This window comes from Athene noctua, chromosome 13 (assembly GCF_965140245.1).
Source record: "Athene noctua chromosome 13, bAthNoc1.hap1.1, whole genome shotgun sequence".
Lineage (NCBI taxonomy): Eukaryota > Metazoa > Chordata > Aves > Strigiformes > Strigidae > Athene > Athene noctua.
The window spans coordinates 16,966,273-17,184,855 of NC_134049.1; the positions used below are offsets into that span (position 1 = coordinate 16,966,273).

The window sequence follows — 218,583 nt, forward strand, 5'->3', positions numbered from 1 at the left end:
CCCCCCCGGCACATACCAACCCACGATGGATTGGGAAAGGCAGTGGACCAGAGTGCTAATGCACCCTCATGGCACACCTGGCTCCTGCCTCCCCTCCTGCTTGGGAATGGGAATGAAAACCAATCACCTCCTGACAGCCTAGCGTATCTGTACTTGGGCCGTGGCCCAGAGCAGGTGATACCAGAACTTCAAGATCTAGCAAGCTCTGGGCCTGTGCAACTGGTCGAAAGCATCGGAGTATTTCGTCATCTGAGTTGGGCTGAAATGAAATAAGTACCTGATGAAAGTCAATTATCGCGGAGCCTATAAATAGCAACCCTAAGTGAGACCCTTTTGAGCTTTTGGGAATCGCAGCGGGCTGTGACCAACATCTCCCCTGAGCTGGGATGCCTCTCAGGCACTTCTCGAAGTTTGAAGATTGTGTGTCCACAAAGCTGACAGAAGGCCAAGGTGAAGTCAGACTTCTTTTCGAATCTCAATTATTGCCCCTTGAGAAATACTGATGCATTGTAAGTATTTGCTCCAAACTAGTGACAAGGGAAATTTTAAGTATAGACTAGTCTCTTACATCCACCTCTCTACCCATCTATGTGTTTGAATACACACATTTTCCTTCACTAGTGTAGGGATCTATGTATTTCACTGGATCATAATATTTCTGTCTCTGTGTGTGTATATTTTGTGGTTATACATATGTACATATATATACTTTGATTTAGGGTACCTTTTAGTAAATTAGTGTAAATCTTGTCATTCTCGAATCTGGAATTAAGTTGCTGTTTTAATTATATTCTACCAAATCACCTTGTTAATCTTTAAATTCATCAATCATTAAGTGCTGCTAAGATTCAAGCTTTTGATCCACCTCACACCATTAATAAATCTTGAATTGCTGCTAAATCATAACCGTGGCAAATACTTCATCTGCGACACAGGTCACTGCAGTTAAATCCCTCTGTTCCTTGACCCCGGGAAAATAGTTCTCTATCCAAATCCTTTATTTCCACCATGTATTTCCATGTATCCTTTTGCCTCAAATACTTCGTCATTTTCAATTTCTCTAGTTTCCTCCCTTGATTGTACTTTACACCCACATCTCTGTATTCAGTTTCTCAACACACACTTTCAAATTTTTGCCTTCACCCAAACCTCAGATTTTGCAAGGTATAGATTTTTATTAGAATTCTGGCAATTACCAAATCAGAATTTTAGCACTTTATTCTCCAGTTTACACAACTGGAAATAACTACATGGTATGTGAGAAGGTAGAGAGTCAAATTTCGTATTTGTCCACAATTTGATAATTTCCTATGATATCACCCATTTTTCTTTGTGGTTTTAAGATCTTATAAAAATGTATTTGAGATTAAAAGGATATATTCTTTCACCAACAAAAATAATGAGGACATTTCTGGCTCAAAACATTGTACTTCTTTGGAAAAAAAAAGGGTAAATTTTTCAGTGCATGGAGTCCAAAGACACTCCTATCCTGCATACTCACAAATTTCAAGCTGTCATTTATGTCTCCTATTACCTTGGATAACTACTATGTGTAGTACAATTCACTGTCTATATTAACCAGTTCATATTATACCAACCTTCCTTTGCATTTTCATGGCAGAGTACTTACTGTTTTCTCTCCCACTAATGCCCAGAAATTTTTAACAGCTTTGTAGTTAATTCTTCTAGTTATTCTGCCCCAGCTAAACTTTTAATGTTTTTTCTTTTTTTAAAACTAGTTTTGTTATTTGAGGTATATTGAGAATATCCCTCAGCAAACTGATACCTATACCAAACATTTTTCATTTGCACCAATTCTTGCTTCCTTTTCTGATGAGATGCAACTTGCCAACACCTATCACTTCTTCAGGGATGGACTGTCATGGGCAGAACTGCCATGGAAACGTGTAAAAATAGGACATTTCCTTTAAAAATTAATTTCATTATTAATCTGACATTACTTGGGTTTTTTAACTTCAAAATTCACTACCGTGCAGAATTTATTACTCCATTTAGGATACTGATGACAATCAGTATTATCAGCACAATAAAATAAATACAGATGTCGTTTTGAGGTTAAACTCAGAGAAATACCCTCTGTATCTCATCTCTGGGCACTGTTTTATGAACCCAAAACCTGTAACTTTGGGCTTGCTCTAGCATTTACTGAAGTAATGGAAAAACCTACCATTAGAAGTTAGAGTGGCTGAGAAGGCTGATTTGTAAGATGCTGTCTAACATAGGTGGAGCACCAGGCTTTATCAGGATCTTTTACCTGCTGAGATATTGCAGTATTAATATTAGTAGAGCTTCTGAGAGGGAAACAACTTGGAGAGAAAAATACACCTGAGGTTTCATTGAGAATATGGAAAGAATAGGGGAGCTAGTATTTGAACTAGCCCTATGGAGGTTCAAAGTTCAAAGGGAATCTTAAGAATCAGGCTTACAAAGGAGCCTTTACTTTTAAAGGTTGCCTATAAGATGTGCCAGGCCTCTCAGGTAGGTTAGCTACTTTCTCTGCTTACTGCATGTTTAGCTGTACTACCTGACTAATAAGAGGATTGCAGGTGCCTTTCACCAAGCGGGTCATCCTTCATGTGGTGTGTGATGCCATGCAATGCATAGGTAGCTCTACCTGAGTAGATTCAAGATGATTACAGAAGCACAAGAATCTCACTGCTATGGTCAATAAGCCTTAACATTCTAATATGAGACCATTAATATGGCTTAAAATAATGCGTAATTCCACTTGTCCTTTCTCCAGATAATGTCACATACAAGGCTTGTTATATCTACAACCAACCACAAGGTGACAGGCAATGCTTCCAAACAATTCTGTGAAGCCTGGCTAGTTAATTGGGCGGTGATGTACACAACAGAGAATTCCTGAATTCAGTGGTCAACTTTAATGCTAACTGATGAATACCTGGAATTTCAGAAACAGAAGCCTGACAGGAAGCTACAGTAGTTGCATCTTAAGATCGTAAGGACTGAAAATATAAAATTTGTTTTCCTAAAAGTTTAGCAAAATATTTTTGTTTTTTGCACAATGGGTAAAGTACCCTTAAGAAAACTGCAGATAAGGCAACATGAGTGAGGCCATGGATGCACTATCAGTCACAGACTAAGAAACAGGAGGAGGAGGAGGCAGGAAGTACTCACAGCTTTTCTATACAGGGAATTTATGTTGACAGAAAGTATGAAAACAAGACCAGAAAGTCCATGTATTAAGCAGCATTTGCATAAGGGAGGTTATGTAATGTGTGATCCTCAATGAATGATTATCAGTGACAGAACACCTCCACTAGGATTGCAGTAATCTCCACTGTAAAACCTAGTTCAGGAAATGGATGCTGCATGGTGTTTTATTTTGCTTGGACACAACTTAAAGTTCTAAACATGCAGAAATGTTGTTATTCTTAACAGTGACATATTTACCTTCACAAAAAAGGTCTTATTCTGTAACCTTTTTTACTTTTTGCATAGAGGGTTACAAAATATTTACGGAAGCATGCTTTCTCAATCTATAATTCAATTGCATTTTAAAGCTAATATTTTATGACAGAGTAAGAAGTGCAGAGCATTTATACTGTGGTTTGGCTATGGCCTCTGAGGAATACAAAATTAAAGTGTAGGGAAGACACTTTATTTTATGTCCTGTACCAGCTTGTACAGATTATTTCAGTTTGATCAGCTGTCTTCTTGAATGAATTATTTTTTGCAAAGGGGTATCTCTGAAGATCAGTTACAGAATTAAAAAGTAACAGTAACTAAGCAATTCTCTGTCTCATTATTACGGTTCAGAAGCTGTTAACAGTTGTAAAGGGCTAATTAGTGTAACGTAATCCTCTTAGGAGGCTGCAGGCATTGAGCTAGATTTCTTTATAATTTGTACGTAGGCCTTCTTTATTCCATTAGAATTACAATAATTAAAGACAGCAGTATGTATTTGCATTCTATCCATCCACATTATGTTTACTTTGCATAGTGAATACTGCATAATAAATGCAGAAGTAGGTTTTTTTATTTTCTATTTAAATATCAAAATGTTTAGAAGGACAGCCAAATCTTGGTTTTATAACCGTGCAAAATCTACCAAAAGAGAAAATGAAAACAGCAATAAGTGGCTTTCTGAAATCCCAAGCAATCAGAGAGAGAAAATACTGGAAGAGCTGGATGTGAACAAAGTGCTGTCATATTTGGTTTACAAGAGAGTCTTTTCCTTGGAGGAATACAAAGATATTTGGTCCCAGGAGAGCTACAAGAAGAGAACTGAGTATTTTTTAGAGAAACTCTCTTTAAAAGGCCCAAGTGCTTTCTCTGCTTTTTGTTCCATTTTAGAAGAGGTCTGCCCTAACTTGCTGACATGCTTTCTCCTTGGCTATGAAGGTAAGGTCACTGTCTGCTCTGAAATGCTTAAGTGTATATTGGTAATGTCTTGGAATCCTTTGACACTAATAGTTATTTGCTATAGTTAGTGTTTACTTTCCCTCTTGCACTAAACGAGAGAGTATTTTTTGTCTTTATGGTTCTTTGTTATAAAAGATAAAATAATGGGAAGGAAAATTTATTAAACAAAGGTATGTTATTGTTATACTTTGAACATTTAAACTGTACATTAACATTGCTGCTATTAATGAATAAGAGTCAGGACAGGAAAAGGATTCCCAGGTGCTACTGGTAACACTTAGCTCAGAAATGTAACACCGATCTTCTACTTTCCTTCCCATTTCTGAAATATTTAAAAATAGATTGAGAAGTTCTACAGGCATAGTGCCTGAATACTTGATCCCTTTCATATTCTTCTTTTAAGTCACATTATTTACTATACCTATATGTAAACAACTGCATGAAAAAGATTGCATTACTAAATATCAACAGTACATTTGAAGTTAATCAAAATGTTACTTGGACATCAGGGAATATTCACACATATATTAGAAACAGTGTTTTACTAGATATTAGCAAAGATAATGTGAAAAAATATGTGCAGAGTGTTTACAATTACCTCCTAGTGACCTATTTTTATTTTTTGTGTCTGTTATATTCCAAATTCTGTGTCTTTCAAGTCAGCTAGAGTTTTCTCAGCAATGACTGCAGGTTTGTGCTCAAAGGTTATATAAAGAATGTCCTTTCAGAATTTAATTAAACTAGTCATGTCTTTTACCAATCCATTCAGTAACAGGTTTAAATACATTAGCATTACAACTATTTATAAATAAAAACTACTGAGTACTGTAAGAATGTTAATAAATTAAATGAGAAAAATTAAAATCTAAACCCATTCTGACCTTTAAAATAGCTGTAGCCTGTGTCCCCTCTTGAAAACCTGATTACTTTAAAAATTGACCCTTACAGATTCAATTACTTGAGAAGACAACAGATATTTAACCACAATTTACTTATGAACAGATGCCCATTAGTGTACCTTTTCAAAATCTATTTACAGCACAGTTTTATGGCAGTTACAAGAAAATCAAAGGAGGTTCACAAATGTTGTTGTGGATGTTAATACATGTAGAATGTACTTCATGGACAGCCACATTATGAAAAGGCTACTTAGGGCCTCTTTACATTATAATATTTTTTTTAAAAAAGCATACAAATGTAAATACAATGGATTATATAAAGCCAGGTCTTTTGGAATATGCATTTTAGAATGAAGTTTTGGCTTCCTCTGAATTAACTGCAGAGGCAGCACAGGGAGATTTTTATTCTATACCGCCTAAACATTTCATCCAGGGGCCTGTCACAAAACAGATTTGAATTTTCTGGTGGGTACAAGGTTTTGGGGGGTAGTACTGTTATAAAGGGTGATGGCCTCAGCAGTTGGTGCAAGTCAAGGACTCTGTCTCCCTGACAACATCATATTAGATACAGAAAAAAAAGGAGAAAGCCAGTGCTGCACATTTCCAAAAGAGTAAAGGATACTGTTGGAACAGTGTCCCCAATCCATTCTGTCTGTCTGTGCCTTGTGTAGGCAGAAAAATGCCTCAGGCTGCCTTAGCTCAGCCACTATTCCACTCTTTCTCCTTCCCCTCCCCCAGTAGCACACATCAAGTGCGCAAAGCTAGTTTTAGAATCTGTTATTGCTAATAATAATCTACTGGGTAGAAGGCAAAGAAAAACACATGCTATATATTCACATTAATTCATGCACATAATCTGTTTAAATTCACGCACGCATATGTTGCATATTCAATTAAATGGATTATGCATTATAGATTTTCATATGTTGTGGATTTTTATAGGTTGATTTTGATAAACCCTGTTACAAGGTACATGGAAAGGTATGATGAAAAAGAACACTGTTTATTATTTCCATTAAAATAATTTTCTTCACCACTGTATAAAAGCTGACTGATAGGCCAAAGAAATCAAAATGGAAGGAATGGATGACGAGAAGTTGCTATGCCTGTACTATGTGGCTTAAACACCTCAGTTACCGCAGCAGTTGTGTGCCATCCCGTCCCCTGTACTTGTTAAAGAGACTATAACAGGCTGACTGAGCACACAGAACAGAATCAATCCCTGTTATTGATCAACTGCATGTACAGCAGGGGCCAATTTCTGTTTTCTGGACCCGCCTGTGTTGGCAGATATGGGTATTTTAATGTGTTTCCATTGTCTTCATGCCCTACAGACAGAACCATTTGACAGGTGCTGAAATGTGACATGGTTCCAAGAGGTCACTCAGCCTCTGGACTAATGTAGTTCACTGCAAAACTGTAAACTGTGCTAGTGAAATGTGGCCAGTGAATGATGTACTGTCACTTGCACACAGTTGATTTAATGCCACTTTTAACTCTTTTGTCTCATTATTCCAAAGAATTACACTCACAGTAAGTTAAGGGGTGTTATAGCTATAATATATTTATTTTTCAAGACCCTAGTGACTTGATTCTTTTACTCTTCTAAAATTCTCATTATAGTACAAAGCAAAGCTCTGTGGGGAGCTTGCTCAGGCAGGAGGTTATATGGAGTAAGAATTTCAGGTTTATTTCCAACATTCCTATAAATTGTCTGATCTGTATCTCTCAAATCTATTGGAAAGAATAATATGAAAACAACTTTATCTACAAAAGGTCAAAATAAATTATGTTTACCTAAACCAACTGCTTACCCAAATGTAACATCAAGACAGAACTGCATCAAACTGTAGGTGTTATTTTGAACAATGTATCAGCTATTAGAGAAATTTCTTTATTGTTATCCAGACCATATGCATAGACGTTTCCCAGCATTATCAGAGCAAACAAAACTGATGGCTGTATCTGAGATGGAGCTGCATGAAACCTGTCAGATGAGTGACCAAGAAGGAAGCCCTTCTGCTGAGGAACAACTGAATCAATCATTCAACAAATACAGGTTAAAATTATCGGTGTCATGATATCTTTAATGATCACAAAATTTCCCGTCACTTAGTTTCCATGCAAGTGAAGTGTACCACCAATGCTTTCAAGAAGTTTTTCATTTGCATCTGATTTTACTTTGCATTTGTAAATATGATTCTATTTTGCATAATGAACGTCTTCTGATGCTCATGAATGCTGGGGGTCACCTGTGGTCTTTACTACAGGTATACAGTAATGATGTAATGCATTGATGACACTGCTAGTTTTCAGCATTCAAGGACTAAGTACATGTGTAGAAGTACATTTTATGAGTAAACTTTCTTGGAATGTGAGAGACAACCTAAGTTAGTAGCACAGTTTCTATTATTTTGTTTAAGAGGAACAGAAACTGAGGAAGACCTATGTAAGAACAGCATGTAATTTGATATATGCTTAAATCCCTGCTTCAGAGATTTGAACCTAAAAAGGGGACACAGACAAAGTTTTCAGAAGTCCTAAAATGCTGCATTTTATTCAGTTCAGGCATTTGCAGATGTGTGTTTGGAATCATGTTTTGCTTAATTCAATAAGGAATCTAGATGAGAATGGACTAGAGCTCTCAGTAGCTCATTAGCTGTTAAGAAATACTGGTAGGTACATGTCCAGCTAAGACAGAAACTTACATTCTGAGAAAAATACTTGAAAAGTAGTTAAAAGCTATAGTGCAGTTTTGGTGTGTCAGTAGCATTTAAACAGTAATTATGAAGCCTTAATATATTTGCATGTCTAGGTTAGTTTTGTTAAGTTTCAGCTAGGGACTGGATTATACTAGTTTGTAGAGGTGTAGTAAAACTTAATGACTGTGAAGTGATTGAAAAAATTGTGGGCTTAAAAGGTTAAGTTCAACTTGAGTAACAGTGAAACATGAAATGGTAACAGAATATGAAGACACTTGATACAATACATTATGGGCCCAAACTGTACAGTGTGGGCTGATCTTTACCCACAGCTACTGAAATCCCAGTCAGAACTCCTTTTTCAATACACGGTCATAAGAGTTTCAGGAGACTTGCAATCATTCATAATCTGAATATGTGCCATTTGTCTTTAAATACATTAATGCTGTAGCACTGGTCCTGTAACATCACAAGACAATTCACTTACAAAACCAAACCAATTAAGAAGTGCCTGCAGCTAGAGAACCACATTAGGGAAGTAGCAGAGAAATAGGAAAGCTTTCCTGAAGCCAGTCTATGCTGAAAATACTTGATAGCTCTAAAAAAATCTACCAGATATCATAAAACATGACAGTATCAGTATTTGCAGAGTCAGTCTCACTATAAGATTGTTATATACAATCCACCTGATAAGAAAGCTTATGGTGTATTAGTCCTGCATATACCCTAGAAGAAGAAAAAAGCTGGGGCTATACTCTCCCCACAGGGTATCAGTGTTAAGTGTGGAAGTTGATGTAGCCCCAGAAGTCACAGCAAGAAGGGAATAGTCACCTCATTGGAAACAGAGAGCTCAATGGGAAGACAAACTGGTGTGCAATAGCACACAATTTACTTCAACACCAGTGTCCTGGCTAAAAAAAAAAAGCTTGACATTCGGTTTAAAAAATGCCAATCTTTCCACATCTTCTTTGTACGCTGACACTCATCTCCTCCATCCAAGAGAAAAAAATAATAGGTAACTGGCTTATGCAATTTTTTTTCTTAAGTGCCACACTTGTGTCAAACACCAGAAAGAAAATCTTACACAATCATCATGCTATTTGTGGAGAAGAGAGTCTCAAATGCTTGTAACAATTTGTGAAAATGACAACTGAATCTTCTTGTTGAAGAAAACAACATAGCTGGTAGCAAATCAAATGTGCCACCTGCATGTAAATCCGCATATTACAAACCACAGTTGCAGGGATCCTCTCAACAAGGCAACCAACCAGAGACAGAAAGTACCATCCATAAATACAACTGTGTACAACTACAGGGTGCATAAAGACCACTAGGTATATATAGTGGTAGTTAGAAAAGAAGATATGAGCATAAATAGAAAATAGAAAATGGCTTCACTGCCCTTTTCCCAATATTTGTAAATATTCTCAATCACCTGTAGAGTATTTTTCCCAATGACAGAAAGATGCCAGACACATAGACACTCTAAGGACAAGAACTTCCTGTCTCTGAAAATTCCACTCAATGTTAGTGGGAGCATTATGGTGAGCTAGAGTACTTTGATAATACAGATAATAATAGTTGTTACGCAATTACATAGCAATTGTAAAGCCATGTTTTTATATTTACGTTTATACAAGTTATCAGAGTCATATCTCTGCGGAACAGATGGTACATATGGTTACTTTACATGTCTAGGAAGAGCAAAATCATCTCAGTTCTAAACACTAAGATAATCCTGTTAGTTAAGAGTCAACTAACTACAGCCATGACATAGTTCAGCCAATAAAGCACCTTGGGCAAAAAGAAAACAAAATTAAAAATGCAAAAGGTGTGTGGATTCACACTCAGTTTTTCATTTAAAGGCAAGAGCCCTAGTAAGGATACCCTGCTCTACTTTCACAGTTTCCCCTCTTGAGACAGCTCTAGCATTTCTGAAGAATACAATAAAAATGTGATCTTTAACACAAGTGAAACTGAGTAAGTTTGGGGGTTGCTTATAGTGATTTGGTCTAGGACTTCAGCGTATCCACAAACACTCTCACTGAGATGCCAGACAGAAGTACCATATCCCATGTCTTCTGCAAATCAGCGTTAAGGATATGTTCTTGGTCTGGTTTTGGATCAGAAAACATTGTTCCTGGTTCTGTCTACTGTTTTCTCTATACCTTCTTTCTCAGAATATCTTCACTAAAAAGGACCATCTCTATTAGTCAAGTGGATAGAATTATAGGCTGGATCAGTAATTGGTGGAATATGACCTCAAATTAGTTAGTACTGCTTTCAACACTTTTTTTTTTTTTTTTCTTTGCTACTTTCCTATACCTCTCAAGCATCACTGGACATTTGATGCTGGCCCTGTGAAAATCATGCAGATGACATAAAATAGTTAATTATTTTCCTCAGGCTTTCTGTCTTCTCTTTAAACAACAGTTTTTATTCCCTCATTGATTGAGAACCAAAATGCTGAAGCAGACTAGCATTAATAGTACATATATGTGTTACATTGCCATGTATTAAGAAAAGATTGTGACACAATGTCTGTCAAATAAATTATCAGAATAAGTAATATCCAAACTGTGAAAATCAGATACTATTTTTGCAGTTGTTATAACACGAGCCATTTATTTTCACATTTCAAGTAACAAGAGATTTTTGCACACAGCTTTTCCATTTTCATGTAAATGGACTATGTTTGTGTGTATATCTGTATTTGAAGTCTGCTTTATGGTTTTCCCACTTACATTTAAAATTTTGGAATGGCTCAGTTCTACTGTAAAATATACCTTTCTGAATCTATTGGAATTGTAATTTGCAGCTCTTAAATTGGTTTTCAACGTTTGAAGTTCAACATGTTGCACTGGCAAAAAAAGATTAAGCGTGACAAAGCTTCACTGCTAATTGTAAGTCCTGTGGGAAAGGAGACAGTCACTGCTTTGCTTTAGATAATAAAAAATAATGTGTACAAATCATGTAAACAGCATTTATTCAGGAAGAAGTGCAGAGCTAAGCCACAGCACCAGATTTTTACAATTTATTTGGACAGCCATATACTGGCATCTGACAACCCTAAACATCATTATTAATTTAGGAATTAGAATGTTTATGGCATTTTGGCATGTGTTTTGTGTTACTTCAGAAATTTGGTAAGAGCACTGGGAGCACAATCCAAAAAATTAAATTCATGCCTTAATCTCAGCACTGTTGAGGAGAAAGACCCAATTACCTCACAGGGCACTACAGTCTAGCAGTCTCAAAAGAATTACTTGTATTTTTCTGTAAGACGGCAATCTGATGCTTATATATGTAAGTTTCTATTTAACTTCTAACTATTTCATCATATAAATATCAGATTATCTCTACTGTATGTTAGGCTGAGAAGCTTGTGGTTTGGCTAATTGCAACATTTTTTTTTCCATCAGTTCAAAAAACTGAGTTACAAAAAGCAAATTCACACTAACACAGGATGATTGAAAAGGTATTACAGTATCAGGCTTGTTGAATTAATGCAGTAAATTGTCCTTTTCTCCTTTTCCATACCATTTGTAAAGTAATTGTTCAGAACTCCCTTAAACTTTTTACTTTAGAGATAGAATTTACTTTTCTTTGCAATGAATACTCAGTGAAATATTAATTGAAAAAAAAATTAAAAAGCAATGTTGGATTTAAAACTGCAAAGGTATTTTTTCAGGTATCATCTGTCCTCCTCAATCAAAATCATAGGATTCAAAAAGCTGAGTCTGAGAAGCAGCTGGGTGCAGAAGCCAGGGCAATAAGTAGCTTTGTTATATTTAGATTTGAAAGGTTATCCAGTAAGTTACATATCTATTAAAAGTAGAAGGATGCTTTCTCCACCATAATAACAATAAAATCAAGCAGCAACTATGGAACATTTCGTTGCTAACACTGAAAACTTAAGGTACCAGTCTCTGATAAAGTCCTCTTCAATTTGGCCACTAGATGGTACTATATCACAGTTGTTAAAAAAAAAATTCCTTGGCGACCTATTTGAAATTATTGCTGTGAACGATTATTTAGAACTGTAACAATATCGTAACATTTAGTAGTGATGTTTAGCAAGTTTTCCTGGCACAATACACACACACACACACTACAGAGGATACATATAAGAGCTTCAGAAGCATTTCTTGGTTTGATTCTCTAATATCATTTAATGAGTCTACTATGTTCCTTACCAACCAACACAAATGTAACTATGATGTTTCAAATGCAAAGTGACAAATACTGCACATAGTAAATACAATGCTCCTTTGGAGTCTGTGCTCCCTAGACAGGAACAAATGGCACACAAAGACAACCCAGTGAAGAGTACAAGTCCAAATTCAGAGATACCATCATGTTCACAGTTCAGAAATTTGGAGATGATTCTTCGCTGGCTTGGAAACATTCATACCCACTTTCCATTTGCAAACAAAAAAACCTAAGTGCACTGTAGTGGTAAATCAAGCCCGTGAAGCCCAAACCAAATAAAATACAATGGCCATTTAAACATTTAGGTTTTATCTGTTTTACTAACTGCTGTTGGTGTACTCCCTCACTTCCAACAGATTATATATGATCCCCTTTTTTTTGCATGCATATATCAAACTAAATCATATGTCCACAGACTTTCTACTCCTCTTTTACATAGTTTCCTCACTAAACTGCTGTTCTCGGTCCTATCTTACTGGGTCATGAGTCTGTGTACCGTTAAACTTTTTTCGCTCTAAAATACCTTTTCTATGCTCTGATGCATTCTTTTGGCAAAGACTACTTGCATCTTACCTCCTACTAGAAGTTAGACTTCTGAAGTTTATTCTTTCTTACATGTGAGGCTTCATGTATCTGATCACATGAAGTGGGATATGTAACATGAGGGGCAAATCACATGACAGGCAAAGGCCATAGGGCTGGACAGCATACAGAAAAAATCCCTTTCAAGAGGACTTCAGCAAATGCAAAATCTTGGCAGAAAACGCACAGCTCTCCACTGCTGAGAAATGCCAAATAATCCCCTCACTTCCTGACCAGAGTGTCAGGCACAGAGGAACCAGAGGTCACATATCAGGTTGATTAGCTCTAGCTGATATGGAGGTTCCCATTGCCAGAGCACAGGACTGCAAAAGATTCTTATGCATGAAGTCTAAGGGCCCACAGAGCTCTGTAACACCCTGTAGACCCGTGCTCAATACCACATTCCCCAGCACCATAACTGTGTCCCCTCCCAAACCTTCAACCATGTCAGCATGGTAACAATACAGAGAGAAGTCATCAGTGGAATTCTGCGGGGGATGGATTCTTCTAACAGGCTCAAAAATTGATTGGAAAAAGGTCTTAGCAGTGAGATGGAAAAATTTGCGGAAGATTAAACATTTAGACAATGTAGGATGTGTGAGGGCTGAATGCACAGAACTGTAGATGGGTCTTAAGTGACGGGGTAACGAAACGGTGGAGGAAATTTAGTGTAGATAAAAGTGAAATGATGTATGTGGGCAAAAGTGTTCTTGGCTTTATGAATAAAGTGATGAGCTCTGAGCCGCCTGTTACCACTCAAAAGTGAAAGTTTGGGATTGTGACAGATAGACAGTTTCATAAAAACTCAGTGCATGGCAGCAGTCCAAAAATGCAAATGTTTGGAACTGATAGGAAAGGAAAAAAGAACAAAACAGGAAGTATAATTATGCCACTCTGTAACACCAGTTTGTTCACACCTGGAATGCTGTGTGCTATTCTGGTGCTTGCATCTTGAAAATGTTACACTAGATCTCAAAAAAGAGAAAGGCAACAATGATCAAATGCATGGGACAGAATGGTTTCCGTGGGGAAAATAATTTAGTGACTAGAACTCCTTATTCTGGAAAAGAAACAGCTTATGGAAGGAGATGAAAAATGAAAAAAAGAGAGCGTGAGAATTAAAGGATCAGATAGCAAGCATGGGAAATTAGGCTGAAGTAGAGTACACTGAACATGACAGTATTCACTGCTTCTAAAGGTGTCCAAGGAGATGTTGTGTCCTGCTTAGTTGTGCTTTGTTCAGTGACATAACAAGATAAGGAAACAGAAAATGGCTTCACAAGAGAGTTGGATCCTGCTTGACAAGCTTTCCTCTCTTCTTGGTGTGGTGAAAAGCCAGGCCAGGCTGGCAATGGCAGTAGAACATTGGCAAGGAGCTCCTCCAAATTATAAGGTCCTTAGATGCACCACAGTTCATTCATTTTTTGTTAGCAAGTAATTTGTAAGATGAATGAAATCAACCAACCACTGAGCGGGAAGTTCAGTGGCTCCATCCAAAGATGGAAATGAGGGTCACAGTACTTTCAGAAGACATATCAGTGTTCTGAACACATGCCATGCGGTGTTTTTAAAAAGCAGGATTGATTGTACCCCACATTCTGTGTAGAAAAATTCTGTATGTGCAAATTCATTCCCTTTATTCTGAAAGTAGACTCACAGGATTAAATGATACTACTCTTCTTCCTTCCTCCTCCAAAATCCTATGTTTTGTCTGGGGAAAAAAGTTGGGAGGATACGTGTTTCTGTAAAATAGTAACTAGAAAGGAAAAAGTGAAGCCTGGTGCTCTCGTTTATTCTACCTCACATTTTCCTACTTCCAAGGAAGTAGTTAGTCCTCAAAAGAGCTTCTAAGGATGTGCTTGGTATGGAAATATGGATGGTCATGTTCTTCTTCAGATCTGAATAATTTGGAGTGGCACTGGAAGTAGAAAACAAATTCTTCTCTCCTGATGAAATTTATGTAGGAAGAATCTGTAAGAGAAAATTCTCATGGATTATGCACCTCCTAATAGAGAGTATTCTGCAAGAGAGGATGTATTGAGCCAAGGCAATCAGGGATCAAGAAGAGCAGGAACAGCCATTTCTTGCCAGCAATTACTGAGACAAAATCTTGACTGGCTTCCTCCAAACATCTGCTACTTGGTATGCTCAGGTCATTGCCAGTATTACTGCTGTGAGGGTGCCATCCCTAATTTTGCATGTATTTTTAGTGTAAACACATTTTGTAAATTGGAAGCTAATACAGCAGGTAATATGCGTATGAAAAAGGTTTTATTCGCATTATGTCTTATCTCAAATGACTACTGAGGTTCAAATGAACCAAAGGACTGCACTGTTGTGCTTCTTTATCACCTGGTATTTTCATGACATGCATCAACAGTAAAAATTAAGGTTGACATACCTAACAATTGTTACCATTTAGCTTGTGGCTTTTGGCATCACAGCAGTCATGTCAAGGTCAATTCATCCAGTAGCACTGGCTTATTTGACAGGAAGCTGTTCATCTCAGTTTGGAACCTGGAACAGATAAGCCATGGCTATAGTCAGCAGTAGAAAGAAGTGTAAAAGAGAAATGGAGGATGAGAAAAGCAAATAAAGATGTCAGAACAAGTGTCTTTTCCAAGTAATTTTGGAGATTTCAATTTTAGAAATACCATAAAAAGTACTTTCCAGTCTGTTATTGGAATTTCTTGCAACTATTGGCACATTAGCAGTTATCAGATACTGCAGTTAATTGTACTGTAAGTATAGTATGTCATAATGAAGATAAGACTCTTTCTTTAGTAGCCAGCTCAGCTCAGGGTAATAACCTGCATTTTCATCTATATAAACTATCACTTCTGTAAACTGCTGCCTTTGCTACACAAAATGTAAAATATGACAAGTTCTAAGATATTATAGATGACTAAAAGGCACATCTGACTAAAGTCAGTTGCTTATGTAAGCTAACTACATTTATACAGAATTTATTATTTTTTCCATAGAAGATACCAACTGTGGTAACCATTACCATAGCAATGCATTATGCATGCTTCCTGACACAACAGCCCATGTCTCAAAATATCCAGAACCCAGTTATCTATTCTCCCTTGATTCTGGTTACAACAAAACCAGAAATTGGACGAAGGTAGATTTAGCCTTGAAAACATTTTTTCTGATCTTTGAATTTCCCTGATTTCTGGCTTCTACAGTTAATTAGTGCAGCCTCAGACTACTCTAACTTATTTTTGGCTATCTTGGCTAGGAATGCCCAAAAGGTTGTTCTTTGCATCAGAAAGTCAGAGTATAGCAGCAATCCAGCTAAATACCATACTCTGGGAGCTGTGATGGGTCTACTCTATTCATATTAAGCCATCTCTTCACTATCAAGAGAGCCTTTTTGCATTACGTATGCTTCCCAGGTACATTTTGCACTGTTACGGTAGCGCAGATACAGACAAAGGGATCAGGCCTCATAGCTGCCTGGCCAGCCAGCCAACCACCCACCCAATATTCTCTTCTTAAGATGATTCTTCCCTTCTAGAATGGTTTCCTCTTATGAAAGTGAGGGGGCTTTGGTAAAGATTAACAAAATTAAAGTGTCAGTTTTGAGAAGGGGTATGTGTGAGAGGAGGTAGAGTTAGTATAATAGTATGCATACCCACTGTTACTGTGATGATCAGTCACTTGAAATATGCATATATTCTTGCCATAACTTAATTTATATTTAAACCAGTCCTTAAGTAATAGATCATAACAAAATGACTGCATCTTAGTAAAAACTTCTTACAGAAGCATTCTGTCTTAAGACCTGGCAGGAGGAAGATTACCTCTCTGTAATTTTACATACTCTTTGCTACAGCTCCACCACAACAGCACTGAATCATAAAATTGACATAAAAATATTTCTTTTAAGAGTGCTGTTGGCATATGCTCTGCTTTCACTCTCAGGAAAAAAATGTATTAAATTATATGTAATAACATAATTTAGACCTTTCTGTCATCGCAGTACTTCCATAAAGACATACTCAGATTGCATACACTTCTAGGTTGGAATACATGTTTATCAGTCTCACCTGAGAATTCCAGGTGCTGAAGTCATACAAATAACATTAGTAACAATATTACCAAGAAACAGATACTCAGTTTATGAAAAAAAAAAAAAAAAAAAAAAAGTTATAATTGCTCTTGCTTTTGGTATTATTCAAGATATATGTGAAATGTGCAGTGTTTTGGAAACTTTTGTATTGGATATTGCATGAATAGTCATGTGAATCTCAGCATAAGCTCTTTAGAATTCTTGCAGTGAAAATATATGTAAGTGTTTACTGTGCAAGCTAATGATTTCTTAAGAGGCACAGTGCTATATACACAATCACATAACGCAGCATTTCAATCAGTCGAATTACTTTTTTTTCCCCACAACTTTTAAAACCAAGCTATAAGTAAAAAATTGTGCTACCCACAAATCTGGGAATAAAGAAAAGCATTACACTCAGAATAACTTTTATACAAATATGTGGACCTTGATGACCATTCTTCACTTTTAAATCTAAGTGCAATGTTGAACACACAACACAAATTTACAGTACAGGCACAGCAATCTTCAGGATGTTTTACAAAGCCAGAAGAAAACTGACAAATGCAGACACAGGATTATGAATTCATTTTAGAAGGGATCAAATAATTTGTAACCACTGTCCAATCTCAAGATTCATTTAATGACTTTTGGGAAAGTTATACATTAGTGTACATTGGCAATGCAATGCTTGTAGAGAAGTGGCCCAAATAAATTTTCATGATTCAAGATCAAAGAGATTATTATCTTCTACTTATACATTTTTCTTTGTGGTGCATATGTCACAGCCAATTAAATGATCTTGAATGCTCAGATTCAAGAGAGTTTCTCTTCACAATAAAGTCTACCCCAGAGCTTAAGTTTTATTGGTAAATATGGATGAAGATATTCACCTCCTGTTTAATCTCATTTATTGACATAAGTAAGGATTTGGGAAAAAGTCCCAAACATTCAAGTTTTGGTGTTTTATTAAAGAGTTTCGCATCATAAGTACTGCTTATATTTTAAAAGTCTTACTTTACTGGAGTAGTAACCATGATGGTTTTATTCATTGGTTTGTCTGTTGATTTACGGACACAGTTATAACTGAGATGAATGGAATTGCCTGCAAGTTAATTTGGCCTTTTATCTTTATTTCTAAATTTATAGTTACCATGGGAAGAAAAAAAGAGCACTTGCCAGTAACATAGAAAGCTGAGTAAGAACTGATGATTGGTGGTCTGTAGCAGCCAAAAGAGAAAACAAAATATTATGGTGCAGAAAGAATCTATTGGAAAACTCTCCTCTGTAATACTGTTTACTGTTCTTTTTACTATATCACAGAAAAAAAAAGTAACAAAAAATCAGTAAGAATAAAATGTAAAATATGAGGCAATATATATTATTGCTCTAATAAGCAAACATATCTTTCTATCTGAGTTTGAAAAAAGGGACCATTTGATTCAGACTAGAGAGTAGGAAAAAGCAAAGATATATAGAGGATATTAATTGAATTTTTAGAGAAGTTATATCAAGAATCCCTTTTTACTTTTTGTTCTGAGACAAGAAAAATGGAGTCTGAAAAGACAGAGAAGAACGGAGAAATTAAGTATTATTTTAAATTATTTTATTGATTTTAATTTTAATTAATTATCAAAATGATAAGTAATCTGTAGAATTCATAGCTACCAGATGTGATCAAAATCATTAATTTAATGGGACTCAGAAGTGGATTTTATTTTTGCACTGATAACATACACTTCTATAATCTTACTAACAGTAACTTTAATTTCCCTGCCATATTGTAAACCCCAACAGAAGAGTGTTTAGAAGAAACATCTAGAAGGAGTCTATTCTTACTAAAATCCAAAGATAAAGCAGCTGTGGTAACACAGGTGTTGCATCCTATAGAGTCTATAGGGCTGGTGCAGGAAAATAAAATCTATGCTACTATGTGCCATCTGCATTGCTTTATGAGAAGACTTAAACAAACAAACAAAAAGTAGATTAAAAAATTATGGCATATGAATGACGACCACCTACGCCAGATTTGCCAAAATAACCCTGCAGCATTACCTGAAGAATTTCAGAATGCAGTGAATCCTCAACTACTGGTTCTGCCTTCTGTCAAGATTTATGTTCCGCTGTACCAACTGGTCTCTTGACTTTAGTAAGACATAATCAATCAGCTATTCCAGGAGCAGTTTGGTCTTTTATGTGCACTGGTTCCTATCTCTTCTTCTCAAGGCTACTTTCTCAACTCTAAATTAAAGGAGTAAAATAAAAATACTGATTGGAAGTTTCAGTATGTTTCTTAAATTTATAATGTATCTAGAAACCACTGATGTGATTTTGCATAGAAAATAAAAATACTTTGACTTTTACCCACATTATATTTAAAAATAATAAAGTAAGGTTTAAATTAGCTATTTAATATTAAAAATTAAACACTTTTTGTCCTAGCATTACTGAATAATATTTTTTTTATTATTTAAATACCACAGAATATCTTAAATACGTTTTCTGATAGATCTGGGGCAGCAAATCCCTTCTGGACATTTATCTCTGAAATTACATTGAGAGGAATAAACAGCTGTCGGGAATATAAATGCTAACTCATCAGAATGCTGACTCAGTGCTGTAGAAATCAAATATGTTCATATACTGCAGAGGTAACATGTCATACACCAACTAGTCATATTTTATATTCGACAACCATAAAACCAGTTAAACTAAAACTAGGAGTAGAAATCAGATTATAAATAGGGAAAATTTTAAGGTCCTTGTAAAAACCTGCCACATGACTGAAAAAATAGTAATCATCAAAGTCAGGATTTGTTAATCTGTCACCTTCAGCGGTAACAAACCTACTCTTTAACAAGGATTATCTCTTGAATCATTATGTACTTAAAGGCCTACTTCTGCTTTCCTTGCATTTAATAGCATTTAATTAATTCTCTAGAAGCAGGATTTAGCAATGAATGAACTGGACGATCATTCTGCAATGCCATATTTATGCTAAGTGTCCCACTAGAGACACTGAATGCTAGTGACTTTTCATAGTAAGATTTCTTAAGGGTGAAAATCTGTTGCAGGAGAAAATGACTTCATTTTACTAAAATATCTGATGTTCTGCCAAGAGATGTTGAGATTTTTTTTTCAAGTAAGTTTTGTTCTGGTAACAAATTCTCTTAGGAAAATAACCGCTATCTAGGCATTATTTCAGGACTTTTTATCGAGACTGAATTTCTCTTTCACACCTTGGGTCAACTACTTTGACTTCAGTTGAAGCTCTCTGCACTCTGTGGTGATGATTTTGTCTCAGTCTAGAGTTTTGTCCAAGCAGGTAATGACCTGGACTAATAGCTTGCTATATGTTTTCTGGTGGAACAGATTACCTTACATTTAATGCATTTCTTGCTTTATATTCCAAAGTTGTACACACATGTGAATGTATGAATATATATTCCTAAAACCATTTCTACAGCTGCTGATTTTCCCTTTCATATTTCTTTACTCATCTGCATCTAACTCTTGTGCCAGACACATCCCTTACAGAATTCTAGCTACATCTTACACAAGGATAACTGCCTAGTCCTCTGGATATATGCTCTGCCATAGGTCCTGCAGCAATGCTGCAAAGGAAGAATTTGCTTTTCAAAAGTATGACCCCGGGCATTACTCAGCAATGATGGCTGTCAAAGGGAAAGAGCAAAAGACAGCAAGAAAATTTCTTTTGAAATATGAAATTAAAGCTAAAGATTCTTTCCACTGAGAAAAAACTCACCTCTCTGCCAAAAGAGAATCTAAATGCAGAAAATCTTAGGCACTTCATACAATGAAATCTTTCTAAAGATAAATGATGAAAGAACACAGGTTTCTTTCTTAAAGCAATCAAAATATTCATAAAGACATATGAAAGCACAGAAACATAGACTTCCATTTTTAATTTTGTAACCTCAAGCTTAATTCCTTTATTCATTTCAACTCTTCAAGCAATCAGGATTTCTCAAGCCGGGATCTTTCTAGGCAGCAGAATTTCTCTGCTGGGCTCCCTGATCCTGTGGCATCTTTGCCATGCCTAAGTTATCATATAGTTTCACGAGGAAGCCCCAGGTTCTGCAAAATCCAATCTAGAGGCATTGTTTTATTGCCCTAGGTAAAGTAGTCTTGTTTCATAAACTGAATGAAATTTGCCCTGTACTGGCATGTTAGGCCTTCTGGTTCTAAATCATCCAGCTGTTACTAATTTGTTATGTAGCTAGTATCTCTTTGTGCTGTTTGATCTATGAACAGCCAACTTAACATATTTTTATACATCAACATGCTTAATAACCTATAACATTATAAAATACTCCTGGAGATATTATAGAACAAGACTGCATCTTGGACCTAGCTAAGGCTTACCATAGCTTATTGCTTTTGGTTTGAGAAATTACTTAGTCGAGCATATTTCTGTATTTAGTCCTTGGACATAATTTGTTAAAAATCTGTGAAGCAACTTTGGGCAACTTGAAAATAACTACCATAATTTAAATTTTGACTTGTGTTCAATATCTTTTGTATCTTCATTTTAAAAAAAAGAAAAAAAAAAGCTGTAGCTCCCTCCATATTATTTTGTTTCTTCTTTCTTGCAATAATCTTACATGAGAAGAATAAAAGGAACTTTTTCTTATTATACTCCTAGTTACATTATCCATGATCTTGCCTCCTTAACTTCCTGGCTTATATAAGATTTGGTGGTTTGGAAAGATGGTTATCTCACATCTGGCACTAAGATCAGCACAGACAGAAAGAATCTGAAGCAATTTAACCTCTTGCTCTAATTCCAACTTCTGTTGAACAGCTTTTCTTCAGCTGTTCTGCCTGTAAATTAGCTTAGGATTTCTTATGTCATGGTAGTTCTAATCCTTCTAGTTAGGGACATGTTATCCAGTGGCAGCCCCAGGACAAGATTTTTAGCTTAGCTGCATACACTCTTTCTGCAGAATAAAATTATGGGTTTATATGTTTATTTTGTATTAGAAACTTCATTTTCATTGCTGTTTTAACTATAGATGGGATAGTGGATTATTTATGAAATGGGATTTTTACTTTGAGTGGTCCTGCCACTTCATTTATCCAGACTTGGCCCATGGCTTCGGATTCTGTGGTTTAGCTTTCTTGTTTGTATTAACAGTAAGCTTTGAGTTTGCTACCAATCTCAGTGGGACTTTGAAAAGCTCCTCTTCTCAGAGCTCTGACTGGATTATACAATTCTCTTCCCTCTTTCCCCTGACTTTCTCCTGCTCCTTTAATTTACCTCTTGCAGTCATGAAACTACAGGAGTTTTAGAAATTTTCCAGGTTTCCTAAACCTTCTGTGGTGAACCCCCTGTCCTGATTTTCACATTCTCTATTACCAGGTTTATTCCCTATCCCTTTGGCAATCTACTTTCTTCTGGGAACATAGACGTTGAGGAATTTTACCCTGCACAAGAGCAGTTAATGACAGTGTCTAGTCTCAGCTTCTGACACTTCTGTTTGGGACTCTGGAGTGTGCAGTAATGAAGCCTGATTAAGTATGGTTGGAGCTATGTGATATTTCTGTGATAAAGACTGAGCATTATTAGTTGGAATCAGCTCCTCAAGTAAAGCTGGTGCCTTAGATCTTTTCTTCTTTAGAAGTGACTTGTCTTTAACTCCAGGGAGTCTTTTAAATAGAAAATAGGGTTGATTCTCACCTAAGGTCTGACACTAAATTTTTTGTGATAGCTCTCCTTATATCTAGCAAACTAAACTCTGTTTTAAATCAACGTAAACTCTCCACGTAATGGGAATTTTAAGAGTGCCAGTGCCGCAGGATAATAAAAACCTGGCATAGAGACATTGCTGTCATGGAGAAATGTTGGGTTGTTGCATTAACTAATAACAATAGATGAATTAATCAGTTTGCTTGCTTTCCTTTGCTGCCAGCCTGGTAGACTGTGATTAAGTTCTCTCTCTTTTGCTGGCCAGGTTGAGGGGTTTATTTTTGTCTTATTTGTTTATATGTCTTTTTTTTTTTTTTTGGCCAATACAATCCCCATTCTATTCTTAGGCCTCCACAGACATCTCCCTCTAAGTGTTACACTTGTGATAAAGAACCGTGTCAGAACAGACACAGCCTCCCTTGGGAGGCATTTGCTCATTCTTCTTATCTGGATCACTTAAAATCTTCAAAGACCAGCTGTACCTGGGTATTAATGCTCTTTCAGAACCATATGTTTCCCTTCTGCATAAAACCCATGTAAGGGGGACACTTACATAAAAATCCTGCTGCAAATCATTGCTGTGTGCTCCTTCTGTAAGGGATAAGGGATAAGGAACAAACAGGAACACATGATTTTAATCAATCCATGGAAGATATAAGAAATTCTATAGGATATTTAAACATGGCTAGCTAGACCTTTCCCTTGCCTTCCTCCAGCCTACCACCGAAGTAATGGTAAATACTGCCTGCAAATAACCCCTGTCTATTCAGCTAAGTAGAAATATAGGCAGATCTTTTAGGACTAGGTGCAGTTAGTTTTCATTTGATGTGTTCCTCAGTTACACAACTGAAAATGTTACGTATTATGCTATCCATTGCTACACACAGCATACAGACACAACAGTTACCTGATAAAGGCAAATTAAATTACATACACATCTATCCCACTCTGTGGCATTTTGAAACATATTCTATATATGACTTTTGCCCATTGGCTTCCTCCACTTTACACCAGCAAATATGAGATCATTATTAGTACAGACAAAGAAAAATAAAGGCAATATGCAGCAGGCAGGCACAAGAGGATAATTTTAATTCAAAGTTGTTTGATTTCCTGGGTTTGTTCATCCTTTTAATATTGTTCTCCTATTGTTTATGTGAATTTCCTTACCAATAGTTATTACTGAAAGCTGGGTAAGAAGATGTGTATTTCTTCTGCAAACAAATGTGAAAAAAGGAACAATACCTTTATAAACCACCTTTAATCCTGGTTCATACAAACAGAGCTCAATTATGTGTTCCATTAATTATTCACAAGATTATTGAAAATGAGCATGTACATGCCAGGCGATGGAACTCCTCTTTTCTCTGGGTTGACAAAGGTACATAAAAATAATTATATATACCACAGTAACTAGCAGTGTCTGGTAAATACAATGAAGTTATAGAATGAAGGAGTAATATCTGGGGAGGGGTGAGTTTGCTTCTTCTGGTGGCTGGCTATATGTCAAATGCACAGCACAATTTATGAGAACTTCAGTGCTGCAGCTAAATAAATGCAAGACAGCACTGTCACTCTGTGTAGGTGATAGGAGATTAATTCAGTTGTTTCTAGAACACTTCCAACAGACTGCAAAGAAAAATTTAGCTTGTGAAACTGGAGGGGGAAGCATCAAAAAAAGTGGTACATCAAAACGTAGCAACAAACTTTCTGAAAATGTCTCAGGATGTTTCAATGTTGGGCCTGCAAAAGAAGCCAAGATGAAATCTACAGGGCTTTTATATGGGTCGTTTCCTTACTAGCCTCTTTCTGTTTAATGTTAGCCAGAAATATGTAAAGAACAAGGATGTGTTTTCAAGGTGTCTTGATAAAAAATAGCAGAAAACACTCTCTTCTTGTTCCATCTAGTGAAGGCCAATTGAGTTCGAAGAGCAAATAGCTGGTTGCTAGCATAAAGCATGCTGATGAGATTCAGAGAAACACAGGCTGAGACAAAAGGTGATAGGAGTATGTACTGTAGGTTAGAAGAGGAAGTGGAATAATTTTTAAATAATGCTATGTATCAGAGCAGAAATGTTTGTCATTGGTGCATCTTAGGTGTGTTAACAGATAAATGTTATTTGTACACTACTATGATAATGCATTTGTAATGAGAAAAGCAGTGTCTCAAACTGACCTTCTTTGTACTGTAAAGCACCTATGGCAAAGAAAATGCAAATTAAATCTTAAGATTTTATGAAGGTTCAGGTAACTTTTGTAGCCACCTCCCCCAGAAATTCACCAGTCTCAAGGTTGGTGTTATTCCTTCAGAGAGGCTTGTATAAATTTGAAAATGACAGAAATGGGAAAGAGATTCTATACATTAATTTAATCATATTCACCCAGATTCTTAGCTATGACCTTGAATTAGGTTGTATTTGTAACATAATTCAGCAGAGACAAGCTGAGCTTCTGGAGCATCAGATTTGTCAGAAGTCAGATGTCTGCATCAAGTAGGATGAAAAGTAACTGAGAAATTCCATTGGTACTATCCTGCTTTTAAATCCATCAAAGGAATAATATCTCTTGCAGCCAATATTGGGATGTATCATCTAGAACTTCTCTTCCTTGCTACTGGACAACTCCATCCCACTGCTATGCTGGACAATTTTTCTTAATGTGCTTTCCACCTATTGGGAGTTGCTGGGATCAAAGCTGTGTGAGTCAGTTGAAAATTTTATTCTGGTGGAACAGCACTATGTTGTCAAAATGTACAGAAGTCAGTGGGAACTGAAGGTATTTAGTACCTCACACAATCAGATAAAAGGTGCAGCACAATGCTAAGCCAGAGATGCTTTCAGAAGTTGCAGCAGAAGATAACATTTAAAAATATCACAGATTGTTTAGAGGTGTGTTCATATGAAAATACAGGAAGGCAAGAGCAGAGACTATTTCTGTTCCATTCACAGTGCAGATACCACAGAAATAACATTTTATAAATGCCTAAGACAGATGGTATGTATGTTCTCTGCATAATAAGATAGCCAGAAATTTTCCTATTGAAAGGACTGAATCCAATACAATGTGACCCACCTTAATCTTCAGCTTCAGGTTCACAGGAAATCTTCCCTCTGAACAGTGGCAGAGCTTATGGTTTATCGCCGCTGTCAGAGATGTGCACAGATCACCAGACCGAATGTTTTGCAGTGACTACTTGCAAGTGTTGGTATTTTTGCTTTGTTCCTACAAACACTATGTCTTCTGTCTTCTACAGAGATCTGTGCATTTTCTTATAGTGTCTGTGTACTCCAGTACACATTCAAACTGTCAGTGATGCAAAAGGCTATCTCCATCCACTGTGAGGTCACTCACAATAAGTGGAACATCATCACTTTTGGCTACATGAGCAGATATGAACCTTGCGTTCATTATTTCCACTGTAATATTTACTGTTATTTATTTGTTCTGGTGTTTGGCCACTGGTTTATTCATTCTCTTTGTTTGTCACCAAGGTCCAGGCAAAGTTTTGGAGGAGGAATATCACTCTTGATTTATGTGAAAAATCAGCTGATTTTCTTCAGAGAAATGCAATGAGCTTCTGCAGCATTTGTATCTTTCACTTGGGAGTGAAACCAGTGAATATGTGCTCTAGCTGCATGAACAGTTGGCTTGAAGACAAGTGCAGTGGGTTTGAGAGCGCCCTTCCTCATTTCCATTAAGAAATGGTCTTTTTTGTGCTCTGGTTTTCAAATCTCAGTAGTGGTGCAGATGGTTCTAAGGAAGAGTTTGCACTACTGCAATAAAATGCACAGATTTCCAGAGATGTTTAGGGTGCCAGGAGAGATCTCTATTTATGGCTCATTTAGTTAATCTTCAAAATTTGTCATTTGTACATTATTGAGGAATTGTCACAGAATCAAAAAGTAGGGCTCTTTAACTAAAACTAAAATAATAAAAAACAGCTTTATTTTCATTTTTGTTGCATCCTCTCTTGCTGCTCCAAAGATTGGAGAGCCAATGAATAGCTCCCAAAAATACACAGTGCTGAGTAAGAACCAGACAGTTTCGTAACTGCTTGGGTGCTCTTCACATGCAGATGGTAGGTAAATTGCTTGGTTGGCAAGAGAGCAAGTGAGCTCTCAAACCTGCTAGTGTGTAATGAGAAAAAAAGGTTGTAGGTTACACTGAGAAGAGTAATTACACTGTAACTGCTAACGTGGTGTATGCTGGCATTGTAGCAGTGCAGATCACAGCATGACAGATCTCAGGACAGATATTATCCAGGTCAGCTCCAGGAAAATACTAATTAGAAATACTGCTTCCAACACTCACCAAAATGTATGGACTGAACTATGCTACCAGAACCTCACATGGTAAATAAAATGATGACCTTGTTATTTTATGCCAGCTGAGTACAGGTGACCCTAACAGGGTCTTGCTTTTACTTTGGATGCTCCAAGAAAAACCATTAAATATTGAGGGAAACAAAGGACAAGGACACAGAGTGAATTAAAATATAACTTCATTTCATATCTTCTGCTGATTCATTTTTGAAACATGTTAGGAAGCAGAAATATGTCAGTATTAGAGAGTACTAATGCAATGACCAATTTTAAGTTGGACATATAAAATCTTGTACAACTGTATTGTACATACTTTGTTATTTCAGTATCTAAAAACAATCAAGAGAAGCTGAAGTGATTGGAAAAATGTTATATAAACTGCCATAACAGCAAAAGGTGATTTAAGTCTATTTGTCTTACCAGACAACATTTTAGTAGTGCATTATTTACTTTACCTTATTCTTTTATTTAAAACCAACTAACCAACCAAAACACACCACACCTCACAGCCCAAACCCAAAACTTTGTGCTCTGCGTTAAGGAAAGAATAGTAAGTTGTTTAATTCTCCTCTTTTTCCCTTTTGCTATTCATGTGCTTTTTCCAGGCTGTAAGGCCTTATGCAATGTGATAGTGTAACATCAGGAATGCCATAAAGGCACTTTTATTTTTATACTGGGGCAATTAAAAAAAAAATAAAATTGGTCTACTCACAGCAAATTTGGAGCCAGATCATCTATGCCAAAAGTAGCAATAACTGCAGTGTATAAGAGAAGCTAGAATTGATTGTGTCTTCTCTGAAGCAGAGGACATAAAATTGCTTATTTGTTACAAAAATCTGGTTTGTTGCAAGATTGTTGATCTGCACATGAATTTTTATAGTTTATAAATAACTTACTGGAGTCTAGAAAGTCTTGACATCAGTTAGTAAAAGAAGAGAGAGGACTGTAAATCCCTTATGTAGTCAACATAGTAAAGAAAAATAGATGTTTGATATTCAAAAATACCTATATCTAGAATGAACGGATTTGTTCTGTATTAGATGGTCTTGAAGGAAACTAAAGAGAAAAAATGTTTCATATGCTTAACTTCCATATTCCTGAAAGAATGTGGTCCAGTTGTTCATTATTTTAATGACATATTCAAAATTTTGTCACATTGTTTTATTAAAAAAAAATAAATATCTGATACTGATCTGGACCAATACTTTCAATCTTGAACAAGAATCTGGGATAGCCAGTCAGACATATATATTGTCTGAAGTTAGGCTCCCAGAAATTGAAACATCTTTTAAACTTTGCCTCAAGAGTTCCTTTAAGCTGATTTTTATATCTTTTTTTTTTTTAATATATAGCCCCCTGCCCATGCACACCTAATGGGAGGGATATCTGGAATCTTACAAATGCTAGCTCTGCTATTTTGGTTTTTTTAAACTAAAAATTCAGTGACTAAATGACTGGATCTTGCAGACTCTTATCAGCATGAATAGCTTTTGCTCTTGAAAAATAGTCGTATCAGATTTTTGAAAATTTTGTAGATGCAAACTGAACCTACTACCATATTTTGAATCTAACCAAATGTCTCCAATAAGATGCCATGCCACTAGAGCATGGCATGAACGTATTACTGATGAAAGCAAAAGCGACATCAGAGGAACCAATCCTTCAACCTGTTCTGTTCAAGCTGATTGTTTCACCAGGTGTAGCCTCAGATACTCAAAAAAAACAGTTTCCTGCAGCATCAAAGCTTTTGTTATTAGGTTTAGCTATCATTTTTGTTTAGCTTTTCATTTTTGAATTCCTACCTGCTAGGCTTAATGTGTAGATCCTAGGTTTTATGACCAGGATGTTACAAGAGACAAGTATATAACAACAGTAAAATCCCTTGGGAAATAGATCTGCAATATGCGCCAAAATTTCATGTAGGTTTCCCTACACTGAAATTACAGGAACATTTGGTATATATATTAATATTGATAAATATTGAGCACCTATAGGCTTAAAAGCATAAAATCAAATTAGATTCCTTCATCCACATTGTAAAAGTCTTATTTATCACTATTTTATCATCTATACTCTTTGTTTACATTTTATCTTTTATTCAGACAGGACAATGAAACGTGTAGCTTGTAGTCCCTTCGTTTTTTTCCGTTTGTATTTAGTTCCACTTCTCTCTTCCCCAGACAAGAGTAATACTTAATATTACTAACCATTCTAGGTTGAATTGTTTGATTAGAGTTTGTTTGTTTGGTGTGGGGTTTTTTTTTAAATCTGATTAAAATCAGGCTTAGTGTGATTTAAAAAAATTTGAATAATTAGCATAAACAATATCCCTGTAATGAGCTCCACTAACATTTTTATGTTCTTTTCATAGTAGATTACTGTATACTTGCCTCTAACTATAGTAAATCCTATTACAATAATTTTCATTTACTGATAATCTGATTAAAATAGTATAATGTTAACAGTCATATACACTGTAATAAGAACAGCTTTCTTCCTGAAGTGAGAAATGGTTTTCATATTTGTGGTAACTGTGCAAATATATAACTAGACATATAAAACAGACTTCAGCTAGGATTCTGAACAATTTCAATACATTCATGAAACATCCAGCCAGCCTTCAGGCTTTATAGCTCATAGATGTGGAAACATTCTTATCAGCATTAAATCAAATATATTAATGAAGCTAAATAAGGGTCTGAAGTACCACTAATTTATAAAATAAGGCAGACATATAAGTTTTGGCAGGAGAAGCTCCTTAAATTTTAGTAATACTCTCTCTCATTTTGATCTATTTATCCTTATGTGTACAGCTACCATGCACAGAACTCACTATTCAACTAAAAAAAATGTAAAGGAAATGTAAGGAAGTAGTCTTCCTAGACATGAGTACAGTCTTACGAACTGGTCCTATAACATGTCTACCACAACAGTTCAGATATACGTATTTTTTTCTCAGCCTCCAATATTCTAAATTTCTGTTTTTACAGAATTCTACACCCTTGCTTTGGAGAACCATCACTATCCCCTGCTTTTCACAATCTCCCCTTCCCTTTTAAATATTGTGTGCTTGGAGGCTTACCCATCAGGCATAACATCTGAAAATGGAAGCTATTAGCAACTCTACATCCCAGAATGATAGCAAGGTCTGGTCACACCTCACCTCAGAGTTACATACTCTCACAGTTCTAACAATATGCAGTTAGCAAGGCTAATTAATTAGATCTTTGTGTACTGTGATTGTGATGTGTTGCAAATGGCAATCTATTTCTTAGAATCTTTTCTGGGAAGTTATGTTACTCACGCTTCTTTTTCTTTTGCATCTCACATTGAAACTGTATGCTTGGTGATTTCTTCCCTCCAGTAGTTTTCTACATGAATAAGCCATATCAGCACTAATGGAAATCACGCATATGCTTATTTTTTCTACATTAAGCTTATTTTATCCTGAGAGAGGGTCATGCTTGTCAGGCATAATGTGATATTTGGGTAATTTTGATTTAAGGTGTTTTTTCTTTTTTAAGAGTAAAATCTTAGTATTACAAGTTTGCAAGAAATGGGCAAATGTAAAAGTACTAGATAGTGGCAGTACAAGTCCACCTTGTTCTACCTTGAATTCTTCACTTTAATAGTCTCTTATTTTTGCAGTAACCTAAAATTTGACAGTAATAGACAAAAGCAGCTCCACATCAGACCTGGTAGAACAGCAGTAGAATTACTTCTATAGGAAGCCATTACTAAACAGCCCTGATTATAGTGAAGCAGGGATACTTGCTTGCAAGTATTCTGTAAATATGTCAATTCCTTAATCTAGCAAACCCTTTCTTCTTGATAATCCATAGTCAAATAAAAGTTATTTATTCTGTAAAGATATTCTTCTTCTGAGAAAACACAATGAACATTCTTTCCTTCCAAAACCAAATTATTTACCTCTTTTTATTTTGGCAGCTCAAATGAATGACCAGGACAAACTATTTCAGAGATGTAAGTTAGTTCTAAATGACTATCGGTTTATTACCATACCCAATTAGACCCACAGTTTTCTGGCATCAGTTGAGCTAGCCTGTCATGAAGACACTTCAGAGAAATGTGAAAACTTCCCCTTTTGTAGATGGTCAATTGTGCACTAAAGTGTGATAGGAAAATTCCTTTGAGAGTTTTTGTTTGGTTTATTATGATGGTAAGGTATGCATCTTTATAAATCATCAGATAACATAGACTTTATGGCAGGAACAGTAACAGACCAGAAAAAGACTTTGCATTATATATGATAAATACATTAATATGGGTATAGAAAATACCTAGTAGATCAGAAAAAGTCACAGAATTACGTATTGTAAATGCATAGATAGGAAACACATGAAGACGCACATGTTTGTCTTACTTTTGAGGAAGGAGAAAATAACCCCTGGAGTCACTGTATCTGACACACTTGTAGATTCTAAGGAACTCTTTACCTTTGACAGGTATGATCCCTTTGTTTTTCTTTCTGGAAAGAAAATGGAGATGTATGAAGCTTACACACGACAGACTGAAATGGCAAGAAAGCCTGTTTCAGTAGCTTTTTGCCTGAAGGATCTGCATAAATGTTCTTAGTTAACATAAATCTTTATTAATATTATGATTATAACTGACTAACTGTACAAATTAACAGAATAAAATATTACAAGTACTGCAGAAAAAGAACCCTCTTTAGTGAACAGGAAGATTTAGATTAAATTAGAGATGGAGATCAGTCCTCTAATGTCATGTTTTAATGTCAGTGTTCTATCAGTCTCTGGAATGTTGCCACTTTACCAACTGAACTGTGTAATAAAAAGTTCTCAAATCATATTAAATACAACAGAAGCATAGGATATGACATGTGTATCAGGATTTTTTGATCAATCGTTGGAGTAAAAGTCAGCAACGTGAACAGGTACATCCTAGGAATAAAAATGTTAATTCTTCATCATACACAGTAGCACAGTATTGAGAACTACATGGAACGGACAATGTAATGTTATGAAAAGTCTCTGTTATATGCAGAGCAAAGCTGAAATTAAGACTATTCCAAAATGTGAACAAAAGATATTTAATACGCCATAAAAAGAGCAGCAAGTTTACTTAATATTTGCTTTAGTTCTAATACAATTTTGACAGCCTATGAATGAATGCAATCAAGGGCTTAAAATGTGTCATTAAGACCTAATCCACCATCAGAAGTTGCTGATGCAGCCATTACAGTACTAGTAAAGATGGCATTTATTCTGGTAAGATTATTTTGTTCTTTTTGCCAGACAGCATAGCTTATACAGGTTTGCTGAACAATATAAGCTACACAGCAGAAAAGAATATTTTTGCTTGTTCATCAGCACAGTTATACCAGTTAGAGGTGTGGATTCTTTTTCCTCACATTATTGCAGAAAAACTACATTGTCTGAACTAACTTAAGCATAGCCAAGACTTAATTAAAAGTGCATATCTGTAAGGTCTCTAAGAGTCTTTTGAGTCAGACCTAATTTTCTGCTCCTCCTGTGAGCTCTCTCAGGACTGAGCGACACAGGTGAGAGTTTGAAAAGGACAGCACCTAGTGACAACTGGCACTACAGGGATGTGTGATGGGCTAATAATAAAGGAAAGCAGCATAAGGCTTACTGAAATCAAACCTAAATTCAGCAGAAGTAGATAATGATGTCAAATCTTGCTTTGCAGTACCTGGAATCTCAGATATATTCTAACAATATTAAGACTGAAAAAATGAGGGGCGCAACTTACAATGAGAATAGCTTTAAGTCACAATTATGCTCCCTCATTCTTAGCTGCTGACAGGAGCTCCCAATGCACAACTGTCTCAGTGGCATCCTCTGAATTGCAGCCAGTCTCCCACTGCTGACAACAGCCTACTCTCCACCTAAAAACATCAAGGCACGGGCCAAGATTAGATCACACAGACTGGCATTAAACTCCACCTTCTCAGGGTCCATCCATCTATCTTCCAGATACATCACTATCCTAGAATAAACATAATATCATGAGTGGAGTTTGTGCCAGCCACACATCCATTCAAGTGCAGCAATCATACATAATATTGTAACTTGTAACTGAAAGAGCAGTCTCTTCTTCTGAGCCAAGAAGTGCATTGGAAGGTCATTCTGGGGACAGGTTTCAGAAGAGGCAGAGGCATCGCAGATCATAAGCAGACAGATAGATTATGGAGCTTGTTCTGAGATAAAGTCTGTAGTTCAGTTACCTAAGCAAGTAAAATTAAGAAATTGGTACAGTTCTGCTTGGTTTTGTACTAAAAAAACTATGGAACAACTATACTAACCTGAAGTAATCTAACAAGAGTTAAATTGCATTCTAGGTTAAAAAAAATGTAAGCAGCTTTCAGCTTTCTGTAGTGTAGGAGAGTGTGTCTTGTTAGACAGAATGAGTTTGCATTGAGAACAGCAAATATGGTCAGAAGAAGCTTCTCTTGAAGGGCTATCTACCATATAAATTTTGTACTTAGCTCAGCTAATGGGTCTACACAGGCCTCCGAGCTAACAGTGGGATGTCCAGATGCAAACCCTAACCTGGAAGCTGCTGATTGACTCCTGTTAAAAACAGGCAGTTCATCTGAAAGGCAAGAAAGATCGGATCTTTTTACTCTTTCAGCAATATAAAACATAGGTGCTTAAAGTAAGATGTTCTGAAAGGCATAACGGAGCAACACGGAGAAGTAACAGGTACGAAAGAACAGAAATAATGACAATTAGAGGATACACTTTTAATTATGATCAATTTTTAGTCTCTGCAATGCACATCAAGAAGTATGGAAGATGATATATAAAATGTACAAAACAAGTTAATTTGTTAGTATCAGACTGATAATCATTGAAAATTAGAGAGCTAAATCTAGAGTAACTAATTTTTTTGCAAATTTAAATAGATTTAGGACTTCCTATTGAATTAAGAATAGGAATCACATAACAGACTTTTAAAGAAGTTGGAATAAAGATTTGAATATATAGCCAGGCTCCATCGTAAGTCTTTATGCAAGGTATTGTTAGCACATTTCTTAACTCTTTTGTATATAGATGCATAAAATAAATTTATGTCCTAAACCTGCTACTGTAAAAGTGAAAAGCAATGTTTTGGGACTCTAATACAGAGTCCTTTTACAAGGCAGAGAACTTTGAAAGCTTACCTGCTTCATCCAGGTTTACCAGCTTTCAAATAAACTCTGCTTCCTTTATATCCTTGGATTGTCTTATCTATGAAATGTCTATCACTACAACCAGATTAAGACTAGATTTTTCTTTCAAGAATTTTTATATGGGATAAGAATAACATGTATTTTCCTAACTGAAACTGTGAAATTGTGACATTCAAACTAACACAGTTTCATCATTCTTTTAGTCAGCATTTTCTACCATTTCAAGGTATAAATGACTTTCTTAATAGGATTGCTCAAGTGTAAATGAATATTTTAATTACAGTGTAGCTAGCATTCTACTAATGATGGTGAGAATAAAATTCAGCCCACACTTACTCTCTTATAACTTGTGTGGGCAACAAGCATTTTTTCAGTCAGCTAACGATGACTGGATAGACAGAAGGAGAAAACAATGTGTTGGTTTTACAGTTTTTGTTTTTAAGGCAAAGTAAAATCTCTACAGGTTTTCAAAACGACTTGATGTTCTGCCTATAGAAGATACAGACTTTCCAGTTAGTATACTACTAGCATTGTTTGAGTACAAAAATTAATTCCTCCTCCTTAACCTTCCTAATGATTTCAAGTTAGCCATCCCTCATTGCTTTTAATGCTTGATTTCTCCAAAGACAAAGAACCCATTATCAGTATCGTGAGAGCTGTAGACATACAGGCTCATAGTGGGCATTGAGTTCACATTTGAATTTTTTAAATGGTCTGTGACACAGAATTTCAGGACATTTGTATACACCTCAGATTTCTTGGCTGAAAATGCAAAGCCATCCATCTCATTAACTACAGTAATACAACTATTATGTTTCTAATTAAAATCTGCTGTGCTTCCAAGGAATGTATTTATCTTCTTTGCTTCCTGTGTAATGAACAGGCCTAGGTAGAATGCACCCTACTACAGTCTCGAGGTATGTGTTACATACAGAAAGAGAAGAAAAATAATCACTGAAATGCTCATCTCTAAGCCATAAAGCAAAAACAGTGTTCACAGTATTTTTCCTAGCTGACAGTGCCACCTTAGCACCTCAACTCCTGGGTATTACAAGTCATGCTATTTACATTACAGCATCTTAATGAAAAGTTGTCACTTCAGCATGAATTTGTTCATACCTGCATTCTACAAAATATTTACATGCTTAAACAAGATATCTCTAGACAAAGTATTGCCCATCACTATTGATCAACCTGTCTGCTAAGCACTACCCTTCACTTCAGGGATGTTGGTGCTGTAGAGTGTCTCTGATCATGTTGTACTGTGGTTTAGAGTTCATTCCAAAAGCAATTGTCAAATGCACGGTCTTCCGCTGCTCGTAAGTGTGGAGCTTGAAGAGGAAGGCACAAAACAGATTGAACTCGTAACGATAACTGTGTCACAGCTAAAGCCACTAACATGGCTATGTGTTCCACTGGTTTTGTTGAAGTATCTAGAAGGCGGGCACTGCTCTAAAAACATTTAATACTTTGGTTTGACTTAATCACCATCTGATTTTCAAACACACATGGAATAATTGAAAAAAGGGGGTATAGCCTGCTCTTCCCCGTGGCCTCGGTGCCGGTGCACACATGCCCGCCTCGCTCAGCGCCTGCCCCGGGGGAGGTTCGCTGGGGAGCGCCGCTCCTGCCGCAGCGCTGTCCCGCCTGCCCCCGCACCTCACCTCACCCGCAGCTCACCTTCATCCTCACCTTCGTCCTCGCCTCACCTCCCCTCCCTGCTCACCTCCGCCCTCAGCGCCTCCACGGGCCGCCCCAGCAGGTGGCGAGGCGCTTGCCTCCGCAGCGCGGTTACCGCTAACCCTCAACCGACATTGTTAGCCGGGGAGGAAGGCGGGGCGGGGGGATGATTAAAATAACATGGGGCTATTCTAGGCGCTAATGGGATTAGCGGCGAGGCCAGCGAGGCGGCGGGGAGAAGGCAGCGCCGCGCGGGAGCCGGGCTGCGGCATGGCGCCCCTCTGACGGCGGGAGGGCAGAGCAGCAGCTGCGCCGCACGGGCGGGATGCCCCAGGTAACTGGGGAGGGGAGCGGGGCGGGAGCGCCCCGGCAGCGGGCAGAGATGGCGGGGAAGGCTCGGTTGCCCAGGGGGGACGGGGAGGAGCGACCCCGCCGGCGGCCCGGCCTGCGGGGTGAGGGGGCAGAGGGGCAGGCCGAGGCCCCAGCGAGGGCCTAGCGAGGGGAGGAGGCGGCCGGCGGGAGCCAGCGCAGGTGAGGAGGAGGCAAAACGGGGGGCGAGCGGCCCGGGGCGGGAGGAGGGGGAGCCCCGCAGCAAGGTGGCGGCGGGGGAGAGGGGAGGCGCGGCAGCAAGCCGGGGGGCAGAGCGAGGGGTGCGGGGGGCTGAAAGGGAGTGCGACAGCGGGAGGAGGAGGAGGAGGAGAGGAGCCTGGGCCCGGGGGAGGGCAGAGCGCGGCGGGAGGCGGAGGAGAGCGTCAGCTGGAGCGGGGATAGCGGGAGCGCGGCGGGAGGCGGAGGAGGAGAGCGTCAGCTGGGGGCAGAGATAGAGGGAGTGCGGCAGGAGGAGGAGGAGAGCGTGAGCCGGGGGGGCAGAGAGAGAGGGAGCGCGGCAGGAGGAGGAGGGGAAGAAGCGCGACGCAAGGACGGCAGATGCCTGGAAATAAAAATTTGATGATTGCATGCAGCGGCTGGAGAGACTCTGTCGGTGGCGGCGGCGGGCACGAGGCAGGGACAGGGGGGGCGACGGCAAAATGAAGTATCAGAAATACCTGACTGTCTTGCAGATGGCCATAGGGGTGACCGCCTCCAACAGGGGCAGTCTGATGCCCTTAAAGAGGAAGCTGTGGTGAGTAGGCACAAACGCGGCCGGCGGCACTGCGGGCCGGGCCGAGCCGAGCGCGGGCCGCGGCGGGACGGGCGGGCGGGCGGGCGGCGGGGGGTTCCCTCAGGCGTGAGGGGCGCCGAGCCGGGACCCGCGCCAGGACCGAGCGAGAGCGGGCCTGCGGCTCCCGGCGGGCATCTCCGGGCCGGAAAGTTCCCGGCGGATTCTCCGCCGGTCGTGTGGAAAGCGCCGGGAGGCGGCGGTGCGGTGGTGCCGGCGGAGCTGTCCGCGCCGCGCATCGCCCTGCCCCGGGGCCCGGCGGAGCGCGGCCGGGCGCTGCCCGCGGCCGGGCGCACGGCAATGGCAGCTTCGGCCGGGGGGCGCGGGGCTGCCCGGGCCCGGGCCGCCGTTGCGTGACAGCCCAAGTGTTGCCTCCGACTGGAGCGCATTCACCTCCCCGCCCGGGCTGTGCGGAAAGCCGGCGTCTCGATTTCCCGGCCCCGGCTTCGCTGAGAGGTCTGAGACAGGGGAGGAGGGAGATCCAAGTCTAACGGGTTAGCGAGCCACAGAGGTAGTACTATCCATATACGATCATTTTTGTTTAAAGCCTCCTTTTCCCCTGGCTTATTTCCACTGTTTTTGTGCTTGCTGATTGTGTGCTGAACTGATTTTTCTGGATGAATCAACAATATGTTATGAAAAATGTATTAAAGTGTAATGTGGGTGAGTAGGGCACCGACAAGCATATGGCACTGCAACACCCAGTCGCTCCCAGACCTGTGAGAGCCCACTGTTAGCTTGACGGAAGCAGTGGGCTGTGTGTCATCATCAGGACAAATTACAAGGAGAAAATCTGTGAACTTGTGAAGTCGGGTTTTCTGGGAGGAAAATATCAAGAACAAATCCGTACCCTGAGAATTTCCTATCTATAGAAGATACTTAGGTGGTCACAGTCATATAGTTTTCTTTCACTTAGGTGTTCCTAGTGAAGGAAAGTAAATGGTCACAGAAAGCTTGATAGGTAATTTTATTTAGAAATAATTCACAAATAAAAATATTTTTATGTCAGCAGTTGTAACAAAAATGGGCCTTGCATGAATTGTAGAACATACTGTTTTCACTTCCCCCCCATCAGCTAGCATACACAGTGTCAAGGAAATACATCACTTGAAGAAACGTAATGTGGAACTAGTAAGCTTTCTGTCAATTCCAAATCTTGCTATTCCTTGCAGATAAGAACACAGTTTGGCAAATCTATTAATCCTAACTGCAATGCACAAAATCAAAGGCAGTCTTGACAAAAATGTTGTCATACAAATAAATTTTATTACATTTTATCAAAGGTTTTTATAGTGTATTCAATGGTTTGATTTTGACTTATGTAAGTTACATAAAGTGTACCATACCTATTTTATTACCCCCAAGTGCCACTCCTTTCTGTGTGCAGCAGTGTACATATTGGTGTGTTACTTCTTATTAGTTATGGGTACTATAATGATAGTTATTTTATTTCATATTTCCTGTGTCTCCTTGGAAATGGTTTCTTTGCTGGCATGTTAAAGAAAGTGAAGCTATCCGTATCTGCATAGTAAGTCTGAAAGGACCCAATTCAATTACTCTTTGTCTTCAGTTGGAGTTGGATCAGCTCCATATTGTTTAGTTTCACGGTGAGATTCTGTGCTTTTTGAGGTACAGCAAAACAGTGTAGTGGATCCCCCCTAATACACACCATAAGCATTTCATTTCATAACATTTTTATCTTGGCATCATGTTGCTGTGATGCAATGCTGTGTAAAAATTTAGTTGTCTAAGATTAAGGAAATTTTTTTCTTTTTTAATTTGAGGGATGTATGAATTACTAAAGCATGTCTCTGGGATATTCTTATTAATAGGCGACATGGGATTGTGTAGTCACATTTCCTTTGAGAACTTGAATAGCAGTAGACGTGTATGGATAGAGTTTATGCTTATGGATGAAATACTGTTTTCTGATGCATTTAGAAAAATGCTTAAGGATACTTTGTCATGTTAATTTTTTCTTATTTGTGCATAGTCTGTATCAAATAATGCACTAAGAAAATCTGAATGTTAGAGAGACGAGTATGTTGCTGTTGCTAACATCAGTGTAATATTAGTGTATATTTCCAACACGTAAAACAAAAGTGTATTCCAGTACTGTATCACTGGAAATCTCAAAAATACCTAAAGAAAACAAATAAGTCAGTCTATAATGAGAGTATGCTTTTTAATCTCTTTTTGTTATTTCTAAAAACTTAGAACTTTAATTGATCAGATTCATAAATTCTTTGATGTGTTAATATATATTGCAAGTGGAAGCACAGACATAATTTATTTTAAAAGGGTTAAAATACCTTTTGGTTGGTGGAGATAATCCACTTGAATCCTACTGAAAGAAAATGGAAAAGGTAACAGCAATGTTTGATTTCTTTATAGAGCGTGTCACTCAAATTTTCTCCCATTCCCTCCCCAAAATGTAAGTACTGTTCTGTGATGCATGAAAGCAGAGCTACATATAAAAGCAGAGAAGATGGACACCAGTGTCTCATGATGGGTTAAGAATAAATTGTTATAAACTAGCTGAGAATAAAACTGAGGGTTGAACAAACAGAAGGAAGCTATGGCAGAAGGAGGCTTGCAGTGGGAGGTGGTGGAGCCAGAAACTTGTTTATGTTAAATAGGGAGCTTGGTCATTATATGATGAGGTTTCCTTGGACATTAGAGTTTTGGACTTGGTGATAGAGGAAGCTGCTGGAGTCTTGAACTGCTGATTCAGACCTTTCCTGTGTTTGTGTGGCATTGAAATCTTAATATGTAGGAATCTAAATGAGTAGGATGTTTTTAATCGTTTTGCTGTGGGGACAGTATTTGGATACAAAACCCACCGTTGTAATGCTGCTAGTACAGGTAGAGTGCAGCAGGGACTAACATTTGCTAAGGTGTTCAAGAAGAGGTAACTACTGACCTGGAAGCACTTTAAAACAGTAAATTGACATAAATATTTACTGAAATACCAATATGTGCAATCTGAATGCTTTTACAATAGAGAAATGATAAATCACGTTAAGGGAAACTACACAAGTAAAGCATAATTTCTTGTCACACTGAATACGATGTTTCTCTGCTACAAGGAGAAGGAGCAGGCAAACAATAAAAAACCAGGATATCCTAGGCAACTCTAGTAATTCTTCTCCCTAATAATCCCTTCTGTTTCTTACAGCAGTTGTTTCTGGTTTGAAAGGCTTCCTCTGCTTTGGCTTACACCCCCTATGGTCCCTTTGGTGCAAGGGAGTGCAGGATCATGAAGTAAGACAAAAAACTTAAGTTAGTGATAAGTTTTCGTTGTGAAGAATATTATGGAAATGGCTGAGGCTATTCCATATTTATATTTCCTGCATCTTAAGACTGACTTGTAGTTGTCTGAGGCAATCTAGGTTGCAGAAAAGAATGCAGATGCAATGCACTACAGAATTTGAATTTTGACAGGATCCAATTTCCCTGTTTGGTGCTCATTTGTTAAGAGAATGTGTGATATAGAAGCCTGGATGTTAAATGATAGGTCCTTCTTGTAAGTTATTGCACAAGCACACTTATTTTCAAGCATAGGAGTAAACTAACTAAGCATGCGAGTAAACTTACTTGAAGTCAGTGAGGAGTAACCAGCATGTCTGAAATTAGGCACCGATCTCCAAGATTTGTTGACTCAAGTGTCTTTGTATTCAGACTGGGGCTTGGATGTAGAAGTCCAGGTTTATAATGAAGGATGCCTGTTTTATCTTTAGGACCATCACCAGGGGGAAAAAAATGCCATTGTTTGTTTGTCTTCTAAGTAGAGTCATATTTAGAATAATCAAGTAATGGAAAATGTCACTGCAGTATAGGAGAGAGAATGCATCAAAGATTGAACCTCTTGGGTGTCTACAGAACTATGTGGAAAAATACAGATCACCAGAATAGATGTTTTCTCTTTTTGATTACTGGTTTATGGTAATATTTATGTGAAATGAGGATAACAATTCCAGTTTAGCCCATTGTAAGGGTTTATTTATGTTGCAAGTTTATTTTTTTTTTTTTCCTGATGAAGGCAAGATAGTGTGCTCAAACAAGAATTTAGTATAGCAGCTGACTACTCAGTGTTACTAATCATTGTTTCAAATTTGCCTTTTTTTCCCCAAACAAATATTGAGCAACTGTGGTTGTTAGGTCTTCCAGTCTGATCAGCCGGCGTAAGTTTCAGCTTTTCCACCCTTAGATTTGAGCCAGAAGGCATACTGATCACATTCAGCTGGGTCCAGCTGACATCCTCACTTTCTGTAGTATTGAGGAAGCCTGTCTTCTAACGGGAGGACTTATAATTATGGAAATCTTATACATCTCTCAGCTGAGAGCTTTGTAACTACTAGAGGTAGAAGTTTCTAAGAAGTTTGACTTGTATGTTGTGAAACTAATTTGCTAGAAGTACCTTAACTGACTTTTTTTTATCAGATAGGCAGACAACTTGCAGTATATGAAAAGTATAATAATCATGTCACCATTTTAAGTCTTGTTGGAGCTATGTCAAGAACTTTTCCTCTCTGTATTAACTATAGCATTAATACTACACTTGGAACACAAATACAGAAAATGTGTCATTTCAGGACTTGTTTTTGAAATACTCTGATGTTGTCCTTTATAAAATTGTTCAGAACTCTAATCACTAAACACGAAGATAATTTTTTTAAATTCTTAAAATATGTTCAATCTAAGTGGGCTGTCTAGAAAACAACAAGACATCAGTAGTTTCAGACAACTACAAAAACCATGTTAGGTAATATTGAAGGTTGTTATAAGTATGTGCCAGTAGAATATAAATACAGTTTTTATTAATAAAAAAATCTGTTACATTATATCGATTCCATCTAATTATGTTATGATGTGTAGTAAGTCGTTAGCTCTTGCTGTAATGCTACACCTTGAAGTTAACGTTGCATAGTATTTTGTTAGTCTAGCTTGTTTCTCAGTGGAATACAGATACTGAAAGTTTTAGCTTTTGTTTTCTTTTACAAACTAGAGAAATAATTTAGAGTCATGGTTATGTAATGTGATACGTGATCAGGAACCAGTCAGGTCAATGAAACTTGTAAGAATTGTGGGTTATAAACAAAGGCTTAGGACTTCAGGTGGGATTTACAAAATGATGCAGTATTACTTGACAAAATTTCCAAAAGCTAATGAGTAGGGGTGCCTTAATTTAGGGTTCCTGTGATAACCTCCATTAGAAAGGTGTTATGCTTCCAGAATATTAAACATATTCTTTGAATAGAAACAGCATGTTTCAGGCAAGGCATCTGGAATTTTTCACTCCCTTTGAAGATTTTGATACTATATTCTACTTTTTAAAGCTCTAGACTGCCTTGACCATACAATTCTTAGGCTTTGATTCCAGAGTACTTGCCTTGAAGTAGTTGATGAACTGCAGACATTTTAAAAGGGGTCTTACAAATCTTTCTGATTTATTCTGTGATAATTCCTCTGTAATCCTGATGCATGTACTACAGCCAGTGATTTAGCAATTCACTTATTAATTTTCTATTAATGAAGCAATACAAATAAAAGATGGAAGGAGATAATCAGATGTAGTAAATTTCATTAATAATTTTTTTTAAACTTAAGGTTTAGATGCCAGAACCACAGAATATTGCATTATAGTTCAGTATTTGTTTAAAAAGAATAAACTCTGTTTCTCTGATTGCAATGAAAACTTTGAAAACAAAAAGCAAATTTCAAAAGTGAGAGGATTTTAAAAAGCTGTTTTTCAGTTTTTTGAATAATTTAGTTTCAAGACTAACTCAAATGCTTTGGGTCTTGTCTCATGAATTTAGAGTCACTGAAGCTGACACGTGTTTATCTTGCAATTTTATAGTCTTAACTTTTGAGTTGTATTCCTTGTGGAAATTTCTAGTACTCAGAGGAGTTCATGTTGCAGTACTGCAAGAGTGTTACTGGAAATGAGTTCTTGAGAGTCTCATTGCTGCATCTAGCATCCTGAGAAGACAGGGTGAAACAGATACAAGTCTGTCTCAGATCTGTTACTGCTTCTCTTTGCTAAACTGTCGGAGTAGCAGAGGCACCAGAGAAGCTGATACTTAATTTATTTGCACTTGTCCCAAAGTTTGCTCATCAACCACAGAGTCAGAGCCCCATGATTCTGTTAGTATGGTTGTCTTGCTTCATATCCTTCCTTTGGTGCACAATACAGTGCAAAGCTTCCAGATTCCAGTAATGATATTGATTGGATTTTTCTTCGGTTGGTTTAATAATACTTTATTTTCTTGTAAAGATACCTAGAAGATAATGATTTTTAAAGGATTGAAAATCTTTCAATTGTGATATTTCTTCCCTTAAAATTATATTTTGAAAGTTAAATGTGATTTTTTTAAAAGCATTTTTCTGAATCTTGGAAGCCAACATGTAATAGCCATAATTTGTTCTCCAGCAGAATGAAATAATGGATGGATTCCAGGGGTAGCAAGTTTATTTTTTTTAAATGGCTTTAAAGAGTGGAGCTTCCAAGTGGAAGGGTCTTCAAAACATACCATTAGTTTAATTCTTTGCTAAAACCACATCACTTTGATTATCCCATTATTTTTACTTGTTTTTCTTTCACATAAAGTTTTTCTTTTATTTTTTTATAAAGGCTTCTCAATATCAGAAAACATTAAAAGACTTGCAACTTAAAGAAATGCACATTTATAGGTAAGGCACTAGAATTAATGATTTGAAATACAGTTCAAAATCAAGAAAAGCCTAATGCAGCTTACAGCTTTAAAAAATTTTCTATTAAATATGAGGAAGTAGTCTAACGTACCAAATAGGTAATTCACTGGAGGTGCATGTGAAGTTTTATTGGCCCAAGTAATAAGTAATGAAATAGTCAGCCCTCAGAGTTTTCTGGAGATAACATAAATACAGACCTCTAACTGTACTGAAACAGTTGATCTCTCAGGGGGCTCCAACATCTGTATTTGACATGGACTTGGAATATGTGTGGTTGTGTACATTTGGATTAACTTTATCAGAGATGTTTGGAGAGCTCAGTAACAGAAGATACATTCGTACAATAGAAATGTACTATCACTGTAAATGTCCCTCTCTGCCTGTGGAACGAATGGAGATTGAGCAATTGTCTTTGGAAATTTGTCATAGTAATTCGTTAAGACATTTTAGCAGAGAATCTGTGGCATTTTTGCAGTTCTGTTTTGTGAATAAATATGTTACTGTAGTAGTCAGGCATGTTTCTCAGACTTTAATCCATATATAATTATATTTTCAAATCCGGTGCATTTTCAGCAGGAAGTTCATAATGCAATTAAAATGTCTGAATATTATAGTTATGTTTTCAGTTAGAAGTTTTTATTTGCCTTTGCAGATAAAAGTTGGCAGTAAATTAACCCAAAGGGAAAAAAAGTCTAAATCAAATTACTGTATTATCAACAGAACTTACAGCAAGCTGTTTGTGTGTGTATGTGTGCATGTGTAAAAGCAAAACAACTCAGGCATCTGAAAACAAAATATTGGTTCGGTAATCACAGTAATTCAACAAAAAATGGGCTTTATAAATTGAGTAAGAGATTTGAAAAGATCTGTTTTCATTTTCAAGTTTGGTTATTGCAACTTTTTCTTTTCCTTAGCATTTGGGCCTTTTTTCTTGCTCATGAAGCTGTGTAGACCTAGGAGTCTCACTAACCAAACCAGTGTATTCAGCCTGTGGCTATTGTATTTAGTACTTTGAATTTTGTATTTCAGGTGTGAATGTGGCCCACCCTATGAAATGTCCTTTCTTGTTCGTGTGCATGTATAAGACATCTTCACCATTCTTTTTTGTAAAAACATTTACGTGCATACCAAAGCTGTTAATTCTAAGTAAAAGAACCTAAACCACATACCTAAATATTTTTTGAGAGGAGTCTTAATAGTTAAAGAGAACATTGAACTGCTGTTTGAAGTCTTGGGAAATGCAAAGAGACATATTTCTCATTTAAACTAGTTTTTGAAATTTCTTATGGCTGCAGCTGAGAAATTAAACAACTGTGAATCTGCATATTAAGAATTTTATGGTTTTAGGTGATTCTTGGTGACCATATTTGCTGGACTGCAATTTTCCTTTCTCTACTGTGGTGTCAGACTGACTAGAGATTATTTTGCATTTAAAATACTGACCTCACAAACCTTAATACATTTGGTTAATTGTTAACCCCCACTTCTACCCATTAGCAACTTCCAACAAGCTCCTTGAAATGTGGATTTTTTACTCAAAATATTTTAGTTATGAACTCTCTTGTGTAGACTACAGTCTGATGAAAGACCTTGTAAAGTGTAGTTCCTTAATACATTACCCCTATAACTTTTAACAGCTCTTAATTCATTTTTGTTCAGTGTTATTCATAGCTAGAATAGCTGAACTGCCATTAGCACTCAAACTGGAAAAGGGCAAAAGCCAAATACTGAAAAGTTATACTAATTTAACTGGTGGCCATCGACACGTATCAGAGGGCTCAGTTTTTCACTGAGTTAATGGAGAAAAATATTCCTTTTACTTTTTCAGAAGTTAAATATATTTTTCTGTAATCTTTTTTCTGATACCTCTCACTTTTGTACAAAAATGATAACTACGATATGTTCTTTATTGAATCTGCAAGCAGTGGTGGACTTGATGGGAGATAGATTTCTACATGCTTCTGTGGTGTTATTCTGGTACTTACTGATTGAAAACTAAAGCTTGGAATGGCATTCCTTCTTTGTATAGTGTGACAATGTTTGTCCTTTGTAAATTTTTTACTTTAAGCGAATGTGTTGAATAAAAACATATATTCTGTCTGATATGTGGCTCTTTTTGTTTGGCAGGGTAACTCCATCTTCTGAAAATCCAAATGGTGCTACCTGTAGTGTAAGTCAGGGAAAGCCCTCTTTAAGAAGAATAAAAGGGAGAATACACAGAAGCAAAAGTCTTGATAGCATCGATTTCTGTGAATTCACTGTAAGTACCATATCTTTTACATTTATCCTGTATGAAGTTATGAGAATCTTGTTTAATAAAGCAGTTGTCCCTCTTATATTGGCTTTATCTCCAGGTTAGAATTAAAAAAGCTATTGTACTTAATGATGTAATTGCAGTTCTACACTGCCACATGTTAAGAACACTGATGTGGCTTGTATAATTAGTGATGCATAACTATGGTTTTGTTCTTCAGTAACCATTAGATATAAATTTTGATGTCAGATTTTAATATTGCTGTCTGCATAAGATGAAGTATGCTTTCAAACTCTGTTTTTATACTTAGATTTTGGAAGTTGCATTTAAAGTAAATTAGATCTGTTTTTCACAAAAAGCCATAAAAGTGTACTAGAAAAATAATGTTCCTAAAAGATGTGTGTGCTTATAGCACTTAAAAGCTAGTATCACAGATGATATCCTAATACAGTTAAGCAGTACTGGTATATACTTATTTTCTTTGTTCTGGTTATGGTGTAGGTATGTTTGTCTTCTAGTTTCAGAAAATTCAGTGCTATCATGGTTTCAGAGAGTTTATATAGGTGATGCTTTAGAGATTTTGCTGAGTTGAGAGAGAAAACTGGAAGAGTTTTTTTCACAACTTTTAATTCAAGAGGAGTTATTTACATTCAAATGATGGAAGAAAATAAATTGTTAATGTGAAAGAGTATGGGACGTGGGGGTAAATTTCCTGCTGTTTATACTATTTTCAAAATACTAGAATTAGTCCTAAACACAGTATGTTTTCAACAGTTCTTTACTGAAAAAACATGAAAAGCTACACCTCTCAAGTAACAGGGCAATTTGAGCAAAACAAATTCTGATAAATATGTAGTTTTGAAATAGTAAAATAATATCAAATAATATATTAAACTATAAATCAGTTACTAAATATGAGGATGAAAGAGGTAGATAGGAAATACATGCTGTCTTTAAAATGTACAAATCAGTAGTGATGTGGAGATATTGTCTGGCATGACATGGTAATATAAACAACTTAACTAAAATGTTCAGATGCAGTTTGGGAAAATACTGTTATCTAAAGCAAAACAATGGTTTGAATATGTTGCATCATTCGGTGAGATTTTTTTAGGGATGATGCCAATAGCATAATTAGGTTGTTTTTTACCTCAGGACTGTTGTCTCTAATTATGAAGTCTTCTAGTGCTCTCTTTGGGACAAAGAACTTGTTTTCTGTTTAAGGAAGTAATGAAATTAGTAGCAAGGATTTGTGATTTAGTGTCTTGTATGGTGTCCAGATACTTCTAACAGTGTGGGTACTGCAAAGCTGGGTTTATAGCTGAGGAAACGTGTGCAGGGAGCCTGTGTTCACTTCTGTGCTGCTGGTAACTCACGTTGCCTAATTTTGAAGCTTGTTTTGGTGTGTCTATGCAAACTGTTGTCACAGTAGTGATATCAGTGTAATCATTACCTTACTGAAGGTTTAAAAATTCCCTTAGGGAATGAGATTACTGAAACAATAATTTTAGCTTGTGCTATATGGATCTTCATCTGTGTGGTCCTATTAAGGAGTTTTATCTAAATCTATCCCTACTCTTGGGGCCTTCAAAGAAAAAGGGATTATAGCCAACGGTAAAAAGAATATCTTGCATGCCAAAGAACCTTTGCAAAGAGATTTGAGACAGATAATAATGGAGCATGTCTGTAGCACACAAATGTGTAGAGTGTGTATATGTATAAATTCATATATTAATAGCTAAGTACTGATAATTAGGATCAGGAAAGGAAGCTCACTTTTTATTCTGAAGTCTCATGTGAAAGGATGATACAAGTTTAAGCACAAAACAGTCATAAATACGGATTTTCTTGCTGCTGCATAATTTGGAATCACGCTGATTTTCTTCTTGATATTATATAGTGGTACTTTTATTGTTTTAAAATTATGATTAAAAATAGATCTAAAGAAATAATTGAGGAAGCTATTATGCCTAAATTTTTCCAGAGCTCTCCCAGAACTCTTCTTAAATTCATGTTAAGCATCTTTCTCTAGTAAGAAAGATTGGGCACTGGCATATAGAATAAAATTGAAAAGATTTAAAGTGAGAAATTCCATTATACAGTGAGGTGAAAGAGCTTTTTAAAACTTTGCAACTGTTTTATGTTGCAGTATATCCATTTTATGTAGATTTAAAGTTTCATATTTAAATATGTGGTTAATTTTTATGCTGATGTGGTTAATTTTTATGCTGATAAACTCAATGTAATTTGAACATCCATGAGCTGTTGTAATTTGAACATCCATGAGCTGTTGGTTTTCTTTATCGTGTAAGGAGATTGAGATCCATAATAATTCTGAATGTTAATGTATTTCACTTTAAGTAATGCCTATGTGCATCCCAAACTGATCCTTTTTTTTGTAAAACTTTTGTTCCCTGTCACTAGGCAAATTCTTACTGAAGACAAATCCTAACAGCAAAAAGATGTAAAAAATAAGTTATACTTTCTTTTCTCGAAGTATGAAGACTCTCCCCAGTGGGAAGGTTTTGGATTTCCACACAGTATGCACATACAAAAATTCAATACATGGAAATACTGTATTTACTATTTTACTGTGACTTCAGCTATAGCAGGGTATTAAGTTGCATGGACTGCTTTAAGCTGTAAGGCTGATTAAAAACTAGGGTTATTCTTTGGAAGAGAGGAGATAACCAGCAAAGTTCCTATTGCATGTGTAAAATTTCAACAGGGGCCAAAGAGTGACTTGGAGGGAATACCATAGGCACATTTAGTCTTAAGATGTGATGGTGCCAAGTTTCTTTTTTATGACAGTTAATAAAATCCAAAGTTGTGGTATTAATGGCTTTTACTTATACTGTGGCTCTTAATATGGGTGATCCACCAAAGAACACTGGAGAACCTCATTATTGGATGGCCTGCTGATGCAATGACTTATTGCAGGCCTCAGGTATATGTGAGAGACTGTCAAAGCACGTGACTCCTGGTTGCTGCATTGCATACTTGTGTCACCATCCCATAGCTGGCTCGCACTGGAGTTTCCTTAATATCCTTTTAGGAGGTATCTCCCTGATTACAAGTGGTAGGAGTCTGCAGAATTGCTGACAAAATCTCAAAATCTGAGTTGTATTTCTTCATGATACCTCTGCTGTCTTAAGTGGATGATAGTTTGTGGTAGTGATGCCTCTCATTACTATTTTCATAAGACAGCAGGTGAGAAGATAAAGTGGTGAAATAATGTTAAGCCACAGAGTGATAGTACAGCAGATCCCTTAAAACGTGTATGTGTCTTCAACTTCTTTCATCCTTTTTCTTTTCTTTATACTCTCCATGTATTAGTGCTACCACTTAGTCAGATTATGACTTGCTCCCACAAACTGAGTAAAACCTGGTCTATTGCCCTTCAGTTCTTCTCTACAGAGTGTCATAATGCTAGGCTTCCCCAAATATTAGCCCTTGAAATACTCAGCTTTAATGGTGTGTATATATTAAGAAAAATCTGTATATCTTTTTGAATATTGGCAAATGGTTATCTGCAACCCATAAACGTTGCAGAACTGCTATTCCACATTGCAGAAAACTTGAGAGAAAAGAGAAAAAATAAGATTATTAGTTCTCAGAGGAAGATGTGGAATACATACTACCTTGTAGAATAAGCTTTTTGTGCTAATGTTTGTTGCATCCATATTTTAATGTTTACTACACTGAAGCAAACTGGCTTTGCACAAGCTACCCTGTACAGCAGTAGCACTTCTGAGGCCAATTCATCAACAGGGATTTTGTTGTATTGGGTATTGAGCAAACAATGCGTTTCCTCTCAAGGATCTTACAATCTATTTATAACAATAGGTAAGATGTGCCTAACCTTTTGATTCTTTAGCTGCATATGGCTCTCAAGCTGTTCAAGTGCTGCACTGGTGCTAGGGCTTCTGAAGGGCATGTTGAGATGCAGGTGCATCTTGGAACTGCCCTATGTGATAGAGCACTGGGGCTGTGTTTTGCCAATTATTAGGCCTAGCATAAAGGACACAGCCAGCATAAAGATGAACCAATAACTAAATTGTATTTGATACAAAAGGGTCAGTGCATGGGTGAGCGCTGGGGGTACAAACAAGGCAATCAGATTATACATAATTGACATCAATCCCACTGACCCCAACAATGGGGGGAATAAATGGTGAAATGCAGTCTCCCATAGAAGGGACAGGAGACAACCGAGTCAACAAGCCAAACACGTAAGACCAAGGAAGCCACATACTGAATCTCTACACAGCCCACGTTTACAACAACCAGACCTGACTGGAGCCCAGTCCCAGGGAGGCGGGAGGTCCTTCCCCAACAGGGAACTCTGCACAGGGCATCCACCTCACAGACAGACACTGCCCCTCCTGCCAGGGGTCCCAGCTTTTATCCCTCAGTGGGACACCTGACCTTGGGTTACTGAATGCAGACACCTGGGGCTCCTTTACCCAATGGCTCTGTCTGCAAGGCCACCGCACCCTGGGGGGAAGCCTAAAGGCAAACTCACCCCCCCTCTGTGAAGGGCTGTGGGAATCACCCATATGTCAACCTTCATTTGGGGCTTGGGGTTGAAACCCCAGCATTTCAGGCTGCTGAGGAGTCATCCTCATGTGAGTGTAAACTACCTTGGGAGTTTGTAGGACAGCTCTGAGGTATATGAATGGATCTTGTGGTTGCTGACTGTATGACAGATTTTGTACATGGCTTATAGCATTACAAACGACCACCCCTACAATGCAGAGAAATCGTTCCTTTCTTTCCCTGCAAGACAGTGATGATGTTTTGTGGGAATGACCACATGGTGTCTTATGAACTTAAATGATAATGGAATGTCTAAGATAACATTTTCATTTTTAGTATTGTAATTGTTATATTGGACTTGAGACATTACTAAAATCAGCATCTTGAAACTGTATGTTTAAAGCAATATGGATGTAACACCTTCCTGCTAAAACCAGCCCTTGTAGAAGAAGCAGTTCTCCTTGGAAATCAGAGCACTGCAGTTATTTACTATATGAACAAGTCCAGTTCTGCATAATTTCTGGAGGCAGCTGATGCTAGCCTGCTCTCAATAAACATGCACACAGTAAGTTTTCAGTTAACCTACAGTCATAGTGAGGTGGATAATCTCCAGTATACTTCCACTTGCATGGGGTGGAATTTCAAGGAATAATTTTGCAAAATGTTATAGAAATGCTGAGTCTTGCCCGCACCACTTTTCTAGTCTTACCTTTTTCAGATGCACTGTTTTGTCTCTTCTTGCCAAGTACTGACAACGAAGTGAATTTGGCTAGAATCACTGTGTACTACTGCTTTAGAGGTCAGTGGATGTCAGCATGCAAAATACAAAAGTAACAAAGTAGGGTCGGAGATTACCCAAAAGAGGAGAAGAGAGGGGTAATTAAGTACAAAGTGGCAGTCTGAATAAAGCACTGTGGAATGCACGACAAAATGGAAGATGCAACAGAGGAAGAGATAATCAGAAAGCGAGAATTGGCTAATTCATTATTCCTTTTTTTTAGATAGGGGATGCACGTGTTCACCCGTAACATTGATTTTTAGTTCACTGTAGTGAGTATTATGCTATTGATTTGGGTATGATAATCTTGTGTGCTGCCTTGCAGAGGAGATAGCAACTCTGCACTTCTCTCTGTGCTTGCCTGCTCTGGTTAGCAGGATGGAGTGCTTGACCTCCCATGCTCTCTGGGGGGGTACGGTCTGCCCAGCATGCTCTGTGTGTGAGGAGGTGCATGTGCACCCAAGTGCTCTGAGAGCAGCCGTGAGTAAGTGTCTGTACCTTGCTGTGCCTTGTGTTACTTAGGAGTTTCACCTGTTTCAATAATGTTTCAAGGCTGTTTAGAAGCTCTAGTGATTAACTTTCATGGATGTTTGTAATGACATCCTTATTTCACTTTCCTGACCTCATTGGTAGATTTTTAAAGTATACAGCAGGCTGAATAATCAATTTGTTTGACCCAGTGAAAAAAATCTAGTGATCAAAAGAGGATACTGTACTATACTGCTTAACTAGTTTGTAGGGCATATTGCTGAGCAAGGCAATCTAGTCTGTACTGAAGTGCACAGATTTATTGCAGCTTCTATTTTATTTAATCTAACCCAAACTCATCTTCCCTTTGAATCGTCTTATAAATTACTTCTGAGGTGGTAGATAGTCTGTAGTTTGATTTTGTTTTTCTTTTTAAAAAATAAAATTGTTCTGGTTTTATGCTTTCATTTGTCTTGATTTTTCCTTCTGTGTATTTTAATTTAAATATGTGTAAAATTAGTAAAATGATAAATGAATAATACCACAAATTATGTTTATTAGAGTTATTTCTTAAGATGGAGATGTAAGAACACTGACATTCTTTAAGAAGTCCTGCAGGTATTTTGGTTATCTCTGTAGATGTGGAAGGAAGAATTCATTAGCTCAGCTGGAGTCTTGTGGATGCCCTTAATTTGTTACTGTTCAGAGAAGTGTGGTTGTTATGCAGCTGTTTCCAAGAATGAAATCCACCATAGGAGCTTAGACTTGCTTCACAGTATTCTTCTCGTACTGTGACTTGTTTATTATAATAATAATTTCATTTATTGGTAAAATATATTGATAAACATAGCACTGACCTTATACAGTAGAGCCAGTTTTGGCCAGTTTGTTTTACTTAAGATAGTTTAAATTATTTTAAAAAAATCTTTTATTTAACCTATTAACACAGTTTTCAGTTAATGAAATGAAGGTCCTTTACATCTTTCTTTGTATTTTATTGGTCAAGTATATAGAAAACTGGGCAGAAAAAAAATGTATTATTCTTTTTAACATGGATAGTTAGTATCTTTAAATACAGAGAAAAGGGGGTTTTTGTAGAAAAATATTTTAATTGACATAACTTTTGAAATATAATACTGATGGAAAGAGAAGAAACTTCTGGCTTTTGATGCAATCCTCAAGGAAAGAGGAGTTTATTTTCAACATTATTTATTCTGTCATCTTGGTTTTTATTTAGAAACAAGTCCAAAGCTTTATGTAAGAACTACTTGAAATTTTGAGGCAAATTGTTAAATCTCAAGCATAATACTAGGTGAAGCTTAGGCAACCTAAGGATGTTACCCATAAGGAACAAGTAATTTCATATACTAAATTTTAAATTGTGATTGACCTTGACTTGTGTTTATGAATTGATTCAAATGTTTGATTTATGTTTCTGAATAAATTCAGCACTCCAGTTTAAATTTACCAAGGATATTAACTCCATAATAGTCATTATACCAGTGACTGGATTTATATTTAATTTTAAGTAGAAATATATTTGAGTGATTAAATTTTTTCAGGTAATTTTTATTTCTTTTCATAGAGTATTGGGTCAAATGGAGCTGTACTGAAATACTCTTTGGTATTTGTTAGAGTAATACCTGGTTGATTACTTCAACACCATACATTGCATGTGATTGTGACTTGTCAGGTCTCATTTCTTAAGAAATTGTCATCATGTAGTTTGTCTTTAAATTATATAATATCAGATCCCTTTTGTGTGGTTTTATAGGATGTTAGTGTAACGTATTCAGTCTCAATATTACAGTGCACGTGCAGTTACCTTCCAGTGAACTGAAGCCCGAAGCAGGATGAAGGTCTAATTGTTTGTCCTTCAACTAGCCCAGGGATCCAGGGAAGCAGAGAGGTGATTCAGTGACTACTGTCTCTTTTTGAGAAACCTCTGGGAACACCCTTGAATGTCTTAATTTCTAAACTAGATTCTGTATGCATCCACACGATGATCAATGTCATATTAAATTAATTTGATGGGATGACTCAGGGAAAAGAATAACATTTGTATAAGATGCTTCAGGTAGATGCTAATCTAATATTTTCTTTTCTGAAAATCAAGGTTTCTTGATATAGATTAGCTACCTTAACATTTTGTTAAGTGTTACATATTTATGTAGTAAATATTTTTTTCTGTACAAATGAATTTTATGTGGGTGATTCTAAACTCTTTTTGAGTCTAAGTACATTTATCTTTCAGGCCAGAAATTCTTCACTGATTTATTTCTAGAATAGAAGTTAAGATTATATTGCTCAATCTATTTCCCTGTTATTGATAGATTTTATTTGTTTGACCTTTCTCTGCTTTTGTGCTCAGAGGGGCAGACTGGTTATGTATTTGGAAAGAAAGACTGCAACAATTTCTGTTGCAGGCTCTCAGCCTTGTGCTTAAAAATAGCAAATAACAGGAGTTTCAGTATGAACGGCTTTTGAAATATATGACTAGAATGTATATGCTGAGAATTCTAGTAGCATGTCTATTTTAATATTTTTGTTAGGTTGTTGGTTTTTTGGGCTGGCTTTTGCTAATTTTTTTGGTCTTACCAGAACTGTTTCTGCTTGAAACTAGAATTTGTGAGTGATTAGTTCTAACATTCTTTAAAACTTGCTTTTTATTACTAAGAAAAAGTATGTGGTGCTTTTGTTCACAAAAGTGGCTTGGAGTTTTCTGTCATGATATGCATGTCTAAATATGGGTGTCATTGGCCAGTCTGCAAAGATATAATAATTTCATGGAAATAATAACGATCTTATAACACAAGTACAGTCAGCTTCAGAATGCATAGTTCACTGGGGGCAGAAATTTTTCTTGCTACTTTTTCGTAAAAAAAAAAAAAAAAAAAAAAAAAAAAAAAAAAAAAAAGGAAATGTTTCCGATGACCTTCAGGCACTTCATTTCTGTTGCTGGCTCAGAAACAGGATCCCTTGGTCAGTGCCTGACAATACTGCAGGAACCCTTCTGATTGAAGATGGGAATATTAGTATTTCCCACACACTTAAAACTTGTTTGTGCACTGAAATGAACAGAAGAATATTCCTGAAATATGGGAATTGATCTATGTGAACAATCAGAGTATCTGCATAATTTACACACAAAGACAATAGCCACCACTGTAATTAAGGTCTTCAGGTTTTCAAGAGGTTTTTAAGCAATGAGCTTTTCACTAAGTGGGATTCTCTAAAATGCCCATCTATTGGTGTTCTCACCAAGAACATTTCAGTCAGACAGGGCAGCTTGGTATGGAGGTACTTTTGGAGTTTTGCAGAGGAGCAGGTACAGATTTATTTGTAAATAATGCAGACAGCGTGTCTGGAAATGTTGCAGTTCCACTCAGTTTTGTGTTGATAAGCCTGAAGATGCACTTAGTCAAGTACTAAACAAGAAGCTGAGAGGCAGGCTGGGCAGGATCTGGAAATACATTTGGCCTCATTTTAAATTATTTTTTTCTTGTTACGATAGAAGAAATGTTAATCAAAGTCCTCCATAACCATGACTTAAATATTCCAGTCAGAATTGCTTCCAGAATACTCTGAGTGGGTATTTCACAGTGCTGAGTTATATTCCTTTCTTTACTTTTTGAAGAAGGTGTTTTTAGTTAACACAGAGAGATAAGAAGATAGTGTGAGTTCCTAAACAGCTGCAGAATACCCCTTTTAAACTCAGCTATGCTCGAGGTTATCTGCCGCTAGCCAGATGCTGTTGTACGTATCTGTCTATATAAATGATATAAAATACACATATACATTTATTATATATACACACATGCATGCACATTGCATTTAATATACAAAATTTTACTGGTTAAGGTCACTTTTGGTCAGCATGTTCCCTACATAAATTTTAGAGTCTTGTTGACTAAACTCTGTCTGTCAAATTATACCATTTCTGGCAGTAGTAAACATCTCCAAGAGCAGGGCCTGACCCTAAACAGGCAGTCCTTCAACAACAGTTGTAAAATGTCATCGTCACCCTCTCAAGGTCTGCTTTTACCAACTTTTTTTCTTTGCTCTCTAGAAGTCCTGGTGGGTGCTCAGGAAAGTGTCTTTTAGCCCTCAAGTAAAATACTGCCTTTTCAAATATTCTTTACCATTTCCAATAATTCTCCATTTAGCCCTTTCCCCATATTTGTCATCTGAATGGCTGAAGACTGTGCCCAGGCAGGGAGTGAAGGAATTTGCCTTTAGCAGATGGTTTATTTTAAGAGCATGCGCCAGTACTAATAGAAGAATTGACAGGATACTCTCAGCAGTCAAAAAAGATTTTGAAATATGGGCTGTAGCATAAGGTTTTGCTGCAGTCACCGGAAAAATATTTAAAAGAAAATATTATGAAAATAATGTAAATATAATACTATGCATTTAAAGTTGAAAATTATGTACATTTTACCTAAAGCCTAAGTCTTCAACCTAAATGCAGAACAGAATAAAAAAGATAAATTGTAAGCACCTTGGAATTCAGACTGCATGAATTTGCAAAAATGTCGTAGCAAACTTCTAGGAGAATGTTGGGTTTTTTTAGTCTAAAGAAATTTTTTTTATTTTTAAAGCCTGGGGCTGTGAATGGAAAACAAATTGTTTATAAACTGTGCTTAGACTGAAAAAAGAGTTAGAATGCATTAATGGAACAGGGCAGTTAGCGTGGGCTGGCTCATCGTTCTTGCAGCAACAAAGACAGTTTTAGTTTGCAGAGGTTCTGGTTTCTTTTGGCACAGATGTCCTTTTTGTCCTCTGGCACAGTTTTCCTTGATTTTTCAAAGAAATATTGGATGTTTGTTGCCTGTCTATATCTAAGAAGAGCAGCTTGCTTCTCCCACTGGTATAATATGCCTTTGCTTATTGCTCTGCAGTATTCCGTGAGGGAGCATACAGGACTGGATAACCTCTAAAGAGCAGCTGCCTTTGGATATTTGGCACTGTTATTAGCAATATACTATTGGGATCACAGTCTCCTGTAATAAATTTAGCAATCTTGGCTGCACTATTGTTATAGTTATCTAGCACCCCTCAGAGCAAGAGAATTTGAAAAGTACATATCCTATTCTCACTGTGGTGAAGGCTGCTGCATGAATGGGAAGCAAATAATAAGTGTATTTTTATGAAGATTTGACATTTAACTTTTGATATCTACTGACCTCCTCCAGCTGTATACTGTTATTGCCTTTCTTTGCCCTTGAGGGCAGCCTAGGGGAAGGAGACTGAAAGGTTGTTGATGACAAAGAAGGGGAAAAATCAGCAAGAAGATATGCTCTTGGAGCTTCCCAAATGTTCAGAAACCAGAGAGTGCTTTCTGAACCTGCTCTGAAGGTGACTTAGGAATAGATGACACTCAAGTCTGAGCAATATGCTTTTCAGTAAGGTTTCCTACGGTTTTTTAGGTAAAGGGAAAGTAATAAAACCACATACTCCAGTGTAACATGGAGATTCTACAACATAACCTAACTACAGCTAACTCTTAGGAAGCCTGTGTGTCTTCTTCTTTGACCTGACTTTGAACATAGAGTGTGAATTTACGTACATCAAAGTTGGATGCTGCCTGAAGTGCCCAAGCAACACTTCAGCTGCACCTTTTTAGGCATATTTTTTTACATGTGGACAGTAAAACACTGCTTTGTAAAATCATGATTCATTTAATCTAAAGAGATAGGGATGTCAGCTCCCAAATAAACAATCCTTTAACAGCTGTGTGAAAGCTTTTAACAATTTATAATTCGATATGCAGTCTGTATTCTTTGATTCTTAAACATGTGATCCCTGTGAAACTTGGTTGACCAAATTAACCAAGTTCGACTTGCTTGGTTATCTACAAGTGTTGTGTAACCAGAGGAATACATGGCTTTTCCTTTCTGTCTCTAGAAGGTAATGTAGGGGTGGTCTAAATCAGGCTTTTTCATATTGCACTGCCTTACTAAAAGATCTTTCCAGTAAATGCATGCAGTATTTCCTCTAGGTTCACTGGCAACAGTTTTGGGCAGTATAACAAAATAGTTTTGGGTACCTGAATGATTACCACCAAATCAAGTACTAGCAAAGCAATAGCAATCCAGAGATGCAAGCACCCAGACCTGACCTGTTTTCATTTTTCCACTTCATAGCAATTCTTCTGTATGTTCACAGACAAACTAGAATGAGTTCAGACACAAGCCCAGAAATGTGATGCGTTAATCCAAAAAACTTGTAGCCATTACTTTGTAATCTCATATTTGCGCTGTTAATATCCTCTGAAATATCTGTTTCATGGATTTATATCTGCTGCTGTGCATTCTGTGAGGGGAACCTTGGGGCTTTAAGATGGGTGCATGAAGAAATACAGAGAATTTTTTAGAATGAGTGCAAAACCGGCAAGATAATGGATGAGTCAGGAGGATTTATTGGACTTGATCCCAAACACCTAAAATTCCCTGACAGGAGCGTCATTTTTCTTCTACCACTGCAAACTTTTCCATTTGAGATAGTATTTAGAATGGTGGCTGCACTCTGGAGCGCTCACAAAAGTAGTAACGCACAATTTGCAGTGTTATACATCATCTGCTGATACATACTGTCTTGTGAAGATATACTGGTATGGGCAGCAATTGCAAGTGTAAGTTATCAGAAAAGCATTATAAGTAGCTCCCTGTTGACAGAAATCTTGGTTATAAACTCTCTGATTCTGAGGATAATTTTGGATTTTCAGTATGGAGATTGTGTTCTCTGCAGACCATACCTTTAAAAAGAATCTTTGTTAAGTTGATGGGACCAACACACTGTGTAAGTTTGGGATGAGGCATTAGGTGTCCTTGAATAGATCATACTTCATTACTTCCAAGAAGACCAGCTGAAGATCTGCAGTTATATTTTGTCCCTTAATGATTTTCCTTACTTGGATTGCAGTGGCTTTTACATTAACATTTACACAGCTTGTCTTCTGTTTCTTGTTTTCATCTTTATCTTTTGTAGTTCTTATTATATATATTACATTAGTACTAGAGCACTCTGTTAGCATCAGAGTCCTACTGTACCAGATGCTCTACAAACAGAGGAAATTTAAGTTCTCTAAGCATCAAATATGTTAAAATGTGTTTAAAAAAAGACTAGTGCAGATGAATATCAATAAAAATTAATAAAGTACAGATGGCTTTTCATAGTGATAGTTTGGGTTCCCCTAATTTTACTGAAGCGCAAGGCAGTGCATATAACTCTAAATGCTTGGTTTTCTACCTCTTCACTTCAATACAGTCATTCTAAAAATATTAAATATTTAGCAAATTGAGCTAGATTTGTCCTGGAATAACTTTTTATCAGGGCCTGTAGTTACTCTGGTGTTAAAACATGGACACCCATAGTGTCTCTCCTATGGTTGCTCTAATTAAAAGTGGAAGTGGATGCTCACGATCCCATCAATGGGAAAAACTGGGTATAAGGGTATTAGAATGGAGCTTGTTGCAGAGAGGGATTGTTGGCAGACCAGAATGATCAGAATAAAAGTGGGATTGAACAAAACAAATGTGCTATAGGGGAACACATGGGAGGAAACTCAGTCAGTGCATTTTCACCCAGAGGACATAGTCTGGAATGTTTGTTTAAAGGGCATATGTTCTTAGTAGAAATATCATTGAGAAAACACCATGAGTGAAATAAAGTAACACTGGAGAGGAAGAGGACTGAGAATAATAGCTCTTTATATAAATATTTGCTTTTCAAAAGAGAAAAATCCTGGCAATATTAATTGTCATAATTTTGTTTATGGTTTGTAATGTGATATTGGAGGAGAGAGCATTCTATTTTGAGATTATTGCAGGAATCCTAAATCTTAGACGAACACTGTGTTCACTTGTAATGGTGCAGAGAAAGCAAATTTCAGCAGAACATCTGAGAATAGAAGTGGCCATCTCTTTAATGCAACTGTTTCTGTTTTCTGGAGTGCAAAGAAATATTTTCAGACAGTTTCTTGCTGATGAAGAACAAGATGTCCAAGAGAAGAATGACCCATTAATTGATAGTTTTTATGCTCCCTGACTAATGAATGAACCTTGATCTTGGTATTGCTTTAGGATTCCACCTAACTAAAGATGATAATTGCATCTACCTGTGAAGATGCTTAGTGTAACAATAGTTCCCAAGATAACAACTCTTATTAGATATACTTATGGGTGGGTAGGGGGGAATGTCTTATGCCAGAAAAGTTTCTGGGGCCTTTCTGGAGGCGCTAGTGAACATAGAGAAAAATACCAACATATATGTTGGAATTCTAACAGAGTTTACCAGGCATTGAAAGAAATATGCTACATAAACTGTCTTGTAGGTCAGAGTCAGAAGCGGGCAGTAATTACCTTGCTGCTTACAAGTAGAAGCCTGAAGTACAAAAATTCTGGAGTCTCCGGTCTCGTCAAGGTTTCTCTGTGTGTGCCACCTTTCCTGCAGATCAATTAGATTATTTCTAATTAGTATTGAAATGAATCTTTGCCTTATAGCATATATAAAAATAATAAAATGGGTGCAGGGACGTATAGCTAATTGAAGGGGCTTTTAACCAAATGGAATCTAAAAACTAATAAAATCTTCCTCTCTGTTAACACAATGGATTTTCATAGTCATTTTGGAAAAACACCAGTAGGGTGCAGAGTTGGGCTGCACAGTGGTATGGTGTTGCCATTTACTTTAGTTTTAGTCCAACCTTTTTGGTGTATGTGGTGTGAGTTTTTTAAGTTGTTCTTCCTGGGGAAGATTTGCATTTATCCCCTCCCTTGTAACTGTGGGAACAGCTTTTGAACTTGGTTGTAGTATATAGCAAAAACTCAAGTAAGAAAGGATAAAAAATTGTCAGACCTGAAAAAATGTGGAAAACCCAAACACCCAAGTTTTACGCATTTTAAGTCACTTATGACTCAGTTTTGACTGACTGAACTTGGCAACGTTTATGGTATTTTGGGTATATTTGTGGAAGTCCACAATAGTGGGTTTTGTCATCCTTTGTATTCAATAATTCAACACAGATTTTAGTCTTTTAAATTGTTAGAGTCCTTTTGAGATCTTTTCAGGAGTGAGAGTTAGTGCTGAATTACTTGAAAAGTATTATTAAATAGATTATGTAAAGGAAGTGTGATCTCCTTTGGAGGTTTTCTATCCTTTAATCAGGGGCAAAAAGCTTGGGAACAGGGCCAGAAGTAAGGAGTTGGCTCTGTGGGCTCTATAGGAGCCTGTGTCTCCTATAGAAGAGGGAGGATTGGAGTCTAAACCTGAGCAAACAAGGGGATGGAGGAGAATAAGCCAAAACCAAGGTGTGCAGCTTTGAGGAGAGGGGCAGAAGCAGTTTGAAGTAAGGCATGCTGACAGCAGCCGCTTGACCAAACCAGACTGTACCAGCTCTTTCACAGCTGGAGTCAACCTGCATGTGGTCTCAAAGTTGCAGCCACCTGCCCTTGTCCTGTCTTCAGGGACAGCACTCTGCAGAGCTGTGTCCCCACATCATCATCTTGCTTCTGCCCCTCAATAGCCGGTCCCTTGGGGCAGGGTGGCAGGTGCACAGCCGCTGCCTGGCGCTGGGAAGAGCCTGTCAAAGGCCTCTGACAGACCCACCCTCAGCACTGCTCTGGGTGCTTTACGTAACATAAGGCAGCTGGAAGAACTTGAGGATTTCAGCCTTGTTTTGAGTGAAGAATAATCATCTAACCTAGCTGCTAGGACAAGTCAGCAAAAATAACTAAACACGTGCAAGATTTTAAGTGTGTTTAGCATGAGGGTGAATCAGCTGCAAAGTTGGGCAGAGTCCAAGTACCTGAACCCCAGTCAGCTGCTGAGGTAAATTACAGAGTAAGCTACAGAAATTAATGGTTTGACAAAGATTCTGGAGAAATTTCTGACACTCAAAGAATGGACAACCATCTAAGCCTTCTTTCTACTGTTTGATTAAACTAATTAAAATGCATTTGAATATCAGGTAAATTAATCTTTAAAGGAGACACTAAAGTATTATACAGTAGTATTGTCTTATGTCAAAGATGCTTTATGAAATCAGACTATGTCAAATAAAAAACTCCAAACAGTCTTTTCCTTTTTTTTGGTAAGAATATCAGAGCTTAGATGGTTCAGATACTTCAAGATCTAAAGAGGAGTGTTGAAAGGATATCAATGGCAAGGTAGTATTAAATACCTGTAGACTGCTTCTCAGAGTTGTGTAGCTTTTCTCCAAAAATTAGCCACTGAAATTTACTTAGAGGTGACACTGTTGGCATATTGGCAGAGCAGTACCAGAAGTGTAACGTATCTGCAGTCCTTTCAAGTGCAGGCAATCTGTCCTGGGCCAATCTCTTGATATGAAGGTAAAGACTTTAAAAACAATGCACAATGTTTTCCTTTTTGAAACGCTTTTTATTATTCTGTAAATATGTTATATTGATTTTCAGTAAACAATTCCTTCATGACCCGCAGCAACAGTTTCTGTGACTTGCTCACTCACTCTTTGCTTAGCTATGATTTTCAGTTTGTACAGTTAATCAGACTAATGAACTTAAAAAGCAAGTAAATAATACTATTTTGTAATTAAGCCCTCATGATGTTTTTCGAACTTTTTTGATGTTTTAGTATTTTTTTCTCCAAAAGGCATGTAAGAAAATCCTGTAACTGCTTTTGGAGAGCTATCCCAGGGTTACTGTCCTGTGAAGACCCACCCATATGACAGTCTGTGAGGGATCATGTCAAGTAGGTTACAGGGCATATCAAGTCTGTTGTTGCTTTCACAACCTCCCATTGAAGGCAGTTGAGCTATACCCTATGATAGTACAGTAGTGGTGCATAGTGGTTTATATGTTAAACCATACTTTCTTGTTTCTTTTTTCCTTCTTTTTTTTTGAACCATTCTGTATTTCCAGACTAATCTTGTTATGCTCTTACTGACAAGAGAAACTTCAGAACTTTTGACAATTCCTTCACCGTGCAGCTTTGGCAACTGGAATTAAGTGTCTAAATTAGGCTAGCCATCTTTTCACAACTGTGTATATGCTAAACTTAAATGTGTATAAATGGTACTGCTATGTCAGTTTGAATGCAAGGAAGAAATGAAGCTTTAAGCGGGAAAAGCAGCTAGAAGAATTGTTGAGACAATCTGTTTTATCTGATACCACCTGTAACTTTGCAGATTTAGCTGCCTGTGTAAGACAGGTTAACAGACCTCACAAATATAACAATGCTGAACCCTATTAAAAAGTCTATAGAGAATGCTTTTACCACAAATGAATGCCTGTGTGCATGATAGGAAGTTTATTGTATCACAAATAATCTATTGGCAGAAAAGAAGTAGCACCTGAGAAATGAATAGAATTTGTTAGTATGTGGTTAACCATTTTTATAAAAAAAAAAGTAGGAATATTTCCATGGGGAAGCCTACTGGAGTTTTCTTAGTAAGGGCCGCTTGCTTTTCTTCTCTCATATTGCTGCATTTCCTTCCATTCTCCAAATCTTGTGCTAATTAGCCTCCTACCTGCTTTTTCACAATGCCAATTCTCACTGTCTCACACCACGTTCGGTGCTTGAATCCCCTTCCTTCTGTCTTGTGCTGGCTGCAGTCCACCTCTCTGCGTGTTAAATATGCTAGTTAATTTTCTCATACACTGGAGTGATACAAAAACTTGTTTTATCTAATCACATGTATTGGTCATGTGGCTTCTTACAGAATACATGTAGTGCCATATATGTTCTGTAATAACATGGGAAAATTAGCAGGCCTACCTCCAGATACATACTTCTCCATTCTCCCTAGAATCTGAAAGTAATAGTCAACCAGAAATGCATCATGAAGCAGTCCATCTCCGGTTGCATCTCTGCTTTCCCTCTCCATTTTCAATGCAGTCACGATTTTATCTTTGAAAATGGAGGAGTGTGCGGGGGAGGGAAAGCTGTAATGGTAGTGAGCAATGTGATAATGTGAGTTGGAACTGCTCTACTACAAAGTACATTGCAGTACAGAACGGTAAAAAAAAATTGTACAGAATACTACACTGTATTTGGGTTTACAATGTCTATGTAAGGCTCATTAGCAAATGACCACTTTGTCCCTAAAGAAAGGTGTAATCTCTGCTAACTGTTACATACTCTATTTACATAGTCTTAATATCAATGAGGGTAGCAAATAATAACAAACATACAGACAGGAAGTTCTACTAGTATCATCAGTGAGAACAGAGAGAACCAGATGCTGGAGATGTTTCAAGTAAGCGTAGGTATAAAAATCTTTCTCCTAAATAACTCCTTGTTGCTTTTATTAAAAAAAAAATTTTAGGCCTTAAGCCAAAATTTGAATACCCTTTTCAAAGCTGTTGACAATGTTTGTGTATTCTTGAGATGCAAATATCTCAGTTGTATAAACAGGGAAGAGACAAAGTTTCTGCCCTGAAAATTTCCTCTGGCAATGAATTCTGTAGTTTAACTCAAGTTTTAAAATGTTATTTTTATGAATTATTTTTTTTTTTTAACTGGTTTTAGGAAGTTCATATATTAACTTACTAAATCTTCTTTCTGGTAATTAGACAAAAATCTAATCTTTGTACCCATCATGAGAACCTATCAGTTGGTCCAGTTGCAGGCTTTTCTCTTTCTTTGTGAAAGAGATTTTTCTATGCAATCTTGTATCTTTCCTCTGGTTCTGCAGTTCCCTTTTTAGAAGGAATGACCATAAATGTAGAATTCAGGTGAAGACCCATTATTGGTTCCTTGAGGAAATTAGAGTGGTTTTAGTGCTATTCTCTATCCAGTTCCCTGTGTTACATTTTTTTTGGCGCAATGATGAGGTGTTTCTGCTGAGCTTTCCAGAGTTAAATCAATGGTCACAAAATGTATTTGGTTTGATGCAATTAATTTAGAGCTCTTGTAATTATTTTAATTGGGGTTTTTTTGAGTTTGTGTTACTTAGTATTTTTGAGCATTAAGCCTTATTTGTTGGCTGTTGATTGTTTAGGATTTCTGAAACTTCGTATCATTTTTGGTTCTGACTTGCCAGTTGTTTTGTCATCTGCATATATTTTTAAATTTACTTCTCATTATTTCTTAATTTACTTCTCATTATTGTTCTTAGGATATTTAGTCAGAAGTGTGGAACAATTCATTGCCGTAGTGAAAAACAACAATTTACTTTTATTCTTTACTTTATAGCTAGGTTTTGTTCCAATATGATCATTTTATACTGGGCCAAAATGTGCATAGATGTTAAGGGTGAGTGTTTAGCAAGAGATCTAAACCAATTCCTATACCACCTCAGCACAAGAAGATACTTCTGTGAAAAGCACAGATTTTACAACAAGTTTTAATTATCTCGGCTAGCTTTGAGTTTTTTCATGTTTAAAGGATTCCACTGTATATTCAATATGTTAAAGAACAATATATTGCAGTATTTTTAATTTTGTTAGCACCCAGCAAACCTGTAACCCTGTTAATGCACTTTAGAAACATACGTGCATCCAGACTCCAAGTGAGGCATCTTGCTCAATAAGGACCTTTCCATCACCTCATTGATTTTGTTTCAGCTGCTGTACCACTTACCTCTTTGCTTCAGCAGAAAGGCAACTGCAAATAATAGTGTAAGTTGAGAGTGAAATGAAAAAAAGAAAAACATGAATTGAATGGAAATTCCTTAGTTCAATTTTGTCTATAAATACTTCTAATCTTACTTTGCTATTTTTGTCTTTTTATTACCATATAGCATCCAGACCTCATTAGTGCTATCTTGCTTCACTCTTAATAGCTTTTCTTTTAATCCATTAATACTCTAAATACTCTTTCTGATGTCCAAGAATCAGAGGGGAATCCTCAGAAGCAGATAGTTATAATTTAAAAATCAGAGTATTTCTCCCACTAATACAAAATTTGAATTCTTTGTAATAGTACCTCTCACAGATGTGAACAGAAGTGTCTGTTGGAAAGATCTGACACAGAGGTTGGAGACCAGAGAACTAAGCTTTTATGCATTCTCTCTTTTTTGTCCTTGTCCTGTGGAAAGTGCTTTTGTGGAGGTGTGTTCTAAGATATTTGCAAAAGACAATGCAGTTGGATAACTATGGTTAACTAGATTTTCGCAGATTCCTTAGGGTATACTACATCTGCAGGCACAGCTCAGTACTTAGGGTGCAGAGCACTACCATTTGGTTTGGTGGGAGGAATGTGGTATAGCTACAGTAAAGGTTATCATACCCTGAGCAAGTTTACAGGTTTTCTGGTGCTTTCAAGTAAATCCAGCTTGAGACCTCTGTTTATTCTGAATATATCGTTGATACAGTCATAAAAGTAATAAGATGATGGTCAGTTTTTATTTTCAGTATTTGAGTTACAGGAAATCCTTGAAACACTCTACCCTTTTAAAGATTCATGTTTTAATTGGACCAGTTGGCTTTGCTTTCACCAACTTTTTGTGATGTGACAAGCAGCAGATAGTAGGACTGAGACAGACCAGTGAATTTAGAAGCACAAGGCTGCTGACTTGCAGTTACTGTTTACCAGCAAGAAAGGGTTTATCTCATTACTTTTCCCTCGAGGTCTAAGCCCAGCCCACACACATGCCAGAATATTTAAATATGTATAGAAACTATTTTCAAACCCTTTTGAATCAATTTTTTTCTCACCCCAGCTGACTTCATTTCTGTGTCTTTGGCCTCTGCTGGGTTCCTGTGTTGAACTTGTAATTCTGTCATTAGTGCTCCTTCAAGGAAAGTACAAAACCTGCTGACAGAAAGAATTTTGTCAGTTGTATGAGTAAATCTTCTTCAGATGTTAAATTATGTTCCAGGTACATCATTCTTAGTATCACTTCAAGGCTTAAGTTCATATTGTATGCTGGAATGCATGAGAATGTTGTATAGTGCGAGTCATGAAGAAACCCACAGATTACCTTTGAAAAAAATTATACTGTCTCTCTTATTCTGACCTGTAGATCCAAGAATGTTTTAAACAAGGTTCAGTTGTCTAAATTACTGGAAGAAAACCAGGGACCTAGAGCTAGAAGATGAGAGTAATTTGTGACAAATAATTCAGAGGAACTTCGGAATATTCTCTGGTAATTTTTTAACCTTTGTCTTTTATCTCCATAGAATCTCTAAGATTCCTGAAACCACTAGTGATTTCACCAAATAGATGTATTTGTCTTGGCTTTTTGAGCCAAACCCACTGCCTCTAGTTTGAGACTTATGCAATTGACTGGTGAAATTAATTTGACTAACTATTTTGTGTAAAGAGTAGAAGGTGCAATAATAATTCAGTTTGGAACAGAAGCATGCTCAAGGTTAAGCATGTAGGTAGGTCACAGTATGAAGTACCATCACAAATAAATACCATCTTCTTTTGAATCTTCTGTTTCAGAAAACAAAGTGTTTTCTTTCCTCACATTGAATTCTGTTTGATGTTTAGGAGTGTAAGATCTCTGTGATATTGTGATAATTTTGTAGAGAAGACAATGTATAAGATCGTATGGTGACAGCAAGATGATAGGTACATAGTGAATCTGCACTGATACATATCACCAAAAATGTTAACACTAAAGTTTAAATATTTGGGTTTGTTACTCATGTTTGTACAGCTCCATGGACACTGCAGGGGTACCTTTCTGGTACACTTAAGAGAAATGAAAGGAAGGGCAGCTTTAAAAATAGTAGGGTGGGAGCACAGCTGGGTTGGATGGTGACCAAGCATGTCAGAAGCCCTTCAGTGACTCACTGTCACAGCTGTCTCGCCACTCCGCTTCCCGAGCAGCCGCTCTCCAGGACACCGCACTGCTGACCCTGGGAGTGTCAGAGCTGACTTGAGCTGCTTCAGAACTACATGTAGCTCAAGAGCCACATGTTGGTCCCTCTGGCATAGATTGTTCAAATTTGTTACATCCTGTGATTGTTGGGTGTGCTGTTTGTGATCCCACTACATTATGTAGGTATTAGAAGGCAAGAAGCATATCCCTGTGAAAGAATTCATACGAGTATGAAATACAGATACTTCATGTTTTCCTGAAAATCTTTTCATGTGTCACTTTGATTCTACAACAAAGCTTGTTTCTGAAGTTCAGCTTCAATTCTTAATAGGCATTGAGCTTTTATTGATGAATACTGATGAACATGACTGACTGTAATTTGTTTCCAAACCATTTTTTAAAATTGGAATTTAATTTTTTTCTCTGCTATGTGTAAGTTATTAGACATTTACTATTTTTATTTTATATCATACTACACCTTTCTTCTTTCACTATAACAAAAGTCAGTGTGAAAGCATGAATCGCATATTCCTTGTTCCTCCATTTAGTGCTTTGATCATATCATAGATTTTAGAATGTACAGAAGACACAAGCACTGAGTACTTTTCTGACTCTGAATATCTTCTTGCCTACTGCCATCACAATTGCCTCATGTGCACTTTTTTAGTTGATGCTGATTCTTACTGACCTCAATCCCTCTTCTGAAGAGAAATGCCTGTCGAACCTTGTAATACTGTCAAAAAGCATGAAGTTCAGAGAATCATAGTCGAGTGATGGAAAAGTCCTGTTAGGTCATCCAGTCCATCTCTTGCAAGCGCAAGATTCTCCACAGGGATACTTTAATGCTCTGCCTACTTGAGAATGGTCTGTAGCTCTTCAGCTGGAAACCCAGAAATTGATCCACTGTACATACACATGTCCCACTGCAACATTTCTCTTCTGTATTTGTTTAAACTTTGACCTGGAGACCATTCAGGTAATAACTGATTGTCAATCCAGGGCATCTGCGTGTGCATGTGGCTGTGGTGTATCCTGTCCAAAAGGCATGAATGAATACTGGCAAAGTAACAAAATATTACCATTGTCTAAAGGGACACATGACTGAGGAGACTAGCATCCTATTTCTGCACTGGCAGGCAATTCTTGCCAAGAATCTGAATATCAGTGACTATGTTTTTTAGTTTAATAGTGTATCAGCTGTCTTCTCAAGTATCTCAGTATTATATTGGGTAAAATTTTGAGCTTAGCAAAGCTGTGTATTTCTTTCAGGTTACCTGACCTATACAGTAGTGTGTAAAGCTGTACATCTTAAAAAAGTAATTTGTGATACTGGAGGACCTTAAGTAAGCAACTATGGATTGATATTACTGAACAGTAGGCTGACAGTAGGCTCAAGTGAACTCTCTGATACATCTCACAGTTTATTTAATACAAATGTAATATATACCTATTTAATGATAGATTCTTAGGAGAAATCCTGGTTCAATCCACACAGTCCTGGGGTGTAAGGCTTTTTATCTGCTACAGACTGTGTTAGGCAGAGGCTGGGCTTTGGAGCTTTTAATTTTGAAGGCTTTTAGACAGATTTGGAGTGGTTTTATTTGAACTAAAAAGGTGTTTCTCAAGGAACAGCCCGTAACTCTGATACAGGGTTTGGAGTTCAGTATATTCTTTGGGGCTGTAAAGAAGAGTATCAGACCTCTCTGGCAGATCTCTAAACTGTACAGCTAGTCATTATAAGTTTAGTTTGTAAACTGTATGTTGTAACTCTATACTAGCCAGTCGCGTTGCAAGTTGTGAGGATGGTGGCTGCCTTGAATTACTGTGCATATTAACTGTCTTTTCCAGCGTAGGGAAAAGCCTTAAAGGTATATTTACAGTCTATTATTTTTCTGTAGTGGTTTAACTACTTAGTATAATATAGGAAAACTAGTGCTTTAAAAGCTTAGAATTTATGATAGAACATACAGTGGGCCTTTTTTATTGTGCTTAGTCTCAAGGGGTGCATTTTCCTGTTACAAAAAATGCAAAATTTTAATGTTTTGTACTAGATATTCTAAAAGTAAAAAGTTAATGAGCTTAATTAATTATGTCAAAGGGAAAAATAGTCATCTTTGAAACTTCTTTTTTTTCCTCCAAACATCATCTGATAAGACCATGTCTACCTCACTTTGTATCATCAAACTAATCTTTTGGTGAGAACTGTCTCTTATGTCCTTCAGGACTGAATTCAAGTTGCTGAACACTGATGAGCATAGCTCATAAAGAGATTGTAAAAAGGTGATTCAGACTGAAGATAAATTTTAAACTCTTTGTAAGGAAATGCTGAAGTAGAGACAGCTATTGAAAATACCTCTTTTTGTAGATACATGGTGAAATCTACGTATGCAGTTCTCTTGTGAAGGTGGATTGCGCTATGTGAAGTATCAGTTCTATGATTATATCAATATGATGGGTTCTACTCACACAATCCTTAATAAAATTGATATTTGAAATGGAAATTGAAATACAAAATTCTCTACAGGGAAAAATTTCATGACATGCAGAGCTAAGAGCATAATTGGGCTAAGATATGGTCTTGCAAATATAAACTGCTGTATCATAAGAAGTATGGAAATCTATGTAGATGCAAAAATCTGAGTTTTCTTAAAATAGTAACTTTATCATTCTTAGCAGCAGAAGAAAAAGAAAGATTAGATGAAAAAATATGCTTCAGTTTTAGCAGTCATCATTGTGACAAAAAAATTTTCTTTTTTCTCCCACTATGATTTGAATTTGCTGTGTCAGAAATGGTAAATATGGATAGGGCTTTGAAAGCTCAAGTCCTTGGTTTATTATGTACTCTTAAAACTTTGAGAGAAAAGTAGTTATTTGAAATAAAAATGTCATGAAATTCATGAAGTTAATGGAAGGTAAAACTTTTTTACATTCCTTAAATTTTTAATCCCTCTGTAGTGCATGTGATTTCATGTGATCTCTCACCCTCTGAGAAACTGCTTCATTATCTTGCATAACAGTTTGGCAGATCTCCATTTTTGCTCTGCTGAATAAAGGAATTGTGTTTCTACAGAAACAAGTTTGAGAATTTACAAGATGGAGAAGGAACTCCAGGTTTAAAATCCAGTTCTTAAATAACCACTTGTTAGAAGCCAAGGATTTTTACCGTAGTCATGTTGCTATTTATAGAGCTATTTTTGTAGGAGCCAAATTTTTAAAAAAAAATTTTGCAAAATATTTAGCAGCTGCTTTCATTCCTAAAATAATAAGCTGTTACTATTTTCCTCTGTCTTTAGAATTAACATTGTTAATGTTACTTTAATTAATATTGGAGTCTTCAGTTGGTAACTTGATTCTGGTCTCTCTTTCAACTTTTGTCAGTATAAACAGGATCAGAAGCCGATACCTTCTGTCATGACAATTTGATTCTGTTGTAGAGTCACAGGTTTATTTTCTACCCAAAGAAAAATACTGTTCGTATTTTATTACCTAACTGCTGTTTCTACAAGGTTTTTTCCTGCACACAGTTACATTCTGGATATGGCATTTTTTTGGGAAAAAAAAATTTCTGTATTTAAGACCACAAAAGATTTGGACCTATAAATTTCAGTTTAAAATTTGTCTTTCGGGTACAAAGAATTCTCAGAGTGGCTGAACTTTTGTGGTTTCTCTTCGTAGGGGAGGAAGTCTGTGCAAACTGAGTGACTCTGTGGGTCTCTTTGCTATGTGAGTGATCTGAGCTCTGGGATGAAAAAAAGCTGCCCAGGTTTGCTGCCTGCAGACTACGTGTAGAAGGTTGCACTGGGCTGTTGTCAGACTAAGAGGTCTGACAATGTGTGTTGGAAAAATTTTGTGCAAGGGCCTGAAGCTTCCCACGGCACTAGAAATCTAGAAAGACCCTGTGAAAAATCACAAGGAAATAAAATTTCTATTCAGTTGCTACTGGCATATGCAGATAGCACTCTGTACTTGATTACTGTTCATTTTTTCTTCTACAGGGACAGATTTAGCCAAATACAGTTCAGAAATTCAGTAAATGTCCCATTATTGATAATCATAATTATTAAATGCCAGATTTTAAAGGAAGCATGTCCAGTTTATGTAGCCACTCTGAACTTGTGCTGTGGTTCCTGTTACTGTTGGGACCCAGTCGTAACACTGGTAAAAATAAGCTGCACATTCTTTAGGTCCAAAAAACCACAAGACACTTGGCTGAAGCTTATTGTGTATGGGTGCATGCATCTGTTCCTCTGTATGTGTGCATGTGTGAAAACTAGAGGTCACATGGATTGGTTCAAAATGCCAGCTTGAAAATATTTATTTTTTTAGTAAACAAATCAACAGCAATCACTAAGGTTTTCATTAGATTAATATTTTACTCATGTAATGTGATTGTTTTAGTTACAGTGGATACACTTGAAAATTTCAGCTGCACTTATGTAGTTTTAATTTAATGAATTAATAAATTAATTCCTCAAAGTGTTATTGAAATTGATTTAAGTGTGTCTACACTAAACTGAATATGAAAGTAGTTTAATTTAGAACACTACAGCAAAATAATTCACATATACAGCTGTAGCTGATACTTCTGTGTACATTCTCTTTGAAGTGGTGTACTATCAATTCCAGCTACGGTACTTTTTCAAACATAGTGCATGACCAAAGGAGTGAACAGATTTTTTCATTCCACAGACACGTACCCAAATCATTATCAAATAGATTTAAAAAATAATCACAGACATTCCTACTCTGATTCGTTGTGTTTTGGTGTAGAAATTCTGGCCCAGATGTGTGTGCTGCACCAATGACAGCAGTCATTCACCAAGGATTCAATCCATTCCACTGAAATAACTGTATTTATTATTGATCCAGTAAATTTAGTCTCCTGCATAGACTTTTTGCTATCTATGAAGTAATCAACACACAGAACATTGTTCAGTTATTGCTGCGTTAGCTGCTGAGTTGGAATTTCATCTGCCTCTCGGGAATGGAAATTTAAATCTTGAGAGAAATTAAGTGATTTGTACTCCTAATTTAACACTTGATTCCTTTGTTCTGCTAGACTACCACAGTAAGTGAGTAGTCCCTACTATGAAATAGAGTGAAAAAAAAAGCCAGTGAACTTTAGCCCAAGAAGGTAGGGAGGAGGTTTGTCTCTGTCATGGGAAATTGAGAAACAAGCCCCTTTAATATGTACGCGAGTAGTGTATTTCTTTGCTACAGCGAAGAGATGAGCTTGCTTACAGTACTGTTGATGAACTGGTGGTGTCCTAGGGATACCAAGGAAATTTCTGTTAAGTAACAGTATCTAAACTGGCCAGCATACAAGTGAAGTACTGATAGTAAGACTGGTCTTTTAAACCAAGATAACTTGTCGTTGGCTAAAAATAAAGTTTGTAGATATGACAGAATAAGCCCTGGTGGAAAAACATGCCATTGGGACCCACAAAGGCTGTAAACATTTTATGATATATGCCAACTCAATTTAGAGGGGACAAGTGAATGCAGCAGACTGATGTAATATATGATATACATTTTATGTAAAATAAGGTAGTTTGTGATGGACATGTTTAAAGGCATATACTTCCCACTTTATAGAAGTAGTTCTGACTACAGTCACATTTAAAAGATAAGCAAAATTTGTCCTCTGAGAAAACATACATGGCTCTAAACAGTGAAGCTAAAGTTTAGCTTATGCATGTGTTACATATTAGTACAACTATAGAACCACCAAATGGAAATTTGATGTATCAATAATTTTGTGTTTGGTTTATTTTATTTTGTGTTTGTTGAGTCCAAGTGTTTTTCTACTACATATTTTTCCTGAGTAAAATCACAAGAGAACAAGGTGCAGATAGTTTTGAAATGCACCTCATTTGGATGAGTTTGGGGTGAGGTATAAAGTGTGTTAAGCTAGTTAAGGAAGTAAACATACTCTATTACTGTTTATTTTCAGCAGTGAAATATACCCAAAAGATTCTTTTACATGTGCAGTAAGACTAGTGCTTAGTGAGTTTTTCTACTTTCGTTTCTACTTTTAGTTGTCCCACTTCTTATATTTATCACTAATGTACATGGACTGAAAAATTAAAATTCTTGCCAAAAGGCAAGATGCCACCCTTAAAAGTAGCTTTTGTTGGATCTGTCAGTTGATAACTAAGTAATGCATGATTTTTTTCGAGGTCATTTGAGCATATGAGGCAAAGATCTTGCTGATGGTGCAGCTGGATCTATTGTCCTGTGACATTTTATCAACTAAAAGATTTCCTTCTTAATTTGTCTGAGGTTGAGTGAAATATTCAGAAAGGACAAGGCATGAGATGTGTATATGACATATTGAGGAAAAAGATTTTTTTAAACAGCAAGGTGATAATCAATGGCTAAGAAAATCTTTTTTGAAATGAGACGGCATGGAGAAACAGCCTCTAGATAGTCGATAAAACAATGCTAACAGCAATAACACTGAAATGTTTAGAAGTGATTAAATGGAACGAAAAACACAAGGACCCACTTTTCAAAAAAGCCCTGATCATATCTGGAGAAAAGACAACCAGTGGGAGAAATAAGTGATCTGTCTGTTGTATATTTGACTTTAGTTGAGCAGTGCAAAGTATCTCTTGAAAACATGCTAGAAAGTACTTCCTTGCAGCAAACCTTTATCCGTCTTAAATATACAAAAATGATAGAAATCCCATTTAAAAGCAATTATATAGTATAAGGCAGTACTTTAAGTATAACCATTATGCAAACCAAGAAATACCACAAATTCCTGGCATTCTCATTCTGTTAGTACTGCAGTTGGTCACTCCAAGTTTTGTTAAGGAGTGGGAGGACCTGGGCAGGGCTCTGTTTCAATCTTGATGTACTAGCAAGACTTTCCATATCAAGAAAGCTGCATGTCAAAAAATTTCTTTACCAGAAATGGCTCAGAACAGTGAAATTGTTGTTACCAGCCTCCCAGAATAAATTCTGGTAAGGAAGAGTAAACAAATCCAGTGAAAGTAGAAGGGTGACTTTTTTGCTTTCCTTTTATTATTCCCACAGGGAAGGGTGGAGTCACAGGGAATAATAACACATGTTTCCTTTAACATTTAGACACAAATTGATTCCCCTAGCAGAGTAAATATCCTGTGTTCCATTAATGTCTTGCAGTTTCTGCTTCAGAGTGATTTCACAAGTGGAAACTCTTCATTGAATTTTAAGTTGTAGCATGTCTATGGTCTTTGTATAAGAGAATAAATAACAGGAAGTTCAGTTACAAAATTTATTTTATAATCTTTAGATTCTCACTGAGATTTTAAATTTGGTTTCAGGTTTTAAGGCAAATTATAAAAGTGTTGTTGTAGCCTAATTTAATCACAGTTATGATCTCTTGAGACCTTTGTAGAAATAATGAAGGTTTACCTGACGTTTGAAATGTAAAGAACCTGTGCATGTATTTATGCACCAAAGACCAGCTTCCAGGATTAGCAGTTTCACATAACACTGCCAATTTTGTATTTTGGTTTTCATTATAATTGGCTGTAGGTAGTGTAATACCACCATGCGTGCTGGCCTATGCCAAATTCTCTCTGGCTGTTAGTGAGATTCTGTGGATATTGTGGATCCAGCTATTTGAATCTTTAGTGTAAAAATCAATTTCAAAGTTATGAAAATGCAAAGGACCAAATTATACTTCCATAAATTTCAGTAGAACTTTAGAAGAACTTTTAGAAGAGAGTTTGTTCATTATCTGTAGGAATGACCTGGCAATGTAGTCACAATTCCACAGGCAAGTGGGAAAAACATATTGTGCTAATGATGGTAGTTTTGTCGGCTCAGAATATGTCTGTAAGTTAGAAAAGGTCAAGCGAAATATTTTATTGATGTCTCTGCTTTTTTTTCCTCCTCATTATTATAATCTCTTGAGTTGAAGCCCTATTTGTTTGCAGACGCCTCCCCACTGTTCTGTATTCACATGAAAGAACAGGGTTTTAGAGATGTTTTTGCTACTTCCACAGTGATGCTCTAGCATGAAGTGTTATGCTTTCCAATCTTAAAAACAAAGCATAATGTACATTGCTGTCATATACACCATGGCAGGTTATATATGTTAGCTAAACATTTTTAATATTTTCTAAGATTTATGCCTTTCTTTCAGCATACTTACTTTTAAATCTGAAAGGTATGAGACCTGTGCTCCTTATATGATATTTGGGAACCACTTTTTACATTCTTTCTGAAAATGACTTGATTACCTACAAGTCAGTTATCTTTATCTAGAATAAAGATATCTGCAGATGGTGAGTATATAACCTCCTTCAGCCCAAGTATCAGTAACTTAAGAAAAACTACATCAAAATCTATGCTGGATACAGAAATTGAGAAAGCAAGCTCTCTTGCTGTTTGTATTAAACCAATTTATTGTGTTGATGGTAAAGTCTTTCTTTGGAGACTTATAATTAGCTATATGTTAAGGAAAAACACTGCTGAAACTGAGTGGTGCAGTGCCATCTAGCAATTTCCAATTTAGCGGTGTTTACTGTTATTTGCAGTGGTAGCATTGAGAGACCTCAGCTGGTAATAGCATCTAATTGTGCTAAGAGCTCTAATTGTATGTATATATAGAAAGAGGCAGTTCCTGCCCTCAAGAGTTTACACAGTTAAATATAAAAGATGGACAAAGCAAAGGAAGGAAACGTGCAAATAGTTGTCCACCAGGGCAACGAGACAACTAAGAATGACATCCATCCAGGATGCCACTGGTCTTCCAGGCCAGTGGTCTATATGCTAAATGACAGTGCCTTAGAGAAAAGAAAAGAAGAAAGCAAAAAAAAAAAAAAAAAAAAAAGGCAAGTTGAAGGAGTAAATGTGCTCTTTTATTTTGGGAAGGTCAATACACAAAAACTGATTTTTCCCTACCTATTTCTTTTAGACAACTTGAAGTAGAATGTCTCTGGCTTTCCAAATACACTCCCTAGATTTAATTCCATGATTTTATGTGTGCCCTATGGAATATATATTAATATATATTAAAAAATCACTGTCCAGAGTCAACAGTGTTTGCACTGAGCTTTTCTGGAACATTATAAAAATCCTCCAGATGGCAGAATAGCTGCTGCAGTGTATATACAGTAGATGGAGATACAGTTTTATACCTCACTACAAAATGTTCCTCTTTTCAAATTGGTATCTGATAGAGTAACTGTTTTGGTTTTTTAAAGCAATTCTGATCAGAACCTTCGGGAAATTACACAGTTTAAGTAATATTTGGTTGCTATGTTTGGTGTGCTGACCTTACCTTTATTCTGTTTTTAAATAACTAGAAGTCAGAAGCAAATATGCGAAATGGCTTGAAAGATTTCATTAACAGTACGAAGAAGGTAGATATACTAAGAGCATATGGGATGTTTCCAGGTCATGTTTCACATTCCATTTATTACTGTCCAGCACAGCAATAGTGGTAAGAAAGCTTCAAAAATAAGCAGAACATGAAGCAAATTCTGGTTTGATACTTACCTTTTACTTAGTGCACTGTAATTGCCAAAGAAAACTATATCTCCACTCCCATCAGAAATCTCCCTTGCTTCAGTATCTCTTCAGTAAAGTTGTGTGGAATCATAAATTCAATATAGAATTTGTCACATATATCATCTCAGTATGTTTTGACTCTTCTTGTGCCTAGCATCTATCTTGGCTTCTTCAAGACACATATCTGGAGAATGCATAATCTCTTTATATTTTCAGGATTTCTCATTCATTATCTGGTAATATAGACAAATTTCAGTAGAGAAGGTCGTAGCATGAATTTATTAAATATATTTCAGATTTCTTCTAGTGCAATTTTACTGCTGGAAGCAGAGGAAAAAAAAAGATAATTTTGTAATTCTCCCAGGTCCTTACAGATCATCAGCATATATGCTGCAGGTAAGTGATAGTCCATCTGCCACAGAATGAGAGTGTCGATGCAATTTTGGCATCTTCATTTTGGCTTCTGCATTTGTGGAGGGGCAGCAGATAGATGGATGCATCCCTCCATGATTGCTTTTGAGTCCTGCATGATGGTAAATGATTTCTAAAACAGTTTTTTGATAAATAAAGCATGAAATACTCTTGAAAGATGCTTGTCCAGATTTCTCAGCTGTTTAAGTACATGATTTGCTTTGAGAGACATTTTGACACATCTGGATGCACAGCATGGTAGCTGAAGGCAAACAGACATTGCGGTGATAAGGGACAGCTGGGTCCTGCTGGCTCAGCACACTGGAGGCTTGCACTAAAATGCTGACGCTGCATTGTGACCACAGTTCCCAGGTGATCACTCCATTGCCTGTGACATGAGAAATCAGCAGAAAGTTGGCTGAGAAATCATTCATGCAAACTCAGGAGAGAGAAAGCAAAAGAGAAACCACAGCTGACTCTCTGGAGAAGAGACACTTCGGTAAGTTTCTCATTACAGGAGTTTTGGCCAGTTCATTCCATTCTTCAGATAAAGTTAGAGGTAAGTTCAGATTCAGGTGTGTACATTCTGTCAATCGCTATGCCCTGACATCAAGAAATATGACAAAATACACAATAAATTTTATTTAAATTCACATAACCTGTATAAATGCATAGGACTTTTTTCATATTAGTTCTCATTTTCTCTATCCATTTTTATCTTTTTCTGATTCCAAGGGGATCAGCAAAAGGAGGGGAAGGAACACAAACTTCCATGTGGCTTATAGCCACTCTTTATCATCTTAGTATGCAAACACCTTCAGTGGGGTTTTTTATTGGTAGAAAAAAAAATCTGGAACACTTAAGCAGCTCAAGTCTTTATATATTTATTTTTTTTTTCTACTGTGGGTTTTATAGTTTGGCAAGTAAAAGTTGAAATAAGTGCAGAAAAGAAGCAATGTTCATAAATATTTCATAGGTTAATGGCATATTACATTTAGTTAGAGTACTAAAGCAGTTCCAGAGGGTTTTTATTTGTTCAGAATTTTAAGCATAGAATTAGGCCCTGGGACATCATGCTTGTAAATAGTTTGCAAACCAACAGTAAATATGATTGAAAAGCATTAATTCCTGCATTAATTTCAAAAGGGCATGTGTGGTTGCTCAAAATACCAACAAAACCCTTGTAAAAATGAGAAATCATAGTCTGAGATGAACACTCTTCTCTGTTATATATCTGTATGTATTCTGTTATATATCTGGACCAAAATAAGCAAAGTGTGCAAACCGAAGTTTTCCCTTAGTATCTTTTGTGTTGAATCTAAATTAGATGCCTTATTTGACAAAGTACTGCTTTTACAATTCAAAATGAAAAGCTGTACAGTTCTCTTTTGAAAAAAGAAGAGTTTGCCAAAGGAAGTGTTCATATGTGCCACTTGCTACAGAGAGGTGCTACAATGAGGGGGGGCGGGGAAATTACTATATCCACTGATTTAGAAAATAGTTATAAAAGTATTGTCTCCGGTATATATCTCAGAAATAAAATTAGAACTCATTAAGTAATACATAGTTAAAGAAGTTAAAAACCAGTGACAGTATACTGTTTCTGTTGTGATTTGTTCATAGAAATGGTGTTAAATGGTGGACATGCTATATTAATAAGTACATGATATATTGCTATGTAAATGAGATTATTTAACCATGGCAATCTCCATATCTGTCAATATTTGGAAGTTATAAACAGAGATACTTGGGAAGAAAACGGGAGAAATCATTTAAACTATTTTGAAATATATTTGCTTAAAAAATGTTGCTGTAGATGAAGAACAGGACAGTTAATTATTCTTCTTAGAATTCTTGACTATTTAAGACTTAAATTTTAAATGTAAAAGGCAGACATTTCAGTAGTTGTTATAGTGGTTTTAACTTGGCTTTAGTTATCACCATGAGCACAGATGACAGATGCAGAGAGGGCTGCAGGGTTTTAGCAAAGGATAAAAGGCAGTTCAGAACAGGAGCGGAATGAGTTAAACTTTATTTAGATAAGTTGTATATATTCAAGTTGGCAGATCCTGATGGAATTCATCCTAGACTACTGACAGAAGTAGCTGAAACAATCTCTGAAGAATTAGCAATTATCTTTGAAAACTTTGAAAAAAAATCTTTGAAAAAAATGGAGGATGAGGGGGAGAGGCCCCGGTGTTCTGGAGATGCACATAATACACTATATCTCTTTAAACAGGAGGGAAAGAAGAGCTATCAAATTGTAGACAAAGGATCTTAATTAGTATCAGCAAGATATTAGACCAAATTGTTTAACAACCCATTTATAGCGTTTTGAGGATAGTAAGGTGTTAAAAACATTGAATGTACCTTTGTGATACACAAGTTACATCAAGCCAAGTTCATTACTTTTTTCAATAGTTAAGTAGCCTGGTAGATGAGAGAAAGTCAGAGTGGTTTTAGATATCTGGCTTTAGCAAGGCTGTGAATACAAGTCCATATAACATTCTGATTAGCAATCCAATGATGTAAAAATAGAAATCCACTGTAAAACTGTTCAAAACAACATGCTCAGTATACAACTGTCAGTGGTTTTCTGTGTTCATCCGTCCCTATTAGGACAGTTTTCAGGCATAGTTTGTATGAGGGAGCAGGGAGTGTGCTTATGAAACATCTGGGTGGTAACAACCTGAAACTGCTTCTAAGTTCTTTGAGGGACAGGTTGGAATTTGGAATGATCTTGATTAATTGAAGAAATGGGCTGAGATCAGTAAGACAAAATTCAGTAAGTTCAAAAGCAGATGAAGAAATCAGATGCAAAACATGAAATGAGGAATAACTGGTTGGCAGCAATAATGCAAAGGATGAATGGAGAATTGTGGAGGGCTGCAGTCTGATTATGTCAGCACTGTGATGCTGTTTCAAAAGAAAAGCAAACATTGTTCTGAAATATATTCATAGGATTGTCAATATCAGATGTATTAGTGAGACCTTCTCTGAGGCCAGGAGTAATTTATTCGCTTTTTGTCTCTACCCTTAGGAAGAAAACAGGTAACTTAGTGTACAGAAGAGAGCAGTAAATACAGTATTTAGAAAAATTTGCTAAATGGGGTTTACTAAACCTAGGAAAGGGAAGAAAAGAATGAACATAAGTTTTCAAATAGGTAAAAAGTTGTTGAAATATGAACAGTAACCATTGTTCCCCACAACTAGTTGTAGGATCAGAGATATAAAGTGCTTTGTTTGCAGCAAAAGTGACAGACACAGGTCAGTGCAAAATCCATCAATCCATCATTTTGTCTTCAGTCACCTTCCTATCACATTTAAGTGAAGTCATGAACTGTGGTTTGTGCTGAGGTACATGTAAGATGTGAATGACTGCGTTAGAGTACATGTAAATACTGCATCTCTCTGGGATAGTGTGCTTTCCTCAGTCATGTACTATTTAAAGTAAAAGGGCTTATAGTTTAGCGTAGGCAGAGCAATTAGGATTCCCATAGGGGGAAGTATATAATTGTTTTGGAAAATAAGAAGCATCAAGATATTTTGTAACATGCTCAGCTGATTTTCTCAGTGTTGAGAGAATTTTCCAGTTTTCAGTGTGTGTTGTTTAATACCAAGTATTTTCTGGTTCCTATCTCAAGTCTTTTAAGGGGTCAAATATCTTACAGAAATGGAGATGTCTTACAAGATAGTATTAAAAGTATTAATAATAGTAGCAAAGTAGCTATGTAGCTAGTAGAATATGATAATAGAAATATCTTAATTTATGCATGTTGAGGTGTGGGGAAGCTCTTTCCCTTTCACTGACATCTTAAGGTTTGGCTCAAAGTTGAGTTCCAGCAGTGGGAGAAATTTGTTGTTAGTGAATTGTTAAGGTGTTTATTTTGTTGAGAAAAAGGTCATGATAAGCAAAAAGACTTCCTGAAAAAAGATGGAATGTAAAGAAAGAGAAGGTCAGTGGACTTGCTCTCTCAAATGATGTTCTTGAAGTGCTGGTGTAGGAGATAGTTGCCTGATATGTAGCTGTTTCTGGAGTATTACATATTTCTCAATTTAAATAGTAAGGGTGAAATGGTGTCCAAGGATACAGGGTCCTGGAAACTGCAACACACAAGATCCCCAAGCTGAAATTAATCTTCATACATGGGCCAGCGTGAGGTTTGATGTAGGCCCTTGTGACGGACATCCAACCCATTGGCAAGGGGAGCCCCTAGAAGCGCCCCCTCTTGACTGCCTGGCTGTCTCTGCAGGGTGTTCCACTGCATGCTCTGCTGTGGGTTATTAAGAACCAGAGTGGATCCACAGCGCAGCAGGTCAGTGGTCTATCACGGGTGGCCCTGTTTCACATCCTTTTGTCCTGCCGTGATTCTGCTAGCTCCATGAATGAGCCCAACTGTGACTTTAACAGTACTTTGAAATACAGGCTCCCTAGTGTGTTTCTGTGCTAGAGAACTGAGCAATTCTGTGCAAATTCTTGAGCAAATCCTAGCAGTTGACTCTAGTAAACCCTAACAGCATTCTGGATTGCTCTAGAAACCAGATTAGTAGTCTGTAATACTGTCTGTGGTTACAAACAGAGCTGCCACATCAGCTGAGGAAGCAACTGTTTCCTGGGCTGGAATGGGTTGCTCCTCATATGTGTGTAATATTGTGCCACTGCCAGTGAATCCAGTACTTCTGAACTGTAAACAAACACAAACATGAATGTCCTAGAGGAAGAAAAGATATATTCACGATTTTCTACTGCACTTGCAGCCAGAAAGTGGTTTGCAGTAATAAGACACAAGCTTGAAAGAGACTAAAAAGATACATGTGTGTCATTAATAAAATCTGCATAGCTGCTTCTGTTAATTGGACTGAGAAATCTTGTAGAGAACTAATCTAAGTAGCAGGATATCCCTGTGATAGAGACTCAAATAAATCTGCCTAATTCTATTTTGTTTCATGTGGGCAGATATATCTGATTACTCTGTCCCATGCTATGCTTTCCTTCATGTCTTTGTACTTGTCTCACTTTGTGTTGTGAGACTGTAGCTCAGCCCATCTTTGCCTATGTTAGCAGCAGATTCGGAATCCATCCTTATACAAGAATCAATTAAGCCAGGTCCTGTTCTCTGCAGTGGTTGGGTGTCTTGAGTTATTGCTTTATCTACTAGACAGGAATAGCTGGGAGGGGTCTTGATGTGCTTAGGTGGGTCCCAGTAACTCAAAGGAAGGAGCTAGTGGCCAAGCTGGGAAAGAGTATGACTGGCTAGAAATGAGCTAGACGGGTCTGTTCTGTAGAAGAAATCTGGAAGATGACAGAGTCAAATGTCTGGAATGCTTACAGAGAGAAAATCAAGTAGGCACCTTCCTAGTGACCACAAGCCCACAGCTGTCAGAAGCACACTGCATACTCCCCCATTGCTTCCCCATGGTGACAGATGTCCTACTTTTGCAATTCAAAACCCTGGTCCTGCTAACTTATGAATTATACAAGGAAAAAATTCAAAAATCACTTCACCCATCACTGAAAAGAAGCTACCTCTAGGCTGCAACATTGTCACTGTTTAATGGTGCAGGACTACTGTATAGAGCACTTAAGACTTTAGGAAAATACTAAGCATAAGATAGCTATTCATTTTTTTTAAATGGCCAGGCTGCTAACGCTCTAATGTTGCATGCATGGAAACACAGACAAGTATGCATTGCTTCTTTATGGCCACGCGTTTTCAAGACATTTTATCCTTCATCTGATTGAAAATGGTGCCTTAGTGCCCTATCCTATATTGAACTGAAGGAAAAACTGACTTACTAGATCATTACTATGAGCATTTATAGTGACACCTGCACCTTCTCCCTGCTGACTTTTTATACAAATAGATAGCCAAGCTAATCCTGGATAGTTTAAAGGAAACAGTGAGCTACTTTTTCAATACCTCTGATTGCAAAAATGTATTTGCTTTGATTTATGAAAATTTAAAATCTTTTGGGCATAGGGGATCAAACTTTGTGCATACTTAGTAGCATTTTTTTTGCATTATTTATGTCTTCCACTGCAAACAATAGCAGCAGCATTTATACTCAGGAAATAAATTGTGCAGTTAAACATGGCCTGAATTGTCTGCAGAATAAATTCCCCACTCTGAAGGAGGTAAAAATATTGTAACAAAAGAAGTTCTGAGAAAATATTTGAACAGTGAAAAGTACATAGGAGTGGCAGACCAATCCTGGAAAATAGTGCAGTACTATTTTCTAGTGATATGCCAAAAAAATTGGCAAACGTTTGGGTATTGTGGCTTGAACTTGGGTGGGAATGATATTTTAATATAACTGCTTTTTCCGCTTACATAAAAAGTAGCAAATACTCAGTGTTATGAAAGCAAGAGATGGTTCTAACCCTACTAGTTCATTGAGCAAAGTGAAAAGCGTTAAACTTCCTTTACTCATTTTCATTCTAGATAACAAATATCAGTTCACACGTTTGGAAATAATTAATCTATCCATCATTTTTGTCTGTCATGCACAAACATTTTTACTGTTAATTTAAGTATCCCAGCACAGAGGTAGCAGAAAATTTAGGTGGGCTGCTCTCCTCCTCTCCTTTTCCTCTCATTTTCTTTCTTCATGGCATAATTCCACATTTATATCTCCACATCCTGCAAAGTTCCACAGACATATGTGGTTTTCTGGACCATAAAAATCTGAAAGCTTTTTCGCTTTTCAAAGTGGTGGCTTTGCCATAGGCCAACATTTTTGGAAATGCTCAGTTGGTACACTCGCTTTCTGTTTTCTGTGTAAGTACTATAAAATTACTGCTTTGCCCCTTCCTCCAGATCCTCTTGAGATTAAATGCCATACAAGGTTTCCTGCAATCCTAGTAGTAATTTCTTTGCACAGGGCCTTGTGGGAGAAGAAGCAGTTTGTAGATGACATTTACAGGATGAGATGATGGCACACGTTTGGGACTAAATTGTCCCCAACTAAGTTGTCAGACACTAATTGATTCACATGTCAACCTCTTGCTACACATGTAAGGTGGATATGGAGAATTATAGCTTGCAATTTGTTTAGCACAAAGTTTGTTTCCAGTGTCTGGATATTCTTTCTAATTGTCTCTCTGCATTGCACATGCTGTAATAGACTAAGAGACCAGCAAAATAATTGTTTTAGAGGTTTAAGTTTTGATAGGCATTTGAAGGTGAATAGGTGAATCTTGGTTATTGCCTCTGTCAAAGTAAACGTGTGTATATATATTGCAATGGCATATATAACTGTAAGTGCTGTCAGTGCAAACTGTCCTTTGGAATTTCTGGTAAAGGTTTGATTAGGACAGCCAGTGTTGAGATTCCTTTCTGGGTAGATGTTGTACTTGAATGACCTAAAAGGAAAAAAAATCCTGTCTTGAAATGTTCTAAATGTATGAACAGGAAATGCGTACTTTTCACTCTAATTCCTTCAATGAACTTAATATAAAAATAACCTGCCATTGCTGTAAGGTTAATGGTGCAGAGAATTTTTGCTGGAGTTAGGCTGACTTTGACAATTCTCTTTCATCCTTTTTCTCCCAGGCCACGTGGTGTTTCTCATAGCAGAGTGGGCTCAGACTGTGTTTAGAAAATGCAAAGCTGTGTGGATGCACATATGCATGTGAAAGCAAGAATGTTTATTTTCCAAGTAACTGAAATGCATGAGAGAATAAATGTGCATTTTTTAGTATATAGTTGCATCTGCTATAGCATGTTGATCCTTAGTACCTAAATAACAAACATGTTTTTTGGGAAAATGAGAAGTGTAACTATCCTACACATCTTGAGCCCCTGTCTTTGTTCAAAACCTTACTGACTGTCCCTCAAAGCTTTCTCCAGAGTGCTCGCAGCTTCTTTGGTTGTTGCTGCAGTGCCACGCAGTAACTGAGAAGTCACCCAGCAGCTGTTCAGACCACCTTCAGAAAGGCTCCAAATCCAGTCTCTTGTATATATTACAGTCAGCAAATTAAACTAAAACAAAACAAAAACCACAAATATAAAACCACCACTGCATTCCACTAGATTGTCATTTACATATCTGCAAAATGCTTTCTCAGTGCATTGGCATGTATGGCACGAAGAAAGATGAGCTCTTGCACTTTTTCTTGCCTGAACGTTTCATTATACAGACTTTTCTAACTATAGGGTTACAAACTGGCAGAATAATGCCTGACAGGAGGAATTGATAAAGAATTGCAACGTGAATCCCTGCAGGGCACATTGGGGCAAGTTTGTTATAGGAACAGTCTTCCTCTGTTTACATGAACAAAAGCTGGGTTTGACAGTTTCACTGATCAGCAGCTTTGGGAGTGTGTGAACTCACTTTTACTCTGTGTGGCTTTTTCTACAGTTTTCTCTATGGTAGCAACAATCTCTCTTTTTAAACTGTTCTCTGTCAAAATGTTCTCACCCTGATTCTCACTGCTATGCAGTACTTTCCAATGCAGAGCTTATAGAGAGAAGATCACTGATCAAACTAAACTTGATTTGCCTTGTACATTGATTTATAAATGAGAGCAAGTGAAGAACAGGAATATTGGTTGTGGGAAAGGCATGTGGTGATTGTAGCTTGGTTTTCATATACTTTCACTGAGATTTATTTCCACAGTTTGTAGGTAACAATACATTTAAAAATGAAATTGTACTCTGGCTGAAAGCAGGTTACACCCAAGTTAGCGGTGATCCAGATACAATTCCATCGGTAACTTCTGTTAGGGCTAAATTTGAACCACGCTGTCTTCTTCATCCTTGTGCAGGGAAAATGATCCGTTTCAGTCATACAGTTTCTCAGCATTTGGTCAGGCTGATGAATCTGTATATGCTGTTTCATGTTGAAAGAATGCATTTTATTTTCCAGAGATTTTAGTCCAGGATTTTGCGGAGACATAGTGCAGCACCTTTATTTAAAAATGACGTTGCACTTACTGTGCTCATGGTATTCATGGGAGTCACAAGCAAACAAGGGAAAAGTCATTCATTTTTTGACAGTGCTTTCCTTCTGCTAAGCCTGTCAGAAAAGTCCTGTTCCGCAAGAGTGCTCCAGGAAGCTCCTGCATCTCAGAGGACGGGCGTGCAGCATCTCCTCAGCTCAGGTCTGCTGTGCACTCTCCAGCCAGGGGTAGGATTCACACGACCATTTCCAACCCAGAGTAGATGGAAGTGTTTTCTCTCCGAGAGTTAAATAGTGAGCATACAAATTAATTTGTGATTATTGCTGTGCTGTCTCTACAGTATGTTGACTCATGACACAAGAACATAACAATGGAAGGTCTCACGGTGATTTTACACTGGTTTAATTCCACTGGCATCAATGGAGTAATTTTTGATTTTATATCAACATGAACATACTTTGACTGAGGCCTGGTGAAAAGCTGGACCAAGTTGTGAATTTTACATTGCCAGTGACATAATCAGAAAGATTCTGGTTCTTTTTCCATTTTGCAGAGTTACTCAAACCATCCTGACTTCCCTAAACTCAGGGTAGAAATGCTCTTTGATACATGGTATCTCAAGTGACTGTGTAGATAAGAATGTAGAGAGGAGCAGGGTTTTTTCTTTGATACTTTGATTTAAAAAAATCTGAAAGATTCTTTAAACATACAGGTACTGCTTCATTGCATATTTCCTGTTAGTCATTTTGCAGTTGTGCTGTAGCAGTGAACCTAAGGAAATATAATAGCAAATGTAAGTGATTTTTCTTCCCTTTCCTTCTTTTCTCTTTTTCTTTCTTTTCCTTTCTGTTCCTTTCCGTTCCTTTCTCCTCAGTTTAGGGTCTGACTGTACAGAAAATTATCCTCTCCGACAGATAAAAAATAGAATTTTGTCAACAAAAAATTGCAAAGCTGCTGTAGCTATCACTGATTTGTATTCTAAAGATGATAATTTTCCTCACCATATGCTAGGAAAATTTGCATCAAAATTAATGGCAAGTGCAACAGCAATTTCCATGGTAGTATGGTCAAGCTTTAAGTCCAAATTAAAAAAGACTTTAGCTTCTTGTTATTTGCTTTTCCTGCTACACCCACTTCCGCCACTTGGAATTATGATTAAACAAAGAAGTAGCAGAATCAGTTGGGGCCAGAGATTCTTGTGTGCCCCTTCTTTTGCCTTGACTTCCTCTAATTTGTTGCTGACACCCTCTGTGAGAACAATTGTAATAGAAGTGGCTTCAGGTTACCATTACTTTGAAAAATTTCTGCCGCTTCTAAAAACCCCTTTGTTGCAAGAGCAAAATATGTGAAGTAAGTCCAGCTGCTATTCTGCAAGTGCTGTGATTTTAAGCAGCTTGAGTGTGCTGGGAGGGAGAAAGACGTGAAGCCAGGGAATTGCCAGTTCAGTTCACAAGCTTCAATTCACAAGCTTCATCTCCTGAAGATGGGTGACCAGTGGGTTCAAGTGAATGTTCAGAATCCATTTCTGCACAACATTTCATATACATTGTACAGTCATCTGCAACACACACATCATCTTTCATCATAAAGCTATAAATTCACTTTTCCAACAGGTCTTTATGGAAAGAAGAGTTTTATTCTTTTCCTAGTACCTGTTGTAAAGCTGGTTTGAACAGGTAGTACAGTCATAAATGATATTGTAATTTCCAAGTAACTTCCGCAGGGCTGTGAAGGTACGTGTTAGATAGCCCTTCCATCCATCTACTCCAGTCTTGGTTCACTCCCCAGACTGCAGAGCTGGAGAAGGAGACAAAGGAGACAGCAGAGGACTCTTCCATTCAGCCAGTATTGTCCTCTCTCTGGATCTACAGGCACAATCCAACCCAAAGTATTTTTCAGACTCGGAAGCAATTTCTTGGAAAGGACAGGAAATTGCACACATCAGGAGAGCTGTGTGCTTAAAAGAAAGAAATACACTTTGTGAAATGGTACAAACAGCATACGCTATTTTAGAACTAGTCCCTAGACAAATTTTTCATTAACAAACATGAGTTAATGTATTCAAAAGGTTCACTTCACTGCGTGAAAAATAGTTTGAGTCTTTGTTGAAAAGCCATTTAAATATAGCATCATAGCTTTGCCACTGATTTAACCTCCAAGGACTAAATGGCAAGAAGGCTAAAAACTAGAGCCTAATTGGTGGTGGTTGAGAGACCGATTTGCATTTGTTACATCATCAGGTGAGCAAGCATTTCAGTGTGGAATTAGCCATTTTGCATACAGAAACAGATGTATTTGCGAATGCTAGTTTAAAAAGCTATTTTGAAAATGAGTTTAAAAGGCGAAGAGGAAATCATACCCCTTTATGAACCGTCTGCTTTGACAGTTTCATATCTCTAAAGCCTTTCTTCTTTTCTGCTGAGCTAACTAGGATTTCATATAACCTAGTGTCATCATTTAACTTATAGGATATTCATTCTCTTTAGAGAATTATGCTATTGAAGCATGTTCTAATCAGCTGGTATTAGTCCTATTGTGTGGAGTATTAGCAGTAGAATGTGTGTGGGGTTTGGGGCGTGTGAAAAGGAGTCAGACTTTAAATGACAAACCAGACCAAGAGCTATTCTTCTGGTACACACAACCAGGGATTTATCAACACTGCTGGTTTTTCAGATTGTGCATATGACTCTCTTATACTTAACTATAAATAGAAGAGACACGCAAGCACTGGTATAAACTTAGTATGTTTTCAATACATATTTAAATTATCTGGCATTTGCTTAGGGACTTCAAATTCCTCATGATATATACAAAAAAAATGAATGAGTGTTTTTGTGAGTCACACAAATTATACAATTCCGTTCAAAATCAGATTTTAAGGTATTAATTACTTATATAATTTCTGACAAATCTATGAAAACTACTGCAGGGACGTAGTTTTTTAAAAAGTTCAGACAATATATTTTATTACTTTTAAAAATTGATAATATATACTTCATTTTATCATCTCTTAGGTGCAGATGAAAGTGTTAATGTGTACAGCTTACCGTGGACCTAGTTAAAGCTGCGTTAATTAGAACTCAAATTTATATTACTTTTGAAAACTATCCTTTTGGGCTGAAATATTCCATCCATTTTGTTACCTGAAATTCATGTTTTGGAAAGGCTAAGCAAGACTTTAGGGATTTGCTTACTTATTTGGTTTGAGAGGATTATGCATTTTCTTATTTCATCCATTCTTAAACTAAATCATAAACTGAAATATTACCTGTAAATAATCCTTTCCAAAGGAGACTGCATAAGAAATTGACTTTGACCTGTCTGATCTGTGAACATGTGGAATCTGACTTCAGAGTGTTTGCAGCAGAGCTGTTTATTTTGCTGAGCTCATTATTGTGCACCCAGGGAAAGGATGTCCTTTATATGCATGTATCCTAATTAACTTTGCAGTGAGCTGGCTGGCCAGCCAAGGTCAAGGTTAAGGTTGGGAGCTCTTACCACTGTCTAAGATGATTCATCCAGACTTCTGAGCACATAGAAGAGAGAATCCTTTTCTGCAGCCTGGCTGTAGTCATAACACGTGCAGTTAAATTAATTTTCAGTTAAGAATAATGTATTTATATACTAAGATACTGCAATGAAATCCCTAATAACATAGCAGAATTGAAAGAGAGACTGTAGTTTAATTCTAAGTATCTGCAGGAGGCAGTAGGGTTTTGATCATGCTGTTATATAGACAGGTGTTATTAGTGCACAGGACTCCACAGATACAGAATAACATGATTTCTGCTCAGAGATCCTACAATTTAAGTAAAAGATGAGAGGCAAGTGATGATATGGAAGGGGCAGCATGGGGAAGCATGGAAACAGCATTGGTCGGTATGAAAGGAATGCTGTCAACACACCTTCTGTCTAATGCTTGCCAGGTTTTTTTAGGCAAAGGATAAGTTGAGTTTTATTGCAGGGAACTCTCTTCAAGAATGAAGAAGGCACAAAAATGCTGATGTGAAAACTTAACGAGCCTTAACAGAGGCTGACATTTTTGCCAAATCGGAGATGAGGGCTGCTATTTCAGTGTTTAAAGAGATGTGATTGATAAGTCAATTGAGGAGGTGTTCAGGTAAGGGAAGGATATGAAGAACATGGAAATAAGGGCAAACTTTTTACTATTCCTTTACTTAAAGCGTACCACATATTTTTCATACAATACTGTGACAGTCTCTAGTTGTCAATTATCAGTAAAGTTTTTCTTGCTACACATATATGTTTAAACACATAGGAAAAATAAAAATTCTATTTTGTATTTTTTGAAAATGCTTTATAGTACTTTTAATTGAACAGGACAAAACCTCAATAACTGGAAACACAAATGGTATCAGTTCAGCATTCAGTTAACCCTGGCATTTATAAAGCACTCTCACTTACAAAGACTACTTTGAGTAGCTTGTAATAGCAGAGCTACTCAGATCATAGCACAGATGAAAGAGGTTATTCCACTGGGAGTATTAAATTTAAACTAGTCACCTCTGGTTTGGCTTTTGAAATATGACAAGAGAATCAATGATTGCGGCTGTTAAAAGTCTGAGGAAGCTTTCGGCTTACTAACAGTCTAGATATTAACAATTTTGAAGTCTCTTCATACCAAGGGACTATTAAGATGAAACAGTAGCTTTAAATTAAGTACCATAATTCCCTCAATTTATCCTGAAGGAGAGAAGTAATTAGGCTTGTTTATCCGAGAGAAATGAAAGATTAAATTACAGGGAATGACCCTAAACTGACCCTGTGACTAAGTTGAATTTACCAGAGACTTCATCTTTTTCAGCATTTAACTCCCATTCTTTTCAATCATGTTCCCTCTGTTTGAACTGAATGCCAAATCATGAGCTAAATTTGTGTATTTGCCTGTTAGCAATGTCAATGATCCTATGCTTCAGAAATCATACATCCTCTTTTTCTCTGTAAAGGTTGGTATAATACTGTAGCAAAGATTTTGAACTGTTAAGTGTTATATAGAATAAAGGCAGCAACCTTTTTCTTTGTTAGTAGGGTGATATTCCTCTGACTGTTCAGTTTCCGCTACATCCTTATTCTTTTCTTGCTCACTCCAGGTAAAAGTAACACTTTGTTCTGAAGGCCATATACATGAAACTGCAAAAATGAGCATTTCGGGACTGTAATGAATTAACTCGCAAATAGTAGAGTGTCAATATAGTTGCTTTTTAGCATGTTGCTACCTTGTAGCTTGCCACAGGTAATGCACAGAGTTGAATTTTGAATGCACTATGTGTAGACCTTGCTAGTGCCTTTGGACAAACTTTAGGATCTTCATCAGCTCCTAGCAATATGATTCAGGGGCAGCTCTGCTGCAGTTAGTGCTAATGATCACCAATGAAAAGGAAAGCAGAAGAAATTCTAGGGGCTTGGAAGTCATTAATACTGAATAACCTTGTAAAATGATTTTTTAATTTTTTTTAAAAAAAAAGGGTTTCTGGTTTCTCTAGTGGCTATTTTTATACCCGTTGTTAAGTTTACTAAGTAACTAATTTCATTGATCTTTAAGAATAAAATTCACAAAGCCATTTAAAGAAACTGCTATGATAGCTTTTCCACGTTTCCCTGATGAATATTTCATGCTTTCATTAGATTTCTTCTGCTTCTATTTCTAGTTAGGGCATGCAACTCGTTCCATATTTAAAGACCGTTCACTAGCATAGCTTCAAGCCAAGCAGTGGCCCTGTTTGAGACAAAATAGCTTTGTTGAAAGCTAACTCTGTCTTTACTGTATGATATCAGGCTCTAAATATGTTGATTGTTTATTATATAAATATATAACCTAGGTGAAGATGTTAAGAGTAAGAAACCCCCAATTTTTTATTTCTGATTTTGTCACCTTCTGTCATTTTCAACTTGTCCAAATGGTTTGATTTCTATTTTGGTTTTGTTTTCCTTCCTATTTAGATAGCAGGCTGTTTGGGGCAAGCTTGATTCTTATTATGTTATTAGACATTTTGATGGTATAAATGCAAATAGCATTATTGGCCCATGTGTCACATGAGGGATAGGCGTGTTTGAATAGCCGCAGTGATGGCCCTCCCCTATGGTGGCAGAATAAGATGGTAGTTGTAAAATGTGTCTTGTTTTTATACTCTATGCAGTAATTTACACGTGTGCATGGGGATAAAATGGACTTGCTTTTTCATCTGTATGAGGAAAAGCTCAAGGGAGGAGGATCTGGATATCAATCTGTAGCATGGAAAACACTATTTCACTTACACGTTAGTCTGGTATGTCCAGCTTCTTCAGATTCTTCTGCAGAGCTTCTCTCTTAGCTGTTCCCCAGGCAGCACTGAAAATTGTCACTCCCCTTTTCTTTCCGACTGATGGGGTTTTTTTATGCTTCGCTTTTTGTTTATGCTTCCCAGCTGGCAAAATAAGACAGATAATAGTCTTTTGGATATGTACAAAATATTCTTTTCTGGGGGTCCTGACGTGGCTTCCTACTTGTTCTTCCAGCAATTCACATTAAATGGTCTTGGTATAGAATTAATGCCTAGCTATTCCAGTCAAGTTAAGCAGACTTCAGCTACATTATATTTCCACAGTCTGGCATCATTATAGTGTCACATCTCACTCATTACAGTTGTCTTACATTGCTGTTGAGTTAAACAGTCACATACACTAAGCAGGTTTCTTTATAGGATCACAAAAAATTTAAGGAATTGTAACTTTATGCAACTTCTTTGTAAATTCTTGTGTTCTTTCATATTGAACTGTGGGGCTGCTCAAAGTCAAGAATAATATTGAACACTGTACATGGGCCTGTGTAACATTCCTCTGCAGTCTGCTCAGGTGACATCTTCAGTGATTCTTCAGGCATCTGTGCAAGTATATAGATACGTATGTAGCTATTTTGATATATTCATGGAAAATGCTAATAATCAGTGAGAATTCAGTCCAACCCCATGGAATTAAAAAAGTGCTTGATTACTAAAGAGATGGTTCCAACTTATGTAAACTTATTTATGCAGTGTGACTGTAAGTCTCACACATTTCTCTTTTGTTAAATCATGGCATTTGGAATTAAACAGTCCAAGAGGGAGAGAATATTTTCAGCATATAAGGAACTGTTGTCTTAATGTGTTTCAGACTCTTCATTTAGTGGGCTTTTCAATTTCTTAAAAGGATTTTGCCATTTACTTTAATTGATATATTTTCTCAAATGCTGTAATTTAATACCATAATTAATGTTGTTGAATTGCTTGGAAAATATAAGCAGTTCTATCGGTGTTATTACTAAGGGCAATGAAATCAACATTATATGATGAATAATATTGTAGAAATGTTCGCTTGCTAGTGATTGAACATAAGAGGGAAAATAATGTGGAACTGAGGAGAGCTAAAGAGCTCTGGTCCTATCAGAAAATAGGTTTTGCAGGCAGTGCTGTAGTTAGTTTTCTAAGCTTATATAATCATACACAAAACTGTCACTCACCTGCAGTCCCTGGAGAACTGTTCTGAGGCCAACCTTTGTAACCGAATTAGCAGCCTGTGCCTCTCATGGAAGTTTCTAAGTTTCATAGCAAAAAGTAATGTGGACTTCCTTCAATACTGACATTAAAAATTTATTTAGCCTAGAGATATCAAGTGGAAATTGAATATGCTAAACAACAGGTATGGCTTGACATCAGTCAGACTTAGTTTAAGGTAAAACTATGTCTTAACATCTGTACAGGAAGATACTGTAACAGGCTATTTTGAACTTGTTCCTGCAGTCTTGGATTGAGATCCTCCGAACATTTATCATACTTAGTACTCAGTAACAAAAGTCACAGACTTGGTTTTAGCATCATTACATGCAAAATTTGGCTGTCTGTCCTTAGAATGAGATCTTTACTATACATAGAAAACCTTGGAAGGAGCAGGCTTTTGGGGAAGGGGAGATTAATTCTGCTGTTGAGAAGTGCTGAGGAAGTGTTTGATGTATGTTTGGTATCAGCAGGCCAGGGTTCCCCTCAGCAGGTTACCTCTTTTCTGTTCTTGAAGTGGAGTAAATAAACATAAATAACAAAAACAGGCTCTTGGACAGGTTAAAGATGTATTTTAAGAACTATTTGAAAACAAATCTTTTTCATAGGAAATCTTCCTAATTTGCTGCAGAAAGTGACTGTGCAGAAGAATTAACTGTTTCTTAAACAGTCATTTATTTTGGTGACATTTCCTGTCTTTTTAGTAGGAAAAGCAGTTAAAACAGAGTCCTAGAAAGCTGAGAGCTTTATTTATATATTTGTAAGTCTTTTTGTGTTCTGTCTTGAGACTATGTAATTTGTAAGACACAGTTATATTATGACCACGGAAAAATTTTTATTCACAAATGAAATAAAGTGTGAAAAACATGGAATTCAAGAGAAGAGGAGAATCAAAATTACAAACTAAATGCTTATTTGTGCATCAGTAGTGAAAGAGTCGTACATGGTGCTAGAACATGTATTGTATCTTGTGGCTGCTGCTTTCCATATTTGCTAAGCCATGGTGTGGTGGCATGGAGCCAAATATGTCAGTTTTTCACCACCTCAGTTGTTTCTCAATCAGTAGGGAATCCCCAGTTTACTTACTAAGAAAGATCTTGCCTTCCTTTTCAGTTCATGCCAAAGGGGTGGAGTTGGATCTGAACAGAATATGATGTTCTTTAACACTGTATATCCTCAAGGCTTTCAGAGTATACATACATGTTAACTGATTTAATGTTTCTGTGACTTTCACCCAGAATGAATGTTTCATTTTGTGGCAGTAATTACAGAATGTTAGAAAAATCCATCATTTAAAATCTAAGCTGTCAACTCCACGATTTTCATACAAAGTCAGAATTCTGTTTGTTATGTAGCATACAAAGACAGTTTTGTTTTAGACACAGTATGTCCTCTTATCTGGAGAGGGTAGTCTGCCAAGAAATGAAAAAAAGAGAAGGATACATGTGGTGCTGAGGAGGTGAGTAGGAGTCCTATAAAATGTGTAACTTTGTTACACTTAACATTTTTTAACACAATCAAAAATAACTCTTCACTTTCTGTGTAAGGCAAGAACAGAGTATGTGTTTCATTATTGCAAACCCAGATTCTGCAGTAAGCTAAGATTTATGCACATCAAAACATACAAAGATGTCTGTCCTAGCATTCCTTAAAGCCAGCCAAGAGAGTGTTTTGTATGGGAGTCAGGGTGTGGCAGAAGTTCAAGAGTCAGATCCATCCCACAGTCATACGCAGAAACACCTTCATCTAGTAAAGGGAACAGTCTGTCCAGACCCATGGAGCACTGCGCTGCGCTCTCAGCAGCCACGGTCTCTGTTGGAGACAAGATGCACAAGGCCAGTTGCTCAGTAGAATGCAAATCCTTTTTAACAGTGACTTACGTGGTCCCTGTGAGTTTGAGTTCACAATTTAAGGACAGTTTATCTAAATGTCATTTGCATACAGTTCAGAAGTTAGTTTATTATGCAGCATAAAAACATAGCTTTGTTTTGGAAACTGTATGTCCTTTTAGTTAGATGTCAGACTGCCAGGAACTGACATGGGAAACCAGGAAAAACTGGTGAAGTTTACCGGGGGAAACTGGAAAATGGTGATAGAATATTACCTCCTGTCAAAACCCATTTAATATGCTGTGTCACTATTGAGTCACTGTAATGATTTTGAGCTAATTTAGAAATGGCTTTCTTCTAAATCTATGTGGCAGGCTAGAACCAGGAGGAAGTGAACATTTTCAAGAGGAATTTCCATGAATGTGTGTATCTGTATCTATGATTTTTAAAAGATCACTTTATTGAGTAAATTTCTAGAACTGTGTTAGAACAAAAGTTGCATTAATGGAAACTTTTTGATGGAAATAAAAGTTAAAATCTGATTAGTGAATTGATTCCCTGATTTGCCTGAATGTAATTTACTTCACTGCTGTAGACACCTTGGATTACAGCCAAGCTGCAAATGGAATTGGTGTTGATAGGTCTCATTACCATCAATAGCATCTTCTCCAGTTGGAGAGTGATAGTTATAGCAGTAATAAAAACAGTAAAACTGATCACACCACAACTTTGGTTCCTGTCCTGCTCTTACTGAATTCTAGGGCAACACTCCTATTGGCTTCAGTAGCAGCAGGAACAGGTCCGACTGATTTACCTGACAAGGAGGTTTTTCCTCAACTCTGTACTGGCTGAGCTATGTAGGCAAATTGTTAAAAACTCTGATACATAATCCAGAAGTTTTCACAGTTGAACAACGCTAATTTATGTACTGTCTGCTCGTGGTAACAATTTATTAGCAAGAGGATATTCACTCCTTCAGCTATATCACAAAAAATGTGTGTTTCATGCAAGGTTTTGTCCTCAATTTTCTCTGTTCCTAATACTCTTTGAAATTTGTAACATTAACGTCACATCTAATGTTGAATCACTGTTTCTCAGAGTTTCACCTAATGTTGAATTACTCTGTTATTCAAATAATAGAGATGTTAGATTCACTTTTTTTACAGTCTATTTATAGTTTTTCAAAAGAGTACTTAGAAGGGATATTTTTAAGCTACAGCAACTATTGTTGCAGAGTTAGCAGAGTTTCAGGCAAAAATACCATGTCAAGACTATGAATGCAGGATGGCTTATGTATCTTACAGTCTGTAACAATATAAAAATGTCTGTAAATGATACTTCCTAGATTTCTACTGTACATATTGAATATATTTCATATCACTGTTTCTTAATTGCAGTAAAATTTGCTTGTTTGGATGTCATGGACCACCCTGTGGAGAATGTTATACATTCATGCATGCCAAGAAATTCATAGGAGGCAAGTGAGCTGTGCTGCTCGTTTGATTTCATATCTGTGAAATACTGTGTTTATAGTGGCTGCATGCTGTACCTTCCTGGCTGGTGCTGTGGAGAGGTATTTAAGGGTGTGGGTCACAAGTTGTATGGCTTTTGCTCTCTGGCTCAGCAAAAGACCTGCGCAGATAGTTAGGCAGAAATTATTTCTGGCTTTAGAACAGATTGCATACAGGGACCTATTTTGGCTAGCATACAAATAAACTTCATGTTGATTTTCCAAAGTGTGTGTGCTTCCATTTGAAGCTGGATTTTACTTTAAAGGTAATAATGTCAGACTTTTGATGAGGAACTTTGTCATTTGACACTGTATGGTACAAAATTGATTCCACATTATCTGCATACAAATAAAGTTGGTTTTTTTCTGATACCAGTTAAAATATCTGTTCTCATTCTGCATCTTTCATTAATTCTTAGGACTGGATTATATCCTTTGCAGTAGAAACAGGTAAAACCTGTGGTAGGGTTCCTGAATAGGAGAATTCCTCTGTACTTCAGTTTTGTTTGCATTTGTGTATGTGTGTGTAGCTTTTTACTTTGTTTTGGAAGAGAGCTGAAAAAGGTTGGGTGTCCTTTTGTTTATTTGGGGGTTTTTTTGTTGCTGACACTAGAATAGCATAAACCCAAAATATTCTCCAGAATTTGACAGCTGGAAAAAAGCTCCTTGAGCAGCAGAAATACTGATCTGTGATTTCTCTGTTAGTGCCTGAATGCCCTACACCTCTCATAAAGAGCCTCTAAATTGTTCACTATTCACAGCCGCTTTGTCCTCAGTACTCTTCAGCATTTCTATATACTGTCAGTTGAGTAGAAATAGCAGGTAGACAAGATGATAAAACAAGTTTGTTTTCCTAGGAAACTTAGAAAAATGATGAACAGGCACTTTATTTTGAACGAGATGACTGATTAATATAATCAGCATTGCCAATCCCATTTGGCACTAGCTATTGTTTAAATATCATCGACAAAGCGTATTGTAAACGAGCTTGTAAGAGGAAGCAATGTAGTCATGTTGTCATCATTTCACTGGAGGCTGTCAGTAGTTGGGAGATACATTTGTCAGATCTTGCTTTTACTTCATCTGGAAAGATCAGTTTGACATGATAATCAATTAACATTGCATATTTCCAGTGTCCTTCCAGGTTGCAATTCTGTTCGCTTAGTCATTAAAACATATGAATGACTTTTTAAATTAAATTATAAAGATTTGTGTGCCGATTTTCCTTGGTAAACTGAGAGTTGGCAGTGGCAGTCAGAAGTGTATTTTAACATGAAATGAAAAACGCTAACTATACTTTGATGACAGAAGAAATAGCTCTTTGGTACTGTTTACCTTTTTTTGTTTCCATTAATTTTCTTCCTACAACCTGCTGCTACTAAGCACACGATCATTTTAATATTAAAAATACAATTTTTAGATGAATGTAAAGGATGTGATGTAAACTATCAATAGGTTTAAGGAATTATAAAACCAGAATTCTACTTTAAGCTGTTACCAGAATAAAGATATGTTTGTGGTGCTGTTCATATCTAGTATTTATTCTGCTCAAGCTAAAAAGACAGTGTAAGCTTTTTGCTAGAGGGTATTTATTAGATATTACTGTTACCATGGATAATGCAAGTTGACAGGATCTATAGTTGAGGGGCAAGTCATATGAAGTCTGAGTTCAAGGGACAGGCAGAGGACAGGTTGGAAACACTTCAGCAGAATGATAAAGTTCTACTGTTTTGAGATACAGGTTCATGCCAGGCGTGTACACAGCCCATCCAAATATCCTGACTAGGTGGGTGTCTTTGAAGTATAGTGTAAAAAAAAAAGGTCATCATAAAGACAAACTGTGTTCAAAATGACATCAGATATTAGAGCAAAACTCCTCCAGAAGTATCCTTTGAGGAGTGTGTGCGTGTCTCTGTGTGAACAGAGGCAAATTCTGCATGGTGAAGGTGACTGATGCCAGTGTTTAATTTCAGGACCGTACACAAATGATTTCTTGGCTCTGTGAACTGTTCTTAAAGTCTGATAGAGCAGAATAATGTTCACACATGGTTTAAATACATTTCCAGTCTGGCAACTCTGTTAGAAATTTTTTTTGTTGGTCTGTGTCTGAACATTGTTCTGCAACTGTTTTTGAACTTTTGTATGGGTGGGACGCTGAGTTGTAGCCAAGGACACCTGGTTTTCCCTTTTTAATCATGGAATTAGCTCTAGTATAAGGAATTAAAAACTGTAGCCTACAGTGAAGTTGGGAGCCTATCAGGGAAAGTGTGATGGAGAGGTTTGTGTATTGTATTGCCAACTGTTAAAGCTAGAAGCTCTTTGCTGCTTTGCTCTGTTGAAAGCAGGGATTTGGTCTGCAGGGACCGCACAGTCAGTGCATGAGCAAGATGCCACCGTTATCAAATGCCGTAGTTCAGGTCGTTTGAATACATATGAACGGAGCTTTCTCTTCCTGATTTCCAAACTGCCTTTCCTAAAACAGCACAGGCCTTCTCCACCCTGCTTCTCAGCCTTAGAGTTCAGTATATTTCTTAAATTTGCCCTTTGTTCTGCCTAAGTGAACTTAGAGACAACTGAAAACAACAAGGCAAGCTGAGGCCTAAAATTAGTTGAAGGTAACTGGGTAGGGAAGTTCTGCATAGGGGAACATATCACAAGAGGGTGACTATCAAGTGTAATAAGGAATGGAAAACAAAGGGGAACACAGTTGGCAATATGTCGATTTAAGGGAGAAGGTGCAAAGAGGAAAGCCAAAGCTGATGGTGGAGCATCGTGACAAATTTTTCCTGCTCGTGAAGCCAGCCCCCAGACAATATGGAGCCAGTAAGCATTCAGGTGCTAAATGGTCAGTAAAGTTCATTTTTAGAAGGTTGGAGGAGAGAGCTCTACCTTCAAAATAATTTGGAAGTAATGTTATAAGTAGTGTACCTGTGACTAAAACAAGTATTGTAGAGTATAATATCAACATACTTAGAAAACAGGGATCTCAGTTAGGATGGGTTGGCAACCCAAGTGGATTTCTTAGCTAGTTTACACAAGTGAAAAATACCTCAATGTGTAATACTGGCACAGGATCACAGTTTGCAAGGAGTATTATATTCTTCTACTCTTAATATATATGACATAGACCCACTGAGAGAGGTTGTAAATTCAAGCACAGCTTTGTAGACTGGAATATCTTGGGTTATGTTGTAGCGGTGGTACTGATGTTACAGGTTTTTAAACTGCCTTCCTTTGTTTTCTTGAGTGAGGAGACCCTATACTTGTGGAGTTTCTCATGTCTGATTTTAAGAACTGCAGTATACAGTGTATTATGCCTGTGCTTAAATAAAACATCAGCTAAATCTTTGTGCAATCTAATTGGGGAGAGGTGGGGGAAAGATTGCTGATATTTCTTTAATATCCTAATAAAACCTTTTGGCATAACTGTGGCTTCTAGTTTCACTCAATTAAATGAACAAGTCCTGAACATGCACAAAGACCTGTATTAAACTTGCGGATAGACCTGAGGAGAAATTAAAGGCAATAAAGTGAGACTGGCTCCTGCCAACAAGGAATTAAAACTGAAATATAATAAAACCCACAACCTGTCAGACTTTTTTTTTTTTTTTAAAGGCATCTTAAATGAAGTAGTATCTGTGTCTTTTATTTTTCTTCTCCTTCTTCCTCTTCTTGCTGTATTTTGGTGCAGTATTTTGTATGGATCACCTGTCGGGCGCTTATATGCCTTCTGCACTTGCTCAAATTCTCTATCTCCTGGGGAGCACGGAACAGTGTTGGTTCTGAGTGGCTGGAGGTGGTGGGTGGTGGTGGTGAGGAGCTGGGAGGAACAGGTAGGGGCTGGTGGCCTTCCTTGGGGAGGAGTGGGCCATTGTCTCTGCACATGCCCTCATGCTGGTAAAAGGCACCACACCAGGGCCTGGCTTGGCGGGTGCCCACGTAGGGGACATCGCACCGCCAGTTGCCCCTGTGAAATGACCAGTGTCTGTGCAGATGCTGAGCTGTCACGAGCGCCCACGGGGACTTGTTGATGCTCACTCTTGCATGTGACCTGTAGAAATTCTGTATTCAGTTCTCCGTCATTTCAAGAACATCAAGTCACAGCTCCTGTCTTCCCACACCTGTAGTAGATCTTTGAATTTGGTGCCCCACTTCTGCATTTCTTCAATTAGTGTTACTGATTGCCCACTTCTGTTTTCTTCTGCAGCAAAGTAGTTATGCTCACACTCCCGGGCACAATGAGTGGACCTTCAGATCAGTTGAAGTGCCTGCAAAGAAAAAAAATAATTATCCATTAATGAGGCTTGAAGCAAATGGAGACAATTAATTTCTGCTGTGCTGGTTCTGTATGTCAGTGCTTGCAAGGGTTACAGTTTCTGATCTTCAGTCTCTCTCATCTGTGAGTTTATATGTCTGGGAGTAGCAGGTGACAAATAGAGACTTTATGGCTGAGAACACCCGTGCAAGTTTTCTTTATTATTAAAGTTTAATAACTTTAAATGTATGTGGAGTTTTATATAGGCCAGGCCTAGTGAGGCTGAAGAAAGGCAGGGTGATTCCTAACAGACCACATGTTACCATCTTGGGTTTCATTATTGTTTCTGGGGTGAAGAGCACATATGAGACAATTTTACTGTTCCTGAGTAAATGAGATGCTGTTGTGGGTCCAGAAGGCAGTTTCTTTAGCCTTTCCAAGGGAGATTTTAAGTGCTGCAGTACGATAAAGTAAATGGCAGAAACAACAGTGTGCAAGAACAATGTTTCCCTTACCATCCTATCATCTTTCCCTTACCATCCTATCATCTTTCCCTTACCTATCTAACCTACTCAGCTAAAATTCCAGTTGTATAACTAAATTTCAAGTGTTAAGCTTATGGGGAAACTTGGGAAAGTAGGGGAAGACCCAGAGAAATACTGATAAGAGGTTGTTATGAGTGCTTGTTTGACTACTAACTACAAAACAGTCTCTTTACTATCAGGGCATTCAGTCCCTCCAGAAGAACAAAAATGATCTGGTAGGAGTTTTGTCATTGCAGATATCTGGATGAATTTTGTGTGCTGAAGGGGAGTTTAACACAGCAGCCTAGTGATCCTTAGGACATTTCCCAGGGGAAAAGGATTAACAAGGACAACACTGACATCTGATAGCTTTTGACTGTTGGATGCTGATAAATGTTAATCATTGAAAAAGCTTCCTTGAAAAATCAAAGTTTTACTTTTATATAAAACTTACAAGCTGTAAATCTATGAATTGAATATAGTAGTTTTATAAATTGTATAATGCTTTATTATTCATACAGCATATAATTCATATGGTGAGTCCTAAAGGGTTTGTTACACCATGAAATTTTTAATGTTTGTCTCATGCAGAAGTTTTCCCTCTTAGGGAAACCATGAAAAGCATACACGTGGAAACAGAGGAGGTGCAGAGAGGTACTCTGTGAAGGAGAAAAGGCTACTGAGCAAATCCTGTTCTTACAGATAATACTGCATTGCCACAATTCATTAAATGCCAAAGTGCAGGGAGACCAGGATTCCTCCTAGCTGTGAATTTAGCATCATGGGTTTTTTTCTTTTTTAAAGCTTGCATCAACAGTAACAAATATGTTAGGAAGTACGAATTAGTTTCTAGCATCATGGGGGTTTTTTTTCTTTCATTTTTGTTCTGGGTTTGTTTGGGACAGAAACATCGCTGTCACTCTTGCATCACAGGAACTTTCCCAAGATTCTCTTTTTACAGTTCCTGCAATAACAAAAGGCTTCTGGTGAAGAGCATCACTGGGGTAACTGGCTTCAGTGCTCAGAGCGAAGAAGTCATCAGGCGAGGGCATGGACCTTGTGGTAGTGTTGCTTCATCTCTTTGATGCACACCTCTGCTACAACTCAGTGCCATATACATACAGCGAACAGGCTGGCCTTACCTGGTGCTATAATAATTCCCTTGCTGCCCTGGTCAGAATTACAGTGTCTGAAGTATTCCTTCTGGCTATTCATCAAATGTGAGTGTGTTCAAATCTGAGTCACACCCTCAGTGTGGCTGAGAAAGAGTTAGTCAACAGTCTGAGGCACACAAGTACATGCAGAAGCGGTTTGAGAAAGAGGTTGAACAGTAGGCAGGGGGATTTGAAGTGCCATTCAGCATCTCAGTGGGAGGGAGTAGGACGTGGCCCATAAACAGAGGCATAGGAAGCAGTGAGGTTGCCCCTGGATTGTCTGAGTCTGATGTTCTTCCTTCACAACTATGTGAGAGCCACAGTGGCACGTCACTGTGGAGAGTGGAGGGGTGGCTGCAGTGAATGCAGACCATGACCTGGTGAACTGCGGCTGTATTTGCCTTGTGAGATAGATAGAAAAGTAAAAAGGGGAGGAGAAGTGAGGTGGAGACTCTGGAAACGTGGTAGTGGCAGCATGTCTTCATATTGAAAGCACTGCAGGGCAGGAACACGTTTACCTGTAAATTCACTAAGACTAATTCACATGTAAGTGCTATGGACCCCTGATACTGCGATTTGGTAGAAGAAGCAACCTTTCCAGGATTTCTTTCTGTTCTCTAGGCAAACTGCTTTGCTAATCTTTCCTCAGCCCACCTACTACACTGCCATCCTTTATACAATCCTGTCACTTTGCCGCTTCTCTCTGACCTATTTTTGCTGTTATGAGAATGCAGTTGTTTAATAATGGCACATTTGGGGAGAAAATGTGAATAAAATCTTGAACTCCTGCTTGCATATCCGTATTAGTAAGTCATGGATAAATAGATGTTGAGTACTTCAATTAGGCATTCTTCCCTTTCCTATCATCTTCTGTTTCTGCAGGTTTTAATCTCTGTGGGTTAGAAAATGCCAGCAGACTATGGGGATTGCCAGAAACTAATAATAATTAAAATTCCTTGCTATAAAAAGCAGTGTACACTGTTTGAGTTGAAAGCATTAGAACACTTTCCAAGAATTCCAGCATATTAAATTCTGCTGTGACATTTGACTTATAGCATGGTAATTTTTTTTTCTGCTTCAGCTCAGTGTAATGACAGTAAGTCCCAGTTTTGTAAATAAGTTCCCACACAAATTCTTCATGACATCGCATGTGGGAGTTCACATAATAAAAAAGGAATGTTCCTCTCTTTTTCATGTTTCTTTGCAAACCCGTATCTGTCATCTAAACCAATGTCACACTTTCTTTAAAGACACGATGTCTACTGGTGCCTGAGCTACTATATCTGTGTTTGATAACCTATATTAACAATCAGAAGTGCTGTATTCTTGATTGACCTCATTGATAAGAAGATTAAAAAGAAAAAAACCCCAAACAAACCAATTGTAATATTCAGCAGCATAATCCAATTGCTGTAGTCGATTGGACTGGCTAATTCAGGGTGCTGTGGTGGCAACTGCAACCTCAGAACTGGCTTAACTAGTTAAATAAGGATTCCCCAACTGACATGTTGACATAAAAGCCTCACAGCTACCTTCATCACTGGTCTCTGGCTGAGGTTCAGATCATAGATGTGGAAAGGAGAAAGCAAGACTTCTTCATCTCAGGTCTGTTCTCTTGAGTCTGTACTCTGTTGGATCCTGTGAAATTCCATTAAGGTCGTTACCAATGTAGTTAATTTAAGTTGTGCTGATCTGTTTCTGAATGATGTTGGAGATTAAACTTCAGGGGCAAAATGGGTAATTTAAATCCACTTTCACCATGATCACTGATGTATCGACACTAAATCTATACTGTAGTTATTAATTTATTTTTATATGCCCAGGGATCTATAAAAAGAATCTGCATCACTGGACTAACATAAAAGCAACTTATTTTATCATTCATGTACAGGACAAGAAATCTAGCCCTTTTAGTGGTCCATGTTTGGTTAATGAGCACTTTTATATTTGTGAAAAATCATTGATACTTTGATGTTAGCTACACAAAAGGAGAGCTGTGTTGAAACGAAGACATTCCAGTTATTAAGTGATTCCCTTGCAGTGTTGCAGCCTCATCGGGGATTTCATTCCACTCTAGACCTGCTCACCTCATTCACAGAGCCCAGGCTCTGGCCAAACTGAAATCATTTGGCATTCACAGATGAGCACATTTCCAGAACAAGTTCAAGTATTCTGATGTCTGACTGTTGCTCTCGCACCAAGGCACAGTGGAGATGTGTCAGGCTTGTTAAAGGGAACATATCACCAATTTGGATTTGAATTTTAATTTGATTATCATTTACTGTTTTACTGGTGTCAGACACTCACATTCAGTTACTGTGTTGTTGTAGTTTGTCTGTTCCACCTGGACTCTGAAGCAGTTTTGTTATGCTCACTCAGAAAATTGTTTTAATAAGGTTCTTCTGAGATGGTAGTACAGTAGTGCTGCTACTGAGATGGATCAGGGCTCCACAAGCAGCTGTAGCTCAAAGGAGTGGGGGGCACTGCAGTTGTCCCTTTGTATGCCCAGGATACCGACACCTGAAGCATTAGCACTTGAATTTCCTTGTTAGGAGTCTAAAGAAAAAATTTAATTGAAGCTTTGCATTGAAATTAAATATGTTTAGAAACAAACAGAAAATGTTGCAAGAAAATAGATATTCGTGTGTCCTGAATGCTTAGTTGTGGTACAAGTGGGAACTTTTTTTTCCTTGTTTGTTATTTTTTCCTGTGGAGAATGCTGCATAACACATTGAATACTTCAAAGTTAAGAGCTGGTGGGATCTTGTTCTTCACCCCATACCCTAGCATCAACAGCCATACAATTTTCTTTGTATTCCTTGATATTTTTCAACCCGTGTCTCCTGGTATTCAGTTTTTAAAAGTTATTTTATTACATCATGAGAAAAGACAAAAATAAAGCGTATCTCTATTTAGCCCAGTGGAGGGAGAAAGAGAATGGAAAACCAAGACAGAAGGGTCATTCTCAGCAATTAGACACCTCTTTCTCCAGTAACAAAGTAATTGCCAATTATACAAGTGAATTCAGATCAATGGTAACAGTATTTTCAGAGCCTTGACCACACCACAAAATAACCTTTTATTTTCTGTGGAGGTGTCCTTTGTAATTCTGTTACATTTTAGGTTATCATATTTAATGGAAGTTCTGACATTTTTCCGTGCTTGTTAACAAGTCAGTATTTGTTCTCCTTTTCTAATTTTTCTGGATGCATTTATGCTCTCTATAAAATTAAAACAAGGAGACATGCTAATGCGTCTTTTGTATTGTCTGTTCAGCTCTGAATACTGCACAACACTCTATAAGGTGCTGTGACATATCAGTTACTTATAAATGACTTATGTGGTTCTGGTATTACAGTAGAAGTCATGTGGAAAATGCCATGACCATCTGCAGAGTGGAAATCTGGAAACACTGTAATACCATATACAGCATCCATTCATTCCACATGACACTGAAATCAGTCTGAAGAATAGCACTGCTTGGCTATAAATGGTTGAGGCTGATGATACAAATGGATTTTAAGAGTGTTGCCTGTGTATGTCTGAAAGTATCTGTACAGTATCAGATCAGAATTTCATATGAGCTGTTCCAGAGGTAGAAACATTACAAATAGTATTAGTAGTATTCTAAGGAAAATAACAGGGTAGTCACAAACAAAGCAGAAGTTACAATGGACTGGGCAGCAGCTGAATTTCTTCTAAGACCACAGCATTGTCCCAAGCAGCAGACATGCAGAAGAATGTGGAAGCCTGGCATTCACAATACAGTGCCCTGCCCCGTTTGCAGCCTGGTCCTCCAGCACTTTTCCAGTGCCTTGGCCTCTGTGAAGGTTTAGCTTAGATTTTTATTTTTCAGGTTCAGAGTGTAATTTTTATAGCCCTTTTTGCTTCTGACAGCCAGTCAGTCATAGAAATACATTGTCTTATTGAGGAGTTAGAGTTGATTCTGGTTTTCACTTAGCTCAACTGGAAGTCTAGTTTTCTCCGGGCTTCCTCTGTGCTGCAGTGACATGGAGAATTTCAGAGGACTTGCAAGAGTCCAGGAGAGAATTATATGCTTGATGTTAGGAGGCCATTGTTTTTCTCACCACAGCACCCATCAGAGGAGGTCCACCGAGGACATGACGAAGTGTGCTTGTAACATTGTGCTAATTTACACAGGAACTGCTCTAACCCTAGGCATGAACAGCGTTCAGGCAACACAGATACGACTTCAAGTCATTTCTGCTTTCCCTAGGCAGCACCTTCCTGAAGAAATGAATTGCAGTATCTGCCCGAGGAAATACGGACAGATAAAAACTTAATTTTAGTTATTCAGGGTCACCTGGTGAGCAGGGGACTGGGGTGGAAGGACAGTTTTGAAATTCTTTGATTCTCCTTCTGTACTGAGTGAACAAACTCCACTGATTCTTCCACAGAGGTATTGTAATGCTCTCCTCATTACTCCCTTGCATAAATAACCAGCTGTTGCCTCTTACCTTTGTTTCCACCTGTTAACTCCTTTATAGGACAACTGAAAATGAGTTAAATATCATCCTGATAATTTCTTTCTTTCAGATAATTGCAGTGGTTACTGTGCTGCTGCAAAGGGAAGGACACTGGGAAGGGGGGACACTGGCAACAGATGGGAGGCCTCAAGCAGAACAATATGAGGAAAGATATGTAGATACGGGACAGTGTTGTAATTTCATGACTCTTGTTTTGACAACGATATTACTGTAAGGTGCTAGTGGCTGTGTGTAAGGAATGACAGAACCCATTCCTCTGAAAAAGCACAGGGATCCCTGGTTTAGAATAGCATTTATTTTTAATTAGAGGCCTTACCAAAATATCTTTGTTTTGCTCTGGGATTATTGCCAAAAGTATGTTTTTGTGACATTTTGTAAATGTACCTGCATCCTTAGATAACATTACTTTTGTTGTTGCTCAAAGCTATTTCCAAAAAGAAAGAAAGAAAGAGGTATAAACTCTATGAAAGTAAGTGCAGGCAGTTACCTAGCAAGACAAAAATAAAATAATGGAGATGGTGATAGAAAAGCTGTATTTGAAATGCAGCAAATATTACAGAATTAATTCCAGCATGTGAGTGTGCTACAGTGGAGAAATGCGATTGAAATGCTCATCTTCAAGTTCAGGTGAAGGGAAGTTTACAGGCATCACATAAAGTTACAAATTGACTCAATAGGTTAAAGGCAGTCAAGAGTTTGAGACTGCTGAAGCAGCACAAAGGAGAGCAGCTCCTGTTGGGATCAGGAGAAACATCAGAGAGAGCAAGGCTGAAAGTAGATTGAGCAGAGAAGGACAGCCATGCTTAAAATCAAAGTTGCAAAGTGAAGGATGTCAGTGAAGTATTATCAAGACATTTCAAACTCTGTTTGGAGATAGATAAGAAAACTGTGAATGTAGCAACATGTTTACCATAATAAATAGCATTTATATAACATAAAAACATCACAAAATCTTTAAGTGGTTTAGAAAGGCATTTAGATATTTTATTTTTACTTTATAGGTGATCGAAGTGATGAAATTAACTGGCTTAAGGAGTTATACAGAAAGTCAGTAGCACAGCTGAACTACTGATCAAGAGCCACTACGTACAGTAGTCTAATTGTAAAGATGCTAGAATATGCTTTTTAATGCAAGGTAGCTGTTCTACTCAGAGCTGACATTTCTGTGTGACTAAACCGCAAAAATGCTAGACTGCTATATTACCATCCCTGTGTTACCTGAGTTCAAAGCATCACAAAAGTATTTCTATGCATTGGAAACTGATGGCAAGTCCTTATCAAGACAGCTTGCAGTTTCTCTTTGCATTTTGTCTGCATTTCACAGCGTATTATAAGTGGCATGTCAGTAAAAAATAGATTCAGTCTTGCCAGCAACAGAAAGCAAAGAAGGAAGCGGCGGTAGTTGGCTCCCAGCAATGTTCTCTTGGGAACAAGTCTGAACTGATGCAGCTTTAGGGCTCTTTAGTTAAATTAGAGTTTTCCTTCAGTCCTATACATAATGGGGTTGTTCTTTTAAGGAGACCAGCATTTTGCAAATGTGAAAAAAAATGAAATACAGTCTTAGGAAACAAGCATCTTGTTGCACTGCCTAGGTTATAGTAGATACCAGTTCACAGAGAAGATACCTTGGCACCATAAGAAAATGGGCACAAACATTTCATAAAACACTAGAGGAAAACTGTCTCTGGCTGATAAGTTTTTACTTTAAGGCACAAAAATCTTGTGGGATGTAACAAAGACCCACAGATACTTTACAAGGAACAGAAGACAGTTGTGGCCATCCTTGTTACTGGGGTTCTGAGGCAGAGCTGGAGTGCTGCTCTGCGTGTCAGTCCTCTCTGCTGCCCACTATTTCATAGCACTACAGGGGGGTGAGTGTTGAGAGACTGTTTACATAATGACTTCAGTTGTTTGAGACTTTTTCCAGAAAACTCAACTTGTGCCTGTATTTTGTTGTAATTTATCTGCCACTTTTATTACTGTACTGGATTCAGTTTGATCTATGGATTAAGTTTACACAGATGAAAGTAGACCTGGGTATGTTCCAGTCCCCAAAACAACTGCTTCTCACCTTCCAGCCCCTCATTTTAGCATCGCCTTCTTGCCAGTTCTCCTGTATTCCCTAGACATTATATCTCTGAGATGTGCAGCAGCATCTTTGTAGTCATTATCATGACACCAAAGTGGCTTAACAGTGCTTCCTCCACATGACTTGTCACAACTGGAAAATTGTGCTGATTGTCCTGGATGAACTGGATAAGACGATAAACAGATAATGATAGGAATTATTAAGTTTGGCATCATGATTTATTGCCTTCCAGTAGTGCTCAGTCCCACAACTCGTGGTGCTACAATCTCAGATGCGATGTGCTTAAGAGTTCAATAGACCTCTGAGCAGGAGGATGTGGACTTATTTGGAAAAGCTCCAGTGTTGAGTGGTCACAGCAAAAGGAAGCAAAAGTGGTTTAATCATAGGATAATCATGCCATGGTGACTCACTGATCATGGGTGGATTGCTGTGCTTGCATATCCAGAATCTACCAAGAGCTTTAAGTTCAGACAGGCTTTGGCAAGAAACTGGGAAGTGTACAAGTGTTTGCTGCAAACAGAGAGTCCTTTTTTTTTTTTTTTTTTGTAACTTGTCTGCTTGGATGCTTGATCATGAGGATGGCAGTACTCTCCCTGTTTTGCTCAAAGCTGTAAGCAACCTTCAGTAATGTGGATAGTCAGAAAATATGTCAGACTTATGTAGTGGCCCTTAAGGAAAATTACTCACTGGAGCCATTTATACCAGCTCATCTTTGCAAGGAAAAGAGGTATTTTAGTCTAGCATTACAGATCTTAAATCCATAAAAGCAAAAATACTGAAAGTATTTAGGTTTGCATATTGAACAATGCTTAAAGGAGATAAAATATCAACAGCAATTTGCTGAAAAATCTTAAGTATAATTAAGGTGGACGTAAAAATAAATACACCTTAGGTGATCGCTTGCTCGTTTCTCTCAGTTCCTGACTCCAGCGGACATTTACTAAGTTTTGTATGTAAATTATTTTGTTTTCACATTCGTTTTTAAAGACAGGAGAAATTATCATGTGTAGGTGTGTGCAGAGCTGAACTGATTTTTATAACTCTTACAGTATCTCTTCGAGGAAGGAATAAGGAAAAAAAAAGTAAAAGCACACTGTTTGCCAAATGGCAGTAATGTCTCCTGTCAGACAGTAGAAAGTGGAGAGAAGGTATAATAAAGCTTTTTCTTAAGAACCTTGAAAAAGTGACCTCCACTGGAGGTGGAAAATATTTTAGGAATAGTTAGGGAGGTTGAAAATGTGCAGAACATAAAATTAATATCCTGTTGTAAAAATAAGCTAATGCAGAGGTGAAAATCCTGAGAAATTCTGATTTTCACTAGGAAGAAGCAGTAAGCAGATTGTGGATTAATTCAGGTTAGAAGGGGCCTAACGAGGGCTCCAACCTTCTCTCAAAGCAGGATCAGCTGTGAGACCAGACCAGGTTGCTCAGAGCTGTAGCTAGTCTGATATTGAAAACCTCCAAGGGTAGAGATTACACAGCTGTAACGCCAAAGGAGAATTTGAGATGATAATATGAAGAAACTAAAAGTCAGTTTTTACTTTGCAGTATAATGTAGCTTTCAAAAATCCCAGACTGTCTGCACTATATCTGCAAAAACTTTATACTGTGGAAGAAAGTGACAACAGGTGGCCTTTTCTGTTAAGAGCAATCTGTCAAATTCCCATATTTTGCCATATAATAAGTTTAATAAGCTGTAATAAACTACCTTGCTGAAGTAACAAGCACTTTAAGACAATCAGGAGAGAAATAGTGAAATGAAAATATTAATGATTGAATGTGCAATCATTAATCAAAGTTGCATGAATTTTTAAGAATGGCTACCAATATTTGGCTTAATTTTGCCTTTTTCAGTTACAGTTTTACAGCAGTACCATGTATTTATGTACCACCAGCTAATTTCTAAAGCACATAAAAAACTTAAAGTTACTGATTTGGCCATATAGCCCCCATTGATGTGCTACTGATGTAGAGAGAAGTGCAGTGATTAATCCAAGTTCACCGAGCATGCCTGTGGCAGCTGGGTGGTAGAACGCAGGTGTTTGTGATGTTTGTGTCTCAGTGGTCCTTCTCCATGAGGAAGAGGTGACAATACTAAGGTCAAACAAGAGAAGTCCCTGTGAACAATTAATACTTTCTTCTCAAATGATCCCAGAAAATGCTTGAAAAAGGAATGTTGAAAAGCAGTATGCGTCATGCTATGTATTTTACACTTTTTCTTCTTCGGCTATATAACATATCAAAAATAAAGAGCCTAGTAAATGTTCTGCCTATAAAGAAACCGAAAAACTAGGAGAGAAAAATGAAAAAGACTGGCTTTGAGGCCCTTTACAGAGCTGGAGGGATGTGAGGCTAGCTCAGTCCAGAATTTAACATCTGTATCCTGCTGCTGCTAAAATACGGGTGTAGTCTTAGTTGTTTGCCCTTTTGTTGCAAAGTGAAGGTTAATAAACATCCCTGACAATAGAAGCAGGTATGATTTAATCACAGCTGTTACCACAGACAGGACTGTGCCAGTTATGTTTACATATCTGTCTGTGAATCTGTGCTTACATCAAAGTACGTCTATTAAATACTTCTTCCATATAGCAGAGAATGGAAAGATAACATCACAAATCGAGTATGTTTTGAAGCATTGAAATAAACGTTAAAAATAGGGAAAAAAAATATCAATTTCTGGAGCATCTTATTATTCAATATATTTTCATAATCAGTACTGAGAGTTCCCCAGAGAGGAGAAAGGGCAGAGGATGGTTTCCATGCTAACTATCAGATTGCTTATGAAGGTTACTACAATATTTGTATTGCCCATTCCATGCTTTGCTATGCAGTCAGAAACAGTTTTCTGTATTTTCAAGAGCTGTTCAAGCATAATTAGAGGCTCAAAATGAGTTGAGATCTCAGCTGGTGGCCTAGCAGTTTGTTTTCATGCTGCAAGACATTCAAGATTTATATATGCATAACTTTTTGATGGAGTAAGGGGATATCCTCAGTCCAAGTTCTCTGTTACACCTCTGTTTTTATGCAAGATATAATGCACTCAGTGTCCAGTTGTGTGCTGTCTTCTGCCCCTTAACATGGCAGAATCTTAGTAGCTGCTTGTGCTTCTGTCTCTCTGAGGCAAAGACTGCAATATAATTGTAATAATGTTATATAATGGTGCATTTGTCTCATTTGTAATACATTGCATCAACAGGGTCATTTCTAAAAATATGAGCAGTGCAGGGAGTGAGGCTCCTCTGGAGCCTGAAGAAGGTTTCCACGGCAGAAGCTCTGCCCGGGGGGAGAGGGCTGTGGCTGCAGATGGAGCATGGCTAAGTGAGCGGAGCAGGTCAGAGCGGGTGTGCGGGGAAGGTGCCTCCAGAGGAAGGGCACTGACTCACTGCCTCCTAGAACCAGCTCTCTCGGGAGGGTTTTGGTGGAGTCCTTTGGCAGAGGTGGAAGCTGCCCTTTCCTCAGTCAGCACAGACGGTGAGTGAACACCAGAACCGTCACTATCTGCCTTTCAGAGGACTCCCCTCGGCAGCACAGCGGGACTGTTTGTTTAATGGGGGTGCAGCCCACGGCTGACTGCATGCGCTGAATAAGCAGAGAAATTACTCCCAACCAACTTCAGATGCATTACTTCTTAAAGCATCTCAGTTTCCTTATATTCAAAGAGCTTTTTATGTTGGCTGAATTAATTTCAGTTTCACATACAAGACCCATCTCTTTAAAAACAGAGAACATGCTGGTGCTGTAGAATACTATTTTTCGTAGTGTCTAAAGAATAATATGAATAGCGCTAAAGCAGATTGTACACAGGTGTACTCCTCCCTGAGATGGTTCCTTTGTCTGTTCCTGACTGCCACACAGTAGTGTCTTAGTGGAGCACTGACCATCTTCACTATTGACACATGACACAGTTTTTGGAAGGAGAGTTGGAAGAGGGTCATGTAAGCTCTGTATTTGCCTTTTCAGTGCATGCAGGAATATCTCCATATATAACACATACATTTGGGAGACCTGATCAGTCAACTTATCCTTGAGACCACTGGAATTATTTCTGCAGTGGCATGAAAAAGGCTATGACATAGATATCCTTCAGCTACACAATCTAATCTGTCCACTTAGAAACAAAATACTGATTTTTAAATGAAATACAATACATAATGAAATTTTAATTTAAAAAGTTATAATTCAAATAACAATGTGCATGTGCTCAGCATCCAGCCCGAGTCATGACATTGTCACATTTTGATAAGATCTCATTACTTACACTGTAGCATTATCAAGTACTAACACAATGACACGTTCTGAAGACACATTCACATTATTGCTTTTCTGGCTCTCAGTAACAGGTTGTACAAGATGGGGCTTGCGCTGCTGGAGGGAGTCATCACCGTTCACACCCTTGTCTCTGGGCCTTTCATGACCATGCATGGGTAAAGCTGACCCTGCATATATATGAGCAAAGATTTTTCAAAGCTTAGAATGTATTTGTTGCTTTTAAGATAATGAGGGCAACAACTGCTATATTATCCTGTGCCTTTGCAGATATAATAAACATTGTACATGATTTGTAATCCTTGTTGAATATGCTTATGGAGGTAGAGATTATTTTGCTGATTTTCCAAAATGATCTAAGCATTCAGTGATTACCCCTCTAGTTTATTTCTGTGCCAAGAATAAGGAGTGGGTTAACTGCTCGTGGTGCAGCTCTGGCTGGGGAACAGAGAGAACATGTTTCATGTGAGCTTGGGAACTACTCTGTTGTTCATGGGGGAAAAAGACTTCCGCCTCCTCTTCTCCCTTCTTCCCTGTAAATCTCTGTCAACCCCTGTTGGAGCCTGAGCTTTTAAAGAGAAACAATTAATTATTTTAATAATCAATTTGTCAGGACCATTATGGCCTATTAGTGCAGCCAGGGGTCTGACACAGTTATAGAAAGGGAAAGAATTAGGCTGGAAAGACAAGTTAGTCCATACTGGAAGACAAGTTTATAAAAAAGGTGTTTCTTCTGATAAGATGGTTTTGGATGATTTCTGTGGTGATTTAGTGGCTAGGTTTGCTCTGTTTTTTGCATGGTCTTTGTATATATTGTTCAGAAAACAAGGAGATGCCCAGTTGTGAAAATACAATACAGCTACCCTGATAGAAACATCTAGAAGTAGTATGAAGTCTATGTGTCCAGCAGCGCATGTCTAAAAAGCGGCAGTGCATATGTTTGATGTTGAGAAATGTCAGTATGACATATAGCCAGGAAATGGTCACAGGGCTTATTTCAACCTTTGTATTTATAATTGGGTCTTCGAGAGACAAAACAAAAAGTCTGTTTTGAGGGCTGCCCCTTCTAATGAGAAGCTTTTGCAAAGTATAGGAAAATAAATCTATATAAAGTATCTGTGGAAGACCTTCTTCAAAACACTTGTTACATTTATCGTAAGAGGTGTACAAACCACTTCAGTATCAAGCATCTTGTTGTCAATTATAATATTTACTCATCTTAAAACAATGCAAGAAGTATGACGTTGGTTTCTCCAGTTTTGAAAAAGTTTTCAGAAAGACTTGCTAGTTAGGGAGCAAGATTTATGGGGAGAAGCTGTGTCTTTTATTAGACCAAAGCACAGCATTTGAAATAATGGACAAGCTTTCAGACAAAGGGATCGAGGGACTGAAAACAGCCACACTGCCTGGGCTGCGCAGAGAAGCTTGTTTTAATGCTTGTCCTTGCTTTACCTGCTCTGAAAACAAGAAGCATTTCAGTCTCTAGGCTCTTGCTTTAGCACTTTTCACAAGTAATAAAATCTCACACATTTAAAAAAAGATATGGCAGTTACAGTTTTTGAGCTTGTGTACTGGATTGAACTGACAGGTGTGTAAAGAAAAGATTTAGCTAATGAAATTGATATAATGTTCACTTTTCTGTGAAGCCTACGCTACCTAATAACGTAGAAAAGTGAGATGTGAGGAACACTTATCCAAGTGTGGTAAATAAGAATCTGCCCTGTTATCTTTACACTGTAAATATTTTTGCTTTGGATCTTTCTGTGCTGTCTGTATATGTTTAGCTAGATTAAAGCATCGTTCTGATTTAGATCCTCTTGGCATCTCTGTAATATAGGTTGTGGCATGTGGTCCTATGTAACAAGGAAGGTTTCTCTGGTAATGCAGCACTCAGGAAAATTTCTGACTGCATATTTCTCAGATTTAAAGTTGGGGTTTAAGTAAAGATACACCCTTAGTCACATATGTTTATCTTCTCAAATGCTAATGTTTTCTGAGTAAGCACATGCACAACCAGTTTTAACCAGCAGAGCTCAGCTAAGATCAGAATCAAATCCCCCTTCCTGGAGACAGATGCCACCTGTGAGTTTTGCTGAAGAACTTCTGTTTTGGCAAATGTAAATCCGTTTGCAGTATAAATGCGTAGAGAGCTGGACTGAATCTAATCAACTGAGAGAAATAAGTGAAAGTTTGGACTCTGTATCAGTATAAGCAGTGTGACAACTCATAAAAAAATTCTCAGTACTTCACATCTCTTTGAACCTCTTGTTTACTGTGTTAAACATACCCAGTATTACTCTGTGATCAACACTTGATTTTGTATATCTTAAACTAAAATAGTATTTAGTTATTTTTAAAAAATACCTTACTGAAAATGTATTACAGGTTGCAGTTAATGGGACCAAGTGTAAAAAGTGTGCATGTTTTCTGAGGGCTTTTGAGTGATTCAATGACAACTGGCTTCCCTGAGTCTACATACAGCCAATACAATATACAACTTCAGACTAAAAAAAATGCACATCCTAAGGATTTCTTGCTCATGTATGGTGGCATATCTTACAGGACTACTTGGAAAATGTAATGCAGTTATCCAAGGAGTGAAGCAAGCGATGTTAGCCCAGATGAGGTATGGGTGCCTTACCTCTGTAAGGCAGAGGATGGATGCCTTTTGTCCACAAGTTCGGAAATCTGCAACTGAGCAGATCTACATGCTTGAAGTGTAGGCAAATGCTATGTAAGTGTAGATACATAATCATAGTATCTTTGCTAGTAAACCTAGCTTAAAAAGTCCCCATCTTTGGCCACTTATTTCTGCCTCTCTGCTACAAGGATAATTTTTAGCCAGTATCACTTTAGTTATTCCCATACAGAGTTAGCTTGATGCAGCTGTGGGGGTGATGACACAGCGGAAGAGCAGAAACGAGTGGTCAAATAACATTAAAAGAATGTGGGGCTTCTATCATGTGTATTGCCCTTTGATTTCATGTGCTGTGACATACCAAAGCCCAAAAGCCAACCCATGACATGTTTTTTCTTTCCTGACAACAACGGGTCAGGAAATAACGCAATATCCTCCCACACTAAGCACTTTCTATTCTATTATCTTTTTAAAAATGCCATCTTGAAACTGTTACATAAAATGAAAACTTCTAAACTTACTATAAAAACTTGTCATGAGTTTTATTTGTATAATTAAAAAGATTAATATTAACCACACTATAACAGTTACAGATGAAATATTCCACCAGGGCATACTGCAAAACCACATGTTGTCCCTGGGAGCTAAATTTTGCTACTGATTGCAGACACAGCTAAATTAGAGTATGTAATATCATGGATAACCAGATGTCTCCTTAGTTGCTACAGACTAAAAGTGACTGAAAACCACTCTAAACTTTAAGATGAGAAGTATGAGATGCTCAAAAAATTTGTGTTAAGTAAGATCTGTTGAGGGTGGAGGCTGGATTATTGAAACATGGAGTTAAAACTTATAAAGCTTTGTTCTACTGTAGTATTTTATAGCAAAATAATATTTGACACATTCATGTCTCAGTCTTAATATATTTTTGAATTATAACAGTTTTGAAAGAGACCCCCAACAAAACCATTGCAGATGAGTAGTGACACCACTGTGCAATCTAATCATCCAGTAGTATATAGTTAAGAAAGTTGCAGGGGGTACAAATAAGATAAATTGAGTTTCTTCCACTGACACAAACAGCGATCTTTTAAAAGTGCTTTTCTGTTAACTGTGTTTAATATCTGGAGGTAGCAACAAAGACAAATACTAAGGTGGAAAGGGTCCATAACCCTACGGGTGTGACCATCAGGAGCTTAATCCATTTATTACCTCCTCTAAACCTTACTGAAGTCAGTCTTGTAAAACGAGTGCTACTAGGACAGAGCTACTAGGACAACTAAGGTAAAGATTACACTGGAATTATTGGGTATAATCTGGTGTTCCTGCCTTTAAGTACACCATTAGTCCCCTGACTTGATGGACCTGTGCATGTAAATTTTAAAAAAATAGATGGAGTCTTGAACCAGTTGTAATAAGAAAGGCCAGAGTATAAAAATAAATCTTGAGATTCTAAAAGTCAAAAGCTGAGTGGCAATAAAAATGGACTATAGTTTATAAATTTCAATAATTTGTTTCTACATTTTTGAATTATGCATAAAGTCTTTTTTATATGAAGAAATAAGAAGCAAATGAACTCACACTTGTGGTATTATCTGTAAATTGTTAGCAGTATACTGGTTTTCAGTGTATGTTTTTGGTTCAATGTAACAATTTTCAGTACGTATTTTCATGTTCTATGGCCTTCTCTTTAACGAAAATGAGTCACCATAATTTGCTGTGGTACGCATCACAACCGTGGTATTCGTGCTCAAGGAACTGCAGAAGTGATTTCACATTTCAAAACTATCTGGGTTGGAAAACCATACCTCTGCAACCCCCTTTCCTCCCCAGCTCCATTCCTCTTTATACATGGGGATATCCGTTTGGGTTTCAGAGAAAAGTTTTGTCACTTTGTATCTTTTGCAGGGGTTCCTGGAAAATTTCTGCTTTTGAATACAGAATTGTTTGCCAGCAAGGTCGTTAATTCATTTTATTAAGATGTCCCTGGGCTGCCTTTCCAAAATACTTAGTTTGTAAGATCTTTATCCTGATGCGCATTAGTGCTTTACTTATCAAAGTTACCTGTGTAGTTAATTTTCAGTATATGTTGCTTGCTGTCTGGGCAAGCATTTTTAAGAATGAACTGCTAGTCATGTTTTCTGAAAGCAAAATATGAATAAATAAGAATTCTAGATCAATGGACCGTGTGTGGTTCTTGTCTGTGGTGTAACTGTTTATCATACTAGAACCACATCAGCAGTGAATGTATGCCTGATTAAGTTTCACAGCTGTCTTTGATTATTTTTACTGTCGCTTTTCTACCAAATAAACCTGGAGAAAGTAGAACAGTTCAGAGTATCTGACATTTTGACATCCAGTGGATACTTATAGTGAGGCATTTTGTAAAATCAGCCTTGATCAGCTGCAGTGCATTTACATATACCGTCCCATTCACATGTGTGAGATGGGAAGTAGAATAGTTTTACATAACATTTCTGTAATAAATTAGTTCTGCTGTCATGAACCAAGATTACAACTCATGGATAACATTTTCTTTAACAGTGATCTCAGATTTTGTCACTACACACAATTATACAAATGACAAAGATTCTTTTAAGACCTGGTCCAAACCAAGGAGACAAGAGTTTCTTTTTATACAGATATCCCAAAATAATAACCAAAGAGACTACTCATCAGCTCTGCAGTGATAAATTCTTTAAGTATTTTAAGGCTGAAAATAATCTTGCTTTGCCACTGCAACCTACTTCTAGTTCTATTTGTACACTTGCCATTTGCTTAAAAATTGAAGTGATATTCTGACTGAACAGAAAACCCTTGCACTGTTAAACCTAATACTGGGTTTTTTAAGGTGTTAAACAAGAAATAACAATGAGTTTAGAACAGCAAGAGTTTAAGGCAAGCTGACTGACAAAACAGGTTGAGTTTATTCCCATTCAGGGCATATCCAGCCTCTGGTGTGTACTTGAGGTGTATGCTTTAACCTACTAATGAGAGGTAAAGTACAGATGTTTGGGATTTTGTCTTTGTCTAACAGTTCCCATATGTGAGAGGCAGTGAGTTATTGGAAGACTGTTCACTGTATATTGAGCAATTACCTGCAGTATTTTTAGAAGAGGCACCTGCAGTGGTACACAGCCTTTTAAAGAGGAAGTAGATACAGGAAGCAAGCTTTGACTGCATGGAAGTGGGAGGAAGATAAGAATCATTACTAAGTATCATCATGATGTTAAATTTTTCCTAGGGACTTGATTCAGCAAGAGTCTGAAATTCTGTGTAATTTTGAGGACATGAATTTTCCACAGCTTTCTTTAAACCACTTTCTTATTTTTTGTGATGGAAACAGATACTTTCTTTTCTGTGGTTTATATGGTGCATTCTGATTTTCTCTTCCCCTTTTTCGTTTGTTCCTGAAATGCTGAAATCAGGTGGCAATTACAAATACCTACAAAATTAACTGAACTGCTTGACATCATTGATAATATATAGGCATATTTATAGCTAAGTATCCCACGACTACCTCATAGGGCAGAAAACCATCCAATATCTCAGAAAGATCTTACATGATTTGTTCACTTTCTGAGCCACACACACCACAAAACCCACAGGAAGTTGTGGCTGTGGTTCTGCAGTTTCCTTCTTCCCCCTCTTTAAGTGGTCAAAACAATTCTTAAAAAGTTCAGGTCAACACAAAGTAGAGAATAGACTTCCTGTTCTTGCAGTGTAACAGATACACTTGCCTTCAGTTAGAAAGAAGGATTCACACATCTGATTGTCCTTCTGTGTCCTTTGAATCAATTTAGGGTTATGGTTTGAACTATACTGATTAAATAATCATTTTATTTTTAGGTTTCCTACCAAGAAAATATAATAGTACTTTTTTTAGACATCTCTCAATAGCAGTTATTTAAAGGATGAGTAAAGCACTTGCTTTTCTTCAGCTGATGACTTTTAAGACAATTTTCTTTCTGAAGATGAGGAAACCATCCTGTTTTCAGGACCTAAAACATCAGTATCAGGATTATGAATTAAAATTCTGATACTTCAGCTAACAGATGGGACTTGGTACATATCTGTATCTGACCAAATGTTCTCTCTATATAGGGCATATATATGCATAAACACTGACATGTATATATTTCTCACTATATATTGATATGTGTATCTATATATATACACACATAGAAATTTGCTGTTTCCTTAAATCCTTTTTAAAGGGAGTACATGAATACACTGGAAGCCCAACAGTCTTAAAAAAATAACTTGCACATTTCAGAGATGAATTTTGTAATACTTTATCAAGAATTTTTGAAAAAGTTAAATAGGAATATTATTCAAACTTTCTTTCATTTAAAGTAATTATTTTAGGTTGATTTGACCAACACTTGATTTGGCATTTTCAGTACTGTTGATGGTAGCCTTACTTGTGAGCAATTTATTCCTGAAGAGATGAAGAATTTCTCTGAACAAAGAATTTGGAAGGACAGAAACATGGTCCTGTTAATGCATCGTTAAAAAAAATCCCCCAAAACATTCATCAAAATAATTTGTATCTACCAACAAATATATGCATTTTACCAATGATAACAGAATAAGATGAAATTTCTAGCTCCTCTAATTCATATCAAGAATAGAAATGGCATTTTAAACAGTTTGTTAGAAGGACATGGGGAGGGACGGAAGGAACAAAGGAAATACAGGAAAAAAGGAGAAAGATTGAGAGAAAAGAAGGGAGGAAAGAAATGCATCCCATTAGTCTCTGTGGGCCGAAAGAGTAATGTATGTCCCCTCCCAGGCTGGCGAGAGATCATCTGTGATCCTTTTATATCCACTGCCAGATGTTTCAAACCCCTAGACAGAAGTCCTTCCTTGTTAAATAGTCTCCTTCCTCGTCAAATTAAGTGTATGGATTGATGGCATCCAGTGTAAGATGATACAAAAATGGCGCCTTCATCTTTGCTGGAACTTCCTTTGCTTAATATTTTTCTTGCACCTTTTTATTGGTTCCCAATCTTTTTCCCAATACCCGAGTTCATACTTTTCTTTCCCATGGTCCTTTTCCCTTATTCTGGGGATCCATCTCCACCTCTCTGTGTTTGCATGACTGTGGTCCTCCTTCATTCCCCTGCCATATGCCTCATCTTGTTTTATGGTCTGTAATCTTTGTTCCCAGCCTATCCTCCTCCCCACCCTCCCCAGAACTGTTCTTATTTGGGGGGGGTGGGGGGCAGGTGAAAGGGAGGGATTATTTTACGTTACTCTTTACCAGGTCACCCTCCCCTGAGTTTTTCGTGTGTCTCCACACCTTGAAATCCTTCCCCTTTTTCCTGTTGTGATCTCAGCTATTTCCTTCCTGCTTCCTCTGGTGAATACTCGTAGAATCTGGCAATGGAAGCATGTGGGCATAAAAAATTGTCACATTCTGCCTTCTGCATGTGTAGATAGATTTAAAAAAAGTAAATCTGAGGCTTAGTTACTTCTAGCAATTAACAAATAAAAAATCTGCAGTAGTGTTTTCATGGCAGGGGCCAGCAGAGGAGCTTTGGCAGAAGGCCGTGCTGCAATGTAGGAGAACTCCCGTGGGGACGAGCCCCTCCTGAGCTCAGCACAGCCGCGGTGCCTCTGCGGGAACAGGGCAGTGAAGCCACGATATTCGGGTACTCTGGGAGCAGTCAGCTGCCAGAAAGTCACGGATGGTGCTGATGAAAGGCAGAGGTTGCTGGAGCTCTGAAGCTGCCCTAGGATGTAGCAGGGAGAGGGCTGGAACTATTTGCTCCGAGAAAGTCCCAGTGGGCTTACTCTGCCCTGCAATGCCGTGTTCTCTGCACCATGGCGGAGGAGTTGGCCCTTCCCCCCTGATCTCGGATTGCTGCCTTGGGAATTTGCTTAAGCTATTTCCTGGAATATGAATTTGTTTATTTTCAAAGGAGAACAAACGTAAAACTCACACAGTAGCTTTGGGTAGGGCGTTTCTTTGTAGAGGATCGTTGAAATATTGCCTCTTCTTAAGAAGTTAAGTACTTCTGAAGATTGCATGGAGCACAAAAGCAGCTGGTAGCATATAAAAAGGACAACTGCAAGAAAGTTGTGGCCCTGATACCATGCCTTTTATTGTCATCTGTGCACCACAAAATGTTTGCAAAGTGAGTGCAAAATACTCCAGTTATGATCTGGGATTTTTTCTCACCTACTCTCCTTTCACTGGAAGTCGATGTATCTGATTAGTCATGGAATTTTTGCTCTAGTCTAATATTTTAAGAGTAAGTTAATCAGCATCATAAATTATGGACCATAGTGGCGTGGCTAATACATGGAGCGTGCCATCTTATCACTGAGGTTTGAAGCACTTTAGTGGGTGATTCTTTTGGAAGTGGTTTGATTAATTTATGACTTAGTCCTGGAGAATTTGGGAGTATGTGCTCAGCTTTGTGAGGCATGAGCCATCCCACTGCTCGAGTCACAGCTCAGATAGAGCCTCGTCCTGAATGGGTTAGGCACTCGCCTCCCCAAAGTAAGAGAACATCTTAAAAAAAATTTTTTATACGTGGAAAAAAAATGTTTGTGGTGTTTCTCTTAGTGCTTAAATAAATACTCTGTAAAGGACACTAAAACCCTAGAATACTTGAAAACGTTTATTGTTTTAAAGCCACGGGCAGCAGCAGTTCATAGCGCTGTAGGAAATGCTGGGGCTATGTAGTCACCACCTTAAACCAAACGAAATCGCCCAAGTTGTTTTCTTTCTGTGTCTTTATTGCTTTTATCTCAAGAACAAAATGTACAATTAGGAACTCGAAAACTCATGTCCTGCCCCTTCAAACAATAGCCGAATACCAGAGCAGGTCGGAGCCCTCGCTGATTGCCATCCCAGGCCGGCAGTCGGGCAGCGCAGCGCGGGCCGGGCCGGGCGCGGAGGAGCGCGCCAGCCCCAGCGCTGCTCCGCCGCTCGGGGCCGGGCCGGGCCGGGCCGGGCCGCCCCGCCGCTGGCAACGGAACAACGGCGCGGCCGTCCACGCGTTGCCCGCACCGGCCGCCTCCCACCAGGATGCGCCTCTCCGCGGGCCCCGGGGCTGCCGAGGGCCGGGCCGGGCCCCGCTCCGCTCCCGCGTTTCAAACCGCCCCCCGCGCTCCCATAGGCTGCGGTGCGCCGGCAGCCGCCCGGCCCCCGCCACCGGTGCCCGCCGCCCCGACCATCGCGCGGGGGAGCCCCGGCGGCGGGCGAGGCCTGCGGGCGACCCCGCGGGGGCGGCGGGGCCGGGGGCGGCCGCCCCGCCGCCGTTGGAAGAGGGGGTGGGGGGAGGATGCGCCGGGACGGGCGGCGGGGCGGGAGGGGGCCGGCGGCGGGGCGGGGCTCTTTGCCCCGGCCGCCCCCCCGCCGCCGCGGGCGGGATGGGCCGCGCCGGCAGTCAGACATGTCGGTGGCTGCGCGGGGGGAAAGGCACGCGGCGGCGGCAGGGCCGGGGGGAGGCGCGCGGCGCGGCCGCTGAGGGGACGGGCGGGCCTGAGCGCAGCGGGGCCGCTCCCGCCCTCCGCGCCCCGGCGGCGGCACCCCGGGCGGGCTTGGCGAGCCCCGGCCCCGGCGGCGAGGGGCCAGGCGCCGCTGGCTGCCGGCGGGAGACCGGACTTTTATCAAACTTGAGCCTCCGCTCCGCTCCCTTTCCTTTCTTCCTCCCTCCTCCCCCGTCCCCGCCCCTTCCCCGCCACCCTCCTCTTCCTCCTCCCCCCCGCGCCCTGGGATGTTTATTCGGGCAGCTGCGTGAGGCGCGGGCGGCAGCGGGGAGTTTCTCTCCCCCGGCCTGAGTAGTTGCAGGCGCGCACACACTCGCCCTACTCCGGGGGAGAGAAGGAAACAAAATGTCTGCCAGGGCCGCGGCGGCTTCCACTAAGGTAAGGCTCAGCCCCGGGGCGGCGGCGCTCCCTCGCTCCCCGCTCTAATCCTCGCCGTCCCCCCGGCACGGTTTTGGCGGCGCGGCCGTGAAGCCGCTTTGCCGCGCTGGGGAGCTTGTGCCCCGCCGAGCCCGTGCCCCGGCGCCCGCGGCTTTCTCGCCCGCCCCGGGGGCGCCGGGCAGCCGGGGGGGAGGGTCGCTCGGCCTGGGCGGGGTGGGCGAGGCGGGCCGTGGCCTCCCAGCCGCCTTCCCCGGGCGCCCGGCGAGCCTCCCGCCTGCCGGCCGCGCCGGCCGAGCGCGCAGGTAGCCCGCTGCCCCGCCGGCCGCCTCCCGCGGCGCTCCCCGCCCTCCCTCTACCTGTTGGACGTGCGGCGGCGCCCGGCTGGCGGGCGGGGAGCCCCGGGCCCCGGCGGCGGGACGGGTCCGCGCCGACCCCGGGCGCGCTCCCACGAGCCGGGCCCTGCCCGCGCGGGGGCGGCCCGGGCCCCCGGGAGAAGCCGCCGGTGGCGGCCGGAGCGCGGCATCGCCGGGTGCGGGGCAGGGGCGTGTGGGCGCGCAGGCTGCGCGCTGGGGCAGGCCGTGCCCTTTTGTTCCAGGCTGAAGAGCCGGCTGGCAGCTAGGAAGGGTTTAACCGGGAGAGGCCAGTACTGCAGGATTCTTCTGTAGCCGCTGAATCAGTCGGGGGTGATTGTTGCTGACATAGGGTAAACAGATTTGGGGCGGCAGTAATCTTTCAGAAACTTGCGCCGGTCCTCCACCTGATCCGTAGGTGTTGATGGTGCAGGTGCACGTTGCGGGTGTGTACTCTGACCTCCCCTAGCACTGCCGCGGCGGTGAGTAATGCTGAACGTCCCCGAGGGAAAGAGGTGGAGTTAGGAACGCTCAACAGGTTATTTTTCCTTCGTGTAAAATTAAAGGTTTGCTTTGGAACTAGTTTGAATTTAAATTTCGAACTAATTTTGAGCTGTGACTCCTGAGCAGCTGCCCCTGGCTTCGGCGTGACAAGTTCCCATCGTGTGTTAGACGGTGTTGCTGGAGCTCGGCTTAGTGGCATTTGCTGTCGAGTGAAACTATGTGGTTTCGGTCTGATGTCACTGACTGGTATGCACTTACTCAGAAGGGATATTCTGTAGGCTGAAGCAAAATACACACCTTATTATTGCATTACTACTGAAAAACTTCAGACTACTTGAAATACTGAGTTACTGATCAACTTACTAGTTGTAACATACTGTTAGCTGTGGCGATTTTATCAACTTCGAAGGCTTTATTTTGCTTTGAAAGTGTATTCAAGGCAACTTCAGCTTCCACAAGGCAATTTAAAAAAATTAAATGCCGATGTTAACCTACTGAGTTGCGTGCCCTTTTCTCAGTATGCTTTCAGAGATCTTTTATTACACTTGAAATGTGTGCACATATACATGTTAAACAATGAATGCATATGATTGGAGAAGTAATTTATTTTGGGTAATTCACTGTGTCGCTTAGCTACAGAGACAGATAAAGTGTATTCCCGTATTGCCTGCCCCCCCCCCGCCCCGTTCAAATGCATTTATGTTAACAACAAACAGTACTTGAAGGTAAATGTTGTCTTTGCTCCTAAGAAGAGTAGTGGTGTGTTAGAATTCTGCCACGCAACGAGTTGTGAGAAATTGCATCAGCTTAAATTTTGCACACTTTCTCATGTATAAAATCAGGGTGCAAGGTTCCCACTTCCAGTCCAAAATATTCTCATAAAACACAGCTATTTTATGAGGTTGTGGAAAAATACTGACTTCCATGTGTGCGTGAACTGTCTTTTTTTTAAAAAACAAGAAGTATTATCTATGTTGACTACAGACTGGTGTAAAATTGGAAGTTCTATCTTACCATAGCAGTTACTTGAAACTTCTTCCAGATAGATCATGGTCATATCAAGTTGGCCTATTGAGCAGCTATGCATGTATACAATATCAGCCAAACTAATTATACTGAAAGGTAGATTAAGAATGTTACAAAATATAGTTTCCCTTGGGTTTAACTCTTAATTGGTATGCTTTCAGATTTTATAAAAGTCATGTATTTGAAATATCTCTCAGGAAAAAAAATAATTTTACAAGTCCCGTAACTTTTTCCATGTAAAATCTTAGTCCGTAATACCTTTTTATCAAAGTTTTGATCTTGATCACAGAAACATATTTAGAGACTAGAATGTTATGTGTGCGTTTCAGATGAATGTGCTCGTCAAAACAGAAATGCTTTCAGTAGACGTGTAGTGTTATTTCTACTTCAGCCACTAGTTCCTGGGCTACTGTTCATATAGTTTTAATAGTTGAGGATGGGGGGATTGCTAGACTATTGGAAGACTTCTGTGTTCAGGTTTCAGATCTTGTTTCCTTCAGTCACCCCTTTGGACATGGTATCTGGTTTCTCATTTTTGGGGTTGTAATGCATTAAAAAAACCCTCTGTGAATGGTTTTCTCTTAACAGTTACTTAACATACTTTTTAGCCTTGTGGGCCATGTGTCCTTGTCCACATTTATCTTGGCATGCTTGACCAGAAGAGAACTAAAAAAATTTTCTTTCATTAGTTGAATAATTCTTGTTTGTACATGTGGGGATCTTGGCTGGTACAATTGACTGTGTTATGCCCTATTACCAATGGTCTTGTATGTTACCTTCCACTGCCCTTCAGTTTTGGTTACTTAACTCTTTCCATGCTATGCTTTAAAATGTGTTTTTATTAAGGTTTTAAGTGCTTGTTGTAGCTGTTGGTAGTACACAACAGAAATCGGTGAGAGAAACGAAATCTTGCTTTCAGTCTAAGCTAATGGTGGCTGTGATTGCAAAATGTAAGGGGCCTAATCTCTTCTGATGTCTTTTTGAACAATGCTAATGGATGCTGTGGGAATGATTGTGTCAGGGTATTAGTAATGAGATGTAAAGCTTTAAGCTGAGGGTTCAGATATAGTCCACATTGGTTAAAAAAAATAGAAATGCTTTTAAGTGGTAAATGTGGGGACAGGACTTACTGAATCCTCTAGCCTTTTTGAATGTTTAACCCGAGTTCTTGAGGCTTCCTTGTATTTCCCAGTCTTTCACCCCAGTCCTGTAATTAATTGGATTTTGATTGTTCTGTCTTTCTAGCTCCAGGCACGTATCTATTATCTACGACTTCAATCAGAAGTTGAGAACTTGATCACGTTAACAGTTCAAGATTTGCTGATTGTAAGGACTCTTCGGTTTCCTCTGCTAGAGGAAATGACCTATAGTTTTCAGAAATATGCATTAGTCTTCTACCCCAAATTCTACTTGGAGACACCAATGTGTTTGTTTCATGTAGAGGATGTATGCACAAACTTTTAAAGCATTTTGTAGTGTGCTGTAATCTATGAGATAGCTAAGTTTGGAACTGAATTCTGTTTTTATCCCCCAGAACAGAATTCTGCTTTACCCCTAAGTCTATATGAACACTATAATGTTAGATCAATTCTCAAGCAACTGTAACAAAGAAGAAATACATCCCCATATACAAATTCTATGTATTTACGAGTATGGAAAGAAACAGAGGGCTTCATTTAATGTCAGAATCTACCTTCTACTTAGAAAAAAAGATCCTGTAAAATGTTTGAATTTCATTTTGACTATGTTCCTGAAAGTTGTATTTGGACCTTAGGAAATATTTTTTCATGTTTTGTTTTCAAATAAAAAATTATGTATGAATGTAACTTACATTTTGGCTTTGGATTTTCTTAAATTCTTTGACTGTTACAGTTATGACTACAGGCAATTTCAGCTACCAAATGATAGTTTAGGTGCATTTTTCAGTATGAATTTTGTTGTAATGTGAGAAGAGTCATTAGCTCCACACTCCGTAGGTCATTATGAAGTATATTCTGGAGTTGGCTTCTGATTCAACATGCAGCACAAAGATTACTGTAATGTAAACACAGCTTGAAATCTGACTGTGCATGTGAGCTGGTTCTACCTTTATAGAGTGGAAAATCAGTAAGACCTTATCACTGACCAGCTAGCTAATCTTTGTTTCAAGGAAAACATCTACAAATGGGTTATTGTATGTCATAGGTATTTTTAATGTGCACATTGTACTGCTACTTACATACTATGTGAATAGATAATGGGCTTCTGTCTCAGCAAAAAAAGGCTCAAAACATGGTGTTTTGAATTGGTGCTTGAAATGAAGAGCGATCATTAAGCTTGAGTGTATGTCCACATTGACACTGCAATGTACCATCATAATTAGAACTTTCTGGTATGAGAACTCATGAAAGTACTTGATAACAAGTCCTCAGCATTAAGATAACTGAATTGAAAACAGAACTGTAACTAGTGAACTGTTCAAGCTCTGAATTCTGCTAAATACTGTTACTTGGAATGCTATGCAGAAGTATTGTCGATCTCAGGTCAAAGCACCCATCCAAACACTTTAATACGAAGTTGGTGAAGTTCTGGTCAAGGGCCCAACTGTTCACCCATTTTGTTACAGGCCATGCCAATAAGTTTGCAGTATGAAATAGGATCCCCTCTTCTGTTTTGTCCTCTTATCCTCTATAACTAGAGGAAAGGTGATGTCTTGTGTGTTTTGGGGGGGAAATCAGATTATAGTCACAGTGTGGGGAGAGTAAAGTCATGTGTGTGTCTGTGACAAAATTAATAGTCCCAGTGTTTGGTTTATTAACACTGTGTCAAATTTTAAGTGTCTGAGTTAAGGGATAGTATTTGAATCAAATGCTTGTTGTTAAGTTCATAGGATGTCTGAAGTTATGTAATCTGTACAGCAAACTACCCTCTGGTTAAGAAAGACATTGGTCATTTATATCCCCCGAATTTCTCCCAGTTATAGTACAAATGCAACAAAAATTAATATCAAACTATGCTCAGTGTTTTCTCAGGCAAATACATTGCTAATGACTTCTTCACTGAATGTACTGATTAAGCAAACAGCCGTAGGGAAGTCTTAAAATGAATTCCATGATTCTGTGCAGGGTATTTATGCTGAGTCCAAAAAGTCCTGAAATGAAAACATTGTCTTGTCTTATAATTATGCTATTTTAGGGACAGATTATTCAAATATGCACCCTACACTCATAAATAATAGGGGTGCCCTTGTTTCAAGGGGCTGTGACATCTTTCAGGGAAGGATCTGAGAAAATGCAGGAACACGTTTGAGTGCTGAAAGGCAGTGTGGGTCCCTTGGATCCCGCAGAGTAACAGGCACTGCAGAGGCCGCGGGTGTGGTGACTTGTCCAGGGACAGTGGTGTCTGCTTGGTTATCCATGGGATTTTCCTGCTGTGGTATATCCTTAGATAACTCCTGAAGCCACAAGCCCGGTGGGCTGTTTGAGCTATGTAGATGGGCTGCTGCAGGGTTGGGGAACTGCTCTAGTGTGTGCAGGACTAGGCACTTTGCTCATGCTTGCTATTCCTAACTCTGTAGGATTTTCAGTAGCTCTTCAGAGTTGTTTCCTTCCTTTGCGCATCAGGATTTATTTACACGTTTGAAAAAATATATTGTAGCTGCTAAAAATGTAAATACTGGATTTATGTTAAAATAGTATTTATTTTCTCAAGGGTATTTGGTAATCTAATGGGATTCTTGTTTCCTAATCCATTATAAGGAGATGTTCTACTCTTTTATGGTGGGGGAGGGCAGTCTAAATTCAGTAAGATGATAGCAGTAGGGACTGTTGTGTTGGAGAACTTGTGCTGGGTTTGTGTGGCGGGGGAGGGGGCTACAGCTGAATCCCCTGTGAGAAACTTCTTGAAGCTCCCCCAGCTCCAAGTCGAATCTGCCTCAGTGCCAAAGCTGAGCCAAATAGCGACAGTGGCCATGCCTCTGTGAGAAGTTACTTGGGAAGGGGAACCTGGGAGGGGGAGTTGTGAAGGAGACATCTATGTGAAAGGAGAAGGAAGGAGGGGATGCTCTGGAGCAGAGACACACACACCCCACCCCACCCCCCCGCCTGTGTCCTGTGGTGAGAGGGCCGGCTGTGCCCTGCAGCCCGTGGGGGTCACCGGGGGAGCAGATGCCGACCTGCAGCCCGGGGAGGACCCCACGCCGGAGCAGGGGCTGTGCCCAAAGAGGGCCAGGACGCTGAGGCCAGCTCCTGCTACTGTAGTTTGGTGCTGGGAGGTCTGCAACACACGGGAGGGGCACCCACACTCGAACATCTTGAAGAGTTGGATCGTGTGGGAAGACTCACACCAGAGAAAGTTCGCGAAGGACTGTGTCCCGTGAGAGGGACGCCATGCTGGAGGAGGAGGGGAGAATGCGAGGAGTCCTCCCCCTGAGAAGGAAGGCACAGCAGGGCTGACTGTAACCCTCATTCCCTGCTCCCCGCACTGCTGGCGAGGAGGAGGTAGAGAAATCTGGAGCAAAGCTGAGCCTGGGAAGAAGGGAGTGGTGGGGTGAGGTGTTTTCAAGATGTGGTAATGCTTTCTCACTGTCTCATTCTGTTAAGTGGTGGCAGTGTTAGTGTTTGAATTAAATTGATGTTCTTTTTCCTCCCCTAATGAGTCTGTCCTTTGCCTGAAACCCTGATGATTGAGTCACCACTCACTTATCTCGATTCCAGAGCCTTTTGTTTTATTTCTGCTTCTCATTCCTGAGGGGAAAGGGGTGAGTGAATGGCTGTGTGGTACTCAGTTGCCCTCTGGGCTCAAACCAGGGCAGATCTTCATATTCTTTTCAGAAAGGGGCAAGTGTACTATGACCCTTTTTGGTCTGCATAACTCACTGTAAGGTGGTGTTTTAGTTTTCCAGAAATAACCTGGTACTGCTCTGATAGTCTTTTCACCTCCCCACCCCCACATATGCAAAGTACTGGAAAAACTAAAAACAGAAATTGAGCAAATGTAGGCAGTTTCTTGGATTTGTAGTTCCAAGCCTTTTCCTGGTAAGTACTGCACTGAAGAGAAGTCTTCTGTCTTCTTCACCCCCGCCTCTTCCATTTGAGTTCTTTCTTAGGAACTTAATTATAAAACATTCCCTCCACCCCTCCTAAACCAGGCAGTAATTAGTTTTTGACTCATGATCCTTTGGGATTGTATAGGCTGTTCCTTGCCCAGTTTGAAAGGGGTCCAGTAGCAGTGTCTTCCCCTCTGCCCCACTGGCTCAGCAATAATTTTAACAGATGACTCCCATTTATGTATCCAGCTTTAAATTCTACTTGTATATATTAAATGCCCCTGTTTCAGTGATTTACACTCTAGGCTGTTTCTTATGATGCATCTAGGTGGGACATAGTATAAGCAAGATGCGTAGAGACAGAGTGAGTGTATTTCAGACTTGTTAATACACTTTAGAGCATATGGTCAAGCTTTTGGACATGGCTCTTTAAGATGAGTTGGTGTGGATGAAAGAACACCCGTTGCCCTTTCCTCCAAACCTTGTTGATTATCTTTCTTTAGACCACAGCCCCTACAACCATGTCATTGTTGCTACAGCATTAATGACTTAGTTGGATAATACAAAAATTTTGTAGTAGTAACTTGTGGCTGAAGAGACACTGCTCAATTTTTTTGAGCCGTTTTGAGCTGAGTTAATTAAAATTAAGTAATAACCTTAAATTAGAACTAGAAGCAGTGACATAATAAACCAGGACAGATTCTGGAATTTAAACAATTATGTCAGTTTTTGTATTACTTAAATTATGAGCAGTGGTGATGAGTTTGCAGGAGGACTGACCTGGCACACATTGCTATAAAATGATCTGAAAAAACAAATTTTAAAGCCTTGAAAAATAAATATTCCCCCCTTTGCTTTTTTTTTTTACACAGTTGCTTTCAGCTTTGTTGAAAATACAATAGGCTTAAATTCTGTACCCTCTAAAGATTTGTTTCTAACAAAGTAATTGGAATTACTCTAACTGCAAAACTCCAGAAGTAACTTTCAAAGGTGCTACTTGACAGTGTGGTATGAAATAATTAGTCAGTTGTAACTAACATGGGATCAGGATAGTACCTGAGGCTAAGTATGCCAAGTATTGTTTATCTGAACAAATTCCAAGACTCATAATAAATCTGTAATTCGTGTTCATTTTAGATGGCTGACTTCCCCAGAATTAAATTTGGGAGAAGGCCAGATCACGTTAACTCTCTCCGCACAGGATGCTTGTTTAAAAACTTTTATCTTGCTTTAACCCAGCATTGTTCTTGCATGTTATTTGGAAAAATACTCTGTTGCCTGTGAAAGCCTCCACATGAAGTAGTATTCCAGCATACTGTTAGGTTGAAAAGGTACAGGCTTTTCCTGTAAATGTGGGCTCCCTGAAGTAGTATTTGAAGTGGGTATTAAGATCATGAAGCCAAGCTTGAAGGCATGGCAGTCTGACAAAAGAACTTGTGTTTCCTTCAGTTTTGAAATTAAGTTGTGGAAAGTGATTGGCCATCACATACAGGATAAACCCCTCTTAATAACCCAGCTATGTAGGAATGGAAATTCCTGGAGGTTAATCCCATATGAGAGAACTAAATGGACTTAAATTTTGTTTGGGTTTTGCCCCCTATGGATAATGTAGACTGGATTAATGCTCCTAAAACAGGGAGCCTTTAGCTAGGGAATACAGGAAGGGTCTACAGGCTTATAAAAAGCATATCAATGTCTTGAACCAAGAACATGTTTCATCTGAATTGGCTACAGTGCTGTAGAAGCACTCTGTAGTATGCCAGCTTATTTTTTTCAATCTTGTTCATGTAGTTTATTACAGTTCATTTATTGTTGGTAGTTAGATGGTAAATGCTCCCTAGAGCTGCTCAGGAAACTGCCGAGTTTCAGATGGGAGGATCTGTCAGTAAAATTGTTTGAATACCCTGTTGGTATGAAATTCTGAATAATTAGTCTATTATATTAATCTTGCAGCTGCTGACACCTGTGTTTTACATTGCTTAGGTGCAGTAGTACCAGTTACACTGAAAAATAAGTATCCCCTGTCAGGTGGTGAACCATGAAATGTTATCATCTTGGGGGCAGTTAGGAAGCTTCTTGACCGTATACCACCAGCTTTATCAAAACTTTAAGGTTTTGTTTATGTTACGATCAGCAACAGATCTGCAAATCTTATGTAAAGATGGTATAAATCGGTGTACTGTTGCCCTCTGAAGTGAATGACAGAGGCACTGTATCACTACAGAGTTGTCAGTCTGTTCTCCCACCAGCTGTTATTCTGATGACATGTCTTGGTGGAATATTGTCCTTGTTGTTCAGTATTTCTTAGGTATCTCTGAAACTGAAAACTGTCTGCATCAGTGAGTTCACGGAAGTGCCAAGAGTGGATTGGATGAAGTTGGCCTTTACAAGCAAGGAGGATTCAGAAATTGATTAATAGCACATGTGTTCCAGGCCACTATTGTCTTTTAAGAGGGGGAAGCTGGAATAGTGAGGTCTGTGCAATACTTTGAGGAGTTTGAATTCCGTCATCTTCTGAATGAAAGTTGGCATCAGGTTCTCAAATGAGCTTTCAGCAGGGAGAGGCCTGTCTTTGGTTATGTTTTAATTGTATTTGTCTACCTTTCCTGGATTTCTGTACAAGCTTCTGTTGGCTAAGCCACAAGTGAGAATGAGGATGGAAGGAAGGGAACTACAGGAAGAAAACAGTTAGGGAGGAAAATACTGGGTGATATGTGAGGACCAGAGAATGAAAGGTAAGAGGGAGCCAAAGGCAAGCAGACAGTTTTTAATTCCAAATCAACTACCTATTCTTCCTCTTCCTTGCCTCTGCACTTCCCAGCAAAGAAACTAAAACCTTAGCACAAAAGCTGAGGTATCTGGACTCTCCAAATAATTATTGTGAAGCCTTGTGTTGTGTTGTTCCTTACTCAGGAAATTGTCTCATCAAGGCTAACTGCATAGCTGTATGTAAAGATTACTGTTTAAAAAAGTGAAGATTATCATATCAGACCTAACCTCTGAAAGAGCCATAGTAAAAGCATAGATATTTTGCTCAAGTTGCAGTAGTGTTTCTTGTAGCTGTCCTGGGAGCTCATCTGCTTATTTCTGCTTTCTGTAAGAGAGGGCTGAAGTCAGTGGGGAGAAGAAGATAAAATCATAAAAGATCTTTTAAATGCTAATAAAATAAAGGACAGTTTGAAGGACGCTAGGATTCTATACAGAAATTCTGGATAATACGACCTTCCATAGCAAGCTGAAAGTATTTCAAAACCTGTATGAATTCAAACTTCAGATGAGAATTAATCAGAAGCCATAAATGAAACATACTGAAATAGATTGACTGGTTATTCTGTCTTGTATTACATTTGGAAATAATGAAAATCATCACACACACTAATTTGGGTGTTTCTCTTCAGTTATAGCATTTATCTGAATTTATTTCCAGGTAACTGGGAAACGGCAGAATCTTGAGTATGAGGATAATTTGGCAAGCTAGATCCTCTTAAATGCATATCTGTACTTTAAGTCTTGTGGAGCTAGCCAGCATAGCAAGCATCATCTGAAAGTCTTTGATCTTACTGGCTTAGCTGTTCATGTAGGTAGGACCTGAATTACAGGTGGAGTAAAACGAAGAGTTTACCTTTCTGACGATACTGTGCTCTTCCAAGGGAGAGGAGATGCTGACCTAAACGCTCCCAGTTGTGCAAGGACTGATAGCTTGAATTAGTTAAAAAGATAAGTAATCAATACATGCCTTATTCCAGAAGAAAATTCTTAATTTTTGTCTGATTTCATAGCTCCCTGTCCTGATTGTTAAGAGGAATTTTGGGATTGGAAGTTGAAATATCCATTGTGTATTTGGATTTTTAGTTTTGAAGAACTTTTTGAGGGTAAATAAAGTCAGAGATAATTCATTTGAAATAAACCGATGCTAATGTAAAAGGTTTTTTTGTTGCATATATCTGTAACTGATAAATGCCTCTTCATCTTGGGAAGATGTGTAAACCATACTAAGAAGCCATGGTTGAGAGTTGCTGAGATCATTGCTCCTTTGGAAGGACTAGTGGTGTTGCTTTTTTTTTTTCCTTTCAGCATTATGAGGATAGTGTTTAAGGATTACTGATAATGGTAGGGCTTTCTTTTTGGCCGTAAACTTAGTTTGGTTGACAACAATGTGAGGTTTGTGTCCTATACTTCAAATTATGCTAGCATTTTAGTTTAAAAGGCAAAAAGGAAGGAGATGTCTTTTAAACTTGAATGTGATATTTCTGCAGCATGCATTTTGCTAGCCTGAGCTTCTGATTACACTATTTCCCTTTAAAAAGAAAAAAAAAATGGAGCAACCAAACATGCCTTAAGTAGTTACTAGTGATTTGTATGGGCTTTTTCCCTTCCTCTCTACAATTGAATTAAAATTGAGACTTTTTTACGATTTTCTTTGTGTTTGTCCTTGTTTTTACTCCCTTCTGTGTGAATGAAGAATGCTTGAAGTCACCTAGAGTGAAATAGTAAAAATAGATTTGTTAGTGGTAAAATAAGCAGACAGTGGTTTTCTGTGGAGCAAAATTTCTACACAGGACAGGGAGAAGTAAACTGTGTTGAGCTATGCATACAGCTATCTGTTCCATGAGCCTTGGTGTGCTACATGCTGTGCTGTATGACAGGAGAGAAGCACATAAATAGTGAGCTGAAATAGTTTGAATCTTACTACAATCCTGATTAGTCTTTGGGCACCTAATACTTAATTTTTAATCTTGTGAAGTAGACAGACTGAGGGATCCACTTTTTAATTTCTAGAAAGACCTTTGAATAAAGTCAATGACAGGCCTTGCTTTGCTATGAGTGAATTGCTTGGGATATTTATAGTTGGCATTAGTAATTTCCCTTTTCAAATGGAACTGGACACATAGTATGAAACTTGATTTTTGTTTGTGCTATCTTTTAGCTTCCAGAACAGGACCTTTTAATTTACTTGGTTTCAGTCTTTCTGTATTTAAAAATACATTTTACAGAAAATAACTGGAAACATTTTGGAACACTTGTTAGAGAAATTTAAAAAAAAACCCACCCAAACAAAACTCAAAGCTATTTGTACTTGATAAAATACTATAGACAGTGTTATAAAACTTAGTAAATAGTTTTCCCCTGTCAGAAAAGCAGATTTCCCCGTGTTTTAATGTTGCATAATTTTTTATTTGTAAATTATTCCATATACTTCCAGTGTAGAAGTTAGCATGTAGCTGACCAAAACATAATACCTAAAATCTGTCTTTACTGTCCTAGGCTTTCAAGCAATGTAATTATGTTGCTTCCAAGCGATAAGCCAAGGCAATTTACAGATTACTGGAATGCTTGAAAACACTGACCTTTCAGGTCACTCTGAGCACTCCTATTATGCAGAGATTGCTGTGGCACTGTTGTAATGTGCTGGCCTGTCACATGCTGACTAACTTGCAGAAAGCTTTGATGCAGCTGTTTTAAAAATGCTTTTGCTGACTGATAGGCACTTAGGCTACTGACTGTGAACAAAGCTGGCTCCCATTCCATGCTTTTAGCCCCCATTTTCTATAACAACACTTCTCCCCTGCTGACTACACACACAGTTCTTATCTGGGCCCTATTGTTGACTTGTCTCCATTTAAATTGTATTCATGTTAATTTTCACTTCAAAAATAGTTGTGTGTGAGAGAGGTTTGGTTTGTGTGGTTTATTCAGAGCTGCTGCAAACAAGCAGCCTTGAAAAGTTGATGTGGTGGCTTTAAAGAGTAGGTAGATTAGAGAGAGGGGAGAAAGAGTGTGTGACTGGGCAAAGCAGGGGAGGGAAGGGATTAAAAAACAATGGTCCTTTATTGGTGATGACCAATATAGTGAAAAGTAGTTTCCTGAAATGTAGCATATATTGTATAGAAGGTTGAGAACTAATGTATTTTCTTGAATTGGCACAAAGAATAGGAAGAAGTTAAGTAAATGTTTCTTTCGACTATGTGATGCTCAGGGGCCATTGTACATGGTAACTATAATGCCTGTACCTTCTTAGTATTAGAATCAGGACTAGAACATGAATAAAAATTAAACTGACTTGATTTTTTTTTCTTAATCTCTTCAATTTTATTAATAGGTGTTAGATCAGGTAGTGCCTGACTTCCAAGGATCACAGTAAAAGGAAAAATAAGTTCAAAAGTGAAAATCTTTAATTCCAGTAGTCTGACTAGAATGTTAAAAGTATAAACTGGTTTTTGTTTTCCAAAGACATGTACAGAGAATCCATGTTCTCACTGAAAATAAGGTGCTGGATGTTTGTGAGAAGCAAACATCTAATCTAAGCCTGTACAATAAGAAGCATGGCAAAGTTTACCAAGCCACAATTTAACCTTTGTCTCCAGGGAATGTATTTATAGTTAATATAATCTATCGGTTACTTGTACCTCAGATTCTAAGCCTGTTAAGAGTCCAGTGTGTTTGGATCATAAACTAGGCATCTCTGTTCTAGTCTGCTGAGAGTCGGAAAACAACGCAGTAACATTTGATGGATATTGTATATGTGTATCATGTATGAAATTTTATATAATTCTAAGATTGAGCTTCTGTTGTGCAGCATGGCATCACTGTCATCTTCTTTGGGCACTGTGAGTCCTGGTATTCACCTGTGTTTACCGTGTTTCCAGTAACTGCAAAATATGTACAACCTGTGCCTAAAATCTCTTGAAACAGTAGTGCATATTCAGGGCTAAGTAGTTGGTGTATTTAAAATTGCTTCTGCTATTTGGCGAAATAGTATACAGAAACAGTGCACTAAAGTATAAACTTGAAGTTGTAAAGAACGTAATATATTTTTCCTGCTATAGCGATGCAATGAAGAGAACAGAATGAGTAATGAATTCACAGCAGGAAACCAACTGAACACTGTAATTCTATAGTGAGTGTTTTCCTGCTTTCTAGGTAAAAAAAAGTCCACACTCTTTGTAGTGATTGGTAGGGCAAGAAAGTTTGTTCTTCATATATATTCAACTTACCTTTTCATAGTTGCACCTTAACTTCCATAGAGGAAGATTATTTTCCATGGTTTGGTTAATCTGGATCCACTTAAATGGCCCAGTGAGGCAAAAAAGGTGCATTACTGCACCTGTTGATAACATTACAGTATCATTTAGAGGATTAAATTTCAAAAGGAATGACTTCTGAATATGAACCTACAGAAATTGGTGGAAAAGATGCAACTGAATCAATACATTGATACAAGAAGTACAAATTTAGATATTGTCACTGCACTTAATTTTCTCTTATAAATTTTCAGGACTTGCATGGCTGTGAAGGTATGAATTATTTAATCGGTCAAGCTTTGAAAGTACTGGTTTTTACATTAAGTTTTCTTCTGCTGTTCAGTTCTGGTTTTACTGAAAGACGACTGCACTACAGCTGTCTTTGCTGGAAGTACTGCTTCATTTCTCATCTTTTTTTTCTGACCAACTTTTTCATACTGTTTTTTATTCTCATCTATTTAGTCTTCAGGATTTTCTTCCCAAGAATACTCTGGATTAAATGGTTTCTCTGTAAACCATGGCCTTCTCATAGTATTTTGCATTGAACTGACTCATCAAACAGATTGGTTTGGTATACTGAAGCTAAATTTTTGAGGTTTCTTACTCATTTAGGACAGATGTTCCTTTAAAAAAAGTCTAGCTGATACTGCAGGTCTGTAGGTGATTCAGTTGCTTCCTTCTCCCCCCACTATCCCCAGCATCTGGTTCTTGTTGTCATGTAACTTGATAGTTTTCTGGGGTAGCAGTTGAATGAACTGTAGCTGTAACCTAGGATAAACAGGTCATTGGCCAAAATTATACAGACATTTCAGCTGTTAACTGAGAGCTTATCTAGTTTCTTCTCCAGCTGGTTGGATAAACAGCTAGAATGTCATTCATGCTTTTTCATTTCAAAAAATGTGCTGAGTAAACGAAAAAGACATCTGCCCATTAAGCACAGATGGGAAATACTTGCAAAGAGGTGGGTTTGACGGGTAGCATGTCTGAGTAGTTATGTATAGATTTTTATTTTTAGTCTTTTAGAGTTTCTTTTCTGAAATACTCTACGTGCTTGTCATAGTCTTCACCATAGCTTGGCTAGTAATCAAGGATTATTCTTTATGAAATTATGATTACCTAGGGAGAAAGAACAGCTTCTCATAAGTTTGTCTCCTAAGCGTGTAGTGTGTCTCCATTACTTATTGCATAGTTGATTCTTATTTTAAAGTTGAGTTGAAGCCGTAACATCCGCTATTACTTTATGGACATGTCTGTCTTTAGTGATTAGGTTGAGAGTTTTCACTTCCTGTGTCTTATCTGGGCAAAATCAGAACAACATACTTGAACGTAATTCATTGGTTTTGTTTGCATGTTTATAAAAGACATCCAATTGACTGCTATAGAAAATAATTTCAGTCATGTGTCTCTGTATTAGGTACTTAAGTTGAGAGCTACAAAGGCTGAAAATTAAGGCAGCGCTTCAGGCCTGTACAGATAGGGAGACTGCCACTAGTTCAACTAATGACAATTCTCCTGAAAATGCCATGATGTTCTCTTGCTATTCAGCCTGCTGAGAGAAAGCTTTCAGTGTTACTTACAGTGCTGATTTATGTAGATTTTTCCTTGTTGGGCATTCTTGATGAGTGTCATACTGCTGCCTCTATTTACTGGGGTTTATTTGTAGCTTGCTTTAACACCTCAGTAATTTTCAGTTTGTTGGTTGGTTTTTGGTGTGTGGGGTTTGTTTCTTTTTTCTGGTGAATGCTTGTAGGATGTGCAAACTTCCTTTTTCCTCATGTTTGAAAACTAGTCTACAAAGGTAACTGAAGCTCATTTAATTATGAGCATTACTTTTGGCCTTGTAGGATGCTTTTTCTTGGACTGATAGAAATGGCTTATGTTAAATGTTCTTTTAACTTGTGCTGGAGTATACTTTTTTTTTGGTGGTGCGGGAAGAACCCCTTAAATGTGTTATGGAACAAATGCAAAGTGAGATCATTAAAAAGCAAAAATGCCTTGTAATTCAGTCAGCTGTACCGTTCTATCAGACTTGTTTAGGCTGAGTTCCAAGCGCAAACTTCAGATACTACAATTGTGTGTGTTTTGATGCTTATCACTTGCTTACATGAGAAGCTCAGATTTCATCTTGGAAAAAGTGTGTACCTAGCTTTAGTAGCAGTAGGGAAAAAAAGAAAAATCTTGAAAGTGTGGTTGCATTGTGTCCTGCAAATAAAGATGTAAGTGAATCTAAAATACTGCTTCTTCAAATTATTTCATGGTAATACTAATGTTTGTGTTTAATTGTATTGATGCCGTAATGTGTACTATGTAGGTATGTGGGACTGCAGATTATTTGAACTAATGTTATTAAACTATCCTGTAACTAATGCTTTGCAACAGTCTTAACCTCCAGTCTGGAAGAAGTTAAACCCTGTAGAAACTGCACTTGTGTGAAGTGTTGCATTAGTCTCAATATTTAAGTATATGCATCAATAATCTGCACTTTTGATATGATAATGCGTGTGTTGTCTTTGATCTTTTGAGAGTAAATATGACTTGGGAGCACCAACTCCTACATTGACAGTGCACTGCCAAGGAAAAATGGCACCAGTATGATGATAGTTATGTGCAGGCTAATGGAACCTTAATCTGTTCAATTTATGATGTACTTGTGAGGATTGGACAGCTAGGATATGTCCTTGGTTTGCTGTGTAGTTGCAAGATATGAAGCAGAGATGGAAGGGAAAAAGCTTTTAAGTACTTTTTTCTGTATTGCTTTGTAACAACTTCAAGTAGCTTTTTTAAAAGAAAAGGTCACACAGCAGCCCTAAAGCTATATTGATGACTTAGCTAAGGCCCAGAAAAGACCACATGTTGTCTTAAAAATGACCTGCGTCCTTGACTTGCAGATACAGTAACACACCTGATGCTTGGGCTGTTCGTGGTGAGTACCATCCAAGGGCAGGAGTGTGGTACAAAAGTAAAAAATGGAGTAAAGTTCTGCTCCTGAAAGAACTCAAGTTCAACCAGGAAATTAAATGATACATGTTTTGATGTGTACCTTCCCCCTCCAGAGTCAAGGGGCTGGTCGTTATTTTGTTTGGGTTTTTTGTGGGACAGATTGCAGCCAATATGCAGCAGTGTGAACAGATGTATCCAGAGGGGGAAAATGTCGCTAAGTAGAATTTCTGTTACCTTTCTTGCTTCCTTCTTTTTGAACTTTGTCACTCTTGAACTGAATTTGCTATGTTTTGTCATTTAGAGCCTTGACCTGCTTTAGAATGTGAAGCTTAAAGAGACTAGATAACTAGATGGGGAAAGACTTAAATTTCTAGTTATTTCCACTGATCTGTATCCTTTTGTTATTTTCTTAGATTACATTCAGGGTATAAAAGTTCAATGGAGCTGCTTTCTGTATCATAAGGATAAAGGAGTGAGATAAAGGTGGTGGAAACTTCAGCGAATTTTCAGTTTGCAAACTAAAGTGTCAGGTTGCTGTTTTGACTTGCAGTTTTTAAGTTAAAGTACAATTGGTACAATTTTCAAAAGTGCAGAAGTTTGCCCTTGTTTTAAGGGCTGTGAGTTTGCAAAGTCTCCATTTTTAAATATGGTTCCAGGTAGTTAGAAGATGCAGTTCTGGTAGAAGAACAAGGCATATTTTAAAATAGCCCTGATCATTTCTGCCCACATATTTTTCTCGCCTATTTGGGAATGTGCATTCCAGAGTGGTGATGAATTGACATGATGCAGTTTTGGTCAAGAATATAATCCTGTATCCTTGATATACTTGAAATTGTGGTAAGAGAAATTAGTGTCATGTGGTTAAAACTGCTGGTGAGGCAGTTTGTTCCACTTAAATGAGTTTATTTTTAATTGCTGATGTAAATACAAAAGTAGCTTTGTGACCATTTTTAAGGTTAACATTTGGTTTTCTGGGTGTGGCTTTTTTTCCTTTGGAACTGTGCTTTTAGTTATACTTGAGCTTTTTTTATCATCAATGCCTTGAACTATTTGATCTGAAAGACTGTAATTTTTGATAATTCCTTACTTAGAAGGCTTTTTACATTTGCATACTAAGTTTTACATAAAAACCAGTGTTAGTTTACCTACAATGGTCAGAATAACTGAAAGTCTACCAAATGGCTCTTCGGAAGAAGAGGACATTTTATTGGTTTCGAAGTATGCTATTTTGCTTTGTATGCAGAAGGCAACATGCTGCTAGGAAGTTCTGATTTGGTCAACAATTAATGCTGTTGGGCATGTAAGTTAATTCCCTTGTCCCTTCCCCTGCTTTGATGTGCAAACAGGAAAAAAAAATCCTAGCTGTGTGTCTGTAGGGTTGCATGGGAAAAGCCATGATGGTTATGTAAATCTTGAATACCTATGGAGTTTAATTTGAAGCCTGTGTAAAGCCTCTTGTCCAGTAATTACTGTCATTTTGTTCTGGTGACTATAGCCAATGTCGCTTTTACCCTGGCTTCGGAAAGGAATGGAAGGAGACTGGGTGTTGTCTCCTGACTCGGTGAGTGACAAATGGCTAGGGTAATTCTTCAGCCTGGGATTCATGCGAATTCAAAGTTATTTGAAGCGAGGATAGGGATGCAGTCTACAAAAGAGAGAATCCAAAACTGAAAAACCCAGAACACACTTAAAAAGGGCTTGCATTTCTTATCTTCAGTTTAATATATGGTGATTTGCATCCAGCTTTTCTTAAGAGGTCTGCAAGCTGGAAAAGTTTGTGAACCACTGGTATAGGGAAAGGCAATAGTGGGATTGCTGCCAGTAGGAAATCAAAGAGGATTGTAATCAGGGCAGCTGTTGGTGCTGGGCAGTATCTCAGGCCTACTTCATTACCTCTTGTCCAGCCTTGGCTCCCCATTGGAGTTCGTTTCCTTGCTGTTTTTTAGGAAGATGAGGAGTTACGATGGGAGTAAAAAGATGTTTCTGGCTTGGTTTTGGGTGGCAGGGGCACCAGGTGGCAGGGAAAGAAAAGTGGAAATATCCTACTGCTTCTTTCTTGCTTGGTATTTCTTCTGGAGCTGCTGTTACTTTCTCTTGTGCTTGTTAGTGGCCATGGCTCCTGAAGAGAAGGCAGCTCATCACTTAGAAAAAGGGAAAGGATAATAAATGGGAAGGTAGAAAAATACGTGTTTATTTTTCCATAAAACATGTTTTGTACGTCTTTGGTAACAATGCATCTTTTGCCTTCTGAAAAGAAACATTGATATCTTTCATATATCCAATAGTATAGCCAGAATTAAGTTTTAAAAAAAAAAATTTAAAAATCCCACTCTAGCTGGCTGTGAATAAACAAATGTTTGTTACCTGCTAAAGCAGCTAGGGTTGTGAAAATCATTGCATGTATGTTGTTATATGGGTGGTGTTTCTACATTTATAGTCAATGAATAACCTACAAGGAAAGATTTTTATGTTGTTAGCTTTTTTTCTTGCTTCTTTTCTACCTTAGGAAAGGCATCATCAGTGCCAGACTGGTTACTTGATGGAGTTCAGAGTAGCTTTGCAAATAAAGGTGAGAGTAGCCTTAAGTTTAGGTATTTGCTGCTCCTTAACCCTTTGTATTGTCAAGCAGCAGCCTGAAGGTGTTGTTTTGATCATTATACTCGTTCTGACAGGAGAGTTTGCTTAAAGTCCTCTGGCTGCTACACCTTGCGTCTGCAACACTGTTGGACACCTGCTCAGTTGGTTCACACAGTTATTGAAATAATAACCTTTTTCTTAGACCCCACTTACCCCTTCATACCACTCTTTTGAAACGGAACTTTTGCAATCACTTCAGGTTTTCTTATTAGTAGTAGATAATTTTAATCAACTTAGAGACACTAAACAAAAGTGCGCAAAGGTCTGACGGAAATGAAGCGGTTAAACGACCTGTAGGAATATGCTCCTTGGGAAGTGGGGCTTCATCTGTATGTCTGTGGGCTACTGAATGCAATGTAACAGCTTGGTATAAAAAAAGGAAAGGACTCTTGTCTCCTCTGTTCTTCTGCACTATATGGTTCAGAATTTAAATAATTGTAATATTGACAAATATTTCTTTATGATTTTTCATTCGACATCTTATAACATTACCTGGTTTTGAGTTCCCAGTGCTGTTATTACTCAGTGTTGTAACTGGATGTAATGGCAATTGTAGCATGATGATTTTTTTTTTTCATCACTTGATAATTAACGTGTTAATGTTAGAAATGAAGTTTTTCAGGAAGAAAACCCTGGAGCAGACTCATGTTGTGCATGTAAATAGGGACACTGAGAGACAATTGTTGTGAAGTAAAGTGCCAAAGCATACTGATTGTGCCTGCTTAAACAGATGCCTCTTCCCTTCTTCAAGGTATGTGTTTTGGAAAACTAGGTACTCCATTTCATGGTGAAGTAATACAAAACCAGGCATTGTTAATAGGATGGGGATAGTCCTTTTTGCTGATGAAAAATGATGCGTTTTCCACTTCCTATACTTGCCTGATAAGGAAGTTCAGGAATGTTTTCCTTGCTGATAGCTGAATAAACCTTTCAGACACATTGCCATTAATCACTGTTGTAGTGTTTTTTACCTATCCAAATCTCATGTCTGTCTCCGACCAGCAGGGTATTGCAGTGCTGCCCTAATTCTCATTCCTTCTCTCCCATTGACTACTTGTATTTTTTTCTTCTTCCTCTCTCAAATTACAAGTGCTGCACTTTTTTTTTAAAAGGTGAACACTAACCCAAAACGAAAACCTGCTGTGTTCTCTGCTACACACTTCTCTAACCAAAGAGAAGTGTTGTTTTATTGTTTTTGTTGTTATTCACTCCTTACTACAAAGTCACTAAAAACATTCTAACAAAAGAAGTTACTCTTTTTCAAAGAGCTGTAATATGTAACAGTATTCACAGTCTCCTCCTCTTTAAACTCCTGCATTTCTGTATCGTTTGTTTCTGACTTACTTCCTTTGAATGTGTAAAGTTAATGCAAGCTTAGAGTTGTAATGTGTTCTGCATATGCTTTAGCAGCCATATGACTGCTAAAACTGATTCTTCCTAACTGACAGTTACTCAAATTGGTGGTGGGGAGAAAGGACATCTCTGTGTGTGATGGTTCAGGGTAGGGAAGGACACAGCTCAGAATTTCTTAATAAGAGTGGCTGGTTGAGATTCAGAGGAAGAAATTTTGTACCTATAAAAAACCCAAACAACAAACCCTTACTATACAAAGTGACATATTTCTTCATACTGAAATTCGGGGGGGGGGGGGGGAATATCAGGGAGAAAAACTCTGTAGGAGTCTGCAAAAGTAGTTAGTTGTCAACTTCTGCCAGGCAAAAGGCAGTGTGTGTGTGTTTGGAGTATGTGTTTCAAGTCTTAATTTCAGAAGAATTAACCATCAAATGTATTGTTTTGTTGTAGCTGTGTGGGCTTTAAAAAACAAAAAGCCCCAGAGATTTTAAGGATAAATTGACCTATGTGTGCAACTGTTCTTTTGTCAAAATGGAAGATGGTAAGGCCATAATTTTGCATCTGTAACTTGAACTGTCATGTAGGGCTCTTAAATGTGTATTCAGTCAGATTGATATTTTATAGTATTGAGTAGTATCTTGAGAAAAAGAACTTTGCTGTCTTAGTGGGATATTGCCTATCCTGAGGCTTTTGTTTGATGGATCTTCAGAGTGTGGTGATCTAAAATTGACATGGTGCAGTGCTTGGTAACTGGGTTATGATTTTCTGGATTAGAAACAAGGTAAGAGGCATTCTGCTTTAAAGGGAAGTGCTTGAATGCTTTGATTGCTGCTTTCATGTTGGTAATTTTTCAGTGGCCATATCTTGTGTGTTTTGGCTTTGTATTTTTTAAATAAAAAGCAATGGTCAGGTAAACAAGCTTGATTTAGGGTTCTTATATAAAACATATACAGAATTATTTTGTTTTCTGTATACTGATACCGTGGTCTCCTCCTCGCCCAAGGGAAAAAACAAACTGGAAGCACTCCAACTAATGTTCTTAACAAAGTGATAAAACACTAACTAACAGCAAGCTGTGTATAAGAGCAGGGATGGAGGCTGTGTGTGTGGTTAGATGATTGGATTTGACTTCAGGAATATAGTGGAAATGTGACTTGGAATCACAGAGTAGTTAAAGTTGTAAGGGACTTAAGATCCGCTAGTCTAACCCTCTGCTCAAGGCAGTTCTCACTATATCTGGTTTATAGAACAATTGCAGAACAGTGAGGTCAAAAGAGAGCTCTGGAGATCATCAAGTCTAGCCCCATGTTCAAAGCAGGGTCAGCTACAGCAGGTTGCCCAGGACCTTGTCCAGCTGAGTCTCGAAAATTTCCAATGGTGGAGATTCCACAGCCTCCACGTGCAGCCTGCACTACTGTTTGACCACCCTTGTGGTTTTAACACAAAGTGACAAAGCAGGTAATATCTGATTGGAATTTCGCATTCCAAGTTGTGTCCGTTGCTATGAAACTGTGGTCACAGCTGTGTGCACTTAATGAGCTTCACTTGTGTACTTCAATATAGCTTATTTTACTTTGATGTGATGAGGCTGTAGTTTGAGCTCTTAATGTTAACAGGGCTGGCTTACAAACTGTGCTACTGGCAGCTGCTCTCCGTGGAGTTGAGGTGAACTGATGGGTAACTGGTACGGGTAGAAATTACCAGATACATAAACATAATGCTTGCACAAGTGTGATATGAGGGAGAGGGGCATTTCTGAGGATGGAAACAAGTAGGAGGGCAGTGTGTGCTGCTTAAGCCACTATTCGTGCTGAAAGAAGTGCTTTTCAAGTTGCACCCTGAGATTTAAAGAATTAAAAGATCACACTGAGTTTCTTGAAGATCTTGGTTTTGAAATGATTTGGAAACAAATCAGGTTTGAGCTAAAGTTGACCTTTAAGTAAAGAAAATATAAATACTTTCAATTACATATTAAAAGCTATACTCTTAATTTTTGGAATCTTTATGTCCTAATAATACTGACTGATGTCAGTATGGTAAAGAAATTACTTATGCTTTTCTTTTGGCTTTATTTTCTTTAAGCTAACTGTGCTTTCCTTTGGCAACATCACTTGGAGTGGAACGCGGCTTACCACTTTGCTTTTTAGCCTTTCTGTTCTGTTGTGATTTTTTTTTTTTTTTTTTTTGGTTTTGTTTTGTGAGCATACTGGCCTGTAGTAGTGATCTCTGGAACGCTGCTTGCCAGTGCTTTGGAGTTTGTCATCTTACATAATTTCACTGCCAGCTGGAAAGCAAAATGGAAAGAAGCAAAACAGACAGGGATCCCAGATTCTAAAGCAGAGTTTTCCCACGCCTTGGAGATCATGAAGCTAGTAAGCTTTGCTTAGCTGCTGGCTGATACTGTTACTAGGGTGTTTGAGTGGTACTCTTCATCTGCAGTAACTTGACCTAAGATCATTTAAGATGTATCTGCATGTGGGTCTTACATTCCGGTTTGGTTTGCCTTCCTATTCCGGAGTGTTAGTCTTCTGCCATTCAGGGTAATAGTATTCACTAGGCCTGTATCATAAACACTTCTATAAATACTCAGATTTAACTGGACTGCATACTGTTCTTGTTTAGGGCTTTTTTGGAAGGAGGGTCTACCATTTTTTTGTATTGGGCAGCACCACCACCACCAAAATGGTTTTATGACACTGGGACATGAGAGCTGTCTGTGTGTGAGACTTGGACTTAAGAGGTCATCCTGGAAAAAGTGAGTCATGCTGAATAAGTTGGGTATTACATGGTATGAGTTAAATACTGAGCAATTTTCCTTAGTTTGGAGACAGTAGTGCCCAGAAATCAGAGCAAAAAATGTCTTGTGCAAAAATTCATCAGGTAAGCTAGGAGAAGGGATTTTTTTTTTTATATATATGCAGTATCTATGTGTTCAAAATATAGGAAGTAATCTGAGGAATTGTAGAGCAGGAAACAGTGGAAATTGTATTTAGTAAGGTAGTATCCCATGGAGTGGCATGTGGGTGAACTGAGCCTAGATATTATTAAAAATAAATGTATAAGTTAAGTTTAGTCCTAGTTTTTCTTCTCAAGGTTGTTTTTCATAATGTAAATATGACTTCTGTTATCCAGGCAGTAGAGTTGTGGTAGAGACTTCTAGATTGACCCAAGGAAAACTAACTTAATTTTATTATCATGCAGTATTAAGAACTCTGTATATCTATTTTTTTTTTTACTTCGCACATTGTTGTCTGAAGACCAGCTTTAGTAATGGTTTCTTTCTTAATACAGACTTTTCATGAGGTGGCCTGTTGAATATAGAGAAGTGTTTGGGAGAAGTGGAGCTCCTGACTAAAGCTTGGGACCCATGCAGTGTATGAAATAGGGGAAAAAAAAAAATCACTATGCACACTACTTTACTTTTAGCTGTTTAGTACATCTGCTTGAGAGAATAAGGTTAGTATTTCTGTTTCCAAAATAGATCATAGAATCACAGAATGCTTTGGGTTGGAAGGGACCTTAGAGATCATCCAGTCCCACCCCCCTGCCATGGACAGGGACACCTTCCACTAGCCCAGGCTGCCCAAAGCCCCGTCCAACCTGGCCTTGAACCCTGCCAGGGAGGGGGCAGCCACAGCTTCTCTGGGCAACCTGTGCCAGGGCCTCACCCCCCTCACAGGGAAGAATTTATTCTGTATATCTAATCTCTTTCAGTTTAAAACTGTTATCCCATGTCCTATCCCTATACCCCTGGTCAAGAGTCCCTCCCCACCTTTCCTGTAGCCCCCAGTAAGTACTGGGAGACTGCTAGAAGGTCTCCACAGAGTCTTCTCTTCTCCAGGCTGAACAACCCCAACTCTCTCTCAGCTTGTCCCCATAAGGGAGGTTCTTCGTGGCCTCCTCTGGACCCACTCAAGCAGGTCCGTGTTCTTCTGATGCTGGGGGCCCCAGAGCTGATCACAGCACTGGAGGTGGGGGTCTCCTGAGAGCAGTGTAGAAGGGGAGAATCCCCTCCCTGTACCTGCTGGCCACACTTCTCTTGATGCAGCCCAGGATACCGTTGGCTTTCTGGGCTGTGAGCACACATTGCTGGGTCATAGTCCATTTTCTACACACTACTACTCCCAAGTCCTTCTCTGCAGGGCTGCTCCCAATCCACTCCTTGTCCAGCCTGGATTTGTGCTTGGGATCATGGTCAGTGTTACTTCCATGGATGTACATTCAGACAGAAGGTGAAACTGAAGACTGGCTTCTCAGCCTCAGTGATGAATGAGAATTATTTTTTTATATATAGATCTCACAGGAGAATGCTTTAGTGGGTGTTTTCTCCTCCACTTAGCATTGCTGTGTAAAAGAGATAATCGAGTAACATCAGGTGCATGTTTGTCTCTGCAGCAGTCCCTGAGGTGCTCTCTCTGATCTCTCGAGTCTTTTCTCAAAAACACTTTTAACGTAACAGTCTTTCCTGTTTGCAAAGAATGAGTCAAGTGAAAAACAGGGATATAGGCAGCTTGCAAAGTCTAGTACAGAGATGCCACAGTTCTGAGTGCAAACAGCCAGCTTTAGCAGTGTGCCATTTGCTGTGCTTGTTCTGCCTTGGAGTACCGTCCTCTTTGGTTACACTTGCTCCAGTAGTTGGTTTCTGGTATTTGAAATAACTTAAATGTCTCTGAGGTACTCTACAGAGTACATGTGGTGCATTGTGTATGTTGTATAAAGGCTATGTAAGACAAAGCTCTCATTTTAATTGATAAAATCAGTCTGATAATAGGATTCTGTCCTCATTGCACTGATTGAAGGGGAACAACTGTTAAAAAAACCAATTATTTGTTTTTTCCACCAGTCAGCTGAAGGCTTTTGTGATAAGACAATTAGAGGGAATCTGTTGGAATTCAGGTAACTGTAGTTTAACTAGGTAAGGGCAAAGGTGAGTGTCTGTAGGAAGTCTTCCTGGTCAACATTGGAAACAGCTCTCTGCTCCAGCTGAGTGCTGAAAGGTGCTGCATGTGGGGAAATGACCTCTTCATTCCTGGCTCTGGGCTGGTGGAGGAAGATTCAGTTTTCTTTCTGACCTTCCTCAGGAAGCTGTTTGGTTTGGGTATTGACTTTGATATTTTTTTTTTAAGTGAATGGTAAATATTGCCCCTTAGATACCCAACAAACATGTCTAAATTTTTCTAACAGTTGCAAATGCTAACTGTTATGATAAGCACTTTTAATTCTTACTCCCACAAGTGCAATAAAAATGTATTGATTCTGCATTTAACCTTTAAAACTCAATCACCTTTAAAAAGTTCAATAGCATCCTACTGCTGAAGTGGACTTACCGAAGAATAATTGAGAATTAATTTTAGAAGCCAAATAGAAATACAGCAAGATAGATAAGGCATATGACTGTCTAGCATGTCCTTCTGAAGAGAATGCCTCTAAATATAAACTTATTTCCTTCTTTTGATATAGCCCCTTACCAGTCCTTTCTCTTACCTCTTTTTTTTAATATCTTGAATAAGAAAACTATTTCTCAAAGTTCTTTATTTTAATCAGGGTAATTAAGACTATTTCTAGACATCAGCATTTTGTTGGAAGTGCAGCATACACAAAAGTACATAATGAGGCTGCAAGCTTGGAGCAAAGATAGTGTTCTCTGTATGGTTGAGTTGGTGATCCAGTCATTCAGTTTCTTGGTAGTCTGCTTGCTGTGGTTGGAAGGCTTAGAGCAGGGACTTAGATCTGTCACAGATAACTTTTCTCCCTATTGTGTTTTGAGGAGAATAGGAACAATATGCCCCCTGAGGTAGCAAAAGTAGTTGCTTCATTTTATTGTCTGTGGGACAGCTGTCAATGTTGATCTGCAAAACCAGATTTGTAAAGATCGTAGAAGTACTTTATTACTTCCCACAGTAGGTTACTGTTGTGTTGGCCAGAGGAAAAATCTGAAAATCTGCCTGTTCTAAGTTAGATACCTAAATATGATTTTTCTCTGAAAATGTAATCTCATTGACTTAGCAAGAAATGTGTGGAAATGTATAACAACAGTAGATACTTAACACTTTTTTTTCCCTAGGAAGTTACCGTTGAACTTTACTAAGAAATAAGGTGATTGAAAACTCTTTTGATGTCGTGTCAAAACTTTATTATAATTGACCAAACAATTGCTTAAAATCTAACTTGTTCTTGACACACTTAACTTGTTATGAAAAGCAGTTCAACTGAAGCAATAAATTTAAGTCTTCCCTAGTCTTGCAAAGCAACATTGGGAAACTGTTCTGGCTTTGATTTCAAGAACATGTAGGAGCTTTGGCCTTAGTCTGAGCTCTTCCTCTAGGTGTAGAAGTCTAAAGAAATGTTATCCTGCAAGAAACTTTACCCCAGGAATCTTGCATTATTTTAGGTATAAAATACTACTTTCTATGGCTGCTGTTTGAATCTTTGGAAATGTGAACTTGGGCTGTCTTCTCAAGCCTGTGAGTGGCTCCAGTGCTGTTGCTGGTAACAGCTTTTCCAACTGCAGTAGAGGTAAACTGAGCAATGCTATTTGCAAACATGACAGCCTTGCTCACATTGGTAGCTAGCAGGCCTGCTTTCTTCCTTCATGATGCATCAATATTTTTCTTTCAAGCACAAGTAGGAAATTTTAAACCTTTGGGGAAGTGCAATCTTATGTATGTGTGCATGTGCCCAGATGCATGTGTGAAGGTGAGTTGTATGAAAAAGATGTGGTTTTAAATAAAAAAAATGAAAACCCCAGCTTTTGAGAAGCAGGAAAGAAATGTGTGAAGGGGAACAAAAATTATTTGTTGTTTGAAGGACCCTTGTAGCCCACACAAATGACCTTTCTGGAAAGATGTTTGATACATTTATATCTCAGGGCAGTTTCAAACATGAAAAAAATGAGTAAGATTTGATACTTCCAAAATTATGAGCAAATAGTAAATTGTTTTGCTTCCATATTGATAAAGTACAATATCATGTATGAATTTATCCTTTAAATAATAATTTAAAATCTCCAACCCATAAACACACCCACTTGCCATATACCAAGCTGAGAATGCTACTAATTATCTGTACAAGGGTGTTTAAGATGAGCTTAATAAAACTCTGCCTTTTAATAAAGCAATAAACATAAAATAAATCTTTTCTCTAACACTTAAGTCATGATACCATAATTCTCTTTCTAGTCTTTTTATTCTTAATACATGTAGAGAACCATAGGCAGTATAGACATAGTATATGTAGTTGGCAAAGTTCAGATGCTGTCAGTTGTTAGCTTGCATTTCAAAGATACTGAACAGTTTCTGTTAATTTAACCCTAGACTGTAGCCTCTTTGTATTCTAATATATTTCTGGGGGTGTTAGGTTGTATGTATTTCTCAGTTCCTGCTGAGTCACCTTGATTTCCCCCAAATCAATGGTGGGTAACATTATTTGGGGTACCAAGCTTGGTATCAGCAGTCAGCAGGGCTACCACCATCACTACAGACCTACGCTTTCTGCCCCCACCCCTTAATTATAAGCACTGTTTGACAGTTCTAGAGACTTGAGAATTAAGTCATTACAAGATTCCCAAAATTCAAATGTTGCATGAAAAATAGAGCACTGAGTATGGTTTAAGAGCAGCGTCACAACAGGCATCTCAGCTGATGGTAGCACAAGCTAGTTCTTCTACCTCCGTTGTCAGTGTTTAGTAGGGTGAGTACCTTCACAGGTCTTCATCAAACTTTGCAGTCTTTTGTAAGTGAATGCAGTTCTTTACAGATGAGAAACTAACTCACATAAGCAGTTTGTGTCAAAGCCAGCAAGTTGCCTCAGGCTGCCTTTGAACTGTTTTCACTGTTCTTGATTGGACTGTTTGGGCATGCAGAAAGAATGAAAATAACATATTACTTGGTTTGCTATCTAACTAATGGATATTTGATGTTTCCAAGTTTTGTGAATTTGAAATTACTGTATTAGTAAAATCTAGGGGAGGTGACAGCAATAGGTCAGTAGAGGAGATAGTGTGAGCAATAAAACAGAGAAGAACAAGCAAGGAAGGTAGAAAGACTGAGCTTCTACAGAAAGGAAAAAGCCATTAATGGCAGCCCCAGAGCAGTGAGTGCTCTGTCCAGTTTTAGAAAGGCTGGTGAGTTTATGTGGGTGAGTTTTTTGGGGTTTGTCTTGAGGTTTTTTTGGGAGGTAGTAAGTTATCTCACAGTTCTCAGGAGCATGTTATGTAGGTCATTTCCATTTTTCTTAGTCATTGCTTAGCTGTTTTTGTTATCTTACCCTGCTCCAACTCTAGGATTACCAGTTCTCCCAGATCCAGTGGGAGCAGTGCATAACTGGTTAAACTGAGTTTATCAGTCTTTGTCATATCCAGAACCAGCTGGTGTGTTTGCACTGTGCCCTGTGCACTGAGCTCCAACAGTGAGGCACAAGAACTTGGAGCTGTTGAAATCTGGTACCTCATTAGCCAAGTAGCTCAAACTGTGCTGTGCAGAAGTGCCTGCGACTGCCTATGGAGTGTTGTACCTGCATGGCGCCCGTCAGGTTAACTTCTTTGATAATTGCAGATAGAAATGAGGCAGCCTTACTTGAATTAAAATGCGAATTGTGACTTTGCAGTCCTTGGTTGGATTCCTGTTACACCCTTTTCTGAGCAGGAGCAGTTTAAAGCTTTTTTTCTTTTACAAGTTCACTTGCAGAGGTGATTCTTCGCTTGTTGATGAGATATTTAGCCTGAGAAGCTCCTGCCAAGACTAAGACAGAATGAGAGCATCAGAAATAGGGAAGAAAATCAGTATTCATTAACCGTTTAACAAGCAAAACATTCTGTTTTGTTTCAAAGATGGCTTTCTGTGTGTAAATTGTTACTGCTTTTAATATATATTTGGTCTACTTTTAAAAAGCTGGAGAGAAATAATCTAATTCTGGGGTAGAGATGAATCAATTTGTAATGCAAAGGAATAACATTTGGTACTGAGGTGGAGGAGGGGAAAAAAAGCTGTTTGAATGAAATATATCCCAATTAAGTTGCACCAATACTTTCAGGAGCAGTGAACCCTGAAAGAGAAATGGGCAGTAATGTAGCACATCCTGAACGTTGAAATTAGGGCACAAAATGTGGAGGAAAAAACCCCACAGCTTTTGGGGGTCATGAGAAGAACTCACTTTTTAAACCTAGTTGCAAATTCTGATGTTATGAAATTGGATAAAGTTTTCAGAGGTATTGACTGTGAGAGTAAACACTCCTGCTGCTGTTCTACTGTAATACAGGACTGGATTAAAAGTTAAGAGTTCTTTTTGTTGTAGTGGCAGTTTGTAACTGAAACTAAGTAAAGTAGAATTTCAAAAAAAACCATTCCTGTATTGCAGAGGTGCTTGTGTTGTGATTCTGTTCTTTAGGTGTTAGATGGCTTGCTTGTAAGAGGGGAGGCTATGGAGCAAAACCTTGGGCACTCGGGAAAGGTAGAAAATGTAGCAGCAGGATAGCAAGGAGACTTCATGCTGTTGGCTGTGTTTTTCCTGCTGCCTTTCTGCCTGGTTTTGAGCCTTTGGCTCTGCTAGTTTTTCCTCCATCATGCCATCTTCCCCTTTCCAAATGTTTGCTTGTCATGGCACATTAAGTAGTGCAAGTATCTGCTCTTTTAAGCAGAAATGCAGGTATGTAAATATTGTCATAATGTTACTGTTTAATCTAGTCCCCTTAGAGGACCTTGTTTATTTCTGCAGTGCTACTGTTCACTAAAGAAATTAGCCTACACTAAACTGTGGAGTCTGTTAAATGTGACCTGTATGCATAATAAAGTAGCACACGTACTGTAATCTATAGCTGGGTGTTCATGAATTAGGAGTAATGTGCATACAGGCAGAACAAGCAAAAGGAGAATGGTTACAGAAGTACGAAGTAGAAATCTGTTTTGCCTGTTCTTCCCCCTGTCCCTTTCTATAGGAGCATGGGAAGTTCAGATGTGACATATAAAGACAGGAAATGCGTAACAAATGAGGCAGCTCTACTTCTCTGTAGCTATTTGATAGGAATATTAATATTACTTTTGAGTGTAAGTTTCTCTTTGTGGTATTATACAGTCATTTAGTACAGCTGTTGACAGTGAAGTCTAATCTTTGGGTTTTTTCTCCTTAGAGCACAACAATGGAAGAAACAGCTATATGGGAACAACACACAGTGACTCTTCACAGGGTAAGTTCATACAATTGGTTCTGTGTGCCTAATGCAGGATACTGGTAGCATTTGAAAACAATAGGAAAAAGCCAGATGTCAGGAAGTAAAAGAAAAGGAAACTGTCATATTCCGTTGTTTAAATTTAGAAGTTTTGTAAAAGCTCCATTTGATAGTAGGTCTGTTTGTTTGTTGGGTTTCAAAGATAAGCTTGCCTACAAATAACTGTCAGAAACAAAGTTTTAGATTACTTCTGTGTGTAACTGAAAGTAGTTAAAAAATGTTCATTAATTATTGTACTGTAACTATACTAAATGTTTTAAAACTTTATTTGCAGGGGCATAAACCAGTGTAGTTAAGTATAAATAAATGTGTTCAAAACGGCCTTATTTGGTTGCCAGTTTCTTCAGTTAGTGGCTGAAAATAGTGATTTTTGGGTGATCAGAATGTGCACATTAGACGAAGGAATGTGTACTAGGAATCAGTGAACAGAAAGCTTTTACATTGCGTCTGACTTGTCTTATTGTAGTTACTCTTAAATTAAATTGATTTCTGATGTAGCTATTGTGAGGCTGTACAAGAAAGGCAATAAGGAATGAGTTGCTTAGGGGAAATCAGAATGAGGTGAGATGCCATTTTTGGCAGCCACTTAGTATTAAAGTGACCACAGAGTCATGGTCAAAATAGCTATATTCATTCCAACAAAAGGGAGATACACAAGATTGTTCTCCAGGGAGCAAATTATATCATTTGCCTTTAAATCTTCAGCATAGAATCAAGGCATTTTAGAATTGTAGCATTGATGAGATGAATGGACCTTTGTGACTAGAAATGTGTATGAATAGATCAGCTGGTCAGATAAAAATGTTAATTCCCTGTACAAACCTATTATCTCTTGATTCTAATGAGTTTAATGTTGTTGAATCAAAATAACCCTTTTCGTACCTGTCCTCTTACAAACAGAGCAGTTACACTGATTTGGCCAGAAGACTGTAGCAAAGTAACCTGTCTCTAACTGCAACCACTTGTTGAAAGAAAGTATAAGTAAAACTAAAAATGTGTAGTGATACTTATCTAGGCTACTCTTCAAGCTTCCAACAATTGTTAGGTCAACAAATTTTTGAGCAAGAGGTATTATTTATATATGTAATTGCCCTTTATGTTTTTTTCTTGAAGCTTTCTATTCATCCCTGGAACCTGTGTAAACTTAAAATTTTTTACTCAGTACTGATTAAATCAGTACTGTCTTGCTTTCAAAACCAAATAAAATAATGTGATAGCAATACAAGGTTGGCTAGTAGACTTGGTGATTGTTTAGTTTCTCTTGAAGGGGATATTTTTCTGGTTAATTGGAACAGTAACTTCAGTGAAAACTGAAAATGATGAGTTCAGTCAGTGTGCAAAGGAATCATGGAATGCTGCAGTATGGTGTTACCTTGAACAATATTTAGGAACTAGAAGTCATGTCTTTGCACTTGCAGCATAGTCAGAAGTCTTTGTGTAGAACTGAAAGTGTGATTTGATTACAGATTTGATTATGATATTTTACATGCCAAACTTCTGCCAACCGTACTGGTTTAACAGTTAGCTGAGTAAGTAGCTCTTACATAGATGTTGGAGACTGGTATGTACCATTAATAACTTTGATAGCATTCAGTTAGGCAATTAAAAACAATGTTTTCCATCTGCCAGATAATATTAACATAAGAATTTGGGTTTTGTTAAGCTTAGAATTTATCCTTAGCACTGGAAAGAGGATTTAGTAGAGCAACGGCATATTCGCTTATGGGGTTTTTGACTTTGCTTTTCATTGGTGACGTTCTTAGTGTTAGATTATCAAGTAGTTGAGGTTACTTCAGTTTAGTTGGAAGGAGTGAAATGCATCCAGATCTCAGTTATCCTCAAAGATATCTAGAAGTTAATAGAATTGGAATAGACTCAAAATGCTGTTCTGGTTGTGGAATATTTCCTGTGTGAGTTTATTTGCTTCACTTTGAGCCACAGAGCAGCAGAGAGCATCTACTGTCAGCCACACAAAAACCATTTTGAACTGAACTTGCTTTATCTAGTGAGGCACACTAAAACGTCCCTCTGATTTTGGCTTAGCTGAGGGCAGTAAGCTGGCTGTGAATGATGGAATTAATGACATTTGACATGTGCTGAATTTCTACAGGGTAGATGCAAGTCAGGCTTCATGTTACTGGCTTCCTGTTTTATTGGTACGCTTGAGAAGTTCTTGGGATTCACCAAACTTTTTTTGTACATTTTGTCAGTACAAAATGCCTTGCCTTCAGAAATGAGGCAAGACAAGTCATTGAAAGAATCTGATCCAGAATAAATATCTAAAACCTTAGTAAGTCCCCCTGCGAGAGGGAGAGAAGTCTGGAGTTGGTGTCAGTCCAGATCAACTCTCGTTTCTTCACAAGTACCTGCTTAATGGCAAGCTGATCTGTTGTCCCTCCAGGTGCCCCGAAGAAACTTTGTAACTCTGGGGTTTTTTTCTCCATTTTAATTGTTTTTTATTGATGGTATTTGATTGAAACTAGTTAGTGAGTGAGGACCACTAACCTCTATTAAAATGAACAGCCTTAAAACTAGGGAGGAAGTAGTTTGGTAGGTGGGGGGTGGGAGTGTTAGCAAAGATGCATAGAATATCCTTGACTATGTTTATTCCTGTTTTGAGACTCATTTTTGTCCTGTTGGTAACTCCTGCACTGACAATTTTACTTTGTTTTAGTCTGGTGCTGTTCTCTATTCCATTGCTCCTGTGTATGGCAGAGTACAATTTCTTTAACTCTTCTTGGGCTCCATAAAGGTAGCCAAAAATGTAAAAACAAAAAGCAGTTTTGGTAGTAATCATCAAACTTTAAGAAAGTAGATATCATTTGTATGCAGTCTTTTTCTGAAGCAAAACCAAACCCCATTAGCAGGTAACTGTATAAGGTATTCTATCTGCATAGTCTACTGATTAGCTTTTTGAACATGGTGTCTGAGGCATTAAACATTTTTTTTTTAAAGTTTCTACATTTTTATAGGGTGCAGTTACTGATTTTTAAAACCAATTAATGGCAGTTCAGAAGTGTTGTTACATACCTCGAAAAGATACATGTTTTATTTTTTGAGTATGTCTTGGTCCTGTAATGGCCCTTTTGAAAAGGGATAGTATGGTATTATTAACTTTGGAAGGTGAGCCTTACAAAAGAGAAAGGGAGTGCTTTACATAGGGAGTTCTTGTTGAAGAATGCAGCTTTGCTCACTTCTTTTGAAGAGCTTCTTCCTATGACCTTTACTTTCTAGAGATGTGATTACAAGTTAGAGACAGAGTATACTTAATCCCAGTAGTTGCAGTATACATTTGTCAGTTCAGGCACTTTCACGTTCAAACATCAGATTTTTAAATTTTTATCCATCTGCTTCAGGTATCTTGGAATCTGTAACTGAGCATATAAGCAGTCTGACTGTCACAGTAATTGGTGATTTCCAGCACTATTGCCAAATGACTTAATAGAAACTTTTTTGGGGAGAAGAAGCTTGAGCTTCTAACCAAGGGTTTTGTCCCCTTCTAACTTCCTGGACCGCTACTTACCTCTTGAAGATTGAGCCAGTCTCAAGTTCAGTTAAAGCTTATCAGATAGCTACAGTTTACCTTTTATTGGAGATTTTCTGGGTTTGTGTTCTTAATTGTAAAGGACTTTAAGGAGAAATGATGCACTTGATATCTTATGTGGATTTCTTCATAGTTGGAACTCCAGTTCTGTGTGTCTTAGATGTGTCTCCTGCCCCCAAAGAACAGAAACCAGGCATGTACGAACCTTTCTGCTTTTCCCATGCTGCCTTATTGTGGGAGAGCAAAACAGTCCAGTCCTTTTTTTTTTTTTTCTTGTGTTGTCACTACATCATCTGACAAGTGACTTTGTGATATGGCAGTTTTAGTGCAATTTTAGTTAGGATACATGTTTATATCTTGTATAATCTGTAGTGACCAACATCTTGCTATTTCCAGACATGTCTAGGAGCTAAGTTCAGTTTTCTGAGGGTAGTTAGTTTATCGCTTATCTCCTAAGATGATGGTAGACAGCAGGATGAAATGAACAGTAGTAGGTTGAGGTTTACTGGAAAGTCTCTTATTTGAGCTCGTAAATTTTCATGAAGATTTAGGGTTTGATTTGAACTTTGTAATTTGGAGTATCTCTTAAGACTTTGATCTATGTTATTAAAGCCTTTGTCTGACATGGTCTTTTGCCTGCTGTATATGAGACTGCATTGTTTCAGGGCTTCTTGAAAAGAACATCATTAAAGTATGAAACTAATCATCCTAATAGTGGTGATATGGTTTGCAAATCTACTCTGGAAAAATAGAAAATAACAAGATAAGGTTGACAGTGAGTTTCTGCATCTCTGCTGGCCTTAGCCTAATGGATGTGTTTCTTTTCATAAGTGGAAGTTATGAGAAATCTTTTTATGATGTAAGGAAAGATGGAGAACACTTAAATGAAGTTCAGCATAAATGTCTGTTGTTATCTCTCTTCTCCCTTTCCTTCCCCACCCAAATACAGTGAAAACTGAGTTTTGTTTGTTAGTCATGGAAAACTGAAAGATGAAGCAGTGGCATGGGAAAGGGGAAATATTTTTTAATAGTTTTGAAAGGGGGTTTTGATACACATTTTCATAAGCTATTATATATTCCTTTTGTTGACTGTATAAAAAATAAAACTGAAAGAAAACCTCAGCTCTGGTCATAAGTAGTCATTAGGGTCCTTTAGACTGTCCTCCTGCATGGCACAGGGTTTCATTTAGTAATTCTTGAATCCCAGCCATGATTTCTGGTTGATCTAACTGGAATGTATTTTGAAAAGATGTCCAGTCTTCCTTTAATGAATTAAAATGAATGTAAAAGAAGCAGTAAGGTATACACCTTCCCACTCCTGCATACCTGTTAAACCAACTTATTTTCTTCATGCCTGGCAACAGTATTTACTAACTGTTAAAATCGATTTCTGTACAGTCAAAATCCAGATCTTTGTTTTAATACTCTATGGTCCTACTCACTGCTTATACGCTAAATCTGGACCATGTTTGACCTCTCTTTTGGGGGGAAATAGGAACCAGGGGTTTTGAGCAGTAATTACTGTCCAAAAAGCTGAATGAATGTCATGTGCCATACCACCAGATGCAGACTACCATGTTGCTTCTACAGTCACTGTAAGGTTATGAAACTCATTGCTAAAGCTGGATCCTGTTTGTCAAAAAGTCTGAAAAAGAAGGGATCATGGAGTGCATGCTGTGTGAAATGGAGAGGAGGAATTGACTGAAACATGATCTTTTCCATCCAGTGGCTGTCTGTATTTTGCATAGTTGAAAACTTCAAAATATATTATTGAGCAAAATACTGCATTTAAAAGGTAATATCCTTCTGGCAATGTTTTCTGGGCAATGATAGAATAGCTAGATAGTTTGCAAATAAGTTACATTTAGAAAGTTTATTTCCCACCCTCACTGCTTCCAGGCAGAAATGTAAGCATCATTGTTGTTTCTTGAAATATCTAACAGGAATAACTTTTCAGAGGCATTGACCTTGCTGTAGTGGCAGGTCACCCTAGAGGGAAAAGATTGAAGCAAATTACTTTTGTTAAGATGCACATGATTTGCAAGTGCTGACAAGGTTTTGATGTATTTAATGGTACAAGTGATCTTGGTATTATTTGTAAGAATTGAGCCTGCAGTCATACTACTATGTGCTGTGATCCTGTCAGTTCCTGAGCTAAGCAAGGTCAAGCTGGGTAAATACCGTAATGTGAAACCTCAGAGAAAGTGTTGCAAGAAGTGATACAGGTTTGAATTGGTATCTCAACACTGGTATATGTTGTGATTATTGAAGATTGAGGTTTAACTGACGACCACCTGAGGCCCAGGCCATAAAAATGCAAATAAGAATATTAATATTTTTCTCTTGGGAGAGATTGAATAGTTAGTCTGAAACTCTTTACCTTCTATAAGGTTTTTTTTTTTAATTTTTAATCTCTCTCCTGTTCTTGGATTGCATAGCATCGCATGGTACGTTGATCCTTGTTTCTTCCAAAAAGTTGTATTCATCCCATAGGACTTTCTGTGTTTGACACAGGGATGCAAATCGTGACCATGTAAATATTAGACAGTAAAAATTATTTCTCTTGTTACATTATAGGCTCCTGGATTTGGATTTGGTATTGCAATATCTGGAGGAAGAGATAATCCTCACTTTCAGAGTGGTGAGACATCAATAGTGATTTCTGATGTGCTGAAAGGAGGCCCAGCAGAAGGACTACTGCAGTAAGTGCCAAAATATACCTGGATTCTGATTTGAGGGGCATTCATCTTTGTTAGAGGTAGCTTAACCTCCTAATTGTCTATAAGGTATCTATCTGTAACTGTTTGTGTAGTAGGTTTATAATACAGGCAGTTTGTCAGGGACACTCATTCCCCAATATTTTCCCTTTGGCATAAAGTATTTATATTGTGTATTGTAATGTTTTTCATTTAGAGAAAATGACCGTGTTGCAATGGTTAATGGAGTTTCAATGGATAATGTCGAGCATGCATTTGCTGTTCAGCAACTGAGGAAAAGTGGGAAGAATGCCAAAATTGTAAGTGAATGTCTTGAAGATTTAAGTTTATTTAAATTCCATAGTTATAGGGCAAGACCAAAATGATGTAATGTCTGTTTTGAAATACATTCATGATGCAAGATATGTGAATAATAGCTGTCTGATGCTTCAGGTTTAAGTGATGATCATGACATGTTTATCATGTTGGTTGCTGAAAATTTTTTTGAAAATAAGAATGATGATGATTGAGTAGTGTGGCACAGGATACTTCAGACTCCTTTTCTTTGTGGTGAAGTTCTCAGTTTGCCAAAAGCTTATTTCTCAGCTTTTGTTTAATATTTGCTTTCTTGAGTGCACTCTTATCAAGTTTTTCAAGGACTGATGTATGCTAAAGGACTTTACCCACTGTTCAGGCACTAGCATAGTTCTTTTTATGCTCAGTAAAGAGTTTGCCAAAATAAAGTATAATTACCTTAATTCCTATAATTTTGTAGGCTTATTCAAAGTGGCTGGCTTTTGAACTTTGCAAATCAGAACAGGCCATCACTAAAGGGTAGTAATCCGGCTTTCTGTAAAAGTTTGAGATTTATGTTACAAAAAATAGAACACAAATGCACAATGTTTAATGATTTCTTAATTCAGGAAAGCAGACTTCTAGGGCTTGTAGAAAAGCTTTTGTGCTGACAGATTTCTATTGCTCTTGTGTGCTTTATAGTTGCAAAAATTGTGTCATGTTTTGCATTTGTAGATTCAGCAGTTCTTTAAAGCTTACACAAAACAATGTGGTGAGCTATGCAGTATCTGAAGTATTTGGTGTGTAGATTTATATAGAGAAAAAGAATTAATGAAAACTTCGTGGTATAACTTTGTTCAGTTTTATAACACATAGCAAATAAACCTTTAAACAGGGTTGGGTTTTATTCTAGAAACAGCTGTTGATGTTCATGACAATCAACTCTGAACTTTCAGCGGGGATGTTCCCCTTCCTCTGTGGCTTGCATAAACATTGCTTTGGAAGACTGGGAGGCTTCAAAGTTGAGGAGAATTACTGTCAATAACACACTGAGTATACAGTAGATTATATGTTAGCAAAAGAAGTTTTTAGCAGTGTTAGTAGCTGATTTGTGGGCTTAAGCGAAGAGAGAGGGCATTCAAATATGAAGCTCTGTGAAGACAGAATGTTGCCTTGTTCTACAATGGCTGTTACCCTTTTGCTGCTTTTGCAAAAGCAAAAGAGGAGTAAAAATATATCCCTCTCCTCAAAAACGGGTTTCTCATAATCTGTATTGATGAGTCTCCTGTATTAATTGAATAGAATTTTATAATGAGGATTCAAGAATTCAGAGTGTCCCCAAATGCATCTGTAAATTTTCACTTGAGTTCTGACATTAGCTTGGTTTATGACATTTAGTAACATTAGCATTATACAGCCAGAGGCTGATGTCTAGTTTTTGGCTGTAGACTATCAGAAGGATGAAGAAAATTCAGATTCCAGTGGCTCGACCAGAACCTGAACCAGTGTCTGAAAATGAGGATGACAGCTATGATGAAGAGATACGTGATCCAAGAAGCAGCCGTGGTGGTCCAAGTGCCAACAGAAGGCATGAGAAGAGCTGGGTAAGAGATCGAAGTGCTAGCAGAGAGAGAAGCTTATCACCAAGATCAGACAGAAGGTCGGTTACTTCCAGTCAGCCTGCAAAACCTACCAAAGTAACACTGGTGAAATCAAGGAAAAATGAAGGTAACTTGTATGTAATTCTCTTGCTAAGACTTTTGCTGGTTTTTAAAGGCCAACTGCTTCAGTCAGCGTTGCATTAAGGGCTTCATGGACTATATGAACATTGCTGTTAACAAGTTTACCCATTTTACCAGTAGCTAGTTGAAAATTTAAAAACTGCTAATGTATTTCTGGTGGTATCTTTCATATGCCAAAATACATGTGCTTAATTAAGAGTAAAGTGTTATATAGTGTGACCAAATACCAACTGTGCACCTGACATCTGGTGGTCAGTGGCTACATACCTTCCATATACTTCAGTCTGGTCTTCAGTGTTTGTCTTGTTTGAAAGAGGGAAAATTGTAGAGCATCTAAATTAAGTTGTTGAACAACACCTATGATTACAGGCAGAGTTAGAAAAGAAATTGATATAATGGTAAATCCATAGTGTAATTCCACTGCAGCCCTTAATGTGTCAAGTTTACTGTCCTCTTTGCGTATCCAGTGTAAATGTTGTATAAAGCAGTGTTGTAAATCTTCAGATACCTCCCTCCTTTTTTTTTTTTTTTTAATGTAGCTTCATCAGTTTTCTTTTTCTTTTATTGCTATTATATAGAGTATGGTCTACGGTTGGCAAGCCACATATTTGTGAAAGAAATATCACAGGATAGCCTGGCAGCAAGAGATGGCAATATTCAGGAAGGAGATGTTGTACTGAAGGTATAGTAAATGGCGGTGGTGGGATTTTTCAAGAGGAAAACTTACTGATAAACCTGTTCTTATAATTAGCTATTTCTTAACGTAATTATTACTAGTTGAAGATGTATCTCGAATTAAATTATTTCAAAGGTCAATAAATTTAAGCATAAATCAGCCTCTCTAAGGAAAGGGAAATAATAAAGTCTTTTGGGTTTTGTTGGTATTATTCCCCAGGCCTTATTCAGACAAATAGTGCCCACTGTAAATGCTAACAGAAAACATTTGGGATGGTATGAAACTTCGGCACTGTATGCTTAGTTATACAATATAACATTGTGGAATTGTGCTGTTGAGCAACACCAGAACTTGCCTTCAGGATAAACTTTGATTTTTGTGGAAATCAATGTACCCAGGGATTTTCAATTCCATACTAGCAACTTTAATTTCAAGATACTGCTATAAATATGTTAGTGCAGAAAAACACTGCAGCATATAGAAGTGCTGGTTCAAAAAAATGTAACTAATATTTTAAATTGTTTTGTATTAGTGGTAGAGGCTTTGTCTTTGAAAGATGAAAATAAATTTCTAATATTATGTTACAGTTTGGATGAGCCCAGTAGTCTTTCAGTGTATTGTGGTAATTTGATAAATATCTCCATCTATTTCTAAAATCTAAATATCATCAGACAGAAAACCACTATCTACTGGAGGTTCACTGTTTTTTTTCAGTAAGTTTATATCTGCTCTTCTCTTACTCTGTTCCAGATAAATGGCACAGTGACGGAAAATATGTCCTTAGCAGATGCAAAAACACTAATAGAAAGGTCAAAAGGCAAGTTGAAGATGGTTGTTCAGCGAGATGAACGAGCTACACTGTTGAATGTTCCTGATCTTTCTGACAGTATTCATTCTGCTAATGCTTCAGAAAGAGATGGTGAGTATAAATAAACCTGATTTCCAAAGAGAGAGAAGAATTCCCTATGTTGTGAAGATGTTAAATACCTAAGTGGGATGAGAGGGTGGGGAGCAGAAGAGTGAGGAGTAAGATTATCATGTGGGTAAATTCTTGTTTGAATGTGATTGAAATCCGTATGTTCAAAAACAGTGGAGAAAAATATACAACTCCAATTCTTGCAGTTGTTTTTTCAGGAATATTAAATTTAGTTGTTTTGAAATAATAAACATAGATTTAACATCTTCATAAAATTTCTCTGCAAAAGCTTATTTCCATTTGAGCAGATCACACCACCATTTTAATTACAGTCATTTCATGAAAAAACAACTTTTATTTAACAGACATTTCAGAAATTCAGTCGCTGGCATCAGATCATTCCAACCGATCACATGACAGGCCCCGCCGCAGTCGTTCACGATCTCCTGACCAGAGGTCAGAGCCTTCAGACCATTCCAGACATTCTCCACAGCAGCCCAGCAACGGCAGGTGATGGCAGCATTGTATTATTTTTAAATCAACTATTTAATGTGACGTAAGTTGGAGGAGTGCTTGTATTTATAGAGTGTGACAAATGTGACGCAAAACTATGGTAGTAGTAATATGGCATCCTTTCTGTCAAGAGATGCAGCTGATAACGATCCAAATCTTTTTAGACTTCAGGAGAAATGGAATTTTTAACTTCATTGTTAGCCCTTTTTTAAACATAATCTTAGAGCATGATTGTATGAAAGACAATAAGTTTGATAGTTATATATATATTATTGAAGCATATGCAATTATATTTTGGTTTTAGAAAGCAGTTAGCTGCAAGGATATTTGAGATGATTAGTAGCAGAGTTCCCTATTGAATGTCCAACCTGGGTAAACTTGTTGAAATCTTTGTTTTATTTAGGCATAGGCTATTTAATTTCCTCACTAACCTTCTTTAAAAGTTATGTTTCTGAATATACTTAATTCCTGCAAAAAAAGTGTATTGCACAGCAAATTTAGCTTTTGGAATGTAGCTTTTGATATTTGAACTTGGCAGTGGGACATTCACAGTAATTCTGAAGTAGGCAAGTGTCATTTTACATGAATTCAGAGAGAACTATGTTTTATGGTTTGTAATTTTTTCTTCTGCTATGTGAAACTTTAATCCTGAATAACATAAATCTGTCCTGTTTCGCATTTCCACGGTTTGCTGGAAATGGACGTTAATTTGTTGAAACAGAATTTCAGTGTTGGATTTCAGATTCTACTAAACATTTGTAAGAGAAGAGTTTACCTTCTGAGTGCTCATAGACGGTGGAGCAAAAGTTAAAATTGATATGTTGCAACTTCCAAATTCGGAGCCTGTATTTGAAGATTTTTAGATGCTGTCAAAAATTCTGAAAATCAAATTGCAGCTAGCTGTTCCATAAAACTTGATTGGTTATTAACAACATTTTGTTCGCTGGATAGGAAAATAACGCTTATACCTTCAAGGTTTCTAGGGTCTTTTAAGGGTTAATAAAACTGCAAGACAGATCTTACCTGCATGTACACCTGGTTGGGGTTATGGATTACAGACATTTTTGCTTCTTTTCCATGTATGTTGCTTAGAGAGACCACAAGGCATGAAAGTTTGTTTCCAAGTAGGAACCCCATTATTGGAAAAAGTTAAAAGCAGGTCCTCAGATGCAGGGATTTGATTGTGATGGTTATGAGGTCTCTGTCAGATTTAAAACCTTTATTTCTTGACATGCATTTCTAATGCAGTGTGAAAAGGGCTTGTGGAGGGAGGGAGAGAAAAAAATCTGTCAAAACTGAAACGATGACTGACTTAGCCCAGTGTTAGTGCTTTCCTGTCCTATTACAGTGGCTTAGGTAGATGGTCACTTCCTCCCTATGGACTACCCTGTCAGAATAATTAAATCCTTCCTCAGAAGGAACTTTGAAGTTATCTCAACTCCGAATGCATCCGTTATGTCTACTTTATGAACAAGAGTTACCTTGGCATGGATTGACTTCCTGTTGGACATGTCCCTTTCAAGATCAGTAAAATTGGGCCCTGAGCCACATAAAGAAAAACAAGATAAAGCAGCTTCTCTTTGTAGTGGTTATTTGTGCAAGTTCAGATCTGCTGTAAGATCAAATCAGTTGCAACTGCTTCATTTCTTTTATAATTTGGTGAAAAATCTGGACGCAAAAAAAACTTGAGAACAACAAGCTGAGGAGGAAAAGGTGCCAAAAGTCCACAAACTGAGCTTAAGGAGGACATTAAAAATGTATTGAAGGTGTTGAGTCTCTATTTAGACCCTGTTCTGCCAAGTGTCTAATGTTAATCAGGAGAGAAGTTCCAAGGGAATCCTTAGTCCTTTCATCCAAGCTTAATTATAGACTGACACTTGTAGGTGTGCACTATAGTACAGAAACCTGCCAACAGACTTGCTGAAGCATTGCTTTGGATGTTAGCAGGGTTTTCAATGTGTTGTCCATCTTTCAATATTCCATACTGGTATGTACACCAGTGTGCCTGCAGTTTTCCTGGATGTGGAATTTCCACAGTTGCTATTTGAACATTCTGTCAAAGCACTTGTACTTTTCTCTAGTCCAAAGGAAGTTCATAGATGTCTCTCAAACAGTCTTTTAAAACTCAGATTCTAGAACATGTTCTTCTTATTTTACTAATAAATAAGACTAATTACACTTGTATGTTTTTTTTCACTTGTGGAGGATTGTAAATTATCCATAGTCTTGAAAAGAATCCAGAGAATGAATCTTATAAATCTCCGGGGACAGATAAATACTCATAGCCCTAGAGACTTGGAAAATTTATAGCCAGCTGATGCTGACTTAGGTATGAAGTGAAATGTAAGATACAAATATGTCCTGGCTTTGAGGAGAGGCTCTCTGCACAGATCATGTTTTAAAGGTTAAGTATAGTTTTAAAAGACGTGTATAATTTTAAAGATATGCAGAACAACAACTGTCCAGGCAGAGAAAAAGTGCATATTAAATATGGAATGTCAGATAACATAAGGCAACTTCGTATAATCTGTTAGCAGCTGTACTTAAAAAGCTAGAATGAGCAGAATAGGTCTCTGCACCCCAGGTTGGAGAGTACTTGGGGGAAGTATAATATGTACTCTTTCTTGCCTATCTGGTCTTACTACTGGCAGTAACAACTTGTTGAGTTAGATAAGCATTTGGTGTGACCCATCCTGAAAAGTGGCATTTACAGCCAGGTGCTGGCAAGTCTGCCAGATTACATCTCCGGGCATTTAAAAACTCCCACTCAGGAACTCTCTCCTCTGCTGCCTTCCTCACCTGGCTACCTCAATAGCAAAGACGTTTTGTGATACATGTTCAGCCTCAGCAAGACAGGTGTAGCTTGAAGAAATCCCTGTAGAGGTCATCATGATTTCTGGAAGCATGAAGTTGACTTCTCTAATACAGTTGTCAATTTATATGTAGCATGAGAGATTTGTTGTTCTGTCCATTTTCAAAACAAGCTGAAAAACTGGAATATGGGACAAAAATCAGCCCTATTTTTGAATGTGCTTAGGAAGATGCCTCTTGGCCCCCTCTTAGCTCTTACTGTCTTCTCATGCTAAACAATTTGAGATGTGCTAAGAACACATTTGTAACGAGCCTACATATTCCTATTTTTCAGAACTTTTTTTGTGCAACCAAGCATTCTAACTGTGTTGCAGACAGTAGTCTTTTGTTCTGATGTAATAGCCACAGTTGATGGCACTAGTGTGTAGCTTGACCGCATTTTGCGACAGCAGGTTGTTTTAAATGCTTGTTAGGCATACTTATTAAAAAAAAGGGGGGGTGGGAAGTAGAGGGGAAGTGAGGTAAAGGGGGCCCTGACACAACACAGATGTTAAACAATAGTATTACAGAGCACACAGCGAACAAACCTTTTGTCTCTTGGGAAGTGCAGCAGTCAGTTTTTAACATGTTTCCGTTACCTAGAACCAGTGACAGCATCAAGTTGTTCCTCTTGTGATGTGAAATATTCAGTGCTTACTGGACAACTTAAGCAAAATGAAGAAAAATTATACTCTCCTGTTGTTCTATCAGTTGCATTTCTATCAGCTTTTTGAATTTAAACTTTGGTGTGTTATATAGAGTAGAACTGACCTTTTGCAGGCATTTTAAGCTGACAGGGTGTATTTGCCTACATGCATAGCCCGGTCTAGAAGCATATTGCTTCAGATAGTTACAGTGGTTTCGGACTATGTGGAGAGGAAATGTACAATTACTTTTGCCCTTCTGTAGTAACTGTAATATTTTTGGCCTTATTTTTAAAGCAAAACAGATACTACTATTTCAGAATAATGCTTCTGTTAAGCATTAGGAGATACTTGGAAACAGGTAGAGAGGGCTCATGGGGGAAACTTACTGTAATATCATGTTAAGTGCTCATTACCCAAAAATTTTTGGACAGAGAGGGGAATTCGTTGTAGCTTACACTACTACAGGACTTTTTCTGTTTATAAGACACTTCGTATGTATTTAAACAGCTAAATGTATGTGCCTGTTTTTAACAAGCCAGGAACTATCTTCAAGGCAGTGAGGAGTCCAGTCCCATTTTAGTCTCGTACTGGAAGTAAAATACTTAATCTTATACACAAATGAAAATATGCTGGAAATCTGAAAGAGGAATAAGAAAATTTTTATCAGTGAAGTTTGGGAACAAAGTAGAAGAATAAATCCTTACTTTTCATTTTGCTAGATGTAGTGCTTTTAACATCATTATAATCAACTCTGGAAGCCCCAAAAAGGGCTTTATCTGAATAAAAAAGACACAAATAAGGACTTTTTAAATTAGGCCACTGTACTTGTTTTTACCGGTAACTTGTAACATGATGGTTGTTTACAATGCAAGGATGCCAGTGCCTTCCCAGATTGTTGTGATGATTGCAGTATTTTTTTTTTTTTTTTTTTGCTGCCTACAGGCACACAGTTTGAAAACTGGCAGAAGAAAGTACTGAAAAATCTTAGTATGTTTTGGCTGAATAGCTGAGCTTTATTTCTGATGTTTCAAACTTCACATTGCTTCAGGAAAGCATGATCTGCTTGTATTTAGACATTTACTGTTTATTTTGTTCTTTCTTGCACATAAGTCATACTTCCAGCTCATGAAGTATCAGTTCTGATTAAAATAAACAGTCTGTACTTTATATAATGTTTTTTCTAATACATTTGTACTTTATGGAAACTGATACTTATTGTTGCCTAGTAGCACCATCTAGCTGTTGGTAGTGAAAAACTTTTCCCCCGCAGTACAGACCTCTCCTTTATAAGAGGAGTTGAATTTGCACTTACTGGCCAAGCTGTTGTTAACTTTGAGGAAGTACCTCCTTGGCAATTATGTCTGATATTTTATAAAAAGCTGTGATATGTGTCTGTCTTCTCTCAAATACTTTTTATAACCTTGCTTATTTGCCAACTCTCAGGAATTGAATAGTTATTTTGAGCATCTCATTACTTTTTTTTTTTTTTTTAGAATGTACGTGTTCTGGAATTAAGATTCTTTGGTTTATTGATCTATTTCTGTTTTTCCAGCTTATTAATTCTCACCCACTCTGACCCTATTAGAATATTTGCTGTGGAACATATCAGTGTAACAGTTAAAATTTTGACATACAGTACATGTTCTGTTCAGTTCTGCTACCAGCTGTACCTCTGTATAACAATACAAAAAACCCTAATCTTTTGGGCTCAAGGAGGAGAAATTGTTCTTTTGAGCTTTAGTTGCTCTCATCATTTAAAGAACGAGAGAAATTTTTTTTTAATTTGTCACATACTTCTGTGAGGGGGTAACTGTTCTTCTCCCCTTTTCTCCCTTTCTTGTCAATTTTTTTTATATAGCTTTCAATATGCAGCACATGTATGACTGTGGTGCTTGAGGCAGAGAGTAGTCTGTTTCATCATGTCCTTCCTCTTTCTAAATAGCCATATCTAGAGAAGTCCTTTAACATGAAGTTAGGGACAAAATGCCTAAATTTAGAATTGGTAAAAATTATTAGTAACTTGATAGGCTAAGAATTAAAACCTTGGTGTTCCTTACCCACCAAACCTGAATTTTGTGAATCAAAGAATTTATCCTTTAGTCTTAGTAGACCAAGGTCATAGAAACAATTCTATATGCAGAGTGGAATATTTGTTTTCTAATGTAGTCTTCGAAGCAGAGAAGATGAGAGAATAACTAAACCAGGAGCTGTCTCTACACCTGTAAAGAATGCAGATGATATTTCTAAAACTGTGGAAGAGGTGGCAGTCGAAAGAACTGAAAAACAAACTCCACCACTCCCAGGTAAAAACATTAAAATATATTAATTATGCATGTTGTTGAGAATGGATGATCAGTAAAGACTTTATGCCATTGCATATTTGTGGAAAGATTTCCAAAGTCTTAAAACATACCACATCCTAATTATTTTTATTTCTGAATACGAACAGTCTTCATAACCATACCTATCCCACTTATATTTTAGTGTCGGCCCTGAAAACCTAAGCTGTGGGGTCTGCCTGTTATATAGGGGTCAAACGTCAGTGTTTAGAGCTGTATTTGTAGCTGATGGTTATAAAGAGTTTTGTCCTGATTTCTGAAGCGGGGTTAAAATCTGTCATTTCTTTTCCAAGAGTCGAGCAGTAGACTGTTGCTTACGGCAGGCTGTATTTAAACATGGGTGTAGTTAAGCCTGTTTAGAACTACTGTTCCCAACTCCCAACAACTGAAAGCACTCTGAAATGCTTTGTTGCTGTGGCACTTACTAACTGCAGTCATGGACCAAGAAGGCATTTCAACAAGTGCAGTACAACTAATAAAACGGGAACAAAATCTTTTTTCTTTCCTAAAAAGGAAGGATGAACTAAATGGCAGCAGCTAAAAGCCAGTTGGTGTAAAAAAGAAGGAACCTAAGATGATACTGTGACAGGATGCTGTTCTGGACAGGCTAACTTATAAAATTTTTTTGTTTACAGAATGAGGCTCTTTAGTGAAATTGTAAGTGGAGAAAGAGGACCTATGCAGATGGTTAGCGGGAGCTGTTCTGGAAAGGCTGGGTAGAATGAGAAAAAGCACGTTCAAGCTTGAAAGTATTTGAAGACTTAAGGAATGAACAGTGACAGTTCTGCATGTAGCATTCAGTAGCTCAGTGAAGAATTGGAAGAGTTATGCTGTTGATAGACTTTGAAAGATCTTGAAGATGAAAACAGTAGGTTTTCTGATGCAGCAGTCATTATTAAAAAGACTGTCATAGGAGGTGACCTTTTGCAGTGGTGGTGTGAAAAGGTGCAAATGAAGTAAGTTTTTATTTGCCAAGATAGAAAAAGGATGTAGCAGTGAGATTAGAAAGATGAATTCTGTATTTCTGTAAGATACTGAAGATTAATAATTGTCATAATACAAAGCCAGCCAGGACAGGAGACCCTTGAAATGACTCTTAATTCAAAGTAATATACTAATAATTGGTTTGAGGGAGAGGCAAGCAAGTAGTAAATACTGTGAGGATTTTTCTGGTTAGTGGGGAAGAAGAAATGTTCTATTCTTGGCTGAATAGAAAGAGATGCATGGAAATATTTAGTTTGCATGAGAGGAGATACAGGCCAGTAGATAAAGAAAATATTTAAATTTGTGTCTGCAGATAAAATTACCTTGACATTATAAATAATCTGAGATTAAAAGGTGCAATAAAGGGCATAATCCTTTAACAGCCTCACAGAAAGCTCTAGGGAAACGAGGGTCTTTCAAAGACTATAATGAAGATGTGGTTAGAAAAGTAGTTAGTAGATTCTGTGACAGTTTGCTGCTTAGATTAAGGGCAAGATGACTGTTATGGTTGATTGTTTCAAAGGAGGGTGAAAGGAGAGTTATTTGTCCAGGGGGATCATCAGACCCTTAGGCTGGAAAAGGGTCATTAAAGACTTAAAGGAAAATGTAATGTTACTGTATGGTAAGGACAAAAGTCACATTAGAAAAGGTGTTATTACCAGATTGTTATCTGAAAATCTCAAATTCAAACTAGTCTGTTCAGTGATTTGAAAAGTAAGACAGCACAGTTGTTGGAAAGATCAGGAATATTAAAGCCAGCCTAGTTTGAAATCAACTTTTTTCAAGTATGCAGACATAAACCCTAAATACAAAGAGGCCCTAAATACAAAGAGACCCTATTAGAGTTTGTTATTGAGGGAAGACTGCAGTGTCAGTCTGCTCCCAGTGACTCTAGAGAATCTATGAAGCAGAGCCATAGTAAATGTTTATTTTTAAGAACCACCAATTGGAATAAAGTAAGTGTTGAAATCTGCCAACCTCAAGGCATGCAGCAGTAGTTTGACTTTGTGGTATTTTCATTTCAAAAATTGAAATCTTGAGGGAGGAGAGCCAATGGATAATGAACATGTTACGTCAGACAAATCAATGTGAGAAACAGCAACGTTGAAGGTGGTCTTCCAAGCATGAAGCCTTCTAGTTCTTGTAGTTTTACAGTGTTCAGAGTACTTAATGAAGTACTAAGAAGGTTTTGGGACTTTTACTGAAACAATAATTAGGCCGATAATCATGTGCTTTGAATGACATGATGAGAGTGTCTTCTGTTGTAAGTTTCTAATATTTCACTTCTAAGTGGGTTTAAGTGGGGTAGAGGAAGGCTATTAGAAGAAGTCTTTAAGCTCTTAACTAAAAGTTAGGCATTTTTAAATGACCAAATGGACATTTGAAATGTTTTGATATTTTAATAGAACCAAAGCCAGTGTATGCACAAGGAGGTCAGCCAGATGTGGATTTACCAGTCAGTCCATCTGATGGTCCTTTACCAAATTCAACCCATGAAGATGGAATGCTTCGGTAATGTAACTCTGAACTCTATTCAAATCTGCCTGGTCCTTGAGCAAACCAAGTTTTTATCCAAGGTGATGAGTAACTGGCATAAATGGTGTGATGTAAAGTCCAATATGCTGTCCTCACACTTCTGTTCAGAAGTACTAGGATGAGAACTTTAGGTCTGTTCCTGAGCCTTGTTGACACTTGTGTAATATACCATTTTTAAGTCTATTAATTTTTTAGGTAATAAGCAGTTGCAGTGATCAGCTGTTGAAAAGAATTTGCAGTGTTTATCCCTCCCTGGGCACCCCCACCCCTCCTGCTCTGTCCCTGTCTCCAGAGAGAGGAGATACTGTAGTATATTCTTTCATAATAAATGGAGAACAATGAATAAAGGGTCACTACAGAAATGTGCGGAGTCACGACATAGAAATGAGTCTACTTTAACTGGGATCTCCTTTATGGACTTTAGTGTACATGAGAATAGATCCTAGTTTGTTTTGGATTCAAATTCATCTTAATCTCTTTAGAGCTAAAATAAATCTATATGGCAGCACAGCTCTTGAAAAGGAGGAACATTCTTGGAAGAGAATGTCAGAGCACCTCACTTAAATCACTCTATGAGCATAAGACAAACCCCACTAAACAAGTAAATACAGGTGGGTTTTTTGAAGTGCTGCTAATGAGTGTATTGTAATGCTGCAGTTGATAAGCAGTAGATGCTGTGCATAGCATAATATTCTGTAATGGGAATGATAGGCAAAATAGTTCTTTGCATGTGTTCAGTCTCAGATTTACCAGGATATTTTATGTTGTTACACCTCTAAGTGGAATGTTTTCTAAATCTCTAGGCCAAGCATGAAACTGGTGAAGTTCAGAAAAGGAGATAGTGTGGGTTTGCGACTAGCAGGTGGCAATGATGTTGGCATATTTGTAGCTGGTGTTCTGGAAGACAGCCCTGCAGCGAAAGAAGGATTAGAGGAAGGGGACCAGATTCTCAGGGTATGTCAAAACCAATAATAATACAAATGCTTTGTTGTACCAAAGAAGGTTTTCTTTCTGTAGCATTGAATATATAGCCTTTGTAGTTCATACAGATTTTTTTCCGTATGTGCTTACTAGATGACTTAAGAGCAGTAAAATCTCCTGGTACTGTACTGTTGCTAGGAGGGTTAGTAAGTTTTACATCCAATTTCTTAGACTAATTCAGTTGATAAAGTTGTTCGTTTTTGTAACTGCTGGGTCACTAAATTGTTAGAGGGCTGTGTATGTTATTGGTGATTATAGGTGCTCCATAATATTGGTATAAAGAATATGAAATTAAAAGCTACCTATTATTCTAGAAGCTCTGCTTTTATCAAGAAATAAAGTGGGACTGTTCAGAGGTACAGGAGACATCTTGAGATACATGCACTTGATGTGTATGTAAGAAACTGAGGGGTTTTTTTAAAAAAAAGTAGAAATAAATTGCTCTAGATTTTCCATTGTATAGTTAAATCTCTGTTATAATGTTGTATGCTAAATCAAACTGATTACTTCATTGGTAACAGGTAAATAATGTAGACTTCACAAATATCATCAGAGAAGAAGCTGTCCTTTTTTTGCTTGACCTTCCTAAAGGCGAAGAAGTAACCATTCTGGCACAAAAGAAGAAAGATGGTAAATATTTGTGTATTGGGAGCAATGTAGTAGACTGCTTGAAACAACACAAACAGTATAGCAAATAATGACTAACTTCTGACCTGCGGGAAATTGGCATCTTATGAAGACTGTTGGCTTTGGGATAGGTTACTACTACAAATGGACTAGAGATTGATATTTTAACAGTACACCCCCACCTCAAAACAACCCCCAAAAAACCACCAAGAATAACGCCTAGCATCTGACAAAAGTATTGACATTAAACCTTGGGGGGAGCAGGAGAGTCTGTTGTAGTTATGCTGTTGAAAATGAGTGGTTACGCTGTGTGTACACACACAAAATTCTCTCTTAGTAAGATTTATTCCTTTCAGGGAAACTGAATTAAGCTTGCCCTAACACCAAATTATTGACCATGAAAGTTGAATTTATGTTGGTAGAGTATGCTATTAATAGCTATGCTGCTTAAAATAGAGCAGCTCTGAGACATCAAGGCTTCTTGAAGTTATACTGTATATTAAAACAAAAAAAACTAAGGTGAGGCACTGCCTTGAGTAATTCTTGTGAGCATTAGGACATCACTTAATCTTAGGTAATTATTTATTATACTTTTTCATTTTTCAGTTTATCGTCGCATTGTTGAGTCTGATGTAGGGGATTCTTTCTATATCAGAACTCATTTTGAATATGAAAAGGAATCTCCTTATGGACTGAGTTTCAACAAAGGTGAAGTGTTCCGGGTGGTGGATACTCTGTACAATGGCAAACTGGGTTCATGGCTGGCAATTCGAATTGGCAAGAATCATAAGGAAGTTGAAAGAGGTATCATACCTAACAAAAACAGGTACGAGCTTCACATACTTAAATTGCTGTTCTAAAACTACAATTTTAAATTCTACATCTGTATAATGAATGATTGGATTTGTCTGCAAGGATGCTAGTTTATAGAACTGTCAGAAAGTGACAAAGTGTTAAAACAAATTGAAGTTAAATATCTGATCTGTGGATTTGCTTTTGGCTCTTGTACTGTCCACAAAAGCCTTAAAGCTTTCTTTTCAGTACAAGAGGTAAGGCTATATAAAACTTCAGAAATGTGATCAGCCTCAGTAGTTCAATCTTGTGCTTTCTAATACAAGGAAAGTTTGATTTAGCAGGTGGTAGTGTTTTTTGGAAGGATAAGCTTGCTAGTCAAGCATTACTTCAGAAGCTGGCTTCCTTGATAACTGGTTGAGATTTGTTGTCATCTTAGAGCTGAGCAACTAGCTAGCGTACAGTACACGCTTCCAAAGACAGCAGGAGGAGATCGAGCGGATTTTTGGAGATTCCGAGGTTTGCGTAGCTCAAAAAGAAATCTCCGAAAAAGTAGAGAAGATCTTTCTGCCCAACCTGTTCAGACAAAGTTTCCTGCCTATGAAAGAGTTGTTCTTCGGGAAGGTATGGCTTTATTCTTACTGTTGCAGCTTAACAAGTTTGTGTGGTTTGCTTTGTATTAGCCTATGTGTTTAAGAGTATCTTGCATAATACCATTTGACTTTTTTCCCCTTCAATTCTAGCTGGGTTTCTCAGACCTGTAACGATTTTTGGTCCAATAGCTGATGTTGCACGGGAGAAACTTGCTAGAGAAGAACCAGATATCTTTCAAATTGCAAGTAAGTGTGAGATCAGGTTTTTCTGCAGTTAAGAAATGGTCAACTGTCTTTAGCTGGGTTGTTTGTTTCTACAACAGCTGTTTCTGCTTTAGCTGTTAACATGTTTAACCAGATCTTGACAGTGTAAAGGAACAGGCTAAACATAAGCTTTCACTGTTTGGTTGCTGATAGTTCTCTGAAGATAAAAGTAGTATTAGTTTTATGTATATCCTTCTCAAATTTCTTTTTAATTCAGTAACTTATCCTATTTCTAAGTGCTTTTGTAAAGATGTAGTGATTTTTATGGCCAAATTGGTGGGTAGATTTTCATGTATGTTTTTGAAGCAGGACTGTCTTCAATCTGAATTGACGATTTGAGCTATGATATGGTTTATTATATTTTAAAGAGAGAATGTAGAATATGTTGGAAACTTACAACAGATTTTTACTGTGTCCTCTTCACCAGAAAGTGAACCAAGAGATGCAGGTACTGACCAACGTAGTTCCGGCATTATTCGTCTTCATACTATAAAACAGATAATTGATAGAGTAAGTCTTTATTTTATTGTCACTGTACACAAGAAGAGTAAAAGTGGTATCATCAAGTAAAGTGCCAGGTGTTTTAAATGTAGAAGAATAATTAGTGAGTGTGTTTCCTTTAAAAATTATTTTCTCGTGTTTCTATTGGTTAACTAAAAAAAAACCCCAAACCAACCACCCCTTTCTTTTTTCCCCATTAATAACTGCAGCCTGGAAGTAAATCTAGATTCTTCCAGGGAGTGTTGTCCTCTTTCCATTAAAGCTGCTTTAAGCAGTTCACTGCTTCACTTAAAGGACTAGGGGAAAAGGTCCTTCACTCTCACTTCCTTAATATCCTTAAAATTTCTGACATCAGTTCATGATACAAGGCTGTATTCCTTGCCTTTTTATTTCCTTACACAAACTGCAAGCCTTTCAGATGCCCAAGTAGTGGAGTGGGGTAGGAAGCTATTCTAGCAGCCAAGTGGGGATTCTGCATGCTGTGTGCTTGAGGAATCTTGTGCTAAGATGAAAGCTGGACAAGTTCTTGTGTTCAGAGTGATTTTTATTTTTTTTTAAAGGAAGATGAAGGTGTGTAATGAGACTAGATCTTGTGTTTCAATCTTTCCTTCTATTAGCAGAATACTAATAGGAAATTGCTTATTTTTACCTTAGTGCTTGCTTTCTTTTGAGGAGAAGGGTTTTTTTTCAAATACGGAGTTAAATATTAAAAAGCTTATAGTTTTACATAGTCCTCTAGTTCAAGATGTATATGCATACATAGCCTGGTATTGAATTGGTTTGGTTTCTATTGTTCTGTTATTCAAATAGGAAAATAATTTCAATCAATACGGAGAATGGCAATACAAAATAAACTGGGGGGGGATGTTTGAAAAAAACCCAAATCTAGTATGTAAGTGATTTCACTTTCTTGCCTCTGTCCTTTTTATCACAACAGGACAAACATGCTTTATTAGATGTCACTCCTAATGCAGTGGACCGTCTGAATTATGCCCAGTGGTATCCTATTGTAGTGTTCCTAAACCCTGATTCTAAGCAGGGTGTAAAGACTATGAGAATGAGGTTGTGCCCAGAATCACGAAAAAGTGCCAGAAAGCTATATGAAAGAGCTCACAAGCTACGCAAAAATAACCACCATCTCTTTACAAGTAAGTAATTAGATATACTGGATTAGTATTTATGAGAGGAAGGGGGAGGTGAGATGAGAGTAACTTTTTACTCCAGACTTTCTTGCAACTGGACCAAGTCAGGCAGTTGTTGACTTGTTCAGGGTCCCCCATTCAATAGCAAATAGTTCACTGATGTGTGCATCGTTTGCACATGACAGCACAATTGTAAAGCAATCTGAAGCATCAGAATGACATTTCTAATAGATCTGGTGGCTTTGTGGGATCATTAGCCAAAATCAAATACTTGGATAAATAGGAAGATGATGTAAAATTTTTTTTTTTTTTTTTTTTTTTAGTCTGGCTAAACGGAAGCCTCACTCTACGCTACTGTTAACTCAGGATTTCTTATGGGATAAAATATCCCAGACCATGTTAGGCTTTAAGATTGGTTTAAGCACTAATATTTACATTACTATTTAAATTGCATAATTTTAACCTACCAGTTTATATTGCTTTTATTACTGGTGGTACAGATCCTTTTCATAATTCTGCAGAAGTTGTAAGTCAAACTAACCTGCTGTACTTCTAGCTACCATTAACTTGAATTCAATGAATGAAGGATGGTATGGAGCTCTAAAAGAAGCAATTCAGCAACAACAGAACCAACTAGTGTGGGTTTCAGAAGGGAAGGTAAGAAGTAATATGTTTGGGAAGAAATGACAAAATTGTGTTTATAAGAGTTTTTTTGTTCTTTTCATTCTTACTGGTGTTATAGATATGGGCTGATACTTGTGGAATGGAGTTTGTTTTCCTTTTTTCCTCTTCACTTTAACCATCATTTGAAGATCTAAAGTAGTAACGCCTCATGGCTGCGTGAACTGCTCAAAACTGATTTGTCACTACATTAGTGCAGTTATTCTGTTAACGAAGGCTGTACAGTTGTCCTTGTGCATGTAGCGGTGTAGTAAATGAGAGCATTTGCCTATTGCCGCTGGTAACTGGAGGATATATTATTGCTTTGAAGACTTTGTGATGATCGGATACTTTTTCTTGAAAGAACTTCTATGTGTTCTGCTGCATTAGTACTAGGGGCTGGGATTGCCTGATGATGAATTACTTTTTTGTTAATATAAAAGCAGGTGGCATATTCATGTTCTTTCTGACCTTTCTGAGAACTGTGTTCTCTCAGTTGTGAGAGCACAGATGCAAAACCACAAGTTAGTATTCTGTGTTCCTCACTAAAACTCCACTTGGCTTCTCAAGCTGCATGTTACGCCATGCACATTAGAGTCACCCTCTTGAAGAACTGATACCAAGCGGAGTGCCAACTACAAGTAAGCAAATGATGAATCAGCTATTGCTACATGTTTCTTAATATTTGGATCATCTATTTCTGTTTGTATTGAGCTCCTTTCCCCTCCTTATATCTGCCTTCAAGTTAACGATTTCAGTATCATTATATGACTTCAAAGTGCAGCTCGTATCTTTCCAAACACTTTGATTTCCGTGGACGCTGAGCGCTAACCCTTCCTTACACTGACAGTCATCTGACCCTATAGTAAAATGATTCAAAGAGCTAGATTGCAGAAAAGGCCTTTAGGTGTAAGCTTAACATCTTAGATGAGTGAAACCTGATTTCTCCTCCCCTGTCCTATTCAGAATTGTTGAATTTTCATACTGTTGCTGTGCTGCTGGATTTGAATATAACTAACTTTAACTACCAGAATCTCTACTGTGGTTCAGAACAAGATTAGATGCATTCCATTTGTTCAGTTCTTAATTATTCACAAAAAAGAATTTTCTGGCTTTACATTGCAAGAAAAAGGGCGTTCTGTCAAGGTATTTCAGTAAGTGTGTACTCTAATTTTGTTTGACACAGGCAGATGGTGCTACAAGTGATGACCTTGATTTACACGATGACCGCCTTTCTTACCTCTCAGCTCCTGGTAGTGAATATTCTATGTACAGCACAGACAGTAGACACACATCTGATTATGAAGACACAGATACAGAAGGGGGTGCTTATACTGATCAAGAACTGGATGAAACTCTGAATGATGAGGTTGGGACTCCTCCTGAATCTGCTATTACACGTTCTTCTGAACCTGTTAGAGAGGATTCTTCTGCAATGCATCATGAAACTCAAACTTACCCTACTTATGCATCCCAAGCTCAGCCACAGCCAAATCTCAGAATAGATTCTTCAGGATTTAAAACAACTACTTCTCAGCCGGTAAGAAAGTAACTTTATACACTCACCACTATACATTTACTTCAGGTTGCAAGTTCTCTTGAACAAGAAATCTGTGTTTACAGTCTGCTTACCAGTATTGTGAGCCGCATACAAAAATCTGTCAACAGCAACAATAATATGTTATAATGAATTGGAGAATCAGCTTGCCCTACCTGTTCTAGTGACTCATTCTGACAGGAGGGGGATTGAAGGGCCATTCTACTTTGATTAAATGTTTTGCTTTTTTTTTTTTTTTTTAATCTTCAAGATAATGAATTTCTGGAAGTCCTAGTGCATGATACTTTCAATACATTTCATTCTACATCTAGCTGCATTGATCAAACATCATTTAAATTATTTTAATATAAATCAAAAAGTCATACAGTGATTCAATAGCGGTATATTTAAAATATTTTAAACACTTCACAGAAAGCAGAAGCCTCACCTGCAGTCCCTTACCTTTCCCCGTCGCCTGAATCAAACCCTGCAACCTCATCAACCTCTGCAGTAAATGCTAATGTAAACCTAACTAATGTCAGACTGGAGGAGCCTACTGCTGCTCCTTACAACTCTTATCAACCACAAGCGGGCCCCTTAAGAACATCAAGTACTGAGGGAGCTCATATAGTCCTAAGAGATCAAGAGCCATCATCCTTATCGTCGCATATAGATCCAGCAAAGGTACCTGTGCCACATTGTTGCGCTGATTTCCTGCTATACATCAAGCTAGCACATGATCTTTTTGTTTTGCCCTTATTTGGAGAACTGTTTCTAATTTTTTTTTCCTGTAAGTGATCATGCAGGTTACAAAAAACAGTGCATCTGAACTGCTAAGCATTATCTAATGTTTTGTGTGCATGGCTTCAAACTATATACTTTTCACTTCTCAAAAAGATGACATTTTTTAAAAAGGTTACATTCTGTATTTTGATTTTACTTTGTGTGTGACTTTTTTTAGCTTGTCAGTGTTCTCCTGTTTATTAATGTGGCCTTGACAAAAAACTGTTATTTCCCTAAAATGACATTAGATCTGTTTATGCTTGAAATCATGCCAAATCCTTGATCATGAAGATGAATTCAGTTTGTTGGGTGACTTTATGTACTTCCTCAGCAATGCTAAAACTAACTTAAACATGTAAACCAATTTACTTCCACTCTTCCCACCCCCTGCAAAAAGTATGTGTGCCTCCCCCAAAGATGGGACTGATATCTTTGTCTTTTCCTTTAATCTACTTACGTGTCTTTGCTTAAATATAGGACTGGAAGGGATCTCTTGAATCACCAAATTCAGCTTCCTGTGATTGCAAACAAGTGCATCAAATTATTCCACTTTTAAACAAAATTAGAGCTAATATTTAGAACTTAGGTTTGTTTAAAATACTACATTTCAAATGCAGCTGCAGTTACTCTTCATGTTAACTGAAAAGTATGCCTCTCTCTTTAATAGGTATACCGAAAGGATCCATATATTAATGAAGAAGCATCCAGACAAAGCTACATCTTAAAACAGCCAGCAATTAATCACCCAGTACAGAGACAGGAAAGGGATCCAAATCTGATCTATGAATCCCAGGCTCAGTATGCAGAAAAACAACCGAGTAGGGACTATGAACAGTCAACATATAGGTATGATTCCACAAACTATGTAGATCAATTTTCTCGTGGTTATGACCCTCGCTTACATTACGATGACCGTGTGCCTCCCTATGAGGAGCACTGGGCATATTATGATGAAAAACAGCCCTACAACCAAACAAGAACAGCTTATGAAAACCAGCCTCCTAGGGATCTTGATTCCAGACAAAATATAGAAGAGAGCACAGAACGCAGCTATTATCCAGCACAACCTCGTTTTGAGGAACCCCCTCCAATGAGCTATGATGGCAGACCTCGCTATGAGCATGCACCCAAAAACTTCAGCTTACCACAAGTGCGATATGAAGATCAACATACTGTTGGATATGACACGCATGGTAGATACAAACAAGAAGCTCAGCCATACCAGTCAGCCATATCTCGATCTCCTGAACCGAAGCAGTACTTTGATCCGCATATAAGGGGCTATGAACAAGGTGGTCCTCAAGCTTATAATGCTAAACCTGGACAGTATGAGCCTTCTCATAGCACTTCAGGTGTTTCTCTTCCTCCTCCTCCTTCATCACAAACCAAACCAGAAGTTATGCCTTCAAACAGTAAGCCACTGCCTACACCACCATCTCTAGCAGAGGAAGAAGAAGATCCAGCCATGAAACCACAGTCAGTGCGAAGTAGGGTTAAGATATTTGAAAGAAGAAGATCACCATCTTTGGAAAAAATGAAGGACCCAAGTGATACATCAGCTGTCAAGGTAAGTCATTTAAGCCTTATAATTCCTGGTTTTTGCTAATGAGGCTACATTGCAAGAAGTGAAATACTGTCTTGGAAAGAAAGGTTTATTGCTTGTGGAATAGCCTCTTAGCAACCTAACTGCAGTATGTTTTAAAAGCAGAAGCTGAAAACTTTTGTGAAAACAGTGAAGGGGATCTTGCTATGCTGAAAACTCTTCATCTTTCACTAGTATTTCATTCTGGTTTTCCTTTTGGGGGAAGGGGGGGCAGTCTTACTTTCGTACTCATAAAGTGCTGTATCTTTCTATATGTTAGAATCTAAGAGAATATGCTGTGCTTTTCTTTTACAGCCTCCAGAACTAGCACCTAAACCTACACTCGCAACTGCAAGTGGTCCAAAACCAACTTCTCAAAGCCAGTATGAACACGACAAAACAACTTACAGGTAGATGTGCAACTGATTAATTAAATGTAGCTTTCAATGTGAAATTAGTATATTTGGAAAACACATCTTAGTGGTTTGAACTGAAAACTGTGGAGTGTTGGAGTGTGTCAGTATTATTTCTGTGTCAATAGCAGGGCAGAGCATAGTTCTCATGGACATGATTGTTGGGAAGCGGGGGTAGGACATGCTATGTTTTTTCACGGAAGAACTTAGCCAATATCTCCATCTTACTCTTTTTCTATGTTCAATTATTATAACTGGAAAGTAAAACAAAAAGGAAAAGGTAAGGTAAAAGGGAAATAAGGATTTTCTTTCCTTGTGTTATGTCACAGCTATCCATTTTCCATGCACTATAGGTTAATAAGGTGTGCAATTATAAGAATTACATTTTAGTTGGTTATTACTGGCTAGATTATAAAATAGAATTTTAATTTCTGTACTTACGCTTGTTCAACTGCACAAGGCAACTGTATGTTGTTATTCTTCATTAGGGCCCCAGAACCTCAGAGACCTCAAGTGAAGCCACCTGAAGATATTGTGCGTTCAAATCATTATGATCCCGAAGAAGATGAAGAGTATTATCGGAAGCAGCTCTCATACTTTGATCGCAGGAGTTTTGAAAATAAGCCATCTGCGCAGGTTCCTGCCAGCCATCATTCTGAGCCTGCTAAACCAATACATTCGCAGAATCAGCTGAATTTCACCAATTATTCGAAGTAAGTTTGAGGGATTTGTTTTCTTAACTTGAAAAAGGAGGGAGGCATATAGGACTAAAACAGAAATTCTGCCTCTGTCAATGGAATTCCAGGGGTTCATGGTATCTAATTGAAATTATTTTATATTCACGAAGTCAGTTTCTCTGTTTAGATGTAACTTTATTTTGAAAACACATAACTGCATAACTCTTTATTTTGGTAAATTAATTTTTGTTTTGTAGGTTTCAGGACCTTCATGTTACTACTTTTGCTTACCACTTACTAACAGAACATAACAAAGTATTTCCTTGGTCTAACTAATACTGAGTGCTTAAACATCTTTCAAAGCAAAGGTTTTGGTTTATTCCTGTTTTGCTTACATTTATTCTGCAGACAGGCTTGTACATGTTAGCCATGTTCAACATTAGAAAACTGAGCCTTTAGGGAATATTGCTGAGGCCAGAATTTAATCTGTTGATGGAAACATCTGTTTCCTGTATTGTACTGCTTCCTTGATTTGGAACATTTTGATACAGAAATTGTGTGAAAGCTCATACACAGATTTAGCTTAGGTAAAGAATTGGCTATCTTGGAAGATACTTATGCAAACTTTGCAAATAGTTACCTAAACTTCTCAAAAACCTAAAATACAGTTACCTAAACGTCCCAAATTTGCTTTGATTCAAAACATAACAATTTGTCTGTAGCTGTTGCTGTGAAAAACTATCTTGGCTTGCTGCATGCAGGTTGGAAATGGGGCATTTTTGAAGGCTTTGGTTGCATTCCTGTGTGAAATCTGGACTATCCAGCTGAAGCTGAAAATCTGGCAACCTTAATGTAAATGAGATCTTTAGAATAAAATACTAAACTAGCTTGCTGAAGTTTTATAGTGTTAAGTGTATGTGCAAGCTGTCTTTCATGTACTTGATACAGTGCTTGTCTTGGAGGATTTGAGCTAGGACTCAGGAACTCCTGTTCTTAGTTGTATAATATTGTCTTGTCACCTCCAATGTCTTCCACTGTGAACTGAGAATATTGGAATCTTTCCAAAAGCCTGATAGGTTTTAAAAGATTCACTACTTTTTTCCTAATCAAGAAGTCTACATACAGTAACTACTACTTATTTTACTTATATGCTAAGGAAAGAATGTGTATAGTAATCTGTAACCAGTTCTGATTCTTAGTCAAGGATGTTCTTTATCTTTCCTTTTCACTTGCCATGTCTTCTGATGGAATGATGGGAGCATATCTGTCCTGCTCTCTGGGCATCATAGGAAGAGACCTAACAAAAAAGTCTTGGCTGGCCTCATAATGCATTGCAGTAGCTTTCAGAATTATAGTCCCACGTACGAAAACCAATGTTACCCATAGATCATCCATTTTGATCTGTAGGCATGGACTGTGTTGCCAGTGTAAATGCAGGTAACGCTTTGGAAGAAACGTTGTAAGCTTTCATCAAGTAAGTGTGAAGACTGTAAATTTTTTCAGATGGAGAGAATTGTAAGCTTTTGTTGTACATTCATTATCTGCAGTGTAGTCACACACACTGAAAAACCTGAACAGTACACACAACTATTGAATTTTTACTGCAGAGTGGCTAAATAGTGAAGAAAGATTGTTCCATACTTCTACCTACCACTTCTGTCTGCCATGACACTTCCATTCTTTGGCTGCTCATTTCTGGTTTTGTTTTGACTGTGAGTTAGTGTACAGCAACAGGGCTTGTACTTGTGGGAAGGTGACATTGTACTGCCACAGAGGAATAATACTGTTTTTACGGCTGATAGTTTCACATGTCAAGGGGCAAAAATGTGTTGTGGTTTTTCTTTATGAAAGAATGTAACCCTTAACAGCAAGAGACAGACATGGGAAAGAAAACTTACCCAGTGTAGTCCAGTTCAAATAGACAAAGACTAAAATATTAATGGAAGTAACTGGAAAGAGATAAACAAGAACCATACTCAGTCGGACAGTACTGCCTCTAGAAGCATACTGCAGTGTCCTTACATGGAAACACAAAACAATTGCTGTCTTGAGAAAGCATTCATATTCAGGACTCTCCTTTTGCCAGCTTTCAGTTCGTACCCTGCTACTTGCTCGTTATTCATCTTTTTTTTTTTTTTTCCTAGTGAATTTATATGGTAATTGCTATTCTGTGAATAAACTTTTCTAAAAATAATCAGGACTAAATTTGGATGATACAGGAACTGTTGATTATGCAATCTCTGGCTCCTGCATAATCCATATAATGTATTCTGGGTACAGAGGACAGGTTTTATTTATTCATGAGCACTAGCTACAACTTTTTCAATTTTAAATATTAATGTTAAACTACATAAAGTTCTTTGCCACTAAATGTTATGACAGTATGTCTTGTTCCTCTTAACGTGTGTACAAATTGATTTACTCTTAATTTGGGGTTTTATTTGCCACATTTAGGAATTTATGCCATTACTAAAGTGCTTTGTATGGGTGATGCCACATCTGCATGTTACAGTTGTCAGTAACTGTAGAATAAGGGATTTCTTTTGATGTGAGAAAATAGTGGAACTTGTAAACAGGCATGTTTCGGTAGATTTAGCTGGAGCAATTTACGAGGCTCCTACTCCTGTGGCTGAGAGTAGTGGATATATTCCTGCTTGGTTCAATGTAGTTACCTGCATTAGCTTGACATGCAGCAGAATGAGGTAGCTTATCTAAATTTTGTATTGAGTAGGTTAAGAGTACTCACATGATCAGTTGCAGCTGCATCTGAGGCGGCAGGAAGGAACAGTGTCCTGTGTAAACTTAAACTGCTCTAGGTGAGCACTTAGTGTCTGCTACAGAGTTGGAGCTTTTTTGAATGGGAACTGAAGATCAGCAGTGCAGTTCAAGTTTTCTGTTGTACACCAAGGCTTATCACCTGTTGCCCACTGGTTCTTTCTAGTGGTTCATTTCTGCTTTGTTTCAAATTCAAGTAGTGAGTTTGTAACAAAAAGGAAGTGGGAAACAGCTTAGAAAACAGTAAATCAATTATTAGAGGACCTTTATTTATACACTCACAAGTTGTAAGCAAGCATTTTGTTGTGGATCACTTTCATTGTATCCAGGTTCTGAACAATGTGGTTGAGATTGGCTGGTCCTGAGTCAGGAGCCTATGACAGAAGAATGTGCTTCATATTAAGCACAATTTTGTGCTGATTGTGTTTATGTTGTCACAGCTCGCTCTTCTCTTCTGCTCCCTCCATCAGAATGTACTAACCTTCCCCCTTTTTTTAATTCCCCAGAAAGATGGGAAGCCGTTCTGATTAGGTGTGGAGTGTGTTGGTTTTTTTTCTGTGGGCTTTTGCAGTGCTGCCCTCCCTTGGTTAATATCCTCTCTGGGAAGCAATGATTTCAGATGGGCGATTTTTCTGAGAAAGCAGCTACTACTCACCTGGAATAAAGACAGCAGTGAGTGAGCGTGCAGTAATAATTTCTCATGTTGGACAAATGGCTTTATATTATATAAAATCAGTGGGAACAGAAGCTTATATAGCAGGTCTAAAATGATCTCTTTTTGCAACACTGATTTTGGGGATAAATTCATACAGATGCTGTTTAGCTCACTGAGTGTGCCTTCATTGCAAGCAGACTTTCAGAAGCTTATCAGCCCTTTCCTTAGTTTCATAACATATTCCTCTGAAGCGATAATGCTGGTGTCTAAAATGGTTGCCTGTTACATTTTTCTGAGCATACAGAAAGTGAAGGGATGAAGGAATATGTTAAGACTGGAGAAATTAATGCAAATTGGACCATAAGTGAGAAGATTGCTAGAATATGGGATTTATATTCTGTTCACTTTTTTAGTGTAATTAATAACTTTGTTTATACAGACTGTAACAAATGACTTAGTGTAATCTCATTCTTACTTTCAATGTCTGCCAATTTGACATCTTGACCACTTCCTAATTCACTGACAAAATCTCAAATATAGTAGATGATCATTGTACATACACATACGGTAAAGGTTTTCTCAAACTTCACTGTTAAAAATAGTGTCTCTTTGTTTGAACAACCTTGTCATATGAGAACTTCTAGGACTAACATAAAAAGTGTGACGAAATAATATGCTCAAGATAGAATGACTATTTTCTTTCATTCTTCTATTGCTGTTTGCTTTGCCATCACCTAGATTTCTTGGCTCTTACACTAGCTCTGACTACTTGAAAAGGAACATCAAGTGGTAAGACTGTTGTTGATGTGAGGATGTTTTCAGGTGTCCTCTCACTGTTACATTTCATCACAGGCATTATGTGCACTTAAAATTTTAAACACAAATTCTGAGTAAGTGCAATATATTGTAGTCCAAAATTACAGGTATTTGTGAAATCATTCATTTCCCAAAATAAACTTTTGGAGAAATATATTTAGTATAAGAAAAACATACTGAAAAATAAGATTTTTTGATCTTATCTATGCTATGCACATAAAGCTAGTGAAGCTTAAGCTGATTACATTTCTAATTAAGATGGCATTGTTCAAATACTAGGTGTATTTAGAAAAGTTGTATTAGAACCCATTGTCCTATTGGTTAATTATGCTTTTCAGAAACAACTCACCCCCCAAAAAAAGTGGATCTATATTTTTATTTTGAAGACCTGCTAAATTAGACAACACCTTTTCATTGAAATTACCCCAAATGAATCTGGAAAATTAAGATCTTATAGACAATTATGCAAATACACCTGAAATGTCATCTGCCTTTTGTTTGCCATGGTTTGTGTTACTAATTCTTCTAAAGATTCAATGTTGTCTTAATATTTTGTGCTTATCAATAAATGTTTTTATACTTGAGACAGGATATTAAAGAAAATTGTGTTTTAATGTTTATAGGAAGAGGTGGAAATCAGGTGATCATAGAAGAAAAAAAATAGCAGTGAATGCACAAGCTCAGAGCCCTGAGGAAACCGACCAGTCAAATGTTTGTTTTCTTTTATTTCAACAGGGGGAAGCCAACCGATACTGAATCAGTGGATAGGCCTGTTGGTGAAAAACGGTATGAGCCAGTCCCTCAAGTTACAACTCCTCCTCCTCCTGCTCCTTCAGTCCAGTATACACAACCTCAGTCAATCAATAGTCCTGTTCTGTCTCTCCCAGTACATCACAAGCCTGCACTTTCTGAAGGTGAGCAGTTGGAAAGCTAAGCTGTCTCATGTAGTAACAAGCATCGCTTGTAAGGTGCTTGTGTGGTTGCTTCAGCATGTCTACACTGGTAACTATGTTGTTGTCTAACTGAAACTTAGAATAATTATTTACAAAAATAGCTTTTTACTATAGCGAGATTGAGTTTTGTAAAATTATTTGGTGATCCTGTCTGAAACAGTAACTTCCAGGTGTTAATAATCACTGTTTAACTGACTCTTCCATATTTAGTGGTCTGAGCAAAGATGAAGTAAAATTTCCAGTACTTACAATGTACCTCTCTGTGCTTTAGGCTGGAATTCTTTAGGCATGGGTAATAGTTGTAGGCTTCTAAAAGAGTGAAAAAGGTTGTTTTCACTTTCACATTGAGAGTATTCCCCAGTCCAACTGAATTTTCCAGCTGTGCAAGTGCATGATAGTATTTCAATACCAGGTTTCTTTTTTTTGTCATGGTATAAATCAGTCTGACCTTTTTATTAAAAGGTCATACCATTGTATCTAGTGTGTTTGTGTAATGAAGCATTAGATAACTTGAACATACAAAATATAATATGAGGACAGATGATTTCAGAGAACTAAGCTGAACCTTGTATGTATTTTATATAGTAGATTAAGAATAGACTTAAACGTATTCTTATGCCATAGTGTATGCAACTAGAAATTTCTGATTACTGAGGAGTTCTGGCATTTTTATTTGCGTTGCAGTTAACTCTGTGTCTGACCCTCCTCCACCTCAGAATAAGCCAGCAATTTTCAGATCCTCTAGAGAGGACACTGTGCAGTCTACTTTTTATCCTCAGAAAAGTTTCCCTGACAAAGGCCCTGTTAATGGAACTGAACAGATTCAGAAAACTGTCACTCCATCTTACAACCGCTTTACAACAAAACCTTACACCAGTGCTGCAAGGCCCTTTGAACGCAAGTTTGAAAGCCCTAAATTCAACCATAATCTCTTGCCAAATGAAGTTCAACATAAACCAGAGTTGCCATCGAAATCTCCAAATTCTCCTCAACCAATTTTGAAAGCACACAGCTCATCACAGCCTCCTGAGTTTGATAGTGGAATGGATACCTTCGCTGTACAGGTCGACAAGCCTAAATATCAACCAAATAATGTTAATGCTGTGCCTAAAGCCATTCCTGTAAGGTAAGCTGCTGCTTTTTTCTTTCCATTAGTACATCTGTAAGAGTTCATCTGTGAAACCTGTCCAAAATACAGCTTTTTCTTTTTTTTTTAGATGTTTTTGTTGTGCTTCTGACTTCTGTTGATGTTATAGCTGGAAGATGAATACTGTGATTCTAAAATTCTGACAAAGGGCATTGAAAAGCATTTGGATATATACTTAAATTATGTCCTATGGCCCTGTATCATCTTGCATCGTGTTAGAAAGTAGCATGGCTTTTATTTCCCATTTGTCATACTATAATTATAAATCTTCTGGTAGATAGTAATAATTTGTCATCTCAACATATTTCTAGAAGATGGAATTAATTTCTCAGGATAGCTGTTGCACTAAACTGTATCCATTCTGTGGGCGTAGACCAACTGCATGGTACCTGTGCGTAAGAGATATTTTAAAAATACTGTGAAAGCAGGAAGTCACTATAGCAGTTTCACATTGTTCTCTTTGAGACAAAACGATAATCGCTTAAAAGCAGCTTGTGCCTGCCTAATATGCTTTAACTGTAAGAACTGTGTCGAGAGCAACAGATAGTACTACGTTCTTTTGCTATTTGCAGACTTGTTAAATTATTTTTGCTAATGCTTGCAGAACAGTGTTTTAATATTTTTTTTATTTCAAAATAAAAATACATGAACCAGACTTGAAATCTTACTTAGTGTTTCAGTAACTCAGAAATGTAATAGAAGAATGTTCTTAAGCACCTGAGAAATTTTTTGATGCTCTGTAGTTATGTAGATGGCTGGAAATTTTGAAGTTACTGGTTCTTTGAGTGAAATTCTTTAGAAATTGATCTGAAACCTACACAAACTAGCCATGTTGTAATTCTATATGTTTCTCTTCAGTTATATCCTGGAAACTTGGAAAAAATTTTATGGTGTTTTTTACAGGGTTTTTTTTTTAATGTATATCTGAATAGAAGGGTTCAGTGTGGCCTGAATAAGTGTTATTACTCCTTGTGGTATTAAAGTCATAGTGGAGTTTGAGGAAAAAGAAACTCTCAGATGTGTTAATTCAGTTTAGTAAAACTAAATGTAATTATGTAGCTCGGGCAAGCTCTTTCTGCATAATCCCAGAAGCGGGCATTTGAAAACACAGGATTCAAGTGGTCCAAATTCTTGCTTTAACTACTTTCTGAACATTTGTAGGGTTTGCAGGCTTTAATATGGGGTTGGTTTTTTTCAAAATGTTCTCTTCTCAAGGCGGAGCTTGAACCATTTCTATCTTAGTTATCCTGCATAATTGAGTGTGGGACACATTTAATGTTTTTCTAGAATCAGTGCTAGTCTACTGTAGGCTGTGCTCTACTAAAATGTTAGAGGAAAGTATGCCACTTACTTTTACGAAGAAAATATTGATAAAACTGCTAGGCTTTTCTGACTTACTTTCAGCCCTTCAGCACTCGAGGATGAGGAAGAAGAAGATGGACACACTGTTGTAGCCACCGCAAGAGGTGTATTTAACAGCAATGGTGGTGTATTGAGCTCCATAGAGACTGGTGTTAGTATTATTATACCACAAGGAGCCATTCCAGAGGGAATAGAGCAAGAAATATATTTCAAAGTCTGCAGAGACAACAGTATACTTCCACCTTTGGACAAAGAGAAAGGTAAGAGCTGGCACTGTACACTGTTCTGTTTTTAATACAATTCTTTTCTAACAACATCAAAATAGAATATGAAAATACCTTAATGTGCTTCAATATGTAATGTGTATTTCTGTATGAAGACAGAACATACACCTCTCAAGAAGTATAAGGGAAGCAATATTCTGCTTAATATTGAAAGCTGCAAGCAAGATGGAGGCCCTAAATTATAACTTGAGAATATTTAATTTGTTAGACCTAAGTACTGATTTAAAACTTACCTAGTGCACTAAAGGAAGGTTCTAAATTCTTTTTTTAAGAATCTTTGAAATTGTAGATTCGCTCACAAAGCGTAGGGCTTTATTCTAGGCATTCCTACTAGAAATATTTCTTAATCGCACAGTTAGAACCAAAAGAATTAGAGTACATGATTTAAACTGATTTGACTTGCGTTAAATATTTGGGGTTTACTTCAACACTTTAATACTCAGCATTTTTTTTATATTTCTCTAAAGAAAACAGCTTCACAGTTTAAAAAAATATTCTAATTTCTATATAAATAAAAGTATGTTCCTGACTGTCTTACTAATAAAGGATTGAGTGGTATATCTTATTTGAGCAGTGTTTTCATAGTAAGTCTCTTTCATATCACTAGTCACATGCATATTCTGATCTGTCAGAGTTCCTAAGTTTCTCAAATCAATAAACTAAAGGGGTTAATTTCATAAATTTGTGGCTAAAGCATTGCTTACAAGCTGCAGTTATTTGGAATATTTATAAACCAAACACAACATGTTCTTCAACTGAATAATCTTATGTTAACATTTGGAATTTTAAACTAAAAATAGACCTGTCTGTTTGTATGCTTTATCTTTTGACTTAGCAAAAAGGGCCATAGTCTCTTGAACTGCTGAAGGCTTTTGTCAGCCCAGCATGCCATAAATCCATACAAGCAGAATGCTGCAGCTGTAGTGCAAAGAGAAGCCTGAACAAGGCTGCTTACAGATTTGCGAATTTGTTTCTTTTGATGCACCTGCTTAGAAATCGGTGGCAAAAAAAATAAATAATCCCCACATGATTTAATCATCACATTTGTTTATCCATTTTCAGTCTGAGATTGTGATGTGTCTCTCTGAGAGGGACTGTAAGAAACAATTTTGCTAAGTGCTATTCTTCACTGACAGATCAAAATGTTCATATCGTTCTCTAAAACTAAGCTGCTGAGTAGCTCTGCAATGTAATTATGTAATACTTTGAACCTGTTTCAAGAAGAATCAGTAACAAGTTTTTATTTCCCTTACCTATAGGTGAAACACTTCTTAGCCCCTTGGTAATGTGTGGGCCTCATGGACTAAAATTCCTGAAGCCAGTGGAGCTGCGCCTGCCACATTGTGCGTCTATGACCCCTGATGGTTGGTCTTTTGCTCTAAAATCCTCCGACTCCTCGTCGGGTATGCTGTCCTCCCTCTGTCCTTTTGGGGCTTTTGGGTGCTATCGTATAATTTAAGTTAATTTGGCTAAAGGTGATGCTGTGTAATATAAAGAACTCAATCATTGTATTTGTGTCAAACTCTCCCATTTCACTTTCATTACAAATGTCTTTCTTACATTTACTCATGGTGCAAATTCATAGCTAAACCATGATAGCAGAAAGAGTAATATCTCTAGTCTAATAAATATTATCGTATTTTTCTATTCTGTCTTCTTTCTCGAGGACTGCTACAGCTGAATACACTTGAAATGATAGTCGCACTAAAATTGAGAGGAAATGATTATGTACCTCTGATTGGCCTTTGTAACATAACTGGTGTTTGTCTGTTGCTTAATTAACCATATAGGACTCTGGCAAATCTTAACAATCTGCATGCTCATAAATCATGATTTAACGCTTGTTAACTGTTTCCATGTGTGCAAGTTGATGCTAACAATTGGGTCATTTAAGAAAACTATAGTGTTCAGTAAAAGCATTTACAACTCATTCTAATGTAGCTGGATTTTCCACAAGACTTTTCTTGCTTGCTTCTGCCTATTTCTCCTCTACCGCCTTTTACCCAGAAGTTTCTGGTTAATAGTAAAAGTTGCAACTAGGTTGCAATTTTGTTTACCTGTTTATTTTTTACCTCACTGTGGCTTTCTTGGATGAGGGGGGAGAATGTATTGGCTGAAATTTGTCAGTGAGGAGCCTAAGTGAGAATTCTGGGCAAGTTTCAAGCAATTTCATGAAATGGCTGTGAAGTTACAGAGATTTGAGAAGGAATGTTTGCACATCTGGGGAAAAAGTCTTAAGGTTTTATTCAGCTACCTTCAAAATTTATGGTGGCAGGTTCAAACCGTTAATGTGTACCTGTGGTCTAAGTAATGACTAAATGTATTTCTGTATACAGCATTTAAGCCACCGTGTATGCATATCTTCTGTCACTAATGTATCTATCACTGTCAACACCAAAGCACTGATGCTTTGAAGGATTAAAGCATCCAATCCCCTTGATGGGGATTCAGTAACCTAGAGGTATTAATGGCAATAATTTTTAGTTGTTTTTTCTAAGCTATTATATGCATGTGTTGCATGCATCTATTTAACAATGCGTGTATACTTGGCAGCGTTAAAACACGGACTCATAAATGATAGGGTCCCAAAAGACATGACAACTATGTACAAAAATGACACAACACTTCCTTTGTAACTGATAGCACCTGTTCATGAACTTACTTGAAGCGAAGGGAGAGGACTCAAATGATCTAAACAATAACTGAAGTTACTGAGACATTTGTCTCCCTTCCCAAAGTGGGATATGTGTGTGTGCGCGCATGTGTGGGTGAGAGCAAGAGCGTGTATATTTAAACCCTAACACTTTCTGTACTGTAAATATAACACCACATTCTGTTAATCTGAAATGGGATGTATATCACAACATTGCTCTTTTGAGACAAACCTTAAAATTAGGCAATTCTGTCTTATGATATGTAAGTAGACCATACTGTGTCTTAAATAAATAATTGTTTTCTCTCTTTCTAAATTAGTTGGTTATGGGACTCTGATTTTTGAGGTGGCTTTGTAACAGTTTATGCAGTTACTGGGTTTTTTCTCTCTTCAGTCGTCTGCTCTACCTCATCTTTCCTCAATGTATCCATGTTCTGTCCTAAAAGTGACATTCATTTGCACTTACTAACATCCTTTCTGCCACATTTAAGCCTCATATATTGATATTTTACTGTTAAACCTCTTCAAAAGCTTGAATTATTCTGGTATTAAAACTGACTGGGGAAAAAAGTTATGTTTTATGGCCACACCTATTAGAATGTATTGGTAAAAAAAATACTGAAGGATTTTTTCTTTTTTCCAAAAGCAGTTGTATCTAAGTATGGGAAAAACATCCTCAACAGCTAGAGGTTGCACTGGCTACAGTCTAATCCTTACTGTGTATCTAGGAGGAAAGGTTGGAAAAAAGTCTGCCATAAAATGAAAAATCCTCCAGCATTGTTGAGCTTCCTGACTGAAATAAGAGTCTTGGCTGGTTGCAGCAAACTTGTTTGCATTCTCTAACTATACACAGGCTGCTTGTATTCTTTGTCCCTACATCAGATGTTGCCATCAGTCAGTGCATTGTGTACCTCATTTTGTTTTCATGAGTTCTGAAAGAAAATTATGTGGAATTTACATCTGTCTCGTTTAATACAGAGGTCTCAGGTGTTTGCAGTCTGTGACTGAGTTCTCTAATGTGTTGCATATTTCTCAAGGGAGATCTGTTTTGGCCAAGCTATTTAATGACATTTACCTGGAGGGCTCAAGAGAACCTCAGTGCATTTTTCACTGTTCTACCATAATGGCACGATGACACTTTTTGTTTAGTGGCAGCATTTTGGTAGTGGCTTTGGGTGGATAAGTGAAGAGTACTCTCTCCATTTGAAAGAGGCAATTGACTGAGCAGGTGGAATGTAACCTTTATCTGGTGAGATGGCAGCGGATGACTTTCCCTTGTAACAGAATGTTACACAGGACCTTTGACCATGAGTAGATAAGATCTATTGTAAAGATTTTTAAGTATATACCAGTTAACTAGAATCCCCTTCAGAATGTCAGTATTTCAGGATTTTAAACAAGGTGCAGCTGCAAAATTACTACAATCCTGTCTACACTAATTTTCATGATAGAAAATAAAACTACCAGTGTGTCATAGTGTTTAATTACAACGTAATTTCTGATTTGACTCATCTGTGTTCAGAAGTGTTCCAGGAAACTTCAAATGCATCCTACCCAGATTGGTTTTTAAAATGTCTTATTTTTTCAGACAGTTTAGGAAAGAGCCAGTGAATACCTGATTCACTGTTAACACTTCTCAAATGGAAAGCACTATGTTGGTGCTGTAGAGTAGAATGACTTAAATTTAACAATTCCTGAGTGGAACAGCATCTGTTTTGACTAACTGATCTAACCTACATTATATGAAGGTAAAGGGTTAATTTTTTATTAATGACATACAAACTGTAGGTTTAAAAAAAAAAAAACCACCACCAAACACACTTGTAGATTCAGAACTTAAAAGGTCCTGTCCAAAAGCTTCGTTGTTTCAAGATGTACACTGTTTGACAGCGGATACTAAACACCAGCATTGTGTTTTCCTCCCACAGGTGACCCCAAAACCTGGCAGAACAAGTCTCTTCCTGGGGATCCAAACTATCTTGTTGGAGCAAACTGTGTCTCAGTCCTAATTGACCACTTCTAAATACTAAGTTAGCTGACTGAGTAAATAATGTGAAACTGAGATGGACCTTACATATAAACTGAACCACTCTATCAAGTATTAACTGTTCTATAAGTGATAATGGATCTTAGTGTTTAAGCATCTTGCTTTAACTAACAATGGTTTAGCAAGTACACTCTTTGAACCATGGTCACAATACATGCCACAAGTAGAGAGTGTACAGTGGGAACAAGGTAGGGGTTTTGCAGGTTCTGTATGCTTTGGTTTGTTGGTTGTTCTTTTGTGGGGGTTTTTTGTTGTTTCCTTTTTTTTTTTTTTTAAGGACACTAATAGTATTTCATTGTTTAAAATCTGAAAGTACCAATGGAATTATATTCAGAGGAACTGAATTTGGTTCATACTCCATTGGTGAAAACAGAATTTGGCCTGCGTTTTTACGACTGTGTGTTTGTAACTCGCAAGACTACATTTTGGTCTCCAGTTTTTAAATGACTTTTGGTGTACATGTCCAATGAAATGGCAATCAGCTTTCGGGGTAGCACAGTTTAGATTTCCTCTGCTGAGAGGTTAATGCAAACACATCTACTTGCTGTATATGGAAACATTGTCATGAGAACAGGGGGGAGGGGGAAAAGCATGTGGGATGACTATGGTTCAGTTGCCTCTGGATTTGTAAATTAACCACATTATTACCAGACCTATTAACCAGCAGGGATGCCTTACCCTCATGTTTTTAATAGTCTTTGCTCTCATAGTTCTCTGTATTAAGTTTGTATGGCTTTTGTGCTTACCTAGATAATATATCATGAGAGACTGGGGAAAGAGGGGGGGGGGGGGGGGGGGGGGAAAAAAAAGGCAAACTTGCGAGTTTGGTTTAGAGAACAAGTATTGTTTGTGTTCATCAGCCAGAAGAGAACCAGAAGAAAATGATGGTATGTTTTCTGCTATGCATTTGAAAATTTATAGATGTTATAGACCGCTTGTATATAATGCGTGCATACCACTTTTGTTCTTGGTTTGTAAATTAACTTTTATAAGCTTTACCTTTTTATATATATAAATATATATAAAAACAAACAAAGTTTCTTAAGGATATCTTTGTATTCTCATACCTTTTGAGCCTTGAACTTTGACATCTGCAGCAATAAAGCAGCATTTCTACAGTATACAAACAAGGACATTTTTTAAAAATGCACAAAGTTGTTACCTTTTTAAGTGCTGCATTTAAAGAATATAACTCGGAATTCTCTACTTTGATTAAATTCTTGAAAAGTATCCCTACTGTAATTTGTCATAAGGATGCTGTACTATGTGCCCTGAAATGTATTTTTTTACTAATAGACAATTTATTACGGCACAATGGCACTACTACTGTTTAGATAATATACCACTGCATTCTGTTAATGAGTTATTAGCTATTAAGGTGTGGCTGATTTTTTTTCTCTGCAGTTATTAAAATTACACGTTTCTAAATATACAGAATAAAACTGTTTTTAAAATAATAAAGGAGATTGTAGTACCTTATTGTTTCTGAAATGCATTTATGTGAACATGACAAAATGAATTTTGATTTTTTTTTTTTTTTTTTTCCTATGGAAGTAGACAGCTGGATTCTGCCATATGTTCATACATGAAGGAGAGCTCTTTTGTGTTGGCGTTGTCTACAGCAAGGCATATGAAAGGAGAACTCCAGTGTGGATCCATTGGAAATACTCAATATAAGTAGGAGTGGTAGACTTGCCCCTTGAATCACTATGTTAATGCTAGTTACTTATTATACTTACTCTTCCAAATACTTTGGTAGTGTTCTAGCATGTAGATATATACATAGTGTATTTAGACAATTTTAAAGATATTTCTACAGAAGCCCATTAGCAGGCCTGTTAGGAGTACTCAGTTGCTAATTAGTAAGCTACCATTATTCTATAAGAGAAAATAAATTCTAGAAGCAATTATACATAATGTTGTGAAGCAGTGCATAATGCTGATGTTTTCTTTCTGTACTGCTAGTGACTGGGTTAGTTTGTTTCTCAGGCATGAATTGCCCTAGAGGATGCATTCACTACTATTACTACTATTCCTTGTGGCTTACCTCAACTAGAAGAGCAGGCAGAAGATTTGAATAGCAGAAAACCTGTTCATATTGGGATGGCATTTTTCATTTATCTTAGTGATAACATATTGGTGGTATTTTTTAAAAAAAATTCTAATGCTAAAATTTCTAAGTGTTCTCTTCTAGTTCCAGTCTTAGTAAGAAGTATGTGAAGCACTACAAAAGGAGTCAGTCAGTTGGATTTGAGGAACCCTGGAGTTTAAACTGTGTGACTATTTGCAATGGTCACGTGTCTTAGACATCCTCAGTCTATCATGCTGTAAGGTATAACTGTCCTGAGTTGCTTTTACTGTAGTGATGCAGATGAGATCTTTCTGCTCTTCTTTTAAACAGTGTAGGGTCGTGTCTTTATATCGAAATGAAAAAAGTGACAGCTTTTGTTCTGCTGTCATTTCATAAATTAAATGAGAAAGTTGATAATGTTTAAAAATGTGGCAGTTCTCTATTGCTAAGCAGCCTGTCAATGGAATTGTCTTTTGCTCTCTACTTGTAGGAATGTTTATCAAAGTGGCTAACTTAAATCACATGCATTTTTTCCTTCTTGTTAAATGTCAGTGCTTTTGGGTTAAAATATGGCCATTGAGAATATTACTAAAGTAACACATTTTCATATTTTAAAATACCAGTGTGTTTGAAATATTTATCCTTGCAAGAGATTGCATTTCTTACATATTTTATATAGTCTAGGCTCTGCAGAATGTAAGTTCACATGTAATATTTTAATTCACTATAGTTCTCTATTCACTACTTAATGTGGACTTCAAAAACTGCATCTCACAATTCTTCCTATTTGTCTCAGCCAGATGTACTGGCCAGCTTTAACCCTGCAAATTGTACAGAAGCTTTAATAATGTAATCTCAAGTCTTGTGCTTGTTTCTAAACAGGTGGCTTCAATGGTAGAAATGAATACTCAATGGATACAGAATTTTACTGTTCACCTCTCTGACTTCGGTTCTTGCTAAAAGTCTATTTTATTTTTCCAAGAAAATTAGTAATGAGTATTCAACTACACATACACAAGTTACAGTTGTGAAAGTACTTTTCCTGCCAACTTGAGTTAGATGAAGTAAATCAGCAATGTTTAGGGTCTGGTTGAAGATTCTCTGCTGTAGTGTAACCTGGACCAAATGACAGAAATAAAAGCCATACAGGTTTGAAGAATAAAAGATGTTAAGCACACCTGGAAAATGTTTTCTTAGTATGTAAGTCACTTGTAAGGAAAGCATTTGTAGATGCCTCACTGAGTGCTAGTGGTGGTCTGTTAGTGCAGGGTTCTCTAGCAACCAGCTCCATCCATTGGCAAGATTAAATGAACAGGTAAAATAATTTTTCATTATATCCCAATGAACTGTGCATTATGAGCAAGCATCTGAGAGTAAATACGCTTAATATTAGTGAAAGTATATGAATCTGGCTGTGCACACATATAGACATGAATGTTATTAGGTTTTTCTATTAGCTCAAGTACTGTGGACTACTTGGCTCTGTGCCAAACAGTTGTCATTCTGATGACACTGAAATAATTATGCCGTTACTGAATTTGGCTTGAAACACAGTTTTGACAAAGATTAAATGGTGTTTTGGTGGGAAGCAATGGTGCTATCCTAGTTACCTTAATTAAACTTGAAACATCATTTCAGAGTGCTGTGAGACGGAATTTTAGCACGTACAGCTGTCCATCAGTGACTTTAGTTTTGTACTTTGTAAGACGCAGAGAACAGGTCCAGAGCAGAACCTCTGTGTCTACAAGTCCTGTTTTGTTATTGCAAGAGTAATAAAGGAGACCAAAAATGGAGACACTTAATTTTGCATGCTGCTGCATGACAGGTATTGCCACCATGTGAACTTCGGGAAGACGACATAAAGCACAATTTATGCTTAGAATAACAAGATCAAATTTTAGGCTACCTTTGTCAGCTGTTAATTTACTAATGCGAATTCTGAAGTTGCTCTACTCTGCACTGTGACAATGTATTATGCAGTTTCCCATTGAAGTTTATTACGCAGCACTAACTGCTTATCACTCCTCATCTCTGGCATTGACAAAGTGGCAGTGGAAGAGTGGAGATGAATGCAAAACATCCCACTGTTCCCTCGGCCTGGAGAGGCTGCCGGTAAGGCGGATTTGGTATCTATCACCATTACTGATTACTGACAAGGGAAGAACTATGGTTTGTGTTACATAATTGGACCTTGCCAGATCCATTCTATGTATCTCATGGAAGTGGTAAAAGATGTTACGCTTTTGTATGAGGAAATTAAGTGCTCTGCTTATGGTTAGGGGTTTATATTGGGGCTTGCATATACATCTTGGGTTTTTTGCGTTGTGGCTTACTCTCTATGAAGAACTTTGTCAGGAGTACTTCGGAATCTCCAGTAGCTTCATCTGGTTTTGAATTATAAATACCAGTGTTTGGTACCACTGCAAATCATTATCAAACCAGGGGTGTCATGTGTTTTCACTGTCTGCCACAGCTTCCTCTATTTTGTGGTGGTCTCTTGTGTTTCTGACCTCATGCCCTGTATGTTCTGAATTTATTTGGGAGGGAGAGGAGGGGGCAGCCAGATGGATGTATAACAGGCATGAGAGGTGGGACTTCTGCTCACCTCAGGACAATTGAAATAAAAGAACTGTAAGTAGTGGGGAGAGTCTCAGACATTTAACAATTTCTGTAAAACATTAATGCCTCCACAATTCTCTGTATTTGGGTGTCTGTTACTTTTCTCAGCATGACAAAATTTGCTGAGCATTGTTGCTGCTCTGAAGGTACTGTAAGGATGTGATGGCAGGCAGGAGCTGTTGTTGTAAGTAAAGGCCTAGGGAGAGGAGTTGGGGAGATAGTGAAACTGGTGGGATCACTTTAGCCTTACATTATTTGAATAGACTTGAAAAACTTACATAAAACATGAAAGTAAGTTCTCTTCATGTACCTCTCTGTGCATAATGTGTCTGTTGCAGAAAATCATCCCCACTAGAGAAACCTGCAATTCTCTACTTGTTACCCTAATGCTAACTGCTGCCATGTTCTAAGGGTCCTTTTTACTGACTATAATAGTGGTTAGCTAGATAACTGAAAAAATAGATTCCTAAGGAAAAAAACTGTGGTGTCTTAGTGACTGCTGATATTTTTTCCTTGGGTGTTGAGTGCATATTAAATTCTCTTTAAAAGTTATTGAAAAGCCCTGTTGTTTAAATATTCAGCTATGTACCTTGTCTTTACAGTATTCTGCAGCACTTGTCCATTTTATACAAAAGTTCTTGTGCACAGTAGATGGGGTAAGCTGTGAAAACATTATACGTAAATTGCAGCCTGTTATGATGAGTGCATGTTTAAAACATGCTGGTTAATGTATCGGTTTTCTATATTATATTAAAAACAAGATGTGTCTTCCCAGAAAACTATTACCTCCTTGCACCCTTCTTCCTTTCAACTTTAGCGCTTAAATTTTGGGGAAGATCTAAGTGAGAAACAGGCTGTAGAATTTAAGGAAAATGAAATGCAGCATTCCATTTGGTAGGTGCTTTTATATCTTGGCATTGGATTACCAATGGTGATACTTCAAACCTATAGCGTGCACGTAAAACTAAGTCTACATACATTTAAAAGCCTTGCCAAAGACTTCAGTGATTTTGAGGTAATCTTGCCAGAGTAGAAACCTGGCTTTGAAAAGTCTTCTTTTCAGAAGAAAGATGAGAAAAAACTTCTTTGCTAGGACTATTAATACAGAGCTTGATAGTGAACTTCCAATATGTATGATGTAACAGTGAAGCTGGCTGCGGTGACTTCCCTCCTAATTATACTTGCTTTAGTCCTTACTGAATTAATTATTAAATATTTCAAATTTATCACATGGTGGAATTAAAAGATACAGTAGAATTAACTAAATTGGTGATAAAGGAATTTACATATTTGATGATTGAATCACAGAATCATCTAGGCTGGAAAAGACCTTGAAGATCATCTAGTCCAACCATTAACCTAACACTGACTGTTCTAAACTGAGCTGCAGAGGTAGCATGTTGGTAAAATAGTACATCAAGGAAGGCAGCTTAGTGACCAGGAAATAGTTGTCTTCATTTTAAGGTTTGTATTAAGTGTTTTCAGTTTGTTTTGGCTAAAAGCTGTGGAAAGGCACAAGGTGTATGCAGGTACAAATACTACTGTATGGTATATAATGCTATGAAATTGCTTACATAAATGATTACCTGCTCCCCTTTAGAACAGTTGGAGCCTGTGCTGGAAGGAAGAGTTGTAGCCTTTTTCCTTGAACATCACTGGCAGTCCCACTGGTGCTGCCAGTATCAGCACCACTTTTTTTTTATTTCTACCAGCAAGACACTGAAGTTATTTAAAGCACTTCAGATGTCTGCTGAGAATGCAGGAGTGATAAAAGCAGGCTTATGTGTCTGAGTTATATAGAGGCTTTTTTTTTTTTTAATAATTGACATCTTCATGGTTCTAAGCAGTCTTGAAAAAGTAATTCAGATATAATATCTATGCAGCTCTATAGGTCTCCCCAAAGTAAGAAAGTGTACTTACCTGATTTGGTCTTCCTGGTCCCACATCCTATTTGGTACTCTGCTGGTAAAGAAGCTTGTGGATTTTGTTTGTTTTCAAGAGACTAGAAACTTGTTTTCTGGTTTTGGTTTGGTGACATATAAATGTAACTCCCATTGTTTAATGGGCATGGATGGCATGGTGTTGTGGCCTGTGATAGTAGCAGCTGCCCGGTTTTAAACCATGCCAGTAATTTGGGAGAGCAGTTTTTCACAGTATAAGCTGAAAATTATCACAAAGCAGAAAAATAGTTTTGAAGAGCCCATAAATATAGCTGAATCTGCTGCAGTGTTCTATTTAACAACACCTCCACCCCCAAAAAAACTTGTCATCACTAGCAAAACTTCCTGTTTATGTGTGTTTTGACAAATTTCTGTACAGGATGTAAACATTTCTAGTCCCCAGTACATGTGAGGGAGACTAGTATCTGTCTGAGCAAGGAGTTCAGCCTTTGCCTCTGCAGCATGAGAATAGGTGATGAGCAAGCATGGAGATATGACTTCATACTTCTTTATTAATTTTATTTAAATTAATAACGGGCACTGATCTGACATACCCATACCTTTTGGCATGTTTGCTGTTTCTCCTTTGTTTTATTGGACAGAAGTTTGCTGATGAGCTTGCTACTCTAGTCCGTAGGCAGTAGCTTTTTCAAGTTCAGCAGTGACAGGTAGTTGTGATGTCAACATACTTGGTACTGCTTTGTGTGTGGATTTCAAAGCACTTAATTCTGAAGGAGCTAAATGCAGCTCTTCCTTTCTAAGCATGATCCTCGTTTTGTTTTTTTTTTAATACGAAAAATACAAAGCAACTAGTTCTGACGTCCTGGTGATGAAGCTATATAGAGAGAATACACTGTACTGTGCAAAAATACATGCATGGTGGTGTGTGTAGGTCAAAATGTGACAAATTTAAATAAAGGTATGTAAGTTCTTGTTGTGTGTGTCGGTGCTCTATTTCAATCCTCTTTTAAGAGAACGATTGCTTTTTCTAGCACAGGCAACTAGTTCTACAGTGGCAGAAGCTGTGGGGTAAGAGCATTCTGAATGAAAACCCCTGAAAGACACGGGAAATGGATCTGAATGCAGATAAGCTTATGGGACTCAACCGTCGGCTGTGAAATCTAGCAAACTGTTCTACTGATGTACCGTGTCCTGGAAGTCTGGTTTTGTGTGCAGGCACCCCTGTGAAGTCCGAGCTTTGCTATAGCAGTGGAGGTGTGTTCCTTGTTCACCTCCCGTGGGACCCCCTGGACAGCCCCGGCGGGTCAGAATGGAGATCTCCAACAGCTGTGGATTCTAATGGAATTTCATAGAAATTAGGAGTAGTTTTACCGTGTGGTCTCGAGGGCTGTTTATTATGACATGGTAACGTTGTGTGTAATGGGGCTACTCATGCAAAGGTAATCACCCGTCTTTGGAACAAAAATATCTCTTAAAAAACAAAGAATATATCAGGATTTCGCTTAAGAACGGTCGATTCCCCTCAGCCCTTTGTTCGACCCCTTGGCGGGGCCCCCGCCGCCGGCCACCAGGGGGCGGCCTCGCGGAGAGCGGCGGGAGGGCCGGGCCGGGAGACACCGGGCGGCGAAGGAGCGGCCCGAGGCGGGGCCGGGCCGGGCGGCCCTGGCCAGCCTGCGGCCCGCATCGGCCTTCGCTCAGCCTCGGGACGCTGCCCAGTCAGGCACAGCTCCCGCCGGCCGTGAGGGGAGCGGGTGCGGCCCCGCGCTTCTGCGGGGATCCCACGTCGTGGAGCTCGTGCCTCCTCGCGGCTCCTGCTCTGCACTGAAGTGAGCACAAACTCGCTCCAGAGCACTAAAGCCTGCTTGGAAGTTACCCCAGGGAACTGCTTTTCTGCTCTGTAAGAAAAACTACACAAGTACAGAGCTTGAGATGTCTTAGCTGTGATTTAACACTAGCATCACGGTTCCTAAGCAAGAACCGCGTGTTCATAGAAGGTAGCTAAGAGGAGGGTGTTCATCACATCACATCAGTCACCGAAAAGCTTACCCTGGCCTGCAGCTGTGCAGCATTAGGGAGCCCGGAGCTCCTTGTACAGCTGAAGGTTGTCCCTGTCTGCTTGTGTTGTAAAGGACAGTAGCACTGGCAGAAATGCCCTCTGTCAAGTTCCTTCCACAGAAAAGGTTGGCCTTACTTCTTGAGACTTGCTGCCTCTCTCAGAAAACAGGGGTTGCGTGAAGGCTGCTTTTGTGGTTACAAAACAGATGTTCTTATTTAGTCAGCTATGAGAGCAAAGGATGAGACGATGGAATAGAAATCTAAAATTCACTGTGCTGAGTTGCATTTGCACCATCTCACTCAGCTTCAGCACAGTGCCTTTGTCATTTGTCCAGGACTGCGGGTTTTCTTTACGGACTAATAAACTGATGGGAGAAATGACCAAAGGATGTGCTTTATTGTGATTTACCCAATAAGAGATTATGAACTTTTATAGACTTTATTATAGTCTGCAGTTAATTCATTTTTCATGTTCTCTGCATGAACTGTTATCTTTTCTAAACAAAATTGGAAACAAGCCTTAGGAAAGATGTCAGTGTAGAACAGAGTAATTTCCGAAAGAACAGGCTATGTAAACTGTATTGCTAGGGGTTTTTACTATCTCAAAATGTTTTTTCAGAACAATATGATATATGTGTAACAATACAATTTTTTTAAATATTCTAAATGGTGTAACCAAATTCTAAAATAGAACGATTTTTTGTTTTGCAAAATTGTTTTTCCGTCAGAAGACTACCTTTGACGCATGGGAATATGTTCTGGAAAATTATTTATTTTGTTTTACAGAAATAAAGGTGTGCTTTATAAGGTCCCCACTGTAGAGCTGTGATCAAATATAAGCATTTTAGAGGATTAGTTTGAATGTAATTTCAGCTACCTGGAATCTCAGTTATAAAACTCATGTTTAGACTGTTGGGTAGTTATTTATGGTGTTAAATTGGTAAGGGTCTTCAGCATTTGAGACTTTAGCGTTTTAATGGATGAGTCATTATTAAGCCCTTTTTAATTGTCTTAAAATAGTCATTTGGAGAATAGATAACAATTTTCCTGTTAACAAACTAGAAGCTAAATCTCAAATGTTCTGTAAATACCTTCATGTAGCCTCATAAGTGCTGGAAAAATCTACGCATCATTTTTAAAAAAGCCTTAACAACGTTCTTTTTCAGAAGAAATAATGTTTTAATCCAAGAGGATAAAAGATTTATATGTGTTTCTAGTAACTAGTTTTCTGACAGAATGCACTAATCTTGGGTGACGAGTTCACGTAATATTTCTTGCAGCAGTCACAGTTAAGAAATCATTTTGTTAAGCAAAAATTGACATTCCAAAAATGTTTCTGCTCTTGACTAGAATGAACAGATATTTTAAGTGTTTAGTGAGGCAATGAAATTCAGGGATCCATCTGTGCATCATTTTATTCTTAGCAAATGTTAAGTTCTAAAAATATTTAGAAAAGGATGCTGAGGTTCTGGTGCGGACTTATGTAAGGATAAATATAACTATGAAGAATAGTATTTGCTCATGGTATTTGCAGAATTCCAGAACTTTATTCCCCTATGCTTATGGGTGTGACACTGGCTAAATAGTTTTGTCTGTATGTTTACTTTGTATTAATAACAGCTATATTGTGACCGGTGAATAAGTAGAGACACCCAAAAGAAGGTGTCTTAAGTAATTTTTTTTCATTCTCTGTGACTTGATAAATAATGAAAATGTACAAGGTGAGTCTTCCTAGTGAAACTTCTCATTTGTGGACAAATTTTCTTACACAAACCACTTTACATGTAAGTACTGTAAGAGAACTCTCTAAATATTATGAGATTTTTTTTTTCAACTGTATGTGTATTTGGAAAAAAAATGACTGAGGGATTCTTACCATCCAGTATCTGTGGATGTTAAACTTGTAGCTAATTATGACTAGTTTGAAGATAAGAGAGTCATGCCATGACTGTCTTTATCAGTCAGAAGAACCAGCAGGATTTTTCTACATCTTTGAACTTCCTCGCTTGCATTCTCTGCAGTGTTGTCACTTGGCCATTTAGCCATTTTGGAGCCATCTTTCCCTGTGGCCAATTCCCTTTTTGTCCTTGTTTCTCTATTCTTTTCTGTCTGCCCACTAATCTGTGGTCTGCTGAATTGTACCATTGTTCAGACTCAAATTATCACTAGTCTGTTGCTACTCAGCAGCTGCATCCACGTGTATGTCACTGAAACCTCCTGGTTATAAACTATAAAAAGATGCTGTGTGGCGGGTTTTTTTTTAAATACATAAAGAATTTCTGGATGTGAGGAAGTGATTAGGACCTAAACAGATTCTTACTCTTTTAAGAGATTTTTGTCTATAGAATAAGTACAAGCTTCTTGGCCATTGTGAGCAATCTCATTGTTACAATATCAGCTTTTACCAAGTGATAAATGACTGCTTTTTTCCTCCCTACAATTTTTATAGGAAATATTATACCTCACATAATGCTGAACTGTTTTTAATGTTCATGTGCCTTTGAAATTGTCAGATATTTCCCAGCTTTTCCCTCATAAAATACTATATGTGTGAATCTGGGCTTGTTTAGACTTTGTAATGTTTTGGTCAATTGCAAAAGTGAAAAGTTTTGGTGTACTTTAAACACTACTTTTTCCTGATGTACATTTCCAGTGTATGTTTAATGATGTTGCTGTACTCACTTTGAGTACAGTGGTTTTGCTCATGTCTTCTCCTGGAATGTTTGCTTGTTCATATTTTACTAAATTGTTTTAGAAACAGTTTCTATACCAGACAGTGAGAGGATATTATAAGTATTCTTTAACTTTTTGGGTAGATCAGATTAATGCAGTGCCTGCCCTCTAAGAAAATCTCAGAAGAGCATAAAAATGAGAAATCTTCAAAGTCTGTCGCATGTAGTACCTGTTCAGGGTTTTCCTCAGTTCAAATATACTTGGGAAAAAAAGCATGTTGAAAAGAGGTAGAGCAAAAGTTTATCCTCCATGGTCATAACTTCTAGAACAGTAGAGCTGCTCGACGGTGGTGTAGCTAAATGCATAGCTAATTGAATTAAGCACAGAAGTGAAGCCATGTTAATATTCAATCCCAGTGATAAGAGTCACAATACATACCTTTAAATCTGAAAATAGAAGGTTTTTTCTAGTGCACATTGTTTGAGGTTCTAATGTATAAATGTTTTTCTCAACACTAACAAGGCAAATTACCATGTTAAGAAAAAGTTGCACTGTGGGTATGTGGTTGTGTCCATTGGGCCTCATGAAATTACTTGTTTCTCTTCACTTTTTTGTCCTTTAATATGGCATGAGAAAACCTTCCTGCTATGCTGTGTGCTGCCATCAGACCACCTTCTTGAAGGTCTTGGCAGGAAATGCTCCTGGTTCACCAAGTTGAATGTGAGCTAGTGGTGTGCCCTTGCAGCAGAGAAGGCTGTAATGGTCTCCGGGGCTGCATTAGGCAAACTATTGGCAGCTGGTCAAGGAGGGGATCCTTCTGCTCTAGTCAGCACTCATGAGGCCACACCTGGAGGACTGTGTCCAGTTCTGGACTCCTCAGTACAAGAGAGACATGGACATGCGGGAAAGAGTCCAGTGAAGGGCTGCAAGGGTGGTGGAGGGACTGGGGCATCTCTCCTATGAGGAGAGGCTGAAAGAGCTGGGACTATTTAGCCTGGAGAAGGATCAGGGAGATACACATATATATATATATATATATATAAATATATATAAAAGCAAACTACCAAAAGGGAAGGTGCAAAGCAGATGAAGCCAGGAAGCCAGGCTCTTTTCAGTGATGCCCAGTGGCATGACAAGAGAGGCAATGGGCACAAAATGAAACACAGGATGTTCCTTCTGAACATTATGAAACACTCCTTTACTGTAAGGTTGCCCAGGAAGGTGGTGGATTCTCCATCCTTGGAGGTATTCAGAAGACACCTGGATGCAGTCATGGTCAGCTGGCTGTAGGTGGTCCTGCTTAAGCAGGGGGATTTGGACAAGGTGACCTCTGGAGGTCCCTTCCACCTCACCCATCCTGTGACTAATCTGACCAGATAGCATGACATTCATAGCATGACAGCCAGTAAAGCTGTTCCCTCATTTTTAAGACTCTAAGTTTTAACCTATGGACGATTATGGCCTGCTGACTTAGGGAGAATCTGATTGTGTCCAAAGAAGCGTGGAGACAAAAATACTGTACTTCATAGAGACTCCTTCTGTAAGACAACGAAGTGGCTTAAAAATTGGTTAAGGAAATAGCTCAGTTGCTGTTATTTCGACTCTAGCCTGCTATCACACTATTTATGGAAGATTGGAAGTAAATAAACATATAACGGCTAGTTCTAGCTCAAAATCCCTGTTAGTGGGTTACACATTTTTGCTGTTAACGGAACAAAATGTATTTGTAGCTGTCCATAGCTCTACTTCATTTTGTTTATATTCAGTGAGACTTCCTAAATTAAATAGCTGCACAGTTGCCACAATATAGTGTGGATGTTGCTGGTGGTGATCTTATCCTAGAATTTGACCCTGTTGTGTGATACTTTGAAATTATTGTGTAATACTTTGAAATTTTCACTCTGCATGCATTAATGCTGTAAAGCTTTTGTTATTTACACAGTATTTGTCTGTCTTTACTTTAGCAAGTGAAGTAACTTGTGTTTGGTGTCCACTGTCAAGAGGTATTAAAAACTCTTAAATACTGGAAGTGATTTGGTATTTGCAGCAGTAGTAGCAGTCTGCTGCCCAGTCAGTTGTTTTCAGCTGGATAACGCTGCAGATACCTCTGTCTGTCTTAGAAGTCATTGTGCTTGGTGCCTGCAAGCAGCAAGGGCACTGTGACACAGTCGTGCGTTTGGTAGACAAACACAAATAGAACGCCATAGATCATGCAAGTCTTCAGCTGTTCCAGTCCATGTAACTTCAAGGTTGAAGCTACGGCTGTATCTTCTGTGGTACGTGTGTTCCATTGTTCCTTTTCACACCTCAATAGTGTCTCACTGAACGCTTCCGTGAAGGTTTCATGTTTGACAATAAAATTAGTTCTTACCACCCAATGAGCCTTGGCATACCTTTCAAAATAGAATGAAGGGAAAGGAGGCGGTATTGTTCTTAATAGAATCTGAAAACTCTTTTGTCTCATAGTTAAGTATTTACAGTTCATATTTTATGGTTTTAGAGAGAATTCAACAGAAAAAGATTAAAGAATTGAGACATAAGAGGTTTTTGTTGTGGTACTTCTAAGATTCAGCACATGACCAAAAAGGTGGTTTTAGCTTCTAGAATATTGCAGTCCATGCTTCATTTGTGAAATGTTCCTGGCAGGGATGTTAATTCCCACTTTGCTTGCAGTGCAAAAGCTGCAAGGCCAGCTGTTTGATGCTAAAGCAGTGTTTTTACACATAGGCCTCTAGAGAAGAAACTTTCCCTGATTGTATACAGTCGAGATTTAACTCACCTTTTTGGTTTTTGTGGGGGATCGTAGACTATTTGGCTTCAAGTGATGACTGAACTTGGATTTTATTTGAAGTTCTTTAAGAAATAGTTTTCATTCCAATTTGGCAAGTGAAAAATTTCATTTTAACTGTTACTCCAGCACTTAGGAGGGAAGCTGTTTGTCACCTTAGAGCTCATAAATGTCATAGACATTTGTATCTAGTAGTCATAGGCATTCTTTTTCTAGCCATCGTGGACTCATTAGTCCATTTAAATGACAGGTCCTTCCTAATGTGGAATAGGCTCCCCACTGTGTTTGACTATATAATGATTGTCAGTGTGATCCTCTGAAGCAGAGAAGGACTGCAGATAGCAATTTGAAATGTATGTGTGCATACTGTTAATCAAGCCTTTGTGTATTTATGTAGATTTTATACCACTTTAATATCATGTGTAAGGAGTCTTGGTCTCCAGTAAAAGAAAGGAGAATCAAGCTTTGGATTTTTCCTGAGGACCACAGAATGATCACAGGGGAGGGTCTCATGAATGTAATTCACACACTGGGATGCTGTCAGGGTTGAATACGGTAGAGACTAGAAGTAATAGTAATGTCAACACATAATTAAGTCAAAATAGAATTTTACCAGCTGGACATGCCAAAAAAAAAAAAAAAAAAATCATACTTCTACACTTTCCAGATTCAGGTTTCTAACAGGCGCCCAAAACCTAAGCTGACACCAGCTTTACTTCATTCAGGAGATCACAACTTAACAGAACAAAGCCTGCGGTGGACTTGGAATATACATTAGACAGGTGAAACAATAGCTGTATCACCTGAATTTAGAAACTTCACTTCTACTTAGACCTTTTAAAATCTGCTCTTAATTTGCCACTGTGGCTGGTGAAGTTTTCAGCACTTTAAGTACAGACTTTCTGGAAATACTGCACATGAGACACACTTACTTTCTACAATATCAGACAAGTGGCACTTACTCTGTGCTATTTAAAATGAAGTCTAATCTCTTATGTCCAGGTTCTTTTAGGCGCTCTACTCAAGTAGTGGTGCAGTTCAGGCAGCATGGCAACATCCATGCTTCTGATGTCCTCCACTGATTTTGGGATCACTTGCTCCATCTTTCTAGCTACTAAAGGGGGATTTTCTGACCTTACTGCACATGAGAGAACAGAACTTACTACTGTGCCTCTGTCAGCAAAAGGGTTAAGGACAGTGAAGCCAACAGACATTAAAATGCCAGACTGAATTAGACAAAAAGATACATTGATTAACAACTACCTCTAGTTAAATAAATGAGGGAACCCTGCCAGACCAGTTTTTCTCCTTATTATCTTGTATAAACTAAGCACTTCTGAAATCCCTTGTTATGGGTGCACATGGCAAGAGCTACGTGATCAAGTAGTTACGCCTGGATAGATTGCTTATGAGAGGAATGATAGATGATTGCAAGTGAGTCATTGCCTAATAATCCATGCAATTGGCTAAGTATTTGTGTTGCACTCACTAGTGTCAGACTCAGAAGCACACTGAGCACTGGCATGCACAGCCCCACCTCGCAGCAGTTCTCCGGCACTCTACTCGGCCGAGCTGCCAGGTCCTGCACTTTGCGTTATGGTGGAAACCGACTACTCGCTGCTGACTACTATGGGAAAGAGCAAATAATGTGTAAGACTTTAGTCCGCAGTAAGATACCACAGCAGGAAAAAAACTTAACAATAGATGAATACGGACACTTCAAAGTATCTTTTAACATAAATTAATGGCTAAGTACTTTCGTTTGTTTGGGGTTTTTTAGAACTGCTTAAAAGGGTTTCAAACAGTACTTCTTGCTGAATCTTACTCTGCTAGTGCATGTGTTCTTCCACAGGGAATTATGAAGATAGCAACTTGCAGGATAAACTTACATTTTCTTAAGTGCCATTTAATATGTATAGGAGTGTCAGCAATTGACTCTCAAAAGGATAATCTGCTTCATTACCAAATATAAAAATTATAAACAGAAAATAGATTAAACTGCCTATGAAGAGACTCTAATATCCAGTAGTCTTTGTAGAGCCCATTAACACCGCAAACCTGCCACATCTCTGCACTGTGCTGTATCTGAAGGATATAGAGGGAGACAGACCTCAGTAATAAAGACCACCAAATCTACTGCAGTATGTTTGCAGTAGTGATTTTTTTTTTTTAAGCCCTTCTTTAGAGTACCTTTGGATACACCCTTTCTTTTGGAGATGATCAAAAGACTTTGTTGGAAACTTTGCCATCTGTGAAGTTTTCATGGGAAGTCCTGAACTTGAGGAGGACTAGAATGGCTGTGCTCTACTGAAATGGGATTACTTTCTGATGCTGTCCAAGAGGATTTATTAAATTAGCTTATGCCTTTTGGTAAACCATAGCTTCTGTATTGATCTTCACCATTCAATATACCTTTTCTATAAATAAGCTGCTACCTACAGTTTTTTGCAGACTAAATCTAATTAGATATATTTCAAATTAAGGAGGGATGGCTTGTTAAGTGCCATAAGATCAGTTCTTAGGATATTAAAAACTTGGTTCTGTAGTATGTTTTGCTTAATGGCAGCCAAAAACTTTAATATAGGGTAGAGTTTGCTCAGTGGAATATGTCACCCTTCTCTAATATCAGGGTCTACTCAAAACCTAGGAAGCAGGGGGTTGAGGGCCATTCCAATATGGCTTTGGTCCACTATATTAACTTTTTTACTATATTCAGTCCCAGTTCTTACGGGGGTATGAAGTATCATTAGTTTTGTGGGATTTTTACATTCCAGAGTTTAAATTTCCAGGCTTATATTCAAACTCCCCATCACCACCATTCCCAGCTCCTGATAGAGGGACAGATTCTCTCCTGTATTTGTGTTCTGAGTTGAAGGCCACAGATATGCTCGGGATTTGGATTAGCTTCATAATTCTTCCTCTTCTTTACAACAGCTCTGGTCTCTCTCATCTGTTTCTTCCTGGGCCCTTGTAGCCTTTCCCTAAATAATTAAGATAATGGTCAATTCACCTTCATTTATGGAATGGAGATCCACCACTTCAGGGAATCTGTTCCAGTATTTGACTACCCTTGTAGTAAAAATAATAATTAAAACCAAACAGCCAAGACAAAAATCCACAAACAAACCCCACCAAATTTAAAAGAGAAGATCATATACTATTTGTTGGTTAATAATACACACTCTGCATATTCACTTTACCTTCTATACCCCTATTTTGGCAAAGCAAAATTATCTTCATTCCTTCAAAGCTGTTGTCTTCAGTTACAGAATTTAGTCTTGCACAGAAATCTCTGCCTGTAGTGCTGCCTGTGCTATGCTAGTTACTATTAGTCCTCAGTACTTGTACTACTCTAAGCCTTTGGAAAAAAAAATAAATCACCGGAAGTGAGGGAGTGGACTCTGTCAGGCCAGGAACATATAAAATGCATGCTACCAATCATAACATTTAATGTTGTGAATCAAAGGATCAAGTCCTATTTTTCCTGGATTCTAAACTGTTATTTTTATCCAGATGGGACAGAAAAAATTGAAGAAAAAAACAGATTGTATAGTATATCACATCTGTTCATACTAATGATATTTCTGTCCATATCTTTAATATTGCTATTAAAAGGGACTTAATTAAATAAAATATTTTGTGATTTATTGAAATAGCCTGTAATAGCTCAATATGCTTATAGCTTCCTCTTGAAATTCCAAAAACACATTGTGCTAATGCAGCTAATGGAAAGTCCATCATTACACCACCTGTCTGTTTGCAATTTGCGAGGCCTATTAAGCCTATTTATCATTCAGCTGATAAGGAACAGAGAAGAAAGAATGAGGTTAGAATAATTTTCATAGGGGAAAATATTATTGAATTACCTAAATCAAAGTTAGTGATGCACAGGCTCTTAGCATTCTTCCCTTTTCAATTGAAAAGGCAGTAATTTAATATGATGCTTAAATCTTCAGAAATACTTGTGGGTGATACAAGTGTTCAGGCTAAAATTTTCTCTTTATTAAATCAACAAAAGACTGCCATTTCGGGGGGGGGGTGTGGGGGGGTGGAATATTTAATGGGAAAAAAAGGTAGGTTCCCCTTCATCAGGAGAGAAGTTACACAAAATCACCTCGGTCAGAATGAAAGTAACTAATGCCTCAATGTCTCTTTTGGGTTGGTTGGTTTGTGTGAGTGCCAGGATTTTTCCAGATACAGGAATCTTACAGATCCTTCTATGTTACAAAAAAGTAGTTGCAGAGAAGAAAACAAAATGTATAAGAGACGGTTTAAACTCTAGAAATGCTCTTTAAATGTTACATAATTCAAAGATGAAAAGGACTTCAACTTTTTAGTTCAGATTTCTATCTAGAGATGACTGTAATGAACCTTCAGTTCATTTTAGCCTTGCTGGTATTTTGTTCCCATACTTGAGTGGCGTTACATACATGGAGAGCTACAAAATCAACACTAAATAACTGGACTGCTGCCTCTGTGCTATTATGTAAGTGTGTATTGGTGACAATAGATTAGAACTGAATTTTTGGGGCATACTGCAAAGGTTTTCGGTCACTGTAGGCAAATTTCCAGTTTCTGCTATGTTTTAAAGGTCTTTGCTGCAACTCAGCTGTTGATGCCAATGGCAGCACGGTTCGCTTGCTCTGATACCAAGTTCCAGTAGCTCAACAGCGAGTCATCTACTGGGGACTTGCTATGAAGTTTCTACAACCTTTCCTAACATCTATAAAATGGCAAAACAAAATCTTAATTGGCAATGCTGATAGCCAAAGGCACCAGTGCTCCCTGAGGCCTCGAAGTAAAAACAATTTCTTTTATAAAAGTTTGAACTGTACATGTAAGACAATTTAGCTCTACCTATGTGCCCCCAAACCTGTTCAATTTGATTCATCTTTTGAGGAAAAAGCTTCCTCTAGCTAAATAGCATGAAGGAAGATAGTTATTCATGTCAGGAAGATAGAATCAAGCTTTTAAAGTACTATTTGCTACAACTCTACTACTGAGGAAGATGGTATTTTCTGATGTTCTTTTGTATATTCAGAAAGGAAATGGTTTTGTAACAGGGATATGAAACGAGAGAAAATTATGAGAACTAAAATATCTTGTCAAATTGTTACTCAGTTTTTGGAAAAAATAAATTTTGATTTGTGTTAAAAGAAATACAGGCTTAGAAAAGAACAAAAACAGAAAATATGCTTGGAGAAAACTTAAGAATATTAAAAACAGGAAAGGGTTAGTGGAAAAATCCTTGTAAGAGAACTTTTTTCCATCTGGCATAGAATTGTGCATCAATATGCATGCAGCAGGAACAATTCTATTACTTTTAAATGTGAAGTGCCATTTAATTTTTTTCTGCCTTGTTTTTAGGAAAGTTCTGTGCACTATTAACAATATTAGGTTAGGTTCTCCTTTTGAAAGAAAAAAAAATACAAGTAATTCTGCATTCTTTTTGCTACACCTTCCAAACTTATCATATGTAAGAGAAAAGAAAGGAATGGGAGTGAAAGTAATAGTGGGAAGAAAATAAAATTTGAAATATAGGATTTTCTTGTTATAACTAAATTTATAATTTCTGGTGAGCGCTGAGTGTTGTGGTTTTTTTGTTTCTCAGAGTGCATCAGATAATAATTCCCCTGTGAAGGTAGAAAGATGTTTATGAACTGTGTAGAATAAAACCCCTTGGAATGTAGCTTTAATGTGCAGGTTGGCAGAATCACTACTATAATATTACTAGCTATAGTATAGTTTGAATACCTGCTGTAGCAAAAAGCATGCTGTTTTCTACTGTTCTCCTGTTATATATTTTCCTCATTTTATGACTAGCTGAGCTATCTCAGTTTGAGAGTTGAAAGAATCAAGTTACTTGACCTTCATGTAGACTTACAAAGAACAAAAGCCATTAATAAGTATTAAAAACCTTAATGTTTTCACTTGAATTCTTTTTGCCATTTTTGCAGTGTGCATTCTGCTCTTGGCTTCCAGGCAGAACTTGCCAAACATTTTTCAGAAAATGAAGTAGGCAAGGTGCAGCACTTGGTAACTAAAAAAAACATAGTGGAAAACTTGTTCAGTCATAGTTCTGTAGTTCTTTAAATCCTAGCATTGTTTTTAAGAACAAATTAGCATGTTCCCATAGTGTTTGAATCAAAAAATATTTTTTAATGGGTTTCTGAAAAAAATAAATTGTGGTGGGTTCTTTGAGTGTGCCCTGACAGACATCCTTCCCTTTGAAAGTCTGATAATCGAAGGGAACAGACTATGGGGCTTATCCCAGTCGTGAATTACACAGAGTAGGCATCTATTTGGGATAAATTTTGGCTCTCCAGCCATGCAACTCCAGTGCAGATATTAGTTCAATTTAGAGCTTATTCTCCTGCAGGGTAGCACCTGTGGCTTGTAAGCAATTTTGACAAAGGTCTAGGCTACATGCTTAATTCTATACTTACCTATCAACAATCAACTGAAAATCTAAATATAAAACACATTTATATATGCTTTTATATATATATATATATATACACGCACACACAGCAGAAAACAAAATAGCTAATAATATACTGGAGATTATAAACAATTACAGAATGCTATAAAATCTCATTCAAAATTATGTATTGTTCCAGTAGCTTTATCTGGGAGAGAGAATGGGGAACTACAATTCTCCTTTAGTTGCACAGATCACATGGAAAATTTTATTTAATAATTATGTTTCAGAGTGTGTTTATTTCAGTCCTGTCTTACGTGAACAACATGCTATTCTATCAGCTTCTGCATCAAAAGTAAAAATGTCCCTTGTCTTTAATAGCAGCAGAACATTTACAGGAAATGCTTTTCTTGAAAACAATCTCCCTAAAACTTAAGCACAGCCTTAACTCCCAGGAAACACTGAAGACCTGATCTTCCTAGGACGCTGGGTGTAGTGACCCAATGCAGCAGAATGCCTGAGAACTTACTTCGTTGGCAGTATCTGCAAGCCCTATGTAAATCAAAGG

The 218,583-nt window shown here is 37.8% G+C and overlaps 1 protein-coding gene and 1 long non-coding RNA gene across 10 annotated transcripts; one reads left to right on the top strand and one right to left on the bottom strand.

Moving 5' to 3' along the window:
* The first annotated feature begins 3,917 nt into the window (after window positions 1-3,917).
* On the top strand, window positions 3,918-198,956 carry TJP1 (tight junction protein 1). 9 transcript variants are annotated; one of them, XM_074916838.1, is made up of 31 exons: window positions 3,918-4,389; window positions 7,218-7,368; window positions 45,755-45,887; window positions 155,408-155,464; window positions 161,628-161,752; window positions 161,964-162,066; window positions 163,489-163,768; window positions 164,361-164,464; window positions 165,209-165,377; window positions 165,740-165,884; window positions 171,551-171,687; window positions 174,114-174,219; window positions 175,047-175,197; window positions 175,746-175,854; window positions 176,458-176,677; window positions 177,083-177,267; window positions 177,387-177,482; window positions 177,928-178,010; window positions 178,939-179,149; window positions 179,700-179,800; window positions 180,990-181,343; window positions 181,773-182,024; window positions 182,791-183,690; window positions 184,021-184,115; window positions 184,607-184,831; window positions 188,964-189,014; window positions 189,777-189,955; window positions 190,679-191,120; window positions 192,546-192,763; window positions 194,047-194,190; window positions 197,369-198,956. In XM_074916838.1, exons 1-31 carry the CDS (start codon window positions 3,972-3,974, stop codon window positions 197,461-197,463), a joined length of 6,039 nt encoding a protein of 2,012 aa, XP_074772939.1. In that variant the 5' UTR covers window positions 3,918-3,971; the 3' UTR covers window positions 197,464-198,956. The 9 variants fall into 9 exon arrangements, with proteins under 9 accessions (XP_074772939.1, XP_074772940.1, XP_074772942.1 ...); XM_074916839.1 differs by having other exon boundaries at window positions 194,047-194,151; XM_074916841.1 differs by having other exon boundaries at window positions 194,047-194,130.
* LOC141965364 (uncharacterized) lies at window positions 14,716-35,945 on the bottom strand. The gene is made up of 3 exons (XR_012634457.1): window positions 35,801-35,945; window positions 15,207-15,322; window positions 14,716-14,776 (listed from the first exon to the last, which is right to left on the bottom strand). It is a non-coding gene; the product is annotated as an uncharacterized LOC141965364 (long non-coding RNA).
* Window positions 198,957-218,583: the final 19,627 nt, after the last annotated feature.

What these genes read in the sequence shown, in the direction of transcription:
- TJP1 (XM_074916838.1), top strand. Translation starts at nt 3,972, where the DNA reads ATGTTTACTTTGCATAGTGAATACTGCATAATAAATGCAGAAGTAGGT. An exon ending in CACGACAAAACAACTTACAG is followed by an intron (nt 184,116 to 184,606) that starts GTAGATGTGCAA and finishes ATTCTTCATTAG; the next exon opens with GGCCCCAGAACCTCAGAGAC. An exon ending in AATTTCACCAATTATTCGAA is followed by an intron (nt 184,832 to 188,963) that starts GTAAGTTTGAGG and finishes GCCATCACCTAG; the next exon opens with ATTTCTTGGCTCTTACACTA.